Below are 288358 nucleotides of genomic sequence, written 5' to 3'. Positions count from 1 at the left end.
GTGGGAGATGAGCAGTGGAGTCTTCTATTCTGCCATCTTCCTCCACCTTCTTATTCTGGCATTTCTGTTGAAGGACTAATTCCTTTTATTTCAGAACAATATTGTGGCTCTTATCCTCTTCCACTTTCAAACATATATATTTTTATATTGCTCCCTCTTTATCACATTATCTGTAAGGTCTAAGACATATTACTTCATAAACTTTATTTTTCCTCAATGCCTAAGACCCAGGAAATACAGATGACAAGATCACCTGATAGGCTGAATGATGCTCAGGTACAATTTTAAGATCTCTTCCCTGTGAAGTGACAGGTAACATGTTGCACAGGTGGGGCAGAAGAGGCAGAGAACCAAATATCACCACAAACTTTCGTAATATCAATCAGTGACTACTGACACATGAAGAGATATTAGATACCAGGGTGTCCAGCTCTTGCTTTAGAAATGAGGAGATAGAAGGAAAGAGTTTTCAAGGGGGAACTGCTGGTTAATCACATTTCAAAGACCAGAATGTGAGCCTCCTAACTCTCAATTTACTGTTTAAAAATTGTGTCTTAGTTTTTTCTTAAAAATGAAAATCATAAATAATGAAGCACTGGGTGAAGAAGAAGGGGATAGTGAGGTCTGGAAAGGCCTTCCCAATGAGCCCTCTACATACTATTATCCAAGCCGTGGTTAAATTACTTCATGTTTACCTCTCCTTCTTGATCATCACCTCACAATTAAGCCTACTATTCCCTGGTCTAAATTTTGCTATCAGAGCCATCCTCTGAAATAAGTGACTTTCCGGGTACATGATGTCTTTACTTCCCTTATAAGGAGTCCCTTTGTTTCCCCTGACAATTTCTATCTCTCACCACTCAGTCTGAGCTGCCTTATGTTCCTCTTAATGGGTTTCTTTCCAGAGGGCATTAGCTGGATGCATCTTTGAATATATGCCATATGCTTTATTTCCCTTTCTTCTTTTGCTTTTTCAGATTTGCTTTCAATCCTAGATTATTGGAAGCTCTTCAGATTGAACACTGAATGCTTTCCAGTTTGTCTGATTTTTTTTTTTTAACAATCTTAACCAATTTTAAATGTACAGTTCAGCAGTTTTAAGTGTGTTCACACTGTTGTACAACAGATCTCCAGTACATTTTATCTTGTAGATTGAGACTCTGTACCCACTAAACAACAACTTCCTCTTTTCCCCTTGAGCTTGATTTTACATTAGGAAGAATAAGAACATATAACAAGATAATTCTCTGGACTGCAATCAGGGAAGGAATCAGCTCCCAATTCCTAGGGTCTAGTTTTATGTAAAGAAGTGGATGCTAGGATGGATGTCTTAAAATTAGAGGGGAAAACTCACCTAGAAGAAGCAGTCATCTCTTTGGATGCAATAGTCATCTCACACAAACACACACACAGCTTGAATGATATTTCTTCTCTGACTCATCAATATTTAAAATACAAAACAACCATAGCCATGAGTGATGTGCAGCCCACAAGACCCAGACCTTTCTTGCGACAATTCTTAAATGCATTTGTAGTTACAACACCCTCTCCTTCTGGTCTTCTAACTTTATGCAATTCTAGCTCTAAATCTTTCTATTCCCAGATGAAGCCTGCCATCTGTTCATCAAACTTGTAGTTGGAGGGAGCAGCTGCAGTTTCTATCTGAATCTGAATGTGTATGTGTTAGTCATTAAGAAAAAAATTTGTGCTCCTTTATGTTTTGAGTCATAACTATGCCATCAGTTGGTCCCAACAAAACTGTCAATGCCAATCCCACAGGAGCTAGTCTGGGATCTGTTCCCAGCAATAGGTTCCTGGTGGATCTTGGGCAGCTTATATAAAATCTTTTCTATTTGTCTTCATCTAAAAATGGAAACTATTTTTTAAAAAACTCACCTTTTTTCCTTTTTGAGAATGAAGCAGCAGCTCTTTGATCTCCTTCCTTATTGTGTCTGGGAGAGCTGCTTATGTTGAGCTCTTGGAAGAAAGTTCTCCTTGAAGAGAGAGTCTAAGTTGAGGAACTATGGTGTCCTAGGACTGGAACAGGCTTTGGAGATCAACTGGTCCAGTTCTCCTCAATCTTCATATTTGCATATGATCTTGCTAAATTTTGCTGTATCTTTATATTGCTTATTATTTACTTAACATATACTTAAATAAATTCTAGATTGACTCACTTTTAACACTTATCTTATGAAAATATCTGTAAACTATAGCTTAGATGTGTCACATATAATATATTGATTTCATATGATACATTAAAATCTAGAATTTATAAATATATATTTTTCACAAATCACTTTAAAATAAACACAATCTTTAAAATAAAAAATAACAGATTGTGTACCATCTAAACTCAGTTGTTCACATATCATACTTTGGAGAATACTGGTTTAAATCAGCTCCATCAATTTGTACATGCATAAAATGAGCTTCAGAAAGTACAAGTGACTTTATAAAGTTCCTTGGTTAGGTGGAAGCCAGAACTCCTGAATTCCAGTCCAGTTTTCTAAATCATAGAAATGTAAATGGGAAAAACTTTCTGGGTGATTAAATTTATCTGGAGTTTAGTTTGGGGAATTTGGGGAGATGAGATTGTTTGGAAATAAAGTTTGAGAAGATTGTGGAGGACCTCAAATATTAGGTATAGGAGTAGAAACATCTCTCTGGGCTTCACGGTCTTAACCCAGAGATCTAAGGAACATCTAAGTTTGTACATAATGTTTAGAGGATTTATGTTTTCGTATATTTGGGCTGGGAGTGGGGAGATTCCTCCAAAAGAGGTTAATGACCACTGTTCTTGGCACTGGGAGCTACTTTGGTTCTCAAATAGAAGGAAAAGTTTAAGAAGATCACTGTGGTGCAATATGATAAATAAAATGGAATGAAGATGCCATAAAAGATAGAGACCATGAGGTAGTCCCAGCAAAGTTTGTCTGAACAGGGCCATAGAGAGTCATTCTTTCAGGATGGACTTAGAAACACGGACTTAGATAACAATGAATCAGATAAAACTGACTTGGATTTTCTTCATTTATTTTCTGAGGACAACCTAATGGAGCCAAATTGTTGAGTGAGAGTTATATAATATAAATATTACTCAAACAAGTCTGATTTCTGTGTGTGGTTGTGTGGGGAGAGGGGGAAAGGAAGGAGAACAAAAGGTAATAAAAGAAGGGGTTCCTGCACTATTGGAGAGCTGCTGATTACACAATTAGGTTGTGCATATGGGAAAGAATGTTTTCTGTTACTTTTGCTTGAGGTTTAGTAATTTTAAAGTAACTGTTGGCACTTACCTCTGTGAGAGTACTGTGGTGTCTCAAGAATGAGAAACATATTTAATGAACAAAGCAGCCCCCATGCACGCACTGTGCTGGGTGGCTTTACAGGTTACTTCCCATGGTCATTACAACTGAAGAGAATTAAAATAAGAGATATCTACCCAGAGAATTGAATATTGAGCAATGTAGAATGAGGATTTATTCATTTGTTTACCAAATGTGTATTGAGCATCTATTATGATCATGGTGTTGATGGGCACTAAGACCATAGGAAAGGAAAAGTCATGGTTCTTATCCTTAAGAAAGCCATATTCAGTTAGAAATAGCAAAACAAATACATGCGTTTATCTACACACATACATGAAAACATTGCATAGCAAGTTCAATTAAGAAAGAAAAATAATCATACACTTGAAGATTAATTATATACCATTTTGTTATAATGTTTTTATGGAGGAGTCGGTGCTCCCCCTGCCTCTGGAGATCATTATCCTAATTTTTTATAGCAGTTTTATTGAAAACCTGAAAACATAGACTACACAAGGGATGACATAGACGAATGAACACAGAAGGAGATAGCCACTTGGGAATTTACTGATGAATGAGATAGCCTTTACATTGTATGAATGCCTCTGCATGTAGCTCAGATTGCTACCAATGGAAGGTCACAATTATTTAATATTTTGGAGATGACATCTATGTTCAAGAGACTGCTTCATAAAAACAGGCTCCCATAAATAACAAAGACATGGTCTGCTACAGAAATTGAAATTGAAAACTGGAGTATGACTGTAAGTGGCTAAGAGTAAGAGAAAATAAAAGATGGGACATTCAGGAAATCTATTTTTGGATAGACTGTAATTTGGGAAACACTGATGAAGCATAATATAGAAAACAATAAGCCAAACATTAAGTTTAGATTGTGGCTGGGAAACTAAGGCAAAAAGTCAGGCTGGGAAAATTAGAAATAGAAGAGAAACTTGTGCCTTTTGACTTTGTACAAATAATAATATAAAATTCACTTTTTGAAAAAAATGAAACAAAATAATCTTCTAATTTATTAAAACTTGATATTGCATTTGCATGAAATTAAAGCAGGAGTTTAAGAAATCAGCAGAGTGGAATTTACCCCCTCAGATGCTACTGATTTGAAATAGAAAAGAAAATCATTTCCTTTTACTTAACATCTCTTTTTGGAGTTGTTTAGTAGGGCCCATGTCAGTAGAAAAGAAATTAAATAAGTAGATTAGCCAGGTGCGGTGGCTTGCAACTGTAATCCCAGCTACTCAGGAGGCTGAGGCAAGAGGATTGCCTGAGTCCAGGAGTTCAAATCTGCAGTGAGCTACAATCATGGCATTGTACTCCAGCCTGGGTAACAGAGTCAGACCTTGTCTCTTAAGAAAAAAAAAGTAGATTACATGGTGCGGCTCCTCCTTAAATATAAGATATCAAATACCCCAATGACCCTTTTTAACTTCTTAGTAATAGCTTTAATAACTTTCTCAAAAATGTCAATTAGAGCTGATCTTCTGGGTTACTATCCTCATAATTGCAAAAACAAAAAATTTTTAATGAGATTAACAGTAATGTCAAGCTTAATCTGTTGATAGAATGTACACTGGTTAGCCATTGCTACAAAGCAAACTACCCCCAAATTCAGTGGTTAACAACAATAATAATTTACTATTATAGCTCTATAGCTACAGATCAACTCTGGGTTGGGTGCTTTAGGTGGGGTTTGCCTGGGATGGCTCTGTTCCATGTGTCTCTCATCCTCCCCTTGGGACCAGTGAGCTAGCCTCCGTAAACATGTTTCGTGGTCATGGTAGAGGGCCAACAAGGCAAGAGGAAGACATACATGGCCTCTGAGGGCTTTAGCAGACCATAACTTCCCCCCTCATTCTACTGGTGACAATAAGCCACATGGCTACACCCAAAGTGAAAAAGTGGTGAAATGGGTTTCCTCTTTGTAGTGAAGAGACCTACAGTTATATGCAAAGGTTATAGATACAAGGGAGGGTAAAGACTTCCAGGGGTGGGGTATTAATGCCATCTCTTTCACTGTGCAAGGATGACAGAGATGTGGATATAAATTTTAGCCCTATTGTTTCTAATTAAATGTGTTGGAGAAGTTGCTTAATCTTTCTGAATCTTCATTTACTCATCTCTGAAACTGGAATAATGAAATGTTCAGATGGTGTTGGTAAAACGGCCGGGACTTTAAGTCATCCTTTTTCTTTTTCCTATTCTGTATGTATGGCGCTGCTGTTATCACATTCTTGCAATGATGCCCATGCACACCATTTGTGCTGCTCCAGATTGCCTCTATCACCTTTCAAAGATATGATCCTGACAAAAAAGGAAAAGAGAATGAGGTGGAATTCTTCTCCAGTGATGTAGTGTCCAATAATACAAACCTGGGTAGGTGGGAGCATTTCTCTCTTGGTCTTGGGAATGACTATCAACACCATATTAATTTTTTTCTGGCTCTTGCCCTCACCCAGAAATATGAAGGATTTACTTTACTGGAATAACTAGTGCTTTTCCTTTGTACCTCCAATAGTTAACATCAGAATGCTATTTAATATTGACAGTGACATCTTCGTTTGGTCCACTGTGAAGTCTACAAGGACATCTACAACTGCATGGAAGATTGCATTAAGAAGGTATCCTAGAAAGGCAGTAAGGAACATAAGCTAAGTAGCTAAGTGCATCATATATCTTACGTTGTTTAATCCTCAGTTTCATACTCTTATTTTCCCCATTTTACAGACACATACTTTAATGCTGAAACAGGCTAAGTATCTTGCTTAAGGTCATATAATGTAATTTTAAGTTGTAGAATCCAGTTTTAAATGCAGACCTAATTCTTACCTCTATTACTAACTACCTTTTTAAAAAAAAAAAAAAAAAAAGCAACAGTATTATAATTGGGAGCTGCATTCCTGATTTAAGATTTAGAATTAAATAGCCACAGATACAATCTTTGCTGCCAAAACATAAAAATACAACAGCAAAGACATCTAAAATAATTGAAAATATTATTTTATTTTGTGTTCTCTGAAATATGTTTATATTGTACACATAAGTCTCCAACATATCATTAAAGGTACATATTTCCCATAATAATTCAACTTCACAATATATTTAACCTGTCATCAACCCACTAACTCCAGTGAATGTCAGTTGAACATTTGAGTCACAATAATTTTGCTCACTTTTGAAAAAATGTTAAGGCCTTTTTTTGGAAATGATTTGAGTGGTCCAGTACTGTTTTAAAAGCAGTCTGGGGAATTCTGAGCTGACCCTTTCCCTTTAGCTTTATACATTTTCCTGTAGCAAGCAGAGGTCCTCTAAGTTATTTGTTTGACCCTAGATTGTGCTCCAAGTTGAGATCATACTTTTCCAAAATAGCAATTGGACAGCTAAAGGTTTGAAGGTCTGGCTGAAGATTTAAATGATGAGAATCTAGTAGAAGAGACATCCTTCTGAACTTACTCACTTTTGAAATCTTTCATTCTTTGCTTTCCAATATGTCTCTTTTAGTTCCTCTCCCACACCAACTGCTCATTTAAATAAGTCACAAAAGTTGAGTATGAGAGTATGAATGGGGAAGTTATATGAAGGCAGATTTTATGAATATGAGCTTTCTGTTAGACCAACTGGCAACCTCTCAGCTAATTTTCCTTTGCTTTCCCAAGCAATTGCCCAACATAACTCATGTTGTCTGTAACACACCAAGAAATGGGCAGGCAAAGTTTATAAAACATGGAGATATACAGGATAGTAGAGAGTGGAGAAACATTAGTATTCAAAATATACCAAACGTGGGAGTGAGTTAGCTACCACAACTGAGAACCAGGTAAGTTTCCTAAAAGCAAATAAAGAAGAAATTGTTTTCTTCTCGGATGTCATGACACCACTGTCCTGTTTTTCATTTGCCTCTCGGGCCACTACTTCTTGTTATCTTTGCATTCTTCCCCTTAATCTGGCCTCTAAATGTAGGAGCTCTTAGGACTTTGGCCTGGGCTTTTTTTTTTTTTTTTTCCAATTTACATTACACTTACTTTATTAGAAAATCTTGTCCTCTAACAGACTCTTACATATCATTTATATGCCAATAAGTTAAGCATTTTTTTTCTATTTCTACCTTGAGTTTCTCTTCTAAGTTTCAGATCTATATATACAACTTCTGACTTGATAGCCCCACCCAGATAGCTCACAAGCATCTCAAACTCAACATGTTTGAAACTTTAATCAGCTCCCTTTGATTTGTGCTATGTTAATAAATTCTAACTCTATCCACTTAGTTGCTTGTGCCAGAATCCCAGGAGTCATTCTTTTTATTTATTTCCTCTTTTAAATCAGTAATTTAAAGTTTATTTTAGCTATAATTCATGCTTCTCTGGCATGCTTCAGAGTCCATTGCTAAGATATTCTGTTGTACTCATCTGTCTGATTTATGGATCTATGCAATTTCTGGCACTAGGACATCATCTGAGTTTGGGCTATATAGCAGTGATAAAATGAGTAGAATAACTTTAGAAACAATAATAGCAAGAGACCACTGTGATTCTAAGATGAATGCTCCCATTATTATTTAATGTTTGAGTGATATATTAGAATCATTCACATTTAAATATTATTTGAAATTTAATATTATGCTAATATTTGGATGACGAATTCCAGTTATAATGCAATATTGTGTCAAAAAGAATATACTGCCTTGATAAGGGCTGTCATTAGGGCCTATAATTGTGGTTTGCCAATCTGTAACAGGCCAAATGTTTAATTTCCTTATCGGTGGTTTTAGAGCCATGATCCATGCTTTTTCTCTGATTTTTCACCTTCCCAGTGTTGATGTCTGACCAAACTCCAGGGTAGTGGAAAGAGTGTCCTTTTGCCTCATATCACCTTTGCTGAACACAGGTGCTAAATGGATGGCAGGTTGAGAGGTGGGTCAGAGCTGAGGGCAGTAAAGGGGAAGTAAAGGATACTCTGGGAGTCATCTTAAACATTTTCTTCCCTCAGCTCACTCTCCACATCCAACCAATCACTCACCCTGACAAAAGAAAACTCAAACACACCTGGTCTGTCTACTCCACTAACCTCTATGATCTTTCCCTGAACCATCGTTAATAGCTATCTAGGGGGTTTTCCCTCTTTCAGTCTTTCCCACCTTGAACCCATTATCTGCACCACAGCCAAAGTGAGCATAAATGAGAGAAAGGTGGAGCAAGGTGGTGGAATAGAGAGCTCCACTGATCATCCTCCATGTAAGGACACCAAGTTAACAACTATCTACACGGAAAAAACACCTTCATAAGAGCCAAAAATCAGGTGAGCACTTATATACTTGGTTTTAACTTTATAACACTGAAAGAGGCTCTAAGGAGATAGACAAAACAGTCCTGAATCGGTGACACAACCCCTTCCCTCCCCTTTGGCAGCAGCAGAGTGGGGCAGAGAGTGTTTCTGGGCACTTGGGGAAGAACACAGCAATTGTGAGGCACTGAACTCAGTGCTGCTCTGTTAGAGCAGACAATAAAACCCAGATCAGACTCAGCTGATGCCCATCCCACACAGCGAGCATTTAAACCAGTGCTAGTCAGAGGGAAATCACTGATCCCAGCAGTCAGAAATTAAGTGCCTGCAAAACTCACCACTGAGGGCCAAAGGGGTCTGGGTCTCTAAGTAAACTTGAAAGACAGTCTAGGCCGTAAGGACTGCAACTCTTAGACGAATCCTAGGGCTGAACTAGGCCCAGAGACAATGGACTGGGGGGCAAGCAGCATACTGAGACACTAGCTGGGGCAGTCAAGTGAGTGCTGGCCTTACCCCTCCACTAACCCCAGGCTGCACATCTCATGGCTCCAAAGGAGACCCTTTCCTTCCACTTGAGGAGAGGAGAGGGAGAAGTGGGGAGGACTTTGTCTTGCATCTTGGATATCAGCTCAGCCACAGCAGGATAGGGCACTAGTCAAAGTCATGAGCCTTCCATTCCAGGCCTTAACTCCCAGACAATACTTCTAGGCACACCCTGGGCCAGAATGAACTGCTACATAAAAGAAAAAGACACAGTCCTGCCAGCATTTATCCCCTGCTAATCAAAACGCCCTTGCATCGTGAATAACAAGCAACAATACCCAGGTACAACACTGAGGGCCTTGGTGAGCCTCTGAGATTTGCTGGCTTTAGGTGACACTCAGCTAAAGTCAGCTGTGGTGGCTGTGGGGCAAAACTCCTGCTTGAGAAAAGCAGATGGAAAAGTAAAGGGAACTTTGTCTTGCACCTTAGGTACCAACACTGCCACAGAGGTGGAGTACCAAGTGGGCTCTTGGGGACCCCAATTCCAGGACTTAACTCTTGGATGGTATTTCTAGACCAGCCCTGGGGCACAGGGGAAGCAACTGCCCTGAAGTGTGAGTCCTAGGCCAGGCAGCATTCACCACAAACTGACTAAGAGACCATGTGGCAGCTTGGGATGAGGCTCGTCTGCCTTTGTAAAGTGGAGGGAAGAGTGGGAAGGACTGAGTTTTGTGATCTTCAATATAAAGAATACCAGGTAGACTTCTAAGGTTTTTGACTCTAGTCCCTGACTCCCAGATGGCACCTCTAGACTTACCCGGGACCTGGGGACCTCACTGCCTTGAGGGAAGGACACACACCTGGCTGGCTTTGCCACCTGCTGATTGTGAGTCCCAGGGCCTTGAGCGAACATAAGGGATAGTCAGGAAGTGGTTACAGCAGGCCTTGGGTGAGACCCAGCACTATGCTGGTTTCAGGTCTGACCTAATACAGTCATAGTGGTGGTGGCCACAGGGGTTCCTGTGTCACTCCACCCCCAGCTTTAGGTGCCTCAGAAAAGAGAGAGAGACTCTGTGTGTTTGAGAAAAAGTAAGAGGAGAGAACAAGAGTCTCTGCCTAGTAATCCAAGGAATTCTCCTGGATCTGGTCCAAGATCATCAAGACAGCACCTCTATTGGTCTGTAAGAACCACAGTGTTACTGGGCTTGGGGTGACCTCTAAAATACAAACAGCTTAGATCACAACACCCAAGTCGTTTCAAATATCTAGAAAGCCTTCTCAAGAAGGATGGCTACAAATAAGGCCAGACAATGAAGACTACAATAAATACCTAACTCTTCAATGCCCAGTCACCAAAGAACATCTACCAGCATCAACACCATCCAGGAAAATATGATCTCACAAAATAAACTAAATAAGGCACCAGGGACCAATCCTGGAGAAACAGAGCTATGTGACCTTTCAGATACATAATTTAAAATAGCTGTGTGAGGAAACTCAAAGAAATTCAATATAACACAGAGAAGGAATTCAGCATTCTATCAGATAAATTTAACAAAGAGATTGAAATAATGTAAAGGAATCAAGAAGAAATTCTGGAGCTGAAAAATGCAATCGGTATACTGAAGAGTGCATCAGAGTATTTTAATAGCAGAATGGATAAAGCAGAATAAAGAATTAGCTTGATGACAGGCTATTGGAAAATACAGAGTCAGAGGAGACAAAAGAAAAAAGAATAAAAAAGAATGAAGCATGCCTATAGGATCTAGAGAATAGCCTTAAAAGGGCAAATCTAAGAGTTATTGACCTTAAAGAGGAGAGAGAGAAAGAGACAGGGGTAGAAAGTTTATTCAAAGGGATAATAACAGAGAACTTCCCAAACCTAGAGAAAGATATCAATATCCAACTACAAGAAAGTTATAGAACACCAAGTAGATTTAATCCAAAGAAGACTACCTCAAGGCATTTAATATTCAAACTTTCAAAGTCAAGGATTAAGAAAGAATCCTAAAGGCAGTAAGAGAAAATAAACTAATAACATACAATGGAGCTCCAATACATCTGGCAGTAGATTTTTCAGTGGAAACCTTATAGTCCAGGAGAGAGTGGCATGACATATTTAAAGTGCTGAAGGAAAAATAAAAACTTTTACTCTAGAACACCATGTCTGATGAAAATATCCTTCAAATATGAAGGAGAGATAAAGACTTTCCCAAACAAAGAAAAGCCAAGGGATTTCACCAGTACATCATAAATAGAAACAACAAAAAGTTAAGAAGCAGGAGGACAAAGTTAAGATGAGTTTTTATTAGTTTTCTTTTTGCTTGTTTGTTTGTTTATGGAAATAATGTTGTTGTCAGGTGAGAATAGGGGGTTATAAGATAATATTTGCAAGCCTCATGGCTACCTCAAACCAAAAACATGCAATGGATACACGAAAAATAAAATACAAGAAACGAAATCATACCACCAGAGAAAATCATCTTTGCTAGAGCAAGACAAGAATTAAAGAATGAAGGAAGACCACAAAGCAGCCAGAAAAGAAATAACAAAATAGCAGGAATAAGTCCTTACTTATCAATAACATTGAATGTAAATGGACTAAACTCTCCAATCAAAAGATGCACACTGGCTTAATGGAGGAAAGAAAAAAAGAGTTATTAAAGAACTAGAAAAGCAATGAAAACCAACTCAAAATTAGTAGAAGCAAGAAATAATAAAGATCAGAGCAGAAATAAATGAAACTGAAATAAAAAAATACAAAAGATCAATGAAACAAAAAGTTGTTTTAATAGAAAAGTTAAACAAAATTGACCAACCTTTAGCCAAATTGACTAAGAAAAACAGAGTGAAGATCCAAATAAAATCAGAAATAAAAAAGGAGACATTACAACTGATACTGCAGAAATTAAAAGGATCATTAGTGGCTACTATGAGCAAGTATGTACTATAAATTGGAAAATCTAGAAGAAATGGACAAATTCCTAGAAACATACAAACTACCAAGATTGAACCATGAAAAAATCCAAAACCTGAACAGACTAATAACAAGTAACAAAATTAAAGCCATAATAAAAAGTCTTCCAGCGAAGAAAAGCATGGGACCTGATGGCTTCACTGCTAAATTCTACCAAACATTTAAACAGGAACTAATACCAATCCTACTCAAACTATTCTAAAAATAGAGGAAAAGGGAATACTTCCAAACTCATTCTATGAGGCCAGTGTTACCCTGATACCAAAACCAGAAAGACACATCAATAAAAGAAAACTACAGACCAATATCTCTGATGAATATTGATGCAAAATCCTCAAAAGTCAGACAAACAGAGAGCCAAATCATGAGTGAACTCCCATTCACAATAGCTACTAAGGGAATCAAATACCTACGAATACAACTTACAAGGGATGTGAAGGACCTCTTCAAGGAGAACTACAAACCACTGCTCAAGGAAATAAGACAGGACACAAACAAATGGAAAAACATTCCATGCTCATGGACAGGAAGAATCAATATCATGAAAATGGCCATACTGCCCAAAGTAATTTATAGATTCAATGCTATCACCATCAAGCTACCATTGGCTTTCTTCACAGAATTGGAAAAAACTACTTTAAAGTTCATATGGAACCAAAAAAAGAGCCCACATAGCCAAGACAATCCTGGGAAAGAAGAACAAAGCTGGAGGCGTCATGCTACCTGACTTCAAACTATACTACAAAGCTACGGTAACTAAAACAGCATGGTACTGGTATCAAAACCGATATATAGACCAATGGAACAGAACATAGGCCTCAGAAATGACACCACACATCTACAACGATCTGATCTTTGACAAACCTGACAAAAACAAGCAATGGGGAAAAGATTCCCTATTTAATAAATGGTGCTGGGAAAACTGGCTAGCCATATGCAGAAAACTGAAGCTGGACAGCTTCCTTACACCTTATACAAAAATCAACTCAAGATGGATCAAAGACTTAAATGTAAGACCTAAGACCATAAAAATCCTAGAAGAAACCCTGGCCAATAACATTCAGGACATAGGCTGGGCAAAGACTTCATGTCTAAAACACCAAAAGCAATGGCACCAAAAGCCAAAATTGACAAATAGGATCTAATTCAACTAAAGAGCTTCTGCACAACAAAAGAAACTATCATCAGAGTAAACAGGCAACCTACAGAATGGGAGAACGTTTTTGCAATCTATCCATCTGACAAAGGGCTAATATCCAGAATCTACAGGGAACTTAAACAAATTTACAAGAAAAAAACAAACAACCCCATCAAAAAGTGGGCAAAGGATATGAACAGACACTTCTGAAAAGAAGGCATTTATGCAGCCAACAGACATGAAAAAATGCTCATCATCACTGGTCATTAGAGAAATGCAAATCAAAACCACAATGAGATACCATCTCACACCAGTTAGAATGGTGATCATTAAAAAGTCAGGAAACAACAGATGCTGGAGAGGATGTGGAGAAATAGGAATGCTTTTTTCATTTCCTGTATACATATGTAACTAACCTGTGCATTGTGCACATGTACCCTAAAACTTAAAGTATAAAAAAAAAAAAAAGAAATAGGAATGCTTTTACACAGTTGGTGGGAGTGTAAATTAGTTCAATCATTGTGGAAGACAGTGTGGCAATTCCTCAGAGATCTAGAACTAGAATTACCATTTGACCCAGCAATCCCATTATTGGGTATATACCCAAAGGATTATAAATCATTCTACTATAAAGACGCATGCACACATATGTTTATTGTGGCACTATTCACAATAGCAAAGACTTGGAAGCAACCCAAATGCCCATCAATGATAGACTGGATAAAGAAAATGTGGCACATAAACAACATGGAATACTATGCAGCCATGAAAAAAGATTAGTTCATGTCCTTTGCAGGGACATGAATGAAGCTGGAAACCATCATTCTCAGCAAACTATCATGAGAAGAGAAAAACAGACACAACATGTTCTCACTCATTGGTGGGAGTTGAACAATGAGAACACATGGACATAGGGAGGGGAACATCACACACTGGGGTGGGTTGGGGGGTGGCGGGCTAGGGGAGGGATAAAATTAGGAGAAATACCTAATGTGGGTGACAGGTTGATGGGTGCAGTAAACCACCATGGCACATGTATACCTATGTAACAAAACTGCACGTTCTGCACATGTACCCTAGAACTTAAAGTATAATAATAAAAAAAAAATCCTCAACAGAAAAAATACTGGCAAACCTAATTTGACAATACATTAGAAACATCATTCATCATGACCGTGGATTTATCCCTGAGATGCAAGGATGGTTAGACATATGCAAATCAATCATTGTGATACATTATATCAACAGAATAAAGGATAAAAACCGTATGATCATTTAAATTGATGCTGAAAAGCATTAGATAAACATCAACATCCCTTAATGTTAACCCCCTCCCCAAAAAAACTGGGATTAGAAGGAACATAGCTCAATATATTAAAAGCCACATACAACAGACCCACAGCTCATATCATACTGAATGGAGAAAAACTAAAAATCTTTCCTCTAAGATCTGGAACATGACAAGGATGTTCACTGTCACCACTGCTATTCAACATATTACTGGAAGTCCTCGCTAGAGCAATCAGACAAGAGAAAGATACAAAGGACATCCCAAATTGGAAAGGAAGAAGTCAAATTATCCTTGTTTGCAGATGATATGACTTTACATTTGGAAAACCCTCAAGATGCTACAAGAAAACTATTAGACCTGATAAATTCAATATAGTTGCAGAATACAAAATCAACACACAAAAATAAGTAGCATTTTTATGCCAACAGTGAACAATGTGAAAAAGAAACCAAAAAGTAATCCCATTTATAATAGCCACATATAAAATTAAATATCTAGAAAATAACCAAAGAAATAAATGAACTCTATAATAAAAACTATAAAACAGTGATGAAAATAATTAAAGAGGACACCAAAAAATGGAAAATATTCAATTTTCATGGATAGGAAGAGTTCATATTGTTAAAATATCCATACTACCCATAGCAAACTATAGACTCAATGCAATCTCTATCAAAATACCAATAACATTCTTCACAGAAATAGAAAAAATAATTCTAAAATTTATATGAAACCACAAAAGACCCAGAATAGCCAAAGCTATCCTAAGCAAAAAGAATAAAAGTGAAAAAATCACCATTACCTGACTTCAAATTATACCACAGAGTTGTAGTAACCAAAACAGCATGGTACTGGCATAAAAACAGACACATAGAGCAATGGAACAGAATAGAAAACTCAGAAAAAAATCCACACATCTACAGTGAACTTATTTTCCACAAAGTTGCCAAGAACATACACTGGGAAAAAGACAGTCTCTTTAATAAATGGTGTGGGGAAAACTGAATATCCATACGCAGAAGAATGAAACTAGATCCCTATCTCTTTCCATATACAAAAGTCAAATCAAAATGGGTTAAAGGATTACATATAAGATCTCAAACCATGAAGCTACTGTGAGAAAACATTTGAGAAAATCTCCAGGACATTGGTCTGGGCAAAAATTTCTTGAGCAATACCACACAAACACAGGCAATGAATGCAAAAATTAACCAATGGGATCACATCAAGTTAAAAAGCTTCTGCACAGCAAAGGATATGATAAATAAAGTGAAGAGACAACTAACAGGATGGGGGAACATGTTTGCAAACTATCCAGCTCACAAGGGATTAATAACTAGAATATATAAGGAGCTCAAACAACTCTACAGGAAAAAAATCTAATGATCTGATAAAAAAAAATGGGCTAAAGATTTGAGTAGACAATTCGCAAAAGAAGATATACAAATGGCAAACAGGCATATGAAAAGGTGCCCAAAATTATTGATCATCCAAGAAATGCAAATCAAAACTACAATGAGATATCATCTCGCCCTGGTTAAAATGGCTTCTCACCAAAAGATGGGCAATAACAAATGCTGGAGGGTAAGTGGAGAAAAGGGAACCCTTGTACGCTGTTTGTGAGAATGTAAATGAGTGCAACCACTATGTAGAACAGTTTGAAGGTTCCTCAAAAAACTAATAATACAGTTACCATATGATCCAGCAATCTAACTGCTGGGTATATACCCCATAAAAAGGAAATAAATATAATGAAGAGATATCTGCACTCCCATGTTTGTTGCAGCACTGTTTACAATAGCTAAGATTTGAAAGCAACCTAAGTGCCCATCAACAGATGAATGGATAAAGAAAATGTGGCATATACACAATGGAGTATTATTCAGCTATAAAAGGAATGAGATCCTGTCATTTGCAACAACATGGATGGAACTGGAGATCATTATGTTCAGTGAAATAAGTCAGGCACAGAAAGACAAACATCATGTGTTCTCACTTATTTGTGGGATCTAGAAATCAAAATAATTGAAATCATGGACATAGAGAGTAGAAGGATGGTTACCAAAGGCTAAGAAGTGTAGTAGGGGGTTTTGAAGGGAGGTAAGGATAGTTAATGCATGCAAAATAAATAGAAAGCATGAATAAGATATACTATTTGATAGCACAACAGAGTGACTATATTAACTGTACATTTTAAAATAACATAGAGTGTAATTGGATTGTTTGCAACTCATTGGATAAATGCTTGAGGGATAAATGCTATATCTACAGATAGATATCTAGATATCTAGATATATCTATATCTATAGATATATATCTAGATATATCTAGATATATCTATATCTATAGATATCTAGATATCTCTCTATATATCTATATATATCTGCTATGTACCCCAAAAAATTAAAAATAAAAATTAAAAAAGTGAGACTAAATCAAAATATTGGTATACTTTGGAGATATTATGAGTTCAGTTCCAGCCCACTACAATAAAGAAATAAAGTGATTCACAGGAATTTTTGGTTTCCCAGTGCATATAAAAATTATGTTTACACAATCCTATAAAGTGTGCAGTAGAATAATGTCTTAAAAAATGTACATACATGCCTTAGTTAAAAAACCTTTTTTTGGCCGGGTGCAGTGGCTCACACCTGTAATCCCAGCACTTTGGGAGGCTGAGGCAGGAGGATCACGAGGTCAGGAGATCGAGACCATCCTGGCTAACACGGTGAAACCCTGTCTCTACTAAAAAAAAAAAAAAAAAATTAGCCGGGCGTGGTGGCTGGCACCTGTAGTCCCAGCTTCTACTCGCGAGGCTGAGGCAGCAGAATGGTGTGAACCTGGGAGGCAAAGCTTGCAGTGAGCCGAGATCACACCACTGCACTCCAGCCTGGGTGACAGAGCAGACTCCATCTCAAAAACAAAACAAAACCAAACAAACAAACAAACAAAAACCTTTTTTTGCTAAAAACTGCTAACAATCTTTTGAGCTTTCAGCAAGTCATAACCTTTTTGCTGGTGGAAGATCTTGCCTCAGTGTTGATGGCTGCTGTCTGATCATGGTGGTGATTTATGAAAGTTGGACTGGGTATGGCAATTTCTTAAAATAAGATAACAACGAAGTTTGCTGCATTGATTGACTCTTCCTTTCATGAAAGCTTTCTCTGTAGCTTTGTGATATTGTTAGTATTTTGTTGAACAGTATTTTACTTACAGTAGAAATTTTTTCAAATTGGGGTCAATCTTCTTACACTCTGCTTCTGATTTATCAATGAAGTATAAACTTATAAAGCTTATTACTTATAAAGTTATAAGTATATTCTAAATCCTTTGTTGTCACTCCAACAATGTCTACAATATCTTCACCAGGGGTATATTTCATCTCAAAAAACCACTTGCTTTGCTCATCTGTCAGAAGCAACTCCTCATCTGTTAAAGTTTGATCATGAGATTGGAGCAATTCAATCCCACCTTCAGTCTCCACTTCTTATTCTAGTTTTCTTACTATTTCCCCCATATCTATAGTTACTTCATCTACTAAAGTCTTGAACCTCTCCAACTCATTGATGAGAGTTGGAATTAATTTCTTTCAAGCCCTTATTAACATTGATATTTTGACCTTTTCCCATGAATCACAAATGTTCTGGATGACATCTAGATGGTGAACTTTTTTCTGAAGGTGTTCAATTTACATTGTGCAAGTCCATCAGACAAATCACTCTCTATTGCAGCTATGGCATTATAAAGTATATTTCTTAAACAAGAAGACTTGAAATTAGAAATTACCCCTTGATCCATAAGCTACAGAATGGATGTTGTGTTAGCAAGCAGACAATCAACAATAACCTCCTTGTACATCTCCATCAGAGCTCTTGAGTGATCAGGTGAATTGTCGATGAGCAGTGATATTTCAAAAAAGAATTTTTTTTTTTCTGAGCAGTAGGTCTCAAGAGTGGTCATAATATTCAATAAACCATGCTATAGACAGATGTGTTGTCATCTAGGCTTTGTTGTTCCATTTGCAGAGCACAGACAGAGTAGATTTATTAATAGCATCATTCTTAAGGGCTCTAGAATTTTCAAAATGGTAAATGAGCATTGGCTTCAATGTAAAGACACAAGCTGAATTAATCCCTAATAAGACAGTCAGCCTGTCCTTTGAAACTTTGAAGGCAGATATTGACTTGTCCTCTTTATGAAAGTCCTAGATGGCCTCTTCTCCCAGTAGCAGTCTGTTTTATTTACATTGCAAAATCTGTTGTTTAGTGTAGCCACATTCATCAATGATCTTAGCTAGATCTTGTGGATAATTTATTGTAGCTTCTACATCAGCACCTTTTGTTGTAGCTTCTACATCAGCACCTTGCTGCTTTACTTGTACTTCACTTAAGGAGATGACTTCTTTCTTTTAACCTCATGAACCAACTTCTGATAGCTTCCAACTTTTCTTCTGTAGCTTCCTCTCCTCTCTCAGCCTTCACAGAATTGAAAAGAGTTAGAGCCTTGCTCTGGATTAGGCTTAGTCCTAAGGGAATGTTTTGTCTGGTTTGATCTTCCGTCTAGACCACTAAAACTTTCTCCATATCCAGAATAAGGCTGTTTTGCTTTCTTATCATTCACACATCCATTGAAGTAGCACTTTTAATTTCCTCAAGAACTTTTCATTTGCACACACAACTTGGCTAAGTGGTGCAAGAGGCCTAGCTTTTGGCTTATCTCTGGTTTGAACATGCCTTCTTCACTAAGCTTAATCACTTCTAGAGTTTGACTTAAAATGAGAGATATGAGACTCTTCTTTCACTTGAATGCTAACAGATCATTGTAGGATTATTGGTTGGCCTGATTTCAATATTGTTATGTCTCAGGGATTAAGTAGACCAGAGAATAGACAGAAAAATGTGGGAAAGGCTGATAGTGGAGCAGTCAAAACACACACAATATTTATTGATTAAGTTTGTTTTCTTATATGGGTACGGTTCATGACATCCCCAAAAAATTGTGATAGTAACATCAAAGATCACTGATCACAGACCACTATAGCAGATATAATAATCATGAAAAAAGCTGGAAATATTGCAAGAATTACCAAAATGTGACACAGGCACAGAGTGGTCATATCTTGTTGGACAAATGGCACCAATAGACTTGCTCAATGTAGGGTTGCCATAAACCTTCAATTTGTAAAAAAAAATGCAATATTTGAGAAACACAGTAAAGTGCAGTGCAATAAAACAACATATGCCTGGATGTCTTTTCTTTTCTCAAAATCTTTTGATGGCTTCTCAGGGAACTTATGATGAAATCCAATGTTATAATGCATCCTACAAAGGCATGCATGATCTGACTGATTCTCCAACCTCCTTTACCATAACACTCCCTTCCACTCTTTACAATCCAGCATGCTTCCCTGTGTATGCCCAGGGCTTTCCACATCATGACTTTGGGGCACACTCTTCTCTCTACCTGGAAGCTTTTCTGCTAGGTTCTGATTCTCTCTACCTAATTAATGTCTACGAATCATCCAGATCTAGGCTCAAATGTCACTTCCTCAGAGGGACACTTTCTAAATGTATTGATCTAAATTATTATTCTGTATTTATTCTCACATAATACTTTTCCTTAAGTGCTTACTAAAATTTGTAATTCTGTGTTTATTTATGTAACGACTGTTTCCTTTACCAGCAAGTGAGCCTCATGAGGCAGAAGCAATATCCAGTTTGTTATTATTAGCATATGGATAGCATGTGGTTTGTTGGCAATAAATATTTGTTGGAATAAAGGTATTATGATTTTTATTGTAAATTAAAAAATATATATTTCTGGAAAGTCTAATTTTGGGGGAGACTAAATTTATTTTTGGAAGAATTTATCACAGAAATTCTAATGTAAAAGATATTATTAGATAGTGTAACAATATATTAAACTAGAACTTATGTGAGATATGAAAATATTCATTAAATTAATACTGAAAATGTAATACTGGCTTTTTTTTCAGTCATAAAAATTAACATTTGTGTAAGTGGCACATTGAACAGGTAGGACTCTTGGGATGTATTAGAAAAGCACATTTATTTATTTTTTTAATCTCCCACTGTCTGTATAAAATATATTCAGTGGAGAAAGTGTTTCCCTGCCCTGGTTTACTTTTACATAATAACAATAAAAAATAATGTTATAGTCATAATCACGGTTTCAATTCAGAAATTGAGACATCCAGTCCTGAGGAATGATCCAAACTCTGAGCTTGATTTAAGGTCAAAGTATTTCCGCTCCCTTGGCTGATGGTTTTCTTCAGGCAGGAAGGCAAGGAAGGAGAGGTATCACCCTTCTCTTTCCTTTCTCAAGTTAGACTTCCATCCCCCTTTTTTTATCTTGCTAATTGTGGCTTTCTATCTTTACCAGGATTGGTGTGGTGGTGGGGATGAGGGGTGTAGTGATATAAGAAGGAGAAGCAACAGGGATAGAAAAACTCTAACTGTATGGGCCTTTTTGTTAGATGGCTGTGCATTCTTTGGCCTGGGCAGGTGTTTACTATGGACTCTTCCTCTCTCTTCCTCTTCAGAAGTCTTTCTGAGAACTCCTGAATGTGTGTCCTGAGAGGCAGGCAATGAATTTCCTCCTGCTGGCAGCCCCTCTCTCAGGCTTTGTGTTCCAGAAGCTCACTTGACACTGACTGTATTGGCCAGGGTTCTTCAGAGAAACAGAAATAAGAGTGAGAGCAAGAGCGAGAGAGAGAGAGAGAAAGTTATTTTAAGGAATTGAGTCATATGACTGGAGGCTGGCAAGTCCAAAATCTGTAGACCAGGCTGGCAGGATGGAAATTCAGAGAGGAGTTGAGCCTTCTCTGAATAAGACTTGAGTCTGAATCTGAAGACTGGGAGCTTGGGTCAGTTTTCTGTGTTGCAGTCTTGAGACAGAATTGCTTCTTCTTTGGGAACCTCAGTCTTTGCTTTTAAGGCCTTCCACTGATTAAATGAGGCCCACCCCCATTATGGAGTATAATCTGCTTTCCTTAAAGTCTAGTGATTAAAATGGTAATCTCATCTAAAAAGTACCTTCACAGCAACATCTAGACTAGTGTTTGATCAAACAACTGGATACCATAGCCTAGCCAAATTGACACATAAAGTTAACTATCACACAGACTATTTCTGGTAAGTAGCATCATCCTTCCAGGATACTCTGTTGGACTAGGTTTAAAATGGCTTCAGCATGGCTTTTCTCAAGTGACACATCTAGTCTAAAAGAAATACTCATACATCCTTTGTCCCAACAAATTTCAGACTTTTGGGTCACCTGGTGCAACAAACTCACCTTTGATCCCATTATTGAGGGGGCTTCCCAGTGCCTTCTAGGTGAGAATCAGACACAAGTTCACTGTTCCCACTGAACTGTAAGTGGCACATAGGAAACTGAATTGAATGCCCTCTTTATAGGCTTGATGTGAGGGCCAAGCACTAGAACAGAACGGAAAATTTCCACAAAGAAATTTTCCTTACAAATCCCTTTTCAGATTCTTTCCCAATCACTAAGCCCAACTGTTCTTTAGCCTTCTTGTGGTTGAGAGGTTTAGGAGTTATGGACTCTTAGAGTGTCTAGATATTCCCTTTGAAAATTTGCATCTTTGCCTCATGTCTTACCTTATGTAATTCTACTTAATCTTGGTGACTCAGTCAAAACTTCAGTTATAATTCCATTTAGAAACTCTGAAAAACCTAAAAACACAGCATTAAAAACTAAGAAAATGAAAATCACACTTGTTATCATCATCCAGGTCATAGTAAATATTTTGATATACATCATTCCTGTGTGGTAGGGACAGATAATTCTTAAAGATACTAAAGTGATATCTGATTAAATTGTCAATATTTCTTGTGGCTTTGGATTTACAATCTAAGGTCATCCTATGTCTAAGGTTACTGTACTGTTACCTCTCAATAGCAGTTGTTTATAACTATGTTCATATGTCATATAAATGTATACATTTTAATAAAAATAATGATCATATTTTTCATATTATTTTTTGTAATTACTTTTTTCACCAATATTTTGTGAACGTGTTTTCATGCCATTAATTTTATTTATTACATAAATTGTAGTGGCTGCATGGTATTACACTATCCACAATTTAACTAATACCCTATTATATACCATAAAGTTGTTTCCTTTAAAAATGTTCTTGTTTGCTTATTTTCTTCATAATACAAGCATTCTTATAAACCAATAACAGACAAACAGAGAGCCAAATCATGAGTGAACTCACATTCACAATTGCTTCAGGAAAATAAAATACCTAGGAATCCAACTTACAAGGGATGTGAAGGACCTCTTCAAGGAGAACTATGAACCACTGCTCAATGAAATAAAAGAGGACACAAACAAATGGAAGAACATTCCATGCTCATGGATAGGAAGAATCAATAACATGAAAATGACCATACTGCCCAAGGTAATTTATAGATTCAATGCCATCCCCATCAAGCTACCAATGACTTTCTTCACAGAATTGGAAAAAACTACTTGAAAGTTCATATGGAACCAAAAAGGGCCCACATTGCCAAGACAATCTTAAGCCAAAAGAACAAAGCTGGAGGCATCATACTACCTGACTTCAAACTATACTACAAGGCTACAGTAACCAAAACGCATGGTACTGGTACCAACACAGAGATATAGACCAATGGAACAGAGCAGAGCCCTCAGAAATAATACCACACATCTACAACCATCTGATCTTTGACAAACCTGACAGAAACAAGCAATTGGGAAAGGATTCCCTATTTAATAAATGGTGCTGGGAAAACTGGCTAGTCATACGTAGAAAGCTGAAACTGGATGCCTTCCTTACACCTTATACAAAAATTAATTCAAGATGGATTAAAGACTTAAATGTTAGACCTAAAACCATAAAAACCCTAGAAGAAAACCTAGGCAATACCATTCAGGACACAGGCATGGGCAAGGACTTCATGTCTCAAACAGCAAAAGCAATGGCAACAAAAGCCAAAATAGACAAATGGGATCTAATTAAACTAAAGAGCTTCTGCACAGCAAAAGAAACTACCATCAGAGTGAACAGGCAACCTACAGAATGGGAGAAAATTTTTGCAATCTACCCATCTGACAAAGGGCTAATATCCAAAATCTACAAAGAACTTAAACAAATTTACAAGAAAAAAATCAAGCAACCCCATCAAAAAGTGGGCAAAGGATATGAACAGACACTTCTCAAAAGAAGACATTTATGCAGCCAACAGACACATGAAAAAATGCTCATCATCACTGGCCATCAGAGAAATGCAAATCAAAACCACAATGAGATATCATCTCACACCAGTTAGAATGGCGATTATTAAAAAATCAGGAAACAACAAGTGCTGGAGAAGATGTGGAGAAATAGGAACACTCTTACACTGTTGATGGGACAGTAAAGTAGTTCAATCATTGTGGAAGACAGTGTGGCAATTCCTCAAGGATCTAGAACTAGAAATACCATTTGACCCAGCCATCCCATTACTGGGTATATACCCATAATACATAATACTGTTATGAAAAGCCATGTGTGTAAATGGTGCATCTCTATTGTTAATTGTTTACTTAAGATTTAGGATTAATTCCTAAAAGTTAAAGTATTTTTGTGGGCATAGTTTTAAGGCTTTCATATGTATTCTTGAATGACCCTCCAAAAACTCTGGAGAATGCATTTTCTACCATAATAATACCCCTAACCTGAGAAGCATAAGCTATGTCTGTCAAAACATTGTTAAATTGGTTTTTATCTCTCTAATTATTGGCAAAGTTGATCCTTCCTTCCTTCCTTTCTTCCTTCTTTCCTTCCTTCCTTCCTTCCTTCGTCTTCATCTTTTTGCAGATTCTCCATTCAACGTCTGTGCCAATTATTTTATTGAGGTGTTCATCTTATTTTTAAAATCCAGTTCTTCTTAACATAGCAATAATTTAAATACCTGTCAATATATTGCAAATATATTTATCCAAGTAGTTGCTATTATATATACATTTTTTTTTTCAATTGAGACAAGATCTCACTATGTTGCCTAGCATGGACTGGAACTCCTTGGCTCAAGAAATCTTCTTGCCTCAGCCTCCCAAATAGCTAGGACTATACGCACATGCTACTACACCTAGTAAGTTTCTTTTTAACCTTATAATATTTTAACATATAAAGTTAATTCATTTTTAATGTATATATTAATAAATTTCCATAGGTTTTTTTCCCGTTGTATTTATGCTTTAAAAACTTTTCCTACACTGAAATTACATAAATATCCACCTATTTTTCTTACAGTTCTGAAATTAAAATATTTTTTTGTCTGTTTTATTCAACTCTTATATGCAAAGACCAATACAGGTATCCGTCATCACCGCTGACACCTTCTGAATGAAGAGTCCTATTTAGCTTCTTGTGCAGATTTCCATATGCTCTGTCATGTGACTCCACTTATCTACTCTGGCTGTCACTGAATGAGCCAGAGGTGTGCACCTATCCCAAGAGAACCAATCTTCAGGGAACCAATTTCACAAGTCACCAGCTAGGAGGCTATGAGGTGACCTTGCATGATAGCTCTGTCCAAATGTGAATGACTGGACAAAGAAGTTTCTTTTATAACTTGTCTTGGGGATGGCCGAATAGCAACAGCTCAAGTCTACAGCTCCCAGCGTGAGCGATGCAGAAGACAGCTGATTTCTGCATTTCCATCTGAGGTACGCGGTTCATCTCACTAGGGAGTGCCAGACTGTGGGCGGAGGACAGTGGGTGCAGTGCACCCTGCGTGAGCCAAAGCAGGGCGAGGCATTGCCTCCCTCGGGAAGCACAAGGGGTCAGGGAGTTCCCTTTCCTAGTCAAAGAAAGGGGTGACAGATGGCACCTGGAAAATTGGGTCACTCCCACCCCAATACTGTGCTTTTCTGATGGGCTTAAAAAACGGCGTACCAGGAAATTATATCCTGCACCTGGCTTGGAGGGTCCTATGCCCACGGAGTCTCACTGATTGCTAGCACAGCGGTCTGAGATCAAACTGCAAGGCGGCAGCGAGGCTGGGGGAGGGGCGCACGCCATTGCCCAGGCTCGCTTAGGTAAACAAAGCAGCCAGGAAGCTCAAACTGGGTGGAGCCCACCACAGTTCAAGGAGGCCTGCCTGCCTCTGTAGGCTCCACCTCTGGGGGCAGGGCACAGACAAACAAAAAGACAGCATTAACCTCTGCAGACTTAAATGTCCCTGACAGCTTTGAAGAGAGCAGTGGCTCTCCCAGCATGCAGCTGGAGATCTGAGAATGGGCAGACTGCCTCCTCAAGTGGGTCCCTGACACCTGACCCCCGAGCAGCCTAACTGGGAGGCACCCCCCAGTAGGGGCAGACTGATACCTCACACAGCCAGGTACTCCTCTGAGACAAAACTTCCAGAAGAACGATCAGGCAGCAGCATTTGCGGTTCACGAAAATCCGCTGTTCTGTGCTGCTGGTACCCAGGGAAACAGGGTCTGGAGTGGATCTCTAGCAAACTCCAACAGACCTGCAGCTGAGGGTCCTCACTGTTAGAAGGAAAACTAACAAACAGAAAGGACATCCACACCAAAAACCCATCTGTACATCACCATCATCAAAGACCAAAAGTAGATAAAACCACAAAGATGGGGAAAAAACAGAGCAGAAAAACTGGAAACTCTAAAAAGCAGAGTGCCTCTCCTCCTCCAAAGGAACGCAGTTCCTCACCAGCAATGGAACAAAGCTGGACGGAGAATGACTTTGACGAGTTGAGAGAAGAAGGCTTCAGATGATCAAACTACTCTGAGCTATAGGAGGAAATTCAAACCAAAGGCAAAGAAGTTGAAAACTTTGAAAAAAATTTAGACGAATGTATAACTAGAATAACCAATACAGAGAAGTGCTTAAAGGAGCTGATGGAGCTGAAAACCAAGGCTCGAGAACTACGTGAAGAATGCAGAAGCCTCAGGAGCTGATGCTATCAACTGGAAGAAAGGGTATCAGTGATGGAATGTGAAATGAATGAAATGAAGTGAGAAGGGAAGTTTAGAGAAAAAAGAATAAAAAGAAATGAACAAAGCCTCCAAGAAATATGGGACTATGTGAAAAGACCAAATCTACATCTGATTGGTGTACCTGAAAGTGATGGGGAGAATGGAACCAAGTTGGAAAACACTCTGCAGGATATTATCCAGGAGAACTTCCCCAATCTAGCAAGGCAGGCCAACATTCAGATTCAGGAAATACAGAGAACACCACAAAGATACTCCTCGAGAAGAGCAACTCCAAGACACATAATTGTCAGATTCACCAAAGTTGAAATGAAGGAAAAAATGTTAAGGGCAGCCAGAGAGAAAGGTCGGGTTACCCACAAAGGGAAGCCCATTAGACTAACAGTCGATCTCTCGGCAGAAACTCTACAAGCCAGAAGAGAGTGGGGGCCAATATTCAACATTCTTAAAGAAAAGAATTTTCAACCCAGAATTTCATATCCAGCCAAACTAAGCTTCATAAGTGAAGGAGAAATAAAATACTTTACAGAAAAGCAAATGCTGAGAGATTTTTGTCACCACCAGGCCTGCCCTACAAGAGCTCCTGAAGGAAGCACTAAACATGGAAAGGAACAACCGGTACCAGCCACTGCAAAATCATGCCAAATTGTAAAGACCATCAAGGCTAGGAAGAAACTGCATCAACTAACGAGCAAAATAATCAGCTAACATCATAATGACAGCATCAAATTCACACATAACAATATTAACTTTAAATGTAAATGGACTAAAGGCTCCAATTAAAAGACACAGGCTGGCAAATTGGATAAAGAGTCAAGACCCATCAGTGTGCTGTATTCAGGAAACCCATCTCACGTGCAGAGACACATATGAGCTCAAAATAAAAGGATGGAGGAAGATCTACCAAGCAAATGGAAAACAAAAAAAGGCAGGGGTTGCAATCCTAGTCTCTGATAAAACAGACTTTAAACCAACAAAGATCAAAAGAGACAAAGAAGGCCATTACATAATGGTAAAGGGATTAATTCAACAAGAAGAGCTAACTATCCTAAATATATGTGCACCCAATACAGGAGCACCCAGATTCATAAAGCAAGTCCTGAGTGACCTACAAAGAGACTTAGACTCCCACACAATAATAATGGGAGACTTTAACACCCCACTGTCAGCATTAGACAGATCAGTGAGACAGAAAGTTAACAAGGATACCCAGGAATTGAGCTCAGCTCTGCACCAAGCAGACCTAATAGACATCTACAGAACTCTCCACCCCAAATCAACAGAATATACATTTTTTTTCAGAACCACACCACACCTATTCCAAAATTGACCACATATTTGGAAGTAAAGCTCTCCTCAGCAAATGTAAAAGAACAGAAATTATAACAAACTGTCTCTCAGACCACAGTACAATGAAACTAGAACTCAGGATTAAGAAACTCACTCAAAACCGCTCAACTACATGGAAACTGAACAACCTGCTCCTGAATGACTACTGGGTACATAACGAAATGAAGGCAGAAATAAAGATGTTCTTTGAAACCAACGAGAACCAAGACACAACATACCAGAATCTCTGGGACACATTCAAAGCAGTGTGTAGAGGGAAATTTATAGCACTAAATGCCCACAAGAGAAAGCAGGAAAGATCCAAAATTGACACCTAACATCACAATTAAAAGAACTAGAAAAGCAAGAGCAAACACATTCAAAAGCTAGCAGAAGGCAAGAAATAACTAAGATCAGAGCAGAACTGAAGGAAATAGAGACACAAGCAATGGGGAAAGGATTCCTTATTTAAGAAATGGTGCTGGGAAAACTGGCTAGCCATATGTAGAAAGCTGAAACTGGATCCCTTCCTTACACCGTATACAAAAATTAATTCAAGATGGATTAACGACTTAAACATTAGACCTAAAACCATAAAAACCCTAGAAGATAACCTAGGCATTACCATTCAGGACATAGGCATGGGCAAGGACTTCATGTCTAAAACACCAAAAGCAATGGCAACAAAAGCCAAAATTGACAAATGGGATCTAATTAAACTAAAGAGCTTCTGCACAGCAAAAGAAACTACCATCAGAGTGAACAGGCAACCTGCAAAGTGGGAGACAATTTTCTCAACCTACTCATCTGACAAAGGGCTAATATCCAGAATCTACAATGAACTCAAACAAATTTACAAGAAAAAAACAAACAACCCCATCAAAAAGTGGGCAAAGGACATGAACAGACACTTCTCAAAAGAAGACATTTATACAGCCAAAAACAAGTGAAAAAATGCTCACCATCACTGGCCATCAGAGAAATGCAAATCAAAACCACAATGAGATACCATCTCATACCAGTTAGAATGGCAATCATTGAAAAGTCAGGAAACAACAGGTGCTGGAGAGGATGTGGAGAAATAGGAACACTTTTACACTGTTGGTGGGACTGTAAACTAGTTCAACCATTGTGGAAGTCAGTGTGGCGATTCCTCAGGGATCTAAACTAGAAATACCATTTGACCCAGCCATCCCATTACTGGGTATATACCCAAAGGACTACAAATCATGCTGCTATAAAGACACATGCACATGTATGTTTATTGCGGCACTATTCACAATAGCAAAGACTTGGAACCAACCCAAATGTCCAACAATGATAGACTGGATTAAGCAAATGTGGCACATATACACCATGGAATACTACGCAGCCATAAAAAATGATGAATTCATGTCCTTCGTAGGGACATGGATGAAACTGGAAATCATCATTCTCAGTAAACTATCACAAGAACAAAAAAACCAAACACTGCATGTTCTCACTCATAGGCGGGAATTGAACAATGAGAACACATGGACACAGGAAGGGGAACATCACACTCTGGGGACTGTTGTGGGGTGGGGGGAGGGGGGAGGAATAGCTTTAGGAGATATACCTAATGCTAAATGACGAGTTAATGGAGGCAGCACACCAGCATGGCACATGTATACATATGTAACTAACCTGCACATTGTGCACATGTACCCTAAGACTTAAAGTATAATAATAATAAAATAAAATAAAATAAAACATGTCTTGGGATTGTAAACAAAGATATAGCTGGTTAGTAGCAAAAGGATATGATGAGAAAATGTATGCAAAATTCCCACGAGACAGAGAAAACCATTAGTAAGCAGAAGATATGTGTAAGCAGCAGCTATAAAACAGAGAATATAAAGTAGCTAGCTTTTCGATAGCACCAAAAGTGTAGAAATAGAATGGAAGGGTGCAAGGTCATCTGCTATTGAGGATGAACAATAGAGTAACATTAGATGTAGAATTACTTTGGATTGCAAAACCGAAGACTCGAGAGATATCAAGAATTCAATCAGATGTCACTTTAATATTTGTAAGAGTTTTTTGATCCTATGAAATGAAAATAAAAGATAGAAATCCGTCAAATTCAGAGTGCTTTATAGTTATATGGAAACACATTTACATGTCTTAAAATCCAAAGATTGAAGTCAATTGGATGGAGGCTCCAGATTCTAAGGTAACTTGAAGATTAACAATAATATGAGCAAATCTAGGGTATGTGAGTTATGTGGCTTTCTCCTTTAAATTTTGGAGCCATTGATACAGCTATAAATGGACCCTTCCCATCAGCGTAACAGACAAGGATCTAGTCCCATCCAAGACTGATATCCTCTGGTTATTGGGAAACTTCAGCAAACTAAGAAGACAATGCCCTCCTCTTAATTATTTGGGATGACATATTTACTTCCTTAGTGAGTATGCTGGATATTCTCTTATTTGCTGTTTACTCCTTAAGATTCACTCTCTTTCCCTCTCTACTCTCCTCTGAACCCCCAGGAAGCTGATCTGTAACAACCAGATCAACCAGGCTCTCTTGTTTTCTGGCTTCCAGAGGTTCAGAGGGTGACAGAGAAGAGAGGGGTGAAGTATTTGTTCCCCTGTCTTTCTACATGTCAGGCTTCAGATTGGCAGTGGCTGTGCTCCCCCACCCAAAGCCACGGCTCCTGTCAGGGGACCACCTGACAGCCCCAGGTTTTACTGCATTCTGATAAATGCCCCTTTAGACCTAGATACAGTATCTGACCTCTTGTTGCTAGCCCTGGGTTTTTTTTTTTTTTTTGCCATTATTGTTAATTTCCACCACATTTTTGTCAATAATCATTTAGCTAAACTTTTGTCCGTTGCCCTGTCTGAATGTGTCATCTATGTCCTGCAAGCACCCTAATGATTACATAACTGGTACCAAGAGGGGTCTCAGAAATAAGCTATTAAAATGGGATTTTGGGATTGAGTGTCTCACTTATTTGATGCAAAGATACATAATCTTGTTTTTTTTGGCTGGGACACTGGTAATCCATGGTATGTGGTGTTATCATGATTCCTCAAACTATCATCAGTAGTAGCATAGAATGGAGTGCAGGTGGAGGGTGAGCGGTTAGGAGATAAAGCTGTCTAATTCTCCCAGCATCCTTTATTGAATAACCCAATTCATTATTTTGTATTTAACATTTTAAATGTTTCTTTACTGATTGAAATAGTCTTCTTTACCATAAACTAAGGTCTGTTCCTGGGCTATTTATTTCATTCTATTTATTTGGGTAAGTCTCATGGGATCCCTTTATTTTATTGATCCTTCCTGTAAGTCAAAGACATAACACTGGCACATAATAATAAAAGCTTCTATTTACATAGCATTACGTTGTCCCAGGCAATTTTCTAAGTGTGTTCTATATATTAACTCATTCCATCTTCACAACCACTCTGAATAGAAGCTGTTGTTATCTATGTTTTGCAGGTGGAAAATGAAGCACAGAGAAGTTCAGTGATGGACCTCAGATACTACCAGCAGAAAGCAGAAGAGCTAGGATTTCAACTTAGGATGTCTGGATCCACAGTCTGCACTCCTACCCACTGTGCTACACTGCCTCTAACTATGAGGAAGCAGGGGCATTTTTTTTTTTTTTCTGGTGACTAAAAAGATAGAGTTCAGGTGTGTGGCTCCTGATAATCTAACTTATACAGCCTGGAAAAATTGACAGTTACTATATCCAGACTGTCTCGTTCAATTAACCGTTTCTCAAGTAATCTTCTAGTTACTGTCATATTTTATCTGTATCAACTTAGCAAACCAAGTCCAAAACATTTTATACGTGTCTATCTTTTCTGCTGTTCATATTATTGAGTTAGCCAAATAAATTCTATTTTTTTTTCTACTGTTTGTTTCTCACAAATTATGACTGGCATCTGTATATCTGTGAAGGTTCTACTGCATTGCTGGATTATCACTACATAATTATAAGAGATCACAGATTGCATTGATGAAGGCCATGATGAGACATGATGAAACAGGGTCTATGGTGACTGGGTGAAACTGTCTTCAATTTCCTGGTCTATAAAGCAGAGGTGAGAACAACTGACTCATAGCATTGAGGTGAATATTAGATTAAATAGGATTATGTATGTGGGAGCAGCTAATGGTGTCTGGCATGGGGTAGGTCTTCATGCAATGTAAGTTGAATCTAAATCATTGTAGGCTGTGGTTATTATATGGCCAAGACTATAAGAGGAGATGAGGGGTTTTATATATTCATTGAATGCTTTCCATAGTCTAGGCAATATACTTGGTGGTTACATGCATATAGTTTTATATCATGGAATTAGTAAGTACTTTTATAAGATTACTTCCCTATGAGGTATAAGGCCTAAAATTAAGTTCCAACATTTTGCGCTGCCTTTACATCTGGTGAAATCAGTGGCCTGGAGGGTCTTGAATATCCCAATCACAAGTTCTCCCCACTCTGCTCTTGTGGATAAGGTCTCCAACCAGATAACCCTCTTAATCCAAGGGACCAGGGGCAGTTCCTACTTATCCTTGAATAGGTATTTCAGTCCCTGACAGCCTGTAGATTTATTTTTAAAAGTCACTTATATTTTCCCACAGGAAATAGGGGGCAGCTCACCCTCTTGAAACTAAAATGTCTGCCTCCCATAGCCCTCAGTTATTGACTCTATTCCTGAATGCAATCTCTCCATGGCCCAGTGAATTGTGCTATGTTTCTTATGCCACCGTGTGCTGTGAGTATATGTACTAACAAACAGCTGTGAACACATTGGTTCAGTTTCAGGTGTTGTGTGTTTGGCCATCCCCATAAGTCTAGGCTGAGAATCCTTTAAACAACAAGGTGAAATAGAAGGCTGTCAAACACCCTAGAAGAAATTGTACTGAATGAGTCCCACTGAATTCCCCAGATCATTGCTTCCCAAACTTTAATGTGGAAACCAGTTACTTGGGGATCTTGTTAAAATGTTCACCTGACTCAGTAGGTCTGCAGTGAGGCCCAAGATTCTGTATTTCTAACAAGCTCCTAGGTGATGCAGCTGTTCTTTGGACTGCATATTGACTAACAAGGCTCTAAGAGACAGATTCTAGCCAAGGGAGAATGGAACATTCACTGTGTCACTTGTTAATGACCTTCCAATCATCTAAGAATCTGTAGCTCACAGAATGGCTGGTAGCACCCACCAGGATCTGGGACATTCAGCCTGAGAAATAAAAAACTTACCAGGATCTGTGTAAGACATGAAGATAGAAATGGTACTAGAAGAAAGAAAATGCTTAGAAGTCATAGGCAGGTAGGGGAAAAGGTACTTATTAATCTCTGACACTGATCAAAGAGCATTACCTTTTTAAAGAAGGATGTATTAGTACTCATAAAACTTATCATTGGACTTCTTAGCATTAAAGAACTTGGCTTGAGAGGGCGTTCCAAGATGGCCGAATAGGAACACCTCTGGTCTGCAGCTCCCAGCTTGATCGACGCGGAAGACGGGTGATTTCTTCATTTCCAACTGAGGTACCTGGTTCATCTCATTGGGACTGGTTGGACACTGGGTGCAGCCCACGGAGAGCAAGCCAAAGTAGGGTGGGGCTTCGCCTCACCAGGGAAGTGCAGGGGTCAGGGGATTTCCCTTTCCTAGCCAAGGGAAGCCGTGACAGACTACATGGAAAAAAGGGACACTCCTGCCCAAATACTATGCTTTTCCCAAGGTCTTAGCAACTGGCAGACAAGGTGATTGTCTCCCCAGCCCATGCCTGGCTCAGCATCTCCCACACCCATGGAGCCTTGCTCACTGCTAGTGCAACAGTCTGAGATCGATCTGTGAGATGGCAGCCTGGCTGGGGGAGGGGTGTTTGCCATTGCTGAGGCTTAAGTAAGTAAACAAAGCGGCCCAGAAGCTGGAACTGGGTGGAGCCCATCACAGCTCAATAAGGCCTACTGCCTCTAGACTCCACTTCTGTGTGCAGGGCATAGCTGAACAAAAGGCAGCAGACAACTTCTGCAGACTTAAACATCCCTGTCTGACAGCTCTGAAGAGAGCAGTGGTTCTCCCAGCATGGCATTTGGGCTCTGAGAACGGACAGACTGACTCCTCATGTGGGTCCCTGACCCCTGTGTAGCCCAACTGGGAGACACCTCCCAGTAGGGGCCGACAGATACCTCATACATATGGCTGCCCCTGTGGGACAAAGCATCCAGAGGAAGGATCAGGCAGCAACATTTGCTGATCTGCAATATTTGCTGTTCTGCGGCCTCCGCTGGTGATACCCAGGCAAACAGGGTCTGGAGTGGAACTCCAGCAAACTTAAACAGAATGGCAGCTGAGGGACTTGACAGTTAGAAGGAAAACTAATGAAGAGAAAGGAATAGCGTAACATCAACTAAAAGGTCATCTACACCAAAACCCCATCTGAAGGTCACCAACATCAAAGACCAAAGGTAGATAAAACCACAAAGATGGGGAGAAACCAGCTCAGAAAAGCTGAAAATTCTAAAAATCAGAGCACCTCTTCTCCTCCAAAGGATCACAGGTCCTCACCAGCAACGGAACAAAGCTGGATGGAGAATGACTTTGACAAGTTGACAGAAGTAGGCATCAGAAGGTCAGTAATAACAAACTTCTTCAAGCTAAAGGAGGATGTCTGAACCCATGGCAAGGAAGCTAAAAACCTTGAAAAATGATTACAATTATGGCTAACTAGAATAAACAGTGTAGAGAAGACATTAAATGACCTGATGGAGCTGAAAACCATGGCACGAGAACTTTGTGATGCATGCACAAGCTTCAATAGCCGATTTGATCGAGTGGAAGAAAGGGTATCAGTGATGGAGGATCAAATTAATGAAATAAAGTGAGGAGACAAGGTTAGAGAAAAAAGAGTAAAAAGAAACAAACAAAGCCTCCAAGAAACATGGGACTATGTGAAAAGGCCGAATCTACGTTTGATTGGTGTACTTGAAAGTGATGGAGAGAATGGAACCAAGTCAGAAAACACTCTGCAGGATATTATCCAGGAGAACTTCCCCAACATAGCAAGGCAGGCCAACATTCAAATTCAGGAAATACAGAGAACACCACAAAGATATTCCTTGAGAAGAGCAACCCCAAGACACATAATTGTCAGATTCACCAAGGTTGAAATGAAGGAAAAAGTGTTAAGGGCAGCCAGAAAGAAAGGTTGAGTTACCCACAAAGGGAAGCCTATCAGACTAACAGCAGATCTCTTGGCAGAAATTCTACAAGCCATGAGAGTGGAGGCCAATATTCAACATTCTTAAAGAAAAGAATTTTCAACCCAGAATCTCATATCCAGCCAAACTAAGATTCATAAGTGAAGGAGAAATAAAATCCTTTACAGACAAGCAAATGCTGAGAGATTTTGTCACCACCAGGCCTGCCTTACAAGAGCTTCTGAAGGAAGCACTAAACATGGAAAGAAACAATCGGTACCAGTCACTGCAAAATCATGCCAAATTGTAAAGACTATTGATGCTATGAAGAAACAGCATCAATTAATGGGTAAAATAACAAGTGAACATCATAATGACAGGATCAAATTCACACATAATAATATTAACCTTACATGTAAACGGACTAAATGCCCCAATTAAAAGACACAGACTGACAAATTGGATGAAAAGTCAAGACTCATCAGTGTGATGCATTCAGGAAACCCATCTCATGTGCAAAGATGCACATAGGCTCAAAATAAAGGGATGGAGGAAGATCTACCAAGCAAATGGAAAGCAAAGAAAAGCAGGGGTTGCAATCCTAGTCTCTGATAAAACAGACTTTAAACCAACAAATATCAAAAGAGACAAAGATGGCCATTACATAATGGTAAAGGGATCAATTCAACAAGAAGAGTTAACTATCCTAAATATCTATGCACCCAACACAGAAGCACCCAGATTCATAAAGCAAGTCCTTAGAGACCTACAAAGGGTCTTAGACACCCACATAATAATAATGAGAGACTTTAATATCCCACTGTCAATATTAGACAGAACAACAAGACAGAAGGTTAACAAGGATATCCAGGAATTGAACTTAGCTCTGCAGCAAGCAGACCTAATAGACATCTACAGAACTCTCCACCCCAAATCAACAGAATATATATTCTTCTCAACTCCACATCACACTTCTTCTAAAATTGACCACATAATTGGAAGTAAAGCACTCCTCAGCAAGTGTAAAAGAACAGAAATCACAACAAACTGTCTCTCAGACCACAGTGCAATCAAATTAGAACTCAGGATTAAGAAATCCACTCAAAACCGCACAACTACATGGAATCTGAACAACCTGCTCCTGAATGACTACTGGGTAAATAACGAAATGAAGGCAAAAATAAAGATGTTCTTGGAAACCAGTGACAACAAAGACACAAAGTACCAGAATCTCTGGGACACATTTAAAGCAGTGTGTAGAGGGAAATTTATAGCACTAAATGCCCACAAGAGAAAGCAGGAAAGATCTAAAATTGACACCCTTACACCACAATTAAAATAACTGAGAAGAAAGAGCAAACAAATTCAAAAGCTAGCAGACGGCAAGAAATGACTAAGATCAGAGCAGAACTGAAAGAGATAGAGACATCAAAAACCCTTCAAAAAAATCAATGAATCCAGGAGCTGGTGTTTTGAAAAGATCAACACAGTCGATAGACTGCTAGCAAGACTAATAAAGAAGAAAAGAGAGAAGAATCAAATAGATGCAATAAAAAATGATAAAGGGGATATCACCACTGATCCCACAGAAATACAAGCTACCGTCAGAGAATACTATAAACACTTCTACTCAAATAAACTAGAAAATCTAGAAGAAATGGATAAATTCCTCGACACATACACCCTCCCAAGACTAAACCAGGAAGAAGTTGAATCTCTGAATAGACCAATAACAGGCTCTGAAATTGAAGCAATAATTAATAGTCTGCCAACCAAAAAAGTGCAGGACCAGATGGAGTCACAGCCGAATTCTACCTGAGGTACAAAGAGGAGCTGGTACAATTCTTTCTGAAACTATTCCAATCAATAGCAAAAGAGGGAAACCCCTCTAACTCATTTTATGAGGCCAACATCATCCTGATACCAAAGGCTGGTAGAGACACAACAAAAAAAGAGAATTTTAGACCAGTATCCCTGATAAACATTGATGTGAGATTCCTCAATAAAATACTGCCAAACCGAATCCAGCAGCGCATCAAAAAGCTTATCCACCACGATCAAGTCAGGTTCATCCCTAGGATGCAAGGCTGGTTTGACATACACAAATCAATAAAGGTAATCCATCGCATAAACAGAACCAAAGACAAAAATCACATGATTATCTCAATAGGTGCGGAAAAGGCCTTTGACAAAATTCAACAGCGCTTCATGCTAAAAACTCTCAATAAGCTAGGTATTCATGGAATATATCTCAAAATAATAAGAGCTATTCATGACAAACCCATAGCCAATTTCATACTGATTGGGCAAAATCTGGAAGCATTCCCTTTGAAAACTGGCACAAGACAAAGATGCCCTCTCTCACCACTCCTATTCAACATAGTGTTGGAAGTTCTGGCCAGGGCAATCAGGCAAGAGAAAGAAATAAAAGGTATTCAATTAAGAAATGAGGAAGTCAAATTGTCCCTGTTTGCAGATGACATGATTGTTTATTTAGAAAACCCCGTTGTCTCAGCCCCAAATCTCCTTAAGCTGATAAGCAACTTCAGCAAAGTCTCAGAATACAAAATCCATGTGCAAAAATCACAGGCATTGCTACACACCAGTAACAGACAGAGAGCCAAATCACGAGTGAACTCCTATTCACAATTGCTACAAAGAGAATAAAATACCTAGGAATCCAACCTACAAGGGATGTCAAGGACCTCTTCAAGAAGATCTACAAACCACTGCTCAAGGAAATAAAAGGACACAAACAAATGGAAGAATATTCCATGCTCATGGATAGGAAGAATCAATATCGTGAAAATGGCCATACTGCCCAAGGTAATTTATAGATTCAATGCCATCCCCATCAAGCTACCAATGACTTGCTTCACAGATTTGGAAAAAACTAGTTTAAATTTCATATGGAACCAAAAAAGAGCCCACATTGCCAAGACAATCCTAAGGAAAAAGAACAAAACTGGAGGCATAATGCTACCTGACTTCGAACTATACTATAAGGCTACAGTAACCAAAACAACATGGTACTGGTACTAAAACAGATATATAGACCAATGGAATAGAATATAGGTCTCAGAAATAACACCACACATCTACAACCATCTGATCTTTGACAAATCTAACAAAAATAAACAATGGGGAAAGGATTTCTTATTTAATAAATGGTGTTGGGAAAACTGGCTAACCATATGTAGAAAGCTGAAATTGGATCCCTTCCTTGCACCTTATACAAAAATTAATTCAAAATGGATTAAAGACTTACATGTTAGACCTAAAACCATAAAAACCCTAGAAGAAAACCTAGGCAATACCATTCAGGACATAGGTATGGGCAAGGACTTCGTGACTAAAACACCAAAAGCAATGGCAACAAAAACCAAAATAGACAAGCGATCTAATTAAACTAAACAGCTTCTGCACGGCAAAAACAAACAAACAAACAAACAAACAAACTACCATCAGAGTGAACAGGCAACCTACAGAATGGGGGAAAATTTTTGCAATCTACCCATCTGACAAAGGGCTAATATCCAGAATCTACAAAGAACTCAAACAAATTTACAAGAAAAAACCCCATCACAAAGTGGGCAAAGTATATGAACAGACACTTCTCAAAAGAAGACACGTATGCAGCCTACAGACACAGGAAAAACGCTTATCATCACTGTTCATTAGAGAAATGCATATCAAAACCATAATGAGATACCATCTCATGCCAATTAGAATGGCAATCATTAAAAATTCAGGAAACATCAGATGCCAGAGAGGATGTGGAGAAACAGGAATGCTTTTACACTGTTGGCGGGAGTGTAAATTAGTTCAACCATTGTGGAAGACAATGTGGCAGTTCCTCAGGGATCTAGAACTAGAATTACAATTTGACCCAGCAATCCCATTACTGGGTATATACCCAAAGGGTTGTAAATCATGCTGCTATAAAGACACATGCACATGTATGTTTATTGCAGCACTATTCACAATAGCAAAGACTTGGAACCAACCCAAGTGTCCATCAATGATAGACTGGATTAAGCAAATGTGGCACATATACACCATGGAATACTATGCAGCCATAAAAAAGGATGAGTTCATGTCCTTTGCAGGGACATGGATGAAGTTGGAAACCATCATTCTCAGCAAACTATCACAAACACAGAAAACCAAATACCACATCGTCTGACTCATTGGTGGGAATTGAACACTGAAATCACTTAGACACAGGGTGGGGAACATCACACTCTGGGGTTGGGGGTTGGGGGAAGGACAGCATTAGGAGAAATGCTTAATGTAAATGATGAGTTGATGGGTGCAGCAAACCAACATGGCAAATATTGTGCATGTGTGCCCTAGAACTTAAGGTTTAATAATAATAATAATAATAATGATAAAAAGAACTTGGCTTATTTCTATTAGTTTTCTAGTAAGGTTCATTGGGAAAAATATCTGTTGACTCAGAAGAAGGAGGAATTATTTAGGATTTATTTCATATAGTACTCTAATAACAATCATGTCAGAATCTTCTCACTGAGAAGGACAGGAGGAAAAGGAGAGAAGTAGGAGATGGCTGGATGAAATCAAATCTTGTTTCCTCCAGGAGGTCTGACTTCAGTGAAGATCCAAAGGCAGGGGCCCCATAGGAGTTCTTCTGCTCCCTGGAGACAGTACGTATTAGATTGGCCTTATGCTTAGCAGACAGGCCTTAATACTAATTTCTCTTGACCTTCTCATGTGATTCGTGTCAGCTTGGCCCACATTTGTTAAGCTTGCTTTAATTATGTGCATAATGCCTCATTATTTTTTATAAAGGAAGCAGCAAAGGAAACAATTATGCAAATGAATGAGGTGTGTTGTTCACCGAGGAGTTGTGGGCTAATTGGGCACTGGTACAAAAATACCATTGCCAAATACAGTGCTGCCAAGAAGATTCTCACCAATCCCTATTTCAGATTAAGTATATCAGTGCCTACAGGATAAATGTCCAAGAAGATAAAATGCCCTGAGAACTCAGACAGGGCCAGTATTTTCTTGCTAAGGTTGAAGGCTTATCTAAGTTGGCCAAGGTGAAGCTTCTCCTAGAAACATCTTTTTAGTTTTGTCTGTGGTTGTTGCCAAATGGGAATAATTTGTGTGTTGAACCTCGTATTGTTTCCCTTTGTCTTTCCTTTGGAAAGACTTACTCATTTATTCATTTTGTCTATTTTAATTCAATCTAGTTAAAATCTTTACCTAGGCCCTTCATGTGTGATTTGGCTCCTTCATACCTTAACTCAGGTCAGCTCTCATTGTCACCTTATCTTCACCCCACCGTGTGACCCCTAATTCTGTTTTATTAGATCAGGTCAGGAATAGATGTCCTGTGCTTCCATGTTACCCTGTGTTTTTCTCTCAGGACATCTGTATTTGAAATTCATTGCTGTTGTAAAATGACCTAAGCCACCTTGGTCGTTTGCAATTATCATGTTTTCTCCAGAACGCATAACCAGCGGGGATATTACACTGAAGGAAAGTTTCAAAACAGATTCTTCACAACAAATACCAAGCAGGCACAAAAACTGTCACACAGCTTGTTCTGTTGGCACAGTGAAATCTTCGCTTTCTGTCTTTTTTTCTTTTTTCTTTCTTTTTTATTTTTTTGAGATGTAGTCTCGCTCTGTCGCCCAGGCTGGAGTGCAGTGGTGTGATCTCAGCTCACTGTAAGCTCTGCCTCCTGGTTTCACGCCATTCTCCTGCCTCAGCCTCCCAAGTAGCTGGGACTACAGGCACCTGCCACCATGCCTGGCTAATTTTTTGTAGTTTTAGTAGAGACGGGGTTTCACTGCATTAGCCAGGATGGTCTCCATCTCCTGACCTCATGATCCGCCCACCTCAGCCTCCCAAAGTGCTGGGAACTGTCTTTTTAAGCATCCAAACTAGCCCTTAATTAAAAGGTTCATTTGAGGCAGATGTGAAAATATTCAGTAACAAGAATCAACTAAACTTCTAATCAGGATCAAATACCGACTAAAGGGTAGGATCCAAAGAAATACCAAGGTCTCGGGCATTATTTCAAAAGATATAAGGCTATTAGTTTTGCTAGATTTTTATATGTGTTTATTGCAAGGTTGGGAGTGCCTATAGAATATTTTTAGTCATTCCATAAAACTGGCAGATCTTTTATTTGACCAAAGAAAAATCATCTATAATATCCATTGTACTAAGTAACAAACCTGCTGTTGATCAGATATTAAGGTAACTAGCTTTCTGATAGCTACCTCCTGAGTGTGGATTTTGATTAGTCTTTCAAATGCTAACTAATCATCCTGGAGTGTGTATTTTCGATTAGGGTAGTTCAGATATTAATCAACCACCTCTAAGACATAAATTAAAATGCCCACCTATTGATAAACACAGTCTATGAAGTATTTAAAGTTAATTGCAGACAATGTATCAGTTGTTAAACTTGCAATTTATTGTCTGACTTACTTGCTGAAATGCAAGACCCATGGAGGGGGAGGAGATTTATTCACATCACATACCCAGATTCTGCATGGTTCCAGACCTGGAGCAGGTGACCAAGAAATGTTTTTGGAATAAACGGGGATCATCTGACATCCTCACTTCTTTGCTTCTCAATTCTCCCTTTGCTTCTCATTTTCTTCTATCACTCTTCTTTCTTTTTCCCTCTGTCTCTCTTGTGATTCCCCTCCACCCCATTTTTTTTATTTGTGTGGGAAACTTATGTGGCTTTTAAGGAATTTTGGCCATATATTCTGCTGTTGAAGAATTAGGATGTTTGAAGATTTGCTTTATCCTGATTGGGTCACTTGGAGGCTTCATACTTTGTGTTTTTGTCTGTAAAAGAAGGATAGCAGTAGTGCCTCTCTGGAGGCTGTGAGAATTTGTGGATTGTGCTTAGCATGCTTAATTCTTCTTCTCCCTCACTCTTCTGATTTAGCCCTAGACCTGCTTCACTAATAACCTGATTACTTGAATTTCCTTAGCCATGATGTCATTCGTTTATTTCTCCCTTGGTCTTGAGAGTGTGCCAATGCAGTGTTTTCTTTGTTGGGTGTGTATATATAATGTAAAGTAGACGGGCAGGGGCTGGCAGGCCAAGGAGAATGCTTTGCTGCACTTATCATCCTTTTCTAGCTGGGTTCTCTTAGACAAGCCAGTTAATCTCTTTCAGCTTTTGTTTTCCTATCTGTAAGAGGAGGTTATGATGTCAACCTCACATAGAGATCATAAGAATAAAATGAGATTAGTGTATGTGGAAGACATTCAGCCCAGATCAATGTTCAACAAATGTTAATGGAATGAAATAATCCTTTTTAGTCAATTGTCACATCAAGAGTTTAGCCAGGTAGCTGATCTTTCTGAGCTATGGATATGAGATTTATTATAGGAATGAGATCCTATATAATTGTGGGAAGGTGGGGGAAGTGAAATGAAGGGAGACTGGGGGATCAAAGAAGACATAAATCTGAAAGCCAGGCACATCCAGCCACCAAAGTGAGACCAAGGGAGAGCTGATGGAGAGGTCTGTGGGGGCAACTACTGCCTGTTTGGATCCACAGCCATGTTTGTTAAGGGACCTGGGATCTCTTAAACAGCAGAGGGAATGGTCAGGAAGAAAAGCTTGACCTTGAGTGGAGGAGGGTGACAACAATGTGGACCCCTCTGGCAACTGCATCTGTCTGACACTGCATCCAAGGATGATGTTCAGAGAATAATGGCTACTGTTTCATTTCCATCTTCCAAATCTATGCAAATTCCACTGTTGACCAATATAACTCTGTATAATATACAGCATAGGTATAAGCATTCTAGGAAATGTAGTTTCAGCTTTTCCAAGTTGACACAGAACAGACCACCATATCAATATTTTCCAGTTTAGAGTTAACTTCTTTTGGCTTTGATTTAAACTACTCCCCATCCCCACTAAGGAATTCTGAAGATTACCCTTTAACTATGACTTAAGTTTACGGAGTTATATGAAATATTAGTCTAAAGAGGCTCAGGATCCTTACTTCACACTTAAAATGCAATCTTACATAAGAGAAGGATTTTAATGTAATTATATATTAGTTTCCTTACAAATAAGAAAGAGAGTTTTATTGATTATAATTTGGGTTTAAATTTCAAATATACAGTATTACTTGTCAGGTTCTTTATGGTTTGTTCATTGATTTATTATTTGTCTTCTCCCATTAGATTTAAAGTTTTATGATAATAGAAACATTGTCTCTCTTGCCATCTTTTCTGGGACCCCCTTGGGACTCTGGCATGAGAGGCCTGGACTCTTGAACCTGTGTCTCTGTATCTCTGGTCGACCCAGAGCATCCATGGGTAAAAAACTGAAGTAATGAGTACCATCTTCCACTTGTTGAGGAGAAATTAAGTGTTATGGTTCTTGGTTTTTTAAGGTTTGTTCCTTACATTTTTCTTAATAAAATTTGCTTCCTTACTTGAGGCTAATAGCACAACTGTGACACTGATTACTTCAATATTTTAGTGTAGGTTAAAAGCATTAATCTTCTGCCTTGTCAAGCATGTGGGAAGGAAAGAGGAAGGAGACGCTGACATTGCTCTCAAAGAATTTAAAATCTAGCGGGTTTCGGGAAAGGGGAGAGTACAATTGTAAGATGACTTTGGTCTCTGGAGGAGAACGTGGCCAATTCCTGGGGAGGTGAGAACAAAAATCATGAGAAGAAAACTACAGAGGATGCCCTCAGTGGTCAGCCTTCTAAGAGTTCATTAAGCAAAGAAAGTGGGCAGTGTGTGTTTATTCCCAATAGAGGAAACTCGAGGAGATCTGAGGACTGAATTAATCTTTTAACAGTTCTGGTTGAGTGAACTGAAAAGCTTAGTTCTTATTTTAACAAACTGAAACCTAACAAGAATAGATAGAGGAGAAGACAGAAAGCAACCAAAATGGAATGTTTGTGATAGCAAACAGGTAAATCGCTAAGGTGGTGAGGTCTATTTTTAGCATCTACATTGATCCCCTGGGGGCCCTCTCACCCCTTTGCACCCAGGCGCATGGGACCTTATGTTGTCTGTGGTTGCTCCCCCTGCTTTCATGCTACACCATGGCTCAGCAGGACTCTTTCTCCTGTTGAACCTTACCTGCTGTCTTAGTCAGTTCAGACTGCTATACAAAATACCATAGACCAGATGGCTTATAATCAACAGAAATTTATTTTTCATAGTTCTGAAGGCTGGGAAGTTTCAGCTCAAGGCACTGGCAAGTTTGGTGTCTGGTGTGGGCTCTCCTCCTCATAGGTGTCAGTCTTGTTTGTGTCCTCACATGGTGGAAGAAATGAAGGATCTTTCTGAGGTCTCTTTTTAAAACAGCACTAATCCCATTCCTGAGGGCTCCACCCCCTTAACCTACTAACCTCCCAAAGACCCCACCTCCTAATAGTACCACCTTGCATGTGAGAATTTCAACACAGGAATTTGGGAAAGACACAAACATTTAGATTATACTTCTTATCTTCATCTTATTCTTCTGGGGCTCTTTTGTTGATTAAATTATATTTTTACCCAGACAATTACTATCATCATTAGAGTGTCTTATATTTGTAGAGTTTCTTTAAAGTTTGCTAAGTGCTTTTAAGTATATCATGTCATTTGATCAACTTATTAAAATGAGTTAATATTTAATAATTTAGTCCCCCTAGGTAACACATTGATACATTAACTACTGGAAATAGTACCATACTCCCCCAAATATCTGAGATTTGCAGAGTTCTTTATACTTGGCTAAGTGTTTCAATAACAACTCTTATTGAAAAGGCTCTAGAGTATTGAAAATTGGGCACTGGGGTAGACTGGTGGGGATTTTTGGGCTACGGCCACCACACTACACAACCTCAGAGAGTGCTGTTTGCACTGTGGACACTGGGAAGAGTATCTGGCAGCTGGGGAGGGCACTGCCTGTGAGTGGCCAGATGGAGCAGCTTTGTTTGTGGCCTTTAATTCACCCCCCAGTTCTGCTGCCCATGCCCAAGAAGATGGCTTAAACTTCCTAGCCAGTAATGGGTTGGGGTAGGGGTTGGGTGGAGGCGATCCTGACCCTTATACTTTCCAAGATGGAATAACTGAAGGCCCCACAACACATCCTTCTTCCTTTAGCCCAGGGGCAGTCATAAAGCTATGCTCCACAGAAATTTTTTTTCTCTGAACATTCAGAGTAAGTCTCCTTGGAGTTGGGAATAAAGCAGAGGTCAGAGATCATAAAAGTACACAAAGCACAACAAGCTTTATTTTTATTTATTTATTTATTAGACGGAGTCTCGCTCTGTCGCCAGGCTAGAGTGCAATGGCTCGATCTTGGCTCACTGCAACCTCCACCTCCCAGGTTCAAGCAATTCTCCTGCCTCAGCCTCCCAAGTAGCTGGGATTACAGGTGCGTGCCACCACGCCCAGCTAATTTTTGTAATTTTAGTAGAGACAGGGTTTCACCATATTGGCCAGGATGGTCTTGATCTCCTGACCTCATGTTCCACCCACCTCAGCCTCCCAAAATGCTGGGATTACCGGCATGAGCCACTGTGCCTGGCCAACAGGCTTTATTTTTAAAAATATGTACTCCTCTCTCCTAGGCAGCTGTCATTTACAGCTCAGTTACTATGCTCATGTTGCCTAGGACTTACACACAGGTTGCTGCGATCTTCAGATGAATTTGCACATGATACTCTAGTTTTAGACATAGTTTGTTTGAGTGCCAAGCACTGGATGTCAGGTACCCTTCTTTTTCTTTCTTTCTTTTTTTTTTGTGGCTTAAAACAACAGAAATTAATTTTCTTACAGATCCAGAGGCCAGAGTCTCAAACCAAGATGCCAGCAAAGTTGGTTGCTCCTGTGAGCTCGAGGGAGAATCTGCTCCATGCCATTTTCCTACCGCCTTGGTAGTTCGCTGGCAATCTTTGGCTTTCCTGGACTTCTTGATGCCCCGTCTCACACAGCCTTCTCCCCTGTGTATCCGTGTTCGAATTTCCTTCTTATAAGGGCTCACACTGATCCGGTGTGACCTTACCTTAACTAATTACATCTTCAAAGATCCTATTTCCAAGTAGATTGTATTTCCATTCTGAGGCTCTGGTGGATGTAAATTTGAGGGGTACAGAAGGAAAAAGGTGTGTAGGCAAGATCTGGGGACTGCAGAAGTCTTCTCTTCTTTCCTTCTTTCCCTTCTTTTCTACCTGCTGGTGCTTACCTTGAACATGCATTTAAAAAGCAGTAGAGCAGAGTGGGTTAGGCTTTGGGCCCTCAGTCACAGCATCTGTATATCTCAGCACTGCCTCTCGCCGTGTGAAGTTCTACTTCTTTGCTTCTGTCTCCTCACCTACTAAATGGGGATAATGATAGTCTTCACTTCAAAGGCTTATTCTGAATATTATCTACATTAATCAGTGCGGAGTGCTTAGAACAGTTCCTGGCATATGGTTTGTGCTCAATCAATGTTACCAGCTGCTGCCTATATTTTCTTTTAAATATTTTCAACTTTTAGATACAGGAGGTACATGTGCAGGTTTGTTACATTGGTATATTGGATGATGCTGATGTTTGGGATATGAATCCAGTCACCCAGATAGTGAACATAGTACCAAATAGGCAATTTCAACTCTTGTTACCTTTCTCTCCATCCCTCCCCCTCCAGTAGTCCCCGATGTCTATTGTTCCCATCTTTATGTCCCTGTGTACTCAATGTTTTGCTCCCACCTATAAGCAGGAACATGCAGTATTTCGTTTTCTGTTCCTGTGTTAATTTGCTTAGGATTACAGTCTCCAGCTACATCCATCTTGCTGATAGACATGATTTTGTCCTTTTAATGGCTGTGTAGTATTCCATGGTGTATATGTACCACATTTTCTTTATCCAATCCTCAGTTGATGGGCACCTCGGTTGTTTTCATGTCTTTGCTGTTGTGAATAGTGCTGCGATGAGCATTAGAGTGCTTGTATCTTTTTGGTAGAATGATTTATATTCCTTTGGGTATATGCCCAATGATGGGATTGCTGGGTCAAATAAAAAGGTAGTTCTGTTTTAAGCTCTTGGAGAAATCTCCAAAATGCTTTCCACAGTGGCTGAATCAACTTACATTCCCATCAGGAGTGCATAAGAGTACCCTTTTCTCCACAGCCTTGCCAGCATCTATTACCAGGGCCCCTTCTTATCAACCTTTCACATCAAAATGGTGTTTTCAGAACTTCCTGGTTCTTCTGCTATAAACTCACTGTGATGTTTCTGCTTCAGAGGCCCAGGAGTTCTTCAAGGACTCCTGAGACCTTTGGTTGTCCTAGCAGTTTATCAAGACGTCATCAGAAAGTGTGATGATTTTACAGGAAAGAGCAATGACCATTTTCTCCATATTTATTTCACATATTTGCAATACAAGATTAATTATAGGCTTTGGAGAAATTCTGTTGCATTCTTAACAAACCAAAATGTTCTAAAAGTGTTGCTTCTGTCAAAACAGTGGGCCCCTATTTCTGCTGACATCTGGTTCATCTTCATTATTATGTTCGTGTTAGCTTTGAATTTCAAAGAGTTTGGAATCAGTGCTCCAGACACACACAGATTTTGTCTCAGGCCCCATAAGGAACAAGAACAAATGGCAACAGCAAGATTTCTTTAAACATTTAGGCATCCCCCCACTCCCCTTCCCAAATCTCAGTTTGCCATGTAAGGAATTCAGGAGCAGGTGACATTTTCTTCAGATCTTGGTGGGAAACATGGAGAGCCACAGAGATAACACAGCATATTTGAGCAGCTCTGCAGGGCTTAGGGCAAATGAATGTACAAGTAGCCGATGCGCCTCACAAACTCTTACATGAAAGCTACCTGTAAAGCCACTTTGTTTGAGGATGGTTTTGAAAGTCAGAAGGAAGTAGGGTCTGTGGGGTGTGGGAGTCTAACCCTCCAGTCCTCGCTGTGATTTCCTCGGCCAGATGGCCATTCTAACTTCCTCTATCTGTCCACAACTGTTTTCTCTGAACTTTAACCCCACAGTCAATTCATGCCAAAACTTAAGAAATGGGTATTACCTGATATTACTGATTTAAAAATATATGGATGTTATCTTAGTGCCCCAAATTATGCCCAACATCTTAATCAATGTCATTCATACTACATGCTTGACACATTTGAACCCTCACATCAGTAACTCTTTACTTTACAGTTGTGACACTCACAAGCTCTTCATCCAGAGAAACTAAACCATCTCTAGTTGCACCTAAACTGGAGATGAGGTCTTTACAATTTTGCAGAGAAAAATCTGACAAGTTGAGTAATTTTTCTCAGCTCCTCTCCAGCATTGTGTTTTACCATTGGTGTTGTTATTTATATTTGTTATTTTGGTTGTTGCATGATATCCTGATGTTGTCAACGTGATTCAAAGCCTTAAAAGGGTTTATTGATGTATAAACATAATTATAATAATAGCACTGTGAAATTCCACAAACTGGGACAAGTAACTCCATGGGAATAATTATTTTACACAAGAAAAAATATATTATTAGAAAGCATAACAATAAATACCTGAATTTGAGTGTTACTGGACTGACAATTTAATTTTCCCTTATGGTGTATCGTCCTTTGGAAAAAATGGCATGGAGTCATTGTACTCTTTTTCAAACAAAGTTTAATAATACACCCATTGGGGATAATTTCAGCTGCATATAAGAAATAACTCCAAAATAACAATGACTTGAGATTCATTTCTCTTTCTCAAAGAAGTCTGGGGTTAGGCAGTCTGGGGTTGGTATAGTGGCCCCATGGTGTCATCAGAGCCCAGGCTCTTTACTCTTTATTCCACCTTCTTAGTGTGTGGCTTCTTTCTTACCTTTAATTCATCGTCAAAGATGGCTGCTGGAGTTCCAGGCAACACAATCTTACTGTAGCCAGCAGGAAGAAGTAAGGATGGGTGCACCCATTCTCCTTCAAGAAGGCTTCCTGTAAATCCTAACATAAACACATCTATTTATATCTCATACCAGGATGTAGTCACATGACAATCCTAGCTGTAAGGAAGGTGGGCTGGTAGTCTTCCATCTGAGCATCACAGTGTCCATCCTAAATTTGAGATTCCGATACTAAGGAGGAAGGGGAATATGGGCATTTTACAGTCAACTAACAGTTTCTTCCACAAATGACCTCCACAGAAAACTAATTTGTTTCCCAAGGAAAAGCACAAAATGATGATTTCTAGTATAATACCAATAAATTTTATTGCTAAAGGTGAAGAGACCAAAATGGAAGAATAAAGTAGTACTGCTTATGACAAAAAATTAGTACTTATTACACAAATCACAAGAATCTTATAAAATTAGTCACAAAGTTAACAATAAATATGTTTGAAGACTATTGGCAAAACTCCTTTATGAATTGGCTCCATTGTGCATTGCTCACTATCAATGAAATGTAATGTGAAGAAGCAACTATTATCATGATAGCATAATAATGGTAAATATTTTACTTGGCAGTTGTATAAAACCACAGAGATTCAGAGTTTTAAATTAGCTCCTGACATTTGTCAAGTTATATATGAAGGAAAATTGCTTGATAATTTTTTGTGTTATCTATTCCTGAAAACCCATGATATAGGAGATTTGTGTTCTTTTAGTTAGGAATAACTTTGTAAATCATGATGTATATAGGAAACATACACGAAGATTAGTACTGAAGAAGAACCAGCCATGTTTACATCAGGTCAAAGAGATTCCACTGAAATGTGAAATCACTCACTGTTTTGTTTACATGGGATAGTTGGTAGTCAAGTAGGCCGCAGGTTTTAATTTTAGAGGGAATAGTGAAAGTTGTAAATATACATAGTGGTTACCTAGTGTTTTATGTTCAATGCATTATTCAAAAAGTTGGGAAGCAAGTGAAATCTACTGATGGAAGGTAGAACACAGATAGCCTGAGGCGTGTGATGGTGGTGCAGTTATTGAATATTTTAATGGTGGTGAATTAGATGATATGCAGCCAACACCTTGACTTTGGCCTTGTGAGATCTTAAACAGAGAATCCAGTTGAGCCTGCCTGGACTTCTGACCTACAGAACTGGGAAGTAATATATGGGTGTTGTTTTAAGCTGCTAAGTTTGTGGTAATTCTTTATGTAACAACAGAAAATTTAACACAAGATGTTCTAGAGGGTGAGAGATAAACACTAAGAAAATTCAGGGGCTCACAAGATTAATGAGATTTTTGGCCTAATAGTCTGAGGTACACTGAACATTCTCTCCAAAGTTAGGGGAATATTATTGCATCTTATGCTTCCCATTACCAGGGAGGAACACAATGCCTGGCAGGCATCTTTGATTTATGGAGGCAGCATATTATGCACCTAAGAATATTGCTTCAACCCATATACTGGGTGACAAATAAGACTTCCAACTTTGTGTGGGGCTCAGGACAGAAAAGGATCCGCAGTAAGTATAGGCTGTGAGACCCTTCTGCACTGGATTTGACACCTATTCCAAATATGGGTTTGCCTTTTCTGTCTGCAGGGCTTCATCCAGCGCCATTAACCAAGGGCTGAGAGAGAGTTTGAGCTATAGCATGGGATCTCACATAAAACTGCAATGGGCCAAGATGCCCATTATATAGCAAAGGAGGTGCGGCAGGGGGCACATGGCCATGGTATCCACTGGTCCTGTCAAATACCCCACCACCTAGAGGCTACTGGACTGAGAGTAAAGCAGTCTGTCAAAGGCCCAGCTGACATACTATCTGGGAAAGGATGTCTTGTGCAGATGGGATACCATCCTCTAGGATGTAGTATATACCCTAAATCCATACACATATCATGTTACACATATTGTGTTTTCAAAACAGAATATATAGATCTGGAAAGCAAGAGGTGAAAGTAGCAGTGACCCTGTTACAGTCAGCCCTAGTGGCCCCCTTAGGGAAATCGTGTGCCTCCCTTCTCTGCAACTCTGGGTTCTGACATTTTAGTGGCCTTGGTTTTTAGAGGGTAAATCGTTTCACCAAGGAACACAGAAAGATATTTTTAAGGTAAGAACTGCTGCTCAGTTACTTCAAAGACCTTGTCCCGAGAGACCAGTAGGCAAAGAAAGTAATTGCCATACTGGCAGGAATAATTGACTCTGACCATCAGCTGCTGCTGAGCAATATAGGAGCAGAGAATGATACATTTTGCACTCAGGTGATCCACTTGGTTTGCTCTTGGCAACCCTTTGCCCAGTTTTGACGGTAAATGAACAAATACAGCTATCATGCCCTAAGAAGGTCATGGTGACCAGTGAGTTGCCAATGGCAACCCTAAGAGTCTGTCACATCAGCAGCCTAGCTACCTAGACCAGCAGAGATGCTAGTTGAGGGAAAAGACACTCTAGCATTGGTGGTGGAAGACAGAGAAGATGACTGTCTGTTACTTCCTTGAGATAGCTGCAGTGACAGGAATGGTAGTTTCTCGCATTAACCTTTCTCTTGTAAGAGTCCCCCAGAATACTGGAGTTTTCCCAGAATTTATTACATGAAACAAGTGGATCTAAATGGTGCCAAAATTGTCTACAGTGGAGGTCACGGTGTGCCACCCAGATCCCCTTCCAGATCTGTTTGTTAATCCCCCCAGCTGGCAGGAGGGTTGGTGGCAGATAGTCTCACTTGAGCTTCCTTTCTGGGACTTGCTATGGAGTGGAGAGAGCTATCTTGCCTGAATTTATGTCCCTGTGGGGTGAGGAGACAGGTGAACCTGTAATACTCACCAACTTAAGACAAAGCTGAAGGGGCACCTCAGACTCAGAGGTCCTCACAGGATTGGCTGAGACCTTTGCTACAACTGTACTGCAGTTCCAACTTGCCCTCTGCCCAATCCTGCTTCTTTCTCTCCCTTTCAGGTGCTGATCCCAAATTCACTTTCCAATAAGCCTCCTGCACACAAATCTCCATTTTGGAGAATGATCCTCAGGTTTCTGATCTGTGAGAGGTTTTTGCCAACTTATATTCCACTAGAAAAAATAATCATTTTATTAAAGCATGTCTGGCATTGGATACCTTGATTTTTAAAGTTGGAAATGTATTTTTTGTTGACTAATTTTACTATGCAAAAATGGTATATCAGTTTTATTTAGAATTTAAAAAATTACTACCAAGGTTGAAAATATTCTTACATATTCATTTACTAGTTATACTTTTTCTTTCATAAAATGTCTGCAGGCATGAATATTTCTGGACCTGGCCTTTTAACGTCATCCATACCAATAACTGTTTCTTTTCCACCTTTCCTACTTCTTTTACGTGATGCACAGCAGAGAATTTTGAAGCATGCTGATCTTGTTTACCATCAGGGTTTAAGACGTTATTCTATTCTTCAATCTCCCAAATTCCTAGAAAGGCCTATTAATAAAAGTGGGTAGAATATTGGGTTGAAAATATGCTAAATGTAAATAGGTTTTTTATTAAAGAGCATTAAACATACTTCATTACTCCTTTTGCTTGTTTAAGCTTTTTGAGCTTGTGACTTCAACTTTTCCAAGGCTGGGCTATTTACTCTGGATGTAGGATTACATATTTCAGGACTAAATGTGCAGACATAACACTCAGTATTCATGACCCTGTATTGGGACCCTCTTCAGACTGACAAAAAACTTCAGCTTTCATTTGACTTCTTAGAAAAGATTACACAGACTTAAGGATATTTGGAAGTCTTTTCAAAAGTCAGAAACACTTTTATATCACTCCAAACTACAACTGACATTTAAAAACTTGATTGTGCAAAGAATTTCATCTCTAGGACATGGAATTACCAAATGCCAAAAATAACTCAATTGAGACCCAGAATCTTTTCCTAGCTCTAAGAGAAGTGATGTTAGTAGGATTAGTTAACAGGCCAGAGTACTCATTTTGAGCAAAGACATCGTATGTGATTAATGGTATATTTGGAAACAGGCACCACTTGACTTAGAATGGTTTAACTTGAGAACTTTCATCTTTATAGGCTTATCATAAGTACGGCTTTAATCATAAAGAACAAATTTTCATTTATGATTACCTAACAGCTGAAACTTATGTGCTCTCAGAATAAAGTCAATGCAAATAATTAGTGATAAGACAATGTGATGTGCTAATTCGAGAGGTGGAAAAATTGTGATGATATGGATTCATGATTGGCTAAAGAACATGCCCTTCAACTAAGCTATAAATTTCGGCAAGGGCAGTAATTATCTCTTTTTAAAACTCTTACATGCAGAGCTTGTGAAAACATCACAAAAACATGGTAAATGGAGTAAAAGATGGTTTGAACATTCCAAAAGAGAACTGATTGTCAAGTTATCAGATTTTAGAGCAAGCTGAAAGGGTTGATATAGAGAAATTAGCTGAAGTCTTTGCAAATGAAAGCTACTGTTCAAGATGGGTGTTTAATTTTTGAAAAGGAAACAGGAGATCTCTGTAAGAGAAGTCACCTGGAAAACTCCTCCCTTAGAAATGACGATTCATCTTCACTGGCTTATCAGTGGAAAATTTTGCCCCAGACAATCCAAATATTGAACATTTTTAGGTCCCTGGAGCAAAGAAAATTGCTGATTCTGACTACTTAGAAACCTACCAGGAAAAGAAGGCATCTTTAGTCCACTGGACTCTCATTTTCAGGAACTAAACAATTAGCCTATATCCTCCCTCATCACGGACATTTTCAAATGTAGATTTATATCATGTGTTTGGTTTTACATACTAAATATATTTTTATCAAAGTGTGTATACAAAGTGTGGGGAGGGGTTTCTTTTCATGATTATTTGGCATTTTAATTAAGCAAAATGGGTTTTTAGGAACCAAACTCAAATTTATAAAACTTCAACTAATTTAGCTGTCATCCAGAAACTTTATTGTAAATAATTTGTCAACAAGATCTGCATTTCTAATTTCAGTTTGTCATTCCTTCTGAGGCACAGAGAAAGGAAAAGAAAAATGACAGTTAATGTTTGTTGAGCACTATGCACAAAGGATCTTATTTAGTTAGTCCTTATAAACAACACTGCCAAATAAGACAACATCTGTAGTTTTTTAGGTGAGGAATTAGAGGCTATGGGAGACTGAATTATGTGTCCAAGGTCATTAAAGCCAGTAACTGGCAGAACTGAGACTTAATCGCAGGTTTATGTTCACATGCCAATTTGCCAATAATCTATCCAACAAGAAGATAAAGGTGTGGCGTGAAGTTATTAGTTTGAAAGCAAACATTGTGAATCCAGGCTGGGCGCGGTGGCTTACGCCTGTAATCCCCAGCACTTTGGGAGGCTGAGGCGGGTGGATTACTGGAGGTCAGGAATTTGCGACCAACCTGACCAACATGGTGAAACCCCGTCTCTACTAAAAATACAAAAAAATTAGCCAGGTGTGGTGGCAGGCGCCTGTAATCCCAGCTACTCGTGCGGCTGAGGCAGGAGAATTGCTTTAACTGGGAGGCAGAGGTTGCGGTGAGCCAAGATGGCACCACTGCACTCCAGCCTGGGGGACAGAATGAGACTCCGTCTCAAAATAAACAAACAAACAAACAGAAAACATTATGAGTTTTACTTTGTTTTATCCTACAATACGCCTAGCTTAGGGCTGGGTACATAATAGACGAACAATGGGAAGGTGAGGAGATGGATAAAGCCTGGACTTGGGAACTATAGCACTCAGGCTCCAGAGTCAAACCTTTGGGCTGAAATCCTTGATTCACCACTAACCAAATAGGTTACCTTGGGTGAGTAACTTTTACTTCCTAGTTGTGCCTCAGTTTCCTCACATGGTAATGTCATGGGATCCTTGGGGTGTTGTTTTGCCAGCTGGAAACCTCTGTGGCTGGTGGCACCTTCTGCCTGAGCATTGCTCAGGCCTGCTGGGCTTGTTCCACCCACTCGGCCTAGCGGGCTGCGCTTGGCTCATGCTTCTGGCCCAGATCCCACACCTGCCAAGGGCGAGCTGGGCATGGAGCTGCAAAGAGTGTGTGGGTGAGTGAGTGCGTGGTCTGGCCACTGTGCACAGCCAGGCATGCTGGCTGTTGGGGCAGGGCAGGCAGCTCCAGGCGCCAGCACAGGTGCTAGCCTCGCGCAAGACTGCAGCTGGACCAGATGGACCGCATGCAGCTTCTGCTGTGGACACCCGCATCTGGACGAGGGGAATGTGTTGGTGCCCAGAAGCTTGGAGATGCCAGGAACTGCAGGGCTTCAAAGAGGATGTCACAGTCCTGACTCAGGGAGCCCCTAGGTCTGGGCTCCCTGAAGGGCCCCAGCTCTTCTCTCCTTCTTGTTGCCCACAGCGTGCTGAGGTGGCAAGGGTATTTCAGCCTTGTTTGTGTTATGGTTCTTGCAGTCCTGCCATTTGGACTCAGTCCTGAGTTCTTGTCCTGCGTCCAGGAAGAAAGAGGTATGTAGACAACTGGAGGGTGAACAAAGCAGAGAGGAGCTTCATTGAGAGGCATAACAGCTCTCAGGAGACCCACAGGGAGTAACTCCTTTCCACAGGCAGGTCGTCCCATTGAGTGTCCAGCTCTCAGTAGAGCGGGTAGCTCCTTTCCGCAGGCAGGTTGTCCCAATATCTGTTGGATGCTGGCTGAGTCCAGGGTTTTTATACGCTCGAAGGGAGGCAGTGCTTGCTGATTGGTTCGTGGACGACCATGGGTGGGCCTGGAAAAAGTATCATAAATTCTCACTCCTGGCCAGGGACTTCACCCGGAACTGTCCGGCCCCCAGGCTTCAGGCCATCCCTGGCTTGAAGGTGAGGTTTCACCAGGGACCCACCCCTTTCAGCCCAGGAAACTGTCTGCCTCCTGCCATCAATGGGCCATCCATGGTGCCCAGGCTGTTCCTGCCAAAGGGTGCAGGCACGCCCCAAGCAGCCCTCAGCACTCCCTCATCCTCCCTCCCATGCTGGTTGGTGCCCAAAGTCTAGAGGGGCCTGAGGTGGCAGGGGCTAGTGTGTCAGTTCTGCCCTGAGCATGTGCACACCCAGCCAGGTTGCAGCAGTGCCTGCCTCGGCTTGGCCGCAACTTTGCGCCAGCCCGGAATGGGCACCAGGAGAGGGAGCAGGCATTTTCAAGCCTGTGGGGGGAGGGAACTTCCTGGACCCCGGAAAGCGCAGTGATGCCTGGGTCCAGAACCATGGCTGGGCGGCGGCAGCTGTGCCCGGGAATGCGGGTCTCCTGTCCCACCAACCGGATAAGGGGCGGGGCCCCAGCCTGTTCCCAGCCTTGCCAGCTCCTCCGAGCACAGCCCTGGCCATGCCTCCCAGGCTGCAGTTAGCATCCCCACAAAGGGCTGTTCCAGACAGGCCAGTGCCGCCATTAGTAAAATGGGGATAAAATACCTATCTTTTAGGGTAATTGTGAGGATTCAGTTGATCTTGGTAAAACACTTAGAATAGTATCTGGCACATAATAAGTGCTCAGTGAATATTAGCTTTTATCATTGTGATTAATCAGATTCTACTACACTGTGGCTGTGTTCAACTTGAACGTCTCAGTTTCCTCTTCTGTAAAATAAGGAAAATCATTTACCTTACATGGCTATTTTATTTGGCAATAATATGCTTTTATTATTTCTAAATGAAATATTTTATTATGCTGTGGATCTAATGAAACAACATTTGTAAATTTGCTCTGTGCCAGGTACTATTCTAAGCATGCTGTTGGCATTGATTCATTTAACTTTCATAACAGCATAAGAAGGCAGATGCCATTCTGATCCCCATTTTACAGATGAAGAAACTGAGGAAACAAGAGGTTGAACAATTTTTTCAGGGTCACACAACTGGTAATTAGCTCAGCCGAGATTCAAACCTAGACACAATAGCTCCACAACAGTCTAAGTCTATGATGACTACACTATGCTATGGATCTAATGAAATAACATTTGTAAAGAACCTGCCCAGTTCCTGACATAGAGAAGCAGCTTAGTAGATGCGATCACTTTGCCTATCTTTTCAATAAATACCCTTTGAAATTCTCATGGAATGCAAAATGATATAAATTTTTCAGCTGGCCTACATGGTTTGCTAAAATGTCCACTTTTAAGTAATAGTGGCATCCCTGTACTCTTGGAAGGCACACAGAAATATATGAACACACCTCTCTCTGATTAGGCCCACCTTGGATCATCTTTTCTGTTGACACTTAGGAGTTTCAGTTAGCAAGACATCAACATGCACTCATGTGTGTGCAGTGATATCCTGCAGAGCATCTGTCAATGATGACAGTTTGGAACAGAACAGCTGGAGGGCAGACCTGAGTTTCTAATGACTGAGAAAAAGTCATGGAAATAAGGCAGCCAAAGGGCTCGTGGCTGACAGTGGTGTGCACCTCCCCACATTGCTGTTCTGGGTTTCTTAATGGGGATGATGTAAAAATTGTAGGTGGTACAATTCTGGGTTGTGCAGGACTGTCCTGAACAAATCAACCTAGACTATTTCTTTCTCTGTAGCATTTGCAGCATCCTTGACTCCCAGATACTAAATGCCAGTAACTACACCAGTCATAGTAACAACCAAAAAACACAACTAAGAGATGCTGCCACACTTTGTTGCCCTGGGGGAAGATGTGGTGTTATCACCCCTATTGAGAACTGCATCCTGTGGGGCCTTTTGGGTTTACCTAGGCTTATGTGTAGAAGATTGCGTCTTACATATTATCTCCCTTCTCAAAATTGGGGGCAGTTTGTTTTTTTTCTTGTAAATTTCTTTGAGTTCATTGTAGATTCTGGATATTAGCCCTTTGTCAGATGAGTAGGTTGTGAAAATTTTCTCCCATTTTGTAGGTTGCCTGTTCACTCTGATGGTAGTTTCTTTTGCTGTGCAGAAGCTCTTTAGTTTCATTAGATCCCATTTGTCAATTTTGGCTTTTGTTGCCATTGCTTTTGGTGTTTTAGACATGAAGTCCTTGCCCATGCCTATGTCCTGAATGGTAATGCCTAGGTTTTCTTCTAGGGTTCTTATGGTTTTAGGTCTAATGTTTAAGTCGTTAATCCATCTTGAATTGATTTTTGTATAAGGTGTAAGGAAGGGATCCAGTTTCAGCTTTCTACATATGGCTAGCCAGTTTTCCCAGCACCATTTATTAAATAGGGAATCCTTTCCCCATTGCTTGTTTTTCTCAGGTTTGTCAAAGATCAGATAGTTGTAGATATGCGGCATTATTTCTGAGGGCTCTGTTCTGTTCCATTAATCTATATCTCTGTTTTGGTACCAGTACTATGCTGTTTTGGTTACTGTAGCCTTGTAGTATAGTTTGAACTCAGGTAGCATGATGCCTCCACCGTTGTTCTTTTGGCATAGGATTGACTTGGCAATACGGGCTCTTTTTTTGGTTCCATATGAACTTTAAGGTAGTTTTTTCCAATTCTGTGAAGAAAGTCATTGGTAGCTTGATGGGGATGGCATTGAATCTATAAATTACCTTGGGCAGTATGGTCATTTTCACGATATTGATTCTTCCTATCCATGAGCATGGAATGTTCTTCCATTTCTTTGTATCCTCTTTTATTTCATTGAGCAGTGGTTTGTAGTTCTCCTTGAAGAGTTCCTTCACGTCCCTTGTAAGTTGGATTCCTAAGTATTTTATTCTCTTTGAAGCAATTGTGAATGGGAGTTCACTCATGATTTGGCTGTCTGTTTGTCTGTTATTGGTGTATAAGAATACTTGTGATTTTTGTACATTGATTTTGTATCCTGAGACTTTGCTGCAGTTGCTTATCAGCTTCAGGAGATTTTGGGCTGAGACAATGGGGTTTTCTAGATATACAATCATGTTATCTGCAAACAGGGACAATTTGACTTCCTCTTTTCCTAATTGAATACTCTTTATTTCCTTCTCCTGCCTAATTGCCCTGGCCAGAACTTCCAACACTATGTTGAATAGGAGTGGTGAGAGAGGGCATCCCTGTCTTGTGCCAGTTTTCAAAGGGAATGCTTCCAGTTTTTGCCCATTCAGTATGATATTGACTGTGGGTTTGTCATAGATAGCTCTTATTATTTTGAGATACGTCCCATCAATACCTAATTTATTGAGAGTTTTTAGCACGAAGGTGTTGAATTTTGTCAAAGGCCTTTTCTGCATCTGTTGAGATAATCATGTGGTTTTTGTCTTTGGTTCTCTTTATATGCTGGATTACATTTATTGATTTGCGTATATTGAACCAGCCTTGCACCCCAGGGATGAAGCTCACTTGATAATGGTGGATAAGCTTTTTGATGTGTTGCTGGATTCAGTTTGCCAGTATTTTATTGAGGATTTTTGCATCAATGTTCATCAAGGATATTGGTCTAAAATTCTCTTTTTCGGTTGTGTCTCTGCCTGGCTTTTGTATCAGGATGATGCTGGCCTCATAAAATGAGTTAGGGAGGATTCCCTCTTTTTCTATTGAAAAGTGGGCGAAGGATATGAACAGACACTTCTCAAAAGAAGACATTTATGCAGCCAAAAGACACATGAAAAAATGCTCATCATCACTGGCATTTGATTTGCAGAGAAATGCAAATCAGAACCACAATGAGATACCATCTCACACCAGTTAGAATGGCAATCATTAAAAAGTCAGGAAACAACAGGTGCTGGAGAGGATGTGGAGAAATAGGAATACTTTTACACTGTTGGTAGGACTGTAAACTAGTTCAACCATTGTGGAAGTCAGTGTGGTGATTCCTCAGGGATCTAGAACTAGAAATACCATTTAACCCAGCCATCCCATTACTGGGTATATACCCAAAGGACTATAAATCATGTGGTTATAAAGACACATGCGCATGTATGTTTATTGTGACACTATTCACAACAGCAAAGACTTGGAACCAACCCAAATGTCCAACAATGATAGACTGGATTAAGAAAATGTGGCACAGATACACCATGGAATACTATGCAGCCATAAAAAATGATGAGTTCATGTCCTTTGTAGGGACATGGATGAAACTGGAAATCATCATTCTCAGTAAACTATCGCAAGGACAAAAAACCAAACACCGCATGTTCTCACTCATAGATGGGAATTGAACAATGAGAACACATGGACACAGGAAGGGGAACATCACACTCTGGGGACTGTTGTGGGGTGGGGGGAGGGGGGAGGGATAGCATTAGGAGATATACCTAATGCTAAATGGCGAGTTAATGGGTGCAGCACACTAGCAAGCCACGTGCATACATATGTAACTAACCTGCACATTGTGCACATGTACCTTAAAACTTAAAGTATAATAAAAAAAATTTTTTTTTAATTAAAAAAAAAAAATTGGGGGCAGTATCCCAGCATTAGCACCACCTGGGAGGTTATTACAAATGCAAATCTCTGACTCCACCTCAGAACTATGAATTAGAATATGCATTTTAACAAGATCTCCAGTAATTTGCATGCGCATTAGAGTTTGAGAAGCATTTCCATACTAGGTAGAACATGGATTTTGGAGTAAGAAGGTCCAGGGTTAAAATTCAGACTCTAACTCTTACTAGCTGTGTAACCATGGGAATGTCACTTAACCTTTCTAAGCCTCAGTTTTCTGCTCTCTGAGAAGATCTTAATTCCTTATGTGTAGGCACATAATAGGCACTCAACAAATGTCATTTCTCTTCTCCTCTTCAACCTTTCATCAGAGAACATAGTCAAGAAAACCACTTTAGCTCTTTGGATATCATTAGGGAATTATTACCATAGGACAGTGTGGCAAGATAAAGAAAGATGACTACTTTCTCTCTTTTTCCACAGTTAAAGACATACTATATATCAAGTTCCAGTTGTGGCATTGCTGGGCATGGCAGATACTCGAAGAGGGGTTGATCTGGGTGTGACCAGGATTAGAAAAGGCCAATACCCCTGGTTCAAACATGTCAGTTAGGAGGAACAAATCAAATTCCCAGATGAAATCTGGGACTGATGGCAAAGGATAGATCTTCACAGGGAGAGCCCAGAGAACAAGTTCAGGCCCAGGAAGTCAGTTAGGCAGATGATGGGGCATGAGACTCATAGAGACATCTGGAAATAAGGAAGAGAGGAAACACTTATCAGGATGCTCTCACATCCTTTGGCCTTATCCTCTTCTTGCTCCTGGTGTACCCTGCACATTGCTCTATCAAGGTGCCCATTATACACTACAGAATTGTAGATTGGACTGTTTCATTAACAGATTCAAAGCATTTTGAAGATGAGTTTTTGAGAGATCATGTCTTGTTTTATTGTTTCACCTAAATATCTTATGCAATTTCTAAGAAAGTATCTGGAATGTGTAAAAGAATACTGTTTGTTAAATGATTGAATGGATGAGTGAATGAATGTTTTGCTTCCAACACTAATTTCCATCAGAGGCCATGCCTTAGAGAAATCCATGGAGCTTTTAGGGGAGCAAACATTGAGACTCTCTGTCATCAAACACATCCTTGTTGGTTTCAACTCCCATTAGCCTGCAATCAGGTAGCAGCCTGGATTTCCCACTGCCCCCTGTCTTCTTACATCCAGTGTCTCAAGCCTATGCTTCTCTATAGGAGAAACCAAGGGAAAAAGGATATAGAGTTGTCAGAATTTTCAGTCTACCAGTTTTTCTTTGCTCATGGTTTTGGCTATGGTTAGATTGAGAGTCTGTTACTTTTTAAGGAGCAGCTGCCTAAGTTTCTAGGAGATCAAGGAGGCTAGGAAAGAATGATTGTGCCTTTCTTTACTGAAAAGCCACCCGCCAGCCCCCTGGGATTGCTCAGATGGTCAGTGCCCCAAATTCTTGCTCAGGGATTTACCTGAATTCTCATAGATGAAGCATTGAAACTGGCCTATAGGAGACAGACATGAAATCCAGCCTCTCCACCCTTTGGAGGAGAAGCCAGCAGCTAGGTTACACTGGAAACCCTTAGAAGGGGACAGGTAAAGGCCTCAGGTTGTGTTCTCTTGAGTAGAGCTGCTTGATGAACTTGGCTCCTTTCCAGAAATGGATGTTCAGAAGGAGGATGGGACAACCCGTCAGACAGTCCCTGGGCCTAAGGATGTGAGATTAATTGTCATTGAGGATTACTCATCCTATAAAAGTTGTGTATTTCATTTCATTGCTCATCAGCTCCAGAACTTGTTATCAGTGGCTCAGTAAAAGCATCTGCAGCCTGAAATATGTATGAAATGGCTCATGGCACTTCTAAGTTGAAAGTGAATACATTTAAGAAAACCTTGTTCTTTCTCTCCCCCACACTTCCTGGCATGTCTTTTATCAACTCCTCACTGTCTGAAGGATGCATAGGTCTTCTCAGAAGAGCTCAAGCAGAGATAGGAGAGCTGGGGGGAGTTAGTGGGCAGATGGGGGCATGGAATGGTCCATGGCTCTTCAGGCATCAAGCCAAGGGCTGAGAATGGTTCTGAATCCTTTCTCTATTTTCTCCCCCACTTTTTCTTTACCTTTTTGGTAACGGTAGGTGAGGTGGGCTGGAAGGATGGGGGAGGAGAGAGGAAAAAACAATGAAAATAGCAAGGGGAATGTATTTGGAACATTACATGCAATGTGAGCTGGTGTTTCTTTTCAGTGGTAGAAACATTATTCAGTTTAGCAGCTCCCTTTTTCTTTTCTAGTACCCAAGTGTTAGCCATATTCTGAAGGCAGCTTTGAGTCACCCTGCCACATAAAGAACCAGGACGAAATGAAATGTCGACTGAGGACAAGAGGAACATGCAATGATTAGTGGAAGAAGAAAGTTATGAATACCAATATGGTCATATGACTAGGGGTAAAAGGGAGTCTTTAGTAACTATGCATATTCTCTTGCTTGCTTTAATATGTATATGTGTGTGTGTATAAATCAGTTCTTTTTCTGTCCTTTCTTAACCCCCTCTGTCCAATATAAAGTGAGTTAAAGTAACTAACCCTATAATTTGGTATCAAAGGAAGATTGCATCTGAACTGGGAAAGGCATGAACATTCCCAGAGATAAAAGCAACATATGGAATGATGTGTCTTTCTTTTTAGGGAGAAGGTGTGTGCATCCTCACTTGTGTAAGCAACAGTTGCATAATGTTACAGATAACATACTGTTGTTATTGACTTTTTGCCAAGTTCTCATTTGGGGTAACAGAGGTGGCCTGTGATTATTTGCTTATTTTTAGCTCAGCATTATCACCTTTTCTAAGATCTTTGTAATACAGAGGAGAAGCCAGAAATTACATTTCTCAGAATGCTCTTTCCCTTATGGCTCTGGCTAGAGTTTGTCTATGAGAGGTTCTCAGGCAAGATATGGAAGATGGAAAAAAGGCAAAGCCATTCTTCTTCAGAAACAGTTGCCATCAGGTGTGTGGGCAGGTGTGACTTTCCAGTGAGCTCTTGAGAACCATTCACTTCACTGTTGTGGCCTGAGATGGTGGCCATTTTCCAGAAACCCTGGCATTTTAGCAATTATCTACTGGTGGTTTCCCTAACCTTTTCTCCTGCTCTCTCAAAGTCCATATAAGAAACTAAGTTTTATATGAAATCCACAACTTTGTATTAGAACTTTAACATATATTCCAGAAATAAACAGAGCAGTTTTTTGGTTTCTCATGTTGAACCTCTGAATGTCCTGGCACAGTGGCTGGCAGTGAGCATTTGTGTCTCACACTACCTGACAACACTTGGCTTATGACTGATGTGAACTTTTCAACACTCTTCTCAGTGGTGTCTGTTGCAGCAAATTCTGTCCAAATGCCGAGGGAGAAATGGCTAGTGGGAGAACAAGACAGTAGTCTAGACTGTCTCATTACAGCTGCTGTATGGACCTGGTGACAAGGGAAGGGTCAGCCTGGAGTGCCCTGCTGTCGAGTTGGTGGTTGTCAGATGAGTGACTTTGACTGGAAGTGCCATGGTGTAGACAGAGACAAGTCAGAGTCTGCCAGGTCATCAGTTCTGAGGGCGCGACTGTTTTCAAAAGACCCCAAGCCACCATCCTGACAAACATGAATATGTAAAGGCTCAACCACAGAGCTGCCCAGTTGTGGGTGCCCTTAAAACAGGCCCTTTGGGCCACTCTAGAAACCCTTCTTCAGGGAGAAAGCTGCTTCTGCATTGGATGCCCAATTTTGGCTTCAGGTTGTCTCACATGGCTGGGCATGTTTGATGGGCAGCAGCACGTACATGTCAAGAATCTCTGGCATGGACTGAGAATTTGGCTTGGGAGTGGTCCAGAGCATGGACCCTGGAGACCCATGGTCCCCATTTCAATTCTGCCCTGCCGCTGTGTGACCTTGGGCAATTTTCTCCACCTCTTTGGCCCTTAGTTTTCTCTTCTGTACAATGGAGATGTTAATACTATCTATCTCATAGGGATGTTAACCCATGTAAAGTTCTTACAACGGTATCTAGTTCATAGTAAGTGCTATGTGAGAATAAGCTGTCAATATTATTACTACCCTGAGGAAAGACAAGTTGGCCCAGTGATGGAATCTCAGGGTAAGATCAGGGAGAGACTCCGAGGGCAGCATCTCTAGTCTAGGCTGCCATGAATTCACACTTGATTCTTGGGAAGAGCAGGGAGGCTGCAAGTTGAAATTAGGAGAGGTTTTCACCAAAATTCTGTGAGACAATGGGGCTCTGCGCTGGTGTCCTGACAGAACAGGAGGGAAGGCAGTCTCCCCTTTGGCAGAGAACACAGCCACAGATGTGGGAGTCAGCAGAAAGAGACAGTGTCTGGCAGGGGATATGTGCTTTAAGAGCTGACTGGGCTTGCTCTGGACTGCATGCTAGACACCCTTGAGACTGCCTGAAATAGCTGAGAGGGACTTTGCAAGGGGCAGAAGGTCTCATATGAGCAGGAGGTATGAGGGTCTTAAGACCCAGGTTAGATTTACATTGGACACCAGTCCTTTGGGTGGTAAAAGACCAAGGGCTCTGGTGCCAGATGGACATGGTTTGAACCCCACCTCTTCCACTTACTAAACTGTAAATACTTGGAGGACAGGGACTATCTTGTTCATCACAGAGTACATAGAAGGATTCAATATGTGGATGAATAAATTTAATATTCTGGAACTTCAGTTTCCCCATCTGTAAAATGGAGATAATGTAATGACTGCTAAAGCAGATGCAAGGATTACACTAGATAATGCTCACAGACACCCAAGTTCCCTAAAGAATATTATACGTCTGTTTTTGTAGTAATTATTGTATATCTTGCTTAGTATAAAAACTCAGTATATTTCTTGACTCAAACTGATCAATGGTGTTTTGGTGTAGTAAATGTAGTCTACATCTGCCAAAGACTAGGTCCTTTAAAGGAAGGGCTCATGCCTCTTATAGGTTTTTCCCAACATGATCAGTGCTTTTAAAGGTCATTTATGATTCAGTGCTTTCTGACAGAAGTCAAAATATAGTCAGCTATTGGAGAGTGCTATTGAATTTTGGGGGAGTAAAGAATAGGGTTTTTAGTTGCTTTTGTCCCCACGAAATGCTCCTCGAGAAATGACCAAATAATTAATGGAAAGGGCCTGTTTCATGCTCAGTCCTCATTCCCTACCTTGACTCTTCCCAGTCAATCCTCCATGCTATGTCACTGGGAGCCGAGTAACTAAACTTAGAAATCTGACCAAGTAACTAAACCTATTAAACCTGACCTCAAGTTTATATCCGTCATCTAATCAACAAGTTCTAGTTTGCAGGTGATTCATTCCTTTCCTATGGAACAAAATGAATGGGTTTTGCTGCTGCTCTTTTCTTTGGAATCAGAATCATCTTTAGTTTGCTTTTGGGCGTTGAAATTATATTTTGGATGACTGAAATTGCCTGCTATTTAACTGTCAGATAAGGATGAGTATGCTGAATTTAATTTTTAAAGGGGAGTGTAGCAAATGTCAAATGTATTACTAATGCCAATATGCTTTAATATGACTTGATTATGTATTGCTATCAACTCATTGAATCAAAGTGTTTGTTTTTACATCTATTTTCTAAGGTCCAGAGTATATTTGAGAGTAAAATCACTGCTTGAAAAGTTTCTTCATTTCTCTGATGGCCAGTGATGGTGAGCATTTTTTCATGTGTTTTTTGGCTGCATAAATGTCTTCTTTTGAGAAGTGTCTGTTCATGTCCTTCGCCCACTTTTTGATGGGGTTGTTTGTTTTTTTCTTGTAAATTTGTTGGAGTTCATTGTAGATTCTGGATATTAGCCCTTTGTCAGATGAGTAGGTTGCGAAAATGTTCTCCCATTTTGTAGGTTGCCTGTTCACTCTGATGGTAGTTTCCTTTGCTGTGCAGAAGCTCTTTAGTTTAATTAGATCCCATTTGTCAATTTTGGCTTTTGTTGCCATTGCTTTTGGTGTTTTAGACATGAAGTCCTTGCCCATGCCTATGTCCTGAATGGTAATGCCTAGGTTTTCTTCTAGGGTTTTTATGGTTTTAGGTCTTATGTAACTTACCTGCACATTGAGCACATGTACCATAAAACCTAAAGTATAATAATAATAATAATAATAATAATAATAATAATAATAAAAGAAAAAAATAAATAAAAGAAATATACAAAAAAAAAAAAAAGAAAAGTTTCTTCAATTCTTGAAAAGTTTCTTCAATTCTGACATTCTTCAATTCTGTTTCAAGGTCAGAGAGACCTTTCTGCTACGCAGAAAATATTTACTGGTGTGGGATACATTTTCTTTAAGAACAAGTCAAAACTACTTAATATGAGTTGTGTTGAGCATATCAATCAAGTGGTTTGAATAACAAAATATATCAAAATGTGAATCACCCACAGCCAGATGGAAGCTTTTATCAACTTTAATTGATATAATTATAATTGGTATGCAATATGTCTTACAACAAATGTGGATACAATGACATCAAATATCAAAGAATTTTCTCATCTTTCCATCTTTAAATGACTTCAGCTAACTTACTCCGAGAGAAAAATCTGGCATTGATCTCTTGGTTAGCATTATTACCAATATCAACGAGCACTATTAAAATCAAAGTTGAAATGGTACATTCATTTGCCAAAAAAAAAAAAAAAAAGGGTTAAAGGCAAAGAAGGTGAATCAACGTGCAAATTAGCATCTGGCCCAATTGCAAAATTCATTTCCTGGATGTGAGGGATTGAACCATGCACACTTGCAAGCAAGATGAAGGGCAAACAGATGACATCAAATCAAAATTAACCCCACAAAGAATTCAGAAGACCTCAGATGGTAAAGGCCAGAGGTCTACGTCTACTGCTGTTAGTGCTCAGGTATCCATCCTGTTTTCCCTAATCTCCTGATTCTGATCCAAGAGTCTTTGAGACCTATGTCCTAGGCCATCCTTTCATCTAGAAATGGAAACCATGGCTGTGACCCCAGGCATGGTCAACCCTGCAGTGATTCAGCTGCACAAAGGGGTAGTCCAGAGCTTAGATAGCTGTCTGATGTGGCTAGGACACAACTGTCATTTTATGGAATAAGTTAAAACAACACATTAGTATCATAGCAAACAAGAAACTAAGATCACTTATATATCTATGTAATAGTTAAACTGTCTATAAGTATTTTTCTCCAGAAACTGAAAATACCATAGACATAATTTTATTAATCCTCACAACACATCTGTGAGGTAGTATGGGGTGAGGTCAATATGAAAGCATCACCCCCATTTTAGAAATGAAGACACAGACGTGCAGGGAGGGCAGGAGGTTCCATTGGGGCCACAGGAAAAGAAAACAAAGTTGAATCCTGCTCTTTCATCATCTGCAGTCGATGGCCGAGAAGAGGCGGCTTGCCTCCCTCCTGCTTTACATTCTCTCTAAAGTGTTATGACTAGACCTATCCACGGATAGGATGTGGTTGTTTAGACCCACTGGAGCCATTTCCCTTAGGTAGACCTGAACAGGTGCTCTCCCTGAGGTCAAAGACGTCAATTTTCGGCATATATTTCAGATGTGTGTGTGTGTGTGTGTGTGCGTGTGTGTGTGTGTTATAAGTAACATTTGTAGAATATAGTTGCTAAAATCTTTTGGCCAATTCAAAATCAGAAAAGATACATTTGGCAAAATAAGGTTCAACCCTTAAATATTTTATACTCACATAAGATAAGAAGTGTTAGAATTGTTATGAGAAACTGTCACCTTGCTGAATATATCTGCTCTAGGCCCGTATCTCTGTCTTTGCCATGCACATTTGGAAGCCAATAAGAGCAACAGACCCATTATGCACCTTTGAACAATAGCAGCCTTTCGGTAAGAAAAAAAAAATGCCTGCTTGAGTTCACGGTTTATAGAAGGCCATGGTTCTTAGGAAGAGGCTGGTCCCTTGCCCCAGGACTTATGCCAGAGGCAGCATTCAGAAGTGCACCTCTCCAAAGGTGTTTCACGTTGTGTCAAAATGTTTTTGGCCGATGGAGAAAGAAACATATGGAATGTCCTGTTTTTATCTGCTTTTCCTTTGCCAAACTGAAAGCCCTGTGATGGGGGTGGGGAAAGAGAGACAGTTACTCAAGCCAAGCACAGCCAGAAGGGGCGCCCTTGGTCATTTGCTGCCCTTTTTTTCTGAGAAGGTCCACTTTTTTAGTTGTTGTTTTCAATATTCAGAGATATCACGATTCCAGTAAGCCCCCTCCTCATTACCCACTCTGGTTGTAAAATACTTCTGGGGCTTGCTCATTCTCTGTCCGCACTTACTTAGAGAGTTTAGGAATAATTTTTTTCAGAATTACTCCAGTGTGTGGGTTGGCAGGTTGTAGAAAGTGGCACTGCCCCTACTGTCTCTGAGACCAGAGGGATTTTCAGTGCTTTACCGGACCACAGCCAGAGACAGGACGAGCCGGGGTCAAGTTTCTGTAAACTAAACAGTCATGGCAGCAAGGTCCAACTTTGGAAACAAAAGTTCATTTTCAGGTTCTTTATGACACTGCAGGACAATATAACACATTTTGAAGTCGGACTCAATGTTTGTTTTCTACTACATGAAATCAGGACATAAGATGCTGCTTGCTAATATCAGCTGTTACAAGAAGACAGAGTTGTAGCCATGAAATAAAGCTCTCTAGGAAGCACACAGAAATAAAAAGGTCACCATGCATACCAAGAACAACCCATTAGCCAATAAACTAAACACTTTGGAGACAAAAACTTAACACATCATTTCATTTTGTTAAAAATAAAACGTATCACTAATCTGTGAGTGTCTTGTTCTGTCACAGTGGGCATTGTGATAAATCAGGGCTTCTCAATCTCAGCACTACTGATATTTTGGGGTGGATGATTCTTTGCTGTTGTAGGTTGTGCTGTGCATGGTAGAGTGTTTGGCAGCATTCCTGGCCTCTAGTAGCACCCCCAAGTCATGACAATGAAAAGTGTCACCAGACATTTTTGAATGTCCCTAGGGTGGAGGCAGGGGGCAAAATCACCTCCTGGCTGAGAATGATTGCAATACACGGATACCTACAAAGAGGAAAAATTCTTTCTCAAAATTTGTTGTGCAGAATTTTAAGACTATACCCAGGGTTGCTCATTTATTAAAGGGAAGAATTAGTAAGGTAAGTGTGTGGCAAGAATAAATGGATTAATCATAGTCTGTTTCCTATGAAAATGCCTTGTTGAGTAATTGCAGATAGACTAGTGCCTCTTTTTTCTTTTGTTTTGTTTTTAAACAGTTTATAGCCATTATCCAACAGACAGTAAAGCAGTGGACCAGTTGCTGTGTGGGTATAAAGCAAACAGTCTCTGGGCTCTTCCAAGCTGTGGATATCTCTGGCCATTATCGATAGCTGATTCTCACTTGTCTTAATGAAGTACTCAGTGCAGGTTAGCCTCCTCCTCCCCCGTCAGCTTCTCTTCCACTTCCCCACACCGTACATGCCTCTCCCTGTCTCTCTATAACTCAGCTCATCTCATAGCCTTTTTCTTTGGAAATGCAACTCTGCTGATCACTTGTGGGCTGGGATCCCAGCTGCCTTTTGAACAGAGCAGACATCCTTTACAGAGACAGGTGGCCTGGAGGGGAGAACAGGTAGGGGCACACTGAGATCCCACAGCAACCTGAGAGATTCTGCCCCGTGACCTGCTGGCCTCCTCCAGGACACTTCCTATTTTCATCTTTCATTAATTAGGCAGCTAAGAAGCTGCTTTCCAGCTTGTAGAGCCAAGCAGGCAGCATCCTGTCAGAAACAACCAGATAAACAGAGATTAAAAAGGAATCTGAGAAAACCCTGCTCTCTCCCATGCAGGGTGAAATCCTCGTAGAGCTCATTTCCTTTCCCCTCATTAATACTTAATGTAATTTCCTAAATAGAAGTTTAAGAAATAACACAAATGAAATGTTCCCCTGAAAGTAACCCCTGACAAAACAACCCAAATCCTCCTCCTCGGTCCTTCTCAAAGTGGGTCCTGCAGTGGGGAGAGAAGCCTTCACCATGGTGGTCTGGCTTGGCTGGTGCAAGGCTGGCCCACTTCAGCTGCAAATCAGCCTCCACTCACCTTTAAAGAATGGTTCTTTTTGTACCAGAAAGGGGAAGTTGTAGCAGCCAGAGGAGAGGGAGGAAAACAAAAACAACCATACCAACAAAACAGGGCTTAAGATTGTCGTTCAATGCGCATCAGGTACTTATTAATTCTACTGGATAAGCACTTATAAATAAAGAACAGTTAATCCTCATCCCAGGCCATATTCCGTTGTTAGGAGTCATCGTACAGAGGGTTGTTGTAGTTTCCCCAGGACCCGTAGTCATGGTCGTCCAAAAGCCTTCCATAGGAGGAATGCCTGGTGGAGAAACAGAAGAGGGTTATGATTACTTGGAAAAGTTGCCCATCTGAGGACAGCGTAATGCCCTGCACTGAACTGGGGATGCTTATGGGGCCAGGGAGAGGGAAAGGTGTGATGCTGTCACTAGGACAACAGACCCACCCACTGTGGAGGCTCCGGTCTACCAAACACCCTGTCAGTGACAACTCTTCCTGCTAGGATCCTGACTGGCATGTTTTGTTGGGATCATCAGAGTCCTTGTTGTCTTCTGGATCCCAAGTGCTGGGGAAGGAACAAGAGGCCCCATTTCCATAGTAATTTAATAAGAAGAGATGGGAAAGGGAAGCTTGCATTCCTAACATTCGGACTTAGGTTCTGGGCTTAATTTTCCCTGAAATAATGGTGACACGACCACAACCACTGTTGCTATCACCACCTCTCCTGACATTTATATTGTCTTATAATTTATAAAGTGCTTCTATATTTAGTTTTTACTTGACCCTCAAAATAAGGCCATGGGGCAGGTATAGTTTATACTTATTTCTCTGACAAGGAAAATGGGGCTCAGAGATGTTAATTGAAGTGCCCAAAGTCATCCAACTGAGCTGTCAGCCAAATCCCCATCTCCATTATCTAAATCCAGCACTTAGAGCACAAGTTCTCAGAGTCTCATTAGCACCTTAGTTGAATGGCAATATGGGTTAAGCAGAATTTGGTGGATAATTAATTGTGAGACCCTCTTGCATAATTAATAATATATCTATAAGAAATGAAATCAGATTGTTATCACTCCTCTGTTCAAAACCTTTGAATGGAACCTCATCTCAGAGTAAAAGCCAAATCATTAAAATGCCTTGCAAAGCCCTATGGCGTCTTGCCCCAGCTACTTTTCTAAGCATACCAGCCCCTATTATAGGACTCTTGCTCCCTCTGCTATAACCATACTAGTCTCCTTCTCTTCACTCTCATGCCTGACACACCTTTGCCTCAGGGCCTTTGCACTGACTGTTTCCTTGGCTTGGAACAATTGTCCTCCAGGTCTCCACACAGCTCATTCTCTCATTTCCTTCAAGTCTTCGCTCAAGTGTCACCCTCTAAGTGAGGCCTTCCTTAACAACTTGATATGGTTTCGGCTGTGTCCCCACCCAAATCTCATCTTGAATTGCAACTCCCACAGTTCCCACATGTTGTGGGAGGAACCCTGTGGGAGGTGATCAAATTATGGGGGCGGGTCTTTCCTGTGCTGTTCTCATGATAGTGAATGAGTCTCATGAGATCCGATGGTTCTATAAGGGGGAGTTTCCCTGAACAAGCTTTCTTTTTTATTGCCTGCTGCCATCCACATAAGATGTGACTTGTGCCTCCTTGCCTTCTGCCATGATTTTGAGGCTTCCCCAGCCACATGGAACTGTAAATCCAATTAAACCTCTTTCTTTTGTAAATTGCTCAGTCTCGGGTATGTTTATCAGAAGTGTGAAAATGGACTAAAGCACAATTCAATTTAAGTTTTCAACCCCCACTCCAGACTCCCAGCTTAATATTTCTCATAGTATTCCTCACCTTCTAACATACTATATAATTTACTTGTTATTGCTTCTCTTCCAGAACTAGACTGTAACCTCCATGCAGGTATGGATTATTTGCCTGCTGTGTTTATTCTTAGCTCTAACTCCAGCACCCAGAAGAATATCTGACACACAGTAAGTCCTCAATACGTGTTTATGAAAGAAACAGTGATTGGAAAAACTAAATCCAGAGATCCCCCCAAAACTGATCTGTTCATAAGACGGGAGCTTCCTGGAAAGGAATATGGTCATTTTAAGACTAAAAATAATGGCAGGATTAGAAGAGCATCACAAAATGAGCATTTGTTACCTCTAAGGCTCACGCTAGCATATGAATTATTATACCTTGCCACTGGAAATCATGTATGCTAGATACAGTACAAAAAATGACCACTCCCACTAATTTTTATCTCAGCTAGATGTGAAAATTAAACAAAATGAAAACATGATTCGAAGGTGCAAAAAGCATTTGATATACTTATATCTGTTGCTAAAATAATTGCTATTGCAATTTTGAAGCTTATTTACAACTGCCAGGTATTTGCAAAAAGACAATTTTTTTTCTTTTTTTTTTTTTTGCAAAGAACTAGACCTTTGCTGTGCTGGTTTCAAACTCTTAGCCTTCAAAATTCTGATTTATGTCCTGAAGGCTGATTCAGCTGACCTAATCTATGTACTGAAAACCTGAAGATCTTCCACAATTTGCTTTCCCTAAAGGCTCACATTTATTTCTGTGGGTATGGGAATGAAAGAGACCATAAATAGAAACCCAGAAACACCACTGCTTCTTTGATCTATAGAAATAAGGGAGGTAGTTTTGGTAAACAAAGGTCATGGGCTGTCTATGGCCAACACTCTCCCCAAATGTGAAATTTCCAGTTCCAATCAAATCCTTTAACAGGATGGTTGAGAAATGGAAGCTGTAGAATGAACAAGTTAAAACCCGGTAACTAAAGCCCTGGAGCTCTGCCTAAATTTCAGCATAACTTACTGCTACAAGCCTGGCAAAATATACTCAATAAACATGCTCCTTTATTGATAGGGTACTCCTGCTTCACCTTGTATGGTAATTGAACTTCTCACAGAATTTTTATCTCTATCATATATTTTTATTCCCATAAAATGTGAGTTTGGTCAATAAATGTATGTCCTTGAATAAGTTTTTAACCCCCTGTTTCTTCATCTATAAAATGGAGAAACTTTAAAAAAAATTGCTTTATGGTTGTTAGGAGGATTAAATAAGGTAATGAATATAAAAGGCCTGCCACATAGTAAATGTGCAATGAATGTTGGCCAATATTGTTTTTAAATTTTTAATATAATAAATCTTATACAAGCACATGGTGAATCTGCCAAATAGTAAAAAATGTCATTGAATGAAAAGTGAACCTCCTCCCACTAGGAACTCTTGAAACTATACCCCAGGCATGGTTATAAAACCAGTTTCTTATGTGATTGTTATTGTATTTGAATTTTTAAAGTTTATTAGTATGTTGGAATGGGGGTTAGAGGATTGAAAATCTTCTGGCTGTCAGGTTTACTGGCTATGGTTATTTTAGGCAAGACTATTTGGTTAATGCTATATCTGAATCTCCTATATTGTAAGACACACCTCCTATACAAACACTAGTAAAATAAAGGAAAAAGACTGGCCTTTACTTTCTGTTTTTTTTTTTCCTTCCCATTAAAGAAACAGTGAGTTGAGTAAAATGCTGATAAGTGAGGAAAGATATACAAGAGTTATGGATGAACCAAAATTGGGAATGTACTGAACCCATAGGGCTTATTTACCACATTAACGAGCTTAAACAGGAAAAATTGGGTGTACTGGGATTCCAGCCAGGTTTGGACAAATTGGATAGTATTGTAGTAAGAGTAAGACAAACACATTTTTTGTACGTGTGATAAGAGGACAATAATTAGTGAGCATGTTAAACTTTCTCTCTAGGTCAGAACCTCTTAAATCATGGCACATTTTGGATGGAAACGGGGAGGTTTTCAGATTGGTATTTGCATAGTGTATGAGGTTAAAAAAAAAAAGACAATCAGAAACCAAAAAACAAAGCAACTCCCATTCCCAAGATAAGTAAAGTGGGACCCAAGGAATTTAGGCGACTTTGTCAATGTTATTTAACGGTAGTGCTGCTAATGAAACCAAGGTCTCTTTGCTTGCTTTATAAGGCAATATTGCTTCATCTAATTTCAACCTGAACAGCAATCTGGATGAATGATGTCATTGTGAGGTCAAAGCAATTTTATTTACTAAAAGTCTTAATAAAGACTGGCACTGATTCAATATAGCCATGTTTTCTCTTTGCTGTGTCTTGGCTCCGCTTAGATGGTAAACTTCTTGAGGGCAGACTATGTTCTACTTTTCTTCTAACTACCTGAAACACCTAATATGTTGCTGTTGATATAATGGTCATTTTATAAATATTTGATGATAACTGCTTATATCCAGCAGCATAAATAGTGTATATGGAGGGTCTATGGGGTTTGGCTAATACTAGCTAGGATTAATATGGCCCATGGAAATTCACTGTATAGTATAATTGGAAAAATGAAAACATCCCATAAGGAATATTGATGGTCAAAGTCACTGTTTTGACTTTAAACATAGGAAGGGAAAAGAGAATTATGGCTGGACTAGCATGCGATGATGTGGCTTTAAGGCCCTTAGCACAGTGCTCACAGCCCCTGTTAATCAATGGCACTGTGCTTATTGTCATTGTGATTCTACTGTATCATATGGTGCAGTAAGCAAATTAAAACCCGAGGGGGGAAAATGAAGAACGATTTCTTTTAAACTCTTCCCTCATTGCTCTCTTTCTCTAGTGGCTTTTCCCTAATAGAAAGCAGCACTCCCTACTCCCTGCCCCTACTTGGTGACCACTTATTGGTGACAAATGGTAAATGATGTGGTGACATTTGTGGCTTGAGGTATTCTCCAACACTGCAAAATGGTACCTATTTAAAGATAACTGTAGCATCAATACTTAATGAAACTCTATTGTCTTTGAAAATGAGTGAAGTGTCCCTTTTCTTGTGTTGAAACAAAACATATTTTAGGAAACACCTTGTCCTTTACAAGGGTCAGCCCCAGTTCTCCACAAGTCTCCACCTTTATTTATGACTATGCCCCACAAAGCCCTCTCCTCTTCAGACAAGCAAGTCTTGCCATTCAATCATTAGTGCTTACCATGTGCTAAGGATATGAAGAAATATGGAAGGATACAAAGATGATTAAGACATGGCTTAGTGCTGGAAAAATGCAGCTGAACTTTCAGTTCATTAGCCATGAGTAATTAAGCCTTAGACTCTTGTCGTCCATTAACAAAACTGTTTGATGCAGCTGTCACTGTCTCCTTTTTATTGTTTCCATTGTTTCTTCTTTTTTTCTGATTATCATTTCTTGCCTGGCTTCTTTAAGTATTCATTGAAAACTTACCATCTATCAGGCCCTACTCTAGCACCTGGTTGATACCTTAATAAACTGAACAGATCAAAATCCCTGTCCTTAGGGAGCTTACATTCTACATGGGGAGACACAATAAATAATATACAAATAATAACATGGTGAATGTTATTAAGTCCATGGAGAAAACAAATAGAAGAAGTGGGTGGTCAGGAGTTCCCAATAGGAGGTGGGGACTGTAATTCTGAATACGGTTATCAGGAAGGTCTCACTAAGACATCATTTGAGCAGACACATAGAGGAGATGAGGGATGAGGCATGTGGATGACCGAGGGATACCATGTAGACAGAGGGAGCAGCAAGTACAGAGGCCCTGAGGCAAAAGCAAACAATAATCCTTGTGGTAGCTACTGAGTCATAATTTTAAAAAAATAAACTTTGTATGTTGGAATGATTTTAGATTTAGAGAAAAGTTGCAAAGATAGTACAAAGATTTCCCATATACTCTTCATCCAGCTTCTACTAATGTTGATACATAATTGTGGTACATTTGTCAAAACTAAGAAATTAATATTGTGAGCCACAATTTTGGGGCTAAGAAAACTGAAATCATTACAATTTATTTTATTCACCCAAAGTTACAACAGCAAGTTAGTGGCAGAGTGAGTATCACAACTCAGGAATCCTATCAGTTCCATCTTTCTAACAAAAATCTCACTGATGGGACTATTTCCAAATATTTATTTTTAAAATCCTTTTTTCTAGACTCTGGGTTTCTTTTAAAAAGCTGTTACTTTCAAGCATATCTTGAAATAATTACCTTTGCTTTGAAGGGGCAGGTCGTATTTGTTTATTTAAAAAATTATCTGCCAGATGGCATACTATTGGCAGACGATCATCACAGAAAAAGTCTACACATTGGCACATCTGTTTATTTGTAAACTAGTTCAGTGTCACGAGGTAGCTAGTAAAATTCTGTGTAGTTTAACAGATTCCCATGGCTTCCCCTTCCCCAAACCCTGGTTCTTCTAGATTGGGAGTAAACAAATGTTATTGCTGCACCCCCAAACTTTCCTATTCAGAACCATGAACTCATCCAATAAATGTTCATTAAGCAACTACTATATGTCAGGTACTGCCAGGGACTTGATATTGTTTTAGTGGAGGAAACTGGTAGAGAATGCACTGATTTCAGTACAGGGAAGCACATGGTATGAGGGAAGCATGCACAGCAAGGAACTCAGTATGGAAAGGTGGATGAAGGCTTCCCAAAGGAGGTCTCTCTTGAGCTGGACAACTTGAAATTAGCCAGATTGAGAAAGGGGTGAACCAAACACCTCTCACAGAGGGATCAGCATGTTCAAAATTACAAAGGCAATATATCTGAAACAGGGCAATCTATCTGAAATATGAAACAACAGGGCAATCTATCTGGGAAACTCTACAGCAGAGAGTGTGTTTGGAGTGTTAGAAATGGGTAAAACAGGGCTACTGGAGTGTTAAAAGTGGGTAAAACAGGGCTACTCAAAGTGTGATCCTTGGACCAGCAGCACTGGCATCATCTTTGAGCTAGTTAGAAATGTAAATGCAAGGGCCCCACCTGGACCTACTGAATCTGAATCTATGGGGATGAGACCCAGGAAACCGTTTTTTGTTTTTTTTTTTCTCGCTGTGTCACGCAGGCTGGAGTGCAGTGGTATGATTTCGGCTCACTGCAAGCTCCACATCCCGGGTTCATGCCATTCTCCTGCCTCAGCCTCCCGAGTAGCTGGGACTACAGGTGCCCGCCACCACGGCCGGCTAATTTTTTTTGTATTTTTAGTAGAGACAGGGTTTCACCGTGTTAGCCAGGATGGTCTCGATCTCCTGACCTCGTGATCCGCCTGCCTCAGCCTCCCAAAGTGCTGGGATTACAGGCGTGAGCCACCGCACCCAGCCAGAAACTGTGTTTTTAATAAACTCTTCCATTGATTCTTATGCACATTAAAGTTTAAGAACCACTGAGGGAGAAAATTGAGTAAACAAGACCTACAGAACTCCAAAAGGTGACCTGAAAAAGTCAACTGTGTATAACAAATTCTAGAAGATCTTGGCCTTTATGGCTGGCTGGGCCTACTCTAACAACGAGAAGGAATCCAATTGTACAACATGCAATCACTAGAAGACACAAGGCAAAATAGGTGACTTCTAACAAGACATCTTAAAAGACAGGTCCTGTTGTGTCTATAAATCAAGATTGCATTTATTTTTGTGAAGAGAACACCCCATGTAGTCTGTCTGGGTCACCAGCACACCTAATTACAGCAACATCCACATCACCGGTCTTAGCAGATACGGTCTCCCGTGCAGGGAGATTATGTCTTGGCTGAACAGTTTTGAGCCAACTTAAACAAATCAAAATGGACTTATCTCATTCTTCAATCATCATTAATTAAAGATACTTCTGCAAAAGGCAGACAGGGCCTTTGCTTTCTTTTGAAGTTGCAAACAAGCCCTGGCATAAAGACTTCTCAGAGATAGTTTCCATTTATAAATGTGTAACATGGATGCAACTTCACAGGCGTTTCAGAATAGCACTAACGAAACTGCCAAACTGGAACATGGAAGACCGCCATATCAATATTCAATTAGGAAATGAGCTGCTGTGCCATCTTCCTCCTCCTTCTCTCCCCTCTCCTTTGAATCCCTACGCCTACTGAATGGAAATGGTAAGATGGAGACTGTGCTCCCAACCTCACAGCCTATGTGTTGGTGGTTACCAGTTTACTGAGTCCCTATTTGCTAAGCACTGTTCTAACAACTACAGCAGTAACAGTAATTGCCCTTCCATCATCCTCACCTCGTACCAGGCACTGAATGTTTATATGTATCATGATTTAATCTTTGTAACAATCTTGAGTTAGGTACTATTATTATTATAGTCTCATTTTACATGAAGAAACTGAGCACAGAATGATTAAGAAACTTGCCCCAGGCTGGGCGCGATGGCCCACGCCTGTAATCCCAGCACTTTGGAAGGCCAAGGTGGGCAGATCACCAGGTCAGAAGAGCGAGACCATCCTGGTCAACATGGTGAAACCCTGTCTCTACTAAAAATACAAAAATTAGCCGGGTGTGGTGGCGTGTGCCTGTAGTCCCAGCTACTCAGGAGGCTGAGGCAGGAGAACTGCTTGAACCCGGGAGGTGGAGATTGCAGTGAGCCGAGATCACGCCACTGCACTCCAGCCCGGGCGACAGAGCGAGGCTCTGACTCAAAAAAAGAAAACTTGCCCCAGAGTGCATGTTCTTAGTCACCATGTTAGTCTCTCCAGTTACTCTGCATTCACTACTTCATTTCGTGTTTAAAACAACCTTGAAAGATACATATTATTAACTCTATTTTTTGCAGATTGAAGAAATTGAGGATCAAGGAGTTAATAATTTGCCCAAGGCCGCCTAAATACTAAGTAGAAGAGTCAGCATTAAACTTGACTGCAAAGCTCACATTCTTCCCTCCATACCACACTGCTGCTGGTTAAAAGGTGGGGTCATAAACAAAGAAGGGCCCTGGGTTCAGGGCAGTTCATTTTATAAGTCACATCCAAAAGTGGCTCAGGTTACAAAAAGATGTGGTTCTCCAGGCAGGTGTCATTGTGACAAAACTAGGCGTCATGGGTCCCTGGAGAAAGGGAGCGTGAAAAGCAGATGGCTCTTAAGTTTACAATGCCTTTAGAGGAAATGAGGATTTGGGAAGAAAGGTGAAAAGTCCCCACCCACTGTTAGCAGAGCTTGCCAAGCATTCTATTTTTCTGATCATGAGGCTGCCTTTTCAAGCAGATTCTCCCCTTGCATTTGCAGAGAACTTGGCTGGGCCAGGGCCATATCCCATGGTTGCAGGTCAGAAGCTAATGGCTCCCTATGGGTTGTGATTTTAGTCACTCGCTGCTCCAGCCAAACAAGCTAAAAGACCACAGAAAACAGATCTTTTGTTATGTTATTGTTTTTAAAAATCTGGGATGAACAAAGAAGAGTAAGTTCCCAACCAAAGCAAAGCCTATCCTTAGGAACATACATGCACACACACACACGTCAATTAAAGTATTTTTGATGAATAATTAATGGGGCTTTCCGACAACCTGGCAAAATAACAGTTGAAGGGGTTTTAGCATAGCCTTAAGATCCATAACAACGATTAATCTCCTTATGTTATCATTTTACTGAAATAATTAATAGAGAAGTAGAAAGGGGCTTTCCTTAGGGGGTTTCTGAAACCCCTTAAGGGTCTAATAACTGTATCCATTCTTAAGTTTATAGTGCTTAAACTTAAGTAGCATAATAGATAAATGGCAACCTTATATTTATGCCACTGTGGATCTTACTACACTTAGGAGACAGAAGCTGTATGGGGAAGAAGAATAATGATTTATTCAATTTAATCATTTACTTAATTTATCTGGTGCTCTGAACGCCTGGGGAAAATATAGCTTAAAATAAAATTTTAATCAGCACTCATCAGAGCAAATTGTAATGGCCTGCTAACAAAATTTTCCAAACATGGTAAGTACTGTGATGGCAGAACTGTGTCACATCACTGATGTGGCCTGCCACATGGCTGACGCTCTACAGCTATCTATCAAGGACTGTCTTCCCGGGGCTCCTTCCAGTCTACCACTTTGATGATGATGATGATGTTGGCAGTGCTATGTACTTGCTTCCAAACAACGCTACAAGGCAGAAACTACTGCCCTTATTTTACAGGTGAGGGAAATGAGGGTTAGTAGTGCTCTGTGACATGCCCAGGTCACAGTGCTGGAAGTAGTAGAGCCAGGATTTGAACTGAGGTCTCCCTGCTTCTGGAGTCTGAATTGTTAATCACTGTTTTAGACTGCCTGCCTATAGCCAGTGTGGGTTTAGAGGTGGTAAACTTGAATTCTTGCCAAAGTGAAGAGGAAGAGTCCTTCCAGTTATTTCAGCACCGTTTTGGGGAAGTGTGTAGCAAGAAGGAAGTGTTTCTATTTCACTCCACACTTCAGTGAAGGTCATATTTGTGATAATGTAGCCCATTAGGAACTCACCATTGGTGATTCTAAAATGACTCTAAAATTTATGTGTAAGTTCCTTTTTGGGAAGGAGGGGCAGAACATATTTTTCAACAGATACTTTGTTATAAAATGGAAACGAGGTTCCCAGAGTAGTTCATAAAAGCCAATTTAACTCGTAATTAAAATACGGTATATCTGCAGCAATAAACTAATAATTAAACCAGATGGAAAAAGGTACCATTCAGTAAGATATAATTTATAAAATTAAGTTTAGTGCTCAAAGACATGCAGACTTAATGAAGAGAAATATTTTTTTTAAATCTGGGGGAAACTTCTGGATGCTTTTATAAAATGTTTTGTTAGAAACAGGTCATGCGGGCCCTTTAATTCCAATTTCTCTTCAAAACCTGGCTTTCCTGTTCTTTGTATTGTAGATGCAGGTGATACTACAAGGCACTCTCATACTTGACATTATCAAGATTGATTTGATGCACATTTAGAACACATGATGGAGGGAGATAAAAGGGAACGAGGAGGGAAGCGCTCCCAGTGGGCACTGGGTGTGTCTGGGTGGCGAGTGGGGATGAGAGGAGGCAGCAGCAGAGTGGATATGTGTTCTGAGATGAGGAATCATATCCATGAGCTCCACGTGGGGTCAAAGGCAGGAGGGAAGGACAGGGTGGCACAGCCTCTTGGGGAAGAAACATGGCTGCTTGGGGGACAAGTCAGGGGTGTCTGTGCGTGTGCGTCACAGTGCCCATGGGATTGTATGTCCTTATGGTTCACTGCTCATTTGTTCAATATATCAAGCACCGTCTTGGTCCCTAGCAGTGTCCTCACAGACAAATCCAGGTCCTCAAGGACCTTACACTTTTTGTGGGGAAAAGAGACAATAAACAAGCAACACATATACAAAAACAAAATGATAGCAATAAAATAAAATAATAGACAGTGGTCACATCCAGGATGGACTTAACAAGGCACTAAGAGAGTAAATAACAGGGGCTCTAAACTGGAAAGGACATCTCTCAAAGGAAGTGAGATGAAAGTCAATGTACACAGCATGAGAAGGAGCTAGAAGACAAGCATCTCATGGAGGAAGTAGCAAGATTCCAGGGTCTGGGGAAGGAAGGACAGAACCTGGCGTGTCCTAAGAATTGGAGGGAGCTGGAGTAACTGGAGCTCAGGGCTTCAGAGGGAGAGAGGGATGTGATGATTGGAAAAGGGGAGGCAGGCACGGTCCAGGATGACTGAGGGCCACGCTGAGGAGTTACAATTTAATTCTCAGTGCAAGTGGAGCCACTGGGGTTTTTCAGAAAGGGAATGACAGGGCAGAGGAGCTTGCCTAGAAATGGTTCTGGCTCCTGGGAGGAGAACAAATTGGAGGTCAAGGGTGAGTGTGCTCACCATGCAGCTTGTGTCTTTCTGTCCTTTGTTATGGGCACTGCACAGACTGGGAAATAAGACTGTCGTTTGCCATCTGGCATTTTACAGCTGGAAGGACACTCAGAGACTGTGAGTAACGTGGTGTTGAGACTTGATTTCACAGAGCAATAGAAAACAAAAATGGAGGACTCACAGAATATTGCAACTTCCTATTAGGCTAAAGAAAGTAAAATCTCAGCTACTATCTCTTCATTTCATAGAAAAAAGATATTTTAAAGCCAAAAATATAAAGACATAATCTCAGGGGAAAAAACAGTTTTATAGGAAATGCCACACCTTCCTTATATTTTTTACATTTTGCATTGGAATCAATGAAAACCTCATTAACAGATTGGGTACAAATCCACAGTTCAGTATTCAGAACATCAGAATTTAGGAACCATCGATCCCACCCTTCTACCCTCTTTCACAGATGAGAATAGGTGAGCTTTAGGAGGCCAGTGGCTTTCCCAGGGTAATGAGGTACATTCGGGGCAGGGAGCCTAGGCTTCAGTCTCCCGACTCCACGTTAATTCTTGTTCCATTGCATCATCATGCTGTATATCTCAGCTTGCTTCTTCTACTTTGCCAAGGTTCAGATACTGTACGTCTATACTTGTGTTGTGCGGAGTAGGAGTACACCCGCCATTTTTCACTTCTCTGCCAATATTTCTAAGGGCTAAGATACCTTATTAAGGAACAAGTATCCAGCAAAACAGCGCTCAGCCCAGAGCCCAACAAAACAGAATCCTTTTCTTTAAGAGTAAGCTGCGTCTCACCTGATTTTTAGGTAGGCTGCAACTCCAAACACCAGCAGCACCACGGCAATGACTGTCACGGTAATGGCGGCAATGCTGCCTGTGAAGGAGGAAGGACACAGAAAAGAAGATACATGAGGATATGGGGCACCATGTGACTTTGGCGTGCATAGTACCCCATCTTCTCTCTGAAAGGGGAAAAAGCTACCTCAGATCATTCTACATGACATTCACAGCTAGAATAAAACCCAAGATTTTAATTCTGTTACCAAAACACTTTTTATGGAGGTGAAATTTGGTAAATGGTCAATATTTATCAAGACCTTTTGGCTGGCCTGGAATTTAGAGAGGAGTACTTAGTCATATTTTGATTATCTTTTTAAGAATGACATCAATCTGTTGTTGATGCTGCTACTGTTGTTTGCAGGGGTAGTGGGTTTTAGATTTCTTGATGTCCTATTTTCTTCTTTTATGGACTCTGCCTCATCTTTCTATTACTTGTGAAATATTGAGAGACTTAGGATGTTTTATTCAACGGTCAATGCAAAGTAATGTGGTTGGTTTTTTCATAAAAATATTGGCAGTATCCACTTCAAAAGGGTCGTCTTGGTAGGAAATGCACTAATTTTAATGAGGCAATCAAGTCAAAGCATTTTAAAACATTCCTCTGTGGGAAATATGTTCAGTTTTCATTCTTGAATAGTAAACTTGGTTTTATAGAGAATAAAGTGAAGTTTGATATATAGAATAAGGTCCGGTCTGATAGGTAACACTATTTTTTGTGTGTAGAAATATCTTGGTGCAATATAAAGTCACGTGAATATTTTATTCTGTAGTTTGAAATCTGGTTCCAAAAGCAACTATTAATGGGCAGTTTAAAAAAACTCTTTGAGCATGTACCCTTGTAAGGATAGCCACACCTCCTCCAAATACTACTTTGAAGCACAACATGCTTTTTGTGTGAGCTTTGCATTAATAATGAATATACTTCAGTTTTATTTCACTTTAAAAATGGCAAGAATCAACTGGGCTCTTGTCCCCTAATACTTAAAGTGAGTTTTCAGCGCTAAAGCTGGTGTTAGGGACCCCATTTACTCTTTTAGGCAACTGGGAAATTATTTACTAGTACTTCAACAAATGAATGGGACTCTTAAACACACTGCAAAGAGCACAAGAGATGTGGAGTCTGAATATGTGGATTCGAGTGCGGTTCAACCATTAGTAGCTGTGTGACCATGAACTATTTACTCAACCCTGACGACTCTTATACTACTTGCCTGCTGAGACAGAGGAATAAGAGTGTTCTATGCATCTTGCATGATTTTAAGGGGATTAAATGAGATGCCAGGTGCACCAATCTAAAGAGCTATGCAAATATATGATCCTGGACCAATTCTCATCTCTTGTGTACTAGGTCTCAAAAGTGATAAATCTCCCCCTTTTTTTGGAGATTTATCACTGTAGATTATTTTAGTATCTCTTCTTTTATTTATTTATTTTTGTCTGCTGGTATGAACGGCTCTTGTTACTGTTCGTTTTATTAGCCTTCCCACCAGAAGAATTGTAGCACAGTTAAGAAGCAAATCAGTCCACTTGTTAATTCTTTAGTAACTTCTCAAAAGCTTTGGATGAAAGAATGCTACATCAGACATCCATGCTCCTGCTGGTTATAATTTCTAAAAGAGAGACCAAAAAAAATCATTGCTAACATTAAGACTAAGACCAGAGCTTGTTGTGTCTGCAAAGACTGATCATATTCAACCGTTTCAGAGCTTACAAGCTTGTGAACACTCACAGATCCTGCTCCTGGAATCATTTTGAGCCAGATTAATATAATTATCAGAATAATTCTCTTTCCCTTTTTACTATTGTAAAGACAGAATTATGGCACTGAATGCTCAAATGTGCAGACTGGGTCAAGCAGAGAAAGTCCGAGGTCAGTTCCCCTTATGGAAAACCTCCACTCCTACTTTGAAAGGCTCCTCTTGGTTTCTTGGCCTCTAAACTTGTTGAAATTAGAACAATTCAAAGTTCACTGAAGCCTCGTAATAGCTCTTTTAACAGCTTATGAAAGGAAGGTTATAACCATAGGGTAAGGTGATGGGAGTATTTTAAGATTCAAAAAGATACAGTCATTGCAATTAAGAGCAGTGTAAAAAACTGACCTTTTAATTTCTCTTTTTAAAAAATGGAAGAAAAGAATGAATATAGCTGATTTTTTTTTGCAAGACTCTTCTTTCTTGCTCCAGGGATAGTTTAATATAGGAAATCACAGGTTTGGCCTTTTTTCAAAGATTCTTCTCTAACTTTAAGCAGTTGGGTCCCCTCCAACTTTGTGATTTACTGAATTTATTTATATACCACCTCTTTCTAAAGATAAATCAGGCAGGTTCTCCAACTAAAGCGCGATCTTTTTTTTTTTTTTTGATTGTAAGTGATAGAGTGACCACTTCTCCTCCATATGATGGGTGGCTCTCTAGCTCCAAGTGTACCCCCAGTCTTCAAATGGGGCTCTTCCATGTCACCCTTCCATGTCCACAGAAGATAGCCTATATGACCAGAGCTGGAATTAGCCAGTTATTTTCCTCCTGATGGGCCCTTGAGGGCACCTGGGCAAAGGGGCACTTCTAAGAGTTTGTACAGCCCAATATAAGGCCAAATGGTATAAGATAAAACAGATAGTAATTAAATATTTGAACCACTGTATTAACTATTTTGTTACCCACTGGCTCTTCTCAGTGGATGCCAGCCATGGGAACAAGAGTCCTCCAAAAGCAGAAAACCTTTATCTGGCCCTGAGCCTAGGAGATCTTGTATCCCGAGCTTGCTGTTACCTCCACAGCAGTGGCTGCTTTCAGAAGCAGCTGGTAACATCAGCCCTGGGAAGTTCCACACCTGAGGGCATCACAGTTTGAGAACATGAAGGGGTTGCTGAGCCCATGTTAGCGCAACTTTATAGGGTGACTGAAAAGGCTTTATTTCCTCCTTGTGAAAACAAATGCCATTTCCCCCTGAGTTCTGTTTAAGCTAAACTGGAATTCCCCTCCTCCTCCTCCTCTTACATTTTTCAATATGAGGAAGGGACAGAAAAAATGAGGAAGGTGTGGCTGGGGGCAGGGGAGCCTCTGTCTTATGAAGAAGGTGTGGGACACAGACGGGCAGTCCACTGGGAGTGGAGACACGGGGAAGGTGGCTGGCATTTCATTTCTTCCTTATTGGGATTTGTGAGTTAGAGACTGGGTGTGACTCATGTTATAAAGCCCTGGAATGGGCAGAAATTAAGAACTGCAGGAAACTTATCTATATATTTTATAATCCCAGATACAAGAATATTCCACTGTGCTAGCACGTTTCACTCTACCAACATGTTCTGCCTATCCAGAGGGCTGGTGAAGGCCTGTGAACCAAAACCTCTTTGAATTTTGGGCCTCCCTGAAGTCTGGAATTCCTCAGGGTTGCATTTTGCCACTTTTTTTAATGGCCCAGTACCAGAATAAATGGGCTAAAGAATAACTATAGCTACCATTTGCAGGTGATTACTTTGGGCTGAGACTATGCACAAAACTGTACAGCTATCATCTTATTTAATTCTCTTTACAAGGTGGGCAGAATTATTCCCATTTTATAGATGAGGAAGTTAAGGCTCAGAGAGATTAAGGCTTTACATGTGGTAAATGACTGAACTATCATTTGGACCCAGTACTATTTAATCCTGGTTTTGCATTTTTAATCATTAACTTTTTTTAGCCTGGCCAGCTCCTGTTCTTCTTCACTATCTAGCTGAATAACAACTCTTCTGAGCCGTTTTCCCTGACACCCCTGAGTAAATTACAGTGTTGCTGTGTGTTCTCAGATCTCAGCATTAATTCCTTTCAAGCATTCTGTATTATGTTATGTGCTTCTCTAGGTCATTTCTATTCATGGCCATCTTGCATCTCTTCCCATTTCTTTGTGCACTGTTAGCTTAAGGCACCATCTTTGGCCCACAGTGGGTACTTAACTCATGTATTTAATGTTGAATAAAAAAATATACTTTTAAGCTTAAAAAAGATTACCAGAAATTTTTTTTACCCTAATCATTGTGCTAAGAAAGTTTCCACACAGCTGACTCACCACCTATTCACCTTGGAATCACCTACTCCAGTTCTTACTTAGGTACTTACCTGAGTACCTACTCCTATGACTACATCTATGATCCCACCTCCCCAGCCCCCTGCCCTTCTCACTGTGCACTTGAAAGTCCCCATCAGTGACCAAGGTGGTTAGTTGGAGGAGAGTTCTTTTAGGAATGAATTAGTCCATTCTCATGCTGCTAACAAAGGCATACTCAAGACTGAGTAATTTATATATAAAAAAAGGTTTAATGGACTCACAGTTCCACATGGCTGGGGAGGCCTCACAATCATGATGGAAGGTGAAAGGCACGTCTTACATGGTGGCAGGCAAGAGAGCATGGGCAGGGTAACTTCCTTTTATAAAACCATCAGATCTTCACTATCACGAGAACAGCATGGGTAAAACTCGCTCCCATGATTCCACTACCTCCCACTGGGTCCCTCCCATGACACATGGCGATTATTACAATTCAAGGTGAGATTTGGGTGGGGACACACAGCCAAACCATACCAAGGAATAATTGTCTAAAGAGAGTCAGATAACATCCTTGAAGCAGCCACAGTAAACTCCTGGTCAGCCTGGTCGGCCACTACTCCACTCCCCTACAACCCTGAGGAAGGAGGCTGCCTTTGGGGGTATTCCTTTCCCTGCTTTAGCTCTGTTCTATACCCTGAGGCAGTCCAGGAATAAACTGTGGCATCGTTTAACAGTCTCTCTCCCCACACTCACACATCCCCATGGGCTGGCACGCCACACACATGGGCACCTTTTCTTGATCACACACTCAGAAGGGGTTCTGTTCATGTCCAAACCTCCTGCCTTTCACTTGACCAAAAGGGTCCTTCTATATTACTGGGCTTAGCAATGTTCTCAAACCTCAAATGTTCCTCTAGGGACTCTTCTCATTGAGGGATTTTCTTTTTATTTCACTTCAAACATGAAATAAACATTTTATTTGAGCTCTTTGGAAGAAATATTAATATTCACCAATTGTATCCAAAATGTAAATATTAGGACATGATGGGATGAACCCAAACAACCTCTGAAGAAAGAACTTTGCTGGGCTCTTTAAAGAAGTTGTTGTTACTCTGAGAGAGCTAGGGGTGGAGGAGGTGATGGTGGAAAGTTTCCAGAGGTGAAAAAGAGGTGAGTGTCTCACTGCTATCCATAGATGACTCCTGAGCTACATTCTCCTTGAAAATTCACCAGTCAGCTTATTTAGAAGGTGCATGTAAATACTTGACCAAGTTCCTGAGTATGTGTGCATGCCTCTGATCTGTTTTGAGAAGAGTCTTTAACAAATCTCTTGACTGTTTTTCAATATTCTTGCTCTTTTCTTTCCACTTCCTGGTCCAGAGATTAGGTAAGAATTGGAGAAGAGGAGCAGGTGGCCACTTCAGAGTGTGCGGCAGCTCCTTCAGTCAAGGTCACCAAGAGGAAAGGAACATTTTGTCTCAGAGGAATTCTTTCTCTTTAAAAGCATGTGTCTGCGGATGTGCTGGAGGAGGGAAGTGGGCGACTGGTGAGGGCTTGACAGTTAGAACTCTGTGTGTGCTGAATCTCTATTTATTATGCTAGGCTCTTCATTTTCACAGCAAGAGCATCAGATCATGTCTCCTTCCTCCAAAGAACAGCAGTAATAGCAAGAGAAATCAACAACAACAAAAATAATAGCAACTAACACTTTCCTGTTACTTACTGTGTGCCAGGGACTGTTCTATGAGCTTCACTTATTTCAGTTCATTTAATCCTCATGAGAAAGTAGGTATTCTTGTTATCTCCATTTTACAGTTGGGGAAACTGAGTCACAGAGCTGCTAAGGACCCAAAGCCACAGAACTGCTAAGTAGAAGAACTGGGATACAAGCACAGGTTCGAGAGTCCATGTGTTACCCACTAGGCTTTCCTGCCACTCTGGGCTCTAGTACTAAATCCTCAACTGTTTTTAAATAAAACCTACAGCTCTGGTACATCCTCTGTCTGCTTTCTGTTAGCTGCCCAGGAATCAGGGCCTGCCTTAGGCTGTGTGATGGCTTGGGTCCTCTTGTACATATTGGTGAAGGAAGAATGAAGCTCAATAATTCAAATTAATTGGGAAGAGGGCTAGTTAGAAGCAGACAACAGTTCTAGAACAGCAACCTTAGATCATTCAGGTCAATGGTTTCTAGTGTGTGCTGTGGTGCAAAATAACTGCTCAGAATCCTGCCAAATGCTGTTCATTTCAGTGTGTTAAATAACCCAGGGTACATGGTAACTGCAGTTTGTTTCTAGTGGGGTGGTAGTGGGGGTGGGGTATAGTTTGTGAGATGGAGAGAAAGTGAGAAAAGAAAACCTTAGTTCTTAGACACTGCAACCTAGGTAGATCTTAATTTTACCATTATTGGAAGTCTCTTTGTCTTCTGGCCTTGTCTGCTTGGATTTCATGCCCATTCTTCTTTCCATTCTACCCCATGCCAGGGGAAGCACATCTTGTCTCCTCCCTCTTACCCCAAATCCACCCTACAAGCCTCTCCTGAATGAGCTCCATGGGCTCACCTTAAGCCAGGACAGTGTGCGGTGTAGAGACCCAATAGGCAGGGCCCCTGAGGTTTCACCACTCCATGGTGGGGAGAAGTGTCAGGCCCTTGGAACCATTCTGGGGTGTGCAGGATTGGATGGGATAGGCAGGCAGGGAGGTAAGAGAGGTAAGTAGTGCCAGTCTCTGTATTTCTGCCTGTGGGTGGAATGGTGCCTAAGGGGGGTGGGCCTGTAAAGTCTGGAGCAGTCTTGGAAAGAGTTGGGAATGAAGCTGTTCTCTGATGGATGGGGCAGGACTTGGACAGACAGCAATGGAGGATCAAGGCAGGAACCACCTCGGAGGAGGGCAGACATGCAACATTTATGGGCTTGAAGGGTTTGCACTGGGCTTGAAGACAGAGCACCTTGACTGGTGTTCTTATCTAAAAAATGGGCTAATCCCTGTCCTCTCCATCTCATAGGGCTACTGGGAAGATCAAATTCTTTGTAAATTAGCATGAACAAAGGGGGCTGTTGAGATCTTTGTAGAGGCCAGTGTCTTCATTTTATGGATTAGGAGACTGAAATGCTGCAGGACTGACCAAGTGACAAAATGAGGACCACAGGCTATATAAGAAGGCGTAATGGAAATTAACGAGATCATGTAAATGGTTGAGTACTCAGGACCAAATCATAAAAACTCTGAAAGCCAGGGATCATGGTGTTTGGGCTTGATAGTTTGGTGAGCAGGGACCATGGAAGTGCTTTGGGAATAAGGATGCACCTTTTATGCAAAATCCTTCTCAAGTCCAACCTTCTCTTGGAACTCATCCCCGATGACAGTCACTATCTTGAGTCTTCTTTTTCTAGACATTTGCTGTTTTATTTTGTATGGGACAATTTATTAAATTTATTTTAGTATGTAACTGATACTGCCATATGTAGCTGTGGGTGGTTATTCATATTGTACATATAAGACATAGATGTATGAAATACACTGTAATACCAGTGGCTTTATGAGAATACGTTCTGTCTACTCTCTAGACTGAAAGTCTCTTAAAGCCAGGTATACCACATTATACTTTATTATTTGTCTAGGCCCAAAGTAAGTGATTCACAAAATAACTCTGATTTCTTCTGAAGCACAGCTATTTTTTAAAAACCTGAACTTTATTAGTAGTTATGTTGCAAAAAGAAAGCGTCTTTCTAAGGAAAACAGCTTGCATAAAAGTATGCTAAAGAAGTATTTTTAATTAACACAACCTAAGCTTGTCTCTGTAAATTAGTAAATTAGTCCTTTTCCCCATTACTCCTCTCTCAAAATATTTACATCATTAAGTTACTAGTCATTTGTTTACACAGAGTGGCAGAGGTAAACTTTATACAAATTAGCCAAGTATTATCACAGCTGGAATGTTTTACCTCATGTTTATACTCTTATCTACATGCTAGTTAGTGGGCAGAATTGGGATTCAAACTGTGGGGTAGGATCCCAACATCTATATGTTTCCACTTCATGTCATCAGAAGACCTGGTTTAGAGACCGGCTTCACTTTTATCTAAAAGGATGTTACCTACCTAAAGCTTGTAGTTAAAAATGTATGCTAGAAATATTCATCTTGGTTGAGATAATAAAATACTTGCACTTGCACAAGTCCAGTGCTTGTTTCCTCTTCCTTCATTTCTCTCTCATGGGGGCACATCAGCTGTATTTTAAGAACCTGGGGAGCGCACATTTGCAATTAATGCAAACCAGGCACACATGACGGCACAGTTCTTGGTTACCATGGTTTTAAAGTTTCTTCACTTCACTTAGAATTACAATCTTTTCCCACACGAATGAAGCCTCTTTTCCACTTGGAATTTATTTTAACTGTGTGTTCAGGTTGTTCAATCTCAGCTGTCTTTTGACATCTATAATGTGAACTATAGTGGTTTTCTAAGAATAATGAGAGAGATTCTTCCTTGCCTTTTCTCAAGGCAAAGCAGCTGTCTTCCACCTTAGAACAATCGATTAACACACAGCAACTCCAGCTAAGTGTCTGGGATCAATCCCCTCATTCAGTTGTGCTAACGGTGCTCCCCAGATCAAAAGGAGTGTGCCAGGAATGAGGAACATCACAGGCCAGGCTGGGGAATCTCAACTCCTAGGTCATCTCTGTGAATGAAGCTTAGAGGGGTGAATATGGACTGCAGGAAGCATGCCACCATCTTGCTCAGTAGGTGCCAGCATCTCCATGAACAATGAGAGAGAAGAGCTTTTTGTTGTTGCTGTTGTTGTTACCCTCTTCTCTATCTCTTTAGTATTTCAACGATGAAAACAAGGCATGACCATGGATAAAATAAAGGGGCTGGGAACAGTGGCTTACACCTGTAATCCCAGCATTTGGGAGGCCAAGGTGGGTGGATCACCTGAGGTCAGGAGTTTGAGACCAACCTGGCCAACATGGTGAAACTTTGTACTAAAAATACAATAATTAGCGGGGCGTGGTGGCGGACACCTGTAATTCCAGCTATTCAGGAGCTGAGGCAGGAGAATCACTTGAACCCAGGAGGTGGAGTTTGCAGTGAGCCGAAATCAAGCCATCGCAGTCCAGCCTGGGCGACGAGAGTGAGCGTAACTCAGTCTCAAAGAAAACAAACAAACAAAAAACTAAAGGGAAAAATAAACGAGAAAAGTTTGCATATGTCCTTTGGAAAAATCATCCAGTCTGCTAAGGTGAAGGCTCAGATCCTTGTGGGGTTCACCAACCTTGGCAAGTGAGAGCTTCCACACTGGTATTTTCTTGGTTCAGAGGACATAAGCAAGAAGGAAGAACTTCTAAGAGCCCAGGACAAAGTCCTAATTCTGGTTGCCAAGGAGTGTGCAAGTTTATCTTTTTTAATCACAGAATATGGGCAGGGAACAGAGAGTCGTAGTTTCAGGTTACCTATCCTGACACCTTGACCAAGGGCAGTGACATCAATATAATTACTACAGTCCCAAGGACTCAGGGACCTCCTAGGAACCACTAGCTAAATTTAGCCTTACTCCATGTCATTAATCAGCAAGGCCATGCAGGAACTTGCTGTTTGTTTTTTTTTTTTGAAGGAGTCTCGCTCTGCCGCCCAGGCTGGAGTGTGCAGTGGCGCAAGCTCCGCCTCCCAGGTTCACGCCATTCTCCTGCCTCAGCCTCCGGAGTAGCTGGGACTACAGGTGCCCGCCACCACGCCAGGCTAATTTTTGGTATTTTTTAGTAGAGACAGGGTTTCACCGTGTTAGCCAGGATGGTCTTGATCTCCTGACCTCGTGATCTGCCCGTCTTGGCCTCCCAAAGTGCTGGGATTACAGGCGTGAGCCACCGCACTTGGCCAGGAACTTGCTTTTGAATACTGTATTTACCAAGTGTTAATTTCCCCCAGACTCAGGAATTCAAAGTTTTGGAGTTAAAAACATGGGAAAGAAAAATAATTTCCAACTTTGATGCAAGGTAAGGGAAGAGTACAACTTCTAGGTCTCAACTGTTCAACCTTGGGGACAGATAGGACCCAGGCTAAATCCTGCAGCTCAGCCTTTTTTTCCCCAACGCCCCAAGATTGCCTTTCTCTTAGCTAGAAATCTTCAGTTGTTTGGACTCTTTAACACTTTTCTTTGGATTTTCCAAGTTTTCTGAAACTGTTATTATTTCAGATGTGAACATAGCTATTTTTCTCCTTTATACTTTTTGGACTATGCTTTTCTGTATTATGCTGTAGGCAGGTACTTAAGTGAACTTTTATTACCTAATATTCACAGTAATAATCACTTTGGGAATCTTAAAGTGTTTTTACAAACATTCTAATTCTTCAAGTTAAGATAATCAGAGTCTAGAAGAGTCAAAACTCTTGCTGGTTGGTATCCACATTGAGAATTAAGGACCCAACTGTAATAATAATAGCTAACGTTTATGTAGTGCTTACTATGTAAGAGGCACTTTATATACTTGTCTCATTTAACCCTAATTAGAATCCTGTAAAACAGGTACAGTACTATAATTATCCTCATCATATAGATGAGGAAAATGGAACACCTGTGATAAATAAACTTGCTCAATTCTCCCATTTAGCAAATAGCACTGGTGAGATTTGAACCAGGCAGTCTGATGCCAAAGCTTGTGCTGTTACTAACATTCTTGCCTTCCTAGAGCCTGTCTTTGAAATGACTCCATGATTTCTCCACATGGAAATATGGCAAAGTGTTTTTGATGGCCCACATCCATGGACCTACTGAGATTTTATAATTTTAACATAAATTTGCCTTCATCTTTGAGCCTCTGGTCTACCCCTTGAAGGCCATGAGTCTGACAATAAAAGCATTATACTGTTAAATAAAATATCATCTCTTTTGGCCAATATTTTTCTCTCCTAGGACCTGAGGGGGAACAAAGCATGCTGAGGACAATATTAAGTTAGCATCTATTTTATGCACTCCTAATGCAATATTCCTGACTTGACTCTCTGAAATGAGATTTTTAGAACCTTTCTGATAAAGATGATGGGAGGGTGTTGATCCATTCTCATTTCCCTGCCAAATTATTTTGTAACTAAAAAGGCATGCTTTTTTAAGTTGGAAGATTAGAGTAAGGGTTCAGTCAGGGTATGGAATCAAGCATATCCATATCCTGGCATATTAATGGTATCAGCTGTGTTTATAAGTTAAATCCCACTTTCTCAGTGAAGCATTTCCACAGCCACTTTCATCATATGCAATTGGTGAAAGCATTTGAAACAGAAAAAGAAAATTGCTCCATAAAGGCAAAAACTTCCCAAATGTAATAAAAGGTGACATTGGGACAATTAAAACATGTGATAGAGTTATATTGCTACTACATGACAAACTAAATAGATAGTAAATAGCTGATTTTATTACCTTGACATGTATATCTCAAAAGATATTTTGGAAATATTTGAAAACCAGATTAAGATTTAGGTAGTAAAAGTGAGCCAAAGGAGAAATATAAGAAGAAGAGACAATAATTCAGAATAATTTTTACTTAAAATAAAATCTGACAGTTGGAGCCCCTTATGGGAGTTTATCTGGTTTTAGGAAACTTTGAGGTTTAAACTAAGTTTAAAGAATAGGCAAACAACAAGTATATGAAAAAGTGCTCAACACCACTAATCATTAGAGAAATGCAAGTCAAAACCACGATGAGATACCATCTCACATCAGTCAGAATGGCTATTATTAAAAAGTTGAAGATAGACACTGGTGAGGTTGCAGAGAAAAGGGAATGCTTATACACTGCTGGTGGAAATTCAAATTAGTTCAGCCACTGTGGAAAGCAGTTTGGAGATTTCTCAAAGAGCTTGAAACAGAATTACCATTTGACCCAGTAATCTCATTATTGAGTATATACCCAAAGGAAAATAAATAGTTCCACCATGAAGACACTTGCACATGTATGTTCATCACAGCACTATTCACAATAGCAAAGACATGGAATCTACCTAAATTCCCACCAATGGTGGATTGGATAAAGAAAATGTGGTATATATACACTACGGAATACTATTCAGCCACAAAAGGAATGAAATCCTGTCCTTTGCGGCAACATGGATGGAGCTGGAGGCCATTAGCCTAAGCAAATTAATGCAGGAACAGAAAACCAAACACTGCATGTTCTGACTTAGGAGGAAGGTAAACCTTGAGTATACATAGACACAAAGAAGGGAACAACAGACATAGGGACCTACTTGAGGGTGGAGGGTGGGAGGAGGGTGAGGATAAAAAAAACTAACTATAGGGCACTATGCTTATTACCTCAGTAACAAAATAATCTGTACAACAAACCTGCATGACACACAATTTACCCATGTAACAGACCTGCACATGTACCCTCCAAAACTGAAATAAAAGTTGGAAAGAAAAAAAAAAAGAACTGGGCACAAAAGAAGAAAATATGAGTGAGAGTTTATAACAACCCATAGCGTTGGCAGCCCTGGAGTCTATGGGAAAACGAAAGAAGGGAGTCAGAATGGTGAGAAGAGAGGTGGGGTGGGCTTGGTGTGGATAGCAGAAAGTCCTTTAGACAGCTACACTGCTTAAAGGCATCCGAGGGGATGTCTTTGCAGACACAGTGAGGATGGTCAATTTTTCTTCATTCTCATTTCAAAGCTCAGGATTAATGAGGCTAACACAATATGTGAATTTATTGTCTAAAAATTGACATTGTCACCAAAAACCATTGATTGATTGATTGATTGATTCATTGGACATTTATTGAAAACCTACACTGAGCCAGACACTGTTAGGTGCTGGGAATATATCTGTGAGCCAAAATAGACAAGGACCTTCCCTCAGGTACTTTAAAAGCAGTGAAGACAATGAATAAAGAAACACAAGAAAAATATATAATCACATGCTGTGAAGAAGAGATGCAATTGACTTGTGACAATTTGTAACTGGGAGGCCAACACTGGACAGGGGGCCCCATAAAAGATCTTCTGACCAGGTGCTATTTGATCTGAGACCTGAGGAATGAGCTGGAATTAACCAGGTGAAGTGATGGGTTGTGAGAAAGTCCCAGGTAGCGTCTAAGTGAGTCAAGGCCCTAAGTCAAGAGGGAGACACAGGCGTTCATGGAACTGAGAGACAGCCAGTGTGGGTGGTGCAGAGAGCGAGGGGAGGGTTGTGGGATGACACTGGGGTGACAAGTGGAGCCCACATAAAGTGAAGGTGTGTGGACTTCACCCTAAAAGCAGTGGAGTGCCCCCAGGGGCTGAGATGTTTGTGGTAGTAAGGTTATGTGAGCCTTGATCAGATTTGTGTTTAATTATCACTCTGGCTGCTGTGTGGACAACAGGGAGTAGGGAGATGGGTGCAGGGGGGAAATGAGGGGCAGTTGGGAGGCTATTGCGGTGGGATTATGGGAGCTCTGAGATAAAAATGAAGAGAAGTAGATGAATTTGAGAGCTACCAAGAGTTCAAAATCAACAGTACTCAGTAACAGAGGGGAGCTAGGGAGTGGGAGAGAGAGAACTGAAAAGATGGTGGTGGCACTCACCGTAAGAGGACCAGGCCTGGGCATATACAATGATCTAATATTTGTAAAGCTGAGCCTAAGATACCATACTTGTTAGGATTATTGCTTTCTGATACATTCTGGCCATTTTAAAAGAATCTGACCAGTAAATGTTTACCATTCTTTAACATGGTCTTCTCACACCTATGTTTTTTTTTTAAATTAAATAATTGTTTTCCCCTTTAACCTATTTTTAATATGTCAGTTAAACATGATGGTCATTAACTTACTACAATATATATTTTTTCGCTTCTGAAATTTTCTAGGTATTTTAGAATTTAAAATTCTTTTAAAATTATTGTTTCATCTTTTCTACAAGTTGATTCTTTTTTCAAATCTAAGGTTTATGGGTGTCTTGTAGAGCTGAAAGTCCCTTGCAGGTATGGACATAGAGATGTCTAGATGTCTGTGCCTACTTAGTGCCCTTTATTTAAAGGTATTTATTGGCATAGCTCATACTGAATAAATACTAGGGTTCAGATCAGCAATTTAATGTTCAATGGTCTTCACCAATTTTCACGGTTGTGTGTGCTTCTCTTTATAGTGAAAATAATAGGATAGTGAAAGACCGGTGGACACATAGATTTTACAGACAAAAGAGAATATCCACTTTGCAACAAGCACAGTAACTATAATTTTAAAGTTTGCATATGCAAGAACTGATGATGTTTTGAATATTACTTGTTTTGCAATGTCAGTTAATCCCTCAAGCATGTACTGAGCACCAAATTGTTCATAGCACCATTCAATGTTGTTCAGGGAGTCAAACACACACTGTAGTCATAGTTTTCATCCTTGAAAAGATCTGATTTAATAAAACAAAATGACCCAAATTTAACACATCACGTCTTTCTCTCTTCCTTTAAGAGCCAAACAAAAGCCAAAAAATGAAAATCAATCAAAACTCTTCTTCTGCACAGCCAATTTTGCATGGCTGCTACCACCATCTGCTTCCCCTCCCACTGGGCAGCTCCACCCCTGGGACCCAGCTGGCAACATATGGCAACTAGCCCATCTAGCTCATTTCTACAGTAATGCTGAAGCCCATCAGTTCTTCCCCAACTCTGTGTTTCTACTAATTCAGGTAGGATGGGCATTGTGAAAAGAACACTTGGCTTCGGATCTGTCAGGGGAACTGGATTTCAATCCTGGTCTGGTCACTCAAGTGAGTATTTGAGTCAGTCACTTAGTCTCTCTGGACTTGTTTTGTCACCTGTAAAACAGATACTGCTGAGCTCATGCCACTGGAACATTCTGAGGATCAGATGAGGGCTACCTGTGTCAGTCGCTAGCCCAATTCTTGGAACATACATATTCTCAGTACGCCTCATACGACCATGAACCTCATGTCTTCTGTAAAGGATAATTGTAATAAATAATTACCATAGTATGAAAAGCCAAAAGGACCTGAGAGACTGCTTCTCTTGTATTCAGTTTACAACCAAGAGCCTTTTAAGTTAGAGTAGTTAAGTGACGTGCCTACTATCAGTGCATGACAATGACAAACCAGAAAACAGTTATAAACTGGCATACATGGTTCCAAATCTGAACTCCCTGCAACTTGACATACATATTCCCACCAGTTGAATAGTTTTAAAATATGATTCTCAATATGTTCTTCCCCTGATCAAAAGCCTTTGGTGACTATAAATGGCCTAGAAAGTAAACCAATTGTCTTAGGCTGATCCCTAGGGTTCTCTAATGCTTGTCCTGAAGTCATCCTTCCTACATCTACAGTGTCTCCCTCCATGTAGCTTGGGACCCAAACTAGGTTACTCACTATGCCATGTGCCATGTGCACACTACATTGTAATGTCCATGAATGAAGTGACTGTATTACTCATGGCTATATCCCTAGTATTTAACCAGATGCCTGGCTCATAGTAGAAGCTCAATAAATATTTGTTGAAGATGATGGGCATTCTTCAATATGATAAATAAAATAATAACAATGATAATCACACCAGCAGAATAGTAATAACAGTAAATAATAGTAAAGTAGCAACCATAGCCATTGATTGAGCTATTGCTCAATAGCCATATGCTATAAATTTATTATCTTACCTGAACCTTCCAATAACCCCATTATGTGAATACTATCCCTATCCCATTTTACTGATGATAGGATTAAGGCTCAGGGAGATCTAATAACTTCCCTAATATTGGTTGATTGGCTCTTTTATTCATGTATTTAACAAATGTTATTGAAGGTCTACCATGTGTTGGGCTCTGTTCTAGCGGTTCGGGGTGTAGCCCATATCTTCCTATTTGCAAACAAGGTCCTTGCTTTCATGGTGGCATGAAAACAGACACTGACTCTGTCTAGTGGCAGAAAACAGACACTAACTTATCAAATAAATCAGATGATGTCAGAAAATGGTTAAGTAAAAAGAAAAATTAAGTAGGGAAAGGGATCAGTAGTGATGGGGTTTACTATTTCAGATGGGGGAGTGAGTAAAGGCTTGCTGAGGAGGTGAGAGGTAAACAGAATCCTGACTGATGAAAAGGAGGGAGCCTTTGAAGATCTGGAGGGAGAATGTTCTAGATAGGGGGGATGGTAAGTGCAAAATCCCTGAGACAGGAGTATCTCTGATATGTTCAAGAAGCAGTAAGACTGCCAGTGTGTCTGAGGGTGAGAGTGGAAGAGGTGAGGGTAGAGGTCCTATGACCTGCTGAGCTTTGTAGGCATGGTACAGACTTTGGCTTTTACTCTGATTCAGAGCGGGGAGTGATTGAAATGTGAGAGCGGACGAATAGTGGAGTCTGTTCTGAGTTTTGAAAAGATCTTCCCGACAAGGGTGCAGTGAATAGTGAGATCAGTTGCAGGAATATTAAAGTGACACATTTGAAAGATGACAGAGGAATGGGAGGCGATCAGCCCAGATCTCATCGACTGGATATACAGTATGTGAGAAAGAAAGGAGTCTAGGATTACTTTGAGGGTTTGGCCTGAAGAATTGAAAGAAGACAGGAAATGATCAAGGGGCACAGGCTGAGAGTTGAGGAAATCAATAATTCGCCTTAGACATATTAAGTGTGAGATGCCTATGAGCCACCCAGTGGAGATGATGAATTGGCTGACAGCTGGCTATACATGTCTATAGTTCAGTGAAGCAAAACAGGGGGAGAATTTTACATCTCAGTGTTATCAGCACACAGATGACACTGAAAGTCATGAGTCATCCATGCAGAAGTGACAGTGGAGAGATCAGGGAGAGAGGAGGCCTGAGGTGCTCAACCTGGATAATGGAGGAAAATGAGGAAGTGAAGTGAGACAGCAGAGACAGAAGGTAGTGAAAATGCACACTCTGAACGTCGAGCAGAGCCAGTGCTTTAACGATGAGGGCAGTGATCATCTGAGTCAGACACTACTGGCAGGTCAGGTCAAACCAGGTCTAAGCACCAGAGAATACAAGAGCAGGGAGGCAGAATGGTGGAAGGGCTGAAAAACTACCTATTGGGTACTGTGATCACTACCTGGGTGATGGGATCAATTGTACCCCAAACCTCAGCATCACGCAATATACCCACGTAACAAACCTGTGCATGTACCCACTTATCTAAATAAAAGCTGAAATGACAAACAAACAAAAAAAAGGTCTAAGAATTTACTCTTAGACCTGGCAATGTGGAGGGCACTGGATTATTCAACAAGAGCAGTTTAAGTGCTTACAACTTCTGAGTGGATTCTGAATGCAAGTGTGTCCACCCTTAATGATCGTGCTCTTGGTTCCCTGCCTTTGTAAATGAGCACCTGAAACTCCCTTTGCCCAAATCCCCTTCATCTCTCTTTAGGCTCAAATTTCCTTTATTTCCTGCAACTCAGCTCCCTGCTCTCTCCATCACGGAGCCCTTCCTTAACATCTATAGTCAAATTTAACTCCCATAATATTCACCTTGTTTCAGAATTATTCACTGGTGACTGTGTTTAGATATTTGTCGAGTGGGTGAATCCTTGGATTAATAGAAACATACTACGTGAACCCACACAGAATAAGACAAAATGCTATGCAAAATGTGGTGTTATTACTGCCACTACAAAGGCAGCAAAAAGAATCTCTAAATAAGAGCATCCCAAAATAGTAACCTGAAGCACAAACCCACAGAATGTTGCTTTGTCTGCTAGCTAATAAAGGAGCAGTGCAGCAATTCAGAGTGGTGAGAGAGGACTTGACTTGACTTAGAGCTCTGGGCCCTGGGCGCAGGGCCCAATGCTGCCACTGGGCCATGTGATCTTGGGTGAGGCACTTCAAACTTCTGGGACATAGTTTCTTCACCTTTGAAGTGAGCAGGTTCTATCACATCATCCCAAAGATCCTTCTGCCTACTAGGTTCATTCTCATATTAGAAACTAAGTACTGATATTAAGCGTTACTTGTCCTGTGTCCTTTCTCTCTACTTAAACTATAAAATCTCAAAGGATAGGTCTCATACTTGTTTTCGTGAAGAAGAGGGTCTTGGTAGATGTAATCTAAATATTTTTTGATTTAGTAGGTCATAAGGATACATACTCTTTGGTCTGTGAAATGTGTACTGGTCAGTGATGTCCCTCTAACCTGCCACACCTCTCTTCCCCAGTCATTTAAGCATTCTGTCATTTATTCTGAGTTTCTGCTGTATGCAATATTCCCATGAACTTCAAGGTTTATGAGCCGACTGCCACCAATTTGGGGCCTCTTGACCCTGCTGGCCTAGAGTTGAGGAAATCAAGACATAGAGCCTAAAATCAAGCCAAGATGTTAGAACAGAACTGTCTCGAATAACCCAGCCCATAAAACTAAGGTACTTCTAGGAAGGAGTAGATGTGTCTGTTTAGAGATTCATGTATGCTAAGCTTAGATTTTGTGCTCAGGAATATTAATCTGCTATGTCTAAAGTATCCTGAAGGGGACAGAAAGTGAAGAGAGAGTGGCTGGTTAAAAACTGAAAAAGTTGTATAGATAAGTGGTGGTGAGGGCCTGAAATACGAAAGAAAAAAGATGGGGTCACTGTATTTTGATGATCCCTTTGTTTAAGATGGTTCTTAAGATATCGCATCAAAGTCAACACCCACTCTGCTCCAGGGACCAATGTCAGAGATGTTATCTTCATGCTGGGAACCTGGGGTGCAGGGGTTGGGAGAGAGACAGACTGAAGATACACATTCAAGCTCAATGTTTTAAGTGCTGGCCTGGAGGTATAAAAAGGGTGCTAATGGGGTGATGGGCTGCACAGAGGAGTCAATAGATTTCCTCCCTTCACTTCTGCAGATCCACTCTCCCCCTTCTCTGTGTGGTTCTCTGACCAGCCCTCTAGGAGGCCAACCTGCATGGACCACACCAGTGGGTCCCGTTGTTCTTGGCTTCTGGCTGCATATCAGAGGAGCAGGGAGAGGGAGGGCAGAGCAGTCATTCCCTTCACTCCAGGGAGGTTAACCTTGAGATCGTTGTGTCCCTCAGCCAAGAGTCACTGCTCCTGATGGCGTGGTCAACTCTACTGGGCCTCTCCTTCTGGGTTCTGGTTACTACTCCCTCCTTTCCTCCTAGGTCTGGCCTGTAACAGCCCTGTTATTGTGACCCCCTATGGTTCTCCCATTCCCCAGCCAGACCTTTGTCATTAGTTCCTTTATCCCAGTCTAAGTGTCTGTCTTTTTCTCGTTGATATCCTCAATGATATACTGGACCTTTGAAATAAAAATGTGCAATTCTCTGGGACTTCTTCCCTTACTAAATTGTGAGCTCTTCCATGAGGAAACACGTCTTCGTTAATCTTAGTTCTATCTCTTCCTACCTCCGCTGTCAAGCAGTTTCCATTCATGATGGATGTATATCAATTGTTTGTTAAAAGTTGTGATTCTCTCCTCAGTGATGGCCATTCCTTTGACCCCAACTGACCATGCAGGGTTCTGTCTGGAAATGACCTTCTCAGTCTACACCTCTCACAGGACCACCCAGGGGAGGGGCTGCAGCTCCATTTTGCCCTCTAACTTCTGGCTCATCTAAAATGAGCTCATCTCACTCTTTCTCAGCTAAGTGGCGAAATGCTCCCATGAAAGCCTCTTCCTGCCCAGTACCCTAAATTGTACAGTCTTCACATCAATGTCAGATGCAGATGACCTCAGAAAGAGCCCTTGATTTCTCTCCACCATAATTTCCAAGATTACAAAACAAAGATAAAAATAATACTAACTTCATAGGATTATTGGGAAAATAAAAACAGATGTGTCATCTTGTAAAATTTATTGTCTTTCCCTTGAAATACATCAGTGACTATAAAGAATAAGTAAGTTTTCTCCACTCCTACTCTACTTTGACTAGTTTCCAAAAGGGAGACACTACTTTAAAACACTGAGCAGAATAATAATAACATGACATTTCCTGAGCATTTACTCCCTGCCAGGAACTGTTCTAAGTGCTTTATGTCATTTCAGTTAATCTCCACAAGAACTGTGTGCAGTAGCAACTGTTTTATCCCATTTTACAGATGCGGAAAAATAAAGGCACAAAGAGGTGAAGTAACTTTGTTACCTGACCTTAGGGTAACCTTTGTTCACCTGACCTTAGGGTCAGGAGCCAGAGTTGAAACCTAGGAAGCTTGGCCAAAGTCATGCCGTTAATCCCTTTGCTATCTGGTCTCATGTGCTTACATTCCCTGTAGCATCATTATGACTTGTGAAAACAGGTCATAAAGGTGCAATTGGCCACAGTGAATCATGAAAATTGTTGAGTGACTAAAAATAAAGTTTGAACTCTTGTGGAAATTCTTGTGAATTATAATTCAACTTAGGTATTACACTCCAAAATTCAAATTTTCCATTGTGTTTGGTTCACTGAACTGCATTCTTAATGTGAGGATGTAGTAAAGAAAACTAGTGGACTGGATAGAGACTCACCTGAACTTAATGCATGTTCTACTTCCTGCATGATCACCCTGGGAAAGGTGGTGGTGGTCTCCATGTCTATGAGCTCACACATCACTTTGCCTGACACAGTTGTTGGGGGTGTTTTCTCCTGGGGCACTGGCTCAGCTGTGGCATGTGAAGTGGGTGTGTGGTCAGAGCTGGACTCTTCTGTCGGGGACTCTGGTGCAGTTGGAGCTCCAGTGGGTTGGGTGCTGGTCACAGTGGAGCTGTGGTTGGTAGTAACGGAGACAGAAAAGACCTCAGGTGGTGAGGTTGATAGGGATGAGGGTGATGAGGCTGGAGCTTGAGGGGAGATGAGTGTGGGAGGCTCAGCAGCAGACTGCGACAGTGTAGCTGCCACGCCTGCTTCAGGAGTGCCCAAGCTGTGTTCCTCCAACGTGGTTGTTAAGTGGACTCCACCGCTTGTTGATGAGAACCCAGGAGGTGAGGGGTCTGTGTTTGTGCCTTCCCAATTTGAACCTGGGCTGGTGATCTCTTCTTCTCTGGACTCTACGGAAATGTTCTTAGGAAGCAGAGATGTTGGGGCTGATGCTGTAACTGGGAGCACCGAGTTGTTGTGAGTGCCGTTGGATGGGGAGGCAGTGTCTGCATCAGTGTTTTGTGGAGAGCTAGTCCAGATGGTGGTCGGTGGCATAATGTTTGTCGGAAGAGAAACGGACAAAGGAGCTGATGTAGGCAGACTCTGTACCCTCCATCCTGTGGAAAAGCCAGTACAAAAGTGGTTAATATGTGAAAACACGGTAATATGTGAAATAGAGGCAAGGCTCTTACCCCACAGCTGTTTTACAGCATTTTCACAGGTATTTCTCATTTTGCATTGTGCCCTCCCCAGTTGTGAAGGCAACTTTTAACGGATTTTCTTCCCACCAACTGCTCTACAAATCTCAGTAGGAACTTGCCCAAAACTCAGTAAGAACAATTAGTAGGACTGTCAACTTAAGACTAGCCAATGCATGGTATGAACTAATCTTGTCCCCAACTTGCTTAAAATCATGTCCTTAGAGAGTAAGACCCCCTGGGGAACTGATTTATGGGAACTTGGCTGGACTGCCGAGCAGCCAACTCCACAGCTCCTGTAGGAACGCTGGGAGTGTGGACATTGGGAGTGGGGAAGGAGTGGTTGGTGATGAATGTGGTCACTGGCAGGAGGGGGCTTCAGTCTCGTTCCGTCTCACAGCTGAGGAGCTCATTGATTGTCTGTTCCATGTCTTGAGGGCTATCCATTCTGCACCTATGCACAGGTATATTAGGGATATGGACCTGCTGGCTGGGATGAATAAATACGTGAACACATTTCCTGCAGAGAAAGAAAAAGGGAGAGATCCCAGAATAAAAGCTAGAAAGAGAAATCTGAGGTTTGGAAATATTTTCTGAGACTGGAACCCTGTTGACTGAAATTCCAGCCTGGAGTCCTTACCATCATATCACTTGCCAAATGCACTCCTTCATATGTTGTAAAATTTACAGCTAGTTTCCATTCTTCCTTTCTCCTTCCCTGCACTTACTCATTTGGTTTCATTCATTGACTCATTCAATGATTATGTAATAAAGGGCTTTTATGTGCCAGTACTCTCCTGGACATGGGGTTCATGGTTTCACTTTTAGGTAACACATCTCTTGATTGCCTCCCCATACCCCCTTGTCATTCCCTGATTAGTTTTTCCCCCAGTCATTTGCATCTCAGTAGATGGGACCCCCATTCACCCAGTTGCTCAGTTAAAAACCAAGATGTCACCCTTCATGCATTTCTTTCCCTCACATCCCACATCAAATCCATTAGTGAGTCAGGATGAGTCTACCTTGCAAATATAATCCTGATTCAACCACTTGTCACTATCTCCCCTATTATTGCAACATCCCCTGAGCCATTATAGTCACTAGCCTGGATGACTGCTGATTAGTTTGGATGTGCCCTCCAAATCTCAGGTTGAGATGTAAATGCCAGTGTTGGAAGTGGGGCCTGGTGGGGGCTGTTTTGGTCATGGGGGCTGATCCCTCAAGGTTTGGTGCTATCCTCATGGTAGTGAGTGAGTTCTCTCAGGATCTGGCTGTTTAAAAGCATGTGGAACCTCCCACCTACACTCTCTTGCTCCCACTCTCACCGTGAGATGTGCCTGCTCCCACTTCCCCTTCCACCATAGGTAAAGCTCCCTGAGGGCATCCCAGAAGCTGAGTAGATGCTGGTGCTGTGCTTGTACAGCCTGCAGAACTATGAGCCAATCAAATCTTTTTTCTTTATAAATTACCCGGCCTCAGGTATTCCTTTATAGCAATGCAAACACAACTGCAATAGTCTCTTAATTAGTCTTCTAGCCCCCTGGTTTCCTCCCTTTTAATGTGCTTTCCATTTAGCAGCCAGCATGATCTTTTACAGCAGTAAATCAGCTCATGTCCTTTCACTGATCAAAACCCTCCAAAGGTGTTCTGTTGTACTTAGAACAAAATCCAGAATTGCTTCCCTATGTAATCTCATGTTCTAGTCATCACTTTGATTGGTCTTTAATCAAATGTCACCTCTTCCTCAAAGGAGTCTTCCCAGACAAGTCTAACTAATTCTTTTCTACTCTAGCCTGTTGTCTATTTAAAAAAAATTTTTTTAAATTTTTTATTGTGGTAAAGTATGCTAACACTTTACTATTACAACCAATTTTAAGTGTACAGTTCAATGGCAGTAACTATATACATATTGTGCAACCATCATTATTCATCTGCAGAACTTTTTCATTTTCCCAAACTCAAACTCTGTGCCTATTAAACAACTCCCTTTTCCCCATGGAATGGCATAAAAACGACCAACCATTCTACACTCTACTGTCTCTATGAATTGGATTGCTCTAAGTATCTCCCATAAGTAGAATCATACAATATTTGTCCTTTTATGACTGGCTTATTTCACTTAGCAAAATGACTTCAAGTTTCATCCATGTGATAGCATATGGCAGAATTTACTTCCTTTTTAAGGCTGAATAATATTCCACTGTATGTATGTATCACATTTTGTTTATCCATTCATACACTGATAGATACTTGGGCTGTTTCCATCTTTGGGCTACTGTGAATATTGTTGCCATGAACGTGGATGAACAAATATCTGTTTGAGTCCTTGCTGTCCGTTCTTTTGGGCATATTCCCAGAAGTGGAATTAATGAATCATATGGTAATTTTTTGCTTAATTTTTTGAGGAAATGCCATACCCTTTGCTCATTTTTGTCTTTCACAATAACAGAACTGTTTTCCTGAAATTACATATTTATTTATTCACTTGTTTATTGTCTCTTTCTTCTACTAGAATAGAAGCTCAATGAGGGCACAGTGACCTGGTCTTACTCATTGCTGTTTCCCCTGAGCCTAGGACAGCATTAGGACAGCATTAGGTAAGTGCTTAATAAGGACTTGCGGGAGAAATGAAGAAAGAGTAGAAAGATGAATTAACCCAAGAACCTTATTCATGAATACTCCAACATCTCTCCACTCTTTTCCACATCACTTTAGTTATGGCCACATCCATCATGGCTTCCTCAGAGAGGGCTGCCTATCTGGTATTATTTGAGGGCAAGATTCTTGCTTAAAGATCAGCTTCACTCATTTTAATTCCAATATAACATACGCCTATGACTGATGTCTAGTTAGGTCTTCAACTATTTAACTCTATGTACCCTGAGGATATTTCCTTGAAGGTGTCAAATAGGTAAAGGCCAACCATAATCAATATTCAAAAGGAATAGAACATGGCCTAGATGCCAGTCAGAGGAAGGGAGAAAAGACCAAAAGGGAAACATTCAGGTACCAGGCTAAAATCTGCTTACATCATCATTTGCCACTCGGCTGACTCAGGAGCTGATGGAAGGCTGTGCTATAGAGTTTATTCTGAATGTAACATTTGGATTGTCATCAAAATAATTGGCTTTATTTTATTTAAAAGGAGTTCATCAAGGCCATAAGCTTCAGGAGAGTTAATTTCCTGGTAAAGAGGAGGACAGACCTCCCAACTTAGGCCACATGCTATTCCATACTGTTATGGTGGTCTTTTGGCAGCTGTGAACTGTCAACAGTTTTAGGATGAATACAGATCAAGAAATCTTTGAAATATGGACAAAACAACAGTTGGGACAAATATTATTAAAACATGGGATCCTATCTATGACCTTTGGAGCTTACTGGCTTTGCATTCTGGCAGCTGTCATGGCTGATTGAAGATTCCAAGGGCAAAAAAAATGACACCATTTACCATTCATAGCATCATATAATAGATAGGCAGATGGAGGTAGAGAGAGCCTCAGTCTGTTAGTCGAGTCAAAGAGTCTTGTCAAGCCTTGATAAATGAGAAATCAGTCATCTACAAAGGAGAACCAATTCATTCATTCATTCATTCAAGAATTTATTGAGCTTTTCCCTCAGAGAGCTCATACTCAGCTTCCTGTAATATGAGATGATAAGTGCTATATAAAAGTAAAACCAAGTTGTAATGGAAACTCTGAGGAAAGATTAATAAATTCTGTGCTGATACCATGGAATGTAAAAATATACAAATGTCATTTTCGAATGACATTTAGAAAAGTCACAGAAGAGATGACATTTGAATTCGTCCTGAAAGAATAAGAATACACAAGATACCACTTAAGATATCTGATGTTCAGAATGACACTTGCGTTGTCGTTTCCAGTGGAGCTAAAAGCTGTACCATAGAAATCATTACAGCGCTGAAAATGACAAGCTCTGGGAATTGGTTTTGTTGCTGGAAATATCCATTTTTTTGTTTAATCTTACTAATACACTTTTACAATTCCTACCCTGCCTGCTTCCAAAGAGGACTGGAAGTGGTCATTCATTTCCCATAACTATCTACTGAGTACTTATTTAAAGAACTTTACAGCCAAGTTCAGGCAATTTCTGTTCCTATCAAACTAACAATGCATGAAATTGTATGACAATGTTGGTTATCTTCATTTGAACGAGGCTTTAGAAGCCTCTGCTTTGCCTTATTTGATGGTACATTCCATAATGCACTTACTCCTGGGGTAGGTCTTTTTCCAATACAAAGATAGCCAAGGCTAAAGCACCATGATGATCCTAGAGAATGCTTGCTGTGTTAATAGGCTAGGACTGCTGCAACTAAACACCATAGATTGGGTGGCTTAAACAACAGAAATTTAATTTTCACAGTTGTAAAGGCTGGGAAGCTCAAGATCAAAGTGCTGTCCGATTCAGTTTCTGGTGAGGGCCTACCCCCTGGCTTGAGGATGATCGCCTTCTATCTGTGTCCCCACATGACCTTTCCTTACATGGCATGCCAGTGAAGACCAGAGAGTAAGTTCTTTAATGTGCCCTTCGTATAAGGGCACTAATCCCATCATAAGGGCCCCACCCACATGACCTCATCTAACTTTAATTACCACCTAGAGGTCCCATTCTCAAATACCATCACACTGGGGGCTAAAGCTTTGACATTCAGAATCAGTGTAGAACTCGTGTCTCTGCAGGAATACCAAACTGCATAAGTCAAACCAGTAAGAAGGTACCCTTTCTCAGGATTTCAAGGAAATTTTAGAGCTAAGGAGGGCCTAACTAATGAGTGAGTTTAACCCTTACTTTGATAAATGAGGGAGCAGACACAGAGAGGGGAAGTGGTGTAACTGACCTTTCACTAAGAGGAAGAATTGGACAGTGTCTACCTGGAAAGAACTGTGCAGCAACAGAGTCAGAACTAGAACTCCTGCCCTGTGACCCCCACTGATACCTTGTGTCCCAGCCTCAAAAAGGCTGGAGGAACTTCCTTTAGCAACCACTACTACAGAGAATGCAATGAGGAGCCCATGTGAGACTGGGCAGCTGAAGAAGTTAAAAAAATGTATACAGTCCCACCAACAGTGTAAAAGTGTTCCTATTTATCCATATCCTCTCCAGCACCTGTTGTTTCCTGACTTTTTAATGATCGCCATTCTAACTGGTGTGAGATGCTATCTCATTGCAGTTTTGATTTGCATTTCTCTGATGGCCAGTGATGATGAGCATTTTTTCATGTGTCTGTTGGCTGCATAAATGTCTTCTTTTGAGAAGTGTCTGTTCATATCCTTTGCCCATTTTTTGATAGGGTTGCTTGATTTTTTCTTGTAAATTTGTTTAAGTTCTTTGTAGATTTTGGATATTAGCCCTTTGTCAGATGGGTAGATTGCAAAAATTTTCTCCCGTTCTGTAGGTTGCCTGTTCACTCTGATGGTAGTTTCTTTTGCTGTGCAGAAGCTCTTCAGTTTAATTAGATCCCATTTGTCAATTTTGGCTTTTGCTGCCATTGCTTTTGGTGTTTTAGTCATGAAGTTCTTGCCCATGCCTATGTCCTGAATGGTATTGCCTAGGTTTCCTTCTAGGGTTTTTATGGTTTTAGGTCTAACATTTAAGTTCAACCATTGTAGAAGACAATGTGGTGATTCCTCAAGGATCTAGAAGTAGGAAGACCAATTGACCCAGCCATCCCATTACTGGGTATATACCCAAAGGATTATGAATCATGCTGCTATAAAGACACACGCCATGTATGTTTATTGTGACACTATTCACAATAGCAAAGACTTGGAACCAACCCAAATGTCCATCAATGTTAGACTGGATTAAGAAAATGTGGCACAGATACACCATGGAATACTATGCAGCCATTAAAAAAAGATGAGTTCATGTCCTTTGTAGGGACATGGATGAAGCTGGAAACTATCATTCTGAGCAAACTATCACAAAGACAGAGAACCAAACTCTGCATGTTCTCACTCATAGGTGGGAATTGAACAATGAGAACACTTGGACACGGGATGGGGAACATCACACACCAGGGCCTGTCTTCAGTAGGGGGAGGGGAGAGGGATAGCATTAGGAGATATACCTAATGTAAATGACGAGTTAATGGGTGCAGCACACCAACATGGCACATGTATACATATGTAACAAACCTGCACATTGTGCACATGTACCCTAGAACTTAAAGTATAACAAAAAAAATTAAAAAGTCATGCCTCCATACACCTTCCCACCCAAAGCATAGCCACTTTTCTTTGAAGAAAAGAATTAGTGTTAGTATTTCCTGAGAAGATATGATGAAGAAACTGAACCCATTACTTTCTCAGTTAGAGGTGAATGAGCATTGTTTCAAAACACGGTGGCATTGCCAGAGATGGTGTGCCCTGCTGGGGCAGTGACAGGTCCACAGACGTGAAAGGGACAGATTCAGGGAAGGGCATCTCTTAGACTTAGCCCACGTGTGCAGTGTAAAAGCCTGATGACCAGTTCAATCTGGAATTCCTCCTTGTAAGTTTACAGATAGCAGTGGTTCCTGAAGTTTGGTCAGGTTCAAGCTTTTTTGTTGCAAGAATAGCTGATGGATTGTTGCTCTGAAGAAAACCAGATTCCTAGTTGGATAGAAAACTATTTGTTTCCATGTGTATTGTCCTCTATGGGGAAACCACTATTATAGTTTATATCTATTTGATATTTAAAAGAGCTAGTGTTTGGCTTGGTCCTCAGTTTCTAGACCTGCTAGGAGGGATGTGGGGGGCTGATTGTTGGGACATGCAGGCGAGTTCTTACAGTGCTGAGAGGAGGTAAAGGCATTGTAGTGTAGAGAGTCTGCCTTCTGTGCCTCCTGACCTGACTGGGTGTCAGGAATACGGGCAGTGAGTGCCCTGAACTCTGTCACCTTTTCCTGGATTCCATGAGCAACAACCTGAGCCTGAGGCAGAGTTGCAGACAGCCTGATTTTCTGTGTTGTTCACCTCTTCTTTTTTTCTGCCCCTGGCCATGTCTTTCCCTGCTCTCAGTTTGTCAAGCACGTGAGAAAACATGTGACAAAGCTTTGGCAAACTTGGTGAAACTTGATCAAAATGCTGTCAAGCCCTGTCCTGCTGCTGCCAAGTCAGCCGGGAGCATTGCCTGTGGTCGCCTGGCAGAGGCCCCACAGCTGCTGAAGGTCTGTGTGCTGAGTAATTGCTACCAGTTTCTCCACCTGTTACGGCCACCATAGTGAACTGCTGAAAAGGCCAGTGGGACTGTTTAATATATATATTAACAAGTGTACTGAGCACTTTACATGCATCATCTCATTTAATTGAAATATAGCCTCTGCGAGGTAGGCACCATTGTTATCTCGGTTTCACAGATGATAAGACAGAAGCTCAGAAAAATTCAGTAATTTCCCTAAGGTCACACTGCTAGTACACGGTACAGCTGAAGCTTGAATGCAACACTATTTAACTTTTAACCACCAGCTTTTTAAAGATTCTATAGTATTGAATTGGGAGATGCAAAGGTGTTTTTGAAGTCTGGGCTCCATGTTTGTGAGGCAGTCAGTAACCAGTTTGCTTCTATCTTCCCTAGTACATTCCCTAGTGTGGGCAACTAAGTGACTTTTAAAAAGTTATTAGACTGTATGAACCCTTCCCCTTCCCTTTAATCTGATCACAGGATTCCTACTGTCTTTGGGATAAAACCTGAGCTCCTTGGCACAAGACATGCCACCTTTCATAGTCTCTCCAGTTTACCCCTCATGAGCACTGCAGTCTTGTCAGTCTGAATCACTGTAAGCTCCTGAAGTATCCCATGGCCATCTGCCTCCCTGCCTTTGCACTGCTGCTCTTTCTACCCTGACTCTGCTCTCCATGTCTCTCCTCTTGCCATCCCAGCTCTGAGAAATCCAGAGTCTTACCTTCTGTATGAAATATTCTCCAACTTGATAGACCCTTGCTCCTGTGTGCAGCCACCTCACTTCACACAGACTCTAATGGCAGCACACATTATATTGAGCCATAGTCTTTCTCCACGCTTGTCCCCCTTCAGGCTAGGAGCCGTGATAATAAAAACTAAACTTGTTCTTTGTGTCTTAGTGCCTGGCACAGAGAAAGTGCTCAATAAATATTCATTGAGTAGAAACATGGATTTTCTACCCTTTGAAAACAGAAATGTTCTCTGGCTTATATGCTGAGTCATGATAGCAGAAATGTATCCTCCCTGTGATTTGTCTGTAAGCTCCATAAAAATGACCTGTTAACACAAAAATGTGGATGGGCCTCCAGACAGACTTTTATTATATTTGTTTGCTTGTTTTTACTTTGGAGACTGCAGGGATTTCCTTTCTTTATGCATGATCTAGACCAAGGTCACCAGCTTTTGGTGACCACCTATCAGTTGGGGCAAACACAGGCTAGTTTTAACATCTTCACATTGAATGAATTGAATTTCAGCAGGTATTTAAAAGAGAGAGCGAGAATGTTAAAATGATAATTATTTATTTACATTGTAAAGCTAGGTTTCAGTGTGTTTTAGGTTGAGCCACTGTTAGGGACCAACAAAAGTTTTGCACCTACAAAGTTTCCCATGTTGTCTTTGGTGGGCTCTGCTGAGGGCACCCAATGCTCCAGAAGGCTCATCTAACATCTGCAAAACCATTCCTAATTAGAGTGTGGTCCGACCATATGGTATTTGAAAGCTATCATATGTCAAAACAGAATGTGTATGCCCCAAAACCATCAAACTGTGTCTAAGAAGATACTTGCTTGAAGTAGGAAAGCCATATTCTCTTATTTTGCTTATGGAAATGAGACATAATTCAATCCAAAAAGAGGAAAGAGCTTCTGTTTTCTAGCCACTGAATCACAACCTGCAGACCTGGTGAATGACTCAATTTCTCCATCCATAAAATCAGTTCTAATGATATCAGCAGGCTCCCCATGGTGCTGTGAATTCTAATGAAAGAATAACATTTGTGAAGAATGCCGTACTTCCTGGGAGAAAAATATGCCATTTTTCTTTTTTTTTTTTTTTCCTTAGATGCAACATCTGTCTTTATCAGTTCCTTAAACTTACTGCTTCTAGCTTGGGAGGGACTATAGTTGTCACACCAGAAGGAAGCCGAGCTGAGCAAGGACACCAACAAATGCCTGAAATCCCAAATGCTCTGTATTGGGGTTTCTCAGGGTGGGGCCATGGAGAGAAAGAGAGACAATGCAGGAGGGCAAGTAGCTTCTCTTCCATCACTTTGTGGTTGAAGGTGGATATGGGCATGGGTGGTGGGGAGTGGGAAGGAGACTTTCTGAAGGACAACATCAGGTCCTCTGGTTCTTTCCTTTCATAGACCCAGTCCCAACATTTGTGGGGCCCAGGGCAAGAGTACACACAAAGGCCCACACAAAGCATGTCTAAATATGTAACTTACAAATTAAGATGTGCCTAAGGCTCAGCCTGTGCTCCATCCTGGGCCCTGCAGCCCACTCCCAGGGTAACCCTCTGCAGACCCAAGACTAATGGGACAAGGGATCTGCTGGGGCAGTGTAGGCCAAAGCTGGGGCTGGGTCCACCAGAGGCCAAGTTGGAGACTGACCTGGACATGCTTCCTGGGTAGCTTTGGTGGCAGTCTCCCTTCTCTATGCCTCACTTTTCTGCCAGAATTTTCAGGCATTTCCAAGCAGAAGGGAGGGAGAGAACTCAGGCATCACTTTGAATGTTTTGCCAGTGACCAGCTTTAAACAAAGACAGATACTCTGATTCTCTAGAGCCAAGGTGGTGATTCACTCCTTCCTACCCTCACTGCTGTGCCTGCAGGTCACACACACTGGCCTGGGAGACCAGTTTACTCCCTGTATCCTTCTCTTGTTTGCTCAATCATTCACTGAAATTTTAAAAAAAAAATTCTCATGGGACTAAAAAGATAAAAAGTCTTTGAGTTTGGGTGTTTGTAAAATTCAGACATCTGTTGCCTAGTCGAGGGGTGGCATACCCTTCTACCTACCTCCTATAAGCACAAACTGCTATCAAGTCATTTCTCAAACCCTGCAGCCCCTGGCAACAATCAGAATTTAACAAAGCCCAAATATTGCCTTGTTTTGATTCTGAACCTCTTTCTTCAGAGGATCTTTTCTAGGCTGAGAATTGCCCAAATGACTGAGGCTGCTCTTGTAGCCTAATGCTCTTGTAGCCACTTGTCCACTTCTTTTCCTGATGTCTCTACCTCAGCTAATTGCACCATCCATGACTCCTTGTTCCTCAGAGAGCTGGAGCCCTTTAAGTGGTCAGCTCCACGGCACTTTGCCTTTGAAAGGACAGTTCTCAGCGGCATCCCAGGCTAATGCATCCTGGCCTTCTTTTTGGTGAATCAGTAGGCAATTTGACTGATTACAGGATAATGTTCATGAAATGCAACCAGGCTTTGTATTCTTGTTGGTTTCACTGCCAGAGTTCATTGCTGACCATCCAGGGAACAGGGAAGGGACAGAGATGGTTCCAGTGCAAACACATCTCCACAACTGGGAAAACGGCTCAAACTTAGAGGGTATTTCCTCTGATGGGGGAGAGGAAAGCAGGGGCTTTCTGAGAAGGCAAATAATCTGTAATATTGATGTGCCCCTTTCTCTTCTCTCTGCCACCATTTTCTTCTAAGGGTTTTCACCGAAGATGCCAGTCAGCATGAATGGGTATACTTCATGGTTTCTTTTCTTTATTTTTATTTACTATTAAAAATGAAATATAACTTGCATGCAGTAAAATGCAGATGTCTTAATTGTACAAAACAATGAATTTTTACATGTGTATACCTGTGCTACCACCACCAAGATCAAGATACGGAACCTTTTCAGCACCCGAGAACACCCCCTCATGTCCTCTCAACACTTAACTCTCCAAAGGTAATGCTTATTCTGATGGAACGTTATGACTTTTAACACAACAGATTAGGTTTTTCTGTATCTGAACTTCACATAAATGGAATTATGCAATATATTCTCTTTTGCCTCAATTCTTTCAGTCACTGTGAGACTCACCTCTGTTGCTATGTGTATTACTAACTCATCATTTATCATTGATAAATTGCACTCGGTTGTATGAATATATCTCAATTTTTTCCCATTCTACAAATGATGAGCATTTAGGCTGTTTTTGGTTCAGGGTTATTACAAACAAAGCTGCTTGCTTCATGGCTTCTTAGTAACCCTTTTCTAATGCTTATTACATGCCATATTCTGGATATTTTATGAGTAATAAGTCACCTAATCTTTACAATAAACCTATGGGAAATATTATTATATCTCCGTCTTACAAGAGCAAACTGAGGCACAAAGACATTAAATAACATCCCAAGATACACAGCTAGAAAGTAGTACACCTTGGACTAAGTAGTAGTATACCTTGAATTATCTCTTGCCCTCTTAACCACCAAGCCATACAGCTACCTGCAATGGTTAAAACTATAGGTCAAACCACTTATTAGCTTCGTGATCTTGGACAAGTTCATTAATCATTCTACTTCCTCATCTACTAACATGAAATAACAGTAATATCTCCATTCAAAGGGATATTTTAAGAATTAAATAAATAATCCATCTAAGGCAGATACGATTGCTTGGCTAATCCAACAGCCACTTCCAATCCATTTCCAAGCTAAATGCTCTTTTGTAGCCTTCTTTGCAACTAAGGGCGTCTACGTGCCCCAGTTCTGTGAAATGAGATTGATGGAACATATGCTATGAGACATCTGAAAAAGTGTTTGCCTCTTTATAAAAGCAATATATAAGAAAGGGAACTCTCTTGGTGACTATTCTTTCCTCCTCCTTCCTGTCCTTAACACAACTGTGTCTGGCACAGTGGCAGCCATCCTGTGAAGCCAAGGATGCCAGTAAACCCACTAAGAATGATGACAGTGAAAGGCAGAAGGAGACTTTCTCCTTGATGATATTGTTGATCCACCAGGCCAGGCCTTTGATGCCTATCTCCAGACTTCCTGTTAAATAAACACTATATACCTTGTGAGCTACGGCTCGGTTCATCAGGTTTCCCAAAACTTGCAATATAAATAAATGATAGGCCACGTAAAGAGCTAATCACAATGCCTAACACAAAGAGCTCAATAAATATGAGGCTACCATGTCAACCTCTGTCTAATTGGAACCTGGGCCCAAAGGCTCTCAACTCTTGTAATCTGCTAATGATTTTCTAAAAGTACTTTGCAGCCGCTATCAGAGGAAGGTGATTACTCCTCATGGCATCAGCTCTGAGCATCAGGAATGGAGTGCTTCCCACATCCTTCAACAAAGCGAGAGGCAGCTGGACCCGTCAGTGTCCCAGAGGTACTCTCCAAGCTGATGCCCAGGAAAGCCAAGCTGCTGCATGCACCCACAGATGCATCCAGAAAAAAAAAAGACAAAAACCCAGATAAATATGATTGTGTTTTTCCACCTTATTAAAAAAAAGTTCAGAAACTTCTGGGGCAGTTTTCAAAGTGAGTCATGATATGACATGCATCAGGCTGAATGGCTCCCGGAGGCAGAGGAAGCAGAGGAAGCAGCACTCAACAACAATCAGGGACCCACACTTTGTTTTTAGAAAACCTGGCCTGCCTTTATCAGTGCTTTGAGGCATAAGCTAGCACATGCTCATTAGAATGGCATCCTATTATACTATTTATTTTATGCATTGCTTAGTTTACTTTTTAAATATTCTTTTAGATTTTTATTTGTTTAAGTTCAATTCAACAACTATGTATAGAGTGCCTGCTGTGTGCAGGGAACCCAGGTATCTAAATTATATGGAGGAAGGCATACTGGAAAAACATATACATTTGTTTTATTAATATATTTCATAAAACCTTTCCATTGACTGTTGCAATTTGGTCCTATTTACACCTCACGGATTTTAATGCTTAATGTCTCCTGCACCTGACCTCTCTGAATAAAGGTCTCTGATAGTGGAATAGTCATGTTTTCTTTTCTACCACCTATTCTCCCCACCGATGGTCTGTTTTGTCAAGCATGCTGAAAGGAAAGGATTGGTAAGTAATTAAGTAATGCACCAATGTAAGGTTTTAATTAATGATGATGTCTGCCTTTCAGCTCCTTTTCTGCCTCGTAAACTGTCTTCTAAATAGCAGCTTTTAAAACTTAGAGTGTTGGGATGTAGTTCTTAGAATCTGAGGATCCTTGTGCTCTATAGACATCTAAATGAGAATGAAGTTGGTTGCTCCCTTGAGTGTACCAGGCTGGATGTACTGAGGCAGAGTTTGGATCTCTGAAGTCTCCATCTGGCTTTGTGGGTCTTTAGGTAAGCTGCCTCTTGTCTATGAGACCCAGTACCTCTGACAATTAACGCTCTTTCCCGTCAGGGACACTCTATGTTGTGTGGTCATTTTTAAAACTAGGATTGGGTGGAGGAAGGAGGCTGTTGATGGAACCACAATGTAGAGCAGGACCTAACTTATCACCAGAGACTCCAGGAGAGCCTTTGGGTTTTATTTTCTTATGGAATGTTTCCTAAGTCCTGATATATTGTCAAAGATAGGCAGGCAATCCGAGGGGAGTAGGAACTGTGTATTCATTCTTTCCCTGAATAAAGAAAGGGGGCTAGAGAATGGAAGTCAATTATTGGGAGATTAGTGTAACACATGCCTGCTTGTAGCTCACACCAAAATATGAATAGCATAAAGCTAAGCTGGGACAAATCTTATTTCCAGTTCAGATGTTATTAAGGTAACCTATTAATTTTGTAGGAATGAATACCCTCTGCAAAAAGTGTTCCTCATAATGAACTAAATCAGTTGAAATCAATGTGGGGAGCCATGCTTTATGTAAGAGATGTTGTGGGTAATGAATTTTAATTAAATACTTTAAGTGACAAGGGAAACTGGATGTTTGAAGAAACTCCATGGTGAATCCTCATTTTATGTAATTAATTACCTTCCAATTTGTCTCTTGTGCAAGAAGCTTTTAGACTTTTAATTTGCCTAAAAGTCCAGACTCTCCTATGCTTTTGTTACCTAACACATTCACTATTCCAGAAAGAGGCAGCTTGCTTTAACTACGGAGTTTGCATCTCTGCTGAAAATAACATAAATCACTACTTGGGTACACACAGCCACATAAACACCATCTTCGGTGTTTCATTTGTTAACCAACCTCCAACTGCTGCAACCGTCAGTATCTCTCAAACGCCTGCAGCATGGCCACCTCTGCTAAAGACAGTGTTTGCAACACCAACTGGGGAGTTGTCATTGGCACTGTGATTGGAGTACAGCATATTCTGATGAAAATCTGTGGGAACTATTAAAATGCTACTCTGCAACCATTTCTGACAGATGCTATTAAACACATCAATCTGGAAGGACAGACTCTGGCGACATGAGCTAACTTGGGTGAATTGCGGAAGCTGTATAAAAATTGGCTCTGTTGAGCTCAACTCAAAGAATAATTTTACGTTTGGTGCACTTATTTAGAATAAATCTATATGTGTCGCTGCTTAGAAAAAATATTCAAAAAATAACTCTGCCCATTTTAAACCTTATAAACCACTTTTTAATATATTCCTATGTTCCCTCTGGCAATGTTGGGATTATACAGTGACACCCCAAATATACACATGCTTCATCGGAGGCAGAGTCACCTCTGCTGCATGGCTTTATTTTAAAGGTGAGTCTCAAATCTGAATATCCAGCTTTATGTTCTCTCCTGCATTCCAGTCCTCTGTCTTTTGGGCTTTACATTCAAAGTCAGTAAGTCTAACATATCCGGATTATCTTTCCCTCATTACACCAGCTCCCTTATTTCTGTCATTATCCTGTACCTTATCCAAGTTCTAATTCAATGTCAAGCAGCTCACAAGAGGCAGAGCTGGGATTTGGGCTCAGACATGTCTGAAGATTCCAGTAATCCCTCAGGTCTTTTTGAAGGAGGAGCCTACTCCTATAAACATGATGCCCATTAAGGAAAGCACTTCATTTTCAGTGGGCTGAAATATTATCCACACATATACCCTTCTAAATGATCCATCAGAGAGAGAGAACTTCTTCTGTCCAGCCAAATGTGCACATTCTTCATATAGCTACCCAGAAGGAAATGGGTGTGTCATTCTTCAGACCATAGGATAGATGCCAACATGTCCCTTGGTAGAAACTACCTGCCAGCCAGACTATGGATACACCTTCTCTCTAGCTCAGAGGCTGCTTTTAACACGACAGGTTCTCATCTCACCCTAAAGGCACTTATCAGCTGTGAGTCAGGTCTCTGCAGGCGGAAGCATAAGCATGTCAGCCTGGTGTAGCTAGGGGGCTGTAATTGCATTCACTAATCTTCATCCAGAAAATCTACCTTTTATTAAGTCCTTATCAAATAGTTATATATAGAAAAGCCAAAATTATTTTTTGAAAAATCAGAAATAGCATTTCTATTTGCTATGTAATTGAATCAAAAGCATTTCAGCTTTGGCTCTTCTCTCTGGAATCTACCCTTTTGTTCACTAGCTAAGCAAGTATGAGCACCATATAAAAACTACAAGCAAACTTTCTGAAAGATGTAGAGAAAAGTAATTCTCCTTCCTATATATGACTGTACACACAATCTGGAAAGGAGTGGGTCTGGTAATAATTTTGATTTCTGTTTCACTGTAATAAAACAATCAATCAATCTACATAAAAACTACAGAGCACAGGGAGAACAGCAAAATTCCCTAAGAGAAAAGTGGTAAAATCTCCAGGAATTAGCAAGTCTGAATCTCTAGGCTCATTCTCAAATGAGCCCCAGATCCCATCATTCCAGCTGCACACAGGGCATTCATTTCTTCTTGGATGACATTTTATTACCAAATTCAATAGGTCAATCTACACTAAGCAACTCCCCACTGCCCACTTCCAAAATAATTTTCCTAAGTGCTCCCTGATTCTGCCAATAGCACCGGTCAGGTTTAATGTATTTGAAGAAAGTTTGATTTGTTCCTCGCTTTTCTTTTCTATGTCCTGTCAAACTCAATCCTCATTTATTCTTCAATTTAAAAAATTATTTAGAGGCCACTAGGTACCAGGTACCATGCTAACTGCTGGGAATGAAATAATGCGCAGAGTCACTGCCCTCACAGCACCAGTATTCAGTGGCGTGAGCCTCTACAGAGCAGGAAGTTAGAATGTGGTATCATTAGTGACAACACAGGGGCCTCTACAAGGACACTGGGGGGCAGGCCTACAACAGATGTGGGTCAGGGTGTCAGAGCAGACTTTCTAAGGGAAGTGACCTCTCAGATTGGATGGGAAAGATGAGTAAGAGTCAGTCCAGGAAGAATAGTGGTGTGGATGGAAGGGGGAATAACATTTCCAACTTTAAAAGCATTATGTCAAAAATCCCAGACATGAGAGCATATGAAGCCTTATGTCTGGGACCTAGGATGCAAAATGGAGAGGGATGAGCGACAAGGCTAAAAATATCATCCAGGACCAAATCATGTAGGACCTTGTAAGACACGTATGAGCTCTGAACTTTATCTCAGTGATTTTGAACCAAGGGGCGATGTGCTCAGCATGATGCTTTTGGAAGATCGCTCTGGTGAGGGCAGACAACTGATTGATGGAGGAGGACACATCTGAAGGCAGGAAAAGCTGCTAGGGGCTGCCGCAGAGAGGACACTGTCCTGGCCTAAGGTAGTAGCCACGGAGAAAAGTGAATGCACTCAGGATCTCTCTTGGTCTTGGCTTCTTCTTTAATGGCACTCTGAGTACTTCTCATAGGACCCATACAGAGTGAATGAATGCTTAAGAGGGCACAGAACATGTGTGAAACTCCGGAGCCAGACTACCCCGTTCAAACCCTGACCGGGCTCCTCACTAGCTCTCTCTTGTGTCTCAGTTTTCTCAAAAGTAAAGTAGGGACAATAATGATATACATTCCATAGTAAATACTCAGTAAATGGACAGTTAATACATGTAAACACTTAGAACAGTGCCAGGCACATGAAAATACTCAATAAATGTTAATTAGTAGTAAATGTGTTCAGGATTGTACCGTCATTTCCTTTGTCCACAATCTCACCACATCTCACTCAATCTACCCCATCATGGCCTCTTAAATCGCCTTTCTGCCTATTTGTACTCTGCCTAATTCTACTCTGCACATGACTTCTAGATTAATCTTAAAGACATCTTTCATAATGTCACTCTTTTTTCAGATCTTATAAGGCTCCCAATTAAGCCCCAAATCCTTAAGCCAACAATGCAAACACTTCCCCAGCCTGGTCATATTTAATCTTCTCTAACTGTATTTTACTTTACAGTTATATCCCAGGGTATGGCCTTTAGTTGACAAAAATTTAAATTTGTGAGGAGTTTTATATAATATCTGCTTTGGCCTATGATGCACGCACTCACATTTATGAGAGCTGTTTTGGATTGTGTGTACTTCCCAAGTAGCTGAGCGCCAGGAAACAACAGCCCTTATGAGGTCATCTTCCCAGTTTTGAAGTGTTCCCAGAATTTTTGGTTTTTAAGTTTATCGTAGTGACAATCTTATGCATCATTTACATTGCCATTTATTTATTTATTTATTTATTTATTTATTTATATTTTTTGAGACAGAGTCTTGCTGTGTCACCCAGGCTGGAGTGCACTGGTGTGATCTTAGCTCATTGCAACCTTTGCTTCCTGGGTTCAAGCAATTCTCCTGCCTCAGGACTGTAGGCATATGCCACCACACTTGGCTAATGTTTGTATTTTTAGTAGAGACAGGGTTTCACCATGTTGCCCAGGCTAGTCTTGAAATACTGACCTCAAGTTATCCACCTGCCTTGGCCTTCCAAAGTGCTGGGATTACAAGTGTGAGTCACCATGCCTGGCCAGCATTGTTTTTTAATTGATTTATTTAGCCTTTTGTGGCCTAAAAAAGGACAGCAAAGGTTTAAATTTATGGTATGCAGTAGCCGTAAATAAGCTGAGCAAAGACATTCAACCTTATTACAGAATAATTAATGAAGGGAAATTGCCTGGGAAGGCCATCCATGACGATGAATGTCATCTGCTGAAGCAACAGTGTCCATTTTAAGGCAATTTAGTGTTGTTTTAGTATAAGTGGCTTAATCTGGGGGCTCAGGATGCATCAGCATCTCTTGAAACTAATAGTAATTATGTTTTTGATTTTTAGGAATTTGCCTCTTGGGAGTTTTCAGGAAAAAATTACCCTTGCAAGCTGGTTTTCTTCAAAAGGCATTCTTTGCTCAATGTTCTTTCCCTCTACACATCACACGAATTCCTACTTCTTGGCCTTGGTAGTCTACTGTCCTCCACTTTAATTCCTTCCCTACATTTCTTCTGCCGTTTTATCAAAGCCTGATTCTATTGCTGGGTCCTCTGTGAAGTCTTTTGTAATAATTACACCTACATCAACCTTTCTCTTTTGTAAACTTCTATTGTCTGTTCCTTAGACTTTTATTTATATTTTTGAGGTATAATTGATGTATAATAAAGTACCTATTTAAAGTGTACAAAATGGATAAATGGATGAGATTTGACATATGTACCTACCTATGCACCACAATCAATAATTGACATATGCACCACAATCAATAATGAACAGACCCGTCACCTACAAAGGTTTTCTCATACCCCTTTGCAAACCCACTCTTCATGCCTAGCCCTGTCTCAGACAACCAGTTATCTGCTTTCTGTCATCAAAAATTAAAAATGGTCATATATTTCACTTCTTCATTTGTTATAAAATCATAATCCATTGTTATTCTTTTTGCCTGAAACACTCAATTATCTTTTAAAGACATGTAAAAAATAAGGGAAAATATTTTATTTTGATCTCCATATATACTTTCATTTCACTTCTCCTGGTGTATCAGTTATACATGGCTGCATAACAAATTATCCCAAATCTTAGTAGCTTAAAACAACATTTATTATTTCACAGGTTTTGTGGGTCAGGAATTTGAACTGGGAGCAGTTCAGCTGCATCCTCTCTTGGGGCCTCGCACAAAGCTGCAAACAAGGTGTAGCCAGGGCTTCAGTCATCTTTAGGCTCAACTGGGGAAGAAACTGCTACTAAGCTCATTCATATGGTGGTTGGCAGAATTCAGGCCCTGGTGACCTTTGAATGGAAGACCTCAGTTTCTTCATGGCTACTGGCCAGAGGCTACCCTCAGTTCTTTGCCACATAGGCTTCCGTACAGGGCAGTACACAAAATGGTAGATTGCTTCATCCAAGCAAGCAAGCAGGAAGAAACAGGGAAAGAGTTTAAGCAAAATGAAAGTCACAGTCTTTTATAACCTAATCTCAGAACTGACATCTTAACACTCTTGGCCTATTCTATTCATTAGAAATAAGTCTCTAGTCTATCTTACATACAAGGGAAGGGGATTACATCAGGAGGTGGGGATAATTAGAAGCTATTTAGAAGCTGTCTGCTACTTTGTTTTATTTGTATATATGTTATAATGCTCATAACACACTATTATTATTTTTATTTTGAAAAGATACTTTCTGGAGCACTTCATTCCTTTGTTTAGATCCAGATTTTCATCTGGTATCACTTTCCTTCTACCTGAAGAATTTCTTGCATTGCTTATCTGATAACTGCATTCTTTCAGATTGTGTATGTCTGAAAGAGACTTTGCCTTTGTTTTTAAAAATATATTCTTGCTGGGTATAGAATTCCAAATTGAATATTTGTTTCCTTTCAGTACTTTAAAGCTGCTTCTTCACTTTCTTCTCACTTGCACTGTTTCCATTGAGAACTCTGCTGTTATTTTTGTCTTTGTTGCTCTATACTAATTGTGGTTTTATTTCCCCTCTGGCTGATGTAAAGACTTCCCCTGCCCCACTGGCCTTAAAAAATTTCATTAAGATGTGCCTTGATGCAGTTTTCTTCATGTTTCTTTTATTTGAATTTGTTGAGTTTCTTGGATTTCTAAATTTATAGTTTTCATCAAATTTGAAAAAATGTAAGCCATTAGGTCTTCAAATATTTTCTCTGCACTGCCCCTTTCTTTGAAGACATGTGTACTAAGCCTCTTGAAGTTGTCCAACAACTCATTGCTGCTCTGTTATTTTATTTTTTGTTTTATTTTCTTTGTTTTATTTTGAAAATGTTCTACTACTTTGCCTTCAAATTTACTCATTTTTTATTAGGTGAGAGACACTGTGACGATGCTGCTGGGTGTTATGCCCACCTAATGAAGTATCCATAAAAACCCAAAAGGAACAGGTTTGAGGACCTTCCTGATAGCTGAACACAGGGAGGTCCCTGGAGGGTGGCTGCCAGAGAGGGCATGGAAGCTCCACATCCCTTCCTACACACTTTGCCCTATTCATCTCTTTATTTGGCTGTTCATCTGTATCCTTTGTAATATCCTTGAATATAAGCTGGTAAATGCAAGTTTTTTCCTGGATTCTGTGGGCAGCTCTAGCAAATTAATTGAACACAAGGAGGAGGTATGGTAATCTTGATTCATAGCCAGTGGGTCAGAAGTATAAATAGCAACTTCGTTCCTGGGATTGTTTTTTTGTTTTTGCATTACTTTTACTTTTCTTGAACTTTGTTCTGGGACATGTGTAAGTTACTTAGAAACATTTTGATTCTCTCAGCTTGCAGTTAAGTTTTGTTATGTGGGGACCACAGCAGCTTTCATTAATTTGGCCCCTCTACTTATGCAATACCCTTTTGAGCACTCAACCTAATGCCCCATGTATTACAAGGGTTCTTTCCTCTGGCTGCTGGAAACGTGAATTATTTCCAGTCTTGAATTACTGTGAGGAATTGTTCTGTTAATTTCTTTCTGGTGATGTTTCTACATAAGCGTGCGCTCATCAGTACTCAGCTTTGGACTTGAAAGGAATCCTCTTCAGGTTCTGGAGCTCTCTCTCTCTGCATCTCTGGTACTCTGCCTCAGGAATCTTAGGTGCTTTAGCCTACCTTAACATTCTCAACTGTGCCTCTCAACTCAGGAAGTCTGCCTGGCTCTGCCTAGGTTCCTTCTCCCTCAACGCTAGCCTGGAAACTCTGTCTAGGTATCAAGCTGAGGCAATTGTAGGGCTCACTTTGTTTTTCTTGTTAGAAATTACTGCCTATTGACCAATATTGGAAAACCATTGATTCATATATTTTGTGATTTATTTTTTGTTTAGTTGTTTAAGGTAGAAAGTTGAATCTGGTTTCCATTACTCCATCATGTTCAGAGGTGGAAATATTTCCCATTTGCTTTAATAACCTGTGACACAATTTACCCCCCAAACTTTTTATATATCCTTTATGCTCAAGAAAAAGTGCTTCTGCAGGGCGGAACCCTTGTTATCAGACTTCTTTTACACCTAATACAGTGCTATGCACATGTTGAAAATATATATTACTCTTTACTTGGTCTCCTGGAAAAGCTGGCTGTGAAGTCTGTTTCCTTTGCTTCAAAAATACTGCATCCTTTTGGTCTTTCTCTTATCTCTGTCTTCTTCACATCTAGCTCCTCTTACCATTACATAAATATGACAGTACACCTTTGAAATGTCATCCAATCTGATGGCTTCAGCTATTATCTTTGTCAAATACTGACTGGCAACTTTATAACACTGGAGGGCCTCCAACTGGCATTTATGCGTCAAATACAGTGTTTTAAAGGTGAACTCAAGTGAAAAATTTTGCCATCTGGGAAAATTAGTCTGATTATCCTAATTTACTATGCTTGGTTGACACCCATTATTTTGGCCAACTCCCTGTTTTCTGATCCTCACATCCCACTCTCTGCTGGGATTTTTGGTGTCTTCCCAATTCAACCAGTAGCAACTATGACTTTCCAAGACTTTCCCTGGATGGTCCTAAGTTCTTGTCTCTTGGAACACAGACAGAGCCTGAAGTCCATTTGCTGTTTCTGGTACTGTGCCTGCATATCTAAGTTTCATCTCTGGCCAGCTCTGTGTTGTGCTGAAGCCAACAGTATTTTGGAGGAGTTCACTAATCCCTATTTACATTGCAGCTGCAAAACTTTTCCTCCTTCCAGCTGGAAACACTGATATTGTAGATGAAGATATCCATGAGATTACTATCTAATAGGTGAAAGTCAGTCCTTCAAGGACTTACTGCAGTTGCTCCCAGCCCTTGCTTGCTTGAATTAATAACCCTATGCAATGGATGTACTACACATTTCCATGTGCATACTCTGCTCTCATTTCAAGCCTAGTATATCCAAAATGCATCTTCCCTGCCAATCTGATCCCTCCCCTGTGATCCTTATTTTCATTAATGGTGCCTTTAATCTCCTAAACAGGTAACTGTGAAGCTCAGGAATCATCTATGATGCCTTGGTCTCCTACTATTACTATTATATGTCCTCTAGTTCCATAAGTTTTACATGGAAATGTCTCTTGTATGTTACAGTTTCTAACCTTCCAGTGTTTCTCATATTCATATTTTTTCTACATTTCCATGATCACTCCCTTGCTACAAGGCCTCATTCCTGATGAGGCCACCAATACAATCCACACAGCATTGCTAGGTGAATTCCTCTGTGATATTGTGATATATATACTTGGTCTTTATCCCATTTTCTGACATACATCTCCTAAAACACTTCGAATCTCTAGAGTGATAATAGTGTCTTTTGTATGCTCACGAGATGACTGGTGGCTGGCAACTCTAGATAGCAGTCAGGATGGGGGCTGGTTACCAAAAGACCAAGGCAGGATTAGAGGGTTGGGATTTTCAGCCCTACTCTAAAACTTCTACAGAGGGTAGAAGGGCTGGAGGTGGAGTTGATCATCAGTGGCCAATGATTTAATCAATTATGCCTACCTAATGCAGTATCCATAAAAACTCAAAAGGAACAGGTTTGAGGACCTTCCTGATAGCTGAACACACGGAGGTCCCTGGAGGGTGGCTGCCAGAGAGGGCATGGAATCTCCACATCCCTTCCTACATACCTTGCCCTATTCATCTCTTTATTTGGCTGTTCATCTGTATCCTTTGTAATATCCTTGAACATAAGCTGGTAAATGTAAGTGTTTTCCTGGATTCTGTGGGCAGCTCTAGCAAATTAATTGAACACAAGGAGGAGGTATGGGAATCTTGATTTATAGCCAGTGGATGAGAAGTATAAATAACAACTTAGTTCCTGGGATTGCTGTCTGAAGTAGGGGCAGTCTTGTGGGACTGAGCCCTTAAGCTGTGGGATCTGACACTATCTTCAGGTAGATAGTATAAGAATTAAATTGAATTAGAGGAGACCCAGCTGGTATCTGCTGGAGAGTTGGTTGCTAATGGGGAGAAATCCCCACACGTTTTGGTGACTGGAGGTGCTGTGTTGTATTAAGAAGTAAAAGAGAATAGGAAAAAAATACTTTGTTTTTTTCCTCTCTATCCTTGGATGCCCTCAAAGACAAACTGCTTATAGGACTTCTAAAGTTTCAACAACTCTTCACTGTGCACAAAACTAAGTCCAAACTAGCCCTTCAGCACCAAATGCCCTTTCCTCAGTGGTTTTGGCTTATACTACCTTTGTAATCTTAATCATTGTGCCTCACCTTCCATCTGCCATCTCCAGCCAAACTTAACTTTGATCTTAGAATTCTCTCAGGCCCATTTTGCCTGTTTAAATCTATGAATTGGAACTTTAAGGTCTAGCATACCAACTCTAGCATCCCAACTCCTTTATGTCATTTTCTAAAAGTTTCTAACCAGAAGTAATAGCCATACAGTTATGCTTAAAACAGCCCCTGATACATAGTAGGCATACAAGTGTTTATTTAATGAGTGAATGACTCTCTTTTACACTTTTATAACATTTTGTGCTTGTCCAATAACACTTTTATCATCCTGCCTGATGCACCAGTTAGTTTATTCATTCAACAAGAACTGAGCACCAATGATGTGGAAAGTTCCACGCTACAGAATTTACTGAATTATGGTCATCTTCCCATGTCTCTCTTATCTCTCCCACTAATCATCATCTCTCCCATATTTACACAGTAGCATAAATATGTATACTGGATACCTGCCATCTCTCCCACCATTATGTAAATGTGTCTACTCTATACATGGCCATCTCTCTTACAGTTGTATAAATGTGTCCATTGTATAAACAACTGTTTCTCCTATAGTTGTGAAAAGGTCTGCTGTATACACAACCATCTCTTCCACCACTGGGTAAATATGTATACTGTGCACATGGCCATCTCCCACACTTGTGTAAATTATCCACTGTGTACATGGCCACCTCTCCTACAGTTGTGTAAATGTGTCCACTATACACACAGCCATCTCTCCAACAGTTGCATAAAGGTGCCCATTGTATCTACAGCCATGCCTACCATAGCTGTGTAAATGTATCCCCTGCATACACAGCCATCTCTCCCATAATGAAGTCCCCAAGGGAAAAGAGCCCATTTCATTCCTCCTGAACTCACTCACAAGCCTACTAGCCCAGGGCCTCACATGACACACAGTAAATGTGAAATTGAACATAAATTAATTTTTCTGAATAAATGAAATAACACAATCAAGAATCAGAAGGACACTGATGATCTATCTGCTTGTGTCTCGAATAACTGAAATGAGAACAAAGATCATGTAGTATCCCCAGAGGAAGTAGGTGCCAACTTGCTTCTTTACATCTGATTTTAATCTCTTTCAAAAAAAGAACAGAATTCTGTCCTTCTTGATCAACCATAAGAAAATACAACAAACAACACAGGATCTGTTGAGTTTAGTTTCTTTAAAAGGAGATCAAGCAAATTGCATGGCAAACTTTAAAACTTCAAAATTTCATCTCTTGACGTTGACATAACCTGTCGTAACAAACACCTTGAATATTTTAATTTTTAATATACAAAATAAATATTCAGTATGTTATTTCAAATTTAAAAGAAGTTTTTACAAATAATTTTACTTCATGATCTTCTTAGATACCATTTAGAATAGGTTTTGATTTACATACATCTTTCCTTATATATTAAGATGTTCTACCATTTATAAACAGTAGAACATTCAATATCAACAACTATTAATATCTATATTGAATTCAAAAGTACTATGGAAGTTCTCTGTCTCTTCTCATGCCCCCAGCTAACGAAGAAACGGGTCTCTGTGGTCACACCTGAACCCTGTGATCCTGTCCTCCAGCCACAGCTGATTGGACCAGGAATAGAACCTTACCAGTGCCAGACCAGATTCTTTCCTCCAGGAAATTGTATTTGTGACTGAGGCACTAGGTAGTCCGTTAGAATTAATGATTAAATTGGGAAGACATCTTATCACATGCATAAAAAGAAGGGGAAGCCAATTTGATGGTGGAAAAGGATAAAGCAAATATGAAAGAAAAGCACTAATAATATTGAACATTTAGTATGTGTTAGGTCCTATCTCAATTAATTTTCATAGAACTCAATTAAACTCAAGTGCTTACAGTCAAAGAAACTGACACAAAGAGAGATTAATGGAAGTGCACAGCAGGGGTGTGAATCTAGCTGTCTGACTCCAGAGCCCAGCTTTTGACTGACATTCTACTACCCTGGAGTAGTAGAGCAGGTGTGAGGGACCACGTGATCACAGAGAGCTGGTGGCCTTCCTTAGCAAGAGGTTTCCTGATCTTGTCTAAGACTTGTCTGAACTTTCTGCCCTGGATATTACGAGGAAGGTCATTTTTTTCCATTGAAATTTTTTTCCTTTGCTTAAACAATTTCAGATGTTTCAGTTACTTGCAATCCCAAAGTCCCCTGCAACAGCCCCGCCCCCTTCATTTCCACTCCCTTGTGTTGGACCTAGCATTGCCATTAAGCTTCATGTGTATGTGCTCTCATTCCTGTTTTCAGCAACCTCTTCTGCTGTTTGCGTTAGTTTTTCACACATAGACACATATGCACAATGCCTCTCTGCACCTGTTTCTATACTATCCATACAAATCAGTTACTGGTTTGTGGAAATGTAGAGAGAGTAACACAAAGGGTGTGGAGGAAGATGTCTGGGACTTCATTTAATTGATGGGACTGGTTAAGTCATGAAGAAATATTTTATTGTGAGTTGCAATTTGTAATATCTGTAATTAGCACTTTGAGTATAATTAGGCAGTTCAAACATTAGCTAGAGAAAGATAATTAAATCTGTGTTTTGCCTTTCATACTGCAAAGGAAACTTTTTAAAACAACTGGCAAAGGTAAAATCTAGCCAAATCCATTTTTTTTTTAATCAGGAAAGATTTTAGCAAGCTTTTGCTAGTATCTGAACATATATAAATCTTAAAATTATTATGCACCAAAGACTCTATGCATTGTCAAAATGCCATCTCTCAGCATTATCATTAAAAGAAGAAAACAAAACAATGAATTATTCTAAGGCCGGGTGCAGTGGCTCATGCCTGTAATCCCAGCACTTCAGGAGGCCAAGGCAGGTGGATCACGAGGTCAGGAGTTTGAGACCAGTCTGGCCAACATAGTGAAACCCCGTCTCTTCTAAAAATATAAAAATTAGCCAGGTGTGGTGGCACACACCTGTAGTCCCAGCTACTCAGGAGGCTGAGGCTGGAGAATCACTTGAACCTGGGAGGTGGAGGTTGCAGTGAGCCGAGACCATGCCATTGCACTCCAGCCTGGGAGACAGGGTGAGATTCCGTCTCAAAAACAAAACAAAACAAAAACAAACAAACAAAAAACCCCAATGAATTATTCTCTCAGATACATAATTTAAGTCTGTTCCTTGTGGTTCTCAATTTCCTGCTAAATGGAATGAGGCAGTTGTATGTTGTTTGGGCCCTGCATTCAGACAGAGTAGGGTTAAATCACTGCTCACTGTCTACTAGCTTTGCAACGTTGGGCAAGTTACTTTTGACCTTGGGCAAGTTGCTTATGACCTTAAGCAAGTTGCTTTGTTACTTCCCTTTCACTGAACTTCAATTTCTTCACTTGTGAAATGGGATAATAGTAGTACCTTCTTCTCAGGATTGTGATAAGGATGAAATGGACCACCCACTGTTGGGAAAGGCAGTCTTCCATGGGCCCCAGCATCTGCACCCATCCTTGCTGAGTATGCCAAAATGCAAGGCCTAGCTGTGCTATGATGCTGAGCCATTTCTGTAGCTAATCACATAGCCAATTAAGTAGGTCATGGTGACACAGGCAGACAACCATATGACTACTAACTCCTCAGGGGAAGGATTCTGGTTTGTTCATTACTTGCTGTAAAAGGTACGGAAGGCTTGGTCCCAGATTCCTCAGCTGCAGCACAACTGCCTGCATAGCTGCCACCTGGGCCCTTTGTGTTATGTGGGATGTAATGGCAGAGGAATTGGCAGTATCATGTGATGCTTCTGCTGCTTTCCGTGCTGTAAATAAAAATGGTCTTGCTCAGATCCATTGAATCTCATTGTCTACTTTTGGACCCTATGGGGCTGTGGAAAGCCAGCCTTCCTGATTTCTTACTCATGTCCTTTGGATCTTTTTTGGAGCTTTGCCACTCCCTGCCATCCTCTGTGACGAGGGTTGGCAAACTTTTTCTCTAAAGGGCCAGAAGGTAAATATTTTAAGCTTTGGGACCACACATAGTCTCTACTGCATATTCTTCTTAGTGTGTTTTTTCTTTAACAATCTTTTAAAAATTAAAAAAAACATGCTTAATTCACAGGTTGAACAAAAATAGGCTGAAGGCTGGATTTGACCTCAGCTCCTAGGAGGCTGGCATCTTCCCTGATATCCATGTAAAACACTTAAAACAGTCTACGCTATGTTAATGACATTTCAAAAAAACATTAGCTATTCTTACACTTAATGCTTTTTTATTTTGTTAATCTCTAAGCCTAAGGAAACCCTCCTGGTACTCCAAATAACGTTTGAAAATGATAAAGAACCTTTTGGAAAACATATAGTGCACAGTGACTAGTTATTCTCACTCCTTTAAGTAAATTCTGTGTCTTTGGAAACAGGACAACTCCTTATGTCAGGCTTCCTGACATGGTGCCAAGAATAGGTTACAGGTATGTGTGTAAATATTGAACTCCTCCACCTTCAGGGCAGATGGTCACCTTCATCTGTTTACTCCAGAGCACTGTGCAAATATTTATCATTTTCTATGTGGGTCAAGGCATGAAAAAGGTTGTTAAACCCTGCTTCAGGTCATTAAGTTACCGTTTAGTGAAGTACAGGTTTGGTGTATAATAGAACAGCTTTCAATTTTTAGACCACTATTTTCAACTAGAGTGTGGTTGGTGTGGAATTCAGAGGAGCATGCAGTTTCCTTTACTGATTCCAGGTGACTGTAGAATGGTTTCTCCTCACAGGACAGGAGATAATAAGTCACACTAATTGGTTAACTCTGAATGGTCCAGACACCCTCTGAGGAAAAAGATGATAAAAAATAGCCAAGAAAGCCAAATGTGGTGGCACACACCTGTAGTTCCAGCTACTTGGAGGGCTGAGGCAGTTTTTACAGATGGGATCTTACTATGTTGCCAGGCTAGACTTGAACTCCTGAAATATTTCAAGCAATCGATCACTGGAGCCCAGGAATTCAAGTCCAGCCTGGCAACATAGCGAGACCCCCATCTCTAAAAATAAACCTTAAAAAACAGCCAAGAAGACATCAGTGATACAAAGAATAAAGACAACAAGAAGTTTTGAAGGATTGCTAAACTGGAAGGTGAAGGGGTGGGGTGGAAAGGGAAGCCAGAAGGAACTACAATAATAATTGAGTGTCCAAAACTGTCCAAGCACTCGCTCTGGTTAAGAAGGTAAACTCTCCAGGGCCAAATCTAAGAAGAGAAGAAAAGTAATGGAAAAAAGTACATGGGAGCAGGAGGGGATGTTGAAGGAATAGAGCCATGGGCTGCAGAAGCTACAGTAGAGGGAAGCATTGACAGGGATGATATAAATCAGGTCCAGTCATGGTGACCAGAATAGCCAGCTTTCCAGATAGGAGGAGAAACTCCTACTGAAGTCTCATAGCTGGTAGTGCTATCCACTGTACCAGCATCCTATGACATCACTCCATTACTGAAGTTCTGTGACAATGACCTTGAGTCATCCACAGATGCAAGAATGATGCACAGTCTGTTTTGTCTCCTGAGTCAGAAAAGCATACATTTAAAAGATCTCCACCTCAAAACAGTTATGAGTTAAGATTTCAGACATTCTCTCCAGAAAAGGATAGATATTTTAGTTTTCTGAAAAACCTATTCCCAGACCATATTCAGTGACCAAAGCCACAACAATCTACTACCTACTGAGATAGACAATGACTCTCATAGTACATGAGGGGTGGGTCAGATGAATACTCGAGTCTTCTTGTAAGACCTGTCCTGGTCATGAATTGTAATCAGTTCCTCTAATTTTCCCTCTAACTTAGTATAAGACTCTGAGTTGTCACTATAGATACAAGACAATATCTGGTCCCTGGAACAATTTTTTACGTGATGTCAGTGGTGAGGTAAGGCAATAGAGATTCAACTTTTTTTTTCCTGTTGCAGTGTTAACAGAAAAGTAGGAAAAGATGCCTGAAACTAGGAAGTGTACTTCATGGGGCCAGAGAGCTGTCCTCTGAATAGTGAGCTGATTGACTGAAGGAGTGATAATGATTTTGCGTATAAAAAGAATTAGGACTAAACTGTATGTGTCATGGAATAGTGACAACTTAATTCAAGCATATCAGTAGGGAGATTGCTTTAGAATGTTTTCTTTTAAAGAACTTCTCTGAATATGTTCCCAGAGGGAACTGTTTCTGAAAGTTACCCTGGAAATAAAGAGCACTGCCTCTGGAGTACATTCACGTTCAACAATGGTGGCACAGTTTCAAACCCTAATCTTAGGATTCACTGACTTCATTTTAAAGATATACTCAAGAACAGTGGTGATCTTTGGGTGGTGAGAAGAGGAAGTTGCTACTAAAAAAAGTTTGTTGCTTGAATTTTCTTTTTAAAAAAAGAATGTGTTTATTATTTTTTATTTTCTTAATTTTAATTTTAATTTTATTTATTTTAAGTTCTGGGGTACATGTGCAGGATGTGCAGGTTTGTTACATAAGTAAACATGTGCCATGGTGATTTGCTGCACCTACCAAGCCACCACCTAGGTATTAAGCCCAGCATGTATTAGCTATTTTTCCTGATGCTCTCCCTCCTCTACCACCCTCGACCCTGACAGGCCCCAGTGTGTGTTGTTCCCCTCCCTGTGTCTATGTGTTCACATTGTTCAGCTCCCAGTTATAAGTAAGAATATGCAGTGTTTGGTTTTCTGTTCCTGCATTAGTTTGCAGAAAATAATGGCTTCCAGCTCCAACTATGTCCCGGCAAAGGACATGATCTCATTCCTTTTTATGGGTGCACAGTATTCCATCATGTATACGTACCATATTTTCATTATCTAGTCTATCATTGACAGGCATATGGGTTGATGCCATGCCTTTGCTATTGTGAATAGTGCTGCAATGAACGTATGAGTGCAGGTATCTTATAACAGAATGATTTATATTCCTTTGAATGTATACCCAGTGATGGAATTGCTGGGTCAAATGATATCTCTGGTTCTAGGTCTTTTTTTTTTTTTTTTTGGAGATTGAGTCTCACTTTATCACTCAGACTGTTGTTTGTGCAGTGGCGCGATTTCAGCTCACTGCAACCTCTGCCGCCTAGGTTCAAGCAATTCTTCTGCCTCAGCCTCCTGAGTAGCTGGGATTACAGGCGCCTTCCACTGTGCTCGGCTAATTTTTGTAGTTTTAGTAGAGATGGGGTTTCACCATCTTGGCCAGGCTGGTCTTGAACTCCTGATCTCATGATCCACTCGCCTCGGTCTCCCAAAGTGCTGGGATTACAGGCATGAACCACCACGCCTGGCCCTGGTTCTAGGTGTTTGAGGAATAGCTACATTGTCTTCCATAATGGTTGAACTAATTTACATTCCCACCAACAGTGTAAAAGCATTCCTATTTCTTCCCAGTCTCACCAGCATCTGTCGTTTCTTAACCTTTTAATAAGTGCCATTCTGAATGGCGTGAGATTGTATCTCATTGCGGTTTTGATTTGCATTTCTCTAATGATCAGTGATGTTGAGCTTTTTTTTTCATATGTTTCTTGGCCACATATGTTTCTTGGCCACATAAATGTCTTAAAGAAGTATATGCTCATGTTCTTTGCCCACTTTTTAGTGAGGTTGTTTGTTTTCTTCTTGTAAATTTCTTTAAGTTCCTTGTAGATTCTGGATAGTAGACCTTTGTCAGATGGATAGATTGCAAAAATGTTGTCCCGTCCTCTAAGTTGTCTGTTCATTCTGATGATAGTTTCTTTTGCTGTGCAGAAGCTCTTTAGTTTAATTAGATCCCATTTTTCAATTTTTGCTTTTGTTGCAATTGCTTTTGACATTTTCATAATGAAATCTTTGCCTGTGCCTATGTTCCGAATGGTATTGCCTAGACTTTCTTCTAGGGTGTTTATAGTTTTGGGTTTTACATTTAAATCTAATCCATCTTGAGTTAATTTTTATATAAGATATAAGGAAGTTTCAATTTTCTGCATATGGCTAGCTAGTTTTCCCAGCACCATTTATTAAATAGGGAGTCTTTTCCCCCATTGCTTGTTTTTGTCAGGTTTGTTGAAGATCAGATGGTTGTAGATGTGTGGTCTTATTTCTGAGTTCTCTATTTTGTTCCATTGGTCTATGTGTCTGCTTTTGTACCAGTACTGTTTTGGTACCAGCCATTTTGGTTACTTTTACCTTGTACCAGTTTGAAGTCAGGTAGTGTGATACCTCCAGCTTTGTTCTTTTTGCTTAGGATTGTCTTGGCTATACGGGCTATTTTTTGATTCCATATGAATTTTAAAACAGTTTTTTATAATTCTGTGAAAAATGTCAATGGTAGTTTAATGGGAATAGCATTGAATCTATAAATTACTTTGGGCAGTATGGTCATTTTCATGACACTGATTCTTCCTATCCAGGAGCATATAATGTTTTTCCATTTGTTTGTGTCCTCTCTAATTTCCTTGAGAAGTGGTTTGTAGTTCTGCTTGAAGAGGTCCTTCACTTCCCTTATTAACTGTATTCCGAGGTATTTTATTCTCTTTGTAGCAATTGCACATAGAAGTTCGTTCATGATTTGGCTTTCTGCTTGTGTGTTGTTGGTGTATAGGAATGCTTGTGATTTTTGCAAACTGATTTTGTACCCTGAGACTTTGCTGAAGTTGCTTATCAGCTTAAGAAGCTTTGGGGTGGAGATGATGAGGTTTTCTAGATATAGGATCATGTCCTCTGCAAACAGAGACAGTTTGACTTTTTCTCTTCCAATTTGAAACACTTTCTTTCTTTCTCTTGCCTGATTGCTCTGGCCAGAAAATCCAACACTATGTTGAATAGAAGTGGTGAGAGAGGGCATTTTGTCTTGTGCCAATTTTCAAGGGGAATGCTTCCAGCTTTTACCCATTTAGTATGATATTGGTTGTGGGTTTGTCATAAATGGCTCTTATTATTTTGAGGTATGTTCTTACAATAGCTAGTTTACTGAGAGTTTTTAACATGAAGGGATGTTGAATTTTATCAAAGGCTTTTTCTCCATCTATTGAGATAATCACATGGTTTTTGTCTTTAGTTCTGTTTATGTGATGACTTAACGTTTATCGATTTGTGTATGTTGAACCAGCCTTGGATCCTGGGGATGAAGCTGACTTGATCATAGCAGATAAGCTTTTTGATGTGCAGATGGATTTGGTTTGCCAGTATTTTATTGAGGATTTTTGCACTGATGTTCATCAGGGATATTGGCCTGAAGTTTTCCTTTGTGTTGTTGTTGTGTCTCTGCCTGGTTTTGGTGTCAAGATGATGCTGGCCTTATAAAATGAGTTAGGGAGAAGTCCCTCCTTTTCAATTTTTTGGTATAGTTTCAGTAGAAATGGTACTAGCTCTTCTTTGTACCTCTGGTAGAATTTAGCCATGAATCTGTCTGATCATGGGCTTTTTTTGGTTGGTAGGCTATTTATTTCTGCCTCAATTTCACAGCTGGTTATTGGTCTATTCAGGGATTCAACTTCTTTCTGGCTCAGTCTGGGGAGGGTGTATGTGTCCAGGAATTTATCCTTTTCTTCTAGATTTTCTAGTTTGTTTGCATAGAGGTGTTTATAGTATTCTCTGATGGTTGTATTTCTGTGGGGTCAGTGGTGATATCCCCTTTATCATTTTTTATTGTGTTTATTTGATTCTTCTCTTGTTCTTCTTTATTAGTCTAGCTATTGGTCTATTTTAATATTTTTTTAAAAAGAAGAGCTCCTGGATTCATTGATTTTTTTGAAGGTTTTTTTTTTGTGTGCCTCTCTATCTCCTTCTGTTCCCCTCTGATCTTGGTTGTTTCTTATTTCTGTTAATTTTGGGGGTTGTTTGCTCTTGGTTCTCTAGTTCTTTTCATTGTGACATTAGGGTGTCTATTTGAGATGTTTCTAGATTTTTGATATGAGCATTTAGTGCTATAAATTTCCCTCCTAACACTGCTTTAGCTGCATCCCAAAGATTCTGTTACATTGTCTCTTCATTCTCATTAGCTTCAAAGAACTTCTTGATTTCTGCTTTAATTTTATTATTTACCCAGGAGTCATTCAGGAGCAGGTTGTTCAATTTTGATGAAATTGTGTGGTTTTGAGTGAGTTTCTTAATCTTGAGTTCTAATTTGATTGCGCTGTGGTCTGAGAGACTGTTATGATGTCAGTTCTTTTGCATTTGCTGAGAAGTGTTTTACTATCAATGATGTGATCAATTTTAGAGTAAAGTGTCAGGCAATTCTGAGAAGAATGTATATTCCATTATTTTTGGGGTGGAAAGTTTTGTAGATATCTATTAGCTCCATTTGGTCCAGAGCTGAGTTCAAGTCCTGAATATCTTTGTTAATTTTCTATCTTGATGATCTGTCTCATAATGACAGTAGGGTGTTAAATTCTCCCACTATTATGTGTGGGAATATAATTCTCTTTGTAAGTCTCTAAGCACTTGTTTTATAAATCTGGGTGCTCCTGTACTGGGTGCATATATATTTAGGATAGTTAGCTCTTCATGTTGAATTGAACCCTTTACCATTATGACCTTCTTTTTATTTTTTTATCTTTGTTGGTTTAAAGTCCGTTTTGTCTGAAACTACACTTGTAGCCCTTGATTTTTTCATCTTCCATGTGCTTGGTAAATTTTCCTCCATCCCTTTATTTTGAGCCTATGTGGGTCTTTGCACATGAGATGGGTTTCTTGAAAACAGCACACTGATGGGTCTTGACTCTTTATGCAGCTTGCCATTCTGTGTCTTTTAATTGGGGGCATTTAGCCCATTTACGTTTAAGGATAATAATGTTATGTGTGAATTTGATCCTGTCATCATGATTCTAGCCAGTTATTTTGCAGACTTGTTAATGTAGTTGCTTCATATTGTCATTGGTCTGCATACTTCAGTGTGTTTTTATAGTGGCTGGTAATGGTTTTTCCTTTCCATATTTAATGCTTCCTTCAGGAGCTCTTGCAAGGCAAGCCTGGTGGTGACTAATTCCCTCAACATTTGTTTGTCTGAAGAGGATTTTATTTCTCCTTCACTTATGAAGCTTAGTTTGGCCTGATACGAAATTCTGGGTTGGAAATTCTTTCCTTTAAGAATGTTGATGTTGGCCCCCAATCTCTTTTTGCTTGTAGGGTTTCTGCTGAGAGGTTTGCTATTAGTCTGATGGGTTTCCCTTTGTAGGTGACTTGGCCTTTCTCTCTGGCTGCCCCTAACATTTTTTCCTTCATTTCAACTTTGAAGAATCTGATGATTATGTGTCTTGGAGTTGATTTTTCTCATAGAGTATTTTACTGGGGTTCTCTGAATTTCCAGGATTTGAATGTTGGCCTGTCTTGCTAGGTTAGGGAAGTTCTTCTGAATGATATCCTGATGAATGTTTTCCAACTTGGGTCCATTCTCCTTGTCTCTTTCATATACCCCCATTAGTTGTAGGTTCAGCCTTTTTACATAATCCCATAGTTATCAGAGGTTTTGTTCATTCATTTTCATTCTTTTTTCTCTAATTTTGTCTGCCTGTCTTATTTCAGAAGATAGTCTTCAAGCTCTGAGATTCTTTCTTATGCTTGGTCTATTTGGCTATTGATACTTGTGGTTGCACTGTGAAGTTTTCGTGTAGTGTTTTTCAGCTCCATCAGGTCATTTATGTTCCTCTCTAAACTGGTTATTCTGGTTAATAGTTGCTGTAATGTTTTATCATGATTCTTAGCTTGTTTGCATTGGGTTAGAACATGCTCTGGTAGCTCAGTAAAGTTTGTTATTGCCCACCTTCTGAAGCCTACTTCTGTCAATTCATCCATGTCAGCCTCAGCCCAGTTCTGTTCCCTTACTGGAGTGGTATTGCAATAATTTGGAGGAGAAGAGGTACTTAGGGTTTTTGAGTTTTCGGCATTCTTGCATTCATTTTTTCCCATTTTTGTGGGTTAATCTACCTTCGATCTTTGAGGCTGATGACCTTTGGATAGGGTTTTTGTGGGGTCTTCTTGTCAATATTGTTGTTGTTGCTTTATATTTGTTTGTTTTTCTTTTAACAGTCTGGCCCCTCTTCTGTAGGGTTGCTGTGGTTTTCTGGGGGTCCACTCCAGACCCTATTCACCTGGGTCCCTCCTGCACCTGGAGGTGTCACCAGTGGAGGCTGCAGAACAGTAAACATGGCTGGTTGCTCCTTCCTCTTGGAACCCTGTCACAGAAGGGCAGCCATCTGATGCCAGCAGGAACACTCCTGTATCAGGTGTCTGGCAACCCCTGTTGGCATGTCTCACCCAGTCAGGAGGCACCAGATCAGTGACCCACTTAATAATGTACTCTGGCTGCCCCTTGGCAGAGCAGGTGCCCTGCACTGGGGGAAGTCTTCCTCATATGGACTGCCCAGCCTCTTCAGAGCAAGCAGGCAGGAAAGACAAAGTCCAGTAAACTGTGGAAACTGTGGCCACCCCTCCTCCCAGGGTCTCCATTCCAGAGAGTTCAGAGTTCTGTCTGTAAACCCCTGGCTAGAATTGCTGAAATTCCCAGGGAGGCCCCACCCTGTGAGGAGGAATGGATTCACGTCCCACCTAAAGAAGCAGTCTGGCCATTATCTGCCACAGCTGCTGTACTGCACTGTGGGAATTCCTCCCAGTCCAAACTGCCCAGCTTCCCTGGCACCAGCAGGGGAGAATGGCAGACTAGAGCCACAGTGATGGTCATCACCCCTCTCCCCGGGAACCCGGTCATCTTAGGCAGTCTCCAGCCTGCTGCCACTGGCCACAACTCAAGCAGCCACCAAGAGTTTACATGATTCTGTGCTTGGGATCCAAGGCCCTGATGGCATGGGCTCACAGGGGGATCTCCTGATCCACAGAAAAAGCATGGTTTCCCTGGTGAGGTAGCACAATCACTCACCACCTCCCTTGGCTGGGGGTAGGAATTCCCCTTAACCAATGTGGCTCTCAGATGGGTTGTGGCTCCACCTTGCTTTTTCTCACTCTCTGGGCGTTGTACCAACTGTCTGGTTAGTCCCAATGAGAAAAACCTGAATACCTGTGCTGAAGGTGCAGGATTTACTTGCCATTTTCATTCTTCTCCATGAGAGCCACTGACGGCAGCTGCTTCTAGTCAGCCATCTTGCCCCCTCCGCCCTATTGCTTCAATGTTCTAATTTTCTGCAATATCTATATATTGCAACTATAATAATGCAAGACTTGATTAAAAAATTAAACTCAAGCCATTGTGAGGTTGATTATATAATTATACAGAGGTTGTTGAACTACCAACTTACTTGTCTCTCCTAGCCCCATGAATATAATTAATATAACAAATGTAGTCAAACGTGACTACATGTTTATAAAATATACCTTTGACTTCATGTTCATGAAATACATGCATTTTATAAACTTCTCTGGTGTGCATGTTTTGGTTAAATTTCTGGCAAATGCCAAAACCTAGTAAAGAATATGCCTTCCCTTGTATTCACAGCCATAGTTATGTCTTTCAACTACTCAAAAACTCACACAAAGTCCATTAAAGAAATTGAAATAACTGAACTACTTCTAGGTGGAGCTTCACACCCTATGATTTGTTTTGTTTTACAGAAAAATAATACCGCACTCTAACATGATTAGGAGAAGCAAAACTCTCATTAACTGCAGTGTCTTGTTATGACTAACTAGAGTTCATTTAACTCTAAAGCCAGGCTAAAGATGCTTTGTTTTTTAAAGAGTGATACATTAGAATGTGTAATACATCTAACAGGGGATGCAATCTTTCAAAAACCGGATGCCAAAGTCCACCTGTTCTAGCTTTGCAGAGACTGCACTGACATTCAAAGGTAGGTGAAAGGGGGAATGTGCAAATGTCTGATGCAGTGTCTGATGCTGCCCATATTACTTGCTTTGGCTGCCATAACAAAATGCCACAGACTGTGTGGCTTAAACAACAAAAAATTTTTTGCCCACATTTCTGGAGGCTGGAAGTCTGAGATCAGGGTCACAAATGGTCAGGTTCTGGGGAGATCCCCTTTCCTGGGTTGCTAATGATCACCTTTTGCCTGTGTCCTCACATGATGGAGAGAGACAGAGAGCAGGCTCTCTGGTGTTTCTTCTGAGAAGAGCACTATTCCCATCACAAGAGCCCCATCTTTATGACCTCATCTAAACCTAATTACTTCTGAAAGCCCTATCTCCAAATACCATCACATTGAAGGTTAAGGGCTTCAATATCTGAATTTTAAGGGAACACAATTCAGTTCATAGCACTGCCCTTGAAAGCCACCCCCTCAGGCCAAAGTTTGGGAGGTCACAATAACATATGCATTCACATATTTACCTTTCTCTACTATGACTGCAATCACTTCCACATTCTATGGTAACAAACCATAATAGAGAATAGAAAACTTCTGACAGGCTAGTGCTGGGAATAAAAGCCTTATATGTCTCCGTGCCTCCTGAGCTTGAATGAGCCGAATTATATTGACATAGATACAGGAGTCTGAAAAACTGGACAAGTCTTCTCTTGAAAGCTATTTAACAACTCCCAGTGGCCCATCCTCCTAGGGTGTCACTGCTATGACAGTGGAGACCTGGGGACCCACGATGGTTAATTCTTTGTGTCAACTTGACTGGGACAAAGGGTGCCCAGATTAAACATTATTTCTGGGTGAGCTCTGTGAGGGTGTTTCTGGATAAAACTAGCATTTGAATCCATGGACTCAGTAAAGTAGTTTGCCCTCCTCAAAGTGTGTGGGCATCATCCAATCCGTGGCAAGCCTGAACAGAGCACACACAGAGGAAGGAGGGATTTACCTCTTCTTTTTCTGCCTCATGGCATAATGTGGGACATCTCACCTCATCTTCTCTGGTCCTTAAACTAAATCACACCGTCAACAACCCTAGCTCTCAGGCCCTCAGATTTGAACTAAATTACACCACTGGCTTTCTTTAGTCTCCAGCTTGCAGACAGAAAATGGTGGTACTTCCCATCCACTGTAATCATCCGAGCCAATTCTTTATAATAAATCTCTCTCTCTCTTTCTTTCTCTCTCTCTCTACACCCACACACAGACACATACACACACACACATACACGTAACATATTTTATTATTTGATTCTCTAATCATGACCAATACAGGATCCCAGTGTCCTAAAATCTGAGGGTGGTGGTCTGGGTTCCTCTGCAGGAACTTGTGTCAAGAGAGAGGAGACAGCCAGAATCTGCAGAGTGTGAATAGTATGGGTTTTATCTACCTAAAAAAAAATGGCCTATTTAACTTTATGGCCATCTTTAGGCTTGTGCCACTTCAAGAGGGTCCTGGGAAGGATACCTCAGGACAGGACTTTGTATTCAATTTATACTGCCTTCCAGGACTCAGATGCAGATGAGGAGACCTGACCCTCCAGTGGCCTCCAGAAGACGAATGTCTCTAGCTCTATCCCTGGACTGTGATATATAACTGGGGAGGCGGTGAGGGGGGTGGGGGGTTGGGAGGGAGAGTTTCTTGTTTTCAAGTTGCTGAGATCTTTATGGGGGAAACAAAAGTATTTTATATGCTGAGATCATTTATTCTTTTAAACACCTTAAAAGTCTGTTCATATTTGTTGGAAATTTTTTTATATATTCATATGTACTGTCCAGTATCTTTAGATGACAGGTTTCACTAATTTTTCTATTTTAAGTTTATATTACATATAATGTGTACCACTGTGAAAATATTCAGATTTTATACTTCATTGACTGAAAAACAAAATCAAAAATCAAAATTCAAACCAAAAAAATGTTAAAGAAGGATCCTAAAGGCAGCGTGGACATGGGAAAGAGGAGTAAATTTAAATACCTCCCATGTGATGGGGTTTTAGAAAATCCATTCTTGTTATTTTTTTTAATCTTCAGAATAACACTGTGAGGTGTGATTGACTCATTATGTGCAAGTGAGGACAATGAGGCTCAGAGATCTAAACATCACACGGTAGATAAGGGGCAGAACCAATGTTTTACTGTCATCTACTCAAAAGCAAAGCCTTGCCTTCTCCACTACACTGTAACAGCTTGCAGATGTCCTCAAGCCTCCTGTCCCCACAGTGTAAGTCTTAATTTCCCCTTACTGCCTGGACACATTGAGGCATCAGCAAGATGACACCATCAAGGACTTAACATTTAAAATAAAATAACCCAAATAACGTAGAGGCTTATCTGTTACTAGGCTCAGATTGAGCTTATGTTACTTTCTGCTGATCAGAAAAAGAAATCATGAAGTACTACTTTGTGTATTTACCGGAAGAATTTTCATAAGCATGCTAAGTAAGAAACAAGTCTCCCAAATATAACTCTTGGTTCCAAGAAGCTATTTACAGCAGAATGTCAAAACTCATATACTACTACCAAAGAGCTGCACTAAAAGACACAATTTTGAGAACATTCAGATCCATCTGCAGATGTTCAAAAAGGTAAAGATTTCAGAAATGTGTTGACTTAGATCTGTGCTTTCTGAAGTTATTTTATTGTTACAAAGCATACAAATACATAACTCAGTGACAAAGGGATTCTGAAAAAAACAGAAAGCGGTTTCAAAACTAAGTGAATGAATATGAGTGAAAGGTAAGTATTATCACAGGCATTTTCTTTTTGCATTGTAAAAAACAAAACAAATCCAATGTTTAGGGCAAAAATCAGGGCTCCCCAACAGTAGACCACAGTCTTCCAGATGCTCAGGCAATCCCAAAGCCATGTGGCCCTGTTTTCAGCTCATGCTCCCTCTGTCCCTGTAGTTTCATGGGAAGGTGATGTGGGCAGCACTGCTCCACTGAGCATTCTCAGGAATTTCAGTGTTTTTACCCCTTCCCTGCTCAGAGACAGGGCATGCATGTTGTCAATATCCTTGCTCATCTTTGCAGAGTTACAGCCACATCCTAACTACCAGTAACTTCAAGGAGCTACATATGAATAATAAAATATGTGTGACAGAAAATTATTATGCTTGTGGCTGTGAAAGATGTCCTCTGGTCTTGGTAGGAGCAGACACCATCCAGCTAATCAGTGCTGCAGGAAGAATGTGTCCCAATACCTTGAACTTCTCAGAAACCTTGAAAACTTTATTGTAGAAAGAAGAGTCTAGACTAGGCTGGGAAAAGATTGGGATCAGAGGTAAGGTATTAAAAGGTTAAGCCAGCTCCTCATTAACCCCACTAGTGCAAGTAGGTGATGGAGTGTGCAATTCAGCAAAGCAAGACTCAGAATCTCAGAGAGGAAGGAGATCTGAGGACTTGCCTCACCCTCATGCTTTATTTTCAGATAAACAAACTCAGCTCAGAAACAAAAACATGACTGTATTTCATCAAATCTAAAAAGTGTCAACTATCAGACACATTGTTATTTTATACTGGTACCAAAACAGAGATATAGATCAATGGAACAGAACAGAGCCGTCAGAAATAATGCCACATATCTACAACTATCTGATCTTTGACAAACCTGAGAAAAACAAGAAATGGGGAAAGGATTCCCTATTTAATAAATGGTGCTGGGAAAACTGGCTAGCCATAAGTAGAAAGCTGAAACTGGAACCCTTCCTTACACCTTATACAAAAATCAATTCAAGATGGATTAAAGACTTAAATGTTAGACCTAAAACCATAAAAACCCTAGAAGAAAACCTAGGCATTACCATTCAGGACATAGGCATGGGCAAGGACTTCATGTCTAAAACACCAAAAGCAATGGCAACAAAAGCCAAAATTGACAAATGGGATCTAATTAAACTAAAGAGCTTCTGCACAGCAAAGGAAACTACCATCAGAGTGAACAGGCAACCTACAAAATGGGAGAAAATTTTCACAACCTACTCATCTGACAAAGGGCTAATATCCAGAATCTACAATGAACTCCAACAAATTTACAAGAAAAAAACAAACAACCCCATCAAAAAGTGGGCGAAGGACATGAACAGACACTTCTCAAAAGAAGACATTTATGCAGCCAAAAAACACGTGAAAAAATGCTCACCATCACTGGCCATCAGAGAAATGCAAATCAAAACCACAATGAGATACCATCTCACACCAGTTAGAATGGCAATCATTAAAAAGTCAGGAAACAACAGGTGCTGGAGAGGATGTGGAGAAATAGGAACACTTTTACACTGTTGGTGGGACTGTAAACTAGTTCAACCATTGTGGAAGTCAGTGTGGCGATTCCTCAGGGATCTAGAACTAGAAATTCCATTCGACCCAGCCATCCCATTACTGGGTATATACCCAAAGGACTATAAATCATGCTGCTATAAAGACACATGCACACGTATGTTTATTGCAGCATTATTCACAATAGCAAAGACTTGGAACCAACCCAAATGTCCAACAATGATAGACTGGATTAAGAAAATGTGGCACATATACACCATGGAATACTATGCAGCCATAAAAAATGATGAGTTCATGTTCTTTGTAGGGACATGGATGAAATTGGAAATCATCATTCTCAGTAAACTATCACAAGAACAAAAAACCAAACACCACATATTCTCACTCATAGGTGGGAACTGAACAATGAGAACACATGGACACAGGAAGGGGAACATCACACTCTGGGGACTGTTGTGGGGTGGGGGGAGGGGGGAGGGATAGCATTGGGAGATATACCTAATGCTAGATGACGAGTTAGTGGGTGCAGCGCACCAGCATGGCACATGTATACATATGTAACTTACCTGCACATTGCGCACATGTACCATAAAACGTAAAGTATAATAATAATAATAATAATAATAATAATAAAGAAATTAAAAAAAAGAGTTCCAGAAAAAGAAAACAGAAGAAATGGGCAAGAGAATATCTTCAAAAAATAGCACGCATACAAAAACATCCCAGACCTGAAGGACATGAGCACCAGTTTGAAAAGGTCCACACAGTACACAACAAAATGAATAAAAATGACTCTCACCAAGGCACTTTACGGTAATACTTCAGCACGCAGGGGAGAAAAAAAAGACCTAAAATTTTCAGATAGAAGAAAATGGTTCGCATCAGTGTATCATTAGACATCTCAAAGAATCATCATTCTCAGCAAACTATCTCAAGGACAAAAAACCAAACACCGCATGTTCTCATAGGTGGGAATTGAACAATGAGAACACTTGGACACAGGAAGGGGAACATCACACACTGGGGCCTGTTGTGGGGTTGGGGGAGGGGGAAGGGATAGCATTAGGAGATATACCTAATGTTAAATGACGAGTTAATGGGTGCAGCACACCAACATGGCACATGTATACACATGTAACAAACCACGTTGTGCACATGTATCCTAAAACTTAAAGTATAATAAAAAAAAAGAGACATATTGTTGCTATAAGATTAATGATGGCCAAAAGGCCCTCTCAAATACCTCACAGGGTCTACACTATATGTTCACTTAGCAGTGTGGTGCAACCTGGCCTAAGATTTCCAACCACAGCCTGGGAATTACTGGGTCAGTATGACAATGAGACCTAAAAATGCTGGTTGCCCTAGGGACAAGACCACTCAACATAGATGCAACCTTAAAACAATGCTTACCCTCACAAGAATAGCTAATACTTCCTTTATGAAAGAAACACCTGGCAACTGACCTGGACTGAATAGTATGAAAAAGGAGAAAGAATCCCCCAACTCTGAGAATGGTCCCCAGATGGAGACTCTCCCAGTCATCTGACTCCTGACTCTATCTGGCCCATGCCACCATGGGCTATCTGTCTTGTAAGAGCACTTCCAGAATAAACTGTCCAAACATCAAAAAAAAAAAAAAAAAAGAGTGACACAAAATGCTGTTAATAAAATAGGATATGTCATTGATTGTGAAACACATCTCATTTTTAAAGTGGTAAAAGCAAAAACAAAAGAACAAAAAAGCTGAAAAAAAATCTGATATGATTTGGCTGTATCCCCACTCAAAACTCATCTTGAATTGTAACTCCCATAATCCCCATGTGTCATGAGAGGGACCAGGTGAGAGGTAATTGAGTCACAGGGTCAGGTTTTTCCTGTGCTGTTCTTATGATAGTGAATAAATCTCACAAGATCTCATGGTTTAATAAAGGGCAGCTCCCCTGCACACACTCTCTTGCTTACCATCATGTAAGATATGCCTTTGCTCCTTCGCCTTCTGCCATGATTGTGAGGCCTCCCCAGCCATGTGGAACTGTGAGTCCATTAAACCTCTTTTTCTTTATAAATACCCAGTCTTGGATATGTCTTTATTTGCCCTGTGAGAACAGACTAGTACAGTGTCTTAGAAGGGGTATCTTGATGAAACATAGTAAGCAACTTGCCTCCAAATGCTCACTTCTCAGTCCTTAGGTCTCCTGTTGTTCCCCACTATGCTCATGCAGCTTCATTTCCGATGAGAAACCTAAAATCCAGGAGTGAAGAAACTATCTCAAAGTCAGAGTGAAGAAGGAGCAGAGCCAGGACTCATACTAGGCCCCTGAATCCTTTGTGCTGGCTCCCACAACTCTATATTGCCTCTCACTCTAAGGTATTATCTCTTGCTCTGGAAAACAGAGCTAAATTAGTCAGAGAACATATGCCTCCTGATTAGGTTTAGCTTATGATAACATAAAAATTAAATTGCTGCCCTGAACACATGCAGGCAGGCTGGAAGCAGCCTGGGTAGACATTTACCAGGGTAAGAGAGGGTCTCTGGATTTGAAACATGCTCGGTAAAATCTATAAAGCAGGTAATCCATGTGCCAGGCAATTGAATAGCTATTTATCACAGTTAGATTAGATGTTTTACTAAATCTAGACTTACTGGAATATGGGAGAGAGGCTGAGAATAATTTTATTTCCTCATAGACCTGGCCCTTCCCTCTGCCACACAGCTAGAGCACTGGGATTTCTCCACAACACCTGTGCCACTGCTTAAATGATGGAAGTTTGCCACGTCTGTAACTAACAGCCTGGGGGCTGACATGTGAGCCGTCCAGCCTCACATGGTCCACAACCCCCTCAAACTTGAAAAGAAGGACAGAGCCACACAAGAGGACAGCTCCTTCTGCAGTGCCTCCTCTGGCCTGCCTGGTGAGGCACAAGTTAGGCATGGAAGAGAATTATCTGGAATGTCTTATCTGGCTGGTGCCCCAGGAAACCTGAGATACTGTATACCTCCTGTTCACATACTAACACTTCTAAATTTAGCCTAGGGAGGCGTGGCCTCTAATTCTTCATATGAAGATAAGCTTCCTTTAACTCAGTGTTTCAACCTCTGCATGTGACTAGATGACATGTGAGTGGAGATACTGACCGCCCCCTGCCCCGCCTTCATCCCTAGGCTGGTCATCTGGCTGTGAACCGCTGTGATTTTTTAATCTGCCAGTGACTTAGACAATAACAAAAGGTTGCATCCAGACTAACTTGGCCCATGTTAAGAACCCTGGGAGCTCAGCCCACAGATCTCAAGATGAGAGTGCAGTGCGCTATCAATTTCTACAATCTCAAAAACAGTGAAAAACAAAACCCCTGCTGCTCCTTGGCTACTTTATTCTTATCGGCTGGGTGATAGCTGATAGTAAGGCGTTGAGAGCACGCAGAAGAGAAGGAACAGCCCAGCTGCCCATGGTGGGAGGGGAACAAAGACATCTGCCTTCTTACAAGGTATTTAGTTTCATTGCAACACTACTCAGTCTTTTAACTTTTATTTTCTCTGCCTCCCCTGCCTGATGAAGAAAGGAGACAGCCTCAGAGCTATGCCTCCAGACGCATCATTCCTCTTGCAACACTGTTTTCACAGCAAGATGGGCCCTTTAGCTCTCCTCATGAAATGTGAGGCTGTGTGCCCTCTCTGCCTTCCTCTGACTACAGAGGACCACTGGGTGAGTCTGGAAGGCAAGACCCATGTCCTAGCACTGGATACAATGGAGTGGTAACTACATTCAGATTTGCTTGTCTGCAACTTGGGTGATACAACATTCTGAGTGCTGTACTATATTTTCTGGCATTTAAGTCCCTTCTTACATGTTAAAATAGAAATTTGGGTTCATGCTTTCCCTCTAAGTGCCTACAAACCCTCTTTAAACTGCTTAACACAGCCACAAAATGGCCTTAGACAGCCACCCCCCAACACAACGACAAGGGACCCATGAGCTTGGCTCTCTCTGGGTACTTCTGTAAGTGAGAAAGAGCAGGGGACGTCAGCTGCCCTTCCGCACCCTCTCCCTCATCGCCAGGAGAAGCCCTGTGTACACACCATCACCTACCTTCACAGTATCCACCTGCAAGGAGAGAGAAGCAGCCAAAACTTGGTTTACCATGTGCTTGTATTTAGTCCATTCTGGTTCTCTGTCAGAAGGTTATTTCCATTTTTGAACATAAACTACCCTGGCAAACCAGCCCATAGCCTACTTTCAAAGCCTGTCTTTCAAAACATTTCTTAAATATGGGAAATTACCACTATTCTCAGAATGACTGGAACCCAAAAATCCTACAGATTTACCTGTCTTTCTAGAATTTAATTTTGACATCTTCCAAAACTCAGGCTTGTTTTAATTCTGTTCAAGGAAGTTTCATCGTGTATTTTGCTACCTTTGAGTAAAGGGGAACAGAAGTAAATGGCCAAAAGGAAAAGTTCTTTCATTTGTTCTGAATGAACGAATAAAAAATGCAATGAATGAGTGAATGAATAGAACGATCATTGGCAAAAGAAAGCACAATAGACAACTGACCCCAAACTGCCTTACCTCTGCAGTCAACAAGACCATGTCCAGGGGCTGAGGCTGGTTTCACAATTAATTAAGTTCCAGAATTATTTTCCCTTCCTCTTTCTTCTTCCATGCACACTGACAAATAACCAGGGTGTGACATGTAAAAATTTTAAATCTCATTTGAAGTTGAAATGGTATAGAATTCAGGAAGTGCTGAAGTCTTATTAGAGACTACAGCATACTTATAAACAATAATGCTTAAAATCAGAATAATCAACTTTTATATTTCCTGACCTGTACAGATTTAATTATCTAGACCTAATGTTTTAGTAATTTTATTTTCAAATGATATAATTTTTTTATCTTAATTTTATCTTGAAACAAATGCTCAAGTTTATTTGTAGAAGTTGGGGAAAGTAAAGTTCAATGTCTAATTTATCTGACAAATTTAGAGCTCTTTCCTCTGCTTTCCAGGAGACAAAATAGAGAAACAGAAATAGGATCAAGTTCTATAAATAAATTGTGGTTGGCTTGTCCTTAAATATCATAAACTGTTGAAAAGAAATGAAATCATAAATATATATTAATTTTATTTTAAAAGCTGGCTAAGAGATGGTGTTAGAATTAAAAAGTTTTGCAAGAAGGAAAATGAAAAGGGGAGGAACCTGCAAACACTTCAGAAATAATGAAACACTTATATTTTCTGGTCAGCTTCTTCTAAGGCAACAGAATTCTGTGTTTACCACTTTACCACTGTGCTGGTGGGATACTTAAGTAACCTCAAAGCATTGAGGTATTGGCTAACAATCCGTCTACGTGTTGCTTATTAATAATGGTTACATTTTGCCAAACATTTTAACCATGGTTTCACCTTCTCCCTATATTAAAAGATTCCCCAAGGAAAAACCACAAGTTAAATAACAGCAGAACAAGACTTTACAGGTAGGCATGTATTTGGTTGGATTTTGTTACCTTCTTTCATGTCTTTTCAGAATTTATTTATGGAGTTGGAAGAGTCAGAATGCGTTTGCCTATGAAAATTTTTTTTGGAACTGAAACCAAACAAAACAAAAAAGCCCAACCAACTTTGAACTTGTTTTCACTAGCCCAGCCCATGTGCCACCATAAGCCTTCAAGGGCCTTACCCCAGCAAGGCCTCTGCTTTGGTGCTCTCCATGACGCAATCTGTCTCTCTGCAGACACAACTCTAAGGTGTCTCCAGAGCCAAAGTCAGGTGAAGAAATGGGGTTATTGTGTGGATTATTTTAGGTCAGAATACAGGCCAAAAACACAAAGCTGGTTCTGTTTGAAATTGCCTGGCTGCCCTCATTTTGTCACTTGGCTTTACATGGAGAGATACTGCTCCAGGAATTACCCAAATGACAAAACAAACAAACAAACAAAACCGTACATTCTGCACCAAGAATAAATAATGCAAAGTGGAGACTGAGCTTATTAATTTTTTCAAAGCCTTCCTTACCTGAATATGTTAATGTGAATTAATGTGCTAGACTGGCCCAGAGGAAAATAAAGTCCTTCTGTAGTTTATCTTTTATACCTAAATTGGCAGATTTATGGAATTCATGTTTGCATTACATGTAAAGTTTTTACAGTTCTTACACCTGGATAAGGATCTTTTGACTGGAAAGGTCAACATCTTTCAAGGGCTTTGGCTCTGAGAAAGAACGGCTTGGTGGATTCCAGGTACCAAATCATCTGTAAAATCACATGCCAAATCCCAAAAGCTTACTGTCTCCAGGACCACAAACCAATCAATTTGGGAGGAAACTGGCTCAAATAACATCAACACTCATAATGCCAATGGCCAAACTCTAGATGGTGAATGTGAAATCTTAAGTGGAATCTGCTCCCAGGCCAAGACAATTAATACAACCAAATCATCTGGATACAAGTCAAGCTATGAGGTGAATGTGGGTAGTATAGTCACCACTCAAATTTGAACCAGATGGTATCAGTGTGACTGATAATGACAAAGACCCCCTCTGTGACTGAATTTCAGTTGGGTTCCCCTGAGCCCTCTTCTTGACTAGGCCTCAACTTTGGCCCCTGTCCTGTCTGTTGCTTGCCTAGTCCAGTCTCAGCAAGAATTCTGCCAAGTAATTTTATTGAGAATTCCCCCACCCTTGATATCTGATCAAGTTCCTGACCCCACATTTTTGATGTATAAGTCCTTGGCTTGCCTTCAAGAATCCTCTTCAGTTGGTTTAGCAACTTCCCCTTACCCTGGATGCCTCCTCCCAGTGATTTGCCATCCATTCAGCCTCTCACTCTACTCATTGGTTATAAATCCTTATTTGTCTTTACTGTATTTAGAGTTGAGCCTGATCACTCTCCTCTCTTAAAATAGTCTTGACACATATTGCAATAGTCCTGAATAAAGTCTTCCTTGCCATTTTAAGAAGTATTAAAACTTTTTTTTTGACATGATAGCTATGTTTAATAGGAGCCAAAGGTCAAGGCACTTTGGCGACAACCACTGTCCACTTAGCAAGGAGCTTAAGTTCAGCAAGGAGTCAAAATTGACCATTTTAGTTTTGAGGCTTTACCTTTAAATAAACTATTTATTTTGGAATGAATTTAGATTTATAGAAAAGTTGCTATGTGCCCCTCACCCACTTATTCCCATTATTAACATCTTACTCTTGTCAAAACTAAGAAACCAACATTGGTAGATGGCTATTAACTAAAATCTAGACTTTATTTGAATTTCACCAGTTTTTTAAAATTAATGCCCTCATTCTGTTCCAGGATTTCATCTAGGTACTCCGTTGCATTCAGTTGGCGTGTTTTCCGAGTCTACTCTGGTATATAATGATGTCTTAGCCTTTCCTTGTTTTCATCACCTTGACACTTTGAGAATCACTGGTGAGGTATTGGGGAGAATGTCCCCCAGTCTGGGTTAGTCTGATGCTTTTCCCATGATTAGATGGGCCATGATTGTTTGAACAGAATATGATAGAAGCGAAGTATTCTTCTTATCACACAGTCATGTTTTTGAGATGACTTTTTGATGTGGCAACTTTTGCTCATTAACCTTAAAGCAGGATTCTTCATACTTCATTGCTATCCAAAGTGAAACCCACCTCTCAAGGCTTTATTGAAGAATTTTACTAAAGATTTCATACTGGAAGGTGGGGAAAGGAAAAGAGGAGAAAGTTACATCACATATAACAGAGCACAAGTTAATGAAAATCCCCTCTAATATCAGTTTTTGCCCTTTTACAAAGGAAGGACAGCACCTGTATCTTCCACTTGCCCAGGAAGTTTCTGGAATCCACCTGCTCTAGCCCATCTGTACGCCAGATCCCCACTTCTTCTTGCTATGCATCTGCATGCCATCATCTAGTTCAGCAAAAGACCTTCTGAAGACTATCTGTGCAGAAGTCACCTGAAGATAGTATTAATAACTAAGAAATAGTTTTTCAATCTCAAATAACTTTCTTCCTTTATACAAAAAAACTTTATTAAAAACATTTTTACTCCACAATTTATCAGTGAGAACTGACTTCAGAACAATGCCCCTCATCCATGATGAATTGGAAGGTTGAAGCAAACTGTCTTGCTCCTGGAATCTGGGGGGTGGAATGAGTAAAGAGGAGCTTACTTTGCTCAAGTGTTAAACATTGGACTTTTCTTAACAGTCATACTAACAAAGTATCACAAATTTACTAATTATTTTACTTTAGTTGTTTGAGTCTCAGTCTCTTTCTAGTTCTTGGTCTTTAGGCAAGTCTATTCCTAAACTTTCAAGAGAAATAGAAACAAACCTAGATTTCTCATAAGGACAGGTAATTTTTCCATTTACTCACTTAACAAAAAATTATTCATTGTGTTTAATTGCTAGTCACTACCTATTAATAGAGTTTTTCTTTTATTTACTTATGTTTTAATTCAACAGATATTTACTAAGCTCCTACTAAATGTCTAAGAACAGATTAGACCCTAGGGATAGGGTCTCTACTCTCATAGAACCTATAGTCTAAGGAGGAGATAGATATTAAACAAATAATAATAAAAATGAAGTGTATTAAAAGCTGTGAAGAGAATCATAAACACAAGATCAAAGAAGGATGCAATGAGTGTGTGTGTGTGTGTTTTGCCAGGTGTGGAAGGAGCTGATTTACTTTTTAAGAGTGGGGTCAGGGAAGGCTTATCTGAGGTAGCAATATTTGCAAATGATCTGAAGACTTGACTAAGCATTAGCTAAACTGGCTAAAAAGAGGAAAAGTACAGACCAATGCTGAAAGCAGGGCCTGCGGGAATGTTCTAGGAACTTAACGTGACAGTGTGTCTGAAGTGGGGGGACTAATGTGACCTCATCAATCATGCGGGCCAGGCTAAAACCAAGTTTAAGACTGTGAATGCTGTTCTCCAGGTAGAGCTCCCTGGTAAGTGCTCAGGAAGGCAAGAGCCAAGTATTAATAGCTCCTTCCCATAAAAGAAGAGTATTATTTGAACTGTGAATATAATGCTAATTGACTTGTCCCTCTCTTCCTTAGCTATCCATCCCTGCTCCTACACAACCATGCCCATGTCTTAAGGAGAATGAGGCAGCAAACTTTCAGTGTCCACTCAAACTCCCTGACACCACGCACCATTCCCTAGCGAGGGTCATTTGCAGTTAAAGACTGATATTTCTCTCTGCAGAAGGGAAGAGATACATTTGTGTAGATCAGGTACAACAGTCCCATTATTAGCACATTTGCCTCTTAGTTCAAGGATAACTAACTACAATGATTGCTGCGAAGATCTTGTCTTTGTCTACACCTGATTATCCCACTTTTATTTTTATTTTTTGGCACGTAGAAAGATTTGTAAATTTTATAATATGTAAACATATTACAAAATTTGCCATTTTAACCATTTTTAAGAGCTTAATTGGGTGGCATTAATTACATTCATAATGTTGTTCAACCATTGCCACTATCTATTTCCAAAACTTTTCAATCATCCCAAACAGAAACTCTGTACCATTAAGCAATCACTCCTATTTCTTTCCTCTCCCTAGCCCCTGGCAACCACTAATCTACTTTCTGTTTCTTTGACCTGCCTATTCTAGATATTTCATATAAATGAAATCCTATAATATGCGACCTTTTATGTCTGATTTCATTCACTCAGCAAAATGTTTTCAAAGTTCATCCATATTGTAGCATGGATCAGAACTATATTCCCTTTCATGATTAAATAATATTTCACTGCATGCATATACCATATTTGGTTATCTATCTGCTGATATACATGGGTTATTTCTATATTTTGGCTATTGTGAATAATGCCGTTAAGAACATTAGCTAAAAGTATCTGTTTGAATCATATGTTCAATTCTTTTGGGTTTAATATACATTTTTAAGAAATAACACATTTTTAAAAACTGAAGTAAAATGCATGTAAGATAAAATTTACCATCCGTATTAGTCCATTTTCACACTGCTGTGAAGAAATATCTGAGACTGGGTAATTTATAAAGGAAAGAGGTTTGATTGACTCACAGATCCGCATTGCTGGGGAAGCCTCAGAAAACTTACAATCATAGCAGAAGGCAAAGGAGAAACAGGCACCTTCTTCACAGCGTGACAGGACGGAGTGAGTGCTAGCAGAGAAAATGCCAGATGCTTATAAAACTATCAGATCTTGTGAGACTCACTCATTTTTATGAGAAGAGCGTGGAGGAAACTGCTCCCATGATCTGATTACCTTCACCTGTCCCAGCCTTGGCATGTGGGGATTACAATTTAAGATGTGTTAACTGTTTTTAAGCGTACAGATCTATGGCATTAAGTATATTTACATTTCTGAGCAACCATCACCACCATCCATTTCCAGAACTCTTTTCATCTTGCAAAACTGAAACTCTATACCTATTAAAGAATAACTCTTCATTCTTTCTCTTCCCAACCCTTAGTAGCCACCATTCTACTTTCTGTTTCTACGAATTTGACTACTTTAGGTACCTCAAATAAATGGAATAAAACAGTATTTTTCTTTTGCTAACTGGCCTACCTATTCACTCCTGCTCTCTTGTTTGCATGGCATATTTTTTTCTATGTTTTCACTTTTAACCTATTTGTGTCTTTAGATCTGAAGTGTCTCTGGTAGATAGTATATAGGTGGATCATATTGTTATAAAATCCATTATCTCATTCTGTTTTCCAATTGGGCAGTTTAATTCATTTACATTTAAAATAATTACAGATAAGAAGAGACTTACTTCTGTCATTTTATTTCTATTCTATATTCCTTATAGCTTTTTTTGTTCCTCATTTCCTACATTGCTGTCTTCCTTTCTGCTTAGTTGATTTTTTTTTGCAGTTAAATGCATTAATTATTTTCTCCTTTTTCTGTGTATCTGTATAATCTTTAACTATTTTCTTTGTGGTTCTTATGGTATTACATTTAACATCTTAATATTATCACATTCTAATTTGAATTTCTACATCTTAACTTCAATAACATACAAAAACTCTGCTCCAATACAGCTCCACTCCCACCTCTTTTTAGTTATTGATATTACAAAACTGTATCTTTACACACTGTGGGTCCAAAGGTATAAACAAATTTTTATGCATTAATTTCTTAAATAATGTAGAAAACAAAATGTAGAATTAAAAACCAAAGTTAAAATAAGACTGATTTTAAAACTGATAATAGTTTTAAAAATAAGCAGTAGTCTCTTAAATCATATAAAATTATGTACATAAAGTGGAGTTACAAACCAAAGTGTAAAAGTTACCAGATTTTATAATTGTTCATGTATTTACCTTTATTGAGAGCTTTATTATTTATTCATATGTCTTCAAATTACTGCCTAGTGTTCTTTCATTTCAACAGAAAGGACTTCTTTTAGCATTTCTTTAGGGCAGGTCTAGTGGTAATATACTTTCTCAGATTTTGTTTTTCAGGAAATGTCTTAATTTCTCCTCTTTTGAAAGACAGTTTTGACAGATATAGGATTCTTGGTTGACAGCTTTGTTTGTGTGTTTTCTTTCAGCACTTTGTATATATCAGCCCTCTGCTTTCTGGCCTCTAAAGTTTAGAATGAAAAATATGCTGATAATCTCATTGAGGATCCCTTATATGTGACAAGTTGCTTCTCCCTTGCTGCTTTCAAGATTATCTCTTTGTCTTTGGCTTTCAACAGTCTGATTATAATGTGCTTTGGTGTGGGTCTCTTTGAGTCCATTTTAGTTACAGTTTGTTGAGCTTCTTGAATGTTTATATTCATGTCTTTCATTAAATTTGGAAAGTTTTCAGTCATTTTTTCTTTGAATAATCTAGCTTCCCTTTTCTCTTTCCTTCTTCTCCTTCCAAGACTTTCATTATGTGTATATTTGTCTGCTTGATGATATCCCACAGATTCTTTACACTCTGCTCACTTTTCTTTGACATTTTTTTTCTGTTTTCTCCAGAATTGACAATTTCCATTGTCCTATCTTCAAGTTCACAGATTCCTTCTTCAGTCTGCTCAAAGCTGTCTTTGAATCTTACTGGCAAACTTTTTATTGCAGTTATTGTACTTCACAGCTCCAGAATTGCCTTTTGGTTTTGTTTTAGGTTTTTTCTCTCTTTATTAATCTTTCTGTTTTGTTCATACATTGTTTCCTTGACTTTCTCCACATCACTTTTCAGTTCTTTGAGCATCTTTTTTTTTTTTTTTTTTTTTTTTTTTGAGATGAGTCTTGCTCAGTCACCCAGGCTGGAGTGCAGTGGCGTAATCTCGGCTCACTGCAAGCTCCGCCTCCCAGGTTCACGCCATTCTCCTGCGTCAGCCTGCCAGCTACAGGGGCCTGCCACCACGCCCCACTAATTTTTTTGTATTTTTAGTAGAGACAGGGTTTTACCATGTTAGCCAGGATGGTCTCAATCTCCTGACCTTGTGATCCACCCGCCTCGGCCTCCCAAAGTGCTGTGCCTTTGAGCACCTTAAAGACAGTTGTTTTAAAGTCTTTGTACTGTAGATCTTCCATTGGGTATTTTTTAGGTATGTTCCTATTGGGTTATTTTTCCTTTTGAATGGGCCACACATACTTTCCTATGTTTCTGTGTCTTGTGATTTTTGTTGTTGTTGAATACTGGACTTTTGAATATAATAATGTAGTGATTTTGGAAATCAGATTCTTCCCCTTCCCCAGGGCTTGCTAATTGTTGCTTTTGTTTTTTAATTGCTGTAGGCTGTGTCAGTGCTGGTGATCAGCCCAACATGTAAACTTAAGGTCTTCTCGGTTAGTTTTTAAGGCTGCCTTTCCCTGAGCATATGTTGTGACTTTCTAAATGCCCCCATATATGTGGTTGTTTTTAGAAGTCTTAGACTTTAAATGTCTGTCTCCCAAAAGGGGAAGAAGAGAAAAATAAAGTGGGAGGAGGAGGAGAAGAAAAAATAAAATAAAAGTGCACTGGTCCTTTAGATCTTATGGAACTTGCTTTAGCCAAAGGGAGAAGGGCTTGCAACGTGAAGAAAGGGGTGCAACAATGGCTTCCTCCTATAGGTGTGCACCTCAAAGATTAGACACAGCAATCAGCAATCAGAATATATATCTCCAGTTTTTGTAGGATTCTTTTTGCTCACCCTGGCTCCTACAAACTGCCTGCAAGTTACATATGAAACGTGCACATATGTAACTGCCTGCACAACTGCCTGCCATGGGGCTGGAAAATGGGTAGCTGCTGCCATGTTGCAAGCTGAAATTAACCAAAATTTACTATTACCAATCCTTCCCCTGGAAGTTACAATCATTCTAATAGATTCCAGAATTCCAAAATAGATCAGACAGATTCTGATCAGACAAATTGTTGTTTAGATGGGGAAACTGGTGCTTCCTATTCTGCCATATTCCCATAGCGCTCTGATCAATCCTTCTTAACTGATGACTCTGCTAAATGGTTTGATCATCCTAATTTCTTAATGATGAATAACCTGAATTTATGTTTTGTAAGTGCTATAAAAAGATCAATATTCTTGTCGACACAAGTTTAATACTTAGGCAAAGTAACAAAAGTTAATAATAGTATAACAACAAAAACAACAAAACACTAGTTATGAAAATAATGGTGCTGAGAATTTTGTACTAAATGTGTTGCTGCTGATACAAAACGTTCCCATGAGCAGGAACTAAAATATCTATCAGTGAGTTATGGATTACTTGGGATTTACTGGATGTAGCATGCATATTATATTATTTAAAACAAGAAGTAGAAATGAGCATGGTGAGGGGAGGAAAGGTGGCTGAGTGGAACATCAGAACCCATGATGCATTTGCAACAGACACTTTCTAAGGTGGAAATAATAATCTAACCAGACTTCAGGATAATAAGAACTTTGCTTAGGATGCCAGAAGAGCTGCTAGGTTCTAGCACCAGGTCTGTCATTAGTTATGTGACCCTATGCAAATCAATTTCCCTCTGAGAGACACTTGTAAAATGGTGATGGGTGGAGGATAAGACTTTATATCAATTTCTAAGGTCTTTTACAGGTAAAACATTTTATGATTTTATAAATCTAGATCTCTAGTGTCTAATACAATAGCCACTAAGATGCACGGCTATTTAAATTAAATAAAATGAAAATTTCATTTCCTCAATTGCACTAGCCATATTTCAAATGCTCAGTAGTCTGATATAGTAGTCAGATAATGACTAATAAGTTGGACAACACTGACAGAAAACATTTTCATCCTTACAGAGAGTTTTGTGCTGGATAGCCCTATTCTAGATCTTTTTCTTTAAAAAGACTCTTGAGAAGCCTAACGTGAACATTATTTATGTTCTTATATAGTGCTATTGATTTTATTATAAAATTGACTATTGCTACTAAAAATACTACAAAAGAATTGGCATTTATTGAGCATGACCATGTGCTAGAATTGTCCAAAGGGGTATTTTGACTTAATCCTCATAACTCTCAGAGATAGGAACTGTTATTAGGCCCATTTTACAAATGAGAAAAACAAGATTCAGGGTGACTTAGTAAGTTCTTCAGAGCCACATTCTAGAAATGGCAGTGCTAGGGCTTAATCCCATTAACTATCATTTCTCAGAGTACCAGATATTTCACTTTGGCCCCAAGCTTGGTCTCTGGTCTTACTGTCTTATGGTCGAGCCTCATGAATTCCTCACAATCTTTCTTGTGGACACTGGACCTTTGTATATGCTTTGTCAGAGTACTCCTCTACCCCCAGCTTTTCATGTTCTTTGCTTGGCAAGTTCCTATTTATCCTTTAAAAAAGTAACCCAAATATTACTTCTTCATCAAGTAAAATAGTCTTTGGGTTTCTGCTTTGGGTTTCTGCTATACTCCATTCATACCTCCAGCACACAGCCTACTAGGCTGCCTTATAGTCTCAGTACACATGTATGGTCCCCCACCAGACTGTTAGTACATTAAAGATGAAGGCTGTGCCTTAATTATTTTTGTATATCCCTAGTTCAAGGAAAGTGCTGAGTCAAGGTTAGCTGAATAAAAATATCAAAATATCTTCCTAGGATTAAGAGTCATCACCCTTTTCAACCACTCTGGCTTATATAGATGCTTTCCATTATTCTTGGAACATGCAGTTTTAGATGCTATTTATTATCTGTAAGCAGAAAGCTCCACCACCTTCAGGCAGGGAGCAAGGTATAAATAAATAAATAATCATTATTTCTGAGATAAGTAGTTATTCCCAAGCCTCTCTATGAGTAGTCTGCCATTTACAGGCAAGAAAATATTGCCATTCCCTACCAATTCTCATGAAGTTCTGTCCACATTCCCTACCATGCACCAGACATGGGCAGCACTCTGGGCTACCTGCCTGCAATGAGAGGCCATTTGGAATACTGCAGGCCTATTAAGGTGCAGCTTGGCTGTTGTCTAGCTTCAATCCCTCCCTGAAGCTGCTTAAGGAAGGAATATTAAAATTGTTCACAAAGGTCTTGATGCACAGTTAAGAAGACACCTGGCAACCCCACACACTCTCCCAGGGTACAGAACAGCACCACCCCATTCCCTGCCTGCAGCTCTTTACTCTAGACAAATGACAGAAGAAGAAAATGTTATTCTGGTTCTCCTTGTCTTCTAATGTCATATAGGCACCTCTATATTGAATCATATTTTTGCTTCTGCAGCTTAGAAAAAGCTGAGGTAGACCCAAATCTTTAAAAAGAACAAAAACCCCTAATCAATCAAGCTAGCAAACAAACAAATCAATCAACAAAATCAGAGCTATTACCAGAACAAAGTGTAGGGAGAGAAATACTATTCATCCAAGACCTCCTGTATATTAGGATTGTTCTGGGTAAATTAATCTCTTGTAATCCAGCAGTCCTAAAAGGTATGCTTACTGATCTTATTTTACAGATGCAGACATTAAAGCCCAGATAAGATGTGCTGAATAATAGAAAGAACATGAATTTATTGGCAGAAAGACCTGAGTTCAAATGTGGGTGTCAGTAACTCTGTGGCTTTGGACAAATTATTAAACCTCATTAAATCTCTGTTTTCTCATCTGGAGATTGAGACCAGTAGTACCAACTTTCCAGGGCTGGTATAGAGTTGAAATTAAAATGTCTGTAAAGTGCCTAACAAAATGGCTGGCACCTTATTAGATTTAATAAATGTGAGTTCCCTCTTCCCTGGCCCACCATATGGCAGAGATGTAATTCAAAAGCAGGGAGGTGGGCCTCCAAACCCAAGTTCTTGGCACATCTGTAATGAGAACTTGTCTGAGCTGCTCCTCCACCACTGTGGTGATACAATCAGATTGGCTGAACTTGAATGATTCTTTCCTTTATACTGGCAAACCACTCTCTATTATTTTATGTATTTAGCCCAGATGTAAATCTTGTACAAGTCAAAATCAAAATATATGAATCATGCATCTCCCAGTGCATTCTAATGTGCCTGCAGTACAGCCTGATCATAAAAATATCTGCCAGCTACTTAAAGTCATAGACCTACTCAGAAAAAACGTTTAACATTGGCAAAAGATTATAATTACTGGGCTTCAGGTTCTAGGGAATTTGCAAAAAGCCAATAAGACATAGGGAACACCAATAGCCTTTCTTGTGCTAAATCTCTCTCACAGTCCCCCTGTTTTGAATCAGGCCATGTCTTCCCCTGGAAAGAAAACAAATGCAAGTTCACAAAAAATGTTCTTGTGAAAAGTTGTAAGCTGCATTTACAACTGGGGAAGATTTCAGTCTCAGGTGATTTCTTGCTGGTCATAGATATATTTGTCCTTTGCTTGGTATGGAGAAAGATTCTGAACTTTCAGAAAAAAAACTTCCAAGTCTAGACTCCAAAGAACATAGTTTATCTTACTATGGCATTTATTTTGCAGACAGTTCCTTCTCCAGCACATGAGTCTATACAAATGGTCTCACCTGGCAACATATTTCCCAGCCCAGGCACCCCTCCTCTATCCCTGATGCCCTAAGGACACTGCAGAGACAGCTGTGGGTGCAATGAAAAAGTGCAAACTTGGAGTAATGAGATCAGCATCGAGTTCTAACTCTGCACTTTTCTCTCTGACTTTGTACGTGTCACCTCAATTCTATGAGTCTTGACTTTTGTCATCTCTATAATGGGGACATTAGCTGACTGCCAGGTGTTCCACCTGAAAGCTCTGTAAAAGAAAGCACATTGTGTTATATAAATTTTTAAAATTAGAATTTAGAGAGCAGAAACTGAAGAACTGTGTGTTCAGCTGGTATTTTCCATTTTTAAATTAAAATTCATACTTGCTACTAGTCTGATTTCTTTTGAATTAGTTTTTTTTGGAGGTCTAAATTTTGGAGACCTTTGCATACATAAGTAGCTTCCAAAATACTGAGCTTTGTGCATTAAAATGTAACTTTTATGATACTCTACATAATGGACTGTAATGGAAAAAGCACCAGACCAGGAAGCCAAAACATCTATAACTGACTCCTATGTTTACTGACATACCTGAGCATTCTGCTCCTCCATTTCTTCATCTGTAACTTGAGAGGACAATGTCTGCCGTCAAGGGTGATCTGAGGGTGAGATGAATTCATGCAAGAGTGATCTACGTGATGGAAGCTATGGCCACAAAAAACTAAAGCCAGTACCAGATATCCTGAGGAGGCTTATGAATTTTCAAAGAAAGGCTACATCACTTAACAGTTAAATTAATCACAGAATGAATGTTAGATATTCTTAACCTTACTAGGGGCACAAAGTTCAGGTCTTGGATAAAATCTATGGATCGTCCAAGAAAAAAATGCAAATAAGTACATATACATAATGTTTGATACAATTTCAGGTGTTTTGTGGGATTTCTGATGCTCATTTGTGGTTCATTTAAGTTTAGATAGGCCTCAGGTTAAGAATCCATTCCAGATCATAAAGAAGAGCAGACACTAGTGATCATCTCATTTCATCCTCTTATTTAACAGATGACAACTGGAGGTATGGAGCTTATCAGTGACCTTACCACAACTGCTAAATATAGCTTGAATGAGTTTTTTTTTCATTTTTCAAAATCTGCAGTCTACATTATATAGAGTAAGCTTAGTTATTTGGAATATGTTTATTAGCAGAACATTTCATTTATCCTCCCTGTTAAATCAAAATAAGCTTATGCATATCTTATACATTTTCAATAATATAAATGGAATTTACATTTTGAAATGATGTCATATGGCAAGAAAGCACAGACTGAATTAATCTAGTGCTTCTTTTAAAGCCAAATTGCCAAACACTTTTAAAAGGAAACTTTATCCACCATGGCTTAAGCCTAAATTCTTAGGTGAATTATGATCTGTTAATCAGGTTTCCTGAATTTACACAGCTCCCAGCTAATTGCCTAGGTTCTGTCAAATTCCTCATCAAAAAGAAAAATCAAGTGTTGCTGAAGTCTGATGCTAAGAAAAATGCATTTTTATAAAAATAAGATCAAGAAAATACATAAACAATATAATTTCTACATTTAGGAGCCTTGGTGAAGAGGACCAACATTCTCATTGCTGATGGGATTTGAGACCTATTACTTTTCCACTGTCATTGAAACCAGCAGAAATTGCTCTCCCACAGGTGCAGGATTGATTGGTGTTTTCTGAACATGATGCACACGATGCTAGAATGGGCCATCAGCATCATAAGTGAAAAGAAAATGAGCAGGTAGAATCACTGAGTGTACAGCAAGATTCAATCTATATTTTGCTATCTCTATAATTTCAAAACAGCAGTGTTTTTTTGTTGGGCATTATGAGTCAAACACAGGTCAAGTTTACGTTGTTAGAAACTTTGCAGTAAGTGCTCAGCAAAGAACATAGGAACACTTTCAAATCCTAGCTGTCATTCTTGGTACAGTTGGAACAGAATAGACATGGCTTAAGAAAGAAGATAAATGTCATCATTTTTACTAGTAAAGACTTAGTGAAGTATCAACTGGCACATGCCAATGAACCTTGCTTCTCCAGTTCAAGTTTTCTGTGCCCTCCTAGAAACCCAAAAACTCAACACTGATTAAGTAAAAGAAAAATTGGGTCTATTCCCTAAATTCCTGTCCCTTCACATACCATCTCAGAAGGCTTTTGGTTCTTCCTGGGTTGCTGTTGCTGAAATAGTGAATGTTCTCTTCTCACTAACTTAAGAATAATTTACTGTGGATATTGAGCCTTAGAGCTTCAGAAGATTTATTCCATATCTACTTTTAGTTTTTGCTTCAGGTGCCATGTAATGTCTTAAGCTATAGTACATGTCACCTTTGTAGAGGAGGTTGTGAGGTGGCCAGGCCAGCCAAGATAGAGTCTGAAGCCTCCAAATCAGTCAGCTTGACTTGCCAAGAGAGACAGGCCACTTCACCAGGCGTGACCCACTTCCCTTCCTCTTCCTGGGGTTGCAGCCCAAGCTGGCTCACCTGCTTCCCTCAGTCAGATGTCTCTGGAGAGGCCAGGATGTTCTCAGATGTCAGTGGTGGTGGGGATCGCTTTTCAAACTTTAATGTTTCGTGTCAGTTCTTTCATTCTGGAAGAATTATCATAAAGTACAATCTTCCATGGAAAAGTTTGGTCATCCAAAGCATGTGACCCAAACCAGATATATGAGCTGGTTGACCTGTTCACCCCTTATATAACCTCAGATTTCCTGATTAAGTTCTTTAATCTTAATTGTTTTAGAAAAAGATTCAAAGCTTCTAAAGCTCTTTACTCCTAGCCTCCTGGGCACCGATGTTGGGTCCCAGGCTGTCTTGCCACATTGCTTTGGCAAAACAATGACTTTCTCTGGAATTTTAAAAATATAATGAGGCTGTTCTCTTGCTTTGTAACTTTTTATCTCAGCATGAACTCAGTTCTCATCAAGGAGCTTTGTTTGCAGCATCAGAGCTTTAATTTGTTTTATTCCTTAAATAATAATTCATATCAATAAAGGCTTTAGACAGCAGATCTCTCATTTTTTCTTAAAATATTTCTCTTACCTGTATAAGCAGAACTATTTAAGTAGTTAAATCTCCTATAAAGGAAATTATATTTTTTTCCAGAGGAAGAAGTTTCAAATATTGATTTTCACTATGACATATAAAGAAAGCTGTGATTCCAAAAGAACATGAAATAGGTAGCTACAGAGCCCAATAAATGTCCATGCTTACCTAATAAACATTACAGTTACTAATCAGAAGAAATAGATGTATATGATTATGGCTCTTCAATATATAGACTATCTTACTTTTTGTGGGGAGGGAAAGTGAATTTTAGATGCTCCAGAAAATGTATTAATCTATTGAATGTTAATTTTCTCTTAAGAAATTATTTCAATGCTATTTGGTCTCCTTCTTTTAAAGACTTCTAATTACTTTAGTAAGGAAGGAAGCAGGTAAGGAAAGAGGAAAACATATATCTCACTCACAAATATGTGTATATACACATTTTACATATGCACACACATAAACACACACTTTTCACATTGGCTAACAGAAAACCACTGTCCTAGAAGGTCACATTTTCTATATTTTTCAGTGAAAGATTCTTGTAACTTCTTATGTTCTCATATCCAGTAATATTTACACAGAACTGAGAAGAAGATACTTTTAATGGTGTTAGGAAAACTGGCTAGCCATATGCAGAAAACTGAAACTGGACCCCTTCCTTACACCTTATACAAAAATTGGCTCAAGATGTATTAAAGACTTAAACGTAAGACCTAAAACTATAAAAACCTAGGCAATACCATTCAGGACATAGGCATGGGCAAAGATTTCATGGCTAAAACACCAAAAGCAATGGCAACAAAAGCCAAAATCGACCAATGGGATATAAATAAACTAAGGAGCTTCTGCACAGCAAAAGAAACTATCATCAGAGTGAACAGGCAACCTACAGAATGGGAGAAAATGTTTGTAATCTATCCATCTGACAAAGGGCTAATATCCAGAATCTACAAGGAACTTAATCAAATTTACAAGAAAAAATAAACAACCCCATTAAAAAGTGGGCAAAGTATATGAACAGACACTGCTCAAAAGAAGACATTTATGCGGCCAACGAACATATGAAAAAAAGCTCATTACTGGTCATTAGAGAAATGCAAATCAAAATCACAGTGAGATACCATCTCATGCCAGTTAGAATGGCGATCATTAAAAAATCAGTAAACAACAGATGCTGGAGAGGATGTGGAAAAATAGGAACGCCTTTACACTGTTAATGGGAGTGTAAATTAGTTCAACTATTGTGGAAGACAGTGTGGCAATTCCTCAAGGATCTAGATCCAGAAATACCATTTGACCCAGCAATCCCATTACTGGGTATATATCAAAAGGACTATAAATCATTCTACTATAATGACACATGGACATGTATGTTTACTGCAGCACTATTCAGAATAGCAAAGACTTGGAACCAAGCCAAATGCTCATCCATGATAGACTGGATAAAGAAAATGTAGCACATACACACCATGGAATACTATGCAGCCTTAAAAAAGGATGAGTTCATGTCCTTTTGCAGGCACATGGAGGAAGCTGGAAGCCATCATCCTCAGCAAACTAACACAGGAACAGAAAAACAAACACCGCCGTGTTCTCACTCATAAGTGGGAGTTGAACAATAAGAACACATGGACACAGGAAGGGGAACACCATTTGGGCCTGTCGCAGGGTTGGGGGCTAAGGGAGGGACAGCATTAGGAGAAATAACTAATGTAGATGACGGGTTGATGGGTGCAGCAAACCACCATGGCACATGTATACCTATGTAACAAACCTGCATGTTCTGCATACGTACCCCAGAACTTAAAAGTATAATCAAAAGAAAAATAGAAAGTGGGTCATGTCCTCCCTTGCATGCAAACAAAGGAAAAGTATCATTTCTAGACTGCAATGAGCAATGCTAAAAAAAGTGCAGGAGGCTATTTTCATCTCCTGCAACTTTTTGCTTTCTCTCTATACGCTTCCTGACTTTATTGCAGGCGTGGTGATGTAAATGATACAGTGTTGTAAACAACAGAGTGTTGAACCTGGCAGAGGAGAACTGAAATGGTGCCTTTAAAATTTGTCTCTAACATAGTATACCTGCTACTATCCTTGTCCAAGTCAGAATGCTCTGGAATCACCCAGAGACCTCTGACAGCAGCAGGCTGGCTGAGTTACCAGAATGGCTGCTATTGCTCAGCACAGCCCATTCTCTGTTGGTCTCCAAGGAGCGACATTAAAGTCCCATCAATTTAGACTTTTGGTTTCAAAGAGTCAGATGGTTTGGAAATGTGTGATGGCATTTCCTCCCTCCATCCTTTCCTCCGTTCCTTTCCTTTTTCCTGATTTTCTTTGTTCCTGCTTATCACAATGCCTGCAGGGTGCTACTGGTATTTAGTGGTCAGGAACCAGAAGTGCCATCTCCATGTAAAAAAAAAAAAAATCCCCCTCCAAATGCCTAAAATACAGATTGAGAAACACCTGATTTAAACAGTCTCATCAAGAGCAATAAATACGTAGATAAATAAGGAAACAAATTAAAAAAACTTGATGTGACAGTGAATGCCATCTTGAATAAAAGTAATTTATAATCAATTAAGTTCATAACTTATTTTATCTGTGGGGAGGAGTCTTTCATGAACATGCTTGAGATGTGAAATTAATATAACTGCTATAAGTTGAACCATGTTCCGCAAAAAGATAAGCTGAACCACAACCCCTAGTACATGTGAATGTGACCTTGTTTGGAAATAAGCTCTTTGCAGATATAATCAGGTTAAGATGAAAATGGGCCCTAATCCAATATGACTGGATGACTGGATGACTGGTGTCCTTATAAGAGGGAAGTTTGGACACAGAGTGACTCAGAGGAAAGGGGGCCATGTGAGACAGAGGTGGAGATTGAAGTGATGCAGCCACAAGCCAAGGAATGCCTGGGGCCACTGGAAGCTAGAAGAAGCAAGGAAGAATCCTCCCCTGGAGCTTCAGAGGAGGCATGGCTTTGCTGAAACCTTGATTTCAGGCTTCCAGTTTCCAGAACTGTTGGAGAATATGTTTCTGTTGTTTTAAGCTATCCAAGTTTATGGTAATTTGTTATGGCAGCCTCAGGAAACCCAGACAATAGCTAATCTATATTTATCCAAAGCTTGGCAAGTTGGCATAGTTCAAGGGGGTAGATAGCTCACAGCAGTTTGGGGATAGGACACTTACTTACTGATAACCTCTGCTTCTGGGCAACTGAGAAGACAATATTTCCCTTTCTACCCAGGAGGGCACACTTCCTTTTAAATTCCTCTAGTTTTGGTTGATAACACCAGGAAAGATTTCCAGAGTCCCAAGATCAAAGGAAAAAAATTATCTTTTTGGTGACATAAAAACCAAAAGAGCAAAACAAAACTCCTTTCTTTGTGACTCTTTTTCTATTGCAGAAGCAGATTATGTTGAAAAAAAAAATAAAAAGAGTAAGAGGCCAGCCATAGGGAAGTGCCTCTATTTGATGCCACCTTCATTTCTATAGGACATGTTTGCCATCTCATGTTTACTGTCTTGTCTAGGCTCTCTTCTATAACACATTTCAAACATGACAACTCATGTTTATTGGCCTTGCCCAGGCTATGTTCTAACAACACATTTCAAAGGTTAAACAGTGAACTGCAATATTAAAATAAGAAAACTGACCTATATAGGCTGGGCACAGTGGCTCACGCCTGTAATCCCAGCACTTTGGGAGGCCGAGATGGGTGGATCACAAGGTCAGGAGATCGAGACCATCCTGGCTAACACGGTGAAATCCCATCTCTACTAAAAATACAAAAAATTAGCCAGGCGTGGTGGCGGGCACCTGTAGTCCCAGCTACTCGGGAAGCTGAGGCAGGAGAATGGCGCGAACCCAGGAGGCGGAGCTTGCAGTGAGCCGAGATCGCGCCACTGCACTCCAGTCTGGGTGACAGAGCAAGACTCCATCTCAAAAAAAAAAAAAAAAGAAAGAAAACTGACCTATACAGAGATAGAACTCAAGCCCATTTCTTAGTAAGTACAAAACCAAACAAATAGATGCATTTTTTTTCAGAGGAAACGTGGGTTTTCTCCTTCCTATGGAAAGCTCCCCTGTGGCTAGTACTGGATAACTAACTATAGATCTTTTAAAAGACAATCCCTATTGCATTCACTTGTCTAGAGTGAAATTTTATTTCATAAGGATGTTCAGGTAATGATGATTGCCCAAATATAACAAACTTCTGTAAAGTGATTACAATGCCCATTTTCTTTTTTTGTTTGTTTTTGTTTTTTGGTTTTTTTTTGAGACAGAGTCTCGCTCTGTCACCCAGGCTGGAGTGCAGTGGCATGATCTTGGGTCACTGCAACCTCCGCCTCCTGGGTTCAAGCGATTCTCCTGCCTCAGCCTCCCGAGTAGCTGGGATTACAGGCACCTGCCACCATGCCTGGCTAATTTTTTGTATTTTTAGTAGAAACAGGGTTTCACTATGTTGGCCAGGCTGGTCTCGAACTTCTGACCTCGTGATCCACCCGCCTCGGCCTCCCAAAACGCTGGGATTACAGGCATGAGCCATGGCACCTGGCCTATAATGCCTTTTCAAATTTCATTTGCTGATGTGTAATCACAGGAAACTGGCCAACTGGATCTCCTGGACCCTGTCATCTCTCCTGTGTTTCCTCGGTGTCTTTTTGGTGTCCAGTGCATTCACCATGACTCTCACTATGCAATTGCTGATCCAAGTGGTGTTGCAGGTTCCAGCCCACTTCCCTCTCCCCATAAGATGTATTTGCCTTATAGGCCACTCACCCGGGGCCTGTGCTTTTCTACATGCCAGTACATGGTAATGGATAATAACTTTCAGCTACTCTAAGTTAATGTGTTACTTCTCTCAGAGATCATAAAGCCTTTAAATCTTAACTCTCAAGGAAAAGAATGCTGGTGAACAAGCTTGAAGAGGCTTTGGAGTTCCTGAAGTCAGGGGACTAACGTTTACACGAGATTTTTAGTTAAGTTATTTCGCTAACTAGCTGTGAGACCTTGGAGTCCACATTTTGAGCCTCAGTCTCTGCAGTTCAATTTGACAGGCATGGAGCACTTGCTATGTATGTGCTCATACCTGGGAGGAAGGGATATGAAGCTAAGACATGATCTCTGTTCTCTAAAAGCTGAAAGACTAGTAGGGCTGACATGTGAAGAACACAGGGAAAAATTTGAGCCTGCAAAATGAAGAGACTTTTGGTTGGCAGAGAATGGAGGAGTGTGGCATTCTAGAATGAGGAAATGGCATGAGCAAAGGCAGAGAGGCCTGAAAGCGTCCAGCAGTCTTCTTGGGGAAGATTTTCCAAACAAGAATGACCTCTCTGCTTCTCTGGCCTTTCACACCATGATAACAGGCACCTCCCTTTTTTTGTTCTACCTCTAGTTCAGATCCCAAGCCACTTGCTAAACACTGTGGACTTGTTTTGCAAGCAATTAGGAGGTCTAGAGGACTCATTTTAAAACTTCTTATAATGGAAAAACATAATCATCTGCAAAGTAGGAGAGAAGAGTATAATGAATCCCCATGTTCCTTTCAGTCAGTTTCAGCAATTATTAACTCACAGTCATTTTTCCTATAATATTCCCACTCCCATATTATTTTGAAGTAAATCCTAAGCACCATAGCATTTCTTCTATAAATAAAATAGTATGTATCTCTAAAAGATAAGGGTTGTTGAGAACATGAGGGTTATATTATTATCATATTGAAAATATTAACAATACCTTAACGTCATCATATATCTAGTCAGTGTTAAAATTCACAATTGTCTTATAAATGTCATCATTTATTTTTGCAGTTTTGGTTTGATTCAGGATCCAAATAAAGTTCATAATTGTGATTGGCTGCTGTGTCTCTTAAGTCTCTTTCTAGCCTATAAATTCCTCCTACCTCTGTCAATGTTTCTCTTAATCTCTTTTTTTTTCCTTGCAATTCATTTACTGAAGAAACCTGGTTATTTTTCCCATAGAGTTTTCCATAGTCTGGAGTTTGCTGATATCATCCCCACAGTGTTATTTAACATCTTCCCCAGTCCTCTGTATTTCCTGTGACTTGATTGTTGGAAGTAGAAGCTTGATCAGATGTAGGTTTCTTTCAGTTTGGCAAGGCTGCTTCATAGGGCATGGTGCATTCCTCCATTAGGAGATGTAGTACCTGAGTGCATCACACTCCACGGTGTTGGCAGCCACAGATGATTAGTACCCAAGCCCGCTAACTCAGTAGGTAATGCAATATGGTGATATTCTATTTTTTCCATGCCTTCTTCATTTATTAGCTGGAATAACCCTATAGAGAAATTTATCCCATCATCTAATATTTGGTCACTCAATGGTACACTTCACAAAATAAAGGCAGGCTTAGATAAATAAATCAATTAAAAAAGTTGATTTTTTTTCTACTCATCTATTATGTTTTCAAAATAATGTGTTGCTTATTAGCATTCTCCAATGAAGGTCGATGAATTTTGTATTATTATTGTTTTGTTTTTGGTATTACTGTGAACTTACGAGTTTAAACGTATTTAATGTGTTTCAAACTATTACAATTATAATCATCGTCAATGCTCAAATTGTCCCAGCTTTGGCCAGTTGGTACCTCATTAAGTGGTTTTGAGTCCTTTTGACAGGATCCTAGTATTCTTTGAGAATATGTTTACTATCCGGTCTAACAAGATATTCCAGATTAATCTTATATATTTCCTAACCCAGACCTGGAATTAGCCACTTCTCCAAGGAGCCTTCATTCTTTTTAGCGGAAATAAAATTTACAAACCATAGTCTCAGCATCTATAAGATTATCCTCTTCCTTTGGAAGAGAGCAGGCAATTTGGCATGGCCTAAATAAGTCCCAAGACTGGCAAGAGACTGTGGGAAGAAAAGGGGTGACCATTTAGGAGTTACTGATAAGAGATGATAAGGCTCTCAACCAAGGCTGTGGGGATGGGTGAGAGAATCAAAGTTGGGAAAAATTCTAGAGACTACATTTATGCAAGAGAATTTAGCAACTGATTTGGTAGTTCAAGGGAATGGGGGCAGAGGTGGGTAAAAAATTAGAGACCTGGGTTCAACGTCTAGTCCAGTTCTGTTACTTATCTACTGTGTGATTTGTGGCTCATTACTTGACTTCTGAACCTCAGTGACCTGAACGGCAAAATGGGAATAGTACTGCCTACTGTCTAGGGTGTGAGAGGATTAGATGAAGTGGCAGATGAAATGAATGTAGCACAATGTGTGATACCTAGTAAAACTAAAAATTTAAAAATGTGACACTCTCAAATATCCAGTTTTATCTATAATGTGAGAGGTTGGCCTAGATCACCCCTAAAACTTCCAGTCAGTTCTGCTCCAGCCCTCTCCCCAGTCACACCTGTGCTACTTTCTGATAATGTCATAGAGTATTAATAACATATCCTCCAGCACTTACCTACACCACATTTTATTGATTATTTTGTTGAAAAGATTATATAAGAAATTTAATGTTGCCAAAAGAAAAATAAATTGTATATTCTTCTGAGGGCTGTTTTTCTTTTTTGATATCTGTATTGGCCACTTTCATTTTAGAAGAGCTTAGAATAATGTTTTAAGAAATTGCTCCCATATGTGACAAAGAGAGGAGATCTAAAAAACTAACAAAGTATATTAAATACTGATCAGTTAGGACAGAGTGCCTTAAAATACTATGCAAGATGGTTATCCTGATCAATGATTTATGCAGCATCTGGTTTTAGAAAATTGAATATTTCTTTAAGTCAATTCCTTCCCAGAACCTTCTCTAACCATTACATCAGTGATGCCCGGCAAACGTTGTTGAGGTTATTTGCTTCTCTAAAATCTTATTTTCGAGGGCTCCAGCAGAATGAATTTCGAATCAAGATTTTTAAGATCAAAATAGCCATCTAGCAGTCACTACAGCCACATTAACTGTTGCTAAAAAGTGATTAACAATATTCATAATATCTCAACTTTTAAAATTGTAAAGGGAATACGAGCTGTTTATTAAAAGTTCAGGCAATGAAAGAGAGAGGGAGAGAAAGTAAAAGTGACCCAATGTTCACTCATCAGATACCATTGTATCCTTCTAAACACTTTCTCCACAGGCGCACACAACGTACATTTAATTTTGTAGCTTGCCTTTCCAATATACTGTGAAATATAAAGTTACAATATATTATGTCAATATATTGTATTCATTTTTGCATGTCAGTACATCATGGACCATTTCATTATTTTAAGCAGTTGCCTAATATTGCCCAGTATGAATGTTGAATTTATGTTGGTTTATCTGACCAGCTCATTATTGTTAGACATTTACATTGTTTCTAACTTATTTTTATTAAAAACAGTCCTTAAGCCAAACAGGCAAACAAACAGGACTTTGAATCAGGTATGGGTAGGTGACAGATACATTCTTATCTATTTCTGTGTAATGTGGCTTTAAAAAACCGTCATAAAACAAGAGACAGCTGTTTCTTATGACATTAATTTTTTTTAACCAAAATCTTGGCTGTAAATTTCTGAATCTCAAAAACCACACTTTCCTCTTTTCTGTGATCCCTCCAATCTGAAACTCTATTCTCAGTGATGGAACCATTTTCACTTGCTGAGCAGCCACGCTTGTCTTTGAGATTGGAGGCATTGAAAGCCTGCCTGCTCTTGCTGATGTGCAATTCTTTTCCTTCCAGTGAGAAATTAGGCCCTGCTTTTCATTTCGCACGGAGAACATGGTGACACCCCTGAGAGAAGAGGTGGGGCCATGGTCACCTGTCCTCCAGCACCACAAGCACAAGACCAGACACAGCTCTCTGCTGGGCCTCCAGCACAGGTCAGAGCTACTCTCTGGGGCCACACCTCTGTTTACAGTCAAGGCTGCTGACGTCAAGATGGCTGAGAGCCTGCCCTTCTCAAGAATGGACAAATGGACACATGGAACAAGCAAGGCAAATATTTTAAATAAACACAAAGTGTCATCCTCTTCTTTGGTTTGTTTATAGGTTGCTCTTCAAGTTGATATAATCTTAAATTTTACCATGATTGCTAAGGCTGCAAGGCAAGCATGTTATTTTTTAAGCTCATATTATTTTTCCCAGCCTAAAATTAATTAAACATTATTATTTTGAGTAAGCCAGTGTGTACCATGAGTATTTGTTTCATGATGTAGCTGGGGGATATGCCAACCTTGGGGACTTTAACACCAGCCACATGAAGAGGTGTCAGCCCTGCTGGGTAGATGACAAGTGCTTCCTTCCCCTACCTCAGCTAAGGTGCAGGTTTTATTTGAGGCAAGACTTCTGCATCCCTTCTATCCATTGCTTAGTATAAAACACAATTCATATTTCAGAACAACCAAAGAAGGTAGCACAGGGTCTCTAAGGTCAAGAAAATGCCCATTCTGTTCTTGAGCTTATTAGTGACTAACTTATAACTTTACCACTCATCATCTTAATTTACTTAAATTTCTCAGACTTAACTGGGTAATTTTCAATCATGCTTCCCTTAGACTCAAATCACTTTTCATCACCAGGTTATTTTTAGTTATTTGGAATTCTCAAAAATGCTCAAATGGTGAAGATATCTTTATCTTCCCTAGCTGAGCTCAAAGGTGACATTTTCTTAATTGTCCAGGGAGTTTATAAAGTTTCAGCTATTTTTAAATGATGTCTATGGCACCAAATAAAGCTTACATTTTAAGAAGAAAAATGTGTATGTGTATAGCTCAAAAATAGCTAATTTTCCAAGTTTAGCTTCTGTAATCCTCAATGAAGACTAAAGGCCTGACTCATTTTTTTTTTTACAGCTTTTTGGAAGCACTAGACATAAGCACCTGATAGTAAGCAAGTTTGCCAATGTCTCATTTTTGGGTCATTTAAGGCAAAATCTGAATTAAGTCTTCATTTTGCCAGCCCTCAGAGATGTATTTTAATCATCCAATTCAACAAATAGATTTTTAGTACCCTCATGTGCCCACAAAGAATTCTAACACAGTGGAATACCACAGCAAACAAGAGGAACAAAATCTCTGTCCTCCTAGAGCTATGTTTTAGTGAGGGGTTAGGAGGGATGGAGGAAGATATAATTTAAAGAAAAAGTAGAGGCAAGAGTCAGATAAGAGGCACTGGGAATATGGTGTTGCCAAGTGGAACAGACTACAATTTTAAGAGGTCAGTCAGGGTAAGTCTCCTTGAGAAGGTGACATTTGACAAAAGTTTTGAGGAAGTGAGGGAATTAGTCGTATGGATATCTGGAGAAAGTACATTCCAGACAGAGGACTTAGCTACTATGTGTTACTGGTAGTCCTGTGGCTGGTGCAGAGTGAGCAAAGAAGAGTGTAGAAGATCAGATTCAAGAACCAGCGAGGCCACAGCTCACGGAGGTCTCGATAGTCACTCTAAGATTTTGGTTTTTACTCTAAGAACAATTAGGAGCCATTATGGGGCTCTGAACAGAGCAGTGGCTGATATAGTTCCAATGAATTCATTGTTGCTATGCTATGTGGAAAACAGACCTAAGAGGGGAGGGGTGAAAGCAAGTAGATCTGAGAGGAGGCCACGGCAGTGCTCTTAGAGAAAGACAGCAGTGGTTTGAACCAGAGTGGGAGAAACTGAGGTGGCAAAACGTGGTTGGATCCTGCACATATTTTAAAATTAGAGCAGACAGACTTTCTTGAAGGTTGGAATGAGGAGTGTTGAGAGAAAAACAGGACTCAAGGATGACTCATGATTTGCAGTCTGAGCAACTAGAAAGGTGGCATTTCCATTCATTGATATGGAGAAGGCTTTAGATAAGCCCCCTAGGGGAAGAAAGTCTAGGAGCTCAGTTTTGGATATGCTGAGTTTGAAATAACTATTAGATATTCAACTACTGATTTCCCTTTGACTAAGTCAAAATTTATCATCCTCAAAGAATGTAAATTCCCTGAGGGTGGAGTTTTGTCATTGTTCATTAATGTATATCCAGAGCCTTGGACAGTGTTTAGCACATGTAGATTCTCAATTAAAAATTAACTGAATGAAAATTTATAAAGCACACACCATATTTCTTGCTCTGTTCTACATGCTGGGGATACAACAGTGGAAAAAAATACCACCAACATTTCTGTTCTCACGCACCTTACAATCTCGTAGTGGGAGACAGAGAAAGCAAATGAAGTAAAATAAAATAAATCCTTTGCCTGTTGGTGTACATACTTGATAGAGACTGGTTGAATGTTTACTCCCATGGTACTCTATGTATATTGTCATAACCCTACAAGGAAGGAAACTGAGAACACAGAGTTGGCATTCCTTGCTGGTCTATCTTACTCTAAAGCCTCTGTTAGCACACCATATTGCTTCTCATGTAAAATAACACAAATCCCTTCATCATCTGACAAATATCAGGGCTATGGTTCTCTTCGTATGAGCATCTAAAGGAGAGTCTTCTCATAATCAGATTGTTTTTGAAGAGCAGTTCTAGGAAGACTGCCTGGAAGTAAGCAACCCCAGATCACTTTGCCCTCCTTAACTGAGCCAAACCATGTAGCTGCTTTCATCTTTACATCACAGGGCATTTTCTTATTCTTCACCCCGTTTCATGATGCCAAGGTTACCTTAATTACCCACCGTAAAGTCTAACACATCATTTCATCTGAAAGGCTCACTTTGTAACTTTTCACAGAACTAAGGAGGCATACTAAAACAAATATTATATTCACGTAAATTTGAAGAGGTATCCCTTATTCCTCTAAAAATGAAATCAAATGAATTTTTCATATCTAGCAGTAGCATCTAGTGTTGGTTTGAGCCTTAGTACTCCAAAATAATTTTAATCCTCCTCCTCCTCCCCTGATTCAGCCATTGATGTTTTCTTGGTCTCATGAAACTTTATGCCCCCAGCTTCTCCTCCGTAATTTTTGCAGAAATTCTGAAACAGCCACTGCCCCTGCCTACTGCACATTTCTTACCACGTTTCTGCACGTAATTTGATATCACACTTCCTGCCCCCAGCAACATTTCCTAGCATGTAAATGATGAATATTTTTTCTTCTGCTCTGACCTATCTGAATAGGTCTCCAAAAAGGAGACTATCTGGGCTCTCCTCCTGAATGTCATTTCCATCAACATTGTAATTTTTAAGATAAAACATCCAGGGTTCCCCACTGGTTGAATGTGGTAAAAATATATGTCTTGATGTTGCCTTTCAGTCAGCAATGTTCATTAATAGCAAGAATTCCCATGATCAGTAGCTTGTGTGATCTACCAATAACTCGCCTCTTTTCAAGGCCAAGAAAGACATCTTCAATCCACCAGATTTTCTTTAGGACCCTCTGATGAACAAGTGGCAGTGAGGTCACCTCATGTTGTAATTCTGAGATATACTGAAATCCTCTCCTAATAAGACACATTACATTAACTCAATAGAATGACTGGGATCTTAAACATCGCCCTAAATACATATAGACAGTGCATTGTAACTAACATACTAAATAAACAGACAACCTTTAATCTTTAAAATAATTGTTACTGTTCTTCCTGAAGAATCCAATTACAGTACAAAGCAAGAGTCCTATAGTATGGAGTGTTTTAACAATCAAATAATGGTCAACACTAGTTAGTTAAGGTATCTGTCTGCTGTCTATCTGTGGGATCGTGCTATGGTTTCAATATTTGCATTCTGAAAAAAATTCATATGTTGAAATCCTAATCTCCAAGGTAAAGATGGTATTAGGAGGTGTGGTCTTTAGGAAGTGATTAGATCATGAGGATAGTGTCTTATAAAAGAGGCCCCAGAGGGCTGCCTTACCCCTTCTACCACATGAGGAAGACACAGCTAGTGAACCAGAAAGACAGCCCCCTCCAGACGCAGAACCTGCAGATGCCCTGATCTTGGACTTCCCAGTCTCTAGAACGGTAAGAAATAAATACTGTTTATAAGCTACACTGTTTATGGTGTTTTGTTATAGCAGCCTAGATGAACTAAGACAGATCACAAAAGCTTTTCCAACAAAACTAAAACCATGTCATAAAGGATAGAGGACCAATAACTATCCATTATGGATACAATAGTGGGTGAATAAACTCTGTAAGTAATGAAGTTATGCTTGTGTACTACTCCTGGTAAAAATATCACAACATAAAAGGGAACATGTATTTTGTTAATTTCGTATTAGGAAATACAAGGTGTTCTAATCTCTAGGAAGTCTGAATGGTAGCTCCAAGTTTATAACCATGGCCAAAACAAAAAAAAACAAACAAAACCCTCTCTCATCTAATTCTTTTCATGTTCAACACCTGTGCTAAAGTTCCCAGGTCCTTATTTCCTTGTTCATTGAAAAGAAAATCAAATGTTGGAATTTGGAATGTAAGTGAAAGATGTTATCATCAAAGGTGTATTCCACCACTCACCTTATTTTGTACTGAATAGATGTGTTTCCTAAATATCACACCTGGTAATTTATCTTAATATTTTTTCCGCTTAACAGTAAGGTATTCACAGATTTTTTTGCCTTAGGTATAAAAGGTACAAATATCCACCACAGTTCAATTGATCAAAGGATTTTCTTAAACATCTGTCTTAAAATTCTATCTAATATGTTGCTTAAGGCTCTGTATAGCCACAGCTTCCAAGTGATACCAATAGACTTATCCAGCAGGGATTATGTAAACCTTATATAATTAATATTTGTGAGATTTCTTAAGATTCTGGCACAAAAGACAGCACTGAAATTCAAAGCTTTCAGTTTTAATCATAACTTTCTTTTTTAAAAAAAGAGTCCAGAAGGCTTCGAGTCCCAGCCCCTATAGCAAGATCATTGCTACCATTAAAAATATACTTTTTTATATAAAGGAAGAGTCAAAGGGGGTTAAAGTCATTTAGGGAGGCTATAGAAATCCCATCAATGTTCAGAAATACACAGTTAATGGATATATAATCAGAATCAAAATATCTCATTGTCATGAATGCTGCCTCTAAATCCTAATCCATATAGTTGCTAACCCAGAGAGCTGCTCTTAAATCTCCATGTTTTCCCATGAACAGATTATTTCTAATGAAATGGTGCAGGGTAACTAAAGCCCCATGAGGCGGCCTTCAAAATAAAGCTAATCCTGTATCAAAGTCACTGCATAAATGAACTGCAGATGAAAGGCCAAAAGTATGGTTGGCAGTTAAAAAACAAGACAACCAGTTGAATTTGAATTTAAGATAAACAATAAAGAAAGATTTGGTCTAAGTATGTCCCAAATATTGCATGGAACGTACTTAGAATTCACTGTTTATTTTACATTCAAATTTGACCGGACAACCTTTGTTTTTGTTTGCTAAATTCGGCAATACTAGCCAAAGGAAAATTAAGACTATTTTCAATTGACATTATACCATCCTGCACCAATGAAAAGCACAGATGAGACAAATTCTATAATTGTCTATTTCATTTTAAAGACTTCTATTACTTATACAATGGCAAAGTTCCCAACATCTATAAGCCATGTTAAAACAGGTGAAAGAAATTGGCCATGCTGGTGTAAAGGGTTATGAGGAACATTTAAAGATTCACACATCAGAAAATACAATGTTACATCAACCCTGTCATTTAAATAATTTAAGCTGTAACTAAAAAAAGAAATGTCATGAACTATATACACAAATCAGTCTTACTGAATAGTTGCCCAGCTTGCACATTAACTAGATGACAACCTATTAGCTCTGTATTTCTAAGCAAAAAGCAAACATTGGATAAAGCAGACATTCACTATCTGCCCACCTCTTCTCAGAATTACCACTGTCTTGTACATAAAACATCAATTTTTTCAAGAAACTGCTTCATTTGATATCTTATGAACAAGACAAATAAATAAGTTTGATTTCTAAACTAATGTGCCCAATTTTAGTGATAGATACTTCCAAACGGAAGCAAACTGTTGTAACTGTTATTGCAGGATTCCTTCATTTAGATTTAAGACAGTCAAATTCATTTTGAAAACACTTTAAAAATGTTGCTGTCCATTGCTTCCGGTGGGGTGCTATAATCCTCTTAGGGTAAATTATTGCTTAAGAAAGTCTGCTTAAACAGTATAATATTTGACCAATATTTTTCTCATGAAAACACAAGCACAATTAGACTGGGGTCAAATGCTGAAGTTAAATTAGAGATACGGCAATTATTGATTATTGCTATTGTTTTGGAGCATTCAGACAAAATGACCTGTCTTTTCCTAAGTTATTAATCTGAATTATCTTAAGTTTGTAGCTCTGGGGACCTGACCTTTAAGGTTTAGCTGAGTTGAGTTTTTGAAACACACCAGTTTGCAAAAGTTTCTATGGAAGAAATAAAGTCCTTGGTGAGACTTTACATCTATTTGTTACTGAGCATTTTTTGGACTCTTGTGCTAAATCTGAGTTGGCACATTATTAACCTTTTCAAATTAGGCATTTAGTAGGCTCAGCTGAATATCTTCTTCATTTGCACATTGGTTTGCTGGAACAGCTGGCACTGCACTGGACTATTAGTTGAGATCTTTGATTTACATAGTCCAAGTACAAACATATAAACTCTGCTTTTGGAGAGGACGACCTAATTAGTGCAGCATATAGTACACTTCATTAATATGAATAATAGCAACAACAACAGCTAACACTTATTGAGCATTTGCTATGTCTCCAGCACTGTATACCTATAGGTATATTCAGTTATTGAACACTTTCAATAACTCCAATTTTTTATTCTCCAAATTTTGTAGATAAAAAAATGCAGAGTGGTTAATGTACTTGTCCTCAATCACACAATTAGTAAGTAGTAAAACTTAGATTTTTACTTAGGCAATCTAGCTGCAGAATCTACGCACTTAGCATCTTGAAACACTGCCTCTGTAAATGCATCAGATAACAACAAAGAGTGTTCATCCACCTTCTCAGGTCAGTTTTCATGTGAAGGAAATGCCACATCTTTGACTGTGACCACAGATTTCAGGGGAATAGGAGTTTCTCAGGCTAAGGAATGCAAGTGACGCTTCACAACCACCCCCAACAAATCATAATCAGCCTTCCTGTTCCTTTAAATGTGTGCACAATTTTGTGTATTTTAATATATGTGTGATAAGGCTACTAAGCTGACATATATCAAGTACAGAGTCATAAATGTGCAAGGTGAAGTAAGTCTTCCTTCAAGGATAAGGACATTCTAGATGTTAGTTACCTGGAGAAGAGGTATCTACCAGATCCAGAACACAAATAGATCCCTAGCTGGGTGGCAGACTGGGAATCTAGCTCTCTAGTGATCTACCTCTTAATCACCAAGAGACCAATACGTCTGCGCAGGGTGCCTGGGTAATGGGTGGAAGGTCCTGAGAGGAGACAGGGGCAAACAGAGCCGACCCAGGGCGGTAGAAACAGGACCATCAGGTTTGTGCCTCTCTTACCTTGTGTCTTTCCTTTTTGTCCTTCTTGAGTATTCAGAAAATGCCTTTGAAAGTTCTAATATATCTCATACTTCACTGAGGGAGTTTTTAAATAAATAGGGCCATAACAAACTTGAATGTGGCCGGGCGCGGTGGCTCACGCCTGTAATCCCAGCACTTTGGGAGGCCGAGGCGGGTGGATCACGAGGTCAGGAGATCGAGACCATCCTGGCTAACACGGTGAAACCCCGTCTTTACTAAAAATACAAAAAAAAAATTAGCCGGGCGTGGTGGCGGGCGCCTGTAGTCCCAGCTACTCGGGAGGCTGAGGCGGGAGAATGGCGTGAACCCGGGAGGCGGAGTTTGCTAGTGAGCCGAGATCGCGCCACTGCCACTGCACTCCAGCCTGGGCGACCGAGAGAGACTCTGTCTCAAAAAAAAAAAAAAAAAAAGCAACTTGAATGTAACAACCATGGTGGCAAGAACAAAGGAAGAGAATCCAGAGGGGAGCAGGAGAGGGATAAATGTGGAAGCTACCAGGGGCCTGCCATTCTCGTTCCCTTCCTGGTTTTGGGGATAAACGTTGGAGGCTCTGGTTTGTATTTTAATCTGGAATCACTACTCCAATATGCCTTATACTGGCATAAGAAGTGTTTGAAAATGGTTTATAGAATAGACATGCTAGTTTTCTACCATAATCAACCTTGGGAGAACTGAAGACCATCTAAGATTTCTCTCTCCTTTTAGAAATAGAAGTGAGGCCGGGCACAGTGGCTCACATCTGTCATCCCAGTACTTTGGATGACCAAGGTGGGAGGATCACTTACGTTCAGGAGTTCAAGACCAACCTGGGCAACATAGGAATAACCCCCATATCTACAAAAAATAAAAAAATTTAGCTGCCTATGGTGGTGTGAGCCTGTAGTCCCAGCTACTCGGGAGCTTGAGGTGAGAGGATGGGGAGGCCGAAGTTGCAGTGGAACTGGAATCGCGCCATTGCACTCCAGTCTAGGTGACAGAGCTAGACCCTTTGTCTAAAAATATATAAATATATTTATATGTACCCGAGTGAATAAATGTAGAGATCTACCCTTGTCGGCTTGTTGACAATGCACACATATTTGCAAGTATCCATTGTATGTGCTGGAGGAAATACCGTGTGTATTTTGAGAGGATTTGTTGAGCCAAAAAATAGGCCCCTGCCTAACGCTGTTCCTGGCTCAAGAAAGTGTCACCTTAAGAATTTTACAGAAATATTATTGAAGCCTAAGGCTAGAAGGGGAAAATGAGAAGGAAACAGAAAAGACACAAGGCCAGGTGAAACTAGAGATTTGCTAGGGGAGTTCTGGGATAAGCCCCCAAAACACACGTGCCACTTTCATTTCAAGAGCCCTCATCCCTTTCTTCTTTACCAACAAACACGTCTATTTTTTTCTTTAAAAATGATATTTTACATTCTGAAAACATCTTAAAATTAAGGTGCAAAGAATCTCATGAGGTATTTATGCCAATTTTCATATTATTTTTTCGGACGATTTATTGCAAATTAGCTCTAACAACAAGCTGACGTCTTAAAGAGATTCCTTCAAAGGCGCAAACTTCAGGGTGAATGCAGCGTCCATTAGCTTCATCATTTTCAGCTTGGGATATGCACATCGAAGCATAACTAGGGAAATGAGGCAGTATGTCTTCCTGAGTCTCGAGCCTCACAGCTGGAAGGCTGTGACCATCTGGGCTCTGATCCTAATTAGTGCGTGGGGGTAGGAGTGGTGCTCAGCCGGTCCCTGGCCCACCAGTCTCCTCGCTCTGGTGGTGGGTCAAGGGTGATATTCCTCCAGGAATAGCGGAGCTAAACTGTAACGCTGAATAAAAAAAAAAAAAAAAAAAAAGAGCTTCTTGGGGTGGGGGTGGGGAAGCTACAATACACTGTTTGTTAGGGTTAATCCCGGTTTTGACAACTGCCAGAGTTGTTCAAAAAAGGAAATGATTAAATAAACAAGACAAGCCACTAAATCAAATTTGCAAACGAACCTCTCTACTGACTCACTCAAGGGTTTCTGAACCTCAAGAAAATATTTTTGAGTGAGGAGAAGTAAAGGTACCTTCCGTGTCACTACTTAAGCATCTCCTGCTTTGAGGATTACAGGAATTACCACCTGCAGCCAGCCGGGAGCTCTGCTGCCTATTACACCTGCCGGACCCAGGCTCTCTCAGCTCAGCCCGAGGCTGGGAAGCCAAAGCCGCCTGCGAGTATTCGGGAACTGTCCGCAGACGCGTCTCCAAACCGTGCCGAGATACTAGCGCGAAAGAGGTTTTCTCAGACGGGCGTTCAGTAAGTAGAGAAAATACGCTATAGTTTCAAGTTGGGAAACTCTTCCTTATAACTGCATTACCCACTGTGAGCTGCCTGAAAACCGCTAGCTTCTTTTCAAGGGATTGCGACGACTCGTGTCCACAATTGTAGGAACCCGACGAACTCAGAGGGAGGAAATACGGACTAAAGCATGAGTAGAATCGGTTTGCGCTGTGTAACTTTGGGTCACATTTAAACTGAAAATGCCAGTGGCCGCGCAGTCGGGCTACTTTTCCCACCAGCACCATATCCACAGCCAGTTGTCCCTTTTCGGGAGACGTTTTCTGGAAAAATAGGTACCTGAACTCCAGATTCAAAGCGTCTTTCTGAATCTCTCCCAGGTCCCCGCCAAGCCGAGCTCAGTCGTCTGGCTCCCCTCTTCCCCATCCCCGCTGCCAGAGGTCGCCGCCGTCTGTGGTCCCGAAACCCGAGGGTGGCTCCTACGAAGCCTTTCAGAGGTGGTGCAGGGGGAGGGGAGAGGATGCTACTTTAGCCAAGTTAACAGTTTCTTCTATGGGATACGTTTTTGGGGAGCTCTGGGGCAGAAGGTAGCCTTGCTACCCCCAGTGACGATTGCGAGCCTGACCAAGGCCAGGCCGCTAACTGTTAGTGCCACATCATCCTAAGCATAACTAGGAAGCGACGCCGGAGATCAGAGACCGCCAAGACTCGAGAAAGCAAACCAGCCCCGCCAGGCGCGCAGCCGCTGCTGAAGCCTTCCCAGATGCGAACCTCCCACACCCACTTCCCCGGCTTTTTCAACCCTTCCAGGGCCCAACCACAACAAGAAGTCTGATCCCGTATTTGGCAGAGTGCGCTCCGAAACCCTGGTGAAGAAAGAGAAGCCTTGAGGCGCAGTCCGTGTTGCCCACCCCGGGTTCGAACACGCCGCTCAGCCAGCCAGCCACCTGTTCTACAAAGCTGGAGTTTGTGCGGCCACGGGCTGCGGCAGGAAGGACCCCATCGTCCCCTCCCTCGGTACGGTTCGGGACCGCCAAAGGTGCACATCACCCCAAATCTAAGTGCGCACACACCTGCGCACTCACCCGGAGGCGCGCGGCGACTCACCGCCGGATCTCCTAGCTTCAGCCCCGACCCCGCGCTCGCTACTGAGGCCCACCCCGCGACCTGCCCTTCCGGGAGGATGGCGCCAATTACCTGCAGTTAAGATGCAAAGAGCGAAGAGAGTCTTATAGACCATGGTAGCCTGGTGTTTTGTGCCCAGCCCGGGGCGGGCGGCAGGGAGTTTGCGGACTGACAGAGCGCACTGGGCGCTGGTAGCGACTCCTCTGCCGGGTGGGCTGCGGTGGGAGCCGGGAGGCGCGGACAGCTTCAGTGGAGGGCGCGAGGCAAACGAGGCGAACGCAGAGCAGCTCCGTCAGCTGCGTGCCCTCTGGTGCTCCGCGCGCTTCTGCTCCATCCCAGCCGCCCGAGCCCGGGGCCGCCTCCGCCGCCGCCGCCGCCGCGCCTGCCGCTGCCAAACCCCTCCCACCCGGGCCCCGCGGCGATGACAGGGCCACCCCCTGGCCTTCCTTCTCTCAGCCCTCAGGTCCCGAGAGCCCCGGCCCAGAGCGGCCTCTGCTGGACAGTCAGGACACGAGACCGTGGGTTCAGCAAATGTTTGCAGCGCCTTGCACTGTGCTGGGAACTAGGGATGCAGAGAAATGTGAGCACATCTCTGCCCTTAGGAATCTAGCTCAGCTTTTCTTACATGAGCTTACAGCCTTTAAAAAGGTGACCTTATGGCATTTTAGGAGTTCCCTCGGAGAACCGGCACGTTTCAAGAATGAGGACCTTCTTCATTTGTCCAAACACGTCTGCGTGTACATCATTAAACCCTCATCCACATTAAACCCGGCTGAGCTTCCTGACGCCTGAACCAGGATGTCTGCCGCTGTATTCAGCTTCTTACCAGAAGAAAATACTAATGTCAGGTGGGATAACTAAGCCAGACACCCCACTAGGCGTTGTTTCATGAATACTTCTAAGAATTATTATTATTCCATTTTACAGGTGAGAAAATGAAGGCACAGAGAAGACAATGCTCTCAAGGTCGCGTAACTGGTAAGAATAGTTTGTGCACTAGGCCCATAATATCAAAGGCTGACGTTTCCTGAGTGATGGCTATGTGCTAGGCACTGGACAACGTGCCGTTCAGGAATCAACCAAGTCATTTAGTTCTCACAACAATCCTTGGAGATTATATCCTCGTTTTCAGGGGAGAAAGTGGAAGCACAGAGAAGTTTAACTTGCCCGAGTTCACACAACTCGCAAGTAGTGATAAGATGCCTGCCCAGGCACCCCGCTCAGCCTCTGTACTCTACTCCCTCTTGAGAGCCCAAAGCTTCTCCAAAGCCTACAGATTAGAACTGACCTTTCATTCAGTTCCCTCCCTGCTCCTGCTACACTTTAAGCTTGCTTAATTCTCACACTTCGATCAAAGCAGATGCCAGGTTCTCTCCCAATTCTGTTATTAATGAACCTGTTGGTTCCCTAGTCACTAGAGCTGGGGCATTGCAGGAGTTAACACGCCTTTGTAAAGAAATGATTTGCATGGAAGACAGCTTTCTTTTTTCTGTAATATCTTCTTCATATGCCATGGGCTCTGTTCTCACTTCTTTCTCACATACCAGAAGCTGACTCTAGGAGGCCTGAGCACCTTATCTATGGTCAATTCCTCTGCCTGACTCTATCACACTACCACTTGTAGATTTTGCTCACACTTCCACAACCAGATTAAATTTGGATCATATTTTTTTCTCTTTGTTTCGGTAAATCTATTAATTTCTGTTGGAATGAGAAACAAAAAATACTCAAACCAAGTGCCCATCCCCTCTCCATCCTCCCTGGCCAGATAAACTGCAAATTCAGTTTGTTCAACATGTTCTCTGAATGCTTTTGACTTCAAGGTCCTTCCGGTTTCTAGGGTAATCTATGTGATTATGAACAATTTCTGCATCTGGGTTTTGGTTGTCATGGATGCAGGGACCACACACAGATGGAGTTATGCAGTGACATTCTATCAGGCACTAGCCCCTTTAAATAGGGCAGGTTAAGTAAGTGACTCCATGGCAGAAATAAAGGTTTTTGAAGACCACTTCACAGAAAAAATTTATTCAATTGAAATTCAGCAAAACTTGAAGGAGCCTTTCCGGAGTGCAAAGCACGTGCAACTCCAACCTTGATATCTAAGATAATGGTTTGGTACTCAAAGAATCATGACCCCTACACACTAATCAGTGAAAATTTCCAAAACTTTTCTATTGCACGCAGGATAGAGTTGAAATAATTTCTTTGATTAAAATAGTTCATTTTAATTGCTGATTAAAAATTTTAATTTATTAATTAATTTAGTCAGAGCATATTTAATCACTTATTTTATGCCAGCCCTTATGCTAGGCAATGGGAATATAATGGTTGTAATAGCCAGGGTAGTGTAGGCTATGCTGCTGTAATAAACCAGCCCAAAGTCTCCCAAGCTTAAGCGATAATGGTTTATTTTTTGCTCATCAAAGTCTGCTGTGGATCCAGGTTACTCAGAGTAGCTGTCCTCAGGATTCAGTATTGTACCGCCATATCGAAACCTGCTTTTGTTACAGTAGGTAGCTAGCTAGGCATGAGTGGGGCAGCAGAGGGCTCCCCCCACACCCCACCAGGAAAGTCAGGTAACCATCATGTGATGGCCAGGCAGTTATTAACTGTCTCTCTAAAATAATAATTGGTTACAGCTGGCACGAGGGAATGTCCATCTCCCCATAAATAGGGAACACATGAAACTGGTAATCAGTAGCTTCCAATAAGATCTCAGGAGGTGGGCGACTGAACTCAAGCATGTGCATTAAGATGCAAAATGGTGGAGTTTAACTGGTATATGACCTTCTGGGGGCATTAAAGCAATGCAAGACGCCAGAAGTAGGCCAGCATGTAAAACCCTAAGTCCAAGGTCAAATGGGGCACTTGACCTCCAAGATGCCCGCTTAGGCCTCTTCCAACTGTGCTTTCCTTTCTTGCTGCTCTAAAGCTTTTTAATTAACTTCCACTCTTGCTCTGAAACTTGCCTCAATCTCTTATTCTGCCTTATGCCCCTCAGTTGTATTCTTCCTTCCGAGGCAAGAATTGAGGTTGCTGCAGTCCCCGCCGGTGACTCAAATAACTTCCACCTCTAACAGTTTCACATCCACTGAGTTAGGGAAAGAGAGAAGTGGAGAATTAAGTATTTAAATCTTCCACCTAAAAGTGACACTTCTGTTCATATTTTATGGGCTAAGGCAAGTCAATGGCCATGCCCAACTTCAAGAAAGCAAGAAAGCATGTTATTTTTGTGTGCTCCGATAGAGACGAGAACTCTATAGCAGGGAACATTGTGATATGTGCCACAGGGGCTAATTGTCCCTGCACCAGGAAACTTATTTTCTAGTAGTGGGGAGTTAAACATTGAATGAATAATCACAAAGACATATGCAATAACATTATATTAAATGCTACAATAATAATAATGATGAAAATTTATTAATTGTTTCAAGCATTTTATGTACAGTCATGTGTTTACATTTCTACACTCTAACTCTGTGAGATAGATACTGTAGAAGACCAGAATGTGCCACTTCAGAATATGCCTTTTCAGTATAAGTATTTGTTTGAGAAACAGCAGCTATAGGAGCAACTCTGAGAACAGAGTGGAATTACCTTTTTGTAGGGTGAATTTAAATCTATAAAGGAAATTTTCATTTGTAAAAATGTCTTCCTCTGAGATCTAGGAAGAAAAGGATGGCATAAATTACTGGAAACTCTTATCAATGGAGAGGGCACTGACCTAAATATGCATAACAAACTTTACCTTTGTTTGCCATGCTTTACCTGGTCACTTCCTCATAACTGCACCCCTACCCCCATACTCCTCTTTCTTTGTTTCAGCTGAAGATGATATTTAAGTTTGAATTCAAAGTCACCTCTCTGAAAATTACTAATTCCCTGACTATCTCCTATATATATATATATATATATATATATATATATATATATATATATGAAATATACATGTTAATAACCTTGTGGGGTTTTTGTTGTTGTTAATCTGTCTTTTGTTAGAGGGGATCCCAGCTTAGAACTCATAAAAGGTAGAGAGAAAAATTATCTTTTCTCCCCCCAAATACTATTATTATCCAAATTTTACAAAGTAAGAAACTGAGAATACTTATACAGAATAAAACTTTGAAGGAAACTAAGGGATGCAATGAGATATAATAGCAGGGGAACTAGAACTCCTCGGTGGGGTCAGGGATGGAATTTGCATGTAACCCTTAATTATGACTTACAGCAAAAGCCATTTTTTTTAGTAGAATTCTTAGTTCTTTTATAATACTCCACTGGGATAAAATCTCAGATAAATCTACCTTTTACTGACTTTGACTCTTTTCTGATCATTGTTAAAATGAATTTTTAGTGTTGTGGACTTTTAATATTTTACCAAAAAAAAATTGCTCTTGGCTGACTTAGATTTTTACATCCTGAATATACTATATTTTATAATTTTACATAATATATTTTAGATAATATAGAAGTATTGTTTCTGGATTCTTGATATCGTGAGATGGTTTCATCTGGACTCTTGGCTTAAGTGAGAGAATAACTTGGCTGAGAGAGCTGCAGTGGTTAGAGGTTGGGTCCTAATCCCCTCTGCCATCTACTAACTGAGTGACTCTAATTAATTATTTGGCACCTCTATTCCTTTGTTTCTGTATCAGTCTGCTAGGGCTGCCATAGCAGAACATCACCAACTAGGTGGCTTAAACAATATAAATGTATTTTTTCCATGTTATGGAAGTTGGATGTCTAAGGCCAAGGTGATACCAGTGTTCAGGCTCTTGACACCATTGCAAGAAGGAATTCAAGAATGAGTCACAAAATAGTGACAGTAGGAGATTTATTGCAAAGTGAAAAGCATATACTCAAGAAAGGGGATTGTGGGGGTACTTAAGACAGAGTTGTTTGATGGAGTTTGGAGTTTCTGTCTTTATGGGCTTCTTTAACCAAGGGGTGAAATATTCATTAAAATTTCTGGAAAAAATTAGAGATTTCTCAGAACTGTGGTGCCACCTATTTTTTTACACCAAATATGGGTGTTCTCAGGACTGTCATGGCACTGGTGGGTATGTAATCGATAATGTTAACAATAATATAATGAGATCCTAGGAGAAATCTAGGTCAAATCCAGTGCCATGTTGGATCCAGTTGGTCTTAGCCAGCTGGGGCCATACCTTGGGTTTTCAGGGTCTTATCAGTTCCTAGCTTCTGCAGCTATTTCAACAGTTTCCTTTTGCTAGTCATGCAAAACTGCTGTCTGGAATTTTCTATTCTCCTGCAACCACCCTGTATTATTCCTGTCTCAAAGGTGCTGGCAGTGTTGGTTTCTGGTAAGACCTCTCTCCTTGTCTTGCAGGTGGCTGTCTTCTCACTATATTCTCATATGACCTTTTCTGTGTATGTTCACACTCCTGGTATCTCTTCCTCTTCTTATAAGGATACTTGTCCTGTTGGATTAGAGTCCCATCTATATAACCTCATTTAACCTTAATTACTTACTTAAAGCCCTATCTTCAACTCTAGTCTATTGGGGGTTAGAGCTTCAGCATGTAAATTTTGGGGGACACATTCAGTTCATAACATTTCACCCTTTGGCCCCCTCAAAATTCATATCCTCTCACATGCAAAATACATTCACTCCATCCACTCCAACAGCCCCAAAAGCCTTAACCCATTCCAGCATCTAAAATCCAAAGTCTCATTGAAATATTATAAAAATCAGATATAGGTGAGACTTCAGGTATAATTCATTGTGAGGCAAAATTCCTCTCTAGCTATGAACCTATGAAATCAGACAAATTTTGTGCTTCCAAAATATAATAGTGGTACAAGCATAGGATAGTTTCCTCCTGGCATTATAGGGAAGATTGAATGGATTATATATGTGAGAGGCTTGGTGTGTTCTTTTTTTTTTTTTTTTTTTTTTTTGAGATGGAGTCTTGCTCTATCACCCAGGCTAGAGTGCAGTGGTGTGATCTCGGCTCACTGCAAGCTCTGCCTCCCGGGTTCACCCCATTCTCCTGCCTCAACCTCCGGAGTAGCTGGGACTACAGGCGCCCGCCACCACGTCCGGCTAATTTTTTTGTATTTTTAGTAGAGACGGGGTTTCACCGTGTTAGCCAGGATGGTCTCGATCTCCTGACCTCGTGATCCGCCTGCCTTGGCTTCCCAAAGTGCTGGGATTACAGGCGTGAGCCACCACGCCCGGCCAAGGTGTGTTCTAAGTACCAATAAATGTCAGCCATTATTAGAGGAGAAGTTTTGGAGTGCATTAAAAAATTAGGTGTTCTAAAATACAAGGAGAAAATGGCTGGGTATGGTGGCTTATGCCTGTAATTCCAGCACTTTGGGAGGCTGAGGTGGGCAGATCCCCTTAGGTCGGGAGTTCAAGACCAGCCTGGCCAACATGGTGAAACCCCATCTCTACAAAAAATACAAAAATTAGCTGGGTGTGGTGGTACATGCCTGTAATCTCAGGCACTTGGGAGACTGAGGTAGGAGACTCGCTTGAACCCAGGAGGTAGAGATTATAGTGAGCTGAGATCGCATCATTGCACTCCAGCCTGGGCGACAAGAGCAAAACTCTGTCTTAGAAAAAATAAAAAATAAATAAAACACAAGAAGAAAACATTAATACCTGGTGTGGGTATTTCTTGACACACAGAACTGTGCGTCTTGGGCTCTACCCTTAGTAATCACTCTCCTGCTACAACTGAGCTGCAGTGGAAAGCTCTAAACTATCTCTGTCAGCCCCTTCCCCACCTCACCCTCCTTCCCAAAGGCAAAAATGCAGCAGCCTCAAGACCCTGATATATTTTGTCTTGGCTTTATTTCTCTCTCTCCAAGAGGCATTGCAAAATATTTTCTTTGGGTCTGCCACACTTCTTCCCATTACTTTGCTTTTCTCTTCTTAACTCCAATTTTTACTTTTAATGGCAAAAAAGATTAAAGGGAGTAGTGCAATATGTGCAAAAGGGTAAATTTGGAACTCAGTTAAGAAAATCTGCTTGAATGGGGCAGTTTTAAAAGAGTATGATGAAACATGATAATTTCCCTGATTTAAATAACATTGTTTGAGGCTGCATGGGGTACTTGAGGACAATAAACCATGTGTCAGTAATTTTTATTTTAATTAAGAATAAAGCCCTCTAAACCAAAAATAAAATTCTAAGCTCCCCAGCCAACCCAATTGACCCTTCCTCTTGGCCAAGGGGATTCCAAAGTTAACTGGAAAAACTAGTTCAGGCCATGATGGGAAATGGAGGTCAGATATGCCTCATTAATCTTCCTCCCTTTGGAATTCAGGCATAGACGATCATCATTAACTTTAAAATGGAGACCTTAAGACTGACGAAACAGACTCTTTAAGGCTGATAAGAAATATTTATAATCTATTTTCTCTGAAGCCTGCTATGTGGAGGCTTCATCTGCATAATAAGAACCTTTGTCTCCACAACCCCTTATCTTAACCCAGACACTCCCTTCTATTGATTCCAGGTCTTTGGATCAACTCTTTCAACCAATTGCCAATTGGAAAATCTTTGAATTTTCCAATTCAACTCGAACCTGGAAGCTCCTAGTTCGAGTTGTCCTGCTTTTCCGGACCAAAACAATGTACATCTTACGTGTATTGACTGATGTCTTCTGTCTCCCTAAAACATATAAAACCAAGTCTTGTCCTGAACTACTTTGGACACGTGCTCTCAGGATCTCCTGAGGCTGTGTCATGGACATGTCCCTAACCTTGGCAAAATAAACTTCTAAACTGATAAAGACCTGTCTCAAATACCTTTTGGTTTACAGCCCTGACAATATTTCAGGAAGGAAGAAACTCCTTCTTGGATGTGACGCACATAATGAAATCTTCTATTTAAACTAGTGCAAAACTTAATTGAGTTGATACAGTACTATCCAATAGAAATAAATTACAAGTCATATAGGAATGGAGACACATTTTAAAAAAGTAAAACTAAGTTATATTAATTTTAATAATATGCTTTAATATATCTAAAATATTATTTTGACAGGTAATAAATATAAAAAATTGAGATATTTTACATTAAAAAAATTCAAAATCTTCAAATTCTAGTGTATATTTTATACTTGTAGGAAATTGCAATTCTAACATGAATTCATCTCAATTTCAAGTGTTCAAAAGCCAAACGTGGCTAGTAGCAATCATAATGGACAGTGCAGTTTTAGAACCTGGACCTAGTCTTTTGCCATGCCTCTGAATATGTTCTATAAAAGTAAGAAACGGTGCTACTGAGGCTTTCTCAACTGACAGTACTGTGTAGTAGTTGAAAGCTTGAAACTTGCTGATTGCATAGGCTGAGGCAACTTACTTAACCCCTCTACCCTCAGTTTCCCAATTTGTGAAATGGAGATGATAATAATAATCCATTACTTCAAAGCGTTGTTTTAAGTATTAAATGCATGGAAATTATTTGGAATTGAACCTAGACAGAGTAGACTCTTAACAAATATTTGCTGTTATTTTTGGTAGAAATGATTATGGTGATATTGAAAAATTGTTATTAATAGTAAAATCAGACTGGACATGGTGGCTCATGTCTGTAATCCCAGCCCTTTGGGAGGCCAAGGTGGGAGGACTGCTTGAGTCCAGGAGTTCAAGACCAGCCTGGGCAACAGAGGGAGACCCTGACTCTACAAAACACAAAAAATTTAGTCAGGTGTGGTGATATGTGCTGTGGTTCTAGTTACTCAGAAGGCTGAGATGAGAGAATCACTTGAGTCCAGGAGGCTGAGGCTGCAGTGACCTGTGATAGTCCTACTGCACTCCAGCCTTGACAACAGAGTGAGTACTTGTCTGAGGTGGGTGGATCACGAGGTCAGGAGATCCAGACCATCCTGGCTAACACGGTGAAACTCCATCTCTACTAAAAATACAAAAAAAAAAATTAGCCGGGGGTAGTGGCAGGCGCCTGTAGTCCCAGCTACTTGGGAGGCTGAGGCAGGAGAATGGGGTGAACCCAGGAAGTGGAGCTTGCAGTGAGTCAAGATCACACCAGTGCACTCCAGCCTGGGTGACAGAGCGAGACTCTATCTCAAAAATTAATTAATTAATTAATTAATTAATAAAATAAAAATAAAAATTAGTAAATAAAAAGTAAAAATAGTAAAATCATACCAAATATTTCTGTAATATTTGGAAGAATTATATTCCTTACTACTACTTACTACTACTAGTAGTAAGATTACTTACTACTCAAAGACACCCAGGAAATAAGGGACAATGTCCCTTATCCTTAGGAATTTACATATGCATAGTTTAGAGTAGCATTTCTCAACCTTTTTGGTCTTAGGATCCCTTTATACCCCTAACACTTATTAAGAACCTGCCTTCCCACTCCTGGCCAAACTGTTTATTTAGGTTGAAGGAACATTTTAAGATCCCCTTCAGATAATTGTGATCTGTCCTCTTTTATACTACATGAATACTCAACAAACAGTAATTTCTTAAAAGTTTGTTGCAATACAGAATCCAAAAGCATTTCAGTGTAATTTTCATATTCTGTCAAATTCAAATCCATTGATCTATCTTATATCTTGAATATATCTTTTATCCATGCATGATTTTATATCATAATGCATTGGTCACATAGAAAATATTGGTTCACCAAGTTCATTCAAATTTTAACATATTTCATTATACAATATCAAAAAGTCACATTTGTTAACATCTTCACCTATATCATCAGAGGAATCTTTAATCATTGGAAACTGTCAAACTACTAGTAAAAAATACAAGTTTCACAGAATTCTAATATTCCCTTGAAAGCTTGAATCTTATTGGTACCAAATAATGTCAATTATTTTATTTCCTTCCCTCCGTCCTTCTGTCTTTCCTTCCTTTCTTCCTTCCTTCCTTCCCTCCTTCCTTCCTTCTTTCCTTCCCTTCTTCTTTCATTTATTTTTCTTTTTCTTTTTGTTTTTTTTTTGAGACAGGGGCTTGCTCTGTCTCCCAGGATCCAGGATGGAGTGCAGTGGCATGATCATGGCTCACTGTAGCCTCGAACTTCCTGCTTCAGCCTCCTGAGTAGCTGGAACTACAGGTGTGTATCATCATGCCTAGCTAATTTTTTTTTTAATGTTTTGTAGGGATGGGGTCTCTGTGTGCTGCCCAGGCTGGTCTTGAATTCCTGGGCTCGAGCAATCCTTCAGACTCAGCCTCCCAAAGTGCTGGGATTACAGGTGTGAGTCACTGCACCTGGCCACATTTGTTTTGTTTGACATGACATGCTAACTTCATAGAGAAAATGTCTCACAAATACTGAAGCCTAAATACCCATAGTTTGTCTGTTAATAATGTTTTCAAGTGAAAATAGTGTTTCATAAAAAAGTGGCTAGGTTAGCTTTCAATTCAAGTCATCACATACATACATTTCCTTGGAACAATCACTTACTTTGGTATTCAGCAAAAATGCTTTATGCATACTTTTCATTCGTTTATATGAAAAAGATGTGTGTTCAAGATCAAGATTTTATAAAAATTAAGAATTTTTGCTGCTTCATTAAGGACATTCATAAGGGCATGAATGGTGGTAATACAATGACTACTAGTGTAGTTTGGTGCCACTGCCTGCATTTGTGTTAAAGCACCAGAAGTTTTACCCACAATTGCTTTTGTAGCATCAATGGAAAAATCAAAATGCAAAAAAAGAGATAAATAGCATCTTAGTAATATTATGAAAATAGCTTTGACTTCACAGATCTAAAAGGATCAGACTCCTAGGAGTTTGTGAACGACACTTTGAGAACTGCTGGCTTAGAGAAATATCTTAGAAAATTGTGAAGGACATTAACTGTTTTAACTGCCTAGAGTATCCCTTTCTTCAGATAAGTGTTCTTTCCTCTGCTTTAAGCAACTAGTTTCAATGGTGGTGGCTATTTTCCTATGGAGGCTGCCTCCTACCCTATGGGTGACTGGTATAGGGTAGACACCAGACTCTTTATATTCAGTATACTTTCTCAGAATTCTTAAACTTGGAACCAGAAAATGTCACTAATAGTTGCTCTCTGGGAACAAAGTTATGAAGTTCTGGCATTTTGGTGAACCACCCAAGCATGTAGAAAAAGCTAGTCTAAAATAGGATAGAGAAACCCAACTCTCAGAGAGAACCAGAAATGGGAGAAGCTTGGTAGCATTCCAGTCCCTGGTTCCACTTGCCCTTGAGGCCCGACCACATTCTTGCCCTTCCTGCTACTCTGTGAGCATTTTGATAAATTTCCCTTGCCTCTAAACACTTTATATTTTCACAATCTTTATGAATTTGTCCAACTGTCTTTTTTTCTGAACACTTTTGCTAGCATCAGTTGTTACACAGTTTAGTAGATTCCACTTCAGATTACACTGAATTTGAGTTTTCTCGACTTTGAAAATATTCTTGACTGCAGTTTTACTCAGACCATTCATAGAGGCTATGAATTCATGTTATTCACTTCAAAGTCAGTATTAGATTATTAAATAAACACCAACAACTGAATAGTGTTTGGTAACAACTGTCAGCTCATCAAGAGCCAAAGAAAAACACTAGAAATTATTTTCCTTCTTTCTTAATTTGTTCAAAATTGACTCCCAACATCCTCAACTTATTAAGCAACTGTTCTCACAGAAAGATTAATAATCTAAACAAGTTTACTTTCTTTGGACATCTTTTTTTGTTGTTATTGTTGCTGCAATTGAATAAAATATAATTAACTTGCACCTGATAAATGACTTTTCTTGCTTGACTAAAAACCAAACTACTTGGAAACTTACTTTGGTTGAAGATTCATTTCAGACTTCTGTGGGAAAAATCTACTGAGATATTTTGTTATAAAGTTTCAAATTTTTCTGACTCAGGGAGTATTGTATATCAAAGATAGTGTGGCAATTATTTAGTCTGGTACTGTAGACCTGTGTTGTATTCTTTTAAAGTAGCAATGATGTAATAATATATATAAAACACAATGCTTACAATTGATTTAGATAACAAAATAATCTACTTTCCATTCTATTTTTAAAATGTGATATTCAATATCTGTTTTTCTCTTCATTTTCTTGTTTGTTTTATTTTGGCAAGATGCGTATGCAATAACAATAAAAAAATAAGATAAAACGCGATGGTATGTGCTGAATATGTCCTCTAAATAGCATGTATTGAAATTTCAATTCCTAATGCATTGTGTTGGGAGATGGGGCTTAATGAGAGATGATTAGGCCATGGGGGTGAAGTGAATGAATTAATATTATTATCATGAGAGTGGGTTTGATATAAAAGATCAACCCCTTTCAACCTTTGCCCTTAGCCATGAGATGGCACAACAAGAAGGCCTTCACACAACGCCAGCCCCTTGATCTTGGCCTAAGTCTCCAGAAACATGTGCCAATAAATTCATGCTCGTTATAATTTACGCAATGTCTGGTATTTTGTTATAGTAGCACAAAACAAAGACAGGCAATACGTGTGACACTCAAAATGCTTCCAACCTATGCATTTTTCACTGTGATTTGTAGTGCACCGAGAAGCAGTGTGAAGCCATGAAAATGCCGCAGTCTCTGTCACAACTGCTCAACACTAACACTGCTGTTGTATGGAATTTGCCACAAGCAATAAAGAAATGACTGTAGCTCTGTTTCAATACAATTTTTGTTACAGAATCTGAAATTTGAATTTCAAATCATTTTCAGGTGTCTTTAAATATTCTTTTGCATTTTTCCAACCATTCTGAGGTCACAGGTTATACAAAAACAGATTTGGCCTGCTGGCCATAGTTTATCTCCCCATGCTCTAGAGATTTCCATTTGATTTTGCTACATGTTCTGGATTAGTTCAATCCTGTAACAACTTCAAATTATTAGATGGGATTTCTTGAGGTAGTTAGTGTATATTCAAACTCCAAATCCATGTGACATTAGGGCTATGATTCTGATTTATGAGATAGACTATTTTCCTTATTTGTTTTGTTTCCTTTTTCACTATGGAGCTGAGCTGAGGTTTTTACGAATTACCTTCTACGTCTCCTTTTGCCATCAGGCATATTTTTTTCCTAACATAGCTTTTCATTTAAGCTCTAGCTACTTTTCAAAGGCCCTGACTTTATGCAAGTTCAGTTCCATTATTCCAACTTATTGAAGCCAAGTAAGTCCTTATCTTTTGTATCTCATGTGGCCATTAAACCTAGGGCATCTACTGCTTCAACAACTGCCGGACACTCTAATTACAGCTCCATTCCCCGCTTTTTGGTAGCCCTAAAAATTTCCCTTGATTGTTTTCAAGCGTTTCTGTTTATTTATAAAAACTAATAGTTTATCCAGCACTTTAAAGATCTTTTGTAGCAGTAGGTATGGTTTTTCAGAATAACTAAGCCTCTATATTTATAGAAGTGAAAGTCCCTTGTATTTTCTTAGTCCTGTTTTTTCTTTCTCTTTTTTTGTTTTTCGTTTACTTTCTCTAACTCGGTTTCTAATTTAAGCTTCCCATCTCATTACGCTGGTTGAAAACTAACCTTAATTATTATAAGTTACTCCTATCTTTCTGGATTTTTTATTAACCGTAGCTTCAGAATCTTATGCAATGCTAAAATCTGGAGTTTAAGTGACAGCATTTGGTTATCGAGTCATCTGTTCATTCTGAAACCCTGTTTACTTCTGAGAATAAATTATTCTCTGTAATACGGCTCTTCAGATTCAAGGGCTGTCTGCTAGGGTTCGAGTATAGAATTCTTTGCAAAGTTGCCTAGATTCCCACCAGTCATTTTATTGCTGAAGTATTCCAACTGCTATAGGGGCTATGCTTACAAAGTAGGTCACAGATCTCCTTTGCATTTACACCCTGAGAACTCTCTGTTCTCACTATTCAACCTATCCTTCTAACATCGGGGATTTCTTGTTTTGGGGAAATCATATTCCTATCATGATTCTGGCTTAAATATGCTGTCTATACCCTAATTTTCTCCCAGCTTTAAGAATTAGCTGTTTAAAAACAAAAGCCTGGAAGATTTCCAAGCAATTTCTGATATTTTGCTATTCCACAACTCTTTCTTTCCTCCCTGCCCCTCTCCTCCAAGCTGGCAGTGAGAACTGAATCAATTTGTTTGAATGGAGAAAGGATAAGAAAAAAGTACATCTATATTTTAAAAAGTATTTTATCTTAAAATATTTTTCTGCCACACGTTTGAAAGGTAATGATAATCATTCTGACAAAAGCTGAGGGTGGTTGGAATAGGTCAGTGGCAGTCAAGATAGAGAGAAAAAAACAGATTTGAGATACATTTTAAGGTTAAAAGCAACAGGACTATTAACTAATGGCACGATGTGCAGTTGAGGGAGAGGCAAGAATCAAGTATGACTTCCAGATCATGCTGGACCAATTCTGGAGCCTTATTTATTGAGCTGTGGAATTCTGTGGAAATAAAGTATTTCGAGAACCCCTTTATATCCATTTTCCTACTTGAATTAGAATCATATTCTAAATGATTCAATAAATAGAGCGAATAACAGTTAAAGATGTAAATAACTAATGCTTATTCCTATCTTCTACCATTGTTGATCCCCTACAGAATTCCATTGGGCATTCAGTTTATATTTCAACTCTGGAAGATTTTGAAATGGGTGAAAGAAATTATTAAATATCCTTTAACTGAAGGCATGCCAGTGTGCACTCTTGCTTTTTACTAAACTATTTTACAACTTTGTAGAGTTGTAAACCTGTAGAAAATTCATAGTAATATAAATTATTTTAGTCTAAGATATGCAAATTTTGTGCAGTGGAGTACAATTAATTATCACCCTGTGGATACTGACTAGTTTTTACCAATTTCGCATCCATTTGTAAGCTTATTTCAGCATTTCTTCTCTGCCTGCAAATGTATATTTCATGTTCTTTGAAGCACTTGTAATATCTCACTGGTTGCCTCATTTAACCAAGGAGTTAAATAAAACCGTTGACATGTATTATTATTATTTTTTTGAGACAGGGTCTCACTCTGTTGCTCAGGCTGGAGTGTGGTGGTGCGATTATGGCTCACTGCAGCTGTGACCTTCCAGGCTCAAGAGATTCTCCTTTCTCAGCCTCTCAAGTGGCAGGGACCACAGATGTGGGCCACCACACTGGTTAATTTTTAAAAACAGTTTTGTAAAGATGAGGTCTCACCATGTTGCTCAGGCTGGGTTTGAACTCCAGCTCAAGTGATCCTCCTGGACTGTATTCATTTTTCTTTTAGTTTAGCTATTATTAGTTTATTACAAAAGAGAGACATAGAAATTATTTACATAATGAAAGATTTCAGAACTTTAGTGGAATGGGCAGCTTCACTATTATGCCATTTCAATGGTGATTTATTTCAGTCTGCATACTTTCCAAGAAGGTCACCATCTCTAAACCATCTCTAAATAAGAAATAATCCTTGTCTAAAGCACTTTGGTGCTTCCGTATTCTGGGAAAATAACTTTATCTCCAACTTGGATGCTAACTGGTTGAATCTCTCCACCCTTTCTTTTAGAGACCAATCTAACAGCTAGTACTGATGCATGTAATACTTTTCTTTGACATTTGTTCTGGAAGCATCATGCCTCCTTTGGCTACAGTTTCAGCTGCAGTTCTTTCAACCAATACTCGGTCAAAGAGAGAAATAAACTTTCTAAATGTTTGTTCTGCCAAGACTCCTGCACCAAAGCTCGTACTCTACATTCCTACTGCAGCTGCAAGAAAAGATCCGAAGTCAGGTCCTTGGGACAGGTAAAAAGGCCAGCCAGCCCTGCCCTCTGAAGTGAATCCAATTTTTGAATCATGATTTTTTTTCTTTAAAAACTGTTTTTGACAGATTAATCATAGTTTAAGATATGAATATCTTCTGTCTAAATTCCATTTAGAACAATAGAATTTTATATTAGGGTGGGCAAAAATTGTAAAGATTTTATTGTTTAATTTCTCATTTCACAGAGTGGTTAAGTGATATGTCCAAAATTATAGTTAACTATGTTCAGATTAAAATTCATACTTAGCTCAAACAACGACTAGTTCAGTACTCTTTTCAGTACACTCTTTAATTTAATGTAATTTCTTCTCCTTGCCTTTGTGAGTTTAGGTAATACAGAAAGAAGTAGTAAGCCAGGCATGGTGGCTCACGCCTGTAATCCCAGCACATTGGGAGGCTGAGGCAGGTGGATCACCTGAGGTCAGGAGTTTGAGACTAGTCTGGCCAACATGGTGAAACCCTGTCTCTACTAAAAATACAAAAATTAGCCAGGGGTGGTGGCACACATCTGTAGTCCCAGCTACTTGGGAGGCTGAGGCAGGGGAATCGCTTGAACCTGGGAGGTGGAGGTTGCAGTGAGCCGAGATTGTGCCACTGCACTCCAGCCTCGGTGACAAGAGTGAGACCCCATGTCAAAAAAAAAAAAAAAAAAAAAAGTAGTAGACCAGTTGCTTCAGAAAAACAAATTTAAGCTCTAATAACTTTATGTGTGTGTCTTCAGGACAAATTGTGTATTTGAAAAGCACAGGAAAAGTTTAACTTTGAGGCTGAGAAAAACAAAACCAAACCAGCAGATCGAATAATATATTTTCATTGTAGGAAAACACTGTTAACATGGCTAACACAACAGGTTTAGAGACTCTAAATTCTGTCAATATGACCTTTTTCTTGGTTGTTTTTGAGCAAAAAAAAATCTATTAGAGTTATAAATGCTGACATTTTTACAGTTAATTTACAAATTTTATTCTACTTATTAGTCAAATTTCAGTAATTTTTAAAGCTTTTGGATAATATTTAGACCCATATACAGAGCAAGTTAAACATATTAGGACATTTAAAACTGTAATATTGGAAAAGAGAAGATGGCTGAATAGGAACAGCTCCAGTCTGCAGCTCCCAGCGAGATCAATGCACAAAGTGGGTGTTTTCTGCACTTCCAACTGAGGTACCTGGCTCGTCTCATTGGGACTGGTTAGACGGTGGGTGCAGCCCATGGAGGGTGAATTGAAGCAGGGTGTGGTGTCACCTCACCCGGGAAGTGCAAGGGGTTGGGGAACTCCCTCCCCTAGCCAAAGGAAGCCATGAGGGACTGTGGCATGAGGAACAGTGCATTCTGGCCCAGATACTATACTTTTCCCACTGTCTTTGCAACCTGCAGACCAGGAGATTCCCTCAGGTGCCAACACAACCAGGACTGTGGGTTTCAAGCACAAAACTGGGCGACTGTTTGGACAGACACTGAGCTAGCTGCAGGAGTTTTTTTTTCCATATCCCGGTGACGTTTGGAATGCCAGTGAGACAGAACTGTTCACTCCACTGGAAAGGGCTGAAGCCAGGAAGCCAAGTGGTCTAGCTCAGCAGATCCCACCTCCATGGAGCCCAGCAAGCTAAAATCCACTGGCTTGAAATTCTCACTGCCAACACAGCATTCTGAAGTCGACCTGTGGTGCTCAAGCTTGGTAGGGGCAGGAGGGTCCACTATTACTGAGGCTTGAGTAGGTGGTTTTCCCCTCACGATGTAAACAAAGCTGCTGGAAAGTGTGAACTTGGTGGAGCCTACTGCAGCTAGGCAAATCTGCAGTAGCCAGACTGCCTCTCTAGATTCCTCCTCTCTGGACAGGGCATCTCTGAAAAAAAGGCAGAAGCCCCAGTCAGGGGCTTATAGATAAAACTCCCATCTCCCTGGGACAGAGCACCTGAGGGAAGGGGTGGCTATGCGCACAGTTTCAGCAGACTTAACTATTCCTGCCTGCCAGCTCTGAAGAGAGCAGTGGATCTCCGTAGCACAGCACTTGAGCTTTGCTAAGAGACAGTCTGCCTTCTCAAGTGGATCCCTGACCCCCGTGTCTCCTGACTGGGAGACACCTCCCAGCAGAGGTCAACAGACACCTCACACAGGAGCCTGGAACACCGGCGAGACAGAACCGTGGCTGGCATATGGCAGGTGCCTATCTGGGAAGATGCTTCCAGAGGAAGGAACAGACAGCAATCTTTGCTGTTCTGCAGCCTCCACTGGTGATATCCAGGCAAGTGGGGTGTGGAGTGGACATCCAGCAAACTCCAGCAGACCTGCAGCAGAGAGGCCTGACTGTTAGAAGGAAAACTAACAAAGAGAAAGGAATAGCATTAACATCAACAAAAGAACATCCACACAAAGACCACATCTGAAGTTCACCAACATCAAAGACCAAAGGTAGATAAACCCACAAAGATAAGGAAAAACCAGAGCAAAAAGGCTGAAAGTTCCAAAAACGAAAATGCCTCTTCTCCAAAGGATACAACTGTTTGCCAGCAAAAGAACAAAACTGGATGGAGAATGAATTTGACGAACTGGCAGAAGTAGGCTTCAGAGGGTGAGTAATAACAAGCTCCTCCAAGCTAAAGGAGCATGTTCTAACCCAATACAAGAAAGCTAAAAACCTGGAAAAAAAGTTAGAGGAGTTGTTAACTAAAATAACCAGTTTAGAGAAGAACATAAATGACCTGATGGAGCTGAAAAACACGGCATGAGAACTTTGTGAAGCATAAACAAGAATCAATAGCTGAATCGATCAAGTGGATCAACTTAAGTAAAGCATGAAGACAAGATTAGAGAAAAAAGAATGAAAAGGAACAAACAAAGCCTCCAAGAGGTATGGGACTACATGAAAAGACCAAACCTACGTTTGATTGGTGTACCTGAGAGTGACAGGGAGAATGGAAGCAAGTTGGAAAACACTCTTCAGGGTGTTATACAGGAGAACTTCCACAACCTAGCAAGACATTCAAATTCAGGAAATACAGAGAACACCACAAAGCTACTCCTCGAGAAGAGCAACCCCAAGACACATAATCCTCAATTTCACCAAGGTTGAAATGAAGGAAAAAATGTTAAGGGCAGCCAGAGAGGACTTCCCACAAAGGGAAGTCCATCAGACTAACAGCAGATCTCCCTGCAGAAACCCTACAAGCCAGAAGAGAGTGGGGGCCAATATTCAATATTCTTAAAAAAAAAGAATATTCAACCCAGAATTTCATATCCAGCCAAACTAAGCTTCATAAGCGAAGGGGAAATTAAATCCTTTTCAGACAAGCAAATGCTGAGGGATTTTGTTACCACCAGGCCTGCCTTACAAGAAGTCTTGAAGGAAACAATAAATATGGAAAGGAAAAACCGGTACCAGCCACTGCAAAAACATACCAAATTGTAAAGACCATAGGCACTATGAAGAAACTGCACCAACTAATGGGCAAAATAACCAGCTAGCATCATAATGACAGGATCAAATTCACACATAACAATATTCACCTTATATGTAAATGGGCTAAATACCCCAATTAAAAGACACAGACTGGCAAATTGGATAAAGAGTCAAGACCCATCAGTGTGCTGTATTTGGGAGACCCATCTCACAAGCAAAGACACAGATAAGCTCAAAATAAAGGGATGGGGGAAGACCTACCAAGCAAATGGAAAGCAAAAAAAAGCAGAGGTTGCAATCCTAGCCTCTGATAAAAGTGACTTTAAACCAACAAAGATCAAAAGAGACAAAGAAGGGCATTACATAATGGTAAAGGGATCAATGGAACAAGAAGAGCTAACTATCCTAAATATATATGCACCCAATACAGAAGCACTCAGATTTATAAAGCAAGTTCTTAGAGACCTACAAAGAGACTTAGACTCCCACACAATAATAGTGGGAGACGTTAACATCCCACTGTCAATATCAGACAGATCAATGAGACAGAAAATTAACAAGGATATTCAGGACTTGAACTTAGCTCTGGATCAAGCAGACCTAATAGACATCTGCAGAACTCTCCACCCCAAATCAACAGAATATACATTCTTCTCAGCAACACATCACACTTATTCTACAATTACCCACATAATTGGAAGTAAAACACTCCTCAGAAAATGCAAAAGGATGGAAATCATAACAAACAGTCTCTCAGGCCACAGTGCAATCAAATTAGAACTCAGGATTAAGAAACTCACTCAAAACCACAAAACTACATGGCAACTGAACAACCTGCTCCTGAAAGACTACTGGGTAAATAACAAAATGAAGGCAGAAATAAATAAGTTCTTTGAAACCAATGAGAACAAAGGTACAATGTACTAGAATCTCTGGGACACAGCTAAAGCAGTGTTTAGAGGGAAATTTATAGCACTAAATATCCACAGGAGAAAGTGGGAAAGATCTAAAATTGACACCCTAACATCCCAATTAAAAGAACTAGAGAAGCAAGAGCAAACAAATTCAAAAACTAGAAGACAAGAAATAACTAAGATCAGAGCAGAATTGAAGGAGATAGAGACACAGAAAACCCTTCAAAAAATCGTTGAATCCAGGAAGATTATCAGAATAGATAGAACTCCAGCCAGACTAATAAAGAAGAAAAGAGAGAAGAATCAAATAGATACAATAAAAAATGATAAAGGGGATATCACCAATGATCCCACGGAAATACAAATTACCATCAGAGAGTACTATAAACAGCTCTATGCAAATAAACTGGAAAATCTAGAAGAAATAGATAAATTCCTCGACACATACACCTTCCCAAGACTAAATCAGGGAAGAAGTCGAATCCCTGAAGAGACCAATAACAAGTTCTGGAATTGAGTCAGTAATTAATAGCCTACCAACCAAAAAAAGTCCACGACCAGATGGATTCACAGCTGAATTCTACCAGATATACAAAGAGTAGCTGATACCATTCCTTCTGAAACTATTCCAAACAACAGAGAAAGAAGGACTCCTCTGTAACTCATTTTATGAGGCCAGCGTCATCCTGATACCAAAACCTGGCAGAGCCACCACAAAAAAAGAAAATTTGAGGTCAACATCCCTGATGAACTTTGATGCAAAAATCCTCAATAAAATACTGGCAAACCAAATCCAGTAGCACATCAAAAAGCTTATCCACCACGACCAAGTCGGCTTCATCCCTGGGATGCAAATCTCATTCTACATACGCAAATCAATAAATGTAATCCATCACATAAACAAAACCAATGACAAAAACCACATGATTCTCTCAAAAGATGCAGAAAAGGCCATCGACAACATTCAACACCCTTCATGCTAAAAACTCTCAATAAACTGGGTATTGATGGAACATATCTCAAAATCGTAAGAGATATTTATGACAAACCCACAGCCAATATCATACTGAATGGGCAAAAACTGGAAGCATTCCCTTTCAAAACCAGCACAAGACAAGGATGCCCTCTCTCACCACTCCTATTCAACATAGTACTGGAAGTTCTGGCCAGGGGAATCAGGCAAGAATAAGAAATAAAGGGTATTCAAATAGAAAGAGAGGAAATCAAATTGTCTCTGTTTGCAGATGACATGATTGTATATTTAGAAAACCCCATCATCTCAGCCAAAAATATCCTTAAGCTGATAAGCAACTTCAGCAAAGTCTCAGGATACAAAATCAACGTGCAAAACTCACAAACATTCCTATACACCAATAATAAACAGAGAGCCAAATCATGAGTCAACTCCCATTCACAATTGCTATGAAGAGAATAAAATACCTAGGAATCCAACTTACAAGGGATGTGAAGGACCTCTTCAAGGAGAACTACAAACCACTGTTGAACAAAATAAGAGAGGACACAAAAATGGAAAAAAACTTCCATGCTCATGGATAGGAAGAATCAATATCATGAACATTGCCATAGTGCTCAAAGTAATTTATACATTAATGCTATCCCCATCAATCTACCATTGACTTTCTTCAAAGAATTAGAAAAAACTACTTTAAATTTCATACGGAACCAAAAAGCCCATATAGCCAAGACAATCCTAAGCAAAAAGAACAAAGCTGGAGACATCAAGCTACCTCACTTCAAACTATACTACAAGGCTACAGTAACCAAAATAGCAAGGTATTGGTACCAAAACAGATATATAGACCAATGGAACAGAACAGAGTCCTCAGAAATAATGCCACACATCTACAGCCATCTGATCTTTGAAAAACCTGACAAAAAAAACAATGGGGAAAGGATTCCCTATTTAATAAATGTTGTTAGGAAAACTGGCTAGCCATATGCAGAAAACTGAAACTGGATCCCTTCCTTACACCTTATACAAAAATTCACTCAAGATGGATTAAAGACTTAAACATAATACCTAAAACCATAAAAACTCTAGAAGAAAACCTAGGCAATACCATTCGGGACATAGGCATGGGCAAAGACCTCATGACTAAAACACCAAAAGCAATGGCAACAAAAGCCAAGATTGACAAATGGGATCTAATTAAACTAAAGAGCTTTTCTACGGCAAAAGAAACTATCATCAGTGTGAACAGGCAACTTACAGAATGGGAGAAAATTTTTGCAATATATTCATCTGACAAAGGGCTAATATCCAGAATCTACAAAGAACTTAAACAAATTTATAAGAAAATACAAACAACCCAATCAAAAAGTGGGTGAAGGATATGAACAGACATTTCTCGAAAGAAGACATTTATGTGGCCAACAAACATATAAAAAAAGCTCATCATCACTGATCATTAGAGAAATGGAAATCAAAACCACGGTATGATACCATCTCACACCAGTTAAAATGGCGATCATTATAAAGTCAGCAAACAACAGATGCTGGAGAGGACGTGAAGAAATAGGAACGCTTTTACACTGTTGGTGGGAGTATAAATTAGTTCAACCATTGTAGAAGATAGTGTGGCGATTCCTCAAGGATCTAGAACCAGAAATACCATTTGACCCAGAAATCTCATTACTGGGTATGTACCCAAAGGATTATACATCATTCTACTATAAAGACACATGCACATGTATGTTTATTGCAGCACTGTTCACAATAGCAAAGATTTGGAATCAACCCAAATGCCCATCAATGATAGACTGGATAAAGAAAATGTGGCACATTTACACCATGGAATACTATGCAGCCATAAAAAAGATGAGTTCATGCCCTTTGCAGGTACATGGATGAAGCTGGAAACCATCATTCTCAGCAAACTAACACGGGAACAGAAAACCAAACACTGCATGTTCTCACTCATAAGTGGGAGTTGAACAATGAGAACACATGGACACAGGGAGGGGAACATCACATACTGGGGCCTGTCAGCAGTTGGGGCACTAGAGGAGGGATAGCATTAGGAGAAATACTTAATGTAGATGACGGGTTGATGTATACAGCAAACCACCATGGCACGTGTATATCTATGTAACAAACCTGCACGTTCTGCACATGTATCCCAGAACTTAAAATATATATTTAAAAAACTGTAATATTATAAGCTTAATATTTTTCTTTTTCTTTTAGGTATTTCTGTTTTCAGGCTTACTGAAAACAAAAAACCTCCCTGAATTCTTGAATAATTCCTTTAAATATAATAAATTAAATTTGAGTTATTCAAGAACTCAGAGAAATTTTTGTTTTTTTAAAATATATAATATATAAACTAAAATCTTCCTATTTAAAATCACCAATGTAAATTACAAATCTCTGTATTTTAAAATAGAATTATAAGTATTATTTTACTAATAGGTCACATTTTCTGAAGTGCTAGAAGTACATAAATTACAAAATATGAAGAGATTACTAAATCACAAAAATATTTTTATTATGGATTTTTTTATAGTTTTGGTTCTCTGAAGTATTTTTATACTTAATTTTAAATCTTCCTGGTTTTAAAATATGTTTACCCACCACCAAAATATTTACCAAATCCCAAGACATTTTGGGGATATTTCCTCACTTATGTAATGACTAAAAGATATTACCTGAGGTAATGACTGGATTCTTGTCTGCAATACTGATGAAACTCCAATTATCTGAAGGATTTCATAATGTAAAGACTTAGTCTCCTAGTCCATGCAGTTCACTTCCCTGCTTTGCTCTTGGATGTCTCTATTCCCACTGAAGAGGGCTCCTGAATTTGGCTCTTCTTTGCCAGTTCAAATGGCTATAAATCCTTTATACTTGAGAGGCTTTCTTTCATATTTGTCTACGCGGTAAAATTGTTCAACTGTAAAAAATGCCATCCAGTTGAATCCTGAAAATCTTGTCTTTGAATGACTATTTAATCACAAATGTTAAAGTCTTTCTATCACCAGATTCCTGAGTTTCAAGCCACAGAAACTGATTCCAGTTAATTCAAGCAAAAAAAATGTGTTCATTTGACAGATAGCTCAAAATGGAAAGAAAAGTGAAACATCAAGCCTCAGGAACTAGCAACTCTCCAGAAAAAGGAGAGCAGGAATGAAAGGACCGTCTTTTTTAATGAGTCCTGTCAGAATATTCAAGAATTATCTTCATCCATTTTAGTTGCTAAATTATCCATAAAAGATTAAAAATCTTGAGCAAATGAGTCTGATTAGCCTAACTTGTGTTAAGTGCCACCCCTTGCCCAACAAGCTCCCCAAAGGAAAACAGATGCCAATACTAGACGAATAAGAAACTGATGAGGCTAAAGAGCCTTCCTGGGATAGAAATTGTTTGCATATCTCTGTTGCCTTCAAGCTAATGAAGATATACCCTTTTGGGTAATCACTGGATGCTAGTAGTGTTGTAAACCCAATCTCAATATGTAACCAATTTTGATGTTATTTTCATCCTAGACAGATCTTATGGTAGAAAGCAAACTTACAGCAGTGTAACTTTTCTACTAAAATTGACTCCCACATCACTTAATCCTTAAATTAGTAACAAGTCACTTGTCAGGAAGGAAAATAAGGCCACGTAAATTATTGGGTCAACCCATCTGTGCTGATGAGCACAATAAATCTGCCCTCTGAAGCAATCAGGGTGCAAGAGGTCACTGGTGGTGAAATGAATAAATGTTTCTTCATTGCATCAACAGCCATTAGATGGGAGCAGAACATATTGATTATTCAGGAGAGCAGAAATAGTCAACATAGCAGTCACCATCACAGAATCAGCATCGCCACTACAAGTTCAACTTATTAAATCAGTGTGCCCTTACAAGAATATTATCTTGTGGAAATATAATTCTTCTGGCATTTGCATTAAAATAGGAATCCATTTCCCTATAGTACTTCCAAGTAAAGATTATGATCTTCAGTGAATTTGTTTTGACTGTTACATGCAAAATTTTTTTCTGTTTATTCCTTCTGTCATTTGAGTATATGCTTGCAATTATTTAGGTAATATTCTGTGCTTATAAAACATCCAAAGAGATTAACTAGTAATCCTTGTCTTTAGATGTGGCAAGAATTCCTTAAAATCAATTAAAGACCCTTGTTTTATTTCTTCCCTTTGATGCTAATTTAAAAAACCCCACTAAGCTATAGTTTAAAGACCAGCACTGTTCTATTTTAAATTATTTATATTTAAAAATACTATTTCAAAGCTATTTCTGAGTATGCAGTCATGCTACCTTAGATTACAATACTTATAATTAAATAAGAGTAGGCTTGGTGATTAGAAGAGAATTTTGGCAGTCAAGGCAACATTAAAAATACTTAGATCATTTTGTTATATGTAAAATTTTGACATACTATTTAATAAACTATATAATAATGTAAGAAAGCTATAAAAGCTTCAAGAAATTTAAGAAGGGGTTTGTAGACTTTACTTTTAATAATTCAAATCAGTGCAAGAAAGGTCTTATTAGGGCCATAATTTCATAGGCAAAATGAAGTAGAAGTCTGCATAATTAACAAGTGATGTACAGATCAGGGGACTGGAGTGTGCTTTAGCTTGAGTTATCTGGATTGGCTCATTATATATATTTGTGGCCAGTTTTATGTAAGCTGTCCAGTAAAAATTTGAACTCTCCTTTTCACATATGGTATTGTCACCGGAAGGAGGGTGTCCAGAAAAAGACTTCATTTTTCAGCACCTCCTCTTTGCCTCCAGATAATGATTAGTGCTTTTGAAGGGAATGTGACCAGAAGTTGTCTATCTGTGTCCCTCCCAGGCTGAGACTTTTAAGAAGCAGAAGAGACTTCTCTACTTTGTTCTTTCCCTCTCTCCCCAAGATAGGAGGAGTCTGGGCTCTCTTTTCCATAGAGAAGACAGCATCTCTCCCCAACTAAGAAAACCTGTAGTAAATTATCATATGACCAAGCAACCAACATCTCTTGCATTAAGCCACTGAAATTTTGGGGTTTGTTATCAAACCTAGTGTTACTCTGATTAATATAGCATGATAATATAGCAAGATATGTGTGTGATCTTTCAATCTGTCTCTATATCCATCTATTTGTCTATCCATCTATTCATTCAACAAATACTTATTTTGAGTTTTTTTTATGTTCCAGGCACTATGCTAGGCATCAGCAATGAAAGATGAGCAGGATCCTCTTTTGTTTATAGAGTAGGGGATGGATTAGTTGGAATGAATGGGAGGAAGGGGCATGAGAAGACAGATACCTCAAAACATCCTCTGTAAATATGATGAGTAAAAAGATAATTACAGGAACCTCATTCAACCCAGGGAGTCAGAAAGGCCTTTCTGTGAATTAGGCGTTTGAGTAGGAATGAGCCAGACAGGAGCAAGCTGAGAATTGAGGGGGTGGGAGTAGATGTGGGGAGCCAGAGAATTCTAAGCAGAGTGAGCAGCATGTGTAAAAGCCCTCCAACTAGGGAAAAATGCATGACTCAGCAACCAAAAGAATATAGTGGCTAAAAATCATTTACAGTATTCTTTAGTAAACAAGCAAATTAAAGCACCAACAGTTTCAAAGTTGTTTGGCATAATGGCTCTTTCCAGTCAGATGCTGGTTTCAGTGCTATCCAAAATGTGAAACTAATGAGAGAAATTGGTATGGACTGATTAGCTGCATCTTTCTTCTGTAAGCCATCCTATTGCTGTGTCAGGCTAGGAACAAGCCAGCTAATTATGAACAGACTTTTAGCAGCTGTCTTTTATTGGTGTGGCAGTGTTGCATCTCTGATTCCCCAGAAGTATCTGTTTTAAGTATTTTGTCCTATTGTTTTTTCATATAAATGCACCTCCAAATCAGAAGCCAAATTAGTCATGTTGATTTTACTTTCTTCTTCCGCTTTCCCATCCTTTTCTCCCCCTCCTTCTCTCCTTTCTCTTCCTCCTTCTTCTGGAAAGATTTCTTTGATAACAAATTACTATAGGCCAAAAATATGTTGTAATACTGTTGTAGTACATCAATAGAAACTCAGGATGAACAAAAACATAGTAAACAATGAACCACAGAAGTCCTTATTTCACCTAGTATCTAGGAGCCTTGCATGACTGTGTATTAGATATAGTAATAAAAAAATACTTCTTCTTGAGACTTCTCTTTCTCTTCATTGACACATTATCTTTTTGGGCATTGGTTTCCTCATGTACAAAACAGGCATAGAACTCAAAGCAGAAGCAAGTCCATTTGGCAAACATCTGTGCTGAATACTGTACTATAGTATTTAGTTTTGCAACCTATGGAAGCACAAAGTAGCTGAAAGATTTGTCTCTAAGAAGATAGTCAAGATGAATTTTATTAGATCTGGATTAGGTTTAGGTAATGAAGAGAAACAGGTTGAATACCTCCTACTAGCCTAAGTGAGAACTACTTACCAGAGAGGTCTCTGCTGTTTCCTTCTAGCTTCGTGTATAACAACAAAAACAATAGTTGTAACAGCTATAACCAGTGATTACATTGCTATTACATTCCAGATCCCATTGCATTGAATTTCTCCAACAAAGCAGGTTGTTTAGACAGCACTGTTTTGATGCAGCTTGGGTCAGGAGTAGGCTGAAGCTCAGTAACAGGATGACATCTTCTGCTCTAGCTACTTTCAGTCAATGTTACTATTTTTGACTGCATAAAAATGCTTTTTTGGTTTTATTATTTCCATTTTATAGATGAAGAAACTAAGGCTCTGAAAGGTTAAATGGCTTTCCCCAAAGTCCCTTACTTAGTGAGTAACAGAGCCCAGAAATTTCCTGATATGGTTTGGCTCTGTGTCCCCCTCCAAATCTCATGTTGAATTGTAATCCCCAGTGTTGGAGGAGGGGCCTGGTGGGAGGTGATTGGATCATGGGGGCAGACTTCCCCCTTGCTGTTCTTGTGATAGTGAGTGAGTTCTCATGAGATCTGGTTGTTTAAATGTGTGTAGAATCTCTCCCTTCTTCCTCTTCCTTCTAATCCAGCCGTATAGGACGTGCCTGCTTGGCCTTCGCCTTCTCCCATGATTATAAGTTTCTTGAGGTCTCCCCAACCATGCTTTCTGTACAGCCTGCAGAACTGTGAGCCAATCAAAACTCTTTTATTTATAAATTACCCAGTATCAGGTAGTTCTTTATAGTAATGTGAGAACAGAATAATATAGTTCCTAAGTCCTTGCTCTTTCCTTCAGCAGTTCTGCCTTCTGCAGCTGCCATTTTCAAGGGCCACCATTTATCAAGGTCTCCTGGTACCACTGTCCCTCTGTTATGTGCTCCATACATATGCAGTCTGATTTAATTCCTCCTCATCTGGAACTGCAGGAGCTGGGATGAACCAGGGCAGCTGCCAGCTCTGGAGTTATTTCTGTCTTCTCTGGGCCCCTTTGCTGCACTCCGTGACCTTACAATCTGGGCTTTTAAGTGAAATAACCTTTTCAACTTGGCTACTTTAGGTTTCTTTGCTGGGATTTGGCAATGTAGCTTCTGCCTGAGCTTCTTGGCTCTCTAAGCCATGGTGTGATTGCTTTGGATTTGATTTTGGATTCCCCATTTGTGGCTTGGGAGGCTTCTCTCATCCCAGAACATGGAGACAAGACTCCCAGCCCCAAGTCACTGCCTCCTGTCCACCATCCTAGACCCCAAGGCCCCCTTCCTTCCTTCCCTGGACTTGCCAGAGGAGGGAGCAAGAACAGATTGGTAAAACAGAAAGAGAATTAACTTGTAGTCAAAGTATTTAATCTTTCCAGAATTCCACTTCTTATTTATAAAAAGAAAATAATAATACCCAGTTTACTAGATTATTTTGAGGATTAAATAGGCAATAATTTTACATGGATTCAGCATATAGCAGGCACTCAATAACTATTATTGTTAGAATCACATTAAAAGGGTTCATATTTTTAAGGTGATTAACACTGTGCTTGGCACATAATAAACTTTACCCAAAGGTGAGCTATCAATCAAACCCCAGGGTCTAAAAGAGATCTCTGAGGTAACCAAGTTCAGCTCTTGTTTTATTATACTGGGAACTATTCTTTATGCAAATCTAACCGCAACCCTTATTTCTCTGTTTTCAGTTAGTAATTATAGTAAGAAAATGTCTGTATTATTGAATAGTGTATAGTTTTATAGGGAGAATGTCATACTAAATTGTGAAACTTAAATTTACACTAAATGCAGTAATATTCAGCTACCTCAATAGAAATTGCTTCTTTACTTACACCATTATCAAAATCACATGGTTTTTCACATTCGCACATTATTTTACTTAAAGCACAATATGTCATATTTATAAGTCCTCTTTATTTAGACTAGTGAGATTGGGAGCTGATCAGCATTAGTGAAAATTCTGGTTAATGGCTTATTTAAAAAGAAATAAAAAAATTTTTTGAACTTACTTTGACTTAAGGGTATAAATTACAAATTACTTAGGAATACATTTCTTTGTGGATTAAAAACCTTCAGTATTTTTCTTATTCAAATTATCACATATTCTGAATTTAATAAGTCAGTTAATAAAGTTTTATTATATATTCTTAAATTTCTTTGTGCTGTGGCTACTCTGAATTTTGGCAAGCATAACAAGAAATTTAACTATCAAGAGCTTGATTTAATAAATATCATTTTACATGAACATGATATCTTATAGCCTGAAAGGTCAACCAACCTAGTTTTAACTGGAACAACTAGAAATGAACCTCTCAAAAATGAAGTTGTGGTTTTTTTTTAATCCCATCTTACTCCCTTTTTAACTATTTTAACAAGACATCTTCACTGCTTGAATTTTGATATCTGTGGTACAATACCACACTTTTTATGAAAGGACAGGGAATGGTACAAGAAAATAGATACTTTAGCTTTGAGACACTGAATGTTTGAAGGAACAATGACCAAATCATATATGACAGCAGAACACTGACCCACAACCTCTGCAGCAACGAGTCCAGAACAGTCTGGACCTGGTCGGTCACTGCCAGCTTCTCTATTTTTTGTCTCTACTTCCAAATCTGGAGCAACCAAGGAAAGCCAATGTACCCCCGAAAACAATCACTTAAAATGCCTCACATCCAGTTATCCTTTCTCCAGTTTCCCCATCCAAACAGCCTCCAAACAAATCATACCTGAAGCCATCTCTTTATTTTTTTACTACAAAACTTCCATATTCCCCCTCTGTCTTTGAGTGTGTCCCAAACACGTGATGATGCTGAGTCCTTTGCCATAGCAAGCTTTGAATATATACTCTCTGCTTGTTCTCATCTGGGCAGTCTCTGTTTATTTGTGTTTTCTTTGAAATCCCACTATGATTCAGTATACACTGCTTAATGCTGTGGACCCAAGGCTCTGACCATGTGCAGTGCCCACAGAGGCGTCTGTGCTTTGCTGCTCATGGCTTGTCAAATCCATTCTGACACTGTAGGTCTGCACAGACCTGAACTCTGTTTCCTGTGCATTGTGTTCCTTGCATATTTATTCACAGTTTGATGCCAAGTTGTCGTATTGTTTTCTGTTTGACATCTTTGGTAGAATCAAGTCATTCCTTTTCATCTCTTTTTGCTCTTTTTGTGCTTCCTGTTTGTATTGTGCGATCTAATAGTGTTGTCTGTCATAAGGAGAATCAAACAGTAGAATACAGGCATAGGAGCTCCAGGCCTATTGTTCCAGGTGGCCTCACAGATTGGTGAGCTTGAAATTTTCATTGGACTGGCATCTGTTTGGGCACACTATGCTATGAGTCTCCAATAAAACTGGATAAAGTTTTTCTTTTGCCTTGATTTCTGTTTGGAGAACTTGGCTTTGATTCAGAGAAAGCATTCTCGCTAGCTTTCCACCTGCCAGTGAGAGGAAGGGGGAAAGTAAGTTGTTGGATCTGCATTTAAAGGTGATATGATGGTTCATTTTATGTGTCAAATTGATTGGACTAAGGGATGTCCAGATAACTGGTAAAATATTTCTGAGTGTGTCTGTGAAGGTGTTGCTAGAATAAATTAGCATTTGAATGGTACACTGAGTAAAGATTTCCCACCCATTGGGGAACTGAATACAACAAAAAGCTGGAGGAAGGATGAATTCATTTTCCTTTCCTGAGTTGGGCCATCCATCTTTTCTTGCTACTAGACACTGGAGTTTATGGTTCTCAGGCCTTTGTACTCCACAGCTTACACCAGCAGCTACTTTCCTCCACCCATCAGTTCTTAGGCCTTTGGCCTCAGTTTGAATAACACCACTGCTGTTCCTGTTCTCCAGCTTAAAGACAGCAGATCACAGGACTTCTCAGCCTCCATAATTGTGTGAACCAATTTCTACACTAAATCTCCACATACATATTTATATATAGTATATCCTATCTATTCTGTTTCTCTGAAGAACCTTAAAAATACAGGTGGGACAACATCAGGTTGGAGAACTGAGACACAAAGCATATAAGCATCATTTTTGCCTGACTGTTGCTAGCTGTCATTGAGTTGTCTAGGTTTAAATCTTTTGCTCTTACAGGAAAAATTTCTATGTCTTACATATACTCTCATTATTTATGCTACCATATCTCTAAATTGTATAACTTCATCAGGGATCCTTTGAACCTTCAGTGACCACTCGGGGGAATATTGTATCTGAACAGAATTGTTTATTTAAGGCATAACTTAGAAAAGAAAGGAAACAAGATTATTCAGGCACAATGTGCAGTATTTTTTATTATTATGTAACAACATATAGGGCATGATCTCTGTAAGGATGGAAAAAATCTTCTCTTGATAAAGACTATCCAAATTTATCCTAGATTGCTCACAAAATGACAATTGGAGGACTACTAGGTTTAACTGGATATTGCAGACAATGGATGCAAAGGTTTTCTGAAATTTTGACACTTCTTTGTGAAGTGACTGAGTCCTTAGTAAGAGACTGTGTCCTCCAGGAGCCCAAATAGGAACAGGTCTTCTGTAACCTGAGAACTCTCTTCAGCAGTGTCCTTTCCTAGGCATCTTTATTAGTTTCCTAAATATTCCATAAAAAAAGTACCATAAAATACTTTGGATGGCTTAAAACAACAGAAATTTTTTGTTTCAGCCTATTGTCTGCAGGCTAGAAGTGTGAAATCAAGGCATCAAGACTATGTGCTCTCTGAAACCTGTAGGAGAGACTCCTTCTTTGCTTATTCCTAATTTCTGGTATTTTCTAGCAATCCTCGGCATTCGTAGGCTTGTAGATGCGTCACTCCAATCTCTGCCTCTGATGTCATATGGCCATATTCTCCCTGTGGCATCTCCTTATCTTATAAGGGGTTTAGTCAGGTTGGATTAAAGGCCCACTGTATCCCAGTATGACCTCATTTTAATTTAACTAATTATATCTGCAACCACTGTATTTCAAAGTAAGGTCATATTCTGAGGTACAGAGGTTAAGGTTTCAACATATCTTTTGGTGATGGTGGGAGCAATTTAACCCATATCAGCATTCCTAAATACAGAAAACTCTTTTGTCTGCTGGGTGTGGTTGCTCACACCTGTAATACTAGCACTTTGTGAGGCTTAGGCAGGCAGATTGCTTGACCCTGGAAGTTTGAGACCAGCCTGGGCAACATGGCAAAACCCTGTCTCTAGTAAAAATACAAAAAATTAGCCAGATGTGGTGGTAGCACACCTGCAGTCTCAGGTACTTGGGAGGCTGAGGTGGGAGGATCACCTGAGCCTGGGAGGCTGAGGCTGCAGTGAGTTTTGATTATGCCACTGCATTCCAGCCTGGATGACAGAGTGAGACCCTGTCTTAAAAACAGACAAACAAACAAACAAAACTCCTTTGTCTATTTGCACATAAACAAAATAAATAAGCCCTTGTGGCTTCAACTAAACTTCATGTAAACCACAAAAACCATTACTTACAGCCTCAATCCTGACCTTGTTGCAAAGGCCGTCTTGTCTCAAGATGATAGCTGCAGACTGCCAAATTTGTTGATGCTTCTGGTAAACTAGTCCTCTGTTCTCTACTTGGTTCCTCAGACATTATAGACATTCCTACTGACTGAGATTTTGTTACTGTCACTCTCTTATATTACAATTCACTGTTATATCACCCTGAATCCTGCCATTCTACTATCTCTACCAGAAGAAGTGGAATTTCACAGTTCTTTTCCTTTTCCTAACCTTTGTTAGGAAACTTTCTGTGCCTCACTAAGATTTATTAGAGACTCTCATTGAGAACTCCAATCTAATATTATTTGTTGATGGATTCTACCTCAAAATTAAAACTAAAACTGGAGGTTATCAAATGGGATATGTTATCATTAATTTAAGTTATCCTTTAGAATATAGTCTCCTGAAGTAAAACCAGGCCGGATGGCTGAATTTATTGTACTTTTTAGAACCTGTCAATTAGTCAAAAACTAGAGAGTAAACATATATGTAAATATGTATACAGAGAACAGGTATACCTTTGAAGTGGTATATGACTTTGGGATGCTTTGGAAACAGAAAGGATTTCTCACCACTGCTAGAACCTCTATAAAAAATGAACACCAAGTTAAGGAACTGTAAATGCACTCCTACTTCCTAGAGAGGTGGCTATTATAAAGGTTGAGACCCGTGCCAAAAGCGATAACAGAGAAGCGAAAGGAAGTGCTCAAGAAGATTATTATGCCAGACAGGCAATCTTAACCAAGGTTATGATATTAACTAAATCCTCAAAGGAAAATTCTGGAGGAAATCAGAGATCATTATAAAATATCAATGTTTGGTTCCTGATTTGGAAAAAGAAGAGTGGAAAATGCATGGTGAGACCTTTCTCTAGACTTATCTCTGATGCTCTTGAGTTAGCTGTTTGGTAGCATTAGATGATTTCAAATATATACTGTTCAATTTCTCCATGAAACTACTCATCCTGACATGAACAAGTTGGTTACTATCATCTTAAATCAACATTAATTGGGAAACTTTAAGAAGATAGCTGAAGGTCATTTGTCATCTGTCAGTAACATAACCCTGGGGAAGCTCTAAAGGTGAGACACGGTCAGGAATAGAACTTTAATGGCCCTTTGAACTCCAGCAGATGGATTTTATCCAGCTCTCCTCCTTTTTAGGATTCAAATACTTTATTATTGTTATAAGTTTATTTTCAATATAGGGCAAAACAGCATTTCCTTGCCAAAAAGTTATAGCACTTACAGTTGTTAAAAAGCTGCTAATGCTTTCAACTTGGAGATACCAAGTTTATATCAAATGACCAACCTACACATTTTATGAGAACTATTATAAAATAACTCAGTAAGGTTTTACCCCTTACTCAGAAACTACACTGCTTTTACTACCCATGATATTCTAGAAAGGTTCAAAATACCAGTGCCATCTGTAAATTAAAATTACCAAGCCTTTCAGAAAAAGTCCTGTTGCTCCCACGGCCAAAATACTTTCAATGACCCTACGGGCATATGAATGACTCTTCTAGGGACACATTGGTTATCCCTCTGTGAACTGGTAAATAGAAGGCCCATACATTGAGGAATTTCACCTCCAGTACTAGATCCGCCCTGCTTCACATAGAGATGACAAAATACTGAAAGGAGTGCCTATGCTTTATTCAATCCTGTCGTTAATAGGTTAAGGTCACCTTCCCACATCTTCCCAAACAGTCTCTTTGTGATCTTCAATCAGTAGGTATTTTTCCATTGGAAGAGACATGAGAGAAAAACTGCTCTCAAAACTTATTGAATTCCACACAATTAGAAGTCTACTCCAACACAATTAGAAGTCTACTCCAACAGGGGATCTCAATAATGAGGATTTTCAGAGATCCTCTAGAAGCTGCTCATCTTCAGAAGCTGACTGCTGACATAAGACTTTCAGAAGAAGCCGACAACCTCAATAGTGGACAGATTCCAAACAAGACCTTGAACCAGAACCCCTGAATAACTTGTTTTGTTTGTCACTGCTTGCTTACGGTCATTCTTCTTCTCATTTTCTATAGACCTCTGATTGTCATCCACTCATAACAGCCTCTTTTTCACTTTTCCTTCTTTTTTTATAATTGTCAGATCAGAATATAATCTTTTTAATTCCTTTATTAGGTTTATCCCAAAGAGTGGTCATTGCCCCATTCTTGTTGATTGCTGGACATTCCATTCATCACTGAATCCCCACAATAAAACCTCTGGGATAATAATTTCTGGCTTCATCAAATGAAATCAGAGGAAATTTTAGCTGATGGTGTTTCCACCTACACTGCCATGGACAGATAACTTTAAACAAATCAACCTATGACTTTGCTGAGTCCCTTTCTCCAAGAAAAATGACGAATTATTATAATCTACTGATAAAATCTAGGTTATTCTAAACTTTAATTTAACAACCTTCATAGGGTGTGGGCCACAGGGCAGTGGGCCAAATGCTTGCCACTTTATGAGACTAAAAGGGACCCAGATATGTAATACAATTAACATAAGGCCTGGTTCTGACTTCATGTCAAAATGACTCCTTTTTCCTGGTTTTTCATGTGCCCCTAACTGAATACCACTTCCTTTGTGCTAAGGATGCCTGATCCTGTTTGCTTCAGACTATCACCTCATACACTTTAGGAACAGTAGTTGGAGACTTGTTTGTCTCCAAACATAGAGACTCTGATTCTATAAATCACCAAGACTGTAAATTCTGATTCACACACAAGCTCCAAAACAATGCCACCTTTGATTATTAAGATTTTCTAGCTGGGGAAATTATTGACTCATTGTTTATGCAAACAATCAGAGAAGTGTTCCCACCCATGGGAATCATACAGACACGAAACACTGTAAGAAACTGATCATCAACATTGGCAGAAGTTATTAATGATATCACCTTTGCTTTAGATGAAATACAGACCAGTCTCAACTCATTGGCATGAGTAGTGATGGACAATCACATTGCTCTAGATTTCTTATTGCCTGGTAGTGGTAGCATCTGTGCCATTGTTAATTCTTACTCTACTTGTATCAGTGAAACAGACAAGGTAGTACAGGCCATACATCACCATAATGAAAAAGTTATTTGTTTCTCTAAGGCTGGTTCTCAGGTCTATGAAATTTGTTCTTGGCCTTGGTTGGGTAATTGGATGGAGTTTCTGCTTCCGTGCATGTTACAGGGACTATTAATTATTCTTGATTCTCCCATAGTGGTCATTATATTAGTCCATTCTATTCTGCCCAGAAAAACTGCTCTCTTCTTACATGATTGCCATGATGATATAACAAAAAGGGCAAGACAGTCTTGCTATGCAGTTGATTGTGGAAGTGGGTGAACAATCCCTGAAAATGAAGGTTTAATATCTAGCCTTTTGTGAAGTAGTCAACTTTTACAAGTGAGGTACTGACCAAAAATGGAGACTGAGAAACTGACTATAAAATTAGATGGTGGCCAGATCATATATCACAATAGAATTCTGACCCACAGTCTCTGCAGCAAACAGCTGGGGAAGCTAAGCCACAGCTGCGCAGCAACTGTCCTGCAATGATTAGGACGTGGTTAATCATTGCTAGCTTCCCTATGTTTGCCTTTGCTTCCAACTCAGGAGCAACCAGAGAAAGCCAAATACTGTAGATTCTCTAAGCCATATGATGCATATCATACATATTATGTCCTTATTTTAGTTATCCCTCTTCCAGCTTCCAGTTTCCAATCAGATCATATTTGAAGCCTTCTTTTTTATTCACTATTAAAAAGCCTTCTTATTTGTTCACTTTCCCACTTCTTTGTCCAGTTTTGAATTCTGCTAAATGCAAGTGATGGTGGCTGACTTCCTTGCTAGAGCAAATTCTAAATAAATTGCCTCTGTTTGTTCTTATTTCAGCAGTTGTCATTTATCTCTACAGTTTCTAGTCATTGTGACTTAGCTTTGTTTTAGAATATCTATAACAATGCTTATAAAGGTAGTAAAGTGAGTTTCAGACATGAAAGGTAACTGTGAGGGGATAGTGAGGAAAGGTTCTTTTGTTTAAAATAAAGGAGAAATGGTTTTGGAAAATTGCCTAGAAATCTTCTGAAAAATATAAAGCAGAGAAAAATAAGTGATTTGTTTGGCTTTGTAAAATGACTTGATGGGCTAGATGGAGTCTTTATTTTTTACAAGTAAAGAAAGAAAAAAAGGTTCAGTGCTTTGTATCTGAGAGCAGTCTTCTTACCTAGGTTCTAAAAGCACTTTGCAAGAATCATTTGGTGTCAAATATTATAAATTCTTTTTCAAAAATGAGAAGTGGGAGCACTGTTGGTTTTTCTCGGAGAATAAAATAAAGATTTGTATTTTCTCATTAAATATTATGATAATTATTCTGGCCTGATCATAAGCTAGTCTGTATGACAGGCTTTTACATATTGTGTATGCTATGTCAACTCCTAGCAATAAAAACAAAATCCCAATAAATAGTTGCTGAATTTTAAATTTAGTCTGTTTTCTCCTACAATGTAAAGAAAGCTAGTACCAAAGTTACATATTTATATGGAGTAATTTTACGGCTTGAAGTAATCCTCACACCACCTCCCCAATCCTGTTGGCAACACTTTCTATCATATTGAATTTAGTCCCCTTGCCTTGATTTTATTAAAAAAAAAGTGCCATACCCTTCATTTTTTAGCTTTAGTATGGAAGAATGCCTTAATATTATAAATATGACCTGTAAATCTAATTCTTCGAAGCCAAGTTTATTGCTTTAGATCTATCAGAATGGTACTTTTTCTGCCATTTTGGAAAAAATGACTTAGGCGTGTGAAATTCAAGTTGCAATACATTATTTTTAAATCACAATTTACCACAAATATAGTGATTCTTAACTTTCTCAAATGCCTCCAGGGTTATCTAAAAATTCCAAAAGGTTATTATTCGAAAGAGTAGCAAGCATAGGGAAGGTGTGGTTCTTTCAGCAGAGGGATGGGTAGCGAAATAAAATTCCCACAGGGCTTTATAATTGCAGGGAGATTGGCAGAGAATCTCCTTATTCTGGGGGGTGATCTTTCCTTTGAGGTCTTGGTTTCCTCACTACCAGTGTGGAATAGGAAACTGGGCTTTGAGAATGTCATAGACTTAAATCAATTCTTTTTTTTTTTTTTGGCCTCTGATTTCTTGTTTGTATAAGTGTTGCTGCTGTCTGCTCACAGAGATGATAAAAGAAATTATCACCTAAGTAACACTATAATGTTGAGGCTAAGCTTGTCAACATGATCATTATTTTTTTCTATAGTCTTTGCACATCTCTATAGTCTTTCATGAGGACTTCATGTTCCCCTATATTTTACCTTCTCTTTTTAATAACTGCAGTGTTACACTTCCAGTTTTATTACTCATACTTCCCAAGAGCAGAACATGACATGTAAATATATGAGTGCTTTTCCTATTATAGGTCTTTGAATATGAATTTACTGCTCTCCTGTTTCCACATTCATTTTTTCATTTTGATACTTTTCTCATACCACCAAGACACTATCTCATTTTGCCCTAATAAAAATGAATTGATTTCTTTATATATTTATCCATTTATTTAACAAGTACTTATTGACTACTTACTATATGTCATACACTGTGCTAGGCACTGAGAGTGCAATGATGTTTAATGTACATTTCCCTACCCTGAAGGACTCACTCTTGTAATGGGGAACACAAGGTCAGCTAGTGGACACCAGATGGTACCTGACAACTCCTTTCCTTGGACATTTAAGAAACATTGTTCAGATACTTATTGCTTATCCCAGAGGAAGCCCACGGCCCTTGGCAAGGTTTTGTTGTTGTTTCAGACTCTATGGGCTTATAGTCTCATGGTCATCTCATTCTACAATTGATCTTACTTGTTTTTCACCTTTCGGCTATCCTATTTTCTATGCCGTGCACAGACCATATGTGGAATTCAGCCCCCTTTTCTTGATTTCCTATGAAACATAAGGCATTAATGCATGTAGTATGCATTATTAAAGGTTTCAGGTGATGTGATGACAAAGGACACATGGAAAATAATTAAACGTGAGTGTTACTCTCTTTTTAGAATTTCTTAGGTCAATTCTACTATCAGAAGCTGACCAATTTTGCTCTAATGACCTCCCATATGTGGGTGTTGTCTGATCCTTTGCTCCCTCTACAGTGTCCTTATATTTGGAATTTGCTTCCAATTCCCTAAATTCTTGCTCATTTTGAATGTAAGGCAATTTTATTCTTTATTTCACTGAACCATTCCAAATCATACTCTGGAGATTTCTCCTTTTACAGCCGCAGTGGACTGGGAACCAATTTTGTTAAGTAGAAGGCTTTCTACTCTATGGAAAAAATTTTACGCTTCCTTAGGTGCTGAGGTGGCTGCAGTCAGTGTTGGTTTTAAATAGTGATGTAGTTTTCCCCTCTCTTACATTTGTGAACTATATATGGTTCTGGGAATCACTGTGGAGATCTTAGACCATGCTATGTGCTGTGGGAGTCAGAGAAGGTACTTCAGAAAGTCAGGAAAGCTTCCCAGAGATGAGATCTGAACTGGTTTTAAAGTATGAGGATGAATTTACCTGTCAAAAAATTGGGGGAAAGGATGAATGTTTTATTTTAGCTTACTGTATAAATATTGGTATAATTAAGTGAATCTATTGTTTGTAATTAGCAAAAAGTATAGTAAATCATTTTTCACTTTATATATTAAAATGTTGTTATCCTTTCTCGGCCTAATCTTCTATTATTTAATATTTTCAAATCCTTTCTTTCACTGAAGCTACAACATGTTATCAATCTCCCCTCCTGCTTTACTACCCTGCGATCCACTATTTCAACTATGTCCTCTGGATCTGGCTTGACTGTTCCCTCTTTCACCATTATCTTATACAGCTTGTCAATTATTAATGCTAGATAATCCCCACATTTCCCTTTTCCTCTGGCTCCTTTCTTACTATCCCCAGAGAAAATTATAAAATGAGAACTGAAAGTAAAACAATCTCCTGTCCCTACGCTAAATAATAACTGTAGTCTTTCCTGTTTCATGTTAAATAATGCCAAGAACAAGAATAACTTAACTTCTTGTCACAGGAAATATTTACTCCTCAAAATAAGACTGAATCAACTAAACTAACAGCTTAATCATCAAGATTTGCTTTGAGACGCTTGCCTTACTGTGCACATTATTCTAAAGCTGCTGGGTCATAATGCTCCATAATCCCAACCAGTGACCTGCCTTGCAAGACCTGCCTAAAAACCACCCAGTCAGATCTTAAAGCCTATATGTATCCCTTTCTGATTTCCTTCTTCCAGGATGCTACTAAGACTCTTATCAAGCAGCTCTTCTCTGTCACTGAAGAAAGTCTAATAAACTTAGTTTTGCTTGCTATATTTTCCTGGTGTCTTTTAGGGGAGTCCACAAGAATCATTCTCATTTGATCTCCTATAGCTCCAGCTATAATTTCAGCTTCATCCTTCCCACTGCTCTGCAATTCTTTCATTCTCATCTATTAAATAATAGTATTTGTAAAACTTTTCTCCTCCAGATGTCAATAGCAACACTATATCCCTCAATTTCAGCAAATACTCTAACTTCATTCTCTCTTCCCTATCCTAAAAAGATAGGAAATGAGCTACAAAAAGTTTCAATGTAGAGCTATTCTTATGCTCTCTATTTGTGTCTATAGCTCCTGGGGTGGTCACCTCACTGACTTTTCTCTTTCTTATTCATCTTCAGCTATTTGCCCTTGAAATGAACGTGTCTCACAAGATTATCTTTTCTTTTTACCTTTTCTTGAGGCCAATCTCATTCAGTTGTACAGTTTCAACAATGATCTTTATGCAGATAATTTTACTAATTAGTGTTTGCAGTTCTAATTTCATATGAATTGCAGGCATAAAATTGTGACAAGAATGAACCCTGGACTCAATACTTTGATCTTTCTCATGATCTTTCTTTCTTGTCCCAGATCTGATCTTTCTCTTACATTTTTCATCTCAGTTAATAAACTTGCTAATGACCATTCTTTGACAAGGATGACCATTCCTTGACAAGGAAAACCAATAATAAATGAATAATAATAATAATAGTAACCAATCTAGTTGTGGTAGGAGTTTTGGTCACGCAGAGCTCATTTTGTTTTTCTCAGCAGTTGTAAAATGAAATCATAAAGCTGTAAAATGAAATCATAAAGCATTTTTGCTCTACCATTCAGGCGTGTGAAATAAAAATAGATCTTCTTTATTTTCTATGTTGGATCAGAAATAATGAGAGCTAACACTTAGGTATATGTGCCTAAATCCATCATGATCTTTAAAAGCTGACTTGCTTCTTTTCCCCAAAACCCCCAAACTGCAGATGTCTGTAAGTCTTCTTTCTGCCCATTCCCTTCCTCATTCTTCCCATTGATGGGGAGCAGAAAGAGTCACAAAAGACTAATATTGTGATAACTCTGCCCAGGAAGACTAACTACCTTGTCTCCTGTTGGAAAGATTAAGTAAGGAATTGGCCGGGCGCAGTGGCTCACGCCTGTAATCCCAGCACTCTGGGAGACCGAGGAGGGTGGATCACGAGGTCAGGAGATCGAGACCATCCTGGCTAACACAGTGAAACCCCGTCTCTACTAAAAATACAAAAAAATTAGCCAGGCGCGGTGGTGGGCACCTGTAGTCCCAGCTACTCAGGAGGCTGAGGCAGGAGAATGGCCTGAACCTGGGAGGTGGAGTTTGCAGTGAGCTGAGATCGCGCCACTGCACTCCAGCCTGAGCGACAGAGCCAGACTCTGTCTCGAAAACAAACAATCAAACAAAAAACAAAAAAAGAAATTAGCCTTGTGTGGCTTATTAGTCTTCCATTGTAAATGGCAGCTTTGGTGGATGAATAAATTAGGCAATGCAGGGAACTCAGGTTAGAAAGCTATTGTCACTAGTTTCTTGGATGGAGAGGTTTCGGCCAGGGGAGTTGCACCTCCATTCAACTATGGCCCTCAGGTTGTTTTGTGCAGCAGGACTGCTGAGTTTTGTCTTAGTCCTCTCTTCTACATGAGAACCAAACACTTGGGTATGCTGGCTTAGACAGTTTATCTCTTTAAATATGCTGTGCTATCATTTTCACTGTGCTTTTTGGTATCATGTTACTGTTACCACGGGGCTAAACTGCACTTTGGTCTCCTTCAGAATTTCAAACAGTACATGGCACAAAAATTCTTTAACCTTCACCTCTTTTAACTTATATGCTGTAACAGAGAGATTTTCTGCCTGGGGCAGTGCAGGGTCTCCACAAGACATGCTGGGCTGACTCCTGCTTCTGTTCGTCTCTGTTCATTCTCATTCACAGATATTCCCGGGCTGGGACTGAACAGATTTTCTCTTACATCCCTTCTCATCCTTATTCCTATTCATAGAGGGATTTCCTTCACATTACATTGGATTCATTTTCGTAGTGGAATGCAATGCCCCCACCCTTCCCCAAAGTATAATGGTAGAATGGTTACCACAAACATGCTTCCTGGGTGGAGCAAAGTCCAAATGAATTTAACTCATTTAAAGTATTATCCCTGTTGTCACAAAATTCATTGATACATATAAGTTTTCTGGGCAGGGTATTCGCAAATTTGCAAAGGGTCCTGGTGAAATTCCAGCAGAGAAAGGACTGAGACCCAATCCTTTCAGCCTGAATTCAAATTTACAGACATCATATTTGTCAAAAGTGGAAGGGATGTCTCTGACGGAGGCCTAGTGTCAGAGAAAGGCACTCAGGCAGGGTGGAGCAGATGGAGAGAAAGAAACCTTGGCCTCTGGCTCATCAGTTTCTCAGAGAGGCTCAATCCAAGAGGAAAGAGATACTTGGCTCGACTGGAGAGAGGCACACATGCAGGGGAAGGGACATAAAACAGCATGCTTTGCCATCACTGTTTACCTCATCCAGAAAAAGAATTTATTTAAGAATTTAAATAGCTGTGAAATAAATTTTAATCATTTGTTGCTCTCAAAATTTAATAAAGCTGATCTGTTCAGTTAGCTTTCTGGCCATCTGTCACTGAAAATCTATTCCTCTGTTTTGAAGAAACCTCCATGGCCCAGACATTCTCTGCTACTCTGTCCTGCCCTGTTCCCTGAGCCTGGGGACATGAGTCTGGTGCTGACATTTGGGTTCCCTGACAGCGATGCTGCCAAAATCAGTGATGCAGATTAGGGAATCTGCCAGGCCCTCAAGCCTGTTCTGCTGGACAGTTTGGCCAATCACAAGTTTGTCACTTCATCTCATGACTGTGTACCTGCTAATGCAGCTGTTAGGATTTTAGAAAAGTGGGGGTAGCCCACATAGGGGCTGCAAGGCTACTACTGCTTCCTGATCAGGCTGTCATGTTTTATTATACAAATATGACCCACTGCAGTTTCTGACTTGGTGGTGGGGATGGAGTGCTAATGGACTGTAGTGTCTTCTCTGTATTACCATATTTCTTTTATTCCAAGGCTCACTATCAACTTAATAACTCATTTTTAGAAAGAAAAAAGCCACACTGTTTCCATAATGTTAAATGTATGTATTAATTGCAAGGTGTGTGTCCTGATTTCAGAAACATTTAACTCACAGGGAACACCTTCATTAAATGATCAAGAGACTATAAAGAACTCATGAATATGTAATGATTATGTTGGCCAAGCAGGACTCGTGGAGGGTGATGAGAAAACAACTTTACCTCCTGTGCACCTCATCAAGCCCACTTTGACGTTTGTAGGGATAGCTCTTTTTGGCTACCCTGCATGCTTCCAAAATGCAGTTTCAATTCAAGACTTAATATGTCCAAACCAAGTGAGGAGAGTGAAGAATTAAATGATCCTCTTACTAGGATCTTTTGCCTGAAGTCCATTTGGCACAAGGGAAGGCACTGATTCCATCTGATTGTTATGACTACTTCCTTTATCCCCAAGCAACCAGTGGAACCTTTCTAGGTTCCTTCTGCTGATGTCCCCTCGGACCTTCAGGTGTTTTCTTAGACAGCATCTTAGAAGCTTCATATCAGCTTTCTCATGTATAATCCGCAGGAAACACTAATGCTTTTTCACCCTAAAACCCTGGGAACACAGAACAATCCCATTAGACCTACCACACCCTCACTTCTCTATCAGAGATATCTCATCAAAACTACTGTGCTGAGACCACATACTGCCAAATTCTGGTGGCCATTTACTGGATATTGCCTTGTATTACCTGGTACAACTGTTGCTCTGCGGGCATCCCAACTTCTTTGTGTGTAATTTTGGGCCTCCATCAATGACCAATGCAAAAACATAGGAGGCCTTTTGATGCCAGGATTCTGCTATGACTGAGGCAAAGTGAAGAAATGCCCTCTCTCCTTTTGTGTCAGAGTTTGTTAGAAGGATCACAAAATACTGTTTTTTTAAAAAAAAAATTTCTAGATTTATGGGTACAAATTAAATTGTGTTACATGCATAGATTGTACAATGGTCAAATCAGGGCTTTTCAGGTATCTGTCACCTAAATAATGTACATTGTACCCGTTAGGTAATTTCTCATCATCCATCCTCCTAGTATTCCCTCATCTTTTCAAGTCTCCGTTGTCTGTCTTTCTACTCTCTCTGCCTATGTGTATACTTTTTTTTATCTCCCACTTATGAGAACATGTGATATTTGACTTTCTCTGTATAACTTGTTTCCCTTAAAATAATGACTTTCAGTTCCATCCATGTTGCTACAAAAAACATAATTTTATTCTTTATATGGCCAAATAGTATTCCATTATGTATACATACCATATTTTCTTTATCCAATTATCTGTTGACGGATACTTATGTTGATTCCATGACTTTGCTATTTTGAATAGTGCTGTGATAAATGTGGGTACAAGAATCTTTTTGTTATACTGATTTCTTTTCTTTTGGGTAGATACCCAGTAGTGAGATTGGTAGATCAAATGGTAGTTCTATATTTAGCTCTTTGAGAAGTCTCCATACTGTTTCCCATAGAGGTTGTACTAATTTACATTCCTAACAACAGTGTATAGGAATTCCCTTTTCTCTGCATCCCCATCAGTGATTCTTATTTCTTGACTTTTTATTAATAGCCATTCTGACTTAATTTGCATTTCTGTGATGATTAGTGATGTTGAGCATTTTTTCGTATATCTGTTGGCCATTTGTATGTCTTCTTTTAAAAAATTTCTGTTCACATTGTTTGCCCACCTTTTTTTGTTCGTTTTTGAGACAGGTTTTTGAGCCTGTTGCCCAGGCTGGAGTACAGGAGTACAGTGACACAATCATGGCTCACGGTGGCCTCAACTTCCCAGGCTCAAAAGATCCTCCAACCTCAGCCTCCTGAATAGCTGGGACTATAGTGTGCACCACCATGCCCACTTAGTTTTTTATTTTTTGCAGAGATGGCGGGGAAGGTGGGTGGTCTCACTATGTTGCCCAGGCTGGTCTCACACTCCTGGGCTTAAGCAATCCTCCCACCTCAGCCTTCCGAAGTGCTGGGATTGCAGGCATGAGGCACTAAGCTTGGCCTCTTTGCCCACTTTTTAATAGGATTATTTGTGGGGTTACTTTTTAATAGGATTATTTGTGGGGTTATTTTTTGGAGTTGTTTGAGTTCTTTATATATTCTGTATATTAATCCTTCATCAGATGAATAGTTTGTAAATATTTTCTCTTATTCTGAAGGTTATCAGTTCAGTCTATTGATTGTTATTATTATTTTTTTGTTGCACAGAAACATTTTAATTTGTCTCATTTGTCTATTTTTGCCATTGTTGTGTGTTTTTCAGGTGTTAGTTACAAGTTCTTTGACTAGATCAATGTCCAGGAGAGTTTTCACTAGGCTTTCTTCTAGTATTTTTATAGTTTGGGGTTTTATGTTTTAGTTGTTAATTCATCTTGAGTTGATTTTTGTATATTGTAAGATAGGAGTCCAATTTAATTCTTTCACATGTGGCTATCCAATTTTCCCAGCACCATTTATTGAAAAGAGTATCCTTTCCCTAATGTATCTTCTTCTTGACTTTATCAAAGATCAGTTGGCTATAAATATGTGCCTTAATTTTTGGTTTCTCTATTCTGTTCTATTGATTTATGTGTCTATTTTTATAACAGTACCATGCTGTTTTGGTTACTACAGTCTTACAATATAATTTTAATTCAGGTAATGTGATGCTTCCAGCTTTGTTCTTTTTTGCATAGGATTGCTTTGACTATTTGGGCTCTTCTTTGTTCCGTATAAATTTTAGGATTTTTTTTCTTAATTCTGTGAAAAACAACATTGGCATTTTGATAATGATAATGCGCTGAATCTTTAGATTGCTTTGGGCACAATGGCCATTTTTACACTATTCATTCTGATTCATAAGCATGAAATGTTTTTCTGTTTGTGTCATCTAATTTCTTTCATTACTGTACAAAACAGGTTTGACCCTATGTTTTTAAAAGTTGTTTAGCAAACCCAGTCTTTCAGTTTTTATTAATTAATTTGCTTTTCCTTGAACTTAGACATGGAGTTAGGAGGCAAATAAGAATAATAAACACTGTTATGCATCCAAAATAACTACCTTTCTGTCAACTAAGGCTTTGTTGCTGTCAGACTCCTGGAGTTTGTTTTTCTGTTCCTTAAACCTGAGTTCTCTCAGGAAGCATCTGGGTCATTCTGCAACGGCGAATAGGCTGGCTGCCACAGTAATTAGCCAAACATGTCCAGACATGTTGCATACTCAAGCTGGGAGCTCAGCTTCTGGTGATGAAGTAATCAAGTGTCATAACAGAAAAGAAGCTGACATATTCAGATCTCTATCGTTTGGTGGATGGAGCAACCAAGGTTGAGAGAGGTAAAATTATTTGGTCGAGAACATACACTGGTTAGTGACAGAACTCAGACAAAGCCCTCATCTCCTGATATCTCGACAAGTACTCTTTCCACTTCAGAGTTCTGTCTGTCTTTACCAGATGAGGATATACTGAAATTATATATAGAAAGTATCATATTCAGAAAACTACTTTCTGGTTTCGGAATCAAGTAACATTATATATCCCATGTGTTAAAAAGAGGCAGCAGAGTTTAATTCAGGACAATCCTATATATGTGGAATGTCTGCCAGTTCTAGATGGTAATGTTGTCAATTGAAAAAAAATTACAGAAGAGAAGATTCACTGTTTTTTCCCCCTTTCTTTTTTTTTTTCTACTTCAATTACAGTATCGGTTTTCCCAGTAGTTTCTTCAAATCCGAGGTAAAGCTTGGCAGATGGGGATTGATTGTTTTCTTTATTATTAGTCTAGATAAGTGGAAGCTCCTGGTAAATTATGGGGATTTTTGAATAAAATGGACAACGTTTAGCCTTCCAAAATTAGTCAGAAAGAATGCTAGTCTTGAAGATAAACCCAAAGACTTTCCTATGGTAGAGTAACAGAAGCTATGAGAAATGTCTAGGTGGAATATGTTCAAGGCATCCCAATATGGTATGGAAATGCAGATTAGAATTATTGAGTCCCTAAGGAGGGTGCAGAAGTGGCTGGTCAAGAAAGACCTCAGCAGTGGAATTAGAAAGACAGAGAATTTGAATGAGTGGACTGAGACGTGGAGGACAAGGTGGGATGAGGGCCTCAGTATCATGTGCTGAGAGGAAAATGACTGAGGCCCAAGGCCAGTCAGGATGAACTGTGCCTCAGTGGAGACTGGCAAGGACTGACAAAGACTCTCTCCTTGACCAAAGTTAGGCTCCTCTGAACCCTCTTTTTGACTAGGCCTTGACCATAGCACTATCCTGTCTTTGGTCTGCCTAGTTCAGTCTTAGTGAGGAATCCTGCTAAGTCATCTCCCCACCCTTGATATCTGATCAAATTCTTTATCCTCCACCTTTGATGTATAAGTCTTTGGACTGACTTCAGAGCAAGAATTCTGTTATGTTAGCTTAGCAAGAAGCCCCTTACTCTTGATCTGTCCTCTTAGTAATTTTCTGTCTAATGACTCCTTCACTCTGCCCATTGGCTATAAGTACTTGTCCTTGCTATATTCAGAGTTGAGCCCAGTCTTTCTCCTTTATTGCAAATCTCTATTGCAATAGTCTTGAATAAAGTCTTCCTTACTATTTTAACAAGTGTGAGAATAATTTTTTTCTTTAGCAGGACAGAGGAGGGCACACAGACCCCACGCGCCCTCTTTATCCACCAACCGGGGCTGGGATGCTATGTAAGCTTCCCTTAAATCCAGATGCTGCTTGAAAGTAGGGGAGAAACAAAACCCTGAACCAAAGAGAAATTAACCAAAAGAGCCAGAGAAGTAAACCACAAGAACTAGATTATCTTGAAATGGTACAATTAAGTATTTCTCTTTACAGTAAAAGTTGGGGCTGGTAAGTCCAGGTTTAGAAAAGTAAAGTTGTATGGCTTTGTGTATCTCAGCTACTTTACTTCATTTAAGAACCATATATTTCTTAAAAATATTGCCTCTAGGGTAATTTAATTTTTTTAACTCCAGAAAAAACGTACCTTTTGCAGAAAATGATTAATGTGTATTAACAGAGATATTTCCTTTATCACATTAACCCTCTGTGCTTTAAGGAGAGTCAAGAGAGTCAAGAGGCTCAAATTTTGTTATTTCTGGAAGTTTTTTTTACTGTGAACCTTTCTCACTTAGTAATTTTAAAAAAGTGTTTATAGCCTCAGGTATACCTCTCCACCACATAATTTGCATGTACTTAATCAGGATCTTATTTTTATTATTAAAAAAATCCAATCCCTATGAATATCAGTGTTTATGAGCTCTCCATCTAATAGCCAGAGAGGTCTGTCTCACTCAGCCTAGCTCTCTGCAAAATTTAGTGAGTGGCTGTTCATCAGGCAGTAAATGTCAGGGTGACAAATTGCCAAATCCAGGGCAGCTTCTCCTCCTAGCAGTGAGCACTTTTCAGATCATTTTGCTTTTAAGTGTTTTTCCCCTTGTTTCTAATGGAAGAGAGAGAAGGGGGAGGGGGTAACGATAGTAATGCACTTTGTTCAGTCACTTAGTTCTAAGTCAATAGTTTTCCCCAATGCAAAGAGATGTTATTCCCTTTATAGCTCCAGGTCTGGTTAGATTTCTGAAAGGGCAGGGAGCACATCGAACACATCAAGGAATCATGCCTCATTTTAAAGGTACAATTTTTTCTTTCTTTATCTCCTGAAGGACGACGATAATATTTCAAAAGTGTAAGGAGTAAAATGATGTGTAGTAAAAATACATTTATTACTATCTTTTGCAAATTGTGGAATGGTAGCTCTGATATTCTGACCTACTTGCTGAAGCATTCGGTATGCAATTTGTCAGCTGATATTTATAGTTACAAGAGCTCTTTCTTTAGAAAGCGGTCCCTTTGTACTGGAATCTGAAGGAAAAAATGGGAGTATAAATTGGGTGTATTTAAAAATAATGTGCTGAACCAACATACTTGGAACAATGTGTCATCAACCATTCTTTCTCTCACTCTATTCTCTAACATATAGTTATATAATCAAGAGAAACTTTGTGGCCAGGGATGTACCTGCAACTTGAGATGAAAACTTGAGGACGAGTACCCTTGCAGTGGTATGAGATTGAACTGAATACTCACAAAATCCCTTCCAAATTTGAAACTCAATTATATAATTTACGCTCTTAAATTTTCTTTGGCATCAGTTCTTTGAATAATTCAGGTGATAAGGTGTATGTATTATCCAAGTTCAAGGCCACTTTTTTACTGGTAGCTTTCTTGAGATGAATGAACTTTATTTCCCATATTTCATCTACCATGGAGTCTGGCAATGGTGTTGGAATACTATCAATCATCAAACATTATGATTCCTTCTAAACTATTACTTTTCATCCTTCAAGCAAAATTCTTCTCTCTCATGAGGCTCCTGCCTTCATATTATATCATCTTCCTTGGTATCATTCAAGTTAGCTCACTCCTGGTCTTTCTTTATAGTCTCAGTCTTATCCCTTCACATTATAATCATCATGTGTGATGTCAGGGCCCATGGCTTTTAATAATGTACCAACCTGGCTTTAGAGTTTCCTGATATCCTTAACTTCACTAATTATCATCCAATGACAGCAATCTATATTCATGGGCACCCTATTGTCTTATTGTTACATACAACTCTTCCACTTCTGGAATTCTAAATTCCATTTTAGTCTAACCTCTAAACCTAATTTATATTTGCCTTTGACCTCATGGAAATTCTTGACCCAATCATTTCTTCCTAGCTTTCACCTCCTTCATAACTCAAATTTTCTTCCTATTTAGATCTCTTTTGCCTATTTATATCTAGCTGAGATTCCATCCACTATAAGAAAAAGAAGATTCAACCAGTAGTTTAGTTTAAATAAATAGTTGCTTATTTTTCTCATGTAATAGAACATTTAGAGGTAGGAGTTTACTTTAGGGGTTTTTGATGCTCTGGAGTGTTTTGCTAGGGCTGCTGTAACAAAGTACCACAGTCTGAGTGATATAATCAACAGAAATTTATTGTCCCAGAGTTCTAGAGACTAGATGTCCAAAATGAAGATGTCAATCTGCATTTCATTGCTTTAGGGCAAAAAAAAAAAAAAAAAAAAGAAATCAAGGTGTAGATAGGTTTGTCCTTTCTGAGCTTGGTGGGGAAGAAACTGTTCTGTGTCTTTCCATTAGCTTCTGGTGGTTTTCAGGCAATCTTTGTCATTCTCTGGCTTATAGAAGCATCACCGTGGTCTCTGCATCCTCACATGGCATTCCCCTGCATGTGTGTCTGTCTCTAAATTTCCCCTTTTTATAAGAACAACAGTCAGATTAGATGAAGACTCACCTCAATGACATTTTAACTTACTTACCTATGTAAAATCCCTATTTGCAAATAAGGTCACTTCATGAGGCACTGAGGATTAAGGCTTCAACATTTAAATTTTGGGGGGACACAACTCAGCCCATAACATATTCCATAATGTCAACATGGCCCCAGGCACTTTCTACCTTTCTTCTCACCACCCTCACCCTGTTAGCTTTGATTCTCATGGTTTTTGCCTTAGGCTTAACAGGTAGCTGCTACACCTCTAGGATTGCTCCGTACTCCAGACTAGGAGAAGGAGGAAGCAGAAATGGGCCATATATCATCCACATCTGCTCCTTTTCATCAGGAAAGCAAAACCTGTCATGAGGTCATCTTCAGTTGAAGTAAAAACTGGGAAATAAGTATTTCCAACTTCAGTAGGAGGGGAAGACAAACTTTGGTTGCCCCCAACCTTGGCTTATGCCTGCCTTTCCTGTTATAGCACCCAGCACTGGTGAGAGCTCCTGGAAAAAAACCATCTTCCAAACTGGAACCACTGCTGAGTCATGGTCTCCACCTGAAGGGGTCTTTAGCATTATTTTGAAACAGTTTTGCATACCTTTGACCAGCTCCCTCATCTGGCCACCATGGCAACCCCAAACCTTCACAGTCTTCTTCACTTGCTTCCTGCTACCTGTACTCTCTCACTATAAAACTTATGGTAATTAATTGTGAACAGTTTCAACTACCCTTTCCTTTACTCTACTGGTTTTCACCTTCCTTCTGTCCCTTTTCATTTGTTCAAATGTGATTCCCTAATATAAGTGCTTCATCTTGTTTCCTCTGCCTCTCCTGGGATTCTGCTGCATGGAGGACTCTATTATCCTGTTTTCATCCTTTCCTTCTCTACTATCTCCTTCAGCCTTAAGTATATTCAAATTTCTTCCACCAAAACATAAACAAATATATAAATCTTTTTATCAACACATATATACATTCTTCTCTGGCTACCATTCTTACCTTTTCTTCTTATCTTCATGATAAATTTCTTAGAAGAATAGCCTTTGTTTGTTGTCTTCATCTCTTTACCTTTCAATCACTCTTAATGGTACTCTAGTCAGCACCTTGCTAATCTACTGAAATTGACGTGGTGGTAATTTCCAGTGACTTCCAAAGCACCAAGTCCAACAAACTTCTTCAGTTTCCACTTCCCACCTTATTTGACTTAACTGGGGCACTGGAAATGTTTAATACCATGGCTTCTGAGAGGTATCTCCTGGCTCTCCTCCTCTCTGATTTGTCCTTCTTTCTCTGCTTTACTGGCTTCTATTCTTTTACATGTACCTTGAATATTGTGTTCTCCTTGGAGGTTGTTCTTGGCTTCCTTCTCTGTTTGTTCTCCATTCTCTCTCTGGGCATCTACTTCCCTGTTTTCACCATGACTCAATTCTCTACCCAGCTCTCCCCTGAGTTCTGATTATTGTGTCAAAACTACCCACAGAATGCTGGTTCCTGGTATTCCACAGGGATCTTAAACTCAACTTACTCAAAACAAAATTTATTATCTGCTTTCTTTCCTGTCTCCACCATCTTTCTTTCTCCCTTTCTTTCTTTCTTTCTTCTCTTTCTTTCTTTCTTTTTCTTTCTTTCTTTCCTTCTGTCTCTCTCCTTCCTTCCTTCCTTCCTTTCTCTTTCTTTCCTTTTTTCTTACACTAGTAAAAATGAATCCTATATCATCTCAGACGCTGTTCTTTTTATTCCCACCACTGAGTGATCATCATGTTTTGAAGTTTCTAAAGCTGAATTTCCTTCATTTCCATTGCTCCTTGTGGTTCATATGATTTTTTGCCTGGTTTAGAGGAACAGGCCAAACTGATGTTCCTATCTCCTGTCTTACACCCATCCAATCCATTTTCCAATCTTCCACATTTTTCATGTCACATTGTCCATCAATTCATATACAATCATGCTTCAAAAAACTCTTATTAACAGGACACACCTTCCAATCTTTGGTTTGCCATGAAGGCCCCGTGTAGTCTAGCCCCTGTCTCTCAGGCCTTATCTCTTGTTGCCTCTCCCATCTCCAATAACCCTATGCTTTTGCTATATCAAAATATTTGCAGTGTTTTCTATATATCCAGTCTTTTTCATACACACACATATATATATATGCTTTGGTAATATAGCCTCCTTGGCCAGAAATATCCTCTGCTATCATTTGATGATTACCTCCTTATCTGAAGTGCTTCTTTTATAGAGACATTCCTCACCCCTTCACCATTCTTTGGAGAAAAATGTCTATCCTCTTTTGTGTTCCTCCATATACTTATGTCAAAGCTTCTCCACACTTTATTACAGTTTCTTATTTATAGGTCTGTCTCTCCCTTTTAGACTGTAATGCGATTGAAGGATTGAAGGTAGGAACTGAACCTCATGCATCTGTGAGTTCACAGCATCTACAAAGCTTGGTGTGCAGTTGTAGGGATGTATATGTGAACTCTTGGTTAGTGGAGTGCAAAAACACTGAATTTAAATTTAAAAGATGAAGCTTAGGTGTTGACTCCACCATTTATCAGCTGTGCGACTTTGGGTAAGTCATTTGACCTTTCTGATTTTTAATTTTATATGGGTATTTTAAAACTCTTATCACGTGCTAACCTGTGCATTTAACCAGAGAGTCTCCCTATCCCACCCCTCTGTGGTGAGCCTCAGGCTCACGTTTATTGGAAAGCACACCGTAAGCTGTTAAAATTTATTCAAATGTTGGCTGGTATTATTACTGTGGTCAATGCTTAGATATTAGCAAACATTGATGAAAATAAGAGCACAGATGAGTGACTTTCAGGCTACAATGTGCATTTACTATTACTGGGAATAATGACATGCATTTTTCCATTAGCTGAGTAGTGTTTGTAACTCAAGATTAATATATAAAAAGGTCTCGCTTTTTGTTAATGCCTGAGCAGGCTGGCATATTTCGTTAGTTTTCTGTCTAGAATAACAATAGATTAAAAGCATTGAGAATACCCTTGAAATGCTAAATTACATTTAGGTTCTCTTTTTGGAAGTGTGCAAAAATTGTTTCTTGTGTCTCTTAACTCCTTTGAACAGACATACTTTATCAAAGCCAACTTGAGGTAACATTGATACTGGCCATGTGTGCATATCTTTACTTATTTTATATGGTGTTTTGTTCATGTATCAAACTAAGGGCCACCCTGTTAACATTCTGGCCTATGTGCCATAATCCTAGCCTAGTTGGAGAAGCTGCTTTCCTGCCTATTTTATGTTCTACTCTTTCATTTGCTCATGAGATTGTGATATTCTCCTTCATATCCTTTTGACAATTGAAAGCAGAAAGTATTCTTGAATATTCTTTTCAGTAAGCTTGTGGGGTGGGAGTATTTACTGAGGCCTGGTAATTTTCATTCCTTTTTGTGTTGATGTTTCTTCTACTACTCTGCCCTACCACAACCTCTTCCTCTGACCAAGCCCTCTGTATCCTTACTCTCTGCCCTCTTCAGCAAAGCCTTTATTGAGCAGAGGGGATAGTAAGTGTGCAGTTTGTTGTTAAGAGCTGAACTGTGTTGCCCCAAAATTCATTTGTTGTAGCCTGAACCCCCGGTACCTTGGAATGTGACTATATTTGGAGAAAAGATATTTAAAGAGGTGGCTAAGTTAAAATGAGGCTGTTAGGGTGGACTCAAATTCACTCTGACAAGTATCCTTATAAGAAGAGGAAATTTGCACACAAAAACAGACACTAAGGATGCGGGCACACAGAGAAAAGACCATGTGAGGACACAGCAGAAACAATTCAGATGAAATGAATCTGAAAAATTTAGAGAAACTAGAATTCATGGAACTTGGTGCTTGAATATGGGAGATGAGAAAGATGGAGGAAAATTAGGATATTTAGATTGTTGGCTTGAGTGGTTAGTTGCATTCTGATGTCCTTAATGGAAATGGTCACTATAGAAAGAAGAGCAGGTGCTATAGTGAAGTGCGAGGAAAGATATTCTGCCTTTATTTAGGGACATGTTGACTTTTGCAGGGCCCATGGGACACCATAGTGGAGCTGTCCGACAGGTGCTTGTTTATATCAGTCTGGCCTGAGGATTTAGAGTTGGAAAATTACCACCATCCAAAGATTAGTAACACCTAAGAGCAGTTTTTTTGTGTTGTTGTTGTTTCGTTTTTTGTTTTTCACCCAGGGGTTGCTTGTGAGAAGAAAGAGCCACAGGCAGAAGATGGAACTTAGTGGGATACGAGCATTTAGGGAATGACCAGTGAAATAGGAGCCTAGGAAAGAGATAGAGCACAATTGTAAGAGATCTGGGTAAGTGCACAATCATGAAAAGAAAATGGACAAAGAAAGTTTCAAAAGGGAGAGGGTGCAGCTCTTTTTAAAAGCTTCAATTATTGACATTCAGTTATCAACAGTGATGTAAAGAAGTTTTTAAAATGTATATGGCTTTTCCTAGTGTTCCCATGTCACATTGTGGAGATGGCTTTGTATTTTTCTTCATTCTTGGCTCTTAAAACCTGTTTCTGGCTGGGCGTGGTGGCTCATGCCTGTAATACCAGCACTTTGGGAGGCTAAGGTGGGCAAATCACCTGAGGTCAGGAGTTTGAGACCAGGGTTGGCCAACATAATGAAACCCCATCTCTACTAAAAATACAAAAATTAGCTGGGTGTGCACTTGTAGTCCCAGCTGCTTGGGAGGCTGAGGCAGGAGACTCACTTGAACCTGGGAGGTGGAAGTTGCAGTGAGCCGAGATCATGCCATTGCCCTCCAGCCTGGGTAACAAGAGTGAAACTTTGTCTTAAAACAAAACAAAACCACCCAAAAAAACTTGATTCTACTTGACTTCAGCATGACCCTTTCTGCCTCTAAGAAAGTCAACCAATACTGTTTTCTTCAAGCTGCACAAGGTCCCTATCCTCATCTTTACTTCTGAAACTCTATTGGCTTAAGATTTGGTCTTGCATTAGGAATTCAAGAATCTGGTATCTTAACCTAAGCCAATGTAATAATAATGTTCTCCCTACTGACATACAAGTGGCCAAAAAACATATGAAGAAATGTTTCACATTACTAATCGTTAGAGAAATGCAAATAAAACCACAATGAGATATCATCTCACATCAGTCAGAATGGCTGTTATTACAAAGTAAAAAAGCAACAGAGGCTGGTGGGGCTGTGGAGAAAAGGAAATGCTTATACACTGTCAATGGGAATGTAAATTAGTTCAGCTGCTGTGGAAAGTAGTTTGGAAATTTCTCAGAGAAACCTAAAACAGAACTACCATTTGACCCAGCAATCACATCACTGGATATATATCCAAAAGAAAACAAATTTTCCTACCAAAAAGGTACATTTACTTGCATGTTTATTGCGGCACTATTCACAATAGCAAAGACATAGAATCAACCTAGGTGCCCATCAACCATGGATTGGATAAAGAAAATGTGGTACATATAAACCATGGAATGCTAGGCAGCCATAAAAAAGAATGAAACCATGTTCTTTGTAGCAACATGGATGCAGCTGGAGGCCATTATCCTAAGAGAATTAATGCAGCAGAAAACCAAATACCACATGTTCTCACTTACAGGTGGGAACTAAACATTGATACTTACAGACATAAAGATGACGAACAACAGAAACTGAGGACTACTAGAGGGGGAGGTAGGAAGAGGGACAAGGGTTAAAAAGCTAACTATTGGATACTATGCTCAGTATCTGCGTGGTGGGATCATTTGTACTCCAAACCTCAGCATCATGCAATATACCCAGGTGAAAAACCTACACATATATCCCCTGAACCTAAAATACAAGTTGAAAAAAAAGAAAACTTCCCTTGAATATGTTAGCTTATTTTTGCAATTCCTGATTTATTTCTGGTTTTTAAGGAATTACAGAATCTTAGAGTTGGAAGAACTTTCATGGATCATCTTTCTCCATGAAAGTCTTAAACCCCGAAGTTTAAGAGCCCTTTTTAGAATATTCTTGCCAAAATAATTACTCAGGCTGCTCAAAACCTTTCATGAGCTCATTGCATTCTAGGCAAGCCTTCCATTGTTGATTGGATCTCATGGTAATTTTTGAACATGGCTTTGACTAGCCCACAGTGTACCTTTGTGGGAATTGGAAACAGGTGCTCCCTGGGGGTATATGAAAATCCTGGCAAGTTATGACTTTCACTCATTGAATGTAGTTCTGTGAACTACAGAGGGAAGGATAAATTCCATTTTTTTAATGTAAGAGTCATTCAATATTCAAAGAGAACTATCGTATTGTTACCTCAGTCTTCTCTTCAGGGGAACCTTCATTCCTTGCAGAAAGGACATGATTTTGATACTCTACTGCTCTATTCTAGATGGAGTCCAGTTTGTCATTGCTCCTCTGAATTGAGCAAAATATTCCAAATGTGTTCTGATTGTGAGGTAGAAGTTTCCTGTAACTACACTCACTGTATTTCTACGAGTGTAGACTGAAAGAACATTCACTTTTTCTATTCTGCCAGCTGCATTGCCCAATTGTTTAAAGGGAAACTTGAAGTCATGTAAAGAACTTGGCTTAATGAACCTTATATATTGTACAATTTAATTTTTGATTGTAGGTTCAGGACTTTTTCCTGATCTCCATTTTTTTTTTTAATACTTCCTTATTAGGTGTTTTAAGAAGGGATTATTACTCAACAGATGTTAGTATCCTTACTCTCAAATAGTAGACTACTTATTCTTCATTTATATTTTTGTTGTTCATATAGATGTTTTTATGATAAGAGCACTAATATTTTTAACAAATCCTTCTAATTGGCCTCTGCAAATTCTAGACTAAAGTCTCAGTTCAGTTTCATAATGGTAACAGAAGTACGAGGCACCCTTGTGTTGTTACTTCCTTCTTATCTATACTTTGCTCAGGTAGCTGCACTAGTAAACTGAATAGAAACTCCAATTGCATTTGGCTGGTCCAGCTGTGGCATCACTGTGCTAGCTATCACGAAGCTTTCTGCATGTCTCAAGCATCTTGAGAACAGCTCTACCATATCTTTGGAAACTCCAAATGCATTAGAGTCTGGAATATCCTTTCCTCAGAGACAGGAAAAGGAGGCAAGGAAGTATTCTTTCCGCTAAAGTCAGAATAAATAATAATGACTGTCTAAGGTCAATGTGGAGGGGTATCTCACAGCAGCCACTCTTCTTTGCTTGGTGACTTCCTGTTTAGCTACAAAACAGGAAAACCCAAAGACATTAATGAAAGTATTTCATTTTACCCAGACTTTGCCTCATTGTGAGCTGGTGAGCAAGTACAGGGGTTCACATAAAATGTTTGGCTGCTTCCAGAGAAACCAAAACCTACTTCAGAAAAAGATCAGCAGTGAGACCAATGTGTGAAGAGAATTTTAGGAAAACATAAAGCAAAACAGATTAGTGGCTCTTAACACCAGGTCCAATGAAAGGCAAGTGTTCCTCCAGTGTCTTTGTGCTTGATCTTATTGATAATATTTATTTATTTTTTGTTTATATGATAGGCCCAATCTTCCTAGTTGCCCAAGGAAAAACCAATGGCTAAGTATATAAGGCTAAATAAGAGTGGATTCCTCTTCTTCACCTCTAGGTCTTGTTCAGTTTGCTGTGTTCTAGACTGCCATCTGGTGGTCAAGAAGGATCCATCACTGCCCTTGCAATGAAGAACTCTATAAAAGCGAAGACTTGGCCATTTTGTGTTCAGCTCCTTCCAGTAAATACTCCATGGCATGATTATTTATTTTTCCTTTTCTCTTATTCATAAATCAGAGTGGCTGTTTGAACTTAACCACCCTTATCAAAATCTTTAAAAATATTTAAAATATTTTGACCCAGTGCTTCCACTTTTATAATCTCAAAGAAACATAAGCAGACAGATTTATGTATGAGCATGTTTCTCAAAGTGTTATTTATAATAGCAAAATTGGAACTACCACAAATGTTCAAAAATAGGAATTGTTAAAATTGGAGTGTTCTGTACCACTATTCCCTTACGCTTTAGAAGAACATTTTATGACATGGGAAAATGTTTATAATATATTATGAAGTGAACAAACACAGTTAAAAAGCAAGTAAAACTTCACAATCTCCATTTTGGCTTTCTGTGTATTTCCTCCTTTCAAAGGCATGAACATATAATACTTTGGGAACCAGAAAGAAATGCCACCATAAATATTTTATAAATATGGTCACCTGCATAGTAGAGTATCAGTATCAACTTTTTTTTTTAAGTAACACGTCTTTTAAGATATCTATCCTAGAGCTTTATTAAAAACATACTCCTACAGAATATTGGTGCAAAGGATAGTGAACAATTGCTTTAGTGTTCTTGGGATCAGGAATAATCCAGGAAGCCAGAGCATGCAGCTGCCACTTCAGGTTTGCTAATGAGTCTTGTGGCTAAGACAAAAAGCATGTTATTTGTTGCATGACCCTAAAGAGTTATTAATTTGTTCTAAGGCTTATATTTTGCTTCCAAGAGTTGTTGGTGGGGATGTGGAAGATGATGCAATTCAAATCACGGTGCAGTATGTGCAGTAACCAGAGCTCTATTTTATAATTGGACACAGTCCATTTCTTAAAGCTTTTTCAAGACATAGCTTTGAGATTTTTCTTTGTACAATGAAAAGGTACACATAGACTGCTTTGCTTGCTTCACTGGGTAATTAGCCCACAAAGAGAAGATTGAAGGCGCTCTCACGGGTTTCTTTAAATGGCGCTAGGAGCAGCTGCCCTTGGGTCCTAGGAGCAGCTGTGTGGCTAGCCAAACCCAGCTAGAAGGTGTTCCTCCTACAGAGCTTTCTGTTTCACATTTGTTCACTTAATACATTTGGACACGATTTCCATATACATGGTTAACATGTCACTTCTGTCTACCCTAAGGGCACCAGGTGGTAGCTCCAAGAAGAGGAAATCATTTTCGGAGTTCCCTGCTGGCTCAATCAACACTTTTCAGTTCTCCTAATGAGATGGTTAACCTGTTTTTTTCATTTAGCCATTTGGTCAACAAAACTTTAATGGCTGTTATAGAGTAGTTTATAATTTTCACACTTACAGGCATTAACACCATTACTATTAGATTGGGAAACAGAGATTCAACTAATCCTCCAGCTTTAGCTGGAAACATATCTCCATAGAGATTTTTCACTGAATTAATTCTGCTAAATTCTTGGGTCAAACATAGTTAATGTTTCTGCTTAGTCATTTTTAAAGAAAAGAAATGAAATCTGGCTGGTATACATTAACCCGTGTGTGCTTCTTAAATAAATGTACAAATATAAATGGACTCAAACATTAATCAGACTATTATCTTAATATATTAAAAAATAAATTTACATAGCACACTGTATTAAAGTGAGTATTACAAACTTTTAGTTATAAAGTAGTTGTTTCTCTTTGGCATGTTTCATTGGGCATGTTCCAGGAATTCAGTAAGTCCTCAAAGGTTGTTTTTCTGTATTGGTGCTACTTTCTTTTATCTAAGTAAAACATATTCTCAAAATAACATGCACTGGGAAATATGATTCAATGCACAAATACTGCTTTACACATAGCTTTTGGGGACTATAATACCAGTTCTGTGATTGTCATAAAGATCTTTAAGATATGGTAGGTGGAGTATATCAGTGTCAGAGTTACAGAAAATCAGGGACAGAAGAATTTGCTTTTTGAATTTAGACCCTTGTTAAGCCTTATCTATTTTGACTTCAAATATGATTTCAACCTTTCAGAAATTGCTTCCATTATCCTTTCTGCCTAATGCACTTGGCTACTTTCTGAGGCTTATCATTCATCAAAATTTTAAGAAAATAATTTCCTTTTTTATTTGAATCAAGAAGCCTATGCAGAAAAAAATACTTTTCATAAGTGTCTTGAGCTTAAGTTATTAACCTAGAACTTTAGATATTAGTAGTCCATAAATTGGAAATAACAAATTAGCTACATTTAAATGGATTTATTCCAAGGCTTTATAAATTGATGAATAAAGTGGGCAAAAGTATATAGACTCATAAGATATGTTAACATAGTAATAGTTCCAATATATTGGATCCCACTACAGATTGTTTTCTGCATTGAACCAGCTATTTATATACATAAATATCATTTAAAGTATTCCCTTGCCCCAACCTCTCCTTATCTAGTTAACAGTGCTATCCAATAGAACTTTCTGTGATGACAGAAAAATTTTACATCTAGCTACATATGGCTATTGAGGTCTTAAAATGTGACTACTGCAACTGAGAAACTGAATTTTTAGTTTTATTTAATATTAATCAATTTCAACTTAAATAGCCACATGTACCTAATGGCTACTATATCTGATAGCACAGCTTTAATGCGTTAGCTGGCTTTATTATCTTCAGAGTACTAGGCACAAACTATGATTATCTTTTTAGTTTCCTTGTTTCCTAATTATCTGTTTTCTCCTTGCCAGGCTGTAAACTCCCAGAAGGACCCGGTCTGTCTTTTTTACAGCTATATTATTATAATCTAGGACAGAGCTTGGTGTGTAATAGACACTCATGTTATTTATTTAAAATGCACATGTGTGTTATTATTATGTATATGCTACAGATGGTGAGGAACAAAGAGGGAACAACTTTTAAAAGATTACAGGGATTCAAACCCAGGACTATTTGACTCAAGCTCCAAATCCTTCCATTCTACTAGTTGGCCATAACTACACCTACGACTGCACTTCAGACTCCTGATAACCAAGCCCCAAGAATGGAAACTGTTTTAGTGGGATTAATCCCCAAAGCTGACTAGAAGTTCCCTGATCCACTTTGGTTGCTAGCATTCTGGGCAGGAATCTTTCAAGCCATTGAGTTAAGGCATTCTCCCAGAAGTTTGAATGTACACATATTACTGTCAAGGAATAATACTTTAACATATAATTTCCCAGACTGTTCATAGTACTTAAGAATTCTAGTGCTCTTTCAGGCATGGTGGCACACGTCTGTAGTCCCAGCTACTTGAGAGGCTGAGGTGGGAGGATCACTTGAGCCCAGGAGTTCAAGGTTACAGTAAGCTATGATCGTGCCATTGCACTCTAGCCTGGGAGACAGAGACTCTGTATCAATTTAATAAGAAGAAAAGGAATTTTAGTGCTCCTTAAGATATAGTGAATTGCTCTTCTAGGAAGAGAGAAGTTCCGAAAATGTTTTTTCTGAAATGTATTTACAGTGTATATGTAAAAAATAAATTACATACATTTTCTTGGCTGTTCTCGTTATTTTTAGATTATCTACTTAAAAAAAAGTGTGCCAAAAGTTTTAGGAAGCTACATGTAGAAATCCCTGAGGTTTGATTTATGCACTGATGCAGAGTGAGGACTTACAAATACCTCTTTAGGTTAATGTAGGCAATCCAATTAAGATTCCTTGTCTATGTTGTCTGGAGTGGTAAACTTGCAACAAATTTGTGATATTATCACAATGTAATCAGTTAAACACTTGTACTATATAAATTTATTCCTTATGAGGTGTAAGCCTCATAGTTTATGTAAATAAATCAAATCTTTAGGAAGTGAACAATTGTAGCCTTTACTTTCTTAAAAGGTGAGAACTGTGCTTTTCAATATGAAATAAACCTTATCAATAGCAAAATGTAGAACCACTTAATATTGAGAAACTTTTGTTTTATGTTATCTTTGCTATAATATACCTTTGCAAAATAAGGTTTCCATAGAATGTTGTATTGGAAACAAAATACAGGATAGGCATAAGGCTAGATCTGACAAATGCTCTGACATGGCAATAGCATTTCTAATACTAAGCAGTGTATATATATATCTGACATAAAATAGTATTTTCATTTAAAAAATAACAAAAATATAAAAGTATTGATGCTTTGACTTGACATATATTGTCTTTGACATTTCCTGGTGGGGGTCGGGGATGCTAAGGGCACTGAGGAAGGTTTGGCCTGGCTCAAGTCCTAATCCTTCTCATGAGGGGGCAAGAACCAGATCCGGGGTTGGAGTCATTGGTTGCTAAAGTGGAATATCTTGCACATGGTCATCAGGAGGGCTTTTCAGTTTGGAGGTTGAATGTCAGCCAAAGTTCTTAGAGTACATAAAGAATTAAGCAAGAGAAACCAAATTTGATAACATCAAAGGTCAGAGCAGTCTCAAAAATTGGAGAGAACCGAAAGTGGCAATTTATCGTAATGAGAGCAAGCCTAGAAACAAAGTAGATTGAAGGTAGTAGGTCAATGCATGAGCTGGGGATGTTTTATTTTAATTGAAATAAAGATGTAGCAGTTGGCAGTATTGAGATTTGAACCAATCTGATAATTCAAACCCTTCTTTCTCTTCTCATTATAGGATTCAAATCCTTCTTCCATTTCTCACTATAGAAACCTTGTTGAGACTCACTTTCCTTTTGCTGATAATAGTAGTCTCCATCTCATAGGCAGACTGTGAAGATTAAATGATTAAAATGACATAAATCATTTAGCCCAGCATCTGTTACAGGTTGGTGCTTCATAAATATTGGCTGCTATTACTAAGGCAAGGAAGATTCTGGGCTGTCATCATGAACAGAACCAGATGAATCTAGAATAATGTAATAGTTACACATGTGCTTGGAATCAGACATAACTTGGAAAAGTTACTCAACTCTTCTTTTCTTTAGCAAAACCGAGGTAATAATTACCTCACTGGTCTGCTGTGAAGGTGAAGTTAAATAATGTATATAAAATGCTTAGCACTTCACTGCCTGTTACAGGGCTAAAGCTCCATGAACGGAAGGCCCATGGCCTGATTTCCTTGGCTATCAGCCATAGGGTGGACAGGCTTAAATGTAAAGAATTAGATCAACACTTTACAACTTGGCAAAAGCCAATGTGTGTTGATCCACAGCTTGGAAAACCTCATTTTCAAAGTTCTTCAGGCCAGTATGTCAGTGCTATACAAATGTACAAGAGACTTATGATTCCTAGAGGTACAATAACATTTCATTATTGGAGTTGTTTTTCCTACTGCCCCACCTTAATGCAGTCTGAACATTTATTTAGGTTGCATAAAACACCATATTATCAAGGTCACAATTAAGTAAGGTTTTCAGATATGCCAATATTTTATTTCAAGTTCCACAGAAAGCTGATATTTTATAGAAAATGGCTGGGGGAAACATAGGGTCTCTTCCTTTTTGACAATTGCTATTTTTTCACTTTCATTTACTTTAAGAAGTTTATGACTTAAAAGAATAGAATTAGTAGAAAAGGAATCTAGCAAAAAGGTGATGAGCAGTTTGCTGAATGTTGAGAATTCTCTCTGGTTAATTAAGGGGAAAAAGATGTTATGTTTGATGTGACACTTCAGAACTTTTGCATCTGTGCAAGATGCACAGAGCCTCATCCTTGACTATATAAGAATACTGGACATTGTAAAGGGCATGCCACTATTACACCATCCCTCAGCTGAGAAAACTCACTTGATTCTTCAGATATTCTCAAAGAATCTAGCTTGTATATATTTTGCTTTTGATTGTTTACATAAATCATTAGCGTGAATGTTACCAGTGTCATAATAGCCTTAAAAATAACTGATTTTTTGTTTATATGACATAGTTTAATGGTTTAGATTTGATTTATTTTTAAAAACTATAAAAAAGTCATTTTAAGTTTTTAAAATACCTTTTCCCTCCAAAAATTTATTTAATAATATAAATTAAAACCCCTGTGGTGGCTTTGTAATGTGTCACATTTGTAATGTGATTAAGCTAAATTACATTTCCCAGAATTTGCTTTCCTTTATGTTTCTGCTTCTGGCTGTGTCTGTAGATTCCAGAATGTTTTTGCTGTTCCCCATCTTCCAGCCATCTTTCATTCGCAACTGCCAGGTAACATTCTTGTAAAAAGAAAATTCATATATGTGTTTGTGTATGTATATACATGTAGAAATTTTCTATATATACTTTATTCTTTCTCTAGTGGTCTACTTGTCTGACTAAATCTTGAGACAGTCCTCCTTCACCAATTCTAGGCTTTTCTCCAGAGAGACCTACAGCTACTAGTGTGGTGCAACCATATAGATTTTTCTTTCTGTGCATACCCCTAAACATTGCCCAACATGTTTCTCACTGTGCTGAGTGCTTTCATGTGATTTAAAAAAGAGGATAAAGGCTAATACTGTTTATATTATCTTTTTGAAGTGTCATTTCATTGTTATCAGTCTGCATTTATGTTTCTCAGTTTTGTGTGCTGAGCTGATAGTTCCTCTTTTTGCTTGCAGTTAGTCTAATTAAGATGTTCTCTTAGTTAAAGTTTCTTCTCCATTTCTTAGGGATTGTTTATTCAGTTACCTTTGAAACCACTGAATAGATAGGTCATCTGGATTCAGAATGAGCATTGAAAAGATGCATCTGCCTATTAATTAGCTTTCTCTTTTTGCTAAGTGATTTATACAACTTCTGTTCATGTTTGGGTTTTATATTTTTCACTCCATTGTTTAGGTCAAGGGTGAGCATTCAAAATCTGAGATATGGAAAAATAGCCATTCATGTATGTCTTACTTTCTTTGATTTATCTTGTTTCCAGCCTTTTCAGCCTCAGTGGAGGTCCATGATTTGGGTATAAAACAAAATCATATTATTGAAAATCTGAATTATGTAAGACATAGGAGTAAGTACTGTGGGGAAATATAGGAAATTGCTTTAAAAATCTCTGTTCTCTAGTTTATAATCTAGTTAGGAAAAATAAGGCATAAATATGCAACAATCTAATTCATAGCAAAATACCTAAATTACAGCTACAAAAATTAATGAGATGTTACACAATGACATACAATGAATTGCCACATTACAGCAGAAGATTTAGAGATGTTGTTTTCAATTGGTGTTGGGAATATGGGTATGAGAATAGAGGGTGATATAGGAGAATAAGCCAAGAAACTTCTTCAAGCTCTTCATTGCCATCTTCTATCCCCCAACTGACTGAAAAGCACTGGTTAAAAGAAAAGCAGATTAATTTTTTTTCAGCAAAACCAAATATCTCCTATTCTATTATGTCTCATCTTTGTTTCATGTCTCTCAATAGCTTTCTCCTTTATCTTGAGTATCTTTCCAACTGTCCAAACTCCAAAGACTTCAAGTTTCAAAACCACATTCACTTATATTCAGCAATAGAGCATCAATCTACTTGCTTTCTCCTAATGATATGTTTTTCATAATTTATTTTATTTTATTTTATTTTTTATTTTTTGAGATGGAGTCTCACTCTGTCGCCCAGGCTGGAGTGCAGTGGTGCCATCTCAGCTCACTGCAACATCTGCCTCCCCAGTTCAGGCGCCTCCTAGCTCAGGCGATTCTTCTGCCTCAGCCTCCTGAGTAGCTGGGACTACAGGCGTGTGCCACCACGCCTGGCTAATTTTTGTATTTTTTAGTAGAGACAGGCTTTCATCATATTGGCCAGGCTGGTCTTGAACTCCTGACCTCATGATCTGTCCACCTTGGCCACCCAAAGTGCTGGGATTACAGGCATGAGCCACTGCTCCTGGCCTCATAACTATTTTTAATTTTACTATTCAAGCTTAAACGTGCCTACACTCCCAAATTTGATTTAATTATCTCTGGGGTGTGGCTGTGGCATTAATATTTTTACAAGTTCCTGGGTGATTTTTACATGCAGCAAGGATGGAGAAGCATTACACTAAGCATGCTTTTAGAAAAGTTGGTCTGATTATAATTGACTACTTACATACCTGTTACCCCATTCCCCCAATTAGATTGTAAACTTGTCGAGAAAGAGATCATCTTTGTGATAAATAAATGTATTTTGGGTAAGGGAGCTACTTTGTTAGCCCAGGTCTGCAATCTATTACCTACAATTCCAAAATTCCAAAGCTCTGAAAAGGAAAAATGTTTCTTAACTCATTTGGAAATAAAAACTGACCTCAACTAAGATAAGGCTATTTATAGTCTTAATTGATTCCATTTAGTATGGATGTTTGTTTCACTGCAGAAGGTTAATGTTTGATTCTGGGGTGCTGCCCTAGACTCTTCTGAGGGTATTACATATTTTCTTACACACACACACACACACACACACAATAAAAAAAAAATCTGAATTCTGAAACATCTGATCCCAGAACTTCAGAGGAGATACTGTAGAGCAGTATTTATTAATGGGGGTTTAAGAGAGCTGAGGTCTTAGGGGATAAGGTAGCATTTAGAATTTAGGTCAGTGGTTCTCAAACCTGATTGAATCACCTGCAAAGCTCTTAAAATCCAGCAGTGCCCTTGTATCACCTTTAAGATTCTTAGTCAGTGGATCTGGGTTTGGGACTGGGTGCTAATTTATTTTTTTCAACTCTTCAGGTTATGCTTTTGTGCAGGCAGAGTTGAGAAGCAATGATGTGGACTAATGATTCTAAGTTGGGAGCTTTCCTGACCATTCCCCGAGTCTGGGGAAATTTTTCTAATGACATATGATCCTTTGGAGACATGCCTCCATCACTCACACTACTAATGTGAGCCAGCATCATCTGAGATGAGTGTTGAAGCCCTTGAGGGAAGAGACAAAGGCTAGAAAACATGGAGACATAAGGAGAAGAGAAAGTAACCTGGATTTATTTTTATTTTTTTATTTTACTTTAAGTTCTGGGATACATGTGCTGAACATGCAGGTTTGTTACATAGGTATACATGAGCCATGGGGTTTGCTGCACCTATCAACTCATCATTTAGGTTTGAAGTCCCACATGCATTAGGTATTTGTCCTAATGCTCTCCCTCCCCTAACACCCCACCCCACAACAGGCCTGGGTGTGTGATGTTCCCCTCCCTGTGTCCATGTGTTCTCATTGTTCAACTCCCACTTATGAGTGAGAACATGTGGTGTTTGATTTTCTGTTCCTGTGTTAGCTTGCTGAGGATGATGGTTTCCAGCTTCATCCATGTTCCTGAAAAGGACATGAACTCATCTTTATTTATGACTGCATATTATTCCATGGTGCATATATGCCACATTTTCTTTATCCAGTCCATCATTGATGGGCATTTGGGTTGGTTCCAAGTTTTGATATTGTAAATAGTGCTCCAATAAACATACATGTGCATGTGTCTTTATAAGAGAATGATTTATAATTCTTTGGGTGTATACTCAGTAATGGGATTGCTGGGTCAAATGATATTTCTGGTTATAGATCCTTGAGGAATTGCCACACTGTCTTCCACAATGGTTGAACTAATTTACGCTCCCACTAACAGTGTACAAGTGTTCCTATTTCTCTGCATTTTTGCCAGCATCTGTTGTTTCCTGACTTTTTGATAATCACCATTCTAACTGGTGTAAGATAGTATCTCATTGTGGTTTTGATTTGCATTTCTCTAATGACCAGTGATGATAAGGTTTTTTTTTCATATGTTTGTTGGCCACATAAATGTCTTGAGAAGTGTCTGTTATATTCTTTGCCTACTTTTTGATGGGGCTGTTTTTTTTTTCTTGTAAATTTGTTTAAGTTCCTTGTAGATTCTGGATATTAGACCTTTGTCAGATGGATAGATAGCAAAAATTTTCTCCCATTCTGTAGGTTGCCTGTTTACTCTGATGATAGTTTCTTTTGCTGAGCAGAAGCTCTTTAGTTTAATTAGATGCCATTTGTCAATATTGGCTTTTGTTGCCATTGCTTTTGGTGTTTTAGTCATGAAGTCTTTGTCCATGTCTATGTCCTGAATGGTATTGCCTAGGTTTTCGTCTAAGGTTTCTATGGCTTTAGGTTTTACATTTAAGTCTTTATCTTGAGTTAATTTTTGTATAAAGTGTAAGGAAGGGGTCCAGTTTCAATTTTCTGCATATGGCTAGCCAGTGTTTCCAGCACCATTTATTAAATAGGGAATATTTCCCCATTGCTTGTTTCTGTCAGGTTTGTCAAAGATCAGATGGTTGTAGATGTGTGGTGTTATTTCTGAGGTCTCTGTTCTGTTCCATTGGTCTATATATCTATTTTGGTACAAGTATCATGCTGTTTTGCTTACTGTAGCCTTGTAATAATAGTTTGAAGTCAGGTAGCGTGATGCCTCCAGCTTTATTCTTTTTGCTTAGGATTATCTTTTATCACAATATACGGCCATTTTTAATGAAACTTAAAGTAGTTCTGTGAAGAAAGTCAATGGTAGATGGATGAGAATAACATTGAATCTATAAATTACTTTGGGCACTATGGCCATTTTCATGATATTGATATTTCCTATCCATAAGCATGGAATGTTTTTCAATTTGTTTGTGTCCTCTCTTATTTCCTTGAGCAGTGGTTTGTAGTTCTCCTTGAAGAGGTCCTTCACGTCCCTTATAAGTTGTATTCCTAGGTTTTTTATTTTCTTTGTAGCAATTGTGAATGGGAGTTCACTCATGATTTGGCTCTCTGTCAGTTATTGGTATATAGGAATGCTTGTGATTTTTACATATTGATTTTGTATCCTGAGACTTTGCTGAAGTTGTTTATAGCTTAAGGAGTTTTTGGGGTGAGACGATGGCGTTTTCTAAATATACAATCATGTCATCTGCAAACAGAGACAGTTGACCTCCTCTCTTCCTATATGAATACCCTTTATTTCTTTCTCTTGCCTGATTGTTCTGGCCAGAACTTCCAATACTGTGTTGAATAGGAGTGGTGAGAGAGGGCATACTTGTCTTGTGCTGGTTTTCAAAAGGAATGCTTCCAGCTCTTGCCCATTCAGTATGATGTTGGCTATGTGTTTGTCATAAATAGCTGTTATTATTTTCCGATATGTTCCATCAATACCTAGTTTATTGAGAGTTTTTAGCATAAAGGGGTGTTGAATTTTGTCAAAGGCTTTTTCTGCATCTATTGAGATAATCATGTGGTTTTTGTCATTGGTTATGTTTACATGATGTATTACGTTTATTAATTTGAATATGTTCAACCATCCTTGCATCCCGGGGATGAAGCTGACTTGATCGTGGTGGACAAGCTTTTTGATATGCTGCTGGATTCGGTTTGCCAGTATTTTATTGAGGATTTTCGCTTCGATGTTCCTCAGGGATATTGGCCTGAAATTTTCTTTTTTTGTTGTGTTTCTGCCAGGTTTTGGAATCAGGATGGTGCTGACCTCATAAAATGAGTTAGAGTGGAGTCCCTCCTTTTCTATTGTTTTGAATAATTTCAGATGGAATGGTACCAGCTCCTCTTCATACCTGTGATAGAATTCGGCTGTGAATCCATCTTGTCCTGGGCTTTTTTTAGTTGGTAGGCTATTAATTACTGCCTCAATTTTAGAACTTGTTATTGGTCTAGTAAGGGATTTGACTCCTTCCTGGTTTAGTCTTGGCAGGGTGTATGTGTCCAGGAATTTATCCATTTCTTCTAGATTTTCTAGTTTATTTGCGTAGTTTATAATATTCTCTGATGGTAGTTTGTATTTCTGTGGGATCATTGGTGATATCCCCTTTATCATTTTTTTATTGTGTCTATTTGATTCTTTTTTCTTCTTTATTAGTCTGGCTAGCAGTCTATGTATATGTTAATTTTTTCAAAAAACCAGCTCCTGGATTCATTGATTTTTTTTGAATTATTTGTCGTGTCTCTATCTCATTCAGCTCTGCTGTGATCTTAGTTATTTCTTGTCTTCTGCTAGCTTTTGAATGTGTTTGCTCTTGCTTCTCTAGTTCTTTTAATTGTGATGTTAGGGTGTTGATTTTACATCTTTCCCACTTTCTGATGTGGGCATTTAGTGCTGTAAATTTCCCTCTAAACATTGCATTAGCTGTGTCCCAGAAATTCTGGTACATTGTGCCTCTGTTCTCATTAGTTTCAAATAACTTTGCTATTTCTGCCTTAATTTCCTTATTTACCCAGTAGTCATTCAGGAGCAGATTCTCCAGTTTCCATGCAGTTGTGCTCTTTCGAGTGAGTTTCTTAATCCTTAGTTCTAATTTGATTATACTGTGATCTGAGAGGCTGTTTGTTATAATTTCCGTTCTTTTGCATTTGCTGAGGAGTTTTTTCTTCCAATTATGTGGTTGATTTTAGAATAAGTGCTATGCGGTGCTAAGCAGAATGTATATTCTGTTGATTTGGGGTGGAGAGTTCTGTAGATATCTGCTAGTTTCGCTTGGTTCAGAGCTTAGTTTAAGTCCTGAATATCCTTGTTAACTTTCTGTCTCATTGATCTAACACTGACAGTGGGATGTTAAAGTCTGCCACTGTTTTTGTGTGGGAGACTAAGTCTTTTCGTAGGTCTCTAAGAACTTGTTTTATGAATCTGGATCATCCTGTATTGATGCATATATATTTGGGATAGTTAGCTATTCTTGTTGCATTGATCCCTTTACCATTATGTAACAGTTTTTTGTCTTTTTTGATCTTTGTTGGTTTAAAGTCTGTTTTATCTAAAACCAGGATTGCAACTCCTGCTTTTTTTTTTTTTCGCTTTTCATTTGCTTGGTAAATATTCCTTCATCCCTTAATTTTGAGCCTATGTGTGTCTTTGCACGTGAGATGGGTCTCCTGAATACAGCACACCGATTAGTCTTGACTCTTTATACAATTTGCCAGTCTGTGTCCTTTAATTAGGGCATTTAGCCCATTTACATTTAAGGTTAATACTGTTATTTGTGATTCTGATACTGCCATCATGATGCTATCTGTTTATTTTGCACATTAGTTCATGTGGTTTCTTCATAGTATCATTGGTCTTTACATTTTAGTGTGTTTTTCCAGTGGCTGTTACTGGTTTTTCTTTTCCATATTTAGTGTTTTCTTCAGGCACTCTTGTAAGGTAGGCCTGGTGGTGACAAAATCCCTCAGCATTTGCTTGTCTGTGAAGGATTTTATTTCTCCTTCAGTTATGAAACTTAGTTTGGCTGGATATGAAATTCTGGGTGGAAAATTCTTTTATTTAAGAATGTTGAATATTGACCCCCACTCTCTTTTGGCTTGTAGGACTTCTGCAGAGAGATCTGCTGTTAGTCTGATGGGCTTCCCTTTGTAGATAACCTGACCTTTCTCTCTGGCTGCCCTTAACATTTTTTTCCTTCGTTTCAACCTTGGAGAATCTGATGATTATGTGTCTTGGGGTTGCTCTTCTCGAGGAGTATCTCAGTGGTGTTCTCTGTATTTCCTGAATTTGAATGTTGGCCTGTCTTGCTAGGTTGGAGAAGTTCTCCTGGATAATATCCTGAAGTGTGTTTTCCAACTTGGTTCCATTCTCTCTGTCACTTTCAGGGACCCCAATCAATCATAGGTTTGGTCTTTTCACATAGTCCCATATTTCTTGGAGGCTTTGTTCATTCTTTTTCATCCTTTTTTCCCTAATCTTGTCTTAATCATTTCATTAAGTTGATTTTCAATCTCTGATATCCTTTTTTTGATGATCGATTCGGCTATTGATACTCGTGTATGCTCCACAAAGTTCTCGTGCTTTGTTTTTCAACTCCATCAGGTCATTTATATTGTTCTCTAAACTGGTTATTCTAGTTAGCACTTCCTGTAACCTTTTGTCATGGTTCTTAGCTTCCTTGCATTGGGTTAGGGTTAGAACATGCTCCTTTAGCTCAGAGGAGTTTGTTATTACCCACCTTCTGAGGCCTACTTCTGTAAATTCATCACACTGATTCTCTGTCCAGTTTTGTGCCCTTGCTGGAGAGGAGTTGCAATCATTTGGAGGAGAAGAAGCATTCTGGTTTTTGGAATTTTTAGCCATTTTTGGGCTGTTTTGGTTTTTTTTCCCCATCTTCTTGGATTTCTCTACCTTTGATCTTTGAGGCTGATGACCTTTGGATGAGGTTTTTGTATGGGGTTCCTTTTTGTTGATGTTGACGTTATTCCTTTCTGTTTGTTAATTTTTCTTCTAACAGTCAGGCCTCTCTTCTGTAGGTCTGCTGAAGTTTGCTGGAGGTCCACTCCAGACCCTATTTGCTTTTTTGTCCAAAGGAAGCTGCAGAACAGCAAATATTGCTGCCTGCTCCTTCCTCTGGAAGCTTCATCCCATAGGGGTGCTGGCCTGATGCCAGCCAGAGCTCTTCTGTATGAGGTGTCTGTCAACTCCTGTTGGGAGGTCCCTTCCAGTTAGGAGGCACAGGGGTCAAGGACCCACTTGAAGAGGCAACCTGTCCCTTAGCAGAGCTCACAGTGCTGGGAGAACATTCCTTGTCAGGATCCACTGCTCCCTTCAGAGCCAGCTGGCAGGAATATTTAAGTTCACTGAAGCTGTGCCCACAGCCGCCCCTTCCACCAGGTGCTCTGTCCCAGGGGCTTTATCTATAAGCCCCTGACTGGGGCTGCTTCCTTTCTTTCAGAGATGCCCTGTCCTCCAGTGAAGAGGAATCTAGAGAGGCAGTCTGGCCACATCCAGTTTGCTGCGATGTGTCGAGTTCCACCCAGTCCTTAGCACTGTCAGAGGAAAGCTGCCTACTCAAGCCTCTGTAATGGTGGACGTCCCTTCCTCCACCAAGCTGTATTGTTCCAGATTGACTTCAGACTGTTCTGCTGGCAGTGAGAATTTCAAGCCAGTGGTTCTTAGGTTTCTGGGCTCCCTTGCTTCAGCCGCCTTTCCAGGGGAATGAATGGTTCTGCCTCTCTGTAGTTCCAAGCATCTCTAGGGTACAAATAATAATTTAAAAAACCCTCCTGCAGCTAGCCTTATGTCTGCCCAAACAGCTGCCCAGTTTTGTGCTTGAAACCCAGGGTCCAGGTGGTGTAAAGACACAAGGGAATCTCCTGTTCTGCGGATTGCAAAAACCGTGGGAAAAGCACAGTATCTGGGTTGGATAGCACAGTCGCTTGTGGCTTCCCTTGGCTGGGAAAGGGAGGCCCCTTGCTCCTTGCACTTCCCAGGTGAGGTGATGCCTTGCCCTGCTTCTGCTTGCCCTGCTTCTGCTTGCCCTCTGTGGGCTGCACCCATTGCCTAACTAGTCCCACTGAGATGAAAAGGGTAGCTCAGTTGGAAATGCAGAAATCACCCGCCTTCTGTACTGGTCTCACTGGGAGCTGTGGACCGGAGTTGTTCCTATTCGGCCATCTTGCCAGATCCCCCCAAGTAGTCTGGATTGATTGAAGGGTGGGCTGAAGAGGCAGTTAGGCATCTGACATTAGAAACGTGAATGCTTATTTTATTATTATTATTAGAATAATTTTGTTTATGTAGACACTTTGAACTTTTCTCTATTTATTGTGCAAAATAAACTTTTTATTCATCCTTGTCTTTTCTGCAAGTAAACAAGGTCAAATTTTCAAAATTCATTTCACAATATTTTCTGTTTCCATGGTGGTCTCAGTGTAAGTATCTCTGGTGCCACGTGTGGGATTTGATGAAATGCCTTGAAAATCCCAAACAGATGAGAGCAAATCACCTACTGAAGAGGGTGGTAGAGATGTCTATTGTGAAGTAAATCTGCTGCATGCCAAGGAACACAAGAAGTTATCATACATAAGGTTTTACATGTCATGCTGGCTGCCTTCCATCTTTGAGCATTTGTGCTTCATGGGTGGAACGTCATTCCTGTGAGTTATATTAGACATCCACCCTGTTTTAATTTATAGCGTAATGTCAGAGCCATAAATTACAAGCCTTAAAAACCAGCATCAATAATGACAAATAAATTGAGTCATGCCATGTGCATTATTAATATGTTCAGGCTGTATATGTCTCCTGAAAGTATGTAAAAGAAAATCTGAGATGAATTTTTTCTTTTGGAATCTTAAAACAATAAATCAATGCATATAAAATGAAACAAAAGTGCTTGGCACAGAGTAAGTGTTCAAAAATGTTATTCATCATTGTTGATGGTATCGTCATTGCAGTGTGTGAAGGTGTAGGGAGGTTGGTGGCCTGAGCTGCGGCACTAGATGCTTGCAGACTTGATAAAGTGCACTTCACAAATGGGACATCTCCCACAACTGTCATGTTATTTGGCTCTTTTGCCATGTCATTTGCATTAATCTTTGAGTTGAGACCAACTATGTGATCAAGCTTAGCCTAGGCAGGGACACTTGAGTATTTAAGGTTGAGTACACTGGTTTGGGTTATATGAGATTAATGAACCTGTAAGTGGCATCTTGGTATACAGTAAAAAGTCCTGGAACCCAGGGGTTAGAACCTGAGTTCTTGTATGGATTCTGCTTTAGATGAGCCCAAGGACCACAGGCAGGTTGCTTTACATCCCTGGGTCTTAGTTTCCTTATGGGTGAAATGAAAAAATCAAACTAAGATGGCTGGTGGAGGCTGGGCGTGGTGGCTCACACCTGTAATCCCAGCACTTGGGGAGGCCGAGGTGGGTGGATCAGTTGAGGTCAGGAGTTTGAGACCAGCCTGGCCAACATGGTGAAACCCCATCGCTACTAAAAATACAAAAATTAGCCAGATGTGGTGGCAGGTGCCTGTAATCTCAGCTACTCAGGAGGCTGAGGCAGGAGAATCACTTGAACCTCGGAGGCAGAGGTTGCAATGAGCAGAAATCATGACACTGCACTCCAGCATGTGTGTCAGAAAGAGACTCTATCTCCAAAAAAAAAAAAAAAAAAAAAGGAAAAGAAAAGAAAAGATGGCTGCTAGAGTCTTAATCATCTTTAATGTTATTTGGATATAAATTTAAAGAAAACCAAGATTATGCCTCAATGGGAGACTTTGAAGTTTTGCTGCCTGATGGCCTACACCAGGGGTTGGCAAGCCATGGCCTTGTAGAGCAAACCAGCCTGGCACCTGCTTTTGTGTGATCTGTAAGCTAAGGATTTTTTTTTCTTTATAGTTTTAAATAACTATATCAAAGATGGTTATATAAATACCTCCATACTACCTCCAATTTTGATTCTTTTAGGCTGCAAATACTAATCTATTTACATCTGACTTTCCATGGAAAAATGTGTTTACTCCCATACTATTCACATCCTACATAGAGAGTTCAAAATAAAAATCTCACAGTGACCTTTAGTTACCAAAGAGAGGTTCTTTTCTACCTTTCTCTCCAAGATGGATGGATGACTGTCATATTGTCCCATCAGTTAAATGAATTGTTCCTTTTATTTTCTTCCCAATGCTTTAAAAATTCTTAAATTGTTATTTTATTAGAAGAATGACAGTTAAAAACAAATAGTTATCAAAAGTTTTAAGTAATCACATTTCTGTTTGACTCTTTAGACTGGCAATAGGTGCAGCCCTTTCTATTCCTTTTTGACCATCTGAGGAGAACATTTTTTTTTTCTTTATAAAGATTTATGTGGCACAGCTATTTATTAGGGGGAAAGCCAACACAGCCAGTTTTTCCCTGAGATTTTTTGTGCTGGAGCTGGGCAACCTGCCCCTTTCTCTTCTGAGCGTGTAGATGAAGAGCATGAGTGCTGATGCTGTCAGTGGCTGTATTAGTCTGTTCTCATGCTGCTAATAAAGACACACTCAAGACGGGGTAATTTATAGGGAAAAGAGGTTTAATTGACTCACAGTTCTACATGTCTGGGGAGGCCTCATGGTGACCATCATGGTGGAAGGTGAATGAGGTGCAAAGTCACATCTTACACGGCAGCAGGCAAGAGAACTTGTGCAGGGGAGCCCCTATTTATAAAACCATCAGCTCTCATGGGACTTATTCACTAACACAAGAACAGTATGGGGGAAACCATTCCCATGACTCAATTATCTCTACCTGGCCCTACACTTGACACATGGGGATTATTACAATTCAAAGTGAGATTTGGGTGGGGACACAGCCAAACCATATTAGCAGCCCTGTCTCCAGCCTTATGGAGAGGCTGTCTATGGGGAGAGAGAAAGAAGCTGACATAGAGATAAGCCAGGATGAATAAGCAACAAATTAGGAGAAACAATTTGGCAGTATCGAGCCCCTGCTTTATGAAACAGCCCTTTTTGCTTATGTGAGTTCCAAATTTCCTCTTGGCCTTGCTTAGCTTGTGTTGAATTTTTCTCACTTGCTACCAAAGTTGTTCCTGACTAAGACGACCATTCATTTTTCTCAGAATAAGAACTTCAGAACCTGGAATGTGATCTTATTTAGAAATAGAGTATTTGCAGATATAATTGGTTGAGGATTTCAAGAAGAAATCATCCTAGACTTAGGGTGGGCCTAGTCATCCAGCAACTGATGTCCTTATAAGAAGAGGACAGAGAGACACACACAGAGAAGAGGGCCTTGTGAAGACAGAGGCAGAGATAGGTGTCATGCTTCCATAAGCCAAAGAACACCAGGAGCCACCAAAAGCTAGAAGAAGCAAGGAAGGATTCTCCTTTAGAGCGTTCAGAGAGCGAGCGGCCTTGTTAAGACCTTGATTTTATACTTCTGGCTTCTGAACTGTGAATAGGATACATTTTTGTTGTTTTAAGCTACCTAGTGCATGGTAATTTTATGATCTGAGTCCTCGGATGTCCATACATTCTTCTAGTATCTGGTCAAAGCCAACAAAAGCATGTCTTACTTTTCTGAGCACCTGCTGTGAGTCACAGCACTTCTGTTGTTTTAAGCTACCCGGTGCATAGTAATTTTATGATGTCAGTCCTTGGATGTCCATACACTCTTCTAGTATCTGGTCAAAGGGAACAAAAGCATGTCTTTTCTGAGCACCTGCTGTGAGTCACAGCACTTCACTTGTATACATCTGTCATCCCAGCACACTGTAATGGTGAACTTATATCTCTGGCTTTTCTACTACAGCCTGTCCTTTCACAAGTGAAGACCTTAGGTTATCCTTTGTATCTTCTCCTTCTCCTAGCACAGGGCCTGCTCCATCATTGGAGCCCAGTAAATATTTGTTTCATGGATGCATGCATGAATGAATGAATCATGTATAACATTTTGCTAAGCATTCAGAAAGATTAATCAGAATATGGAATTTCTCCAGGAGTTTAAAACCAGGATGGAAAGGAAAGACAATCCAGAAGCAGATAACTTGCAGCAGTCCCAATGAGAACCAGTCTAAGTGTGACTAAAGGAGAAACCAAGGATACACTGACTTCATAAAGCTCTGTACACACTCCCCCAACCCCTGACTTGTATAGCACTGCTCTGGAATCAGATTGGCTGGCTCCATTAGCCCAGCTCTGCTACTTTTGAACTGATGTCTCTCCAAGGCATCCATACTTAAAACCTAAAAGATGTACTTTTTTTCTCTTATGTAAGAATTCCATGTAATGTCTCTCACTTATCTCTTCTCATTAGTGTCTGATATTAACATTGTAATTCAAATTAGAGTTGCCAGCAGATCACACAGAACTCAGTGTATGTAATCCTTAAGGTAGATATAAATTGCAGTTACAATTGTGTGTGTGTGTGTGTGTGTGAATGTAAGTGTACAAATCTACATATACATGTAAACAATGCAATTTTTTATATAGCATGTTCTTTGACATCTTCAGCATTTAATATAGGACTTGAGTTTTATTTTGTCCAAACCAAAGACTGGTTTAATTTAAAATTCATGGGTTATTTTATAAGGTTACAGTACATGGGAATCATGTCTTATGTTTCTCTTGTCTCTCACAGAGCATGTAGTAGTGTTGGAAAAATACCAGGAAGTTACTCAGGCCCAAACTATAGGGACCTCTGGACCACTTGATGCCTCCTGACCTGCAATTCCACCTCCAAAACCTTGCCAGTCCTGCCATCTCAATCTTCAAATATGTGTCAAATAGAATCACTTCTTCTCTTCTCCACTGCTACATTCTGGGTCTAATCATCATCATCTCTTGCCTAGACAATTTGCAACACCTCCTAATGGTAGTTCTTCCCTTTCTTGTTCCTTCTGAGTCTATTCTTCACACAGCATCCAGAAGTTCTTTTTAAAGCATAAGCCTTACACTCTCCTCTATTACACTTAGAGAACATTTCAAACTTGAACCCCTTCTAGTGGCATCCGAAGTCCATTGTTATTTTTTTTTTTTGCCAACTTTGTCTCCATGCATTCTTCATGCTATGTTCTCTGCTCTAGCCATGCTGGCCTTTTCTCATTCCACAGATATTCGAGCTCATTTCTGTTGTACCTGTCATGTTTCTGCTATAGTAATTCTATGCAACACCACCTCACTACTCCAATTCTCAGTGGCTTAAAACAAAAACGTTTTTCTTGCTCATGGCTTTGTGTGTTGGTTGGGATATCTCTGATTTATATCAGAGTCAGATGGGTCCATGTGTTTCTGGGAGCAGCAACCTCTCAGGGCATGCTCTTCTTATGGCAGGTGGCAGGAGCACTGGAGGCAAGGCTAAACCACACAAGAATATTCAAGTCTTCTAGACACATGTGATTTTATTATATTCACTCCCATACCATTGGGGTCAAAGCAAAACACACACCCAAGCCTAAAGTTGGTGGGATGTAACTCTGCCCAGAGTGAGCCATGAACAGGAGCAGAGGGGAGAGTTGTGAATAAGTAATACTCTCTACCCCATTGGCCTCAGGGCCTTTGCTGCTGGTGTTTATTCTTCCAGGTCCTCTTTCTCCCAGATCTCTCTCTCTCTCTCTCTCTTTTGTTTTATCTAGGTTCTTGTTCAAATATTATCAGAAAGCCTTCCTTGACCTCTCTCTGAGATAGATTCCCAGAAACCCAGTAATTCTCTAGTATATATCCTGCTTTATTTTTCTTCCTGATGCTTATCTCCCCTTGAAAGGGTATGGTGTATTTAGGTATCACTCTTATCTTTGGTGTGACTTTTAGGGGGCAGAAGCCTGTCTGTGTCCACCTCTGTATTTTCAGCATGTGGGACATTGCAGGACCCAAGTCAATGCTTTTAATAAATATTGGTTGGATTAAGCAAATGAAGCAATACTATGATTGCTTTTCTTGGAAAGATTAATTGAATTGATGAAATTACAATCAGAACTTGTCATGCCAGGAAGAGTACATAAATTTTTTATGTTTAAAGCTCTGTGTGTGTATACATGCACATGTGCTCAAGTACGTATGTTTTCTACTTTTATTGGAAGGTCACTTTCATGCATTCTAAATTCACGTCTAGACTTAGATGCTTTTTGCTTTAGATATGCTTAATCATTAAGACATCTTAAACTTTGCAAGATCTAAAGATATATTATAATTCTTCTCATCAAATTGAGCCTTTTCTTCTGATTTTCCCTATTTTTCTCAAGTGGGACATATTCTTCTTAGAACTTTAGAGTTACATTTGACATTTAATTTTCTCTTTTCTTCCTCACTTAATTAATGCTTGACCATGTAGACTCATCACCCACAACATCTCTCACACACTGTTTCCTTTCTTTTCTATTTCTGTTTCTATCACTTGAGTTTCAGACTTCTGTCTCCCTTACAAGAAAATCTTAAATGGATTTGCTTATCCTTATCTGTTGTACACACTATGTGCCAGGATGCTTGTCCTAAAGTGAAGCTCTGATTATATGACTCTCATATTTAAAACAGTTTTTTCCAGTTGCAGGCTATACTAAGAAAAAATCTATGTAGAAAGTGTAAGTTTGTTGTTGCCTTAAAATAGTTTGTATTTCCCAAATACAACTATAGACAACTATTTCCTTTTGATTAAAAACAAAAATAAGTGATCAACTCGCTATAAAAGGCAAATAATTTTTTGTCGTTTATCTGAAACTCAAATGTTATTGGCTGTATTTTCATTTGTGAAATCTGGCAACTCTCCCTTGAAGGCAAAAGCAGGAAATGCTTCAAAGTTCTTTCAAAAACAAAATAAAAAATAAAAAAATACACAAATGTATTATAAAACTCCAATCCCAAAGAATCCATGATTATTTGATTTCTGAATTATTTATAATGGGTTTAATATTTATATTGAAATATATATGTAGCAAACATTTATTCATGTACACCTGAGTAACACACAGGAAGAAATGTTGGGGATTGCATTGTCAGCATGGTTTTTTTGGCACTACACACCAATTCAGATTTAGTAATGTCTCCAATTCCAAGTTGTCCATAGGATGAAAGTAAAGATGTCCTTATGCCACCATACAGTGTCTTTTGTATTAAAGCATTCCAGAACTTTATAAATGGAACATTCACATAAATAGTCCCCATTTTACAGATGCCAGGAAGTCAGAAGGGGATCCCAGAAGTCTGGCCTAATCTATCTTTCAGAGGCTTCCCAACACATCACTTCATGGATTGTGCAAAGAGTACCTTTTCAAAGCGTACAGTGAGTGTGCAGTCTGAAGTGAATCAGCAATCACAACAGTAAATCTTGCATTTGTATGTTGCCAATAAACATTATCTCATTTGATCCTCATAAAATGCTTGTGAGGTAGTAATTCCCTCCTTTTTACAGAGGAGGGAATTGAATTCAAAATGAGAGTAATGTAGTTAAAAGGTCACTTGAATAAAGGCCTGTATTATTTTGTTAGGGAATGCAATTAAGTGATGAATACTAATTTCCTTGAAGCTGATGTAACCTTTCCCCCTATGTAATACTAGTGACAGGACTTGAGTGCCTTGATGGAAGATGTCCAACTTTTTAATTTGTCAGTGAAGAGTAACTGAGAAAATTGTATTGTCATAGTGTTTAACACTATGGTTATTTAAATGCAACTAATATTTTTCAGGTGCTTTAATACTATCACCTACTTTTTGAACACTTCTGTGTGCTGGACACTGCTATGTACTTTGTGATTACAGGTTTTCTTGGTAGACATTGAGAGTTAGGTTCTTGACCATCACAATAAAGCAAATATGGTAATAAAGCAAGTCACACGAATTGTTTCGTTTCCCAATGCAAATTAAATTTGTGTTTACACTATAGTGTAGTCTATTAAGTGTGCAATAGCATTATGCCTAAGAAAACAATGTACATACCTTAATTTAAATATACTTTATTGCTAAAAAATGCTAATGATTGTATGAGCCTTCAGCAAATTGTAATGTTTTTGCTGGTAGAGTGTTTTAGCCCAATGTTCATGGCTGCTGACTGATCAGGGTGCTAGTTTTTGAAGGCTGGGCTGGCTGTGGCAATTTCTTAAAATAGCACAACACTAAAGCTTACTGCATCAATTGACTTTTTTAAATGAGAGATATTTTTTCTTAGCATGAGATGCTGTTTCCAAGCATTTTATCTATACTAGAACTTCTTTCAAAACTGGAGTCAGTCTTTTCAAACTCTGCCACTGCTTTATCAACTAAGCTTAGGTAACATTCTAAATCATTTGTTGTTATTTCAACAATGTTCACAGTGTCTTTACTAGGAGCAAATTTCATATCAATAAATCACTTTCTTTGTTCATCCATAAGAAGCAATTCCTCATCCACTTGAGCTTGATCATGGCATTGCAGCAATTCACTCCCATCTTTAGGCTCCACTTCTAATTCTAGTTCTCTCGCTATTTCCACCACATCTATAGTTACTTCCTCCACTGAAGTCTTGAACCCCTCCAAGTCATCCATGAGGGCTGAAATAAACTTCTTACAAACTTCTGTTAATATTGATATTTTGACCTCTTTTGAGGAATCACAAGTGTTCTGAATGGATCCTGAGTGGTGAGTCCTTTCCAGAAGGTTTCCAATTTACTTCACCAATATCCATCAGAAGAATCACTATCTATGGCAGCTATAGCCTTACAAAATGTGTTTCTTAAATAACAAGGCTTGAAAGTCAAAATTACTCCTGGATGCATGGGGTGCAGAATGAATGCCATGTTTGCAGGCAAAAGAACAATATGAATCTTCTTGTACATCTCTATCAGAGCTTTTGGGTGACCAGGTGCATTGCCAATGAGCAGTAATATTTTTAAATGACTCTTTTTCTGAGTAGTAGGTCTCAACAGTAGGCTTAAAATATTCAGTAAACTATGTTGTAAACAGATGAGCTGTCATCCAGGCTTTGTTGTTCCATTTATCAAGCACAGACACAATAGATTTAGCATAATTCTTAAGGGTCCTAGGATTTTCAGAATGTTAAATGAGCATTGGCTTTAACTTTAAAGTCACTAATTGCATTATCCTCTAAGAGAGTCAGCTTGTACTTTGAAGCTTCCGAGCCAGACATTGACTTGTCCTCTTTAACTGTAAAAGTCCTAGATGACATCTTCTTCCAATAGAAGGTTGTTTTGTCTACACTGAAAATCTGTTGTTTGGCATGGTACAGGTACAGAAACAGACACATAGACCAAAGGAACAGAATAGAGAGCCCAGAAGTAAAGCTGCACACCTATAACGATCTGATCTTTGACAAAGCTGACAAAAACAAACAATAGAGAAAGAACTCCCTATTCAATAAATGGTGCTGGGATAAATGTCTAGCCATATGCGAAATATTAAAACTGGACCCCTTCCTTACACCATATACAAAAATCAACTCAAGGTAGATTAAAGACTTACGTGTAAAACCCAAAACTATAAAAACCCTGGAGGCTGAGGCGGGTGGATCCCGAGGTCAGGAGATGGAGACCATCCTGGCTAACATGGTGAAACCCCATCTCTACTAAAAATACAAAAAATTAGCTGGGCATGGTGGCGGGTGCCTGTAGTCCCAGCTACTCGGGAGGCTGAGGCAGGAGAATGGCATGAACCTGGGAGGCGGAGCTTGCAGTGAGCTGAGATTGCACCACCACACTCCAGCATGGATGACAGATCGAGATTCCATCTCAAAACAAAAACAAAACAAAACAAAACAAAATGAAACAAAAACCCTGGACAACAACCTAGGCAATACCATTCTGGACATAGGAGCTGGCAAAGATTTCGTGTCAAAGATGCCAAAAGCAATTCCAACAAGAGAAAGAATTGACAAATGAGATCTAATTAAACTTAAGAGCTTCTGCACAGCAAAATAAACTATCAACAGAGTAAACAGATAACCTACGGAATGCAAGAAGATATTCGCAAACTATGCATCTGACAAAGGTAGTATAGGCAATACCATTCAGGACATAGGCATGGGCAAAGATTTCATGATGAAAACACCAAAAGCAACTGCAACAAATCAAACATTGACAAATGGGATCTAATTAAACTAAAGAGCTTCTGCACAGCAAAAGAAACTATCATCAGAGTGAGCAGACAATCTACAGAATGGAAGAAAATGTTTGCAATCTATCCATCTAACAAAGGTCTAATATCCAGAGTCTACAAGGAACTTAAACAAATGTACAAGAAAAACTCAAAACAACTCTGTTAAAAAGTGGAGAAAGGAGATGAACAGATACTTTTCAAAAGAAGACATACATGTGTCAAAAAAGCATATGAAAAAAAGCTCAGTATCACTGATCATTAGAGAAATGCAAATCAAAACCATAATGAGATACCATCTCACACCAGTCAGAATGGATATTATTAAAAAGTCAAAAAATAGCAGATGCTGGCAAGATTGTGAAGAAATGGAATGCTTATACACTGTTGGTGGGAGTGTAAATTATTTCAAAATTGTTGAAAGCAGTGTGGCAATCCCTCAAAGAGCTAAAAACACAACTGCCATTTGACCCAGCAATCCCATTACTGGGTGTATACCCCAAGGAATAGAAATCTTTCTACCATACACATGCACACATAAGTTAACTGAAGCACTATTCACAATTGCAAAGACGTGGAATCACCCTAAATGTCCATCAGTGCCAGACTGGATAAAGAAGATGTAGTACGTATACAACATGGAATACTATGCAGCCATAAAAAAGAACAAGATCACGTCCTTTAAGGGAACATGGATGGAACTGGAGGCCATTATCCTTAGCAAACTAACACAGGAACAGAAAACCAAATACCACATGCTCTCACTTATAACTGGGAGCTAAATAATGAGAACACAGGGACACAAAGAGGGGAACAACAAACACTGGGGCCTACTTGAGGGTGGAGAGTGGGAGGAGGAAAAAAATCAGAAAAAATAACAACTGTGTACTAGGCTTAGTGCTTCAGTGACAAAATAATCTGTACAACAAGCCCCCATGACAGGACTTTCCCTATATAACAAACCTGCATATGTACCCCTGAACCTAAACAGAGAGTTAAAAAAAAAAAAGAAAAAAAAGAAAATTTGTTATATAGTATAGTCATCTTCATCTGCTATTTTAGCTAGATTTTCTGGATAACTTGCAGCAGCTTCTACATGAGCACTTTCTGCTTTACCTTGCACTATTATGTCATGGAGATGGCTTCTTTTCTTAAACCTCATGAATGAATCTCTGCCAGCTTACCACTTTTCTCCTCCATCTTCCTCCGCTGTCTCAGTCTTCGCAGAATTGAGCAGAGTTATCCTTGCTGTGGATTAGGTTTTCGCCTAAGGAGATGTTGTGGCTGGTTTGATCTTCTATTCAGACCACTAAAACTTTCTCTTTATCAGCAATAAGGCATTTTTGCTTTCTTATCATTCATGTCTTCACTGAAGTAGCACTTTAATTTTCTCAAAAACTTTTCCTTTGCACTAATAACTTGCCTAACTGTTTGTTGTAAGAGGCATAGTTTTCAGCTTACTTTGACTTTTGATATGTCTTTCTCACTAAGCTTAATCATTTCTAGTCACTGATTTATAGCAAAACATGTGACTCCTTTCACTTGAACACTTAAAAGACACTCTAAAGTTATTAATTGACCTAATTTCAGTGTTGTTGTGTGTCAAACAATAGGGGCTTCTGAGAAGATGGAGAGAGAGCTGGTTGGTGGAGCAGTCAGAACACATACAACATTTACTGATTAAGTTTGCTGTCTTATATAGGCATGAATCATGGTGACCCAAAACAATTATAATTGTAACGTCAAAGATCGCTGATTATATAGATCACCATAGCAGATATAGGAGACATAAAAAAATTAGAAATATTGTACGAATTACAAAATGTGACACAAAGACACAAAATGAGCACGTGCTGTTGGAAAATTGTGCCAATAGACTTGCTAGACACAAAGGTGTCACAAACTTTTAATTTGTTAAAGAAACCCACATTATTTGTGAAGCAGAATAAAGTGAAGTGCAATAAAAGGATATATGCCTGTGTTATCAGAGTAAGTCTAAAAGACAGCTAATAATCTTTATCATTCTATTAAATACATAATACTCTAGCCAGCATGGCTTGCTTCACCAGCTTTATATAAATAACTGGCCTAATCTCTTTTCTTTCCAGCTTAATCACTGTAGCACCCAGGTATAAAGAAGTTCCCTTTTGATTGTTCCAGAATTCTGAGGGCTTATCTGGTTTTAAGAAGGCCAGTTCAGCTCTCATAGGCCAAGCAGAAAGAGAAACTTTAGAGCCTTGTCAGTCCACAGGCACCATTGTTGTTTTGCTTTCAACCTATGGTGTCTACGTTGTTGACTATTGGTTCTGAGTGGTCCCATGTGTAGGCACTTGCTCTGCAGCCACACTCTTGCTGAAGTATGTGTATGTTCAGCCTGTGGTCTTTCCCCATGCTTATTTCACAGTTCATATTCACATGGTTGCCTGGTGTTCTTTTTGTTATGATGCCATGTAAGGAAGGCTAGGTAGTTGCTTTGGAGATGTTTTCAGTCTCAGGCATATGCTGTGCTGGAATCAGCTTCTCCCATAAAACCTTAGGGCCTTATGTTGATCGTGGGCTCACCCTTTCCTTTTGAGGAGTTCTCAGCTCTCATTTAGGTTATGTTCTAGCAGTAGATTTTGGTTAGGGCCACCTTGTCCTATCTGACAACTTTTCCTAACTAGAAATCTCAAACAGTAGAAGTTGTTAATTCACTCATGCAACAAATATCAATTTTGCACTTATTATGTGCTAGGCACTATTCTTAGCAGATTACAAAAGAGATTCTGTCTTCATCAACTTATATTTTGAGCAAAGGTGGAAAATGAACTAATAAAAAATCAAACGCATAGAATATTAGGTTGTCATAAGTTCTATGGAGAAAAATAAAGCAAGTATCAGGGGAGGAGATGGGGGCAGCAATAGTTGCTATTTTCAATAGGGTAGTCAATGCAAGACTCATTGAGAAAGGGCTATTCAATGAAATGCTTGAAGAGGTTGAGAGAGTCTAGGGGAAAACATTCCAGGAAGAGGGAACAGAGATTAAAAAAAAATCTCTGAGGTGTGAATGTGCTTTATGTATTCTGAGAAGAGCAAGGAGGCCAGGTTGCTGGAGCAGAGTGAAGGGGAGGTGTAGCATGAGCTGTGAGTGAAGAGGTAGTGGAGAGGCAGTGGAGAGGTAGTAGGGAGCCAAATTGTGGGACTGTGTAAGCGTGATAAGGATTTGGATTCTACTCAGAGTGAATTGGGAAGCTACTGAAGGGTGCTGAGCACAGAAAGATACAATCAGACCTAAGTTTCAACAGAATTACGTGGATTCTGGTGGAAAATAGCCTGCGAGAGGATGTAGGAAAAAAAAAAGAACGGACTTGTCATTTACCCCAGTGGACTGAATATATGCATTTATCTTGTGTGTCCCCTGAAATTCCACCAAAGTAATTGTATGTAAATAAAACTATTATAAACCCATAAGGAGAGAAAGAGGTGGGGAGAGAGAAACTATTTCAGCAGTCAAGATGCATAGTTAGATAGATTAGATAGACACACACATATATACATATACATAGTCTTATGACTAACAGGTATACATTCTGAAACGTGTCATTAGGCAATTTCTTCATTGTGGAAACACCCTAGAATGTACTTACACAAACCTAGATGGCATAACCTACTACTCATCTGGTCTATATGATATAGCCTATTGTTCGTATGCTACAAACCTGTACAGCATGTTACTGTACTGAACACTGTAGGCAGTTGGTAATACAATAGTAAGTGTATTTCTAAATATATCTGAACACAAAAAGCACACAGGAATGGACGAAATAAAAATTTTTCATCTCCATTATAATCTTATGGGACCACTGTTGTATATACAGCCCATTGTTGACTGAAACATCATGAGTCCCATGGCTTTAATGCAAAACACATACAAAGTACTACCAGCCACTCTTAGTGAGCAAAACAGAATTTCTGCTAGTTTCCACTGACTTATATTTTGAAGGAAGGTGGAAAATAATTTTTCAAAAAATAAATACAGATCAGATCCTGAAACTTAATACAGATCTTGCAAGTTAGCATCTTTCAGGGGAGGATAAAGACCAGGAAACCTATTCACTCCAGAGAGTCCCAGAAGGGCTTAGGAGTTGGAGTAGCTGTTACTTCAGAAGTTATGGCAAGGGATGGGATTGGAAGTAAGGGAATTGATTGAAACACTCTATATGGAGCAAGTGGATCCTTGGATTCCTTCCTTTACCCTGAAAGGAAAGCATGAGTTTACTTTCTAGAGAAATTAAACCTGAGGACATTGGTCGTGTCAGAAAGTAGGTGTGAAAACTGGAAATTAAATAAATGTCTACCCGCTGAATGGTGAGTTCCACAATCCTCTTTTCCCAATTCTGCTTTCAAAAAGCTGCAGCCAGATATACTCCCCCAGCCAGAAGTGTGAAAGGTTAGTGTCTGAAAGAAACTTCTATGCCTAAGAAGACCTGCAGATACTGCTGACATTTGAGAACCCTTGACCAACAAGCTCGCCCACTGTCTGATTATCCTAGAGTTAGCTCAGATAGTCTTTAAGCCCTGCCTGAGCATACAGAGCTTCTGCTTGGCTGTTATTGAGTGTCGTTGCTGTATGGAAATGAACGAAGTAGACCAGTGCTGTCATGAATGGATTTATGAAGAAGTTTATCCTTGGTCTGGATGAGGGAGGATAGATGGCATCTTATTGGCATCTCCATAGTCAATAACAGGGTGTTTCAGGGAGAGGGAGCCGTAGGAATGAAAGGGTGTGCAGTTAGGACTATGAGGAGACCAGAGAGCCTAGAGCTGTAAGGTGCATTCCATAGAAAAGGGAGGGGGGAAACTTTGGATTGGTTTGGATGGCCAAATAATAAAAGGCTCTATGGGGGCTGGGCATGGTGGCTTATGTGTGTAATCCCAGCACTTTGGGAGGCTGAGGGAGTGGGTTGCTTGAGTCCAGGGGTTCAAGATCAGCTTGGGCAACATGGTGAAATCCTGTCTCTACAAAATAAAAAAAATTCAAAAGTTAGCTGGATGTGGTGGTGTGCCCCTGCAGTCCCAGCTACTCAGGAGGCTGAGGTGGAAGGATCACTTGAGCCCAGGACATGGAAGTTGCATTGAGTCGAGATCGCATTACTGCACTCCAGCCTGGGCAAGAGAGCAAGACTGTCTCAAAAAATAAAATAAAGTAAAATAAAATAAAATATTAAAATGAAATAAAAATAAAAGGTTCTATGGCAGCAGTCCCCAACCTGTTTGGCACCAGGGACTGGTTTCATGGAAGGCAACTTTCCCACGGACCAGGAGTGGGGGTGGGGGTGAAGGGTGAGGATGGTTTCAGGATGTTTCAAGTGCATTACATTTATTGTGCACTTTATTTCTATTATTGTTACATTGTAATATACAATGAGATAATTATACAACTCACCATAAGAATCAGTGGGAATCATGAGCTTGTTTTCTTGCAAGTAGAGGGTCCCATCGGGGGTGATGGGAGATAGTCACAGATCATCAGGCATTAGGTTCTCATAGTGAGCTTTTGCACAACCTAGATCCTTCACATGCACTGTTCACAATAGGGTTTGCGCTACTATGAGAATCTGATGCCACTGCTGATCTGACAGGAGGCGGAGCTCAGGCAGTAATAAGAGCAATGGAGAGTGGCTATAAATATAGATGAAGCTTTGCTCGCTTGCCTGCCACTCAATTCCTGCTGTGCTGGCCTGGTTCCTAATAGGCCACAGACTGGTACTGGCCCCAGGGTTAGGGAACCCTGCTCTATGGGCCACAGAGGAATTGATGCTCGATGTAATGTAGAGTTGAACGAACATTTTTTTGAGCAGCCAATGTGCTTGTGTAGATGTTGGGGGGGGGAATGAATCAGACACCTTTAATCCTAACAAGTTCAAACTCTAGTGAGGGAGAAAGATCCACAAGTAGCTGAGGAAGTTTCAGTGCCATGTAAACACCGTAAGAGGGCCAAGGTACCGTGGTAGGGATTCACATAGGGTGCCTCTCTGAGGCTGGCAGTTCAGAAAAGGTATCCTGAGATTGGAGGTAGAGCTTGTACTAAGCTTTGAATGATGCTGTGATGGGAGGTTGAGAAGAAGGTATTCCTAGCAGAGGGAGCAACGTGAGTAAAGGCAGGGAAACATGAAGAAGTTTAGAGACCCGTTAGATGTGCAGTCTCATTGCTGAGTATTGGAAGGGGAGGGGCAGGAGTTGGAACTCCAGAGGATATGGGGGTCAAATCAAGGAGAGCCAGCTATCATATTTAGGGAAAAAATGGAAAGCCCCAGAAGGGTTTTTTGAAAAAGAATGACATGGTCAGATGGAAGATTAGTCTATGTAGATCCTGGGGAATGGATTTCAGCAGAGATTGATCTGGAGAAATTTTAATTATCTAGATGAAAGCCTGAAAAAGGCCAGAAGTAACAGCAGCAGGACTCACTGATGGATTGAACACGAAGAGCAGTATTACAACCGTCTGGCAGGGACCTGGGTCCAAACTCTGACTCTGCCATTTATGCCCTGTGTCTATGTAACCTTAGACAAGTAGCTTTAGCCTCTCTCCATATGCTTCAGTGGCTCATCCCTTTCTTGTTCACTTTCTTGATTTGTTTTCAAGCTTCTGTTTGCCTTCCTTATACTGTTGGTATAAGTTTCCTTATTGTGCCATATTCACCCTCAATCCTGAGCACCCCTCACATCTCTCCTTTCTTTAAACCCAGGCTCGCTGACATACTGTTAGAGCAACAGGAGTTTCCTACTAAGCCTTCCCTTTCTTCATATGGATTCTTTGCAATTAAATGCTTAGAACTTCATTTCTTAGAGTTTATTTTCTGATGTTACCCTTTCAAATATCTGGCTTCTGTAAACATCTTTGATGTTGTATGCACATGTACCTACTCTCTGAGAGATTCATAGAATTCTGGACACTCAGTGCCACATCCTGGACACCAGAAACGTATACACTTTTTCTGCACCACCTGTGAGATAACCAGGGCAGGTTGGCATAGTGTTGGGTAGGAATGAGGACTCTAAGAGTAGTGAGCAAGAAATGTAACTTCAGGGAACATCCAGAGTGAGCTCATAATAAGGCACAGTCATACACATATATGTGTGCTACAGAGTGTGTGCATGCATGTTCCTCCAGATATGTGCATGACCACATGTGTGAGTGTGGGTTTATGTAAAAGGATGTCTTGCCTGCTGTGATGGTTAATACTGAGTGTCAACCTGATTAGATTGAAGGATGCGAAGTATTGATCCTGGGTGTGTCTGTGAGGGAATTGCCGAAGGAGATTAACATTTGAATCAGTGGGCTGGGAAAGGCAGACCACCCTTAATCTGGGTGGGCACAATCTAATCAGCTGTCAGCATGGCTAGGGTAAAAGCAGGCTGAAGAACGTGAAAAGCCTAGACTGGCTTAGCCTCCCAGCATACATCTTTCTCCCATGCTGGATGCTTCCTGCCCTCAAACATCAGACTTCAAGTTCTTCAGCTTTGGGGCTTGGGCTGGCTTCCTTGATCCTCAGCTTGCAGACTGCCTATTGTGGGACCCTGTGATCATGTGAGTTTAATATTCCTTAATAAACTCCCTTAATATATCTATCTATCTTATTAGTTCTGTCCCTCTAGAGAACCCTGACTAATACACCTGCTGATCCAGGATTTGGCAATTAGGTTAAATCTCTACATTGGCCCACATGCCCTCAAATGTTATCATGTGTGCATGATGTGAATGGTGCTCCCATGGTTGTGCCATACCTGAACATAACACCTGAACAGTGCACAATCTGAACATATGTACTGGAAGGAGAGTGGGTTTTTAACATATCCAAGTAGGGGGTCCTAACAAAGTAGGCTTTGTGGTGTATTCGGTCTGATACTTAGCGTATAACTACTAGTTTCTGAGAAATAAAAATTATTCTAATATCCACCTTTTCAGTGATGACAGATCATGCGACAGATTAGACCTGGCAGCCCATGAGAAGCGTACGTGGACTCTTTTTCTCCACTTGGGTATCTTTGTAGTGTACATTTTCTCAATCGTGTTCAGACATTTTCAGAATTTGGCAATCCAGAGGCATTTACCCAGGTAGGTGAGTAATAGCCTGCATTTCTTAATTTAAGGCACAGTGATCAGAAAAGGCCTATGACCCCTAACAAAAAGTGTGGTCAGTGACCTGGAATCATGAAGCTTTGTCCAATCTCCTTGGTTGAGATAATTCAGTCCGAGATAATTCATTGCTTCATGCATTTCCCTCTTGGCCACTCTGTGGCCACTCAGGGGCCACACCTCTCGGGTGCAGTCAGCTGCCTTCTGCAATGACTGTCAGTCTAGAACCATAAATGACATACTGCTGTCCCATATGCTACCTGAATCAGTGTGACTTTAATTATTTCTCCTGGGATGAGTTCAAGGGCTCATAGATTCTCAGAAAGCTTGGAATAAGACTGTGACTTAGTTACAGCCAGACAGGGCGTGATAGATCCCTGGTAAAGCTTAGCAGCTGTGGCCTATCCGCACTGGAGCAGTGATGTGCACAGATGTTGCTATGGTGACTTCCATAACTCAGAGGGTGTGAGAATTTCCGGATTCCCAGGGGGAACACTGTATTTCCTCACACCAGACTCTGTAACCTGGCATTCACAAGCCCTCAAATACAAGCTGTGCCAATTAAGATCCCTAAAATTCTGGTCCCTTGCTATTTATATATAACAGCCATGTGAGCTTTAATGGAGGAGCTTGTGTGTGTGTGTGTTATAAAAATATGATGGGAATTTTCTAATATTTGTACTAATGTCTTATAAGGCAGAACATGACCCATGTACCCCATCTTATTTACTTTTCATAGAATTATAAGTTTCCTTAGTATCTCATTAATCACTAGAAGTCTAAAATTTTATTCTCTTTATACTCTGCTGTTACTGCCTTGAAACAATCTCAGCTTTAGTGTCTAAACTATTTTTTTTATTATACTTTAAGTTCTAGGATACATGGGCAGAATGTGCAGGATTTTTACATACATATACACGTGCCATGGTGGTTTGCTACATCCATCAACCCGTCATCTACATTAGGTATTTCTCCTAATGCTATCCCTCCCCTAGCCCCCAACCCCCCGACAGGCTCTGGTGTGTGATGTTCCCCTCCCTGTGTCCATGTGTTCTCATTGTTCAACTCCCACTTATGAATGAGAATATGCAGTGTTTGCTTTTCTGTTCCTGTGTTAGTTTGCTGAGAGTGATGGTTTCTAGCTTCATCCATGTCCCTGCAAAGGATATGAACTCATCTTAATTTAATTGGTGTGTTTTACAAAAATTATTGAATACCTACTCTGTGTATAGAATTATACTTTATGGTTATACCTCCTTTATGAAAAAAAATGGTATGGAAATAGAAGAATTAATTTCTATTGAAGTGATATCTAGTGTTTTCTTGTGTAGTTTCCTCATTGAAAATCTCTAAATACCTTGAAAAATCAAAGGGTCTAATTGAGTAACGTGGATATTCACAAACAATGTATATCAATGTTTAAAGTCTTAAAAGAAAATTCTTTATCTGGTTGATAATAAATTGCCCCCTCGGACCTAAACAGTCAATTAATCGAGAAACTAATTCATTCATTCAACATGTATTTATTGAACACTCTGTGCAGGGTGCAGGTCCTGGGCATACATTGATGACTGAAACAATTAGAGTTCCTGTTTTCATGAGCTTATGGTATAAAGGAAGGGAGAGAAAACATTGTGTAAACTAACAGGAATATATAATTGCAACTGGAAAAATGCATGCAGGAATTAAATAGGGCAAAGTGGTAAAGGATAGCTAGAAGGCTACTCAAATGTATGTGAAATATCAAATGCAATTACATGTGTGACTAAAAATAGGGCATACACAGAGATTTATGTCTAGAATGGAGAAGAAAGGCACTTTTGAATCTGTACTTCAGTGATACATGCCTGGCTAAAGTCATAGTCATCTGTGTTCAGGGCCTGATGATTTAGTAGTTGAATGATATAGGTACGTAAGGAAGGGGAGACATCTATCTACAGCTTCTTCTGGGATGAAAATCAATTTTGTTTTGTCACCCTGGGAGCAAGAGAGCTGACAGTGGAGGTGGGAGTGGGGGTGTTGAAAATGAGTCTACCTTTATCAAAGGTGCTGGGGAATGTCAGAGTTAAAGCATTTGCATAGGACTGATTCCTAGGAGAAAACCGGAGAAAAGGGAAGGAAAGCTGCATTTACTGTACACCTACCATGCACCAGGCATTTTATACGTCATCTCACTTATATATGGATATTGCTTCTATTTGGGAGATTAGGAAATTCAGGCACAAGAGATTAAGTAATTTGCTCAACATTTCATAGCCCGTGAGTAAAGAGTCTGGAATTCAACTCCTTGTCTGCCTGACTTCATAACTTTCTAGTCCCTGTTTTTTCTTTTTCCCACTAACTTTATGCTCTCTAAGCCATAAACAAGCACAATCCCTGTGTACAGTTTACAGAGAAAAAGGGTGACAATATAATAAATTTATGTTTGTATCTTTCCCATAAAACATTTCATTTACTCCTGTGTATAACAATAGGTACTATAACAATTTAACATACTATCATAAAATGTCTTTAGGCAGACCTTAGAAAATATAATGTAGAGAAACACCATATTCATGGATTGAACGATTTATACTGTAAATATGTCAATTTGACTAAAATTAATCTATAAATTCAGTATAATTCCAATAACAGTACTAGTAGGATCTATTTGGAAGAAAGCTGACCAACTTTTTAAATTTATATGGGTGAGTAAAGGTCTATAAATAGCTAAGAAAAATCAAAGAGTAGAAATTCGCACTTCTAGTTATATTTTATAATTAAAGTGGCATTAGTGCAGGAATAGAGAGTCCAGGAACAGATTTATATTTATTTGGATATTTATTACATGTCAGAGAGAGCATCACATATCAGGAAAAATTGGCTCACTATATGGAGAGAAACAAAGTTGGATTCCTTACACAACACTAAAAAATGGATTTAAGATTTAATTATACAAGATAAAACTGCAAAGCTTTTGTTGATCTAATGACCAGTTCAGCATTCTTAAATGAGACCTCACAAGTTCAAACACTAAAGATGAAAGAAAAAAGAGAAAAAAAAAGAGTTTTACTAAATAAAGCCAAATTAAATATTTGTGTGTGTGTGTGTGTGTGTGTGTGTGTAATAAGGGACCCCCATAGACAGTTTATACTTGGAAGGGAATATTTCCAATACTAACAAGTGATTAATATTTAGTATATATAATACACTTATGCAAATCAACAGGAGGGCAGGACATTCAAAAGAAAAATGGCAGAAGACATGAAGAGGCAATTCATGAAGTAGAAAACCAAATGATTGGTAAATACTTAAGTGCTCCCTCCTCCCCAAACAGCTTCACCTAACTATTAATCAAGTAAATACTAATTAAATGAGAAAGAGGTGTCACTTGCCACACACCATTTTGTCAAGAATTAGAAAGTTAGCTAATACTAAGTGCTAGCAAAGGTATGTAGGACATGCAGCCCTCATGCATAGTGCTAGGAGTGACAACTGGTACATTCACTCTGGAGACCAATGTAGTACAACTCTATGAAAATACTCTCTAAGCAAGTAAGCCCACATTCAGGTGTATATTCCAAAAAGAAACCTTCACATCAGACAGATCTATAGTTCTCCTCGTAGGTAAGTAAATAGCAAAAATGTGTACATAGGTTCGCCAAAAGCTTTGTTCAAGAATGTTTATATAGACTCTATAAATAACAGCTGAAGACAATATATATTTCCAATTACAGTATATAAATAAATAATGATATATATTTATATAATAGAATGTGATAAAGCTATAAGAATACATAAACTACAAGTACAGACAATAGTAAGGAGGAATCTCACAAATATCATGTAAGGGAAAGAAGCCAGACCCAAGAGAGTATACACTGTATGATTCAGTGAAAAACGGTCCAAAACCAGGTAAACTTAATCAATGGTGTTAAAGATCAGGATAGTGGTTACTCTTGCTTGAGAAGGAGGTGTCTGGAAGGAGGTACAGAGGGCATCTGGGAAGATCTGGTGGTGCTCCTTCCACAGATGCCAATATGCCTGTGCTCATTTTGGAGACTTCACTGAACTGTACATCGATGATTTGCATGCTTTTCAGTATGTATGTCGCACGTGAATAAAATTTATGTTAAAAATAATTACATATATAAAATACCATTACATAATCTTCAAGTATACATTTCAGTCTAAGTAACCATTGCCTAGCTAGAGAATTAGAAAATACTGATAATTTCCAATGATGTCAAGTAGCAGATTACATACAAAATACAGCAAAGTTGATGTCTTGCCAGTAGTTAGAGGAAGGCAGGTAGGTATGGGGGAAATGTGAGTAGGAATAAACTAATTGAGTGGGAAACATGAGGAGGATACACTAAAGGAAGGCCTGCATGAGCCAGGATTGATTGTGCATCATGAGCTGAGAGAAATGATTGATCCAGTTGTGTGTACCTGAGTCTGAAGGAAGAAAACTGTATTTATGAAAACCCTATGAACACCAAGCTCTGACATACAACAGAAAACAAGGAAGATACAGCCCCTGCCCTCAGAGACTTAATGGTCTTGTGCAGAGACAGACATTTTACAAATAAGAGCCCAAATAATAATGAATTAACATTCTGATAAATGAGACAGCAAAAAGATACAGCTTGCAATGGAATAAGAGGGAAGGAAAGAAAATGTCAAACTGTGCCCGCTTCTTCAGTAGACCTGGAATAGATAGGTCTACAGAATAGAAGAGTAAGGTAGGTGATCTGGGAAATGCCTAGAAACGTAGGAATGAGCTTAGGAGTGTTATTTGTACAACAGAAGAGCCTGAATGATTCTAACTACAGCGTATTAACACTTGAGGCATCTCTTGCCAAATGGGATTTCTAAGTACTTTATTTTAGACAACATTTAGATATCTGCCTATGGATTTTGCCAATATGGCAAAATGATTTGATTTTAATTTGAGGTTGGGAGTGGGCAACGAGGGTATGACAGTAAAGATACTATCTCATTTAAATGGAGATTGTTTCTCCCTCCTCTGATTACTGAGTTTGATAAATATAGACACACAGTGAACTTTTTAAAAATTCTTGTCCGGACGCGGTGGCACATGCCTGTAATCCCAGCACTTTGGGAGGCCAAGGGGGGGCAGATCACAAGGTCAAGAGATCGAGACCATCCTGGCCAACATGGTGAAACCCTGCCTCTACTAAAAATACAAAAATTAGCTGGGCGTGGTGGCACGCGCCTGTAGTCCCAGCTACTCGGGAGGCTGAGAAAGGAGAATTGCTTGAACCCGGGAGGTGGAGGTTACAGTGAACCAAGATCATGCCACTGCACTCCAGCCTGGGCAACAGAGCCAGACTCCATCTCAAAAAAAGAAAATTATTAAGGAGACTGATTTAAAGTAATAACTGATTTAAAAGTTAAATATTTTCCTATCTCTTCATTGTATATTTTATGGAATTTTTCTATAAAATATACATGACCTGTAGTCATAATCTCAAAGTAGAAGCAAACACTAAAATGTGTAAGATGGCAAAATTCCATTTAGGAGCACAGAATTTCATCTTAACCTTTGTGAATCTGTTTCAATTGCAGCAACATTAATGGACTGAAAATCCAAAGTCATTAAAAATGTCTGGTATAATGCAAGGTGTGATATGTGTGAGTAGTACTTAACAGACTGTTTCTGTAGAGATTTCATGGGTTGTTAAGCTGTGATATGATTAACAGCATCCAAAATAAGTACTTAGCTTTTCATGCTTAGGAACAATTTTCATTTGGTTATGCAGGGGTGATGGATCTATTGTGTGCTGATGCTTCTTTAGAAGAGTGAATAGGTAGAATGAACCTCAGTTCTTCCCTAGTTCCATGATTCCTGTGATCTTAGGCAAGTGAGTTAACCTCATTGTGGATGGGTTTCATCAGCCGTATAATCAGGAAGTGACCCAGAAGCCATACTGCTGGGATGATCTATTTGTTCATTTCAATGAGCCATCTCTTTCCCTAGTGATGTTATTCTTTGAATTGGCTTTCTTGATTACTTCTTTTCTAGTATTGGGGCACCGACTAAACAAAGAGAGCTATCTGAATGCTGCTTGATGCACATGAATCCAGGACTAAAGGGAATTACTTGGAGTTACTTCCCCTTGGATGCAGCAGATCCTAAGGAAGAGCTCCTACTCCTTGCCGAATACACCTTCTGAGACAGCTAAGGGCTGTCCCACTTGGGTCTCCTTTCATGAAATACTTTGCTTCCAACTGCAGAGAGGGCAATTATCTGATAGCCTCCAGTTGCAGCACCCTGAAGATCCACCAAAGCTTTTCAGCTGAGGCCAAGCTTTTTCTGGGCAATCCTGAAAGCATTGGCAGAATGGAGTCCATAGGGCCAGGGTGCTTCTGCCCAATGGTTCTGAGTGACTCATTGGGTTGGCAGAGCATTGTCAGATCTGCATCACAGCCTAAGGCTGCCCCAGTCCAATCCTGCTTTCTCCTCCCTTTCTTATCACAGAGGACTGGTAAGCATCAGGGCTGAAAGGCTTTTTCTGCCATTCCTGCTTCTTTGCACTGTGTTTCAAGGGTATTCTTTCCCTCCACCAGCTTCCCAATGAACCTCTTGCATTTCTAAATCTGTCTCGATGTCTGCTACCTGCGGAACCCAAACTGATTTTCCTTTCCAGTGACTAATCAGTATGTCTCCTGGACTTCATGTCCCTCTATCCTGCCTAATACAAGCAACCGTTACTTTTTCACTAATTACAATATTAACCTCACTCTAGTCTTCCCTCTCTATAAAGGTTTATTAAGAAAGCTAATCATAGATTTATACCCACTTTCTGAAAACACCCAATCCAGATCAAATCCCCACTTTCTTAAGCCTTTCTCCAAAGTCTCCTAACCCACACCCTGAATCCTATAATAAGTTCTTTCTAACACTCTTACTGAGATGCCCCACTGTTCCCCATGGTATACATTCCTCCTGGCCATGGAGATAAGAAATCCAATTTGTTCAGCTACAGGTGTGTTCTTTGTGGTCTTTGCTTAGAGGACATTGAAAACAGTATAATTTATCTAAGAAATTACTATGTCTCCTGTATCCATTCATTTGTTCATTTATTCACTTATTCATCCCACAAACATTTTTTGAGCACCTCCTTTGTGCTGGAGACTGCTAGACACTATTGATTTAAGATGGACTGTATACTGCTGGCTAGAAAAGCCCGGCAGAGATAAGAGCTGCCATGTATTACATACTGATTATATGTCTGGCACTGCTCTCAATGCTTTATATAGATTACCTATGTAAAGGTGCCTTACCTTAGCCTCCAAGGTGAGAATTGTTATTTCATTTCTACAGATGAGAAAATTCAGGCTCAGAGAAGATAAATCAACACAGCTGGAAAGTGGTAGAAACAGGATTTGCACAGCTTCAAAGTCCTCCATGAGTTCTTTCAAGGAGGCTGAACTCCCTGAAATCAGGCTGTGCACAAAGCTGCCTTATTTTATTCCAAGTAAGGTTGGCCATATGTAGAATGAAACAAAAATGATAGCTGAAATTTATCATTTAAAAACCAGCTTTTTTTTTTTTTTTGAAATGGAGACTCACTCTGTTGCCCAGGGTAGAGGGCAGTGGCACAATCTCGGCTCACTGCAACCTCCCAGGTTCAAGAGATTCTCCTGCCTCAGTCTCCAGAATAGCTGGGACTATAGGCAGAGGCCACCATGCCTCCCTAATTTTTGTGTTTTTAGTAAAGATGGAATTTGACCATGTTGGCCAGTCTGGTCTTGAACTCCTGACCTCAGGTGCTCTACCCACCTCGGCCTCCCAACATGCTGGGATTACAGATGTGAGCCACCGTGCCCAGCCAAAAAACCCAGTTTTTATTTTTTATTTATTTTTTATTGAGGAGGGATTTGCATATGTTCAGGACTACAAAATCTGTGGAAACACATCCTGTTTCAGTGTAACTAATGATAACTACTTCATTATCATTAGTATAGCAACACAAAGTTTGTCATTATATTAATATTTTAGCATGTTAGTATATAATTAGTCATTATATTAGTTAGCTCAAGCTGCCATAACAAAACACCATAGATTGGGTGGCTTTAACAACAGAAATTTATTTTCTTACAGTTCTGGAGGCAGGAAAGTCTAAGATCAAGCTCCAGCAGAATTCAGCTTCTGGTGAAGGTGCTCTTCTTAACCTATAGGCAGTCGCCTTCTTGCTATGTGCTCATATGGCCTTTTCTTGGTGCATGGAGAGAGAGAGAGAGAGAATGCACAAGCAAGCTCACTGATGATTCTTCTTATGAGGGCACTAATGCCATCATGGAGGACCCACTGTCACGGCCTCATCTGACCCTAATTCTATCGCAAAGGCCCTATCACCAACTATCATCACACTGGGGGACAGGGCTTCAACGTGTGAATTTTGGGTGTTACAAACATTTCGTCTGTAACACATGGTCTCATCTCGGATGAAGCACCTGAGATTTTAGAGTATCTGTTTTACTCATGGCACCCAGCGTTCACAGGGGTGTTGGGAAAAAGCCTGCAGAACAGAATGCCCTTCAAACTTTCTTGTTTCTTCTTTCTAAATCCAAAGCAACTGCACAGCACCATAGATTCTGAAATTGTGCTGTATTTAGTGTGGGCCTTTCATGAATATTTCATAAGCAGTTCCATTGCCATGGGTGGTGAGGAGACCACTGGATAGAAGGTAGTGGCATGATTGTCTAACTCAGTTCCAGCTTTATTCATGGAATTGGGCAGGTTCTAGCAGCTAAATAGAAGGGAAAAGGTGAAGAAAGGGTAGAGCACTGGGCCTCTCAAATAGCTCTTGCAAATTATATGATATTCTAGCCAAACCACACTCCTTTTAAATTCTGTAACTCCTAGTTACAAAATTCTCAAATTAAACATGTTAAATTATCTTTTTCTTTAATTTTAAAAATTAAAATTAAATACACATACAATGATATTTGTATAATAACATATATAAAACATAAAGAATAAGAATAAAGTGAATACCCATAGACCCAGTTTGAAAAATGGAATATCAACATCATTTTTGACACTTCCTATGTGCCCTTTCTGATCCAATCCCTCCTTTGTTCTCTCCACAAAAGTAATCACTGCCCAGAATTTTGCATTTTTAAAAATCTCCTTGTTTTTCTTCATAGGTTTTACTGCGTAAGTATGTATACTAAAATCATATACTTTTAGTTTTACATGTTTTTGAACTATATAAAAATAGGAAACAAGATTTTCTTTAGCTATTTACTATGATTATATGTCCCATTTCAAAGTGTTACCAGAAACATAATTTTTAGAAAACTTCAAAGACATCTCATTTTAGAAAATGTTCTTTTCCTCTGCTTCTATTAAGTGTAAATTTGAAGAAAAAAAAGCAATAGCAATGCTGAATATTTTTTGTTGTAACTATCGACCCATCAAGTCCGTGGGGTGTGTGTGTTGCAGGGGTGGAGGGAGGATGAAAGTGGGAGAGGAAGAGGGAAGGAGATAGGGAGGGAGCACACCTCTTCCTTGACTCTGTGCTTGTGAGATGATACAGGACCAATAAATCAGAGTGTTCCATCCCCCAGCCACAGAGGTAGGTTCAAGGGTAATCATATGACCCAGGTCAGGTCAGTAAGCATCAAACTTTGGCCTTTTGCCAGAACTATTAGAGAGGCACATTGTTTCCACTGAAAATACAATTATGCTTTATTTTTTAGACTTTTGAAACCATGTCTCAAATAATTAAAGAAACCAATGACTAACAGAAATTCTTGAGTTTGCAGGATGGCAAATAAGAAAAGAAACAACTTGCTGAACTGCTGCAACTCCCTCCACTTGTGAAATAAAAGAACCTGCTGAAATTGAACCAAGATGGCCACCTGGAGTTTGGGCAGAAGGAGCTTGTTGATGTCACAGCCTGAATTTCCACTGCATGTTTTATACTAACTCCTCTCACATTTGCACATGAAACCCATGAAGTAACATGAAGAAATAACTGTGCACGCTCAAGTACTTTCCTAACTTCTCCTTTTTTTCCACTAATTACCCAATAATCTCAGAATCTACCCCCTAAACTTTTCTAATAAAAATACTGCCTGAAAGCCAGCAGAGGGAGACAGATTTGAGCTTGACTCATGTGTCCTTGAGAGTTGACTTTCTTTCTTTTCTTTTAAGCCATACTTTTTTTAAAAAAACCATTTGTTATAGGAATAAAACAAAGATGTGTGAGACCTATATGAAGGAAACTGTAAAACTTTACTGAAATTCTTTTTTTTTCTTTTTTTTTAAATTATGCTTTAAGTTCTGGGATACATGTGCAGAATGTGCAGGTTTGTTACATAAGTATACACATGACATGGTGGTTTGCTGCACGCATCAATCTGTCATCTACGTTAGGTATTTCTCCTAATGCTATCCCTCCCCTAGCCCCCCAACCCCCTGACAGGCCCCAGTGTGTGATGTTCATCTCCCTGTGTCCATGTGTTTTCATTGTTCGACTCCCACTTATGAGTGAGAACATGTGGTGTTTGGTTTTCTGTTCCTGTGTTAGTTTGCTGAGAGTGATGGTTTCTAGCTTCATCCATGTTCCTGCAAACGACATGAACTTATCCTATTTTATAGCTGTATAGTATTCCATGGTGTGTATGTGCCACACTTTCTTTATCCAGTCTATCATTGATGGGCATTTGAGTTGGTTCCAAGTCTTTGATATTGTGAATAGCACTGCAATAAACATACATGTGCATGTGTTTTTATAGTAGAATGATTTATATTCTTTTGGTATATACCCAGTAATGGGATTGCTGGGTCAAATCGTATTTCTGGTTCTAGATCCTTGAGGAATCACCACACTATCTTCCACAATGTTTGAACTAATTTACACTCCCACCAACAATGTTAAAGCGTTACTATTTCTCCACATCCTCTTCAGCATCTGTTGTTTCCTGACTTTTTAATGA

General features: G+C 39.5%; 1 protein-coding gene and 1 pseudogene across 2 annotated transcripts; both read right to left on the bottom strand.

Moving 5' to 3' along the window:
- Positions 1-66709: 66709 nt before the first annotated feature.
- PARM1 (prostate androgen-regulated mucin-like protein 1) lies at positions 66710-185889 on the bottom strand. Of its 2 annotated transcripts, none has more exon segments than NM_001133922.1 (4): positions 66710-70675; positions 82863-82941; positions 103367-104092; positions 185641-185889. In NM_001133922.1, coding segments are annotated over 4 exon segments (933 nt in total). In that variant the 5' UTR covers positions 185684-185889; the 3' UTR covers positions 66710-70590.
- Positions 185890-200913: 15024 nt separating this feature from the next.
- LOC112132998 (10 kDa heat shock protein, mitochondrial-like) lies at positions 200914-229611 on the bottom strand (annotated as a pseudogene).
- Between the last annotated feature and the right edge of the window lie 58747 nt (positions 229612-288358).

The sequence above is a fragment of the Pongo abelii genome, chromosome 3 (assembly GCF_028885655.2).
Source record: "Pongo abelii isolate AG06213 chromosome 3, NHGRI_mPonAbe1-v2.0_pri, whole genome shotgun sequence".
Classification (NCBI taxonomy): Eukaryota; Metazoa; Chordata; class Mammalia; order Primates; family Hominidae; genus Pongo; species Pongo abelii.
Note: the sequence above shows the minus strand (reverse complement) of the source record. Positions and strands in the feature narration are given on the sequence as shown.

What these genes read in the sequence shown, in the direction of transcription:
- PARM1 (XM_054553369.1), bottom strand. Translation starts at nt 104,030, where the DNA reads ATGCCACCGACCACCATCTGGACTAGCTCTCCACAAAACACTGATGCA. An exon ending in AGAACATGCATTAAGTTCAG is followed by an intron (nt 82,942 to 103,366) that starts GTGAGTCTCTAT and finishes CCTCCTTCACAG; the next exon opens with GCAGCATTGCCGCCATTACC. An exon ending in GCAGCCTACCTAAAAATCAG is followed by an intron (nt 70,676 to 82,862) that starts GTGAGACGCAGC and finishes TTTCTCCACCAG; the next exon opens with GCATTCCTCCTATGGAAGGC.